This window comes from Lontra canadensis, unplaced genomic scaffold, assembly GCF_010015895.1.
Source record: "Lontra canadensis isolate GAN:19392208 unplaced genomic scaffold, GSC_riverotter_1.0 scaffold1, whole genome shotgun sequence".
Taxonomy (NCBI): domain Eukaryota; kingdom Metazoa; phylum Chordata; class Mammalia; order Carnivora; family Mustelidae; genus Lontra; species Lontra canadensis.
This window is the reverse complement of record NW_022630995.1, coordinates 36,060,550-36,312,951: the sequence shown is the minus strand read 5'-3', so window position 1 is coordinate 36,312,951 and position 252,402 is coordinate 36,060,550. Positions and strand designations below refer to the sequence as shown.

The following is a 252,402-nucleotide window of genomic DNA, read 5'->3' as shown; positions in this document are numbered from 1 at the left end:
CTGGCTCCCTGCTTGGTGGGAAGCCTGCCTCTCCCTCTCCCACTCCTCCTGCTTGTGTTCCCTCTCTCACGTGTCTCTGTCAAATGAATAAATAAAAAATCTTTTAAAAAGAAAGAAATGAATGTAAACTTCAGGTGGAAGCTAATTCAGCTGGTTTCCTTTTTTTTTTTTTTTTCCTTCCAAACCCTAAGGTGGTTCATTCCCTAGGATGTGATCATGTATTCAGTGCATTCTGGAAGCTTCTCTCTGCTCACAGCTGTAATTGTCCTAAGTATAGGACTCCAGACCTCTCCTGGTTCCACCCCTTGGTTACCACCTGCCCACTTAGACTTTCCTCCTCAGATGTCTCAAATTGTACTCAGTGCCGCTCAGCCCCAAATCCGTTTCCCCCCTCCGTTCACCAGCTGCACTCCCTCCAATCCACTCAGTGCATCTCCACTTCAAACACCTATCCAGTCTTCCGTGACGTTAATGCCTGACTGTAACCTGGTCTTTTTTCTAAAAACTTATTACAGAGAATTTCAACACATATAATGCCGGGGCACCTGGGTGGCTCAGTCGGTTAAGATTCTGCCTTCAGCCCAGGTCATGATCCCAGGATCCTAGGATCGAGCCCCGCATCAGGTTCCTTGCTCGGCAGGGAGTCTGCGTCTCCCTCTCCCTCTGCCCCTCTTTCCAGCTCATGCTCTCTCTGGCGCTGCTCTCTCTCTCAAATAAATAAAATCTTCAAAATAGTAAAAAATAGTATAGTGGATCTCTGAGTATCCATCACCCAACTCCACTCACGGCCAGTCCTCCATTCTTGGCCAATCGGTTTACATCCATATCCCCCTCATGTCCCATCCTGCTCCAGAACAATTCTGAAGCCAGTCCCAGACCTGTCTTGCCTCTGCAAATATTTCAGTATGTGTGCATAAAAGATGGGACTCACTTACACCCATCACTGTGTTATTGTCACACCTAAACATGTCTACCATTCCTTAATATCCTCAATTATCCAGTCAGTTTGCCAATTTCTCTACCCTTTGGTTGAACCAGGGTTCCGATAATGGTCACTCATTGAATTTGGTGGATGGGTCTCTTCAATCTTTTAATCTATATTCTTCATCTCTTTTTTGTTTCCTTTTTCTGATTTGTTCCCAACGACCAACTCATTCGTCCTGTAGGGGATTCCGTACTTTGGATTTTACTAATTGCCTCCTCAAGGTATATTTAACATATTTCTCTATGCGCTCCATTTTCTGAGAAGTGGTACAGAAGACAGAGAGGCGTGATCTGTTTCAGATTTGATTTTTTGGCAAGAAGATTTGACAGAAGTGGAGGAGGGGGTGGTACTCGTGCCATCTTGGTTTTCCAAGAGCTGTGGATTGGTTATCACCATCCAGATTGCCTACTTTTGCTCTGCCCTGCATAATAACAAGTGATCAGGTAAATGTAAAAGGGTTCCATTAGGAGGATTGAATTAATGTATCGAGTGTCACACAGAATGCCACAAGACTGGTGAAGCCTGGCCTCCCAGGGAAGGAGCAGGAGAAGCAGATAAACAATTTCAGTTGGGATTTATAGCTTATGTCAACCTTAATGACAGAGTGCTGCTCTCTGTTCTCTTGGGCTCCACTGGCACAAAGAAAGCGATTTGTCACACCTTTAGGATCTTAGTAATTATTCCTTCCCCCCCCCCTTCTCCTTCTCCCCCCTCCCCCCCCCCCCCCCCTCCCCCTCCCCCTTTCTTCTTTCTTCTCCTTCTTCTTCCTTTTTTTTTTTTTTAAAGTAAACTCTGTGCCCAACACAGGACTTGAACTCATGACACCAAGATCAAGAGTTGCATGCTCTACCAACCGAACCAGCCAGGCGCCCCCTTTGTGATTTCTCTTAGTAGGTTGCTGGACCTAAAGCTGTTAAATTGTGCCATGCCATATGAAATCCTCCCTGGGCTATGCATCTGTGTAGCAAAGAACAAAAATCAATCTCACAGAGTAAGACACCAAAAGAAAAAACAAATCCTGAAGGAAGCCGTGAAGTCACTGAGTTTGGTCAATGTTGTATTCTGTCCTGAGGATCATCTTTATCATCAATAACACAAGTAAGATTAAAGGGTTTTTCTGTTTTGAGAATCTCCAGTTACCACCCAAGCCAGAGGCAGGCTAATGAGCAGACACACCTAGAAGAAGAGAGAAACCTGGTTGCCGTTGAATGGACTAATCTTGGGGATGAAACAGACCCTGAGCTTGTGGCAAAAGGATACTTCTTTTGAGGAAGAATGTTGACTATCACAATGAAGAAGGAAATACTGAACAGATCGTTTCTGAATTTAGAAACTCAAAAGGATAAAGAAGTTGAAATATGGGTTTGCTCACAAACGTTAGCACAGAGACACATTGTTCCGCCTCTGCTTTTCAGTCCCTTACATGAAGGACGTTTAAATTGTTTCCAATTCTTTGCTCATGTAACAGAAATGAATAGCATTGTCTATATGGCATTTTTCCTTTCATTCTGCTATAGGACAAATGCTATCTTAACAGCTAAAACATCTTGTTGAAAGAGTGACATGAAGGGTGTGGGGTGGCTCACTCCATTTAACATCTGGCTCTCGATTTCGGCCCAGGTCATGATCTCAGGGTGGTGAGATTGAGCCCTGGGCTGGGCTCCAGGCTGGGTATGAAGCCTGCTTAAGATTCTCCCCTCTCGGGGCGCCTGGGTGGCTCAGTGGGTTAAAGCCTCTGCCTTCTGCTCAGGTCATGATCCCAGGGTCCTGGGATCGAGCCCCACATCGGGCTCTCTGCTCTGCAGGGAGCCTGCTTTCTCCTCTCTCTCTCTGCCTACTTAGGATCTCTGTCAAATAAATAAATAAAATTAAAGAAAAAAATTCTCTCCCTCTCCCTCTGCCCTTCCACCCCTAGCCCCCACATGCATGCATGCTTTCTCTCTCAAAAAAGAAAAAAAAAGAATGACATGATCTGATTTTTGTGAGAACACTTTATAAATTGCGAAGTGTTAAGTATTACTGTTATTGGATGAATGAACCTGTTAGATTTATAAACTACGCTTCATGAGTCCTGCATTCAGTGTCCGTAGGTCTGTTTTAGAAGATCACTTATCTTTTCGTTGCTCTCATTTGCCCAGATACTGACAGTCACTTTTAAAGAGGAAAAAAAAATCAATATATCTTACGCCCACTACAACCTCTTGGGGTCAAGGTTGTGGACTCCGTAGCAAAAACCTGAGTTTTGATTCCAACCCCATGGCTTCCTAACTGTGAGATGCTTCTCAGCATGGCTCACCTCAAGTCCCTTATCTATAAGGGGGATGAAACCAAATTATTTTTAAAAGTCATTGTTGACATTTTTCAACTGTCTAGGTCATACAGGACACTCCTGTATGTCCCAGGAAGGACACTAGGCCCCACAGATCGACATGCAGAGGTACCCACGGCTGGTCTCCCCTGGAGAAAGCTGTTCTCCTGGGAACGTGATACTCAGGCAGGACCTAGGGAAGTGCTGGAAGAAAATACGGGATTAATTATTTTCCAGCCTCCGAGTGAGAAAGGCCTTTCTGACTAACTTTCATGTTAAAAGAAAGGATTGCAAGCTGCCCACATGAAATAAAATCTGCGACAAGCTGGGCAAAAATGTTCACGATTTCTATCACAAAGGGCTCCTCCCTGTTATGTACAAGGAGCCCCCGGATATCAGTAGCAAAAAAGACCAACCGTCTAATGGAGACAAGGGCAAGTGATGTGGGAAGATAGTTCACAGAAAAGGAAACATGACTCTTAAGTCTACTTTTTAAAAAGGCTCTAGAGAGTTTATTTTACCCTCTTTGTTTCCTGTGTCTTTTTAGCTGTATATTCAATTCCTTGTGTGTGTGTGTGTGTGTGGTTACTCTTAAGATCTTAATGTGTATATTTCCTTAAACATGTCTGAAGTTACTATCTCCAGTCTCCACCCAAAATGATAGGGAATTTAATTTTTGCTTAGGTAATATATTCAAATGGAAGAAAATTCAAAGGTATAAAAGGGTATACAGAGAATGAAATGTCTCGTCTACCAGTACTCATGGTCAGCCAATTCCTATGCATGAAGACAATCACCTTTGCCAGTTTCAAGTTTATTTTTCTAGGGATCTTGTATATAAAAAAAAGTGTGATGGATTCTTTCATTTTGATTTATTTTATCCGAGTGGTAGGACACTGCACACTCTGTTTTGCATTTTGGTGTGTGTGTGTTTTACTGAGCAATTCTGAAAGTGTTTTGTTTTTTTAAAGTAGGCTCTATGCCCAGTGTGGGACTTGAACTCACGACCACAAGGTCAAGAGTCAAATGCCCTACCAACGGAGCCAGCCAGGCACCCCTGTGAAAGTGTTTTAATGTTTTGCAGTGATTCATTCCTCCCCTGTAGATGGAATGTAGGAGAAATCCACGTTCACTGTTACAATCAACTGACATGTTATAGTTGTTAATGCAGAAAAATCTGACTCTATACACAATATATTTATTCTATAATGTATCAAAAATGTATATCATTCATTTTCATGGTCAAATAGTATTTCAGTGTATGCACGAATATTGAGGTTGTTTCTAATTTGCATCCTTTCTAACAATGCGGTGCTGAAAATCTTGTCACGTGTCATTTTGTGTGTGTCTAAAAATAACATTTTGTGTGTGAGCCTAATTTTCAAAACCCATTGAAATAATTATTATAGATAATTAATGCTTACACAGATTCACTAACCTATTTGCTCTTATGATTCATGCATCCCACCCCTTCTTGCTGAAGCATATATATATATATATATACATATATATATATATATAAAATTTTGTAAAAATTCATTTATTTGCTTGAGTGGGGAAAGGCAGAGGGAGAGAGAAACTGAAGCAGACTCCCTGCTGAGCTCAGAGTCCAAGGTGGGGTTCGACATGGGGCTGGATCCCATAATGCCGAGATCACCACACGAGCCAAAACCGGGAGTTGAGAGTCAGGCAACCCAATGACTGCATCACCCAGGCGCCCCGAAGTACATATTTCAGAGGTTGTTTTAGTCTCCACCTGAAAATGTCTTTAGCCGGCTTCATCTGTTAATAATGGTTCTGCTGGGTAATGGACTCTAAGTTGATGTTTATTTTCCCTGGCACCTCTAAGTCTCCATTGAATTATTTCTTGGCCCTTCCTGTTTCTGTTCATTTAGCTATAATCCCTTTGTCAATAACTTTTTCCCCTGTTCTCTGATTGCTCTCTTTTTTTAAGCATTTTTACCAAAGTGTAGTATACATAGAAGAAAATGCACAAAATCTTACGTGTACAGCTCAGTGACCTCTGATAAGCACGCAGCAATGCACCCATGAAGGTGTAAAACATGTTCAGTATCTCAAAGGGAACCCTCATGCCCTTTACAGCTAGAACCTTCCTTCACCCCCCAGAGACAACCGCTTGTTTGAACAGCTAAGAGCATAGGTTAATTTGGCCCGTTCTTGAACTTCAAGGATGTGGGGTGGTATCTTTTGCTCGCTATTGATTGCTTGTAAGACTTCGTTTCGTGCTTGGTGATTTGTAGTTTCATTATGATTTTAGAAACACACGTATTGCTTTCCATTTCTTTATGTCTGCGTTGCTGTCTCAGCCATTTCCTCAGGGCTGTCTCCCAGAACACTAACCTGTTAGCTTTCTCTAATCGGACGTCTAACCTTTCTCCGGAGGTCCAGCTTTCAATTGCTTTTTCCCCCTAGAAGTCCTATTTGATCTCGTTCTCAAAACTTTCTTTTTCTTTATTATTCCAGTCTATACCATGCCATTCTCTTGGTTCCCATTTTTGCTTTTTGAGTTTTTGAAAATAAATTTCGATGTACTTGCTTCAGCGTATTCATCTAAAATTCTAAGGCTATTTCTTCGGTTTGCTGTGTGTGTTGACCGTCTCTTGCAGTGGATGGTTTCCTAGTGTTTTGTGAATTTGCTTGTTGTGATCTTCGTTTTTTAGTTTTTTGTTTTGTTTTGTCCCTTGTGGCCTACTTTGTAGAAACGTGATTACGAGGCTATTCTGTATTTACTTCTGCGACGTCCCCGGGTGTTCTCTGTTTTGTTGCTATTGTTCCTGCTATTTTTTGTTTCCTTTTGAAGCTATTTTTGTTGTTGATTTCCAGTTTCCCTTTATTTTTTTTTATTCTTATGTGATTTTATTTTTAACTAATCTTAACACTCAATGTGGGGCTCAGACCTACAAACCTGAGATCAAGAGTCATGCCCTTTACTGACTGAACCAATCAGGCACCCCTGTGCATTCTCTTTAACTGTAAATTGCTGGACATTTTACCTGGCTCAGTCATTAAGTGTCTGCCTCCAGCTCAGGTCATGATCCCGGAGTCCCAGAATCGAGCCCTGCATCAGGCTCCCTGCTCAGCTTGGAAGCTGCTTCTCCCTCTGCCCTTCACCCGGCTCAGGCTCAATCTCTCAAATACTTAAATAAAAGTTAAAAAGTAAATAAATAAACTGATCATTGCTTTGCATGCCTACAACTACAGTTATTAATTAGTTGTAAGATATTGTTTATAGGTGGTAGTGAAGACTATTTTTTTGTTGTTTAAGAGTATGTTTTTAAATGATTTGGATAAATTTATATCTAGCAGCAGTCTATCCAAAACAACTATACAAATTGATTTTAAAATTCATATGGAAGAGTAAAGGGCCACAAGAAGCTAATACTGAAGAAGCATAGATATTGGGGGACAATGCTCATTGGTCTCTTGCATGTCTGCACGTCTAGGCACAGGCACTGACAGTTTTTCTTTTTCTTTTTCTTTTTTTTTTTTTTGGACTGTCTTCCAGGATGTTTGCATAGAAAATAGCTTTAGAAGATAGAGATAATGTCTCCCTCCAGTGCAGGGGGCAGATTCAGATGTACAGGATATTTAGGATTTGTCTCTCTCTGGGTGAAAGGAAGGGCAACTTTGCTAGCACCCCCCATCAAAAGTCTGGGGTTTCCTTTTTTTTTTTTTTTTAAGATTTTACTTTTGAGTAATCCCTACAACTAGCAAGGGGCTCGAATTTACAACCCTGACAACAAACATTGCACGCTTCACTGACCGAGCCAGCCAGGTGCCCCAAGTTTGGGGTCTCCTCATCTTGGGCTCGTCAGTGTGATAGGTACAGCATTGATTTCAGCTCGTCTGTGTCCCCCATGGGACTCAGGAACAAGGGTAGCTGAGGGGAATGTGAAACTTCCACTGTCTATGTACTGAAAGCCCTAAATAATGTCCTTTGCTCCTGACCCACCAGCCTCTCAGGTCTTCTGCTTGCAACCATGAAACAGCAACAGGCTTTTTCGCTTGCAAATGAGATAAATTCTCAGACTCTTCAGGTCTTAACAACAAGAGAAGAGGAATTGCACCAAGTGTTAAAATTTATTATAAAGAAATATTAAATAAATTTGGCAGAGAGATAGACAAACCAATGGAAGAAAATAAAAAAGCACGAGTATGTAGAAGACATTGGTATATGACAAACATGGCGTCCTAAGTCTGGAGGGAAAGAACTTTTGAGTGAAAAATTCTGGAACAAGTAGCTATCCAAATGGAAAAGCTAAAATGAGATCCTCACCTCAAACCATATCCAAAACCATATCAAGAAGTAAATTGCAGTTGGATTTAAAATCTAAATGTGAACATTTAAAGCACTTTAGAAGAAACCATAGGAGATCGTCTCTATTATATCAGGGTGGAGGAGGATTTCTTAACCCAGAAAAAAAGCTGAAGCCATTAAGCAAAAGGGCCGATCCTGTTAGAATTTAAAACTTTCCTATAGGGTTACTGGGTGGCTGCGTTGGTTTGGGCTTCTGCTTTCGGCTCAGGTCATGATCCTGGAGTCCTGGAATCGAGTCCTGCATGGGCTCCCTGCTCAGCAGGGTATCTGCTTCTCCCTGTGCCCCCCATCCCCCTGCTTGTGCGCTTGCTCTCTCTCTCTCTCTCTCTCTCTGAGATAAATAATTAAAATCTTAAAAAATATATATACAGAGTTAAAAGATAACATACAATTTGGGAGAAGATATTCACAACTCTTCTAACAATATTAGTGATGAGTTTTTACGTGACTTTTATTAGCTTTGGATTCCTATACTAACTTGCAAGCATGAATTCACACTTCATCCGCTGTGGGACTCGGCCTTGGAGTTGTGATTCCGGTCATGAACTCACTCTCCCCTCAACCCCCTGCCCAGGCCTGTCCCCACAGTCCCACCCCCACCCCCCCCCCCACCCCCACCCCCACCCCCACCCATCATGTCAGCAGACTACAAACTTCCCTGATCCTGGACCAGGAGTACCTTTGTTTCTAGTTCCCTTTCACGGAAGTACAGTCCTTTCAGGATTCTTAGACACTAAGGCACAAGATAGGACACCATGAATAAGTACAGGAAATTTGAAGAAAGAACCCTATAGAACTTTCTTGGGGTGCCTGCCTGGCTTAGTCCATAGAGCATGAGACTCTTGATCTCGGGGTCATGAACTTGAGCCCCTCTTTGGGTGTAGAGATTACTTAAATAAAAACTTAAAAAAAAAATAGAACTTTTTTTCGGGGGGGTGGGGACAAAAACAACTGAGTCAGTTCTAACTCCCTGCCTTCTATCAGCCCAGGGCCCTATTTCCAGTGTGTGTGTGTGTGTGTGTGTGTGTGTGTGTGAGAGAGAGAGAGAGAGAGAGAGTGAGAGAAAAAGGTCTCAAACTCCTACCTCTTGAGGCCCTGTGTCCTCTCATACCACCCCCCCACTCCACCCCGGCCAAGGTCATGGCTTCTCCAGCTGCTGCTTTTCTGCTCCCCCCATTTCACCTTGGAAATGTTTTTCAACACCTTGGAAATGTTTTTCAACACCTAGGAAGCTTCCTTTTCTTTCTTTGGAGCTCTCTGTATTTTAAAACTGATTTAAGAAATACTTTCTCTAGCTCATATACATTTCAATTGTGAGTCTTCTCCACACCTGCACAGCCCACAGGTGGCCAGAATTGCCTCAGTCCTGACTGTCCCTTCCCACACACCCTGCCGGCCCCCCGGCAAAATCCCATTTGGGGCGAACAGGGCTTGAAAGAATTTTGAAAGATTGTTAAATCGTTGTTCAATTTTAATTTGGAAAAAAAAAAATGTTCTTGTTTTTGGATAAGCTTGCCTGGCAAAATCTTTGCCATTTAGAAGAGGAAATAATGCAAAAAACAAACAAACAAAAAAACCCTTTTTTTTTTTAATAGCTATCACTGTACTGTTTCTGAAGCAGCCCAGCAGCTAAATTCCTGAAGAATCCCTGAATTCCTGAAGAACTCCAAGAAAAGATTGGAGTTTGTTTAATTTCACCTGAAAGAAATAGTGTAAGATTCACATCCTGTTCTCTGTATAGAGAGATAGAAGAGAAGACCGATAAGATCCAGAGATGAAGGAAAAGAAGAGAAACTGTAGCCCTGAGTAATAATGATCATCGCATGCTTTGCTACTTACTAGATTTTGTTCTAAGTATTTTACCTTTATTCGCACGCTTAACCCATTGACAACACCATAAGGTAAGTACTATTATTTGCATCCCTGTCTTAAGGGCGAGGACACCGAGAACAAAGAGAAGTCAGTGAAGTAATGTGCCTACAATTCCTTGCCATCCAGTGCTTGTCGGTGCAATGGGTATGGGGTCTTCCTTCAAAGGAACATTCAAACCTCAAGGAGCTTCTGGGGTTCTGGAGCAGTGAAGAGGAATTTAACACAGATTCGTGGAGGGAGTCTTGTCACTAATTACAGGAAGACGTGAGCTGTGATGATTGGTGGGTGAGGCTGAGTCCAGGTGTGAGTTTGCGAACATGCCCAGAATTTCGAAGCCCTGGGTAGGGAATGAGACACAAAGAAAATACTGGCCACTCAGAAGAACCTCTCTGCGTTTTGAGAACATCTGTAGGTGTTATCCTGACACACAGCGTGTTAATCTTGGAGAACTTGTGGAATATGGGACAATTGCCAGGAAACGTAGATTTGGAAAACATTACTCACTTGTATAAATTAGCTTTTACTGCGTAAGAATCAACTCCCACCCCCCCCCCACACACACATGAGTGACTTAAAGCAACAGACGTTTAATTAGCACAGTGTGTGGGATTGGCCGTGTGGGCTGGGCTCAGCCTGGCAGTTCTGGCTTAGGGCTGGCTGGACTTGGTTGAGGCTCACTCCTGGGTTTGCAGGGCGAGTGGATAAAAGATGAATAAAGGGATTACCAAAAGGTACTGCGGCCTGGTTAAGGTTGAGTAACTTGGAATTGTATGGAAACCTAATCGTTTTTTTTTTTTTTTTACTTTTCCTTCTTTCCTTTCTTCCTTCCCTTTCCGTCCATCTTTTCCTCCTTTCTTCCTTTCAGTTTTCATCAAATTCTAATTTAATGTTGAGGAACAAGGCTGACTTTCTCCTACAGATGAAATATCCCAAAATAAAGAGCAGAGATAAACCTTAGACTTTTCCCATTATAAAGTAATACACAGTTATTGCAGATAATGAGAAACATATAAATATGTAACAGTTCAACAAAAAGAATCACCCTTTGTTCCCATCGATAGAGTTGATATTAAAGAAGTCGCAAGTGCTTCTGACAAGTTGGGGTGTCTTCTTGGCAGAGAGTAACTCTGTTCCAAACCACTCTACATATATACTCATCATGACCTCAAATTATAGTTGTTATTAGACCTGTGGCCAGATCTTGTTATTTCATGTTATTAAAAAATCATCTATGAACTCTTACGGGATATGTGGTTTGCAAATGTTTTCTCCCACGCCTTTTTATTTTGTTGCCATTTCCCTTTACTGTCCAGAAGCTTTTGAGTTTGATGAAGTTGTTTTTATGTTTTAAGTGATTAAAGAAAACTTAAAAATAAAATAATGTTTCATGACACGCCATAATTTGTGAAACTCACGTTTCAGCGTCCATCGCCACTAGAACACAGCTGTATTCGTTTGTGTATGTCCTGTTTATGGTGACTTCTGCACTATAGTGACAGAACTCAAAGTCAAAACAGAGACCAAATGGTCTGCAAAGGCTGCATTATTTATTAAATGGGCCCGAGTTTGTTGACCCTGAATTAGAAGAGCATTAACAGTGCTGAGGATAGGGACAAGGTCTCATCTGTCTTTCTGTCACTTCTGTGCCTAGCTCAAGTCTGTAGAAAGAATTGCTGATCAACAAAATTCTGCCGGTCAAAAGATTCTACTAAGCCCCTTGTGGTCACATACCTTCCAGTTTAAGAAGCTTGGTATTTTAAATCTTAATCTTTTCATCTTAATTTTTCTCTAAACTTCCAATTCAAAGACTCATGGTCCTTTCCCTTGAATGATAGGAGAACTTCAACTTATGTTTTATATTTAGCAACAGGAAAATGAGAAGAGGGCTGAATGTCTCTAGCTCAGCGTTACTGTTAAAGGAAATTACTAAGTGATGAAACGAGCTCCCACTCTGTGCTGTTGCCCAATGTGAATTATTATGCAATAGAAACAGGGACCAAAGGGAGACTACCCTGCAGCCCGTTGCTTCAATATGTGCTGATCAAGGGAACCTTGTTTCTGTTCCGTGGATGCTCCTTCTGACTAAAGTGTCAGACTGGCCTCGTGGAAGTACAGCCCTCCCACAGAACACCTTGCAACAAGGAAGGTTATTCTGAAAGCAAAAGAAATAACCAGGCTCTCCTGATGTCTCCTGAAAAACCCTCGCAGGAGGGTTTTGTTTAAAACAGTAGTTTTATTTTTTTTTAAATTTTTTTTTAAAGATTTTATTTATTTATTTGACAGACAGAGATCACAAGCAGGCAGGGAGGCAGGCAGAGAGAGGAGGAAGCAGGCTCCCCGCAGAGCAGAGAGCCCGATGCGGGGCTCGATCCCAGGACGCTGGGATCATGACCTGAGCCGAAGGCAGAGGCTTTAACCCACTGAGCCACCCAGGCGCCCCAAAACAGTAGTTTTAAAAAGGTGGTAATGTGGTATAGAAAGAAAGAATTGGGCTTGGAAGGAGAATATCTAGGTTAAAATTCCAATCTCCACCCCCCTCCCTCAGGTTTTCTGCAGAGGAGGGAAAGGCAGAAAATAACACCCCTGGGTGCTACTGAGAGGATTAAGGAAGAGGAGGCATGCCAATTACAGAGCACTGTATACTTGAAGACGGGCATGTCAATTACAGAGCACTGTATACTTGCATATAATACTCAGGGTGGGGATGAATGAGAGCATTTGGCGCAGCAGGGAGCTGGAGATGGGTTAAGCAGGTGCAGGTTGACTTGTTCTTTGCTTTGTATAAACTCCTTCCTTCCTTCCTTCCTTCTTTCCTCTCTCTCTGCCTCACCCAAGAAATGATAGAAGGAGTCTTTTTTTTATATATATTTATAAAACGCTTGGGATTTTTAAAAATTATTTATTTATTTGAGAAAGTAAGAGAGAGCATGGGGAGGAGGAACAGAGGGAGAAGGAGAAGCAGGCTCCCCGCAGAGCAGGGAGCCCAATGCGGGGGCTGAATCCCAGGACCCTGGGATCATGACCTGAGCTGAAGGCAGATGTTTAACCGACTGAGCCACCCAGGCACCCAAAACCCTTTTGATTTTTATTTATTTTTTAAGTAATCTCTACACTCAGTGTGGGGCTGGAACTCATGATCCTGAGATCAAGAATCACATGCTCTATCGACTGAGCCAGGCAGGTACCCCTTGAAGGCATCTTAAATGCCATACAAGGCAACAAAAAAACCTAAAAACAAGTGAACAAGGAAATAGGACTAAAGGAAGAGAAAATAGGTGAGGCTGAATGAAGCTAGGAGTAAGGGAGAAAACCAGTGTTTCTTAGACTTTGGATTTTCTAAACCAGTAAAATTTTCCAAAACACTAGGAAAGTACAGAAGGGTGCCAGCATATTCTTTTTGCCAGGTAAAGGCATTCACAAACAAAAATAAAGCAAGACAACAAAGGCTCCTACCACTCTCATCATCATTTCATAAAAGAATGACTCTTTTGTTAATACCTACAAAGTGGGAATAATGTGATTTCAGAGTACAAAAAGTTGAATTCAGTTTTGTGAGATTACACCTTACATTGTTATTTACATTTTGTCCTGGATGGATGAAAACACACAAGCTGGCAAAGGCTTAGAAAGGGTCTCTGTGAATCAATGACTTCATATACAAAAGGACCTCCATACTCATCAAGCAATGGATCCTAAATCCTACCCATGAGCCAGTTAGTTAGTGCAAGGAGGAAGATAAATCCAGTTGCCAAAGAAAAGTTATTCCTTGTAGAACACTAAAAGAATTGTTTTCTCCTTAAAAGGACATTGTGTTAGGTGTTAAACTATATCCTCAGACTGAATAAGGCATCTTTATAAAATACATTCCCTTGATATGGGCAAATAGGATAATGTCAAAATGCAATTCGATAAAAGGAATTTCTTTTACTTTTTTAAAAACATTTTTTTTTAATTTATTTGACAGACAGAGATCACAAGTAGGCAGAGAGGCAGGCAGAGAGAGGAAGGAAAGCAGGCTCCCTGCTGAGCAGAGAGGCCGACATTGGGGCTCGATCCCAGGACCCCGGGATCATGACCTGAGCCGAAAGCAGAGGCTTTAACCCACTGAGCCACCCAGGCGCCCAAAAGGAATTTCTTTTAGATACAGTCTAGGCAAACTGCTCTTCACATGGGTTGACCTGATATGGAAACGGGTTTTAGGGGATCCAGATCTAGAGGGCCAACCAGACTGTGTACCTTTCAGACGATTCTCCAAAATGGTATTTTTCTCAGCCCAACTTGAAACAAATACCCTGTGTGGATGAATTCTCAGTTGTTCCATGATTTTACAACCTCTTTATAGTATATCTGGAAATCAGGTCCTCTGTTGATGGGGAAACAACCATTCAGCTCACCTGAAGGGAAGAACTGAACTCTTAGGACCGTTGAGAAAATGGATGAGAGCACAAAGGGTTAAATAGGGGGAAACATGGAAAAGTTTCTGCTCTGAGGGACGTACTATATAGACAATCAATGAATTCACATATGTCGTGCGTTATAAATTGCTTTCATTCATTCATTCATTCCTAATTTATTGAATGTCTCCTATACGCTATGTTCTATTGTATACACTGAAGAAAAAGCAGGCAGCAGTGAGCAAAGCAGAAAAAATTCTCTGCCCTCATGGGGTTTGGTGGTGGAAGAGGGAACCGTAACAAGATACACAAATGACAAGATACACAAGTAACAACACAAAATATGTACAAGTAACATATTAGAAAGCAATACATGCTATGGAGAAATATAGATTAAGAAAAGGGGATAAGAAGTCTTGGGGGGGTGTAGCTGTGGTTTCTATTTTCAAAAATTTGGAGAGAGAAGGCCTCATGGAGAAAATAATATTTTAAACAATGACTTAAGAAGGTAAATTAAGTAGGGCTAATGTGGGTATCTGAAACAAGAGTACCCCTGGCAGAGAGGATAGAGTCAAAGGCCCTGGGGCAAGTGTATGCCTGGCAGGGATGAGGAAGAGGAAGGTCAGTGTGTGCGGAGTGACCCAGGGCTGGTAGCAGGCAACGAAGTGCAGAGGTAGTGGTGTGGGTTGGGGAAGGGGAAGGTCCCATAGGGCTTTACAAACCATTACAATGACTGACCTTTACTCTGGGATATCTGGGAAGGCTGGGAGGGCTCTAAGTAGAGTAGTGATATGGCCCAACTAATATTTCAGCACCTTCCCTTGGCTGCTGTATTAAGCATCGACTGTAGGGTGGTGAGGACAAAAGTAGGGAGACCAGTTAGCCGGCAGCTGCATTTTTCTACATGAGATTACACTTTATGCACCAACAAAGTCATAACAGCCTTTGGGATTAAATGACGTGGGAACCTTGCAGTGTTGGAGGTTGGTCGTTGTGCCCATTCAGGTCTGGGTAAAATCCCCGAGATCCAGGACTCTTACAATTTATGCAGAGAAATTCCCACTGACTCTAGACAAATTCAGATGCCACAACAAAAGGTGATATGCTATCTAACACTTGCGTAGCTTGGTGTTTGGTGTCCAAACCCACAAAACCAGCTCATGTGGCCAGTGGGAACCCCAAGTAAAGGCTGGATACTGTTGGAGGGCTGCGTGGAACCCTTGCTTGTGTAGCGAGAGCAACGATTTAACAAACAGGAGAAGAAGCTGAAAAGGGAAATGGAACCAGTGCCCAGAGTTTAACATGCTTTGTCCATAAAAGGCAATTAGACACTTGACAGAAGCCCTCTCATTCGCTCTGTAAGTTCACTTCTCACCACACAGAGATTTATGTTGTCTCCTCCGTGGTAAGCATGAGTCTCCCATGCAGTCCAATTTTTGTTTATTTAAACTGCTGAAATTCCAAGATCCACATTGGTTATCTGTTCATTTTATTTTATTATTTACTGTACTATGTTTTATCATTCTTGTGCCTTTGAGAAAGCAATCCCAAGGCTCTTGTATTGTAGACTAAACCATGTAATGTAGTCTCTCATTTGACTTTTTTTTTAAAATTTTTTATTTCTTTTCAGCGTAACACTATTCATTGTTTTTGCACCACACCCAGTGCTCCATGCAATCTGTGCCCTCCCTAATACCCACCACCTGGTTCCCCCAACCTCCCACCCCCCTCTCATTTGACTTCAATCCATTTCCTTGTCAACGAGGATTTTTTTTTTTTTAAGATTTATTCACTTATTGAGAGAGAGAGAGAGAGAGAGAGTGCACTTGAGTACACAGGGAGCAGGGCCCAGAGAGAGGGAGAGAGAGAACTGTAAGCAGACTCCCCACTGATGTGGAGCCTGATGTGGGGCTCCATCTCAGGAAGCTGAGATCATGACCTCAGGCAAAACCAAGAGTCCACGCTTGATCACCTGAGCCATCCAAGTGCCCCAATGAGGAATATTCCCTACAGCTAATAACTTAATGTGCTGTTTTTAGTTAGCCTTTGGTTGGCAGGATTGGGGAATTACCCAGCGTTGCTCCTGCTTCTGCAATGCTGTCTTTTTCCATGTTTCCCATGCTGCTTCCCCATCTTGCTCACTCTCCCACTGAGCTCGGGCTTGCCTCAGGAACCTTCTCCACCTCGGGCTCCAGAAAGCCACCCCCAATCGTGGGAGCAAGCATCCCAAGTGAACCGCCTTACTGTCCTAGGGTTCTCTCCTGTGTAATCTTAATTTCTTGCCTTTATTGATGCCAATTTTGGAAATAGGCCCACTAGTCAAGAACGCTTACCTTATTATGTATATTTAGAAATTAGGTGAAAACTTATCGTAGCAATGCGTTTGGGTTCCAAATGACTATGAACATTTAAACACCTGATAGATTTAATAATAATGAGTAGTTTTATGAAAGATCGCTTTTCTACGTTAACCAAAGACTTTTCATTCTAGATGTATATATGGTTCCCTTAGCCTTTTAAAAAGTAAAGTGGCCTCTGTTTCTTCTTTCAGTCCCTGGGCTTCCCAGCTGATTTAATGGCATCAATGGCTCACAATTTTCTAGAGCTCCACGGCCATCTTAAAGTCAATATTAATGTTCCCGACCATTGACAATGAACAATTAAATATGCTGCAAAGGACAAAACAAAACAAAACAAAACAAAACCCTATAAAGGAAGAATGATTCATGGCAGGATTTCAGGAGGAGCTGGGGGTGAGAGGTTGTCCATGCAAGGAGGTGGTGACAGCTCTTGGGAGTTTTCACTCAGTGAGCCAAAAGGTCAGTAAATTCCCCATGTGGGGAAGGGCTCTACGAGCCTGTGTCACACCAGTCAAGAGAATCAAGGGTCTGAAGCAGAGTGGTGGCAGGGCTTAGCCCCACTCCCTACTCAGTTTTGTTATTGGTGACTTAAAGAACTATGGACAGAATACCTTCCTGGGCAGGCAGGGTGTAGCCATCGCCAAGGCCCTTTGTCCACTGCCCCCCTACCCCCCGGTACAGTGATATCCTTGTACAATAAGGGCAAGGAGATACTTTCCTCCAAGAGCAATGGTACTTGGCAGATACTAGATGGGCAGTTAGCTCTTACCTGTCCACTCTACACTGGGACAACATGGATGTCCCCTCCCAGTTTGCCAGTCTTCAACCTGCTAGCCCAGGTATCACCATCGGTTCCAAAGCCCTCTGAACTATGTCTTCCCTTTGTGCTGGACATGAGTGCAAAAGAGATTGATGGCAGGCTATCCCCTACTCTCTGAGACAATGCTTTATGACAAAAAGGTTTGGAAATCTTTCTCACATCTCATAAAGGAAGTTCTGTATCCAGGAAGCTAAGAGTATGATAAAATCCCTTATTATCTTTCCAAGGGCACCAACTTGCCCTGGAAATTGGAAAAGTGATGCAGAAATCACCGCTTCTCACCAGGCCACGGCCCTTCTCTAACTCAGGGTGGGGTCAGGGCAAACGGTGCGGTCATTTCCCACTAGGTTGTAACTCTGAGCTGCAACTTGCTAGATTTTAGCAGGGGTGGTGGGGAGAAGGCAGGTTCCCCCCTCCACACCACAATAATATTAGAGACTCCGGGTCTTGGCCTACCTCCCTCGGCTCCCCACCCCTTTCACTTTCTACGTTGGCGACCTCATGAGCACCCATCTAGCTGCCTACCTGTACTAAGCTTTCCTGTACTCTGATACTGGGGGGTATGGATGGAGTTGGGGTGAAGGGGATTAGTCAGAAAGAGAAAAGGGAGTGGAGTGGCAGGTGGGAGGAGGTTTGAACAGGGCAAGTGCCCAGCCTTGGTCTGACCCCACCTCCCAGGGGCAGTGGCTGGCCGGCAGGTCGTTAGGTCACAGTTTCAACCATCATCTGGCCAGATACATGTGGAAGGCAGTTTGGGGGTGTCAGTGAAATGGATGACGGTGTGCCTGTCTCGACATCCTAGCTCTCTGGAGGTAGCTATGTTCAGAGGGCTGCTGCAGAGAAGGAATGAGAACTGTATGGGGGAATTGGAGATAAAGATGTGAAATAAGTCATGGTGTGATCCAAGAGACAACAAGATGGCTTAAACGCTTTACCAGCTCTTTTAACCTAATGAAGAACAATTTCCATGACCCAATAAATGTTCCAACCACTAGAGTATTTATGTCTGCATATGTTCTTCAGTTCTCCTGAAAAAAATTCAACGTCAAGTACACAAATAACTATGTGATAACAGAATGAGCTGAGTGCTACAGGAGGGGTACACAGTGGCAGGAGAGAAAATGTGTTACTAGTAGCTTGGGTTTTTTTGGGGGTACCAGCACCAACTAGCTTGTGGCTTCCAAAAGGCATTAATCTCTTATTTTCCTCATTAGTCAAGGAGGATTTAATCATCTCTGTACAGCAGAATGTTTGTTAGGATTAGAGACAACCTATGTCAAGTACCTACCACAGTTCCCCAAATAGACTGGCCCCTCTCAGAATAACAGCTATCACTTTTTTAAAAAATCGTATTTATTTATTTGTGAGAAAGCGCATGAACAAGGTGAGGGGCAGAGGGAGAGGGAGAGGCAGACGCCTGGCTGAGCAGGGAGCCCCATAAGGGGCTTGATCCAGGAGCTCCGGGATCATGACCTGAGCAGAAGGCAGACAGATGCTTAACCAACTGAGCCACCCAGGAAGGTGCCCAGAAGAGCTACCACTTTTTATGAGCGTTTTAAAATCAAGCTGTGGATAAAACTTTTGTGTCCCATTGAAATATACCCTCCCTGGATGGGAGCGTCCAGAGGAATGGGATCAAGGAATCCCATAGGGTAGGTCTACCAGAGAAGGAAGAGAATAGAGGTCCAGCAGCTTGCCTAGCGCACCCGGTGGTGGAGTTGGGATCTGGGTTTAAGTCCAACTCTGCTGCCCAAAGTCTCAGCCACTTCCCTCAAGTCAGCTTCCAGCTCCAATGAGGGGGGGAAAAAAAAAAAAATTCCTGCAAGAGGCCACTGGGCTCCTCCAGGATTCTTTCTCCTCCCTGCTCTCCCTTTCCTGCTCACTCCTCTCTGGAGTTGGTGCTCCGTCCCCTACTTGCCTCAGATCCCCCTCGCGCCCCGTCCCCCGGGATTGAACCTGCCCCAGTTTACCTGCTGGGCAGGAGTGCGGCGGCCCAGGGGTTTCCCGCGCCCGGCCATCCCCTCCGCCTGGGACCGGCTTCCGTCTCCCGGGTCTCTCCTCACACCCCGCGGCCGCCGGGAACTTCCCCGAACCCCACTCTAGGGTAGGCGCCGCGAAGGGAGGAGAGGTGAGGCGAGGGGGGCGTGCGCCGTGTGTGCGTGTGAGTGTGTGTGTGCGCGCGCGCTGGACCCGCGGGAGGGAAGAGGACCCGGGTGGAGCGGCTGCGTCACTCGCGCGGTTCAGAAATGGGGCTGAATGGGGTTTGGGCGGGGGCGACCCTTCAGCCTTCTCTGTTTGAGCCCCTGATTGTCCTGCCTCGCCTGCCGGCGCCCCCAGAGAATGGCCCAGCCTCAGTTCCCTCCTTGCCATTGTGTCCAACCCTGGGACGGGACGAAGGGGCGGTGCGGGCAACGGCCAGGTGGCGAGGTCGCCTTCCCGCGTTCTGTGCGGTTCTCACTCCGTCCGTTCCGCGAGGTGAAAGCGAGGGTGCCGGGGAGGCGACACTACCGTGGGGGGAGCGAAGAGCGGGCGGGCAGTGCCACCTGCTGAGAGCGCGGCGGGACGAGAGCCGCGGGCAGCGCCACCTGCTATAAATAGGCTGCCGAGGACACGGCGTGCGACCGCACATCCCAACGCGAGGGCCTTCATCACGCGCGGGGCCCCGCGTCCTCGGAGCCCAGGCGGACGGCGGGCCAGGACACTGCGCCGGGGCTGGCTGGGGCGTCGCCCGGACCCCCCTTCCCCCACCGCCCAGCCCCGCGCGCTGATGATGGGCCGTCCCGCAGGGGAGAGGCGGGGAGAGGAGGGAGGCCGCGGCGGACCCGCACTGCAGCAGCTGTTACCCGCGTGTGACTCGCCTGTCCCGGCCGTGCCGCTCGGGCAGAGTCACAAGGCGCAGTGGGGAGGGAAAGAGCATCGCGTCCCCCTCTTAGGTCCCTGGAGACCGAGTTGGGAGATCCCGGCTTCTGCCCTCCCCTCGCCTCCCCCGCGCTCACCCAGCCCGGGAGGAGGAAACGCGAGCCGCGCGCAGACACCTCCTCCGCCGCCGCCGCCGCCGCCGCAGCCCCCGCGCCGCCGTGCCTGTTGCTGCCGCGGCCGCGGGACCCGCCGTGTCCTCAGCCGGGTGAAGAAGAGGCGGGAGCCCAGCGGAGGGGATCTCTCTCGGCCCCGCGCCGCGGAAGAGCGTAGCCAGCCAGGCACGATGGGCGCCCCGCCCGCCCAGGCCGGCCCCGCGCCGCCCCCGAGCACCTGCGCGCCCCGGCCGGGCCCTGGGCTCTGAGCGAGCAGCGGTGCAGGTAGGTGCTCTCTGGAGCTTCCGCGCCTGCGGCGGCATCCCGGCCGCCCCCCTCCCGGCACCGAGCATGCCCGAGCGTTCCCGGGCGCGCGAAGCTGGAATCCGGCAGCCCAAGGGCGTTCCTGTGCTCGCCGCGCCGGGGGCTTCCGGGGTGGGTGGGTGGGGTTCATTGCCACCTCGTTGCCCCCCTACTTGAACGAAAGTGAAACCTTGGAGCTCGTGACCGCGCAGGACCTCCGACAGGCACCCTCCTCCAGCCCCCCTCACTCCTGCTCATCTACCCCCTCCCGCCAAATATCTCTGGGGGCTGCTGTGTTTGTAGGGCGACCGGAATGGGGGCAGGGCGGTCAGAGTGACCCCTTGTCATCCTTTAAAAGTTCACGGTACTTTGCAGTAGTAACTTTGGCAGCTTCACCAGTGCGCACAACATTTCTTTCTATGGGCACATCCTGTACTCGTCATTTTGAAACCCTGCTTAATTGTTTCTAGCAGCTTCCTGATCTTTCTGTCGTTATGAGACCCCTCAAACTTCGCCACACACTGTTGTTGTTTTGAAGAGACTGTTTTCCTTAAAATCCATTTAGAAGTGGCTTTACCTGTTATTTTATTTCAAATAGATTATTCTCTGAAAGTTGCTTATAAAGGAAAAGAAAAAGAAAGTGATGATTGTTCCTCCCACCAAACAGTTTAATTTCCAGAGGGCCTTACATTAAGGGATCGGTATAGATCTCTCATTCTTCCTTCTAGGTGATTGGATGATTTCAGTTGTTAATATAATCAGACTTTGAAAGAGCATTTTTAAATGACCTGGTTTAAATGGGTCACACCCAAGACATTCAGCAGCTATCTCTACACCTCCAAACTTCGAAACTTCTCACGCTGTACTTAAGCAGAACTACAGAGGCCTTGATCGAAACCCGTTCTTTTCGAAAGCAGAAATTCATTCTCTGCCTCGATTTGATGACGTTGATAAGAGTTGGAGCATGGCCACCTCTGGGTTTTGGGGTGTGTTGGGAGCCTGCTTTGTGTGGGAGGGGTTGAGGGGGGGGGAGACTGAATGAGCAGATGTTGCAAGAAGCTGGGGAACCACCTTGCTAAATTAAATGACTCTCCCGTGTTTCTGAACACTTTATGTTCTAGGACAGTCTTGGGTTAGGGATCTCTGAAGCAGCTAGAGTTGAGGTGGCTTCTCCTGCCTGGGGAGACGGTGTTCCTCGGGACCCTCTCCTTCCCGAGAATCCTGAAGACAGTCTACAGGAATAAGAACGTTGCGTGAAAAAGTCTGTATAAAAAAGGATTGTCTGCTTTTGTAAACAGGTGTTTTGAACTGTTTGAAACGGAATGCTTATCATGGTCTTGAATCTCCCTGTGTCTTTTTTTTCGGCCAAGTTATAGGGAAATCAGACCATGAAAAAGGGCTTTCTCCTTGGATTTGTCTGTAAGTAACACTTGACATAACATGAGTTATTGGACCGTGGACTCAGCTGTGAATTACAGGGTGCCATGTGAAGAAATGTTTAGGGGATACTTTCTGGAGTGAACACAAGAGGAATATCCCGAGATTATTAACCAAGTTCAAGGAGACGCAAAAGGGATTAAGTGTGGTTCAAAGCAGTAAATAAAATGATCAGGTGAAAATGAAAATAAATGTCTTTTTTTTTTTTTTTAAAGATTTTGTTTATTTATTTGACAGACAGAGATCAAAAGTAGGCAGAGAAGCAGGGGAAACAGGCTCCCTGCTGAGCAGAGAGCCCCATGCGGGATCATGACCTAAGCTGAAGGCAGAGGCTTTAACCCACTGAGCCACCCAGGCGCCCTGAAAATAAATGTCTTTATGTTGATTTATCCAGCCATGTGCAAGCCAGCAAAATAGGGGGGAAATTCATGGGTGTACTTAATGTCCAATTTAAGTTTTGTAAATGGGACTCCCTGCCTGAGCCGACCACTGTCTTTCCCACTGAGAGGTCTGGGGATTTCCCTTTTCGCTGTAATAGCATTTCTGGTTGGGTGCTATTCTTTCAGTGTTGGGACGACTTCTCCCCCATGCGGCGTTGATTGTTGTCGGAAATACAGAGGGTGTGAGGAGGAAGTGAGTGACACTGGGGAAACGAAGCTTGCCTCTTCTTCCTCATTAACCAGCTGTTGTCAGTCTGCGCCCTCCATTTCCAGAGAAGGCAGCCTCACAGTCAGATAGACTCCTCTGCAGTGCCGGGTGCGGGTGGTGGCTTCTGTCTGCCAGATCTTCTGGGATCTTCTGGGACAGACCACGGGTGAGCAGCAGGGAGTGGCACATACCTGTTCCCCACTGATACCCAGTGAGCCCATCACCATGGCACCCGGAGTAGGGATGCCTGCCTGAGAGGATTGTGTCTTTGTAACTTTTAATTTTATCTTATCAGAATGGCAACTCCCTGAGGCCCCTTTTCCACTCTTAATGACATTTCTCTGAAGTTCCCCAGCCGCGGCTCCTTACGTTCTCCTGATGGCCCAAGTCAGCTCAGGTGTGGGGGTAGCTTCTTTGCCCTTTTCCCTGTCTGCTGGGCTGTGCTTCTTCTTCTTCTTCTTCTTCTTTTTTTTTTTTTTTAAGATTTTATTTATTTGCCAGAGAGAGAGAGAGAGTACACACAAGCAGGCAGAGAGGCGGGCAGAGGCATCGAGAGAAGCAGGCTCCCTGCCAAGCAAGGAGCCCAATGCGGGACTCGATCCCAGGACCCTGGGATCATGACCTGAGCCAAAGGCAGTGGCTTAACCAACTGAGCCATCCAGGTGCCCCTGACAACCCTTCTTAAGTCTCATTTCCATGAGGGTCCCCATACATGGTATAGTTTCCAGCCCTCATCTTTTCTTGGTCATTGAAACTTGGAGGATCACAGTCTATGGGGGAAAGGGAATGATTCCACTCAGCAGACAGGCTGAGTATAATTTTGACATTAGATTTGGATTAATGAGACCAAGCAAAACATAGATAGGAAAAATCACACAGCTAAATCACTAGAAAGATATTTTAGGGTTACTACCTTCTAGAGATGTTTCTATCACAAAGAATAGAAATTTGGGCCTAGGACAAATCCTGCCTACAGCACTAACCAGGGGACCCGTACGGAAATGGGAATGATAAAATGTAAATCTCAGAGTTGTAAGAATAGAGAAGATCTTGCATGGAATGTCCAAGAAGAGGTGGTTGGTCAATAAATATTCCCCTAGCAAAGTGGTTAAGAGCAAGCACGAAGCCTGGAGGGGAAGGCCCTGGGTTCAAAACCTGGTTCTGCTGTCTGCTGCTAGGATGACCTTGGGAGAGTGACCTGTCTTCTCTGTGCCAGCGCCTCCTTCCTCATCTCTTATCTGAAAGTTAGAGCTGATGATGGCAAAAATCTGTTGGAGTCGTTATTTAGGTGTGATAATAATAGTCTTTATTGGGGCACCTGGGTGGCTCAGTGGGTTAAAGCCTCTGCCTTTGGCTTAGGTCATGATTCCAGAGTCTTGGGATCAAGCCCCGCATCAGGTTCTTTGCTCAACAGGGAGCCTGCTTTCCCCTCTCTCTCTGCCTGCCTCTCTGCCTACTTGTGATCTCTGTCTGTCAAATAAATAAAATCATTAAAAAAAAAGTGGTATTAAAAAAAATAATAATAGTCTTTATTGTCCAGGGTGGTTGTAAGAGCTCAGTTAACAGTCATGCAGTAAGTGCTATTTTGACTGGGTTCACAGTTATTATTATTACTTTCAGGAGAATAGCCAGGCAGCCATGCCAGAGGGAGGGATAGACATCCCTGAGGGCCAGCAAGGCCCCCCCCCCCAACCCTTTTATCCTGTGCCATTAGGTAGAAGAGCATACAGGATGTGGCCATGGCATCCTGGGGGACCAGGCTTACACTGGCCCTGATTTATGTAGGAGGGAAGTCGTTCCAAACATCATTACTTTGTGTGTCAAATTAGAGAGGTGCTTGCTGGGGCTGGAGCGTCCTGGATGACGGAGAGGTTAGATCCACGGGCTCCAGGAGCTCCGCATGATGGCTGTGCGTGAAATAGGGTACCGTCTGAAGGATCTTCCAAGCCTGTGGGCAATTCCTAGGTAGCAGTCCACTGCTCTGACTGGGTGAGATTCTGGGACCCATAGGGTAGCCTTTACCCCAGTGATCTTACCACAGGAGACTAGAGTATTTAGGTGAAAGAATAATTCTGTTCAGCAGCATGCCCTCTCTATCTGGGATAAAAAGCAGAAAAACGAAGCCACTGGTTTGCAAGGGGAAGTGAATAGCTATCCGGGGAGTGTCTGCCCATCCTGGGTAGGGGGCGTCCAGGACAGCTAATCAGTCTTGGCTCCTTTCTAAGCTGGTTTGGAGCTAGAAGCTTCAATACCTCTCCTGTCTATCCCTCTTTTATTCCCTCCCCCTCCCACCAGCGCTCTGAGAAGGTGAGGGCTCCATGTGCTGTGGCTGTGGTGTTTATTGCTAGCTTCTGGAAAGTCCCCCTCCCATTCCTCATGGTTGGCTGGGATGGCACGGAGAGGGGGCTGGGAAGAGAGGGGTTTTCCAGTGGCAGCTTACTAACTCCTACCATCTCTTCTCTCACTTCCCGATCAATAAACTCCATTCTTTCTTCTGGTACCTCCCCCGTATTTGTATTCTTGACAGGAAGATGGGAGCAGCTTTCTATCCTCACACCATGTTGGGGACATTTGGTATTATACATTATGAAAATTAGATTTTCCCGATTTGAGAGGTTGAAGACAACTTGAGGATGATCTTGTTCCATTCTCTTGTAAGAATGAGCTTGAGATTTGGAGAATTTACGTGACTCGCTTTCTCAGCTTCACCCTTGAAAGTGTTTTCATCAGGAAACTGAGATTCTCTGCTGCACTTGGATGGCAGTCAGGAATCAGACTGTCCTAGTTCTGTCATCCAGCTTGGACAAGGCACTAACTTCTGCAGAACCACGTTTCCTCATGTCAAATATAAGGGAAAAAAAAATTTTATTTATTTACCCGACAGAAAGAGAGAGCACAAGCTGGGGGAGCAGCAGAGGGAGAGGGAGAAGAAGGCTCCCCGCTGAGCAGGGAGCCCGATGCTGGGCTGGATCCCAGAGCCTGGGGATCATGACCTGAGCCGAAGATAGATCCTTAATTCCCTGAGCCAGCCAGGCATCCCTTAAGTATAAGGGGAATTTCTAAAGAGCTGAAAAGGACATTTCTGACTTACGGATTTTATAATTCTAAGTGCATGCCTTCAGGGATGTTTGATATAGAAGGACTCACTAACAAGATGATTGCAACTGTTCTAATAAAAGCATCTTTGTGTTTGCGATGCCTACCTTGTTTATGGACTGTGGTAGGTAGGAATTGTGTAGCCTACAGATGGTTTGTGTGAGGGACAGAGCTTGTACACAGATGAATCTACCAACAAAAACAGAGTTTGAAGTTCGCTGGGAGTAACAGATCACAGTCTGTCTTTCTTTCTTTCTTTCTTTCTTTCTTTTAAAGATTTTATTTATTTATTTGACAGACAGAGATCACAAGCAGGCAGAGAGGCAGGCAGAGAGAGAGGGGGAAGCAGGATCCCTGCTGAGCAGACAGCCCAATGTGGAGCTGGATCCCAGAACCCTGAGACCATGACCCGAGCCGAAAGCAGAGGCTTAACCCACTGAGTCACCCAGGCACCCCTGGATTGCAGTATTTCTTACTCAGTGTATGAGACCTAAGAGCTCTCTTAGAGTTGGTGGTTCTGCCTGGAAAGGATGGTCAGGGGTTGCATGCTGATCACGTGGACTGAGATGGCTTTAAAAATAATCTAATGGTGTATTAGTATTATTTGAATAGATCTTCTATTTCACAGAACTTTTTATTGAAAAGTAGTACAAAAATTACTCACCTAGTCTAAGATACCTTACATCAGCAGAATCTGAATTATTGATAAATAATTATGGCTATGTTTGGGGGTAGAACTTACTTTTTCTTTAATTTTTACTTATTTAAGTAATCTCTCCACCCAACATAGGGCCTGAACTCATGACCCTGAGGTCAAGGGTCACATGTTCTTCTGACCGAGCCAGCCAGACACCCCCTGGAGTAGAACTTTTTATTTGAGAGTTTGCCAACAGTGTTATGGACCAGTCTACTTTTTGCGGAGAAACTGAGAATGTGCCACAGCTGGTTCAAAAATGAAAACTCTAGGCATTTAGATAATTTTGTCAATGACATGGCAGAACTAGTTTGATGACTCTTCATTTACTAAATGTTTGAAATTCTAAATGGTATAATTTTTTTTGCACTATGTATATATTGCCTTACAAGAAGACTGAAAACAATCCCATATATTGTTGCCACCATATTAATAATTGCCCCATCTACACTAATTGGTAGATCTCAGGTCTCCCCTTTGTAATAATTCTAGTCCTTCTTGCAGCATGTCTTGGGATTAGCGGCTGTCAACGGTTAGGACTTGAAGCAGGTTCAGTTACAAGAGTGGAAGCTGAGCAAGATATTTAATGCCACTCTCACCGGGTGAGAGAGAGAAAAAAGAAGAGAGAGAGACCATTATTTATGGGGTTATGTGAACTTCAAGTCTGTTTTTATCATCAAGAGAGGTTGTCCCTTCAAGGAGAAGAGACAGGGAATACGTTTCCGTGAACTCTGTTGGAGCTCGAAAGTGTGAGCTTCTTTCTGAATTTTTGAACATTTGAAATTAAAAAGTAGCTCTGAACTGTGTTCAAATCCTATTATAAAAATACACTCTTGTCATTTATGCATCTATATCACATAGAAAAATATAGAGTTGAAGGAATAAACTTCAGTTCTATTTCAGAAAATGTTTAGAATGTGAATTTTGAATATATTCCCGGTTCATACACAGCCGTCTTTGCCTCTTATTTCCTCACATGATGGAAGGGGGCGAGGGAGCACCCCAGGCCTCTTTTGAGGGCGCTCATCCCATTCATAAGGGCGTTAGTCTCATGACCCAGTCACCTCCCAAAGGCCTGACCTGCAAACACTATCACATTGGGGATTAGGAGTTGACCTTTCAGTCTGTAGCAGTGACTTCTTGCCTTTGCCTTGGCCAGTAAAATAGTGATGCTATTTATAGAGACAGAGTTCATAGGCAGCAAGAGAAGTTCTGGAAACTGGGGAGATGAGACTGAGTTAGTTTTAAAATAACTAAATTGGGTGGTTCAGTGGGTTAAGCATCTGACTGTTGATTCCAGCTCAGGTCATGATCTGGGGATTGTGGGATCGAGCCCTGCCTGGGGCTGTAGGCCCAGTGCGGCGTCTGCTCCTCTCTCTCTCCTTGAGCTGCTCTCCCTGCTTGCATGCAGACATGCAAGGTCTCTCTCTAAAATAAATAAATAAATCTTTAAAGATGACTGATTGAAGCTGAGGGTCTCTAGGCTATCCAGATAGAAATACCGAATGGTCTGTCCTGATCTGGATCTCAGCAAAGAGGTTCAGGGGAAGACATTCACATGGGAATCATCAGGGTCTGTGTGGCAGATGCCATCCTTGTGCAGCCATCAGGAGGATGGGTCGAGAATCAGGAGCCGGCTCTCCCACGCCCACCTGTGATGCACAACTGAAGCTCTCTAGGCTTCTGTGACCCAGGTCCCCATGATGGCAATGCTAGTAGTCTGTAACCGAGGCTAGGGTTGGAGATGAAGGTGGAATGAGGTCACACTTGCGGTGTGCCTGGAGTGCACAAGTCAGCTGCTAGCAGCAGCAGGAATGTCTGAATGTGGTTATGGACACGCAAGCCATTAGATGAGACTCTCCAAAGAAAGGAAGTGGACTGAGGACAAGGGATGGAGTGAAACAGGGGCCAAAAGCCATCCAAGAACCTGAAAGAAGCAACCAAGGAGGTAAGAGGAGACGCAGAAGGGTTTCAGGCAGGAAGGAGGGGTCACCCTTGAGAAATTCATCAGAAAGGACAAGGCAGTTAAGGACCGAAAAGCCCCCCTTGGGTTTCACAGCCTGAAGATGCGGATGACCTTAGTGGGAGTAGGTTCAGTGCATAGGCCTGCATCTGGTCACGGTCGAGATTGTCCATGAGCACTGGGTAGTGAGCCAGTAAGTGTGGAAGGAAGTTGTGTGGGGAAGGGAGACTTGGGGCTCAGGAGGGTTGAGATCAAAGGAAAATGTCTTTTTTTTTTTTTCCTCGGATGGGTGAGACTTCATTCCTTAGTTTAAAATATTATTGAGCCTCTATTGTGAGTCAGACACTGGCAGGCGCTGGGGACACAATGTTGAGTCAGACAGATGCAGTGGCTAGGTGCTCAGGGAGGGAAGGATGAGCCAATGAGGAAGGACGAGGTTTGAGATCCTGTAGACAAGTCAGTTCTGCCCAGAAGGCTTGTGTGTTCAGTGGAACAGGAAGGCATTAGGCTATATCAGAGGCGGTTGTTGAAAATCACCCATGGGGGGCGGGCAGGTAAGAGAGTTTGGGGCCACCGGAAGCAGCATTTTCTACTGATGAGCGGCAGTGTGAGCACAATGGCTGATAATACATGAGTTACATGAAACTGTATTTATGGTGATCTGTGGGACATAACTGGCACCAATTACATGTTAATGAAATTTGAATTCCTATTCAGCACCTCTGGACTAAGTCAGGGAGAGGCTTTTAAAACTTAAGTAGCATCATAATTGAAAAAGGTCAATTGTTGAAAACTGGTCTGGTTCAGTAGACTTTGATAATGGATAGATAGCCACTATTTTTTTCTCTCAAGATTACTTGTTGGGGGGAGAATCACCACTACTGAATTTGATTATCTTGGAAAAAAAAGTCCTTGAGGGATACCTGGCAGGATCAGTCCACAGAGCGTGCAACTCTTGATCACAGGGTCATGAGTTCGAGCCCCACACTGGGTGTAGAGATTATTAAAAAAAAAAAAATTCTTTGAAATATGTGTAAATACAACAGGGTTTAAAGGGATCTGAGCAGGACGATATTGTTTTCTGTCCTGCTTGTTTTTTCTGGATCAACGAGGCGTACAAATGTTTCACAGGAGTTTCCCAGTGGGATCTTTGTAACCTGTAGTGAGCGCAACAGTTACAGCATTCATATAAAGAAGCACAATTTCAAGAAGGCTCTTTCTAGGCCAAGCACCTTGTTTGTACTAAGATCCGTTTGTTTCCCCATGTTTGGGTTTCAGGCTTTTTAGTTCTTCAGGAATAATAACTCTTCGAAAGTAGCTATTGCTGTGATTTCATTAAATTCTAATGCCTTTGTTTTTCTCCCACAGGATTCTGCCCCAGAAGCCCATAAAATAGATTGCTCGTTCTCAGATAGAAAACAGTGGCAACGTTTTGCTGAGTTTCCAGATCTTTCCCAAGATGGAGCCAATCACATTCACAGTGAGGAAGCATCCATTTCCTAACGAACCCTCGGTGGACTTCAGCCTGCAGCTGGTGGGCTCCTTGTCTGTACATTCTCTGACCACCATGCCAATGCTGCCCTGGGTTGTGGCGGAGGTACGGAGGCTCAGTGGCCAGTCCTCCAAAAAGGAGCCCGGTGCCAGGCAAGTCCGGCTTTGTGTTTCCCCCTCTGGACTGAGGTGTGAACCCGAACCGGGGAAAAGCCAACAGTGGGATCCGCTGATCTGTTCCAGCATCTTCGAGTGTAAGCCCCAGCACGTTCACAAACTGATCCACAATAGTCACGATCCGAGTTACTTTGCTTGTCTGATTAAGGACCATGCAGCCAGTCAGCAGAGTGTCTGCTACGTGTTCAAAGCTGACGATCAAACAAAAGTAAGTGGAAGTGGGGACGAGAATGACGGAGGTGGAGCGGGATGGCTTTCCTCGCGTGGGGGTTGGGACATTGACTTTGCAGATCCTGGAATGAATAAGATAACGTTGTGGTCATACATGGATTATTTTAGTGGGATTTTGGTTTATGAGGTCATTTTTCTTTCTGTAGTTTTGAAGAACATTTGATAACAGCTATTGGGAATTCTAAGTTTATGAGTTCAAAAATTCAACAGAGAAATTTGCCTCAGCTTACAAACAAGAGCTGAACTGTGAGGGTTCAGATCATTTAGGGTGTGTGTTCTAAAGCAGTGCTTTTCCCACAGAAAGGTGCACATGAATCAGCTGGAGATCTTGTGAAAATACAGATGTGGGTCCGGGAGGTCTGGGCTGGACCCTAAGACTGCATTTCTGACAAGATACTGGGGAGGCACTGATGCTGCTTCTTTGCAGATTGTGGTTTGGGTAGCAGAGTGCTACCTAGATCAGTGAGCTCCATATCTTTGACCCTGGTAAAAAAATATGTATGTATTTAGAAGCTATATCCAAATACCATTAGCCAATTTCCTGAGGTATCATGGTCACTTGGGCAAAGACTGTTGATAACAACAACGGGTTCGAATCCAAGGTTTGATACATGAAGGTTTTGTGTGTGTGGATGCCAACTTTATGTCAGATCTGATTAACTCGTTATCGTTATAGCTCATGATGTGGCTGAGAAACGTATCATATGAGAAACAGAAAAGGTATCATTGGCTCTATGACTTTCCTGGGTATTGGTGCTTGCGTTGTTGTTACCTTGTTTTGTGGTTCGGTGCAGAACTTGTTGAAAGTCGCTTGTCCATTTTGTGAGGCTCAGTTTAGATAAAATTGAAGACGTAATCCGCATGGCTACAATCTCCGTTGGGCCCATATAAACTGCACTTTGACAGAGCCTCCTCTGCTGACCAACCCCATGAGCTGAGGAATGCCCCTGCCAGGCCTCTCATCCCTCTGTGACTGTCTGCCAGGCACATGGAGTGAGGTGGCCAGTGTCAATCATTTGGAAAATGTCAGTAAATAGAAATAGAAAGGCTAATGTTTTTCAGCCTGTACCCCACTGTTTTGTTTTGTTTTGGTTTTGGTTTTTTGTTTGTTTGTTTGTTGTGCTTACCCTCCAGGGTGCAAGAACTTCATTGGGAAATTCATGTTCTTGGTGACCAAGTAGACTCTTAGAGATTCACTTTTAAGCAAAAGTGGCTCTTTGATTCCTTCATTCAGTGAATGCTTCTCCAGGTGTCAAGCAAGAGGGTCTCAATACAGGCTAGAAGGAAGGCAGAAGCAACCATAGGTCAGTATCACATGGTCCATGTCCAGGTCATGACCGGAAGACAGAGAACGGAGCCGAACACACGGGCTGTACGGAGGGTTTTCTTCAATAAAGGCTAATTTTAAGCTTACAACCACTATTTTACCCACAGAATTCGATATCTCCTTAGTCCTAGATCATTTAATGTTGTCATCCATGCACCTCAAATAGACAGGACAGCACCCCAGTACAGAGGTTCTGAGGGCCCAGATTCCAGTCCAGTCTGCCACTTCTAAACTGGGTCACCTCAGGCAATTTTGAGCCCTAGTGTTTCATCCGTAAAATGGGGATAATTATCGTGTCTATCTCAATGTTGCCAGGGGGACCAAATGAGCTAGAACAGCACCTTAGTAAGCAGTTAACGGCCATAAAAAATTTTCATTCAAGAGAGTTTTACTGAAAGCAGGTTATATGCTAATTTCACTTCATCTCTAAGGTAACAGGAGAAAGGAGGCTAAGATGAGTGTCTTCAGCTCCCAAGATCCTGGTCATCCTTCAGCAACAATTTTTTTAGAAACTAGATACTTTAAAAAGTGCATAAATAAACTTAATTGTTCTTATTATTTGGGCAAATTCCAGAATGTAAATCTGTACTCCAGGCCCCCCTGATCTATATAAGGACTGAATTTCCTTGGGGAGAGTCTTTGCATGAAATACTTGTCCAGCACTTTCCACTTTTGACTCTTTCCCAGAATTTTTTACAGCCATCTGAGAACAGGCTCCTGGCCTGTCATTCAGACACCTGACAGGAAGAAGAGATTTATAACTGAATTCTGTAACTGGAGCTCCCTGTCTTGCTGAAAGTAGACAACTGGCCTTACTCTGCGTTCTGAAAAGCCGTGGGAGAAGTAGGAATTAGGTCTGGAGTTATTTTTGGCTGGCATACAGTTTTTCCTAACACAGATTGCCAGGGCTCGGAGTAATACACCGCTGTCAGCCTCCTCCTCCTGTAAGAGAGTAATTTGTTGCACAGTTACTTCAATCAGAGATTTGGGTTGGGTGGAAACTGAATGGTACACCAAATTGGGCCCGATTCTCCATCAGGCGTGACAGCTTTGATGTTCTCGGGACGTCCCTGGCACCGCATCTCCTGCGAGAGGATCATCTGCTGACGGAGCACGTTAACCTCTGTCATCATATCTCGGGATTATTGGAAACATTCGCTCAGTTGAATCATTCTCTAGATTAAGGCCTCTCCTGAATAAATGAGGTCACTTTCACCCATGCTTGCCAGAGGAGATGTATGCATTTATTGCCAGGCTTATGAACACGGAACTACTGCTTAAGAGGAAACCCTCCGAGAGCATGTAAATTGACTTGCTGAAGAACGTCTAGGGAGAAGAGGCATATAAAGGAATAATTTCTAGAGCGTAAGATGAGACTGTGTTTCTTATCGTGTGTTGCATGGAATACACTCGAGGTGTTCCACAGAGAAAAGCTTCTACAGTCGAAAAGCAATCTCCACCTTTTTTGACGCGAGGGCCCCTTCTCAGTCTTAAAAATTATAGAGGATCCTGAAGAGCGTGCATGTGGGTTATATTTATTAATAAGCACTGCATCAGAAAGTAAAACAAATTGTGAAGGAACTAATTTTTTAATTTGTAAAAAAAAAAAAGGAATATGCCTCTTATGTGTTAGCATCAACAGTATTTTTCTGGGGGTGCCTGGGTGGCTCAGTGGGTTAAGCCTCTGCCTTCGGCTTAGGTCATGATCTCCGGGTCCTGGGATCCAGCCCCACATCGGGCTCTCTGCTCAGCGGGGAGCCTGCTTTCCCCTTTTTCTCTGGTGCCTCTCTACCTACTTGTGATCTCTCTCTGTTTCAAATAAATAAAATCTTAATAAATAAATAAATAAAATCTTAAAAAAAAAGAAGAATAGCTATATATTTTTCCAGAAATATTTAATGATAAGAGTGACATAGTTTTACTTCTTGGTTTGTTTGTTTGTTTGTTTCACATCTCTTATTATCTGGATTAATAGACAACAGCCAGATTCTCTGCTGCCTCTCCATTCATTCTGTTGTGATATGTTGTTTCAGTTGAGCGTATGAAGAAAACTTGTCCTCACGCAGATATGTGGTAGGAAAATGGAGAAACACTGTATAGCCTTTTTAGAAAATTGTGGGTATTTTTCTTTATACTATACCAAAACTTGACAAGTGGGAGTTGCTTAAAGGCTTGTTGCAAAATGAAATCTGAAACTGTATCAAGGCACTCTCTCACTTTGTTATATTAAGACCTGTTGGTTTATCGTGCATTTTAATGACTCTTTTAAGCACTTTTGACTGTGTAACATCATGCATAGGCTATCTGGAAGATACTGGTTCACACAGCTACGTAGTTTACACAAAGATCCACAGTTTTAGAGAAGCTGTCTTGTATTTCACTCTTGAGTTGGACACTCATCCATGAAATCCCCAAATTTATTGGGCCAAAGATTACATTTTTCTCATAACATCCAAGAACATCCCTCAGGACACATCCAAACTCAGTGGGATAAGGTTCTGGGTTGAAGTGTCGTTTCGAGTTTGGGTCCATGGTAGGAAGCAAAGACATCCATTCTGGAAAACAGATGGTTGCTTGAGTGACCCTGACTAAACCTTTCCCCCATCACATCACAAAGAAATCAGGAGTTCTGTCCAGACTCAGCCCTTGAAAATGAGTCTAGGTCTTTCTTCCTCCAGTTCTTCAACTTTGTCTCTTCTATGAAAACCTGTACTCAGAAGAACGTCAGATATTTCACTCACTTGAGTTTTACTTGAAATCATTCATAAGAATATTTCTGTTTCTATCCTTTTCTTTATTCACGGAGGGAAAAACTGCTTCCTTGAAAGGGAGTTTCCATCACTGAGTTGCAGGCGGTGTAAGTTCTGGGGCTTCTGACATTGTCTGTTGCTGTTTTGCGTCAATAGGAAGAAAGAACGGATTTTGAGAGGGGAGTGTCAGCATTATTGAGTTGGTAATACATGGAGAAGTGTAGGTTGGTGAGCAGGTGAAGGGAGAGTAAGTCAGATTGGGTACAGGAGAGCAGTTTTACAAAGTGCCCATTGTTTTTTAAGTGATCTTCCTTTTCTCCTTGGAATATGTCTTCGCTTTTCAAACACTGTTTTTGACTCTCTTCAGATTCTGATCTTGCGGATGCTGTGTCCAGCCTGGGCACAGCATGGGTGTTTCATAATTGTGATGGGACAGATGTCATTAATGTCAGAGTGCTCATGGGCTTTCCTCTTCTCCATCAGAGAATCTGGTATTTGCTAGAATCTTTTTTTTTTTTAATATTGTGAAATTTCTGTTTATATTTTCTAAATTTAAATGTTGTATTTAAAAATGTTTTAAATTTTAAAAGTTTATATTTTCTAAGCTTGAAAGTAAAAAATCAGAGTATTCGAAGATTTGTAAGTGAATTAATACTGACCGTGGCTGACAGAAAAACACTATTCTGTTGCCTATGTAACCAAAGGGACCAGAAAAGATTTTGAGATAAACCTAGAGGACAACATGAGTTTAAGGCAACAGCACATTCACAAGAAAAACTTTTCTTTAACAGCCGAGGACATGATAAAGTCAACATAAAAAACAACCAGTTATGCTGAAAAGATATAAAACCTCTGATAATGGACACTCTATATAGAAGAGAATACTTTTTACTATCTTTTGTTAAGACTCTAAGACAAATTCAACATTTTAACTGAGAAAAAGCATTACTATAATACTTAGATGAATATAATAATTCACAGTAAAAATTTTAAACTCCTTTCTTAAAAAGATAGTTATATTTGTCATTATTTTTTAAAAGATTTTATTTATTTATTTGACAGACAGAGATCACAAGTGGGCAGAGAGGCAGGCAGAGAGATGTAAAGTTTTTCCGGTGAGATAAACACAACACCAGGCAAAGTGGGTGCAAGGCAAGATTTATTAAAGGCATCTCCGGCGAAGTTTCAGGGTTCAGGAAGAGGTGAGCCAGGAAAGTTGCACCGGGAGGAGGTGGGCACCCTCTGGAAAGCAGAGTGGCGGAAGTTGCGCCCAAGGCAGGGAGAAGGGGGCTTTTAAGGGGCCTCGAGGGGAGCTCAGGAGTCTTTTGGCAAGTTTCCCTTATTTGGATATTTCGCCTGTTCGTCTGGGTCCCATTGGTCCACGGGAGCCCGGGGTGGGGGTCTCAGATTCCTGCTTGGGCCTTTGTTCTCCTGTCCGAGCTCAGGTCTTGTGGCGGGAACTTAACTTTCTGCCAGCCCAACAAGAGAGAGGAAGAGCAGAGAGCCCGGTGAGGGGCTCCATCCCAGGACTTGAGCTGAAGGCAGAGGCTTTAACCCACTGAGCTACTCAGGCACCCCATACTTGTCATTACTGTTCCTGGTATAATTTCACCCATCCGTATTGATGATAATTTTTCCCCAAAGTAATAACTTCTATTTGTAGAAAAAACTGAGAGGCAAAAAAATAAAAACTGTCATATATAAGTGTGCTAGCCGACTAGCAAAGCTTTTAAGTACACATAACGCATCTTTTTTTGTTGTTTTTTTGGCTTTTTAAAAATTTAAATCCAATTAATTAACATAACATGTATCATTGGTTTCAGAAGGAGAGCTCAGTGATTCATCAGTCTTATCTCATAATACCTAGTGCTCATTACATCACGCGCCCTCCTTAATGTCCATCTTGCTAGCCTTATTCACTCTTCCAAAGAGGAAGTGTCATTTTTTACTGGGAGAGAGGCTAAGTTGATCTCCATAATAAAGTGCTAAGCCCTTCCCGGGATGAGGAGGAGGAGGGGGAAAGTGTGGTAAAGGAGCTTGGGGTCAGGGGCAGAGTAGCTGCAGGAACCTGTAGTGGAAGTAGACTTCTAGAAAGACGTCTGCGTATAGATGAGGACTTTATTAAATGCTGCTAAGGAAGATGTATTTGAGAGGCCGTCAATGCCCTTGGAGGGAATGGGTTTCCTTATCCATGACTTTTGGCATCTAAACTGCATTTCTTGAACGTGACACATACATGAAACTGAAACCTGGGGGCTCCCCTACCACGAAATTTAAGAGTACTTAACTATTTGTAGATTTAAGTTCAGAGCAATAAGTATTTCCCTTTAAGATTTCCAGTGAAGAACCAGTGTATTCACTGAGGATGTGGGTTTTCTCAGTAACCCCCTGGGTTTTGGAGCTCCCTCAACCCAGGCTTTCTGGATTAGGTTACTTTACATATTCAATGAAGAGGTGGTCTTATTTTTTCTTGTGATTAGCAGGACTAAGACTTTAAATCCCTATCTAAAAAGCTAGAGTTTGCTTTGGCTGAGTTTAATGATTTAATTTAATTTTTTTTTTTTGGAGTTTGATTAAAAAAAATTTTTTTTAAGATTTTCTTTATTTATTTGAGAGAGAGAGAGAGATCACAAGTAGGCAGAGAGGCAGGCAGAGAGAGGTGGGGAAGCAGGCTCCCTGCCAAGCAGAGAGCCCATGCTCGATCCCAGGACCCTGAGATCATGACCTGAGCAGAAGGCAGAGGCTTAACCCACGGTGTCACCCAGGCACCCACAGAATTTGATTTTTGATTGCAGCTTTGTTTTGGTTGCATTTTACCCGTTACCAATTTGTCTTCCTAACCCCCCATCTGCATAGGGTTTTACGTTTAGTCCCAACTGTGTACTGCTTATTTCAGGATTTTCAGTAGAGTCTGGCTCCCATCGCGTCTCTAGCTTGGCTGGTGCATTTGCCGGCTCATTACTTTCTTTCTTTGCTAGAGCGAAGATGGAAATTACAACATTGAGCTGGAGCGTTTTGTTCCTGAGGGTGATGATTCTGAGGAATATAGGATTACTTTTCAGATGTTCTTATCGGTCGCCCTTCTGCGTTTGGCTTTCATAATTTCTAAACTTCAGACGTTAGTCTCTTTTTGTTCCTCAAGGGATGGTTCTGAAAAGGTTTTGTTGTATATATTGTGGAGGACTTTTGATCTGTGTTCCATTCCTAACGCGCCTCTTTGATCCCTTCTGGTTTATTATGTAAGGTTTCATTCGGGGTCCCACTCAGCAGCAATGACTCAGTGCTCGGTTGCCGGGAACAGCGTATCCGTGTCAGCTAATCAACACTTGACCGTCTGTCCCGCTAGACAGAAGTCAGTTGCTGGGTGCAAAGGTTGGCCGGGATTCTTTCTCATCTATAAAAAGAACGTCCCGGACTGCATGAACTCTGAAGTATTCGTTGGAGGGTTTGGGTTAGGGACACGGGATTGATTGCATAATTTATTTTTGACTTTGAAAAATGAGTCTGAGGGCTTCAGGAAGCACCCACCTTGTGAGAGACCCTTCATTTTTTAAAAGACCTTGTTTTTCAATACATACCACTTTGTACAGCTTTGCATTTTTCACCCAGTGTAATTATTTTTTAATATAAGTCTGTTCCTAAGAATAGAGTTTACAAGTACCTTGAGCCCAAAGTTGACTTGTATCTTAAAAGGATTTATTTATAGCCTAGTGCAATAATCAGTAGCCCGATGAGACGATGAGCACTTGTGATGTGCCTAGTCTGAGTTGAATGTGCTGTAAGTGTCAAAACACAATAAATTGCAAAGACTTCATTTGAAAAAACAAAAAAGAACTTAAAATATTTCAATAACTTTCTATATTGGTTACATGTTGAAATGATATTTTGGATATATTGAGTTAAATAAAATATAACACTAGAATTAATTTCACCTGCTTATTTTACTTTCTTTGATAAGCCTCCTAGAAAATTAAAAATTACATATGTAGCTTGTACCCTCTCCACTAGGCAGCACTGGGCTAGACTAGCTATCCAGGAAGTATTTCCAGAAATAATCTGAACATTCATCCCAGAGTGACTCCAGGCTTCCCACTTTTCTTTGCCGCCTTCTATTTGTTAATGATAGAATTTTGCTCAAAGTTCTTCTGAAAAGATCACATTCAAAACTACATCCTAGGGTGCCTGGGTGGCTCAGCTGATTAAGCGTCTGCCTTCAGCTCAGGTCATGATCTCAGAGTCCTGGGATAGAGCCCCGCATCGGGCTCCCTGCTCAACGTAGAGCCTGCTTCTCCCTCTCCTCTCCCTCTGCCTGCCGCTCTTACTTGTGCTCTCCTATCTCTCTGTCAAATAAATGAATGAAACCTTACAACAAACAAATAAAAAGCTACATCTTATTTTTAACTCTAGATTTGTACTGAGATGGACAAGAAGCCTGTGAGCCGCTAGTTTGGGATATACTGAAAGAGACAAATCTCTTCTTTCTACTTTCTCTCTCTCTCTCTCTCTCTTTTTTTTAAGATTTTTTGTCTATATATTTGAGAGAGAGAGACAGAGAGAGCCCAGGTAGGGGCAGGGGCAGAGGCAGAGGGAGGGGGATAAGCAGACTCCCCGCTGAGCTGGGAGCTGGATCCCAGGACCCTGAGCTCAGGACTAGAGCTGAAATCAGATGCTTAACCAACTGAACCACCCAGGTGCCTCTCTCTCGCTTTCTCTTTTTTTTAAAAGTACATTTCAACCCTTTGGATGCTTAGGCATGTGTCCCACTAAGGGTGGCCTGTGAGCCTGAACCAACAACTGGAGCAGGCCGAGTGCAGAGAGGCCTGGCCCTGAGAACCTCAGACGGAGCAGGATGGCAGGTAGGGCTTGGGGAGGAGCTCTTGTAGGTAGGACCAGGAGAAGAGGTGGCCTTGAGTGGTGTGATCCCCGATGTTGGACTCTGTGTCTGACTGAGTGCTCACATCTGACTTCACGACAGCCAGTCCCGCAGAAACACTTTTCCTAGCGGCCTTGGTTCTGGGCAGTGTGTCAGAAGCCATGGTTTCTTGCGCTTGAGTGAGGTAGGTATTTGAAATGTTGCAGATTCAACATCAGTGCATGCGTTGGAAGGTTACCAGTATGTCGTGTACTTGGCTGGGTGTTCTGGTACAAAATCAAGTGAGATAAGATTGCCCCCTCAAGAGGTATGATGATGTTTTCATGTTCTGAATGCTGTACTGCCAGGAGTTAGCAACATCTGTAAGTCATAGAAGAGAAAATTGGAGAGAATGGGAGGAGGCCCAGTGTAATGCCTGCAGTTGTTTGAAAAGCTGCCATGTTCGTACAAAAAGAAATAGACACACCGCGAGTTGCTCTGGAGGGCAAAGTAGGAACTGAAGAAACTTGCGGAAAGACAGATTGTTGGCCCTTCCTAGCACTGATAGGGAACTGCCTTGAGCAATGATGTGGATGGATTGTGTCCCAAGGAGATTTCACCTGACAAGTCATCTTCCTCCTGTTTCTATACTTGCCACTTAGGAGGAGTGTACACCTGACAGGGTTCTTTTGTGGTTTCAGACAATTGACCCGCTCCCAAATCTATTTCACGTCGAAGCGAAGTGTGTTCCCTGGAATGTCTAGGTGTGTCATAGCTCTATCTTCCAGAAGGACCCTGAGTAAATGTATTTTCTGTGGGATATTTGAATGGGTATTAAAGACCCACTAGGCCTTTTCTAGGCCAGTGAGTTGGGTGGAGATTGAATGAGCATTCTAGGTAGAGGAAAGAGGGTGTGCCAAGCCATAGCAGGACATGGGAATGCGGAGGTGCCCACGGTGGCTGGGGCTGCTGTGTTAGAGTTTGGCAAATTGCATGGTCTGAGGTGAGACTGGGAGGAAGGCTGGGGACAGGTTTTATAGGGCTTTGTTAGGCTTACCAAGGGGGTTGGATATTCTTTTTTTTTTTTTTTTAGACTTTATTTATTTATTTGACAGACAGAGATCACAAGTAGGCAGAGAAGCAGTCGGAGGGGGCTGGAGGTGGAAAGCAGGCTCCCCTGCTGAACAGAGAGCCTGATGCCATGCGGGGCTCGATCCCAGGACCCTGGGATCATGACCTGAGCCGAAGGCAGAGGCTTTAACTCAAGGAGCCACCCAGGTGCCCGGGGGTTGGATGTTTTTAACTCTAAATGTTATTTAGAGGCACTGATCAGGGCAAGTGAAATAACCAGGCTTGTATTTAGATTTTGGATTGGAGGACGAAGTAGAGGGACGAGAGGCCGATGAGGCAGACCAGCTAGGAGGCTATTGCAGTAGTGAGTGTGAAAGTTCAGGAAGTGTGTTGACCCCCTGCGCCTGGCTGACTCAGTTGGCCTAGCATGCAACTGTTGACCTCAGGGTCGTGAGTTCAAGCCCCACATTGGGTAGTGGTTGCATAAACAAATAGAAAGATAGAGAGTATCTTGATCCATCAGTATGATGTGAAATAGCTTATTCTCATGGAACCAAGTTGATATCTTCAAACTCTTTCCCCTCTAGATAAATTAATGGTTTAATTTAACACTTTGTTGGTCTCTCATGAAAGAGAAAGTCAGTCATATTCTGATTTGCCGTCCTATTGACGCTGACCTACCTGGTTCCTAAGGAATGATGTGAAAAAGAACACAGAAGTAAAATTGCTAATCTAGTTCTGCTTGGTCTTCTAAAAATATTTATCCTGGCATCTCCCATCTTAAACAAACCCTCCACTGAGCCCATATCCCATTCCGAGCTCCCTCCAGTTCCTGGCCCAATTTTTTGCTCTACATTTTAAGAGTCGTCCTGGTGATTATCTTCACGTTTATGCACCCATTTTCTCCTCGACTTACCAAGTGGCCTTCTGTCCTGATCGCCACTTCCAACTTGTGAGATCTGGTGATCCCTTCTCTGCTTCTCTCATCCAATTTCTCAGTAGCTTTTGGCACAGTTGGCAGGACAGTGTTTCTTCTGTCTTGAAACACTCTCCCCTCTTGGCTTTTGAAGAACCATACCCTCCTATTTCCTCTTTTACTTCAGTAGTGGTTTCCACCCAGACCCCTTTGTTTGTTTGAAGATCTCAACTCTGAATTTCATGTCCCCCGAGACCCAGTCTTCTACATTTCTCATCTCGACACTCTTTCCAGATGAGCTCACCCTGGCTCATAGTATTAAATACTACCTGTTTAGGGGTGCCTGGGTGGCTCAGTGGGTTAAAGCCTCTGCCTTCACCTCAGGTCATGATCTCAGGGTCCTGGGATCCAGGCCCGCATCGGGCTCTCTGCTCAGCGGGGAACCTGCTTCCCCCCCTCTCTTTGCCTGCCTCTCTGTCTACTTGTGATCTTTCTCTCTCTGTCAAATAAATAAATAAAATCTAAAAAAAAAAAAAGGCTATGTAGATTGCCTCTCTGCCTCCTTGTGATCTCTGTCAAATAAATAAATAAATAAATAAACAAATCTTTAAAAGTAAAAATAAAATAAATAAATACCACCTGTTTGATGGTGACACTCCAAAGTGAATCCATTCTTTCAAACTCGCCGGTGAGTTCCAGATTTGTCTCTCCAGGATCCAACTGGACTTGTCTACTTGGCTGTTACTAGGGCATCTGAAACTCAACCTGGTTAAAAAAGACCCCTCGAATTCACTCCCCATGAACCTTCTCCAGTCTTGGGCAGCTCTGAAATGGCGATGAGGGTTGCTCCGGCTGACATCTTGGCATTGTCTTTGATTTCTCTCTTTTCTTCACATTCTCATTCAGATTATTCAGTGCCCAGTCCAGATCTGGCACTTCTCTGATTCTGTTGCAAACCCTGAGCCCGAGGCTGTGTCATCTCTCATCTGGACTGCTGTAATACTTCCTAATTTTTCTCCCTGTTTCCATCCTTGCTTCTCCTCTCCACCAGCCAATCATTCAGAGAGAACCTGGAGGCATTTTTAGAAAACCTATATATTCATGACACTCCCCTGCCTAAAACCTCTCTTGTAACTTTCCCCCGAATAGGAACTAAAACCCCTGATCCTTTCTGGGGCCTACCATGTGGACCTTGTTCTTCACACCTTTGCAGGGCTGTCTGGACCCCAGTCTCCCTGGTGTTTATATTCCTAAAACGTGACAGCTTCGTTCTTCACAGGGGACTGTGCATTTGTTATCTCTGCCTGGAAGACTGCTCCTTCCTTAGACCATTTTGGAGTTGCTTTAAACCTTATCCTCTGGCCACCCTGTTAAAAGAACCTCCACACCAATTATTATCACTTCGTCTGGTTTTAATATCTTCAAAATACTTACTAGTATCTGAAATTATCATCGTCACACCTGCTTAAATTCCAAGAGAACAGGACCCTTAGCTTTCTTGTTCATGACCGGACCTGGACACCCAGGAAGTGCCTGGCACGTAGCGGGGACTTCATGAATGAATGAATAAATAAGTGAATGGGGGAATGTTACCTTTCTGTGGTCATTCTTGGAGATGTGCTTCTCCTTTCTGTTTTTGATTTTTTTTTTTTTTAACCCAATCTCCTCTGGAAGGCCCAGGTGTAGCCATATGCATTTTATTTTTCCTGTTTTGCCTTTCCTTCCTCATCAGGACAGATTTCTCTTGTTCAGTTGGGATTTTTGTTCTTAGATACCATCCTTCTCTCCCCATCCCTCCTGAGATTCTTCCCTCTTGGTCTTTGTTCATAACATGACATTCATTGGTTCTGAGTTCTTTGAAATCCGTACAGGTCTCTTCCTTGCTTTTATGAACTCAAATTTTTTTTGGCATTTACTGGGGACTACTGTGGGAGAGATTTCATGAATATTGAGCAGTCTATTATTGAGAAACTCTTGTGTGTAAGTTAAATCCTTTTAGCAGGAAGTTGAGCCCATTTTTTTTTTTTTTTTGCATCGGTCTTTTGTCTTCCTTTTTTTTTTTTTAAAGATTTTATTTATTTATTTGACACATTGAGAGAGAGAGATCGGAAGTAGGCAGAGAGGCAGGTAGAGAGAGAGGAGGAAGCAGGCTCCCCACTAAGCAGTAAGCCCGACGCGGGGTTTGATCCCAGGACCCCGAGATCACGACCTGAGCCGAAGGCAGAGGCTTAACCCACTGAGCCACCCAGGCGCCCCAGTCTTTTGTCTCCCAAAGTAAATAGTTTTTCTGATTATAGCGGCATTAATGTTAAATGTAAAAAAATTAGTACACACGTGTTCAATTTAAAGTTCCCTCTGAATCCCACCTCCCAGAGAGAACCCAACAAATTGGTGTCTATTCTTGTAGATATAATTATTTTGTTATATAAGCAAGTGTTTCTGTATGGAATTAATTTCTATATTTATTTCTGCCATTTTTTTTAAACTCTGTGCTCTCTCTCTCCATATGTATAATAGAAACAAACACACAGGTATAGTGTGACTATAGCTATATCGTAGATCTTTCTCATGGTAGTACGGGTTCATTTTTTGGGTGATTGCACAGTTGGATGCAGCAGGGAGAAAGGAGGGGCTGATCGTAACTGTGGCAGAACTGTTCCTGGGTGATAGCATCATCTTTGCTTAGCTTGGATGAGCCATTCTCATTATGAAAAGAGAACATAGCCAGGATGGGCTGCAAGTGACTCAGAGATGTCTAATCTGCTTAGCATAAGACACAAACAAGATTTGGGAGCAACAAAAGCGAAAATAAGCCATCAGGACCACATTAAACTCAAAAGCCCCTGCACAACAAAAAATGAAAACCTATGGAGTAAGAGAAGGTGTTTGCAAATCACATATCTGATAAGGGGTGAATGTCTAGACTATATAATGAACTCATACAACTCAACAGCAAAAAGCCAATTGGATTGAAAAATGGGCAGAGGAACTGAAAAGACATTTTTCCAAAGAAGTCATACAGATGGCCGACAGGTACGTGAGAAAGTACTCAACACTGCTCATAACTGGGGCTATAGAAATCAGAACCATGATGTCACCTCTACACCCAATAGGATAGTTACCTTCAGATAAATAAGAGATAGCAAGTGTCAGCGAGGATGTGGAGAAAAGGGAACCCTTGTGCACTGTTGGTGGGAATGTACATTGGTGCAGCCACTGTGGAAGACAGTATGGAAGTTCACCACCAAATAAAAACTAGAATTACCATAGGATCCCGCTATTCCACTTCTGGGTGTATACACAAAGGAAGTAAAAACCACATGTCAAAGAGATGTCTGCCCTTCCATGTTCATTGCAATATTATTCACTATAGCCAAGGCATGGAGGCAGCCTAGGTCTCCATCGATGGGTAAATGAATGAAGAAGTGGTGTTATATACACGATGGAATACTATGCAGCCATGAAAAAGAAGGAAATTCTGCTGTTTGAGACAACATGGATGGACATTGAGCGCATGATGCTAAGTGAAATAAGTCAGAGAAAGACAAATAGTCCATGATCTCACTTATCTATAGAATATTAAAAAGCTGAAATCATAGAAACAGAATAGAATGGTGGCTACCAGGGGCTGGAGGTGGAGGAAATGGGGAAATGTTGGTCAAGGAATATAAACTTCCAGTTCTTTTTAAAATATATCTCTTTTTTTTAGGGGGAGAGAGAGAGGGAGGGAGCAGGGGGTGGGTAAAGGGAGGGGGGAGAGAGAATTTTAAGCAGGCTCCACACCTAGCACAAAGTCCTTCGCAGGACTCAGTCTCACAACCCTGAGATCATGACCTGAGCTGAAATCAAGAGTCGGGCGCTTAACCAACTGAGCCACCCATGTGCCCCTTAACTTCCAATTATAAGGAAAATAAGCTTTATGGATCTAAGGTACAAAATGGTGATTATAGTTAACAATACCATATTATACACTTGAAAGTTTCTAACAGAGTAGAACTTAAATGTTCTCTCTCCCAGAAAGAAAGGGTAATTATCTTATGAGATGGAGGTGTTAGCTAATGGGGTGCCATGCTTAGCGATGGCGGTAATCATTTTGCGATACATAGGTATGTCAAATCGATACCTTCCACTCACACAGTGGTAAATGTCAATCATGTCTCAATAACGCTGGAAGGAAAGGTACACAAGAACAACAAAAGAAATAAAATGAAATTTTTAAAAAAGGCAAGGCAAGAAGAGAACCACAAAGAGTTTGGAGAAAGTCAGGTCTCAACGTTGAGTATGGGAAGCAGAGGCCAGAGTGAAATTCCTATTCTCATAGGCAGAATTGGGGGAATGGCCAAGGTTTTCTAAGAACAGGAGGTCAGATATTAGTTTTTAGTTAGCTACGGTGGTATATTATGTTGCAGTAAAATATCTCAATCCTCTCTCGCCGTGGCCTCCACTTGCTGATACCCCCAGATAGCTATTCTAGCCTACAGCCCAGAAGAGGTCACATGAGTGCCATTCGGGGAAATCAAAGAAAAGGGGCCACGTAGTCTGTCTGCACACAGTGAACAGGGAAATGATGAGTAATAAGAGTGATAGAAGGCGGGGGTGTGGGGGTGGCTCAGTTGTTTGCCTTTGGCTCAGGTCATGATCTCAGCGTCCTGGGATCGAGCCCTGCACGGGGCTCCCTGCTCAGCAGAGGGTCTGCTTAGGGATTCTTTCTCTCCCTCTCCCTCTGCCCCTCCCGCTATGCTCACTGGCTCTCTCACAAACAAACAATAGTGATAGCAGCAGGGCAGGAAAGAGCCGATTGTTGATATAGGATCTGGAAACTGGAGCAGGGGGACTAGGATTTGCTGTGGCCTCTCGAGAATCCCTGGAGAATGTGGGACAGATGCTGGCCTTCTCTGTCCCCACAAGAAGAGATTTTTGATCCAGTTTTTAAATCTCTCAAATGACAGAATGACCTCTGCTGCTTATCTGGTCTCTATATAGAGGTACCCTCTTGTAGCCAGTCCTCACAAACAGTCATTTCGATTTTCCCTACTTTTCTCTCTTCATGATGGTTTTTTCCTGCAACAAAGATCTTGCATAGCTGTGTGTCTCCTTCTGCACAGAAATTGTTAATTCATAGAGATCAACAGAAACAATGCTGCCTCCCACCAAAAAAAAAAAAAAAAAAAGACTAAAAAATATTTTGACAATCCCCTTAGCAGCAGACATGGCTTGGAGCCCACAGTTGCCCTGTGCTACTTCCATGATGTTAAATTTCAAACCAGAGATTACATTTTAATTACGGTGGCATGCCTCGATGAGATTCGGAGCTTTGAAAAACAACCAGAGACAAGTTGGACAGGCAAGTGAATAAATGTCACATCCAGACGATTTCCATTTTCAAAGGTTGATTTATAACGCTTGGACTTCTAAATTCTGTTCTTGCCTTTCTCCTTCCACGATATTATGGATTTTCTCAGGACCACTTATAATAAAAGAGGTCACTACTACTGATTTTTACAACAAAGAGAAGATAAAGCTGTATATACCACTTGTGCTTTATGAAGCAAATAAAATTACACTAAATAAGATTTTCTATTTTTCTTTCTTGGCTTTCATGTTTTAAGTAGTGACCGAACCAATGTCATCATGGAGTGTTTCTGGCATTTTCTTTGTAAGGCTAGCCTACAATTTTTTATCAGTATCCGAAACCCAGATATACAAATGTACACTTTATCTGTCAACTAATTACAAAGGATGCTTTTATTTTTGTAAGTATACAACATATACTATTTTAAAATTTCTTATTATATTCTTGCATATATAACATTTTAAAAATGTTAATTAGTATAATTCAACATAGTTGTTGAATAACTTTTCCTTTAAGGTTTTAGTTGATATTTTACTTGTAACAAAATATCGAAACAGGGAGAAAAATATGTGAACAAAAATGATTCCTGTCTAGAGGCTTGAAGACTTATCCCCGGCCACACGTGTACCTTTTTTTTTTTCTTTTAATGAGAAATGTGCATCTTGGAAATAAAAGGTTCAAAAGAAGAAATAGACCAAAGAATTTTAAGGTCATAGATTTTAATTTGATCAGACAGTTTCTATGCAGTTAACTATCCCGGAAAAGAACATCCACTCCTATTTAAGACTCATAATGTGATCACTGCTTAAAAAAATGCATGTGCATATTTCTGGAAATAAATACTCTAATGTAGATTCAGAATCTGCTGTATCATCTGTTTCATAGTTTAGATATGTGAACCTCCTTTTTGTCTCTGTCAGTGCTGAGGGATTACATTCAATTATCTATACTGGCTCTTAAAGGTTGACAAATTACTTTCATCACAAGCAGAATGTTCTTATTTAGCTTCACTACAGCTGGTGAGGATTGTTTTATTCAGTAAACATTAACTGAATATGTACTACATGCCCGACACAGTGCTAGGCCTAAAGGGTACAGCCCAGCAAATTGCCCAGGCCCTTGAGGGACTCAGAGTCCAGGGGCTGTGAAGGTTGGGAGGAGGCTTAGAGGACAGTCACAAATGGATGCTTTAGTATAATCTGGTGAGAGGTAAAGGGGATTAGTTGGACCACTAGATGAGCTGTCCTCCACCTAGGGCATCGAGGAAGCTGTCTTGGAGAAGATGATGGGTAAGCTGAACCAGGTGAAGATACAAGGAATAGAACCATGGAAAGTGTGAGGTGGGGGTGGCCAGAAAGAGGAGGGAGGATGAGTGAGTAGGTTTCTGAGTAGGTGTCTGGCTGAATAAGGGGGAAGACCATAATAAGGGAAAAGGAGTTGATGACTTCCATTTGGGGCTTGTGGGGTAATGGAGTTGTTTGAAGGACATGCCATGGGCTGAAGCTCAGATGAGTAGAGTCTAAACATGATAGTCAAAACTATGAGAGTGGTTGACAGCAGCATGTTGAGAAAGGAACCCCTCAGGAATATGAGAATTTTAGGAGGTGGGCAGGGGAAGAGGAGACCAAAAGGGAATAGAGAGATAGGAGGAGACGCATGAGACTGCAGTGTCCTGAGAGCCAAGACAGTAGGGATTTTCAAAAAATGAGGGCAAGGATAGCAATGTCAAGGGAAGTAATAAAGTTTGTATAGATAATAGCTGGCAGATGTTTCCTAGACGTGGCCCCAGGGGAGAACCCTGAATGGGCACCCTTGTTTCAGTGAAGTAGGAGGAAGTGAATGCCAGGTATAGTTGAAGAGTGGATGGACATCAGAGACATTGAGATGCTGTTGTGACTTCTAACAGAATCCAGGGGAAAAAATGTGTATGCATACACACACACACACACACACAGATATAAAATTTTCATTCTGATCTACTTTTTCTTCCCTTTCCTATTTTTACCTCTACTCAAGGCCATTTTGTTTTCACTTTTTAGCACACCCCTACCTTTTGACTGTAAAAATAATAATCATAATAAATTTGCATGACTCTAATCTATAAAATGCTTTCATATACATCAGTGTATTTCATATGCTCACCCACCCTTTGAGTTGATATAAAAATTAATTTACAGGGGCACCTGGGCGGTGCAGTTGATTAAGTGTCTGACTCTAGGTTTCGGCTCAGGTCATGATCTCAGGGTCGTGAAATCGGACCCTACGTTGGGCTCCGCACTGAGCATGAGGTCTGCTTAAGATTCTATCTCCCTCTGCCTCTCCCCACTGCTTGCACACACACACACACTCTCTCTCTCAAATAAATCTTTTTTTTTTAAACCTAATTATTTAGGGTAGAGATTCAGACATCCTACATGCCTTATAATTCAACCCCCTTTTGATAATTAGGAAACTGAGGTTCAGAGAGACTTGGTGTCTTATGTCACATGTCACCACTCTTTGGAGGGTCCTAGCACTAGAAGCCAATCCTGATTTTCATTGCATGATTCTCAGTACAGGGTTGGGACAACAGTGTGGTTCAGGCAACCGTGTTAGAACTCAGTGCAGAAGGAGCTTTGGCCCATAGCCAGCTAAGATCCTGCAGATTTAAATCACTCTGACTCACCCATATGCTATTTGCCGGTGGACGAGAAAACCAAACCACAGACCTTCCAACCTCATTTGTGTTCATGACCTTAGCCTCCCCTACTTTGTTCCCACTCATGTCCCCTACTGTTGGACATTTGTGCTTTTTTGCCTGAGCAGGATCTATTCTTAATCTATCAATCGCTTCTCCATTTGGTCCCGTGGGAATGACCCATGGCTAATTAGCATATTCTGTTTCCTTGGCTTCAGTGATTGGTTCAGGGGTGAGTGTGTGATCCAAGCCGAGCCAATCAGATTCAGTCTTGGAAACACAGGCTCTCTGCTGGGGACCACGGGGCCTGGAAAGAGCCTGTGTGAATGAAGCCCACGTGGGGGCAGCGCAGTGATGGATGAGGTAGCTGGGCCCCGATGACATCATCTCCACCCTGGGAGCCAGTGAGCCTAGACCTGGAGCTCTCCCCGCACTTTCAGGTGCCCGAGCCGGTCAAGTCCCCATTGATGCCTAATCCCTTTGGGTGGCAGTTGGCAACCACAAGATCTTTAACTGATAATTCTCTTCTTTCCTCTTTAGTTCATTTGCCCCTTGTGTTGACTTGACTCACTGGGTTTGATAATCGCATTCTCTGGGATTTCTCTCCCATCCTCTTACTCTGGGCTTTTTCAAGTATGCTCCCCCTTGCTGGCTCCTGTCCTGTTCCTCCTCCCCAGATCATCTCATGGGATTGTTTTGCATCAGTCTGCAGTGAGTCAGAGTTTTTAAGTTTGTGAGCCATCTGTGCTTTATCAACCGATGCTTGCTATTGTTAATAAGGACAGAAAAAAAAATCTACCATTAATGCAGCACTTCTTTTTTATTTTGCTAAAATATGCATGCCATAACATTTATCATTTTAACCGTTATTGCAGTCCAGTGGCTTTAAGTACATCCGCTGTCTTGTACAACTATTGCCGCTGTTTCCAGAACTTCTTCATCATCCCAGACAGAAACTCTGTACCCATGAAAAATAACTCCCCAGACCCTGGTAACATTTATTCTACTTACCGTCTTCCCGAATGTGCCGATTCTAGGTATCTCCTGTAAGTGGAATTCTATAACATTTGACCTTTTGTGTCTGGTTTATTTCACTTCTCAGAATATTTTTAAGGTTCACGTGGTAGCGTGTATCAGAATTTCTTTCCTTTTTAAGGCTGAGTAACATTCCATTGACTATCTAGCCCACATTTTTTTTTTAAAAAGAATTTATTTATTTATTTGAGAAAGAGAGAGCGGGAGACAACACAAGCAGGGGGAGGGGCAGAGGGAGAAGCAGACTCCCCGATAGGCAGGGAGCCCGATGCAGGACTTGATACCAGGATCACGACCAGAGCCAAATGCAAATGCTCAACCATGTGAGCCAGCCAGGAGCCCCATCTGTTGCTGGTCATTTGTGTCATTTCTAACTTCTGACTCTTGTGAATAATGCAGCTGTGAACGCTGATACACAGTATCTGAGTCCCTGCTTTCAATTTTTGGGGAATATACTGAGAAGTGAAATTGCTGCATCAACCCTGGACTTTTTATACGCCAGGCACTGTGCTGCGTATTTTATGCCCATTATTTTATTTAATTTTCGCGAGAGCTTTGTGAGGCGGTATTATTATTCTTACTTTAGAGTTGAGGAACCTGAGGCTGGGGGAAATTAACATGCCCAACACGTCCTTTTCCACGAACAACCCACATATGTGGGACTCCAGAGGCTATGCCTTTAGTAAGAATGACTTGGCCACAATACAGTCAGCCCTCTAGGCCCTCCAAGAAACACTTTCCTGCCCTGTGTGCCAGGCTCTGGGCTGGAGGCTGGAGTCCAGAAGCTTGTGTTCGTCATGCCCAGTGTGCTCTTTAGTGAATGGAGAGGAAGGGCAATAACTTCGTAGTTTATAGCCTGGGCTGCAGGGTGGCTGGCCCATCTCTCCTACGGCTGTCTTCTCTTCTCCATCTGCGCCACCGGGCCTTATCCTTGCCCAGCCGGTGACCGATCTGGCCAGCCTTTTTCAGAACATGTGCAGCCGCTTTCTTTTATGAACCCAGTCCTGTCTGTAGGTGGAGTGAACAAAGAAACAAGCTAAAAACAAATTTATATACTTCTTGTGATTAAAAAAAAAAAAGACACATAACCGTTGCAGACATTTCAGGGGAAAAAAAGACAAAAAACATGGCAAAGAAAACGGAAACCACCTGAAAATTATGCTATTCAGAGATAATTGTTTTTAATGAAAGTTTAAAATAAATTAATAAAATGCTTTATCTTCCTCTATGAGAAAAGATCAAAGCATTTTGGTATCAATTTACTCTAAAACAAAAGGGAGAAATTTGCCCTAAAAGGCCCCCCAGCTACCTCTAATATGTTTAAATTACTCAATTCAGTTACTGAAGATTTATGTCTTTCTGTTTGGAGGACATTCATCCTACAGAATTTGCCAGATGGTGCCCTGCAGTGGCTTTATGATTATCCATCATCATTAGGAGGAAATGCTCTATAATCTGTCTGTATTAACTTTCAGTTCTTTCAAAGGCATGTGTGTGCTTTGGAAGAAAGGTGCTACATGAGGAAAACATACAGGGAGGCCTTTATAGAGAAGATGGGGAATTCTAGCAATAAAAAGTACCTAAACGCGAATGCTAGAGGCAGACGGTATATAAATGACAGGGGACAGATGACGGGTGACAGGATATACTCTGGGACATAGATTCCTTCCCTTTGTCCCCCCTCCCCCACCCGTAGGATGCGCTCTGCCTCCCATCCTTTAGGTTAGGTTGCTGTGGCTCCTTAATGCTTTAGCATTGATCTCCAGGGCTGTTGACATCCGGTGGCCCCCTTGTCCACATGAGAAAAAGTCTCCCCTCCCTTCCTCGGAGAGGAAGCGGTCCCACTCTGCAGCTCGGCCGTGGGGCAATGCTGAATTCACTCTTCACTCACTTCCTTGGCTGGCCACCCGGGGTCAGCGAGCAACACAGAAGACTCCATGGAGTGGTCCTGGCTCTGCTTTTTTTTTTTTTTTTAAAGATTATTTATTTATTTGGCAGACAGAGATCACAAGTAGGCAGAGAGGCAGGCAGAGAGAGAGAGAGGAGGAAGCAGGCTCCCTGCGGAGCAGAGAGCCCGATGCGGGGCTCCATCCCAGGACACTGAGATCACGACCTGAGCAGAAGGCAGAGGCTTAACCCGCTGAGCCACCCAGGCGCCCCTGCCTTTTTTTTTTTTCTTAATTAGAACATAATTGACATACAGTGTTCTGAGTTTCAGATGTACAATATAATGGTTCCACAATTCTGTGCCTTCCTCAGTGCTCATTACATAAGTGTACTCTTAACCCCTTTTATCTGTTTCCCCCATCCTCCCACCCACCTCCCCTCTGGCAACTACCAGTTGGTTCTCTGCAGTCAAATGTCTGGTTTCTTTAGTTTTCCTCTTTTATCCCCGCTTTGTTCATTTGTTTTATTTCTTAAATTCCACATAGGAATGAAATCATGTGGTATTTGTCTTTTTCTGCCTATTTCACTTAGCATGATCCTCTCTAGCCACACCCATGTTGTGACGCCTAGCAAGACCTTGTTCTTTTTGTGGTAGAGTGATCGTTCTGTTGTGGACCTATAGTAGTACATCTTCTTTATCCATTCCTCTATTGGTGGACACATGGGTTGTTTCCATTCCTTGGCTATTGTAAATAATGTATCACATAAAGCTTTATATCATGGTCCTACCTCTGCCTTTTTGAGGCTTGCCTCTCTCTTTGGGGACATGAAGGTTGTACATATTCTAGATCTAGGTGATGCAACCCCAATTCTAGAAGAACCCTGGTGACGTGGTCCTCAATTCAACACACTTATTGAGCTCTATCCAAGTCTAGTCCTGGTGGAAAACTACCTGGATGGAGACATCAATCCTACCTTTTTCTTGGCCACCACCACCACCAGCAAGCTCTTTTTTTTAGAGACTAGTACTTTCAACAAAGCCCTCTAAATCTTGGCTGAATTTATGTGAAGTAGTGTTGTCTACAGGTGCTTGAATTATCACTTTGTAATTATTAGTAGCTATTCAGATTAATACAGACTCCTAATATAGTCAGAAACACATCAGCTAGATCTTCCAAAGCTCTGGTTTCATCTGAAACTCTCATATCCAGGGTGCCTGGGTGGCTCAGTCGGTTGGGCATCTGCCTTCAGCTCAGGTCATGACCCCAGGGTCCTGGGATCGAGCCCTGCATCAAGCTTTCTGCTCAGTGGGGAGCCTGCTTCTCCCTCTTCCTCTGCCTGCTGCTCCCCCTCCTTGTGCTCTCTATCAAATAAATAAAATCTAATAAATAAATAAATAAATAAATAAATAAAAAGTCTCCTCATTTCTGATTTTTTTTTTTTTTTAATTTGAAGGTAGTCCCCTTTCCTTCTGCTAAAACAAATTCTGTTTCTTCTTTCGGTCTCCTTAAATTTACCAGGTCTGCTTGTTCTCAAGTGTTTCCCTCTTTTCCTCTCTCTCTCTCTCTCTCTCTCTCTTTTTTTTAAAGAGGCAGTGTGGGGAGGGGTAGAGGGAAGGGAGAGAGAAAATATTAAGCAGGGTCCACGCCCAGCGCAGAGCCTTGATACAGGGCTCTGTCTCACGACCCTGAGATTACTCTGAGCTGAAATCAAGATTCAGATGCTTAAGCCACTGAGCCCTCCAGGTGCCCCTCTTTCCCTCTCTTAAGCTACTCCTTAAAAGTCTCTCTTACAACTATTGCTACTTAACTTTTGTTTTCTTTGGTCTGGAGAGCCCAAATCTGCAGTCCCAGCCATACCCATTTTTGCTATACCACGGTGATGTTTGTATTAAAGCAAACCCTGCAGGTGGATTGTCTTAGATGTGGTAGATGAATGTTTTATGTTAGAAACAATCATCGTGCTATTTTGCAAATGAAATGTAATTTTGTGGAAATTCATGATACGTGGTAAAGCTGAGCTGCTTAGACACAAATCCGTATGTTTTTATCTGCTTAATAAACCTTCAAAAATATTGGTGCTTTGAAATTCAGGTCATTTTTGTCCCTTCTCCCAAGTAGTAAGGGTCGATATATGGCAAGTGTGATTACAAGCTGAATCCTAGAGCCACAGACTAGCTTAAGGACTTTGGAAAGTTACTGAATTTCTCTGTGCCTCAGTTCCCATGTCTGTCAAACTGGGATACTCGTAGTATCACTGTCTTGGGTTGTTGTAAGGATTGAATGAATTGAGATACGTCAAGTGCTGGAATAGGGCCCTGCATGTGGCTGCAGCTACTCTATCCAAATATTATCCATTTTATGAAAAAATACCATGTGACTTATCTTTTGGAAGTCAGACAACATTTAGGTATGCATGTTTATAATGTATTACTTTTTGAATGCATTGGCCAAGCTCATTGTGATTCCCACCACAATAAATACCAAATGTTTAAATGTTTTAAAACAGAGCAGTATTCTGTTTTATTTTGCAAACTTCTGATAATTGAAACACCCCAGGAGTTTTCCCCCTTGGATGGGCTACAGAGAGATCAGAGTCAAGGTAAGGGTCATAAAAAAGAGTCTGAATGTTTCTTTTAGCTCGGATTGCTTTTTAGGTTTTCGTTGTTTGTTTTAACTTCTGGTCTTCGAAGCTCTCTTTTGGTTCCTTTGTCTTCCTCCTGGTGGCAAGGTCCTGGTTCTGTTTTGCCTCTGGTATGTTTTGTTGGGATTCTGCTTTCTCTCTCACTCTGCAGTTAGGCCGTCCGCCCTGGCAGTGGGTATGCCTTAGAAAATTTAGATCTTGATTTTACAGCTTGTCTGTGCACAATAAACAGCCGACCTGTGCCAGTTTTTTTTTTTTTTTTTCCAGGCTCTTTTTGGCAGAGGAATGACAACCGGCCGCTGGGGTCAGGAATGCTGCTCGCTCCTCCGTGGGCGGCTCGAATCTGAGCTCCACTCTAAGAACTCCGGCCTTAACCTAAGCTTCTCTGTCATAGATACGGATGTTGTGATCACTGGGACAAGGGTCTGGTCGCTTTTTAGACTGCAGTAGTTGTTCTTCCCAGTAACTTCTAGAAATTCAAGGTCCTATGAATCATGAGCAAAGTTACCCAGAGTGGGGCGAGCTCTTCCTGAAAGGTGTCCAGAATGGGTTTAGGAACTGTGTGGGCAGGAGAACAAAGAATGTTCTTCTGGACTGCTAGTCTGAGCTCACTGTGGCCTCCTTTATCTATTGGTGCTTTAAACTTTGTAATGAAACTATAAATAGCTCGTGTAAAACCACATAGGGTAATTTGTATCTTCTTAATCTTTTTTTTTTTTTTTGATAATTTCATGAGTGGCTAATGATATCTATAGCAAAGGGATACCAAAGCAAATTTTTTTCTTTCTTTATATGTAGTTTAGCATTGATCTATTGGTCTATCAGTTCAGTTCTTGAATCAGAAACCATAAGTGACTTACCCGTATACAGGAAATAGAACAATGTTCTATGGATTACAAATTGGGTAACAGAGGAGAGAAACAAAATAAGGACATACTCTTGAGTCAGAAAAAAGTTACAGTGGGATACTATGTAACATGCTGTTTTAAACAGTGGTTTCCAAATGCAGCGTGCATTGGCCTCACAGTTGGATACTTGTTAGAAATGCAGGTTCTTTGGCCTTGCCCCATGAACTCTGGCCCCTGCATTGTGAACGTGTGCCTCTAGGTGATCCCAATGCAGTGGTCCAGGGCCACCACCAGAAGCACTGACCTGTTCACTTGCTGCAGATAAGTAAATTGGGCTCCAAGCTTTCTGGCATCCAACAGGAAAAGGGAAGGTTGCTTTTTCGTAGTGTGCAGATGATAACATCTCTGGCTTAGGTATAAATGAAGGTTTAACTATGCTTATATTAACTTGATATCTGAATAGGATCTTGACTTACATAGGAATTTGGAAAGAAACGTCTTCTATCCTCCTCCCTACCATGAAGTATGTCAGTGGGTCTGTGGTATTCAACTAAATGATATTAACTGATCTTTTTGGGGTATGTAATAAAGTCTCTTAGAAAAGTAAAGATGGAGGGAAAGGTGGGGATGGGGAGGATGGACAAATACAAAACAGGAGGAGGAGTGAGCAGATGAAAAAAGCAGATGGACACCGGTTTGGATAACTATTTGGTATTATCTGCAAAAGTGACTATATTGCACACCTTGTAACCTAGCAGTTTTGGTCCTAAGACAATTTGTATGAATTTGTGCACCCTGATGCCAGGAAACAGGAACAGAAAGTTTTTAGCAGCGTAGTGTATAATAACCAAAAATTGGAAACAATCCAACTACCCATCACCAGGAGAAGGGACAAACTGGAGAATATGATGGATTTCTAAACAGCAACAAAAATAAATTAAATTTTTAAATTCAATTTTAAATTTAAACATTTAAGTATTTAAATTTAAATTTTAAGTATTAAATTTAAATTTAATAAATAATTACATGTTTATTTAATTTAAATATTTAATTTAAATTTAGTATTTACATTTAATATTTAGATTTAATCTTAAATTTAAATACTTAGATATTTAAATTTAAATATTTAAAATATTTTTTAAATTAAAAAATAAATTACAATTATGTGCAAAAACATGAATTAAGTTAAAAACCATAATGCTGATCAAAGGACGCCAGATAGAGGAAAATACACATTGTGTGATTCTATTTGTATACATTTCAAATGGGTGAAGAAAAGAAAAAACTGGCTCACTGTTTAGGGGTGTGTGTTTGGAAGTTGGGAGTCACCACCTTTCCAGGGAAAGGAAGGAGCCAGGATCATAAAAAGATACATAGGGGTCTTTGGGCAAATGATGCTCGTTCGTTTCTTTTTCTTTTCCAGTTTCGCTGAGGTCTAATTGGCAGATAGCACTGTGTAAGTTCAAGGTGTACAGCATAATGTTGTGAAATGGTAACCATAATAAGTTTAGTTAATATCCATGATCTCATAGGGATATGGAAAAAGAAAGAGAAAAAACAAGATGTTTCTCCTTGTGGTAGAAACTGTTAGGATTTGTCCTTTGATCTTACATACATGTCAAACAGCAGCATTAGCCCAAGTCCTCGGGTTGTATCTTACATCCCCAGGATTTATTTATCCTGTAGCTGGAACTTTGTACCTTTTGATCACCTTCCTCCAATCCCTCGCCCCCCCCCACCAACCCCACACACAGACACACACTCTTACCTCTGGTAACCACAAATCTGATTCTTTTTCTGTGACTTTGTTTTGTTTTTGTCTTTGTTTTTAGAGTCCACATGTAAATAAGGTCATATAATCTTGTCTCTCTCTAAGTTACTTCATTTAGCATGATGCCTTCAAGGTCGTTCTATACTGTCACAAGTGGCAGAATTTACTCGGGTTTTTTTAGCTAAAGAATATTCCATTGTAGGGGCAACTGGGTGGCTCAGTAAGTTGGGCTTCTGCCTTTAGCTCGGGTCGTGATCTCAGGGTCCTGGGATCGAGCTCCGCATCGGGCTCTCTGCTCGGTGGGGAGCCTGCTTCCCCCTCTCTCTCTGCCTGCCACTCTGCCTACTTGTGATTTCTCTCTGTCGAATGAATAGATAAAATCTTTAAAAAAAAAGATTATTCCATTGTATGTGTACACCACAACTCCTTTATCCATTCATCCACCGATGGATACTTAGGTTGTTTCCAGGTCTTGACTATTGCGAATAATGCTGTTATTAACAGAGGTGCAGATCTGTCTTGGACACAGCATTTTCATTTCCCTCAGATATATTCCCAGAGGTGGAACTTCTGGATCATATGGTAGTTCTCATTCATTTCTTGACTTGGTTGGTAGTTATATATGTTTCTGTTTAAATATAATTTGAGAAGCTGCTTTATGTACTTTTCTGTATGTGTGTTACATTGTTATCCTTGCAGAGTCTTGTCAGATGTTAAAATAATACCTGATTATTTAAAACCATGAATGATGAAAAGGTGAAGGATTAAGGTACATTCACAAGATAAAAACTCACTTCAGCAAAGGTAGAGAAAATGGTATTGGGTGATACCTTGAGTACTTTAACTGTCATATGGAGAAAGAATGCATTAGGAAACTTTCTGATACTGAGTTTATGTGAGAACAATCATGGCCACTACTATTTCTTTTTCCCTTTTTTTTTTTTTTTAAAGATTTATTTATTTATTTGAGAGAGAGAGAGAGAGAGAGTGCAGGGAGCAGAGGGAGAGGGAGAGAGAGAATCTTAAGCAGGCTCCACGCCCAGCACGGAGCCCCATACGGGGCTCCATCTCAAAGTCCATGAGGTCATGACCGGAAACCCAGACCTAGAGTTGGAAGCTGAACCGACCTATGTACGCAGGTACCCAAGGCCATTACTATTTTTTGTAAGCCTCCTTCATGCCATTCTCCATGATAGGTACTTATTGTCACAAAAAAATTTTGGGAAGGAAGCACTGTTCTCCCATTACCCCTAATCTTTTCCATTCCCCTCATTCCTTTCTGTTCAAACTCACACCAGACGTTCTGCGAACTCATCCTGCAGCGTAAAAGAACTTTTACTCTTCCTTGGGTCTCACGTTGAATTTCCTTTGTCCTCATGATGGTCACTGAGCAGGACCGACAAATACATTGTGAAAAAATGAATTAGATCGAAAAGCTCTCTTCTGTTCCATTTTTTCTCCCCATCAGCTTCAGTCGATAGGGTTTTGACTAACAAATTTGGAATCATCTGAGAAAACTTTAAACTCATCTGTCATTGTTTTTTATCCCCCAGTGACAGCTAAAGATTGCATTCATGGGCATCTGCCAGAATAAACAGTCTGAATCTTTAGCGGGATCTCTGAAACTCAACTCCCAGTCATGTCTAAAGGATGTGTCAAGACGGGGCATCTTTAGTTCGCCCTTTACAGAAATAGCTTCTGTTGGATCTCTAGAACGGGTCCCTCACATGGTGCAGAATATGCAACGTATTTTTTTTTTTATTTCTGAGCTTTTAATTGATGTGAGAAAACAAGAATTATCACCCATGTTCCATTACGGTTATGTTTTAAAGCATTCATTAGATTGGAGGTCATGTAAAACCAACTTTTACTGTTTTCATTGCTACTTGGGGAAAATGGTTTTACATAGCTTTTGGGATGGAAAAAGGCACTGGAATATCAAAAGTGCAAATACTAATAACTGTTATGAGCAAGCATTAATCTTCTTTAAGTCTAAAGCTGTTATTTTAAGAGGGATTTGATGGGACACTTAATGTCTTCCGGATTATGGCATTTTAGAGCAGGAATGGCCCTGATGGGGCATTAAGTCAAATTCCTCTCTTTTACAGATTAAAAAAAATGGATTCAGAGAAGGTAGGGATTGCTAGGCAATGTCAAAGGTGAGACAGGGACCCAGGGCTCCTGGCTTCCTGCCCTGACAGAGCAATTTCTAAATGATTTTCACATAAAAGGTAATTTTAGAAGAGTTTCTTTAGTACACTTAAAGCTTAATAAATTTCAGGGTCTTAAAACTTCCACTGGAATATTGTATTGTACAAGGTGTGATACCAGGCAGTTAAAACACAGTATAGTAGGGACACCTGGCTGTCTCGATGGGTAGAGTCTGTGATGCTTGATTTTGGGGTCATCAGTTCAAGCCCCATGTTGGACATAGGGCTTAACATTAAAAAAATAATGTGTGTATACACACACACACACACACACACACACACACATATTTGTTACCTACTGTCTAACCAAAGATTAGAACACTTTGACACCTTCAACTACACACAGAAGTAGAAAATAAAGACTCTGGAGTCAGGCAAACCTACACCTTTCCTGGTATTGGCGGTGTTTTGTCAGGCAGTTGTATAAACTTTTGAAGTCCAAGTTTCACGTTTGTAAAATGTGGAAAGTAAAACTACTCTTAGGCCGACTGAGGAAGAAAATGGGAATATGTTAAGTGTTCAGCACATTGCCATCTCCTAAGCATTCAAGAAATGTTAGTAGCTAACAATATATACAAAATGTTGAACGATGAGTGAACGTAAGAAGAGCTAGGTGTGCTTTGTCATCTTTTTTTAAAAGATTTTTATTTATTTGTCAGAGAGGGAGAGAGTGCACAAGTGGAGGGGAGGGGCAGGCAGAGGCTGAGGGAGAAGCAGGCTCTCCGTTGAGCCCAGAGCCGGATTCGAGACTCGATCCCAGGACCCTGGATCATGACCTGAGCCAGAGGCAGACACTTAACTGAGCCACCCAGGTGTCCCTGTGCTGCTTCATCTTGACCTCCATGCTATCCTAAGCATTGTATAGACTGAGTATCTCTGGTTTGCAGACTGGGTCTGCACAGAGATAGGTTTATTGATTTTGCGGGGGGGTGGCAGAAAGGCTTTTAGGTAGAAGGAAAAAACATGTCAAGGAGCTTGGAAGATCAGGGAGCCAGACAGCCTGTTGAATGGCCTTTTCCAGGGCTGAAAGTGAGCTGAAGCCACCTGCATTGCACGTGGTCAGTGTAAATGAGGACATTTACCCTTGTCAGTTTGTAACAGGCAGTGTGACCCTCTGGTCAACTGGGAGAAAGCTGGTGGGTGTGAAGCTTTGGCCGTAGGCATCCATGTGTCACGGTGTGAATTCTGAGGCTGGGGGTGGTGTGGGGGTGGTGTGTGAGGATGAGGGGAAGAGGATCCAGACTGACTGGAATCTGGAAAGGTCCACCGGCTAGACAACTGTTTGGCAGGGAACATATCTGAGAGCAAAGACTAGAAGCTCGGGATGAGTCAGAGTGGGTACCATGGGTGTGGGCTGTCCCAGAGGCTGTGCCAGGAGCCTGTACACATCAGACTACCAGACAACCCCAGACAGAGGCAGGCAGGGGGGTATCCAAGACCAGTGACAGCGTGGCCAGAAATAAATCCAAGAAATCAGTTGAAAACTGGAGAGAGTGAAGAGAGAAAGTCACAGACCAGGCCAAGTTAGGGACAGATTTGGAGGGAGGGGATGAGGACACGTTGCTTCTACTGACCTCTGTCCCCAGATGCTCCCTGTGCTGAGTTGGTGCCCGTAAACCTGAAAGTTGATGCAAATGGCTTCAGACAAAAGGAGAAGGAGCAGATTGAACAGATAAAAAGGGAGCGGGAGTGTTTTTGTGAGAGTGGACACCTGCGTTGGCCAGCAGAGAGGAGTCTGACAAAGCTAATTTGTAGAAGTTTCTACAAGTTAGCGGCCTGGGCAGGAGCGGTCTTTCTTTGTAGGCGCTGCTTTATCGGCTAAATAAATAAAAGGCAAATAAAAGCTAAGTAAATAACTAAATGTTGCTTTTCCTCAGGGTTCTGTCATAGACCTGCTTCTCTTCCCACCTGTATTAGCCAGAGTAGGCTTGGTTTTGTAGCAATAACACACAATCTCCAAATCTCAGTGATTTATAACAATAAACATTTATCATTATCGCTTGGTTGCTTGTAATCTTTATTCTGAGACCCAGGCTCACTGAGTGGCCTCTGTCTGAAATGCTGTTTGTCATAACAGATGGAAACAAGACCGTGGAGAACCTTCTGGCCTGAGAGATTCTGTGCAGAAGGGAGGGGACACAGGTCATTTCCATGTGCATGTCATTGGTCAAAACAAGTAACATGACCAGACATGACATCAATAAGGTGATAAAAACCTCCTTGTTCCCCAGGGAGGGGCACTGAAGCTTTATACCAATAATATAGTGCACCCCATGACTGTACTAACTGCAGGGTCATCTCAACTATTCCTATGGTCCCACTGACTGTCCTCATGATTCTAGATCCCGTCCTTTACCATAGACAGCTGTTGTCCTTGGCCACTTTAAATTGAAAATGACAAAAAAAAAAAAAAATTGAAAATGACCAAACTGAAGTCATTTCCTCTTTTTTTTTTTTTTTAAAGATTTATTTGTTTGAGAGAGAGATGGAGGAAGGGCAGAGGGAGAGGGAGAGAATCTCAGTCAGACTCTCTGAGCACAGAATCTCACAGAGGACTGGATCCCATGGCCCTGAAATCATGACCTGAGCTGAAACCAAGAGTCGGATGCTTAACTGACTGAGCTACCCAGGCGTTCCTGGCGTTTCATTTCTAGTTGATTAAAGACCCACTGTCCACCTGGCTACCCAAATCAGACACCTGGGTGTTGTCTCTGAGTTCTCACCTTCCTTATTCACCCCATATCCAGCCCAACCTGAAAGTCTTCTTGATGGTAAGCACTGCGTGTCTCTCCAATACTTCTGCTTCTTTTCATCTCTCCTACCTCCTACTCGTTCAGGATATAGTCTTTCTATTCTGGACTACTGTGGTGAGCTCTTAAACCATCTCAAGGCTTCCATGTTTCCCCTCTCCAATTCGTTCCACCCAGCATCCAAGTGATTGTTCTGATTTGCCAGTCTGACAACACAGCCTTCCATGGCCACCTCTGGGCAAACTCTTGCATGGCTTCTGGTTGAGAAGAAAGCTGTAGAACACTACTGAGATTCTTCATCTGCCCCTGTGGTTCCCCCTAAACTATTATCCACCCTTCAAGCCTTCCTACCTTCCATGCCCTGACTGGAGTGAGCCCCTTCTGTTTTCTCGAATGCACCGTGCTCTCTCTTAGTTCTAGAATACCTTGTGCATTGTTCTTGCTGACTGTTATGGTCCATATCCTCTTCAGCTGGTGAGCTGTTGCTTATCCCTCAGATCCCACCTTCCCCCAGGAAGCCTTCTCCGACTCCTTGCTAAACTAGGTAAGATGTTCCTATTGCGTATTCGTGGGTCACCGTACTTCCTTTCCTGTGGTCCAGATCACCTGCTTTCTGCTTACTTCAGTGTCTGTTGTCTGTCTTTGCGGCTCCACAGCGATCTCTTTGAGGCAGTGACTCCTTCAACATTACATCTCCAGCTCCCGGCAGTTGAATGGTCCAGGGGCTAGGAAGGGTGTATGGTGTGAGGGTGAATGACCGTTCATGGTCCAACAGTAGGGTTTGTCCTGAACCCAAGAATAAGACTAGAAAAACATGAAAAGTTCCTGGCTGCCTTCCTGAAGGAAGCCAGGAACTTTTCATGTTAAGGTGAGCTGACTAGCCGGCTGAGGGCTGGAGGGATGTGGAGAAAGATAAAGAAAAGTGGGGTTGAGAGGAAGTGAGATCCACTGAAATATAAGCTGCTCCAGGGAATGAAGTTTTGTTTTGTTCACTGCAAAATCCCTGTGCCCAGAGCAGTGTTCCACACGTTAGCCCATTCATAATCACTTTACTGAATGAATGAAGGAATGAATGAACGAGCAAATTGTGAGTCAGGCTTCCAGAACTAATCCTGGCTGATGGAAGCAGAAAAAGGATTTAATAGAAGGATAGAAGGTCATTCGCAGAATCAACATAAAGACTAGAGCGTCAAGCCCTGAAAATGAACGGCCACCAAGAAGAGGGGAGCAGGTGGAACTGTGGCCAAGGTGACATCACAGAAATACCCCACTAAGGGACCACCACCTGTACCACTGCTGCAAGGCACTGCTGTCCCTGGCCTGCCACCAGTGGTCATGAGCTGCTGTGACACTGGACTCTAACCACGCCTGTCCTGAGAGTCCGGTCTTACTGACCCTGTGATCTGACTTGACTCCTTCAAGCCCCAGACAGGAATATCTGACTGAAAACAGTAGCACCAGGAAGAGGAAGAGAGTACATATTTGTCCCCCATCAGCAGAGGGGGCCATGCCGCTACCTGTTCGAGATTTCTCCCTGAGTAAGACAGTCAGTGCAGGTCGGCCCCCAAAAGCTCTAAGTGTCCACTGTGGGAGGACTGGACAGAAACATAGAGAACCAAGGAAAGTATTTTCTCATTTAAATGTTTTATCATTGGGGCGCCTGGGTGGCTCAGTCCATTAAGCCTCTGCCTTTGGCTCAGGTCATGATCTCAGAGTCCTGGGATTGAACCCCATATCGGGCGCCCTGCTCAGCGGGTAGCCTGCTTCTCCCTCTCCCATTCCCCCTGCTTGTACCATGCTCCCTCTCTTTCTTTGTCAAATGAAATAAAATAAAATAAAATAAAATCTTAAAAAAATAAATTATTTTATGATAAACACTGTTAAAAACACAATCAGTTCAGAAGTTTGTAAAGTATAAAATGTAATTGTATAAAATATAATTTTACTCCCTACTTCCCAAACCCCATTTCACCACAGGACATAACCCTGGTCATCAGCTGGGAATATGTTCTTACACACTTCCTCAAGGAACCACTCGGACAGGAATTGTTTCTTAAACTGCACAGGGCTGGACATCATAGCTATTACTGGGTGTTTATAATTTACGCATAGGGCTCATCATCTGGTTATTTCTTACTTGGGAATCAAGGGGTTGCTTGGAACCTCAAGCCCTGTGATGGCATCTGTCATTTTGATGGGCAAGCACAGCTTGAGTTCTGTTGGAGGGGAGGTGCTCACCCTGCCTCAACTGATTTGCGTTGCCAAGGAGACAACTTCCTATTCAGGATGTCTCCTGTGGAGAGCTCTTTTCTTCTTCAAAAGCAAAAGTCATCTGAAATAATGCTGGGATTTTCAAGAAAGTTCTAGAATGAACCCATTCTCGACCAGCCTTCAGGGATGTCATTCCGGGTGTACAGGTGTTACTTTTCTTCATTGTGCTGGTGGCTGGCTGCGCTTCTGGGTCCGGGAAACCATGCTCAGGTGCCCCACGTGGCTGGACAGTGCAGACAGAAGACGCTTTTGTTCGAGACCATTGCACGCAAAGAACAGAGGTTTGCTCATAGAAGCAAGTTGAATTTTAACAAAGCAGAACTAGCTGTTAAAGATCAATGTTCTTAAGATATGTGACCAACCACATGTTAAAAGTTGTACACGGAATACTATTGTTAAGTGAGGTCGGGAGAATGTGTCTCCGAGAGTTACATGACTGACCCAGATGGGTCATGAGATTAGCCCCAAAATAAATATCCAGTGTCATCTCCAGGGTGGCCTTTCAAGAACGTGGACGCCAACCTAGCCCTTCGGGCCAGCCTGCTTTGCTCTGTCATCACGTGACCCGGTTTCTGTCATTGAAAGATGCTGCCTCGGTAGTTCATGAAGAGTATCACCTGCTGCTTCTTTTTTTTTTTTTTTAAGATTTTATTTATTTATTTGACGGACAGAGATCACAAGGAGGCAGAGAGGCAGGCAGAGAGAGAGGAGGAAGCAGGCTCCCTGCCGAGCAGAGAGCCCGATGTGGGGCTCGATCCCAGGACCCTGGGATCGATCATGATCTGAGCCGAAGGCAGAGGCTTAAACCCACTGAGCCACCCAGGCGCCCCATCACCTGCTGCTTCTTTATCAAGTATTTCTACACGGAAGGGAGCAGCTATGATAAGATTTAGGGGACATATCAGGATTCCTGTATAAAACCTTTATGTCTGAAATTCATGCTATATTAGTCCCAAAACTGCTATAGCAGTTCCTTTTTACACTCAGGATTAATTTTAGGTCTTCTTTGATAGAATCTAATAAGCAGATATGGGTTGAAATTTGTAAATGTCAATTAGCTGAGATAATTCCAGTTAGGAATCCCAGCCAAAATAAAAGTCAGCTTTTTATGGATAATTTGCGGACATTTTGATAACAGAGAAGAGCCTTTATTTAAAAATCTCATTTTACTGGGCACCTGGGTGGCTCAGTTGATTAAGCGGCTGCCTTCAGGTCGGGTCATGATCCAGGGTCCTGGGATCGAGCCCCACATTAGGCTCCCTGCTCAGCAGAGAGCCTGTTTCTCCCTCTCTCTCTGCCTGCCACTCTGCCTGCTTGTGCTCGCTCTCTGTCGAATAAATAAATAAAAATCTTTTAAAAAAAAATCTCATTTTACAGGGGGCACCTGGGTGGCTCAGTTAAGTGTCTGACTCTTGATTTTGGCTCAGGTCAGGGTCTCAGGGTCATGAGATTGAGCCCGTGTTGGGCTCCGTGCTCAGCGGGGTGTCTGCTTGGGATTCTCTCTCTCCCTCCCCCTCCGCCCCTTCCCCCGCTCCTGCGTGTCCACTCTCTCTCTCAAATAAACAAGTAAATGTTAAAATAATATATATCAGGTTACAAGTAATTATAGCTAAGCTGTGGGCGTATGACCTAAAGTCATCATATTTTACAAAGAACCATTGGCTCTTTGAAAAAAAAAAAGGTACTAGTTTAAGTGGGAACATTTAAAAAGAGGTGAAAGCAATGAACTTTGATGTTTTCATTGGAGTTAAATTTGTCCTTGCCTCGGTGTCTTGTCTGTTACACAAACAGCCCTCAGGAGACAAGGCATGTTGGAAAACTCAGTATCACATGTATCTCTTAAATACCACCCTTGTTTTGTCTGAGCAGGAAGTGGACAGTTTTGTTGTGTCCCCAGGGAGAGGTCAGACCGTGACCAGGGCATTGAAGAGTCGACAGCTGCCCAGGGAAAAGAATTAGAGGCATCAGCTGCAGAAAAAGGAAGCCGGCCAGTGGTGGCCATGGGGACGAGACTTGGGAGCTGTGGTGGTGGCAGCAGGCGTCCGTGGTGCCTGGAGCGGGTGTTTGGGAGCTCACTTCGTGGGGATGCTGATTCTGGTTTCCTTTTCCGTCTGTGGGTCATGAGCCAGGGGCTCTCCTGAGCTTTACAAACTGTTGGTACAGCCACAAGATTCTACGTGGAAATGAAAATACATGTTCCCACAAGTCTTGTTCACCAGGACTCCACGCAGCTTCAGCCGTCCTAGCCCCGAATGGAAAACAGCCCAGAAACCGAAAACAACCCAGATGTCCATCAACAGGTGGCAAGTAGAGTGCAGCTCACTATTAAAAAGGATGCACCTAGTGATGTGGAAAGTGTCAAAGTCACTACGCTGAGGGAAACAAGTCCCTACTCCCAATAAAAAGGGTGCGTGCTATACAATTCCATTTATAGAAAGTTCTGGAAAATGCCGGCTAATCTTTAGCAGAGAAAACAGATCAGTAGTTGCTGGCGGATGGAGTAGAGGAAGGTTTGGATTGCAAGGGGGCACATGGACTTTTGGGGGCGATGGAAATGTTTGGTAAGTTGCGTTGGTTTCTCAGATATGTTCATATGTCAAAACACATCCAATCGTGGACCTTAAATATAAGCAGCGTTTATTATAAATAAATGTTAAAGAGAAAACCTCCAAAGAAAAGAATAGGGCTCGTGAAATAGTACATGCTCAATAAGTGTCCATTAATAATAATGGTGATAGCAATAGTAGGTAGGCACTATTACTGTCTGTTTTATAGATGAGGAAACTAAAGCCTAGAGAGGTTAAGTAACTTGCCCAAGGTCACACAGCCAACTGGTGGTAGGGCCAGAATGCAGTCACACTCCAAGACCTGACCCTGCACAGTGTGAAGACACAGCCAGAAGAAGGAGGGGGCCCAGAAAGAAGCCTGGAAGAGGCAACGTGCTAGAGAGATAGGGAGGGGGAATGAAGACAGTGAGCAGGGTTAAGTGTGGCCACAGAGAACATTTTGTGAGCACATTCTTTATTGAGTACAGAAGCCTGCCTCTTCTTACTCGTTTTTTGATTCACATCCCATAAAATTCACCATATCAAGTGTGCAATCCAGTGGTTTTTGGTGTCTTCACAGGGTTGTGCAATCATCACAAGCGAATTTTATAGCAGTTTTGGCACTTCACGCAAAGGGGAAGCACTCCAGCTTCCCCTTCGCCCCACTCAATCCCCCCAGCGCTAGAAACCACTCATCTACGTCCTGTCCCTCTAGATATTTCATCAGTGGAATCCTACAACATGTGGCCTTTTGTATCTGGCATCTTTTACTTAGTATAATGTCTTCAAAGTTCATCCATGTTGTAGTGTCTGTTAGTAGCTCATTCCTTCTCATGGCTGAATAATATTCCATGGTACTAATTGATTCGTCTGATCAGCTGTTGACGGACCCCTGGATTGCTTCCTCTTGTTGGTGACTGTGAATAATGCTCTCATAATGAATAATGTTCTCAATCAGTTTTGTTTCAGCAGCTGATGGTGATTTTAAGTGGCTAAGTGAGAGGCGGATATCAGTGGTAGGCAGAAACCTCTCAATTTATTGTCGGGCTTCTAGTTTTCCTGATAGTTAATAATATCTCTGAGGACTCTTCTGAAATATTTGCCCACGTGGTGGAGAATTTTAGACCGAGGCGATAGGTGACAATGATAGTGTTTCCTAGTACTAGGGTTTAGGAAAATTATTTGCAAAATAACCGATAAAGTTTTTTGAGCCCTTTTACATTTTTTGAGTGTATTTTCGAATAGAATTTACACTCATCTCTGTGCTAAATCAGATTATTTTTCTTGTGCTAGAAGAGGCTTTGAGGCCCAGAGAGATGGGACGTAGCCCATGTGGTTGCCGCCTGGCGGGTAGCCCTTGACCTGCAACTCCCCGGTGGAAGCTTCTCATTTTAGCCATCCTGTCTCTGCTTCTCAGGCTTTCTCAGGAGCCCCAGGGGTGAGCTCAGATAGCCTGAGGGCAGCTTGGCAGTGCTGGGGAACTAATGACCCCAGGGCAACCCAAAACTAATAAGGTAAATAAATACTCAGCTTCCCTCCCTTCTCCCGGATGTTCTACATCTGGGGTCAGCAAACTCCTTCTCTTAAGGGCCAGATAGTAAATGATTTGAACCTTCCAGGCCGCATGGTCTCTGTTGCTGCCGTATCCAGACCTGTTCCTTTGGCGGGAGAGCAGCCGCAGATCTGGGGGAGGAGAATGAGCTGACCAAAGTGCCAGTTCAACTTTCTCTACCGAAAGAGGCAGTGGGTGGGCTTTGTCCTGCTGGCTGCCGTGTGCCCACCCTTGTTCTCTGGGATTCCTCCGATTCCCCAGTGGAGTCGAACCCCAGGTGCCTCCGGAGGTAACCCCTTCACGACCACACACTTTGGGGCTTTTCTTTCTTTCCTGTGTTGTTAACTTGTACTTCCGGGGATTTCTAGCCAGACACATGGCCTGTCCCCAATTCCTTTTCTCAGGGTTTGTTTTGAAGGGAACAGAGTTGAGAAGCCGGGACGATGTTAGTCAATATAATCTTACGACAACCTAACCATGTGAAGAGATCCCGGGCTCTGGAATGAGTCTGAGCTGCTGTTCTGCTCCTGAATGGCCCTGGCTGAATGACGTCACCCCTTTGTGCCTCAGTTGCTTCATCTATAAAGCGGGTATCATCACGGAACCTACCACAAAGTATTGTTAAGAAGATTTTATGTCAATCTTTGTGTAGAGGGCCTAATACAGTGCATTTAGACATTATAAAGCATAGTGACTTTTGCACAGGTGATAAAGTTTTGTTTTGTTTTGTTTGTTTTGTTTTAATTGTGGAAAAGTGCCTTGATGATCTCTTGGCAGGAAAACTTCATATTGAATTGATGGAATTTTCCTATTTATTATAAGTGAGAAATATAAGTGGCTGACTGATGGTATGCATTTTTAACCCAGTTTGGACCTTGCTTATTTGAAAATCTCTCGTCCTTCATGTTCAAACAACACAAGGCACAAAGATATCAGAATATCTGTTTAGTAAAACACTTAGGATCTATAAAGTGGTGGCAGTATTTGTCCAGGAAAATAAAACACGGATGATCTAGAAAGGGGTCACAGTCTTTGCCCCAAGGAGGAAGTCATTAAGAGTTTTAGGTTTTAGAAAATTATCAAGTTCAGTTGATAATGGACATGGGTTTTTCCCGTGGCCCCTGCTATGTGAGTCTGGAACCGATCTACAAATTAATGCTACAGGTCCTCAGCTATAAATAAGCCTTTACCTTGTAATAACTCATGATTCCTATGGGCAGCCTTGCAAGGAGGTGAAGGTGAAGGCGGAGAAGACCTACGTAGAAAGCAGCCCTGGGCTAGGTGTGCGTGCAAGGGGGGGCCACAGAGCCCGGGGGCCTCCCGTTCACATCAGTGGCCTCGAGATGGCTTAGCCTGCATCTTCACACTGGTCTTTGAGGTCGGGCTGTGGTCTTCCTTCAATCAGTGGATGACGGCCCCGGGTAGTTTTTAGATTTTTAACTTTTACCGTGTATGATTTAAAGTCCTTGTGATTCGACTGATATTTTTGGGCAGTCATTGGAAGAATGTGAATTAAAACCTCCGTTCCTGGAGTCCTGGTTTTTCCATTGTCTCTCATGTCCTTGTTGCGTGCACAGATAATGGGATGGTTTTGAGTTGATCTGGGCTGCAGAAAATTTACAGAGGAAATCAAAGCAAATCCATGCATTTGATTGAGGATGTGCAGTCATCGCTGTGTACTGCTTGGTGTGAGGCCCCTGACAGCCCCAGAGACTGCTTCCCACACACACCCCCCCCATGCCTCCCCATTCCCCACCCCGGCCCTGGCACTCAGGCACATTTTGCATTCATTCATTTCTTTCTTTCTTTCTTTCTTTCTTTCTTTCTTTCTTTCTTTTTAAAGATTTTAGTTATTTATCTGACAGAGAGAGAGAGGAGAGACAGCACAAGCACAGGGAGCAGCAGAGGGAGAGGGAGAGCAGGCCCTCTGTTGAACAGAGAGCCTGACTTGGGGCTCGATCCCAGGACCCTGAGATCATGACCTGAGTAGAAGGCGGACGCTTAACCAACTGAGCCACCCAGGCGCCCTCCACATTTTGCACTCAAATCAGGTGACTTTCCTGGCAATTTTGGGAGGAAAAGTATGAAAGCTAAATTGTAGAATAATATTGAAAAAGATACATGGGAATATAGTGTGATATGAAAAGCCTGTTGTTAATAAAATAGAGTCAGGTAGGAATTCCTTGGATAAGAGAGGGTTAGCGCTTTTAATCTGGGAGTGACCCGGAAGAATTCTTTGGAGTATGTTTTTAAGCTGATGCATATTAATATCAGACTTTTTAAAAGAGCGTCAGAATGCTATGTACAATCAAGGCTTAATCAAGGAGTGTCACATGCCTGTCATTACTGGCAATAGAACATTGCTTACGTAGCTTTAAATTCCCATGTTACTGAAGTGGAACATACCAGTTATATAATATATCAAATCCACTACTTTGCTTTTAAGTTTGAGATCTTTCCAAATCATTTTACCTATTAAACATGTCCCTTTCATTGCTTAATAATGACTTGGGTAAAATGCTGTAGAGAAGCATAGTTGCAAGTAAGTGCAAATAAATTAAAATGACCCAGGCTAATGTGCAGAGAATCCTGGTAAAATCCATGGAAGGTCTGTCAAGGGAGGGAGGAGCATGAGTCAAGTCTGGAAAACTGTGTACACTGAGAAGTCGGGATGGTGGGACGCCTGGGCGGCTCGGTTAGTTAAGCATCTGTCTTCAGCTCGGGTCATGATCCCAGGATCCTGGGATCGAGTCCCTCATCAGGATCCCTGCTTAGCGGGGAGCCTGCTTCTCCCTCTCCCTTTGCCTGTCGCTGCCCCTGCTTGTGTCCTCTCTCTCTGTCTCTCTGTCTCCAACAAATAAATGAATAAAACCTTAAAAAGAAGACGTTTGGGGGCGCCTGGATGGCTCAGTGGGTTGAGGCCTCTGCCTTCGGCTCAGGTCATGGTTTCAGTGTCCTGGGATGGAGCCCCACATCGGGCTCTCTGCTCAGCGGGGAGCCTGCCTCCTCCTCTCTCTCTCTGCCTGCCTCTCTGCCTACTTGTGATCTCTATCTGTCAAATAAATAAATAAAATCTTTTAAAAAAAAAGACGTTTGGATGGTTAGTGTGGTGAGTTGGTATGTGGGGGAGGACAGTAGACAGTAAGGACGAGTTCAGCTAAAATCAACAGAATAATGGAACGCCCAGTTTATAGTAGCGTATATCCTCATTCCTCAGAATGTGGCTCTTCAGACAGAAACACCACCTGGGAGCCTCTTATCCACATAGGTTCTCGGGCCCCACCTCACACCTACTGACTCAGAATTTTCACTTTAATGAGATTTTCAGATGATTCATAGATACCTAAAATAAGTCCCATTTAGACACTAAAGATATTTTGATGTCTCAATTAATAAGGATTTGGAAGTAAGACGTGATATCACCAGTAATCCAGGCTGCCATCTCATGACCCTCTATCATCTGTAGCATGTTGATTTTGACCATTTAGGTTGTGACCTCATGGTTCCAAGATGGCTGCTGTAGCTCCTGGAGCAAGTGAGTTCCAAGCAGGAAGGAGGAGGCTTGCTTCCATTATCTCTGTTAACCAGGCTGGGTCACATGTTGATTTGTAGATTCATCTCTTGGGAAGAGGAATAGTATAAACATGGCTAGTTCATACCATTCATTCCTCTAGTAAAAAAAATAAATAAATAAATCAAAATAAAAGATTGCGTACTATATGCCAACTCATAAGCATCCTTAGAACTAAAGTCTGAGATCAAGGGTCTCTGTTCATTAATTACATAAAATTAGGGTTCTGTTAGGAAAGAGGAGTGGGGGAATCGTTCTTAGGCAGGAATCATTATCTACCACAGGTAGGCAAGGCCAGATGTGTAAGAGTCTTGGGAGCCATGCCAAGACTGGACTGGTTGTTATGAGAGAATCAAGGTAGGGATAGATTCGTAACTGTAGTTTGAGAAGTAAATCTAGCCCTGTGGAGGAGGGGCCGGGACCAGTAAGGAGATATATGCAGTGATCCAGGGGAGAGCTGATGAGGTTGACGCAGGACAGTGGCAGGTGGACTGGAGAGAAGAGGATGCATTTGGAAGACTGCTTAGAGACGCATGTCATTACCTGGAGGAGCTGCAGGTGGATGGTGAGAAAGGGAGAGGACGCATGAGACTTGTTTGTGCTCACTCACTCAGCTATTACTGGATGCCATTAAAAAAAAAAAAAACTATGTATGTGACATACACATGCTCACAGGTCACAAAGCTCTGTAACCTGCACTTTCCACTTTCTGCATCACAGACCGATTTCTGTATCAATACATCTAGAACTCTTTCATCCCTGCCAGTTAAATGATACTTATAATCTGATAAATTTAAGAAACCGTAGCAAGTAGGGACACCTGGGTGTCTCAGTAGGTTAAGTGTCTGTCTTCGGCTCAGGTCATGATCCCAGGGTCCTGGAATCGAGCCCCACATCGGGGCATCGAGTCTGCTTCTCCCTCTGCGTCTGGCCCCCTACCTTGTGCTCTCACTCTCTCTCTCTCAAATAAACAAATAAAAGTCATTTAAAAAAAGAGAGACACTATAACAGATAAGAAAGGAATCTCTCTCTCCATCGTGTTTCTGAAACACACCTCTCCCACTTTCTTTCCTAAGGTAATACAGACATACTTAGAGATACCTAAACACCTTCGTGTCTCTCTTTTCCTCTCATAATCATGCTATTCTCATGCCTTCCTTGTGCGGTTTCCAGTCGACTCTTTTCTACAAAAATCCCTGCCCTTTATTTGTCACGAGCAGCCTGTGCTCCAGGAATAACCATTGTTAACCATACTTCACCTCAAAGTGTACACCTTCCATTTTTCCATTTATATAATATTGATCGCAGTCTAGACAGTCTGCCTCTAATGAACTTCTAACATAGTATGGCGTTAACATTTTAGTTTTGTGTGCTGTCTGTCCGTCTCTCCACGAGGATGTAAGTTTCATGAGGGCAGGGATTTGTGTTATTGTGTTAACAGACCTATCCCCACAGTCTACAGTATCTGGCTCCAGATGAGTGCTTTGGTAAATATTAGCGGACAAAAGAATGAATTTCCAGCGGATTATCCTCATTGTGCTTTGCTGTAATACATTTGAAGTCTCCAAATGGCTTTTCCCTGGACCTCCTTTCTGTATCTTCCCTGCTAGACCTCATATGATACATTCAAGTGTGTCCACTGATTTCAAAATGAATCTACAGCAAAGGGGAGCAAATTAATAGCCCCCCCCCCCGCTCAGTCACCTGATTCGTGCCACGATGGAAATCATGATGATTTTTATCTGGTCTCTGGGGTTATCTGCCCCCGCCACCCCGCCCTTGCATGAAGCCCCCAGCTGACTGGGTCCACATCTAGACTCCCTTCATGTGTTGGGAGAACATAAGCCACAGATGGGTTTGTGAAATATCCATGGCCACAAGCTCAAGAGGGCAGGCACATCCCTTCCTTCCCACAGGAAGAAAAGACACGAATATACATGATACATGACACCATGCTTTCATCCCTCACCATTTTATCACCATTATAGGAAGAAATAATATTATCCTTTTAGAGATGTGGAAATTTAGCTCATCCCAGGAATATAGAGTCAAAGGAGAGAGTTGAGATTCCAACACAGCCTCTCTGACTCCAAATTTCAATTTTTTTAATACCCTTTACTGCTTTTTCATAAAAGTTCGGCACAGATTGTTTGATATTTTTCTTTTCCTTCGTCATTACTTTTAAAAAGGTCACTTCTGACATTAGATTTACATTTCCGACAAGCTACATACCCTTTCTCCTTCTCTTCCTCTCTCCCTCCCCTCCTTTTTCATTTCTTGCATTTGTAATGCAACAGATGATAGTTTTTCACGATGTCCTGGGGATGATATGTTTTATTGAAGATTCCAGACAAATAAATGATAGTCACTTGTGGAATCCTACACTGGAAACGATTTCAGCTGTAGTTTTGTGGTTTTAAAAAATGCTATTTTTGCTGATCTGTACTCAGAGCTGTGGAAACAGATGGCCACATTTGCTGGATTTGCTAGTTTTGTGCCCCTTTTCTCATATACATTCATGGTGACCAAGTTTACTTTTAAAAACATATGCTAAGAATAATGACATATTTTTCAGATTGAAGTTGTCTAGGAAAAATGTATACTTAAGAAAGAGTGAGTCTATAAGGGGCACCTGGGTGGCTCAGTTGTTAAATGTTCGGCTCAGGTCATTATCCCAGTATCCTGGGATCGGGCCCCACATCAGGCTTGCTACTCGGCAGGAAACCTTCTTCTCCCTCTCCCACTCCCCCTGCGTGTGCTCCTTCTTTCTCTTGCTGCCTCTCTCAGTCAAATTTGTGAATAAAATCTTGGAAGGAAGGAAGGAAAAAAGAAGGAAAGAAAGAGTCTATAAGATCATGGGGCGTCTGGCTGGCTTAGTAGAGCAAGTGATTCTTGATCTTGGGGTCATGAGTTCAAGTCCCATGTTAGGCATAGAGCTTACTTAAGAAAAAAAAAGTCTGTAAGATCAACATTGCAGATATACCTCCAAGAAAACCCATTCTTTGACCTGCTTACTTTCCAAGCCCAACCCATAAATGCCAAACCCCTTAGCTTGACAGTCAAGGGCCTTGACCATGATGACTTTTCATACTTTTCTCTGTAATTCCACGATTTTGTACCCTATTCTCCAACAAAATGAGACTGTTTATTCTTCTTTTTTAAAATGGTTTTATTTATTTTATTTATTTTTTAAAGATGTTATTTTTAAGTAATCTTTACACCCAACATGAGGCTTGAACCTACAATACCAAGATCAAGAGTCACATACTAAACTGACTGAGCCTGCCAGGTGCCCAGTTTATTCTCCTCAAATAACCAAGCTTTTCTCTTTTTTGCTCATTCTTATTTCTTTAATCTAGAGAGCTTCTTCTCTTTCAAAACCTTTAAGAAGCTTTCCATCTCTCTCAGCTCAAATGCCACCTCGTCCCAAAGGCTTTCCTGGATTGGATTTGCTTTCACACCTGTACACCCCACTAGTCTTTGTTTATCCCTTCTTTAGGACACTTAAACTGCATCTTTTACTTTATTTCTGCCCAGGTTCAGAGTACCATTTTAAGACGATTTTTTAAAGATGAATGTGTCAAAATGCTTTCAAAGGTGGCAGTTAGTGGTATTTTATACTAACAGTATATTGGTTGTTGACAGGTGTCTAACAGATTTTTTTTTTTCAAGAAGGAAAGCAGTTTGTTGAGTGTCTGCAGATTGGCATGCAGAATCTATTTGCCCACTCTTCCTACTCTCTAGTTCATTCCACCAGCATTTCACGCATTTACGTGGTCTGCCTGACCGCTAATGGTACTCAGTTCCCAGCTCCGTGTAGCAGTTAAATTAATCACACGATATACCAGATCCAAATCCTAGCTTTGTCCCTTACTAGCTAGCTCTCTCAGGCTAGGAGTAGGAGCTCTGATAATACCCATGAGTGCCTGCTTGTATTTAAGGTGGGCCTTTTGCAAATAAACAGATTTTTTTTTTCTTCTGCGTACAAACTCAGATGCAGACACACACTTGGGTTAAAGAGTCCTGGAATGGGGGCACCTGGGTGGCTCAGTCGGTTAAGCATCTGCCTTGGAATCGGGTCATAATCCCGGGGCCCATGATCAAGCCCAGCTGCTCAGCAGAGAGCCTGCTCCTCCCTCTCCTTTTGTCTACTGCTCCCCTTGCTTGTGCTCAGTCTCTCTCTGGGTCAGGTAAATAACATCTTAAAAAAAAAAAAAAAGAGAGAGCGTTCTGGGATGAATTGGAGAGCAAGTGTATTTACCTTTGAACTGAACGGACGCTCAGGAAAACTGCCTTCCACATCGAAGCAGAAGTGGCCCTTTACTGCTGTGCATCAAGGTGCTGGGCTAGGTTGGAGTAGGGCTGGCAGATGTCTGCAGGATACAACACCCCTGTATCCTGTGCCCGCGGCCAAGGTCATTGGTACTCCCATTGCCCAGGACAGGACTGCGGAGCCCAGACAGATCCTTGCGACTCTACTTACCACGGGTGCCATATTTCTGCTACCAAAGGAACAGAGCTGGTAAAAGAGATAAGTCGGGGTGAGGTCTATTTTTCATCTTGCAGTTGCTTTGGGGTAAATTTGGGGAGCTGCTTTGGTCACAGTGGAGGAGTTGAATTTACCAAAGGTTAATAGGAAGTGAAATCATGTCTGCAAAAGTACGTTACAAGTTAGGAAATGCTGTGGAGGCAGCTGCCCTTTCTTCCTGGGTTGTTCTGTGCTTAAGCTAAGAGGTTTTCGAGTGTTTCAAAATGCCTGAAAAATCACACTCCAGCATGTTAAGTTTGTGATTACCACAACGATTTCTATGATAGTTAACGTTCTATTTACATATAAAGTGGGTTGTGTTCCTTCTTACCCTCCCCCGCTGTCCCCAGGTTCCACACTCCCTCTCTGCGAAGGCTCCCACTTTTTTAAATATGTGAACAAGATTGGCTCCCGCAGAGAAAACAGGAGGCAGGAAATAGCACAGGATAAAGGAGCAGAGGCCAGGGTCAGGTCAAGAGCTTCCCACGTCTTCTCCCCAGTCCAGCAGGAAAAAGATGAAAGCCTTGAGGAGGTCCTGGAAGCAAAAAGCGATAACCCAGAGAAGACTGAGAGTTACATGGAATATGCTGGAAAAAATAGGAAACACATTTGCAGCTTGGACTAACACTGATTATCTTAAAACGTCTGAATGGTTAGGGTGCCTGGGTGGCTCAGTCCGTTAAGCATCCGACTCTTGATTTCAGCTGGGGTCATGAGCTCAGGGTCGTGGGATGGACCCTTGCAGCGGGTTCCGCACTGAGTGTGGAGCCTCTGTAGGGTTCTCTTTCTCCCTCTGCCCCCCTCCCTTAAAAAATGTCTGAATTCTTAAATAATATTCATGAACTCTCATTTTGCGGCTTAGAACTAACATCTTACAGCTGCAAGCTGTAAGCATTTGCAGAACTGACATCTTACAGCTTCACGCAGCTTATATCCATGCCTTAGATTCTGTACAAAGCTTTGATGGAGCCACAGATGTCTCGTGTCAATCTAGGAATTGCTCTGTGATAGCTGAATTCCAGGATTTAGTGAGTTTTCTAGATCAAGAGTTGGTATTTATCATACGTGTTAGTAGTTTGCTGCTGCTACCGAAAGTGGGTAGCAATCATGTCTCTGAATGTCTTATTCCATTAAACACCAACTGGATACGCCTTTTTAAGAACCATCTGAGGCAGCCAGAGGTCAAGGATTCCGGATTCCTTCCCAGTCAAAGGATGCGCTGAGGGACCTCCAGAAAAGATACAAAGTCTCAGTCCCAGGCTGCCTTATGATTCCTTAGACAAGAGTCATGATCATGTGACCTTCTATCCCCCTCACACTTCCCACTGGAGAGGGTTTGCTAAGTTTCAAAATTCAAAACTCAAAATTTAAGACAAATCATGAAACATTTGAGCAATAATTCTAGACAGTTCTTTATTCATATTTTTTTTTAATTTTTTTAAAACCTAGAGGTCATTCTTGATTCTTCTGTCTCTCTTATACCTACCTTCCATTCTATTGCAAGCCCTGTTGGTTACGTTTCCAAAATATATCTTTAATCCATCAGCTTCTACCTAATTTTCACTGTGAGCCCCAGACTAAGCTAAGCCATCACAGTAACCTCTTTTTTTCTTCTTTTTTTAGTATTTTATTTATTTATTTGACAGAGAGAGACACAGCGAGAGAGAGAGAACACAGCAGAGGGAGTGGGAGAGGGAGAAGCAGGCTTCCCGAGGAGCAGGAGCCCAATGCGGGGCTTGATCCCAGGGCCCTGGGAACATGACCCGAGCTAAAAGCAGATGCTTAACCACTGAGCCACCCAGGTGCCACCATCACAGTAACCTCTTAAACTGGAGGACTGGTCTCTTGTTCCCATGCTGCTCCCCAGTGTTCCATTCTCCATGTGGTCGCCAGAGTGACCAGAGTAGAGTATTGAGCCACGTGATTCCTTTCCTTAAACCCACTAATATTGCCCCAATTACACTGAGTTTGATAAAGTTCAATTTTTAACACAGCCTCAGGGCCCCGGGTCATCTATCCCTTGCTTCCATCTCCAGCTTTATCGTGAGCCACTTTCTACCTCACTCTCTCTCTTGCATTCACAGAGATATTTTTTCCCTTGCATTCACAGAGTCTTTGCACATGCTTTTCTCCTGACTTGTGACCTGGCTGCCTCATTCAGATCTCAGTTTTAGCATTAATTGGGGGCTTTTTGACTACACATTCTAAAGTAAGTCTCTTGCCCACAAGTCTTTTTCTCCCACATTACCTTGTTCTTCATAGCATTCAGTACACTTTGTAATTATGTGTCCCACTGGTTTCCTTACTTGCTTAATGTCTGTCCCCTCTTCTAGACCATGAGGCCCATGAAGGACAGGGACGGTGACTGTTGTTCACCATGATGGCCAAGTACTTACTCTGCCCCTAGAGTAAGTACTCTAATGTCTGCCAACTCTCTGTATCAGTACTCTTTGTCTTGACTACGCAGGTCCATGATGAGTTTCTACTAGGTGTGGGCATAAACTCCTTAGCCCCATCCATCACCCTCTTCAGTGGAAGAACTGGGTCTCATCTATGAAGGAGGACATCATATTGTGTGAACGCTAGGACCTTGTTTGTTCTGCAAGGTTCGTATCTCTGTGTTTTGAACTCAGACCAAGCATCACTGGTGTATCCTATTGCTGGGGTCAGAATCTTTGCATCTTAACCCTGCTTTCCTTTACTTATAAGCCTTGGGCAAGCTGTTTAACTTCTCAGATTTTACCTCTTGAAGCTGTTCTTAGAGACATCAAATGTCTCTAATTTTTGTTTTAGTGTCTAATGCTTAAATTTATATGAAAGTCTTAGCTTAATGTCTGGTACATAATAAGCACCTAAATAATGTCTGTAAGAGCAGAAGCTCAATACATATCTATTGAATTAATAAATAAATGAATAACTTAACCTCTCTCAATGATGAATTTCAAGTTCTACTTCAACTTCAAGTTCATCACCTGTAAATAAAGAGGTTTAGCTAGATGATAACTTTCTAGGCTAATAGCCTAGGGATTTAGTTATGAAGATGTTAATAATTATGACAATTGCAGTTATGTTTTTATAGATTTTTTTCAGAATTATTCTAAGCAATGAAAGTCAAATTCTAAGCTGAAATCAAACAAATTAAACAAAAAATTGGACAAAAAAGAAAATATTTAACAAATCACCCTAAGTCCTATGGTAAGCTGGTATTTGGTTTAGTCTCCCTGGGGTCACCATAGGACTTGTAGCTTCTCTGAGGGTCTTTAACATTTCCAGGACAGTAATTAACCATTTAGTAGGGTATCTCCTACACTAAATGAACATGAACTCTTCATTTCAGGTATCTCTTTGCATATCCCCGAGGGCAGGAGACATGAAACCATTAAGAAAATATAAACCAGGGGCACTTGGCTGGCTTAGTAGGGAGCACATGTGACTGTTGATCTCATGGTTGTGAGCTCCAGCCCCATGTTGGTCAGAGAGCTTACTTAAAATAAATAAATAAATGAAATATGTAATGAATTTTTGTAAATCAGTTTAAAAAAAAAGGCACAACCCAGGGATGCCTGGGTAGCTCAGTTGGTTAAGCTGTTGCCTTCTGCTCAGGTCATGATTCCAGGGTCCTGGGATTGAATCCCCACATTGGGCTCCTTGCTTGACGGGGAGCCTGCTTCTCTCTCTGCCTCTGCCTGCCACTCTACCTGCTTGTGCACTTGCTCTCTCTCTCTCTCTCTCTCTCTCTCTGAAAAATAAATAAATAAATAAAATCTTTAAAAAAAAAAAAAAGGCAACCTAGTAAAAAAAAATGGGCTGATAATGTGAACAGGCAATTTATGGAGGAGGAAACCTGAATAGCCATTTGACCTATTAAAAAACGGCAACTCACCAGCAACTAGACAAGAGTAGATTAAAGCAAGAAAATAATATCGTATTCATTAGATTTTTGAAATTTAAGAGCTTGATAACCTCAGGACAGGTAAGGACGTGAAGAAGCAGGAACGCATGCATGTGTGTGGGAGTATAGATGGACACAGCAATTCTGCAGCAGAATATGGCCATGTGCGGTAGAGCTGAAGATGTGGTTGCCTGTAATAGAGCTGTCCCATGTCTGGGCATATATTGTGGACATGAGCACAAAGAGACCAGTAAAAGGGTATTGCTGCTATGGTTACAAAAAAGAAAAATTCTGTATTTCCACCCAAAATGGAAGAGATCATTAAATTATGGACTAGTCATGCAATTTGTTACAATTGAATTTTATTCAGCAGCTAAAATACACCATGTTGAGTATAAAAAAGCCACTGCCTAAAATAAAGTATACATTGTGAAACCATGTAGGATGAAATTGAAAAGCACAAGATGTGAGGGCATATTGTTTGTGCATTCATACTTATGGGGATAATATATAAAAACAGAGAGGGAAAGATAGACTCAGCATGGGACAGTGGGTACTTCTGGGGATGTAGGAAGAACTCTATAAGTAACGTTTTACTTCTTTAAACATATACACATGTGTGAAATATTTAAAAGTGTTAAAACTGGGTAGTAGCTATATGAGTGTCTATCAAAATATTCTATTTGATCTTTTTGAAATATTGTATAATTAAAAAATAAAACCTTAGAAAATGAGAATGTTATATGTAATAAAAAGTCCAGTATCAGAATCTGCTCTTTTGTAGTTTAGGGATAATCTCACTCTTCTTTTGCCATTTTGCAGCTAATTTCCACTTGGCCTTTGTGTGCATCCACCATGGAGGGGGTGGATTTGTAGATCCCAGGGTTGGGTTCAAGGTCTTCTCTTTGTACCTGCTCGTTCCCTTCTTGCAACATTTCTCACTCAGCCGTGCAGTTTCCTGTTTACTTGCTGCTTGGGTCCACTGGATCCCAAGACGTCCCTCTGGGGACAGGTGGCTTGTTTGCTGTAGCATCTCCAGGGACTGGTGTGCACTGGTGTGCAATAGATCTATATTAAGTGACAATGAATTCATGGATGCTTCAGTGGTTTACATTCACTGCTGTGCACACAGTGGGCTGGACTTGGATACTTGAAATCACCATCCATAGATAATAGGAGCTATATTATCAACTATGAATTGAAACTACTTAGCAACATGTCTTGCCTCAGGGAGGCTGTGTGCACCATTGACATGGCCCGCCTGTAGCCCTTGCACCACAGTGTCATGGTGGAGAGGAGGACCAGGTGATGGGCTTGTTACAAGGAAACCTGGTCTTAGATCCCCGGACTCATCTCCCTCAAGAATCAGGTCATCATTAAGCTTTGGCAGGGGATGAACTCATCCAGCTAATTTCCTGGGCACCGGGAGGTCAGGGTCCTTTAGTCCATCAGCCAAGTCAGCTCTTCACAGGAAGGATCACTGCGGCCACCTCGCCCGCACCCAAGAGCCCAGCCCCAGCTTTGTCCCTGGTCACCTCAGGTTTGGGTTGAGTGGGCTCACCAGCCCCCAGTGGGGCCTCAGAGGAGAGCCTGCTGCAGGCCCCACTGCCTTCTTCCTAGCCCCGGCCAGCTGTAGCCTCCAGCAGGGCCCCGCTTCCTTGGACCCAGGGAGAAAGTGCTTCCTTCCTCTTTTCTTCCTATCTCCTTTGTTTGATTACTAGAATCTGCTCCCATGTCATGCCCAGATCCTCGTGGCCTTACTGGCATTGGCTCAGCCTCCAGCCCCACAAAACGGGTAGAACTTCTTCCCCCCGCAAATCCAGCTCTTGGCTGGAAGCTGGTGAGTGTCTTCAGAACCTCTCTTGACCAGAAGAGACCCCTAAAATCTCAGAGCACGAAGCCCTGTGTTGACAGCACTCGGGACCATTTGCTTTCCTGCCATTGTGGAGAGAACCTCAGCTCTACGCAGGCCTGACCTCAGGCCAGGTAGTTTACTTTTCTGACCCTCTGTGTCTTCGTCCACCAGATAGAACAACTAATATCTTGCAGCAGGGCTTTGAGACAATTAGGGACTGTTGTGAAGAGGTTAAGTGGACAAGCTTGGGCTTGAATCCTGGTTCTGCCTTGCGGTTTCCCCACCCTAAACAGGGTAACCCTGATCCCCACCCGCAGATTACAAATGCTCACAACAAGACCTGGTCTGTCATGAGCACTTTCTGAAGGTTCGCTGGTTTTAGTGGTGGCTTGTAGATACCGTGCTCTCAATACACATTACGTTCCATTACCATTATTTTTATTTACCTTAAGTTCCTTCAGGTTACTGTAACAAAAACACCACAGACCGAGTGGCTTATAAACAGCAGAAATTCATTTCTCACAGTTCTGGAGGCTTGAGAAGTTCAAGATCAAGGTGCGGGCAGAGTCAGTGTCTGATGAGGGCCGTTTCCTGGTTCGTAGAAGGCCCTCTTCTCCATGTGTCCTTGCATAGTGGAAGGGGCAAGGAGCTCTGTGGGGTCTCTTTTGTAAGGATGCTAATCCCATTTAGGAGGGCTCTACCCTCATGACCTAATCCCTTCCCAAAGGCCCCCCCTCCAAATCCTATCACATGGAGGATTCGGTTTCAACATGAATTTTGGGTGGATATGGACATGAAGTCTACAGCGTTTTGTCCCTGGGCCCCCAGATTCATGTCTTTCTCAATGCGAAACACATTCATTCCATTCCCAAACCCCCAGTGTCTTCACTGGTTCCAACATCAACTCAAAAGTCTGAAGTCCAAAGTATCATCTAAATATCTCAATCAAGGGTGCCTGGGTGGTTCAGTGGGTTAAGCCTCTGCCTTCGGCTCAGGTCACGATCTCGGGGTCCTGGGATCGAGCCCCGCATCGGGCTCTCTGCTCAGCCGGGAGGTTGCTTTCCCCTCTCTCTCTGCCTGCCTCTCTGCGTACTTGTGATCTCTGTCAAATAAATAAATAAAATCTTTAAATATCTCAATCAGATATGGGTGAGACTAGTAATTCATCCTGAGACATATGGAGACAAACTCCTAAGCTGTGAACCTGTGAAACCAAACAAATTATGTGTTTCCAAAACACAGTGGTGAGCTAGGCAGAGGATAAACGTTTCCATTAAAAAAACAACAAAAAAAAAAAATCCAAACTACAAGGCAAAGCTCCCATTCGATCCTAAAATTTGAGAAAAAGTCTTCTTCGTCTTGGTTCTCTGCCCTCCAGACCCATTAGGGGAGGAGTAGCACCTTCTAGACCCACTGAGACAGAGGTACTGACCCTGCAGCTTTGTAGGGCACGAGTTGGGCCCACAAGACTTTGGGGCTGTTGTAAGGATTAATGAGATGATGTATGAAAATGCCTGGCATGCAATAAATGTTCAGTAGATATTATTTCCTCCCTTCCTGATCCTTGATCTTGGAGAAGGGCTACCTTAGACCAGAGGCAGGTGACCCCTCCCATTGGAGTCGTAGGTATTCATTCTTGCAAACTTCTCTCCTGAGGTAAGGAACCAACTCTAGATCTCTTGAAAAGTTCCAGGGGCTTTGGCATCCTTGTGACATCCTTGTGACATCCTTGTGACGTAAGGACTTGGCGACTGGCGAGCAGGCGTGTTTAGTTGTGTCTGGACCCTGAGCCAAGGCTGCCAGGCATAAACCCATCATGGGCATTTAACTGAGCACATATTTCATAGCATTCCTGAAGGAAGCTTGGGAGGAATCTTGGAGATCTCGAGTCTAACCTCTGAAATGTGCAAGGTGGAAATGGGAGATGTAGCACGCACTGCCTGAGATCACACAGCCGGTGGTGTGTAGGTGAGGCATCCCGACCACCCTCCACCACGCTGCCTCCACAAAGAGGAAGATTCCAAAGGACTGTGTGCAAATCAATCAGACCACTTTAGAGGACTTCTGATCTCCTCTGAAAGCTGGTTTATCTTCACTTCACCCAGAGCACAACCTCTGTCATGTCTGAACAATTCCAGGGGAGGAGAGCGCTGTCTCAGACCGCCCTAGCTGTAAGCATTTGAGACCTCAAAGGAGATTCGAGTACAAAGAGAACCCAGAAGCCCTTTCCTGCTTATACCTTCTCATCCCTTATATCTCTTGTCAAAGCCAGCAGAGATGGTTTTCAGTTACGTACCTCCTCTAGCGGTGTGCAGAGACTAGGAGGCAGATGATGGTTTGGTTTTATAACCTGTGCATTACTTTGCTGAGCTGCGGACCCAGAGGGACCGTCTATCTTAAAGCTTCCGGAGGGACACTTACCCAGGAATGTGGCTCCAGTGTCTTGACTCCTGGAATGTGTGCTTGCTCTGTGCACCTGAAAATCGCACTGAGCGTAACCAGGCACTGTCCTTTTGGGGAAATGCAAGTGTACACGGCTCGGTGGACATTTTGGAGAATTCGCAAGCTATAGCGAGGAAGCAGATGTGAATTGTTTGCCTGACCGTGCAGAAGTGCATGGCTGTGTACCAGGCCTGGGTAACCAACATGGAAGAGTCACTGTTCTGCTTTTTAGGGGTTTGCTGCGTGGTTCCAAAAATATTGTGATCCAAAAATACTGACACGTAACAAATTTAGGCTTTGAAAAGAGCGAGAACATTCATAAGAAGAGTTTCCATTGTGTTTAAAACTCAATGATTTTTTTTTTTTAAGACTTCATTTGTTTAGAACAGTTTTAGGTTCACAGCAGAAAGTGTGCAGAAGGTATAGACACCCAGCGTCCACAGATAACTAGCCTCTCTGATTGTCAGTATCCCTCCCCCCATCTGAGCTGACACATTTATTACAGCTGGTGAACCTACATCGATACAACGTAATCATCCAAAGTCCATAGTTTATATTAGGTCTCTCTTGGTGTTGGACCTTCTTTGAGTTTGGACAAATGTATAATGACATTATCCATCATTATAAAAGCGTGCAAGGTAATTTTCTCTGCCCTAAAAATCCTCAGTGCTCGGGGCACCTGGGACACTCAGTCCTCAAGCGTCTGCCTTCAGCTCAGGTCATGATCCTGAGGTCCTGGAATCCAGTCCCAAGTCAGGCTCCCTGCTCGGTGGGAAGCCAGCTTCTCCCTCTCCCGCTCCCGGTGCTTGTGTTCCCTCTCTCGCTGTGTCTCTCTCTGTGAAATAAATAAAAACCCTAAAAAAATAAAATCCTCTTTGCTCTCCCTATTCATCCCTCTCTTCCCATCCCCAATCCCTTTACAACCACCGATCTTTGACTATCTCCATAGTTTTACCTTTTCCAGAATGTCTTAGAGACGGAATTATGCACTATGTAGCCTTTTCGGATTGGCTACTTTCATTGAGTAATATACATTTACGGTTCCTCATGTCTTTCTGTGGCTTAACAGTTCATTTATTTCTAGCGCCGAATGATATTCTATTATCTGGATGTACCACAGTTTACTTATGCATTCCCTACTGAAGTACAGCTTGGTTGCTTCCAGGCTTTGGTAATTAAATAGGGCTGCTTGGAATTTCTGTGCGCGGGTTTTTGTGGAGACGTAACTTTTCAGCCGCTTTGGGTAAATCCCAAGGAGCACGATTGCTGGATTGAAACTTGATGATTTTAAAGAACTAGATGATAGTGAACAACCAGGAATGTTTTTAGAAATGGGAAGTCACTCTAATCAAAGAGAAACTAAGCCACCTTGTTTGTTTGTTTGTTTGTTTGTTTCAGGGAATTGTAATTTACCATGAAAGAAGGGAGAAAGGGGAATTTGGGTCCAATTTTTATTCACTAATAGATTTTATCAGGAGATAAGGATTAATATTTTTCGGTCTTATTTTTTAGGAGAAACCCTAACTTTCAGTTTAGAAAAAAGGTTATTGTTTTAGTAAGGTCAGTGCTATGCAAAGTGGTGTTTTTAATGTTTCCATTATAAATTATAATAAAAATTTATAATTTTTATTATAAAATAAATAGCTTAAAGAGCTTAAAGCTGAGCATCTATGTTTAGTTATAACCCAGAATGAAGATGTCAAAAATCTTATGACTAAATTTTCAGTGTTTTCTTTTGTGAGCTCATTGCTGCTGGGTTTTTCCATGATTTTGAAACATGTGTGTACAGTTTTGGGGAAGAGTTTATTTGCTTAAACTTTATAGACTGACTAAAAATAGAAAAACATTGTTTCTATTTTTGGAATGTTTTACGAGCTAAAACGTGAACACAATTTACCATACATATTAGGCCAAAATAATGAGACAGGAACAGATATTAAAATAGTAAATACACGAATTTATCTTGTTTAGAAATGTCATAAGCATTTTGATGAATTCATTGTTTTTCTTAATGAAGAGATAAATCTGTCATAAAGTAATTTCTTTTTCTTTCTTTCTTTCCTTCCTCTTCTCCCTCCCTTCCTTCAACCCTTCTTCCTAATTTTAAGTAGGCTCCATGCCCAGTGCAGGGCTTGAACGCATGACCTTGAGATCAAAACCTGTCCTGAGACCCACAGTTGGACACTTAACCAATTGAGCCACCCAGGTGCCCCTAAATTTCTCTTTTAAAAAGACTGCTGATTGCGGAGGGAAAAAAGGCATCCTGCAGTTGGAGTGAACCGTATTTGTAGGGGGTTAGTCACTGGCTGGTCCCCTCTCGAGTTAACAATTCAATGACTCACTTTTTACACTGCAGAGTCTTAGTACTTCTCGTTGGGCTGCAGCCAGCTTTTAATTTTGCAAGGCTTTTTGGTAAACGTACTAAAGGTGCCTGGAGCCATTAAAAATGTCTTAACTAAATCTGTTTGCTGTTATGCTGGTTAACGAGAAACGGCAACCTGATGCCCGAAATCAAAACAAAATTAGAGGCCTTAATTTAAATGTTGATATGGAGACATCAAAGTAGAATGTTCTTTAGTTAATAACCTGAATTTATTGTCTACATCCTAATAAGTCTTCATCAAATTTATTCTTCTACTTCCCCCACAGAACTTTCTTTCCCTCACTCACCAATTTATGAAGCACTGTGTGTTCTGAAGGGGGCCTTCAGGTACTTGGTCTTGCCACCCAAAGACTCCATTTTGAATTTACCATGATTTAAAATGTGATTGCTTGTATGTGCTTGAGAGAAAGTGACAGAGGTACCCAGGTGAGGAGGGCTGGGATGTGTGGGAAGAGGAACAGGGGAGAAATAGTGGGAATTCACAGGATTCATTGCAGAGGGAGGAATTTCCGAGGTGTCTGAAAGTGAGGGGCAGGAATGCTTGTTCATTTCCAGTCTCTCCCTGGTTAGAATGATGGGAATATACCAGAGAGACTTGGACAATCTGTGGTGTGCTTTAAAGAGTTAAAGGAACAAATGGAACACAGTCATGCCGCTAGACTTAGCAACTCATAAAAAGGGAGAGGAAAATATTGAGAGGCATGGAGGCCCACCCATCCTGGAATTAGTTTTGGCTGACACACAGTCTCCTCTTTGATCTCAACTGTTTGTCCTGTCTGTAAACCCAGTCATGAACTTGAGACCTCTAGCCCATCATCTCTCTTTTATTTGTGCATTTATAACATATGCTGTATTAGTCCGAGTTCTCCGGAGAAACAGAACCAATACAGATAGAGGTAAGAGGAGATTTATTATAGGAATTGGGTCATGTGGTTATGGAGGCTGAAAAGTCCCGTGATCACCGCTTGTAGGCTGGAGGACCAGGAAAGCTGGTGGTGTAACAGTACATGTCTGAAGGCCTGTGAATTTGGGAGCTGATAGTGTAAGTCCTGGTCTGAAGGCCCAGGAACCAGGAGCACTGATGCCTATAGGTAGGAGAAGATGAATGTCTCAGCTCAAGCAGAGAGCACGAATTTGCCCTTCCTCCGCCCTTTTGTTCTATGGAGGCCCTCAACTATTGGATCATACCAACCCTACAGTGGGGAGGGCTATCTTCTTTAGGCAGTCTACTGATTGAAATGTTATTCTCTTCTGGAGACACCTTCACAGATATACCCAGAAATATTTACCAGCCAAGTGAATGGCCCTTAGGCCATTCAGGAGGACACATAAAAGTAATCACCGTAAATACCCATCACTAATCAACAGCAATCATTGCTAGTACTCCTCCTACTACTTCTACCACTACAGCTACCATTTCCTAGACACCTACTATATGCAGGGATTCAGACTGAGATGCTTCACATGCATCTCATTCAGTCCTAAAACTCATTCTGTAGAGCATGCGGCTCTTGATCCTGGGGTTGTAAGTTCAAGCCCCACGTTGTGTTGTAGGAATTCTCTTCCTGGTCACGCGGTTTGAAGAGGTAGACAAAGAGTGGTGGGCAGCAAAGCAGAGTTTACTGAGAGATAGTATAAAGCTCCCTGAGAGGGAGGTGGGCCTGAGAGGGTTGCCCTTGGAGTTTCTAAGCGTAGGGATTTTTATGAGCTCTTTTGCAGAACTATATTAAGCAATCAGGGTGTGCTGAGTCGTGCCATTCAGGGCTTTGGGAACCTATCTGTCTACCTATTAGGTTAATGTCTACATACTGACGGTCTCTTTTTTGGCTGACATCTGGGGGCTTATGTCTTAACTGCCCCTTGCCCGTGATATTGACAAATGCTTTGTGGTTAATTGTCTTATTTTAGGACGTTTTGCAGAAGTCATTTCTGCAAAGGCCACAAGGCAGAATGCTAGTCCTGTCTAAGCTGCAAAACAGGATGTCAGTGCTGCTTTATTGTAGCTATCCTGATTTTAGCTTTTTTTGTTGGGGACCCTGGCCCTGACTCCCTAACTGTCCAACTCACTCCTAAAAGTTGGGTGTAGAGATTACTTAAAAAAAAAAAAAAATTCCTGGGGCGCCTGGGTGGCTCAGTGGGTTAAAGCCTCTGCCTTCGGCTCAGGTCATGATCTCAGGGTCCTGGGATTGAGCCTTGAATCGGGCTCTCTGCTCAGTGGGGAGCCTGCTTCCCCCTCTCTCTCTGCCTGCCTCTCTGCCTACTTATGCTGTCAAGTAAATAAAATATTTAAAAAAAAATTCCTACAACTAGCCCTCTAAAGTGTGGGTCCCATTATTATAAAGCCTCATGGCATTAACTTTTTAAAGCATCATCACCTAGAGATATTTAATAAATTGATTAAAAAATCACATACCATGGAATTTCGGTTTTTAGTATATTTTTAGTGTATTTGGTATAGTGAATATACAAAAAATTCCAAAATATCTTCATCACCCCAGAACAGAAACCCTATGCTCATTAGCAATCACTCCCCATTTTTCCCTCCTTCCAGTTCCTGGAAACCAGGAATCTACTTTCTGTTTCTATGGATTTGCCTATTCTGGATATGTAAGTGGAATCATGCAATATATAATCTGTTGTGTCTGGCTTCTTTCACTTAGCATATTGTTTGCAAGGTCCATTTACATTGTAGCATGGATCGGTACTTCATTACTTTTTATGACAAAATAATGCTCTGTTGTGTGGTATATTACATTTTGTTTATCCATTCATCAGTGGATGGACTCTTGGCTTATTTCTACTTTATAGCTGTTATGAATACTACTACTATGAACGTTCACATGCAAGTTTTTTCATGGCATATGTTTTCAGTTCACACAGAGGGATTTTTGTTGCATGACTTTTTTTTTTTTTGGACTTGATAGTATCCTCAGCAAATATTTTTTCTGGAAACAAAGTTTTATGCCAGAAAGGGATAACTGCACACCTCCAGACTAAAATTTACTAAAACTCTCTTTCTGCAGTGTAAGCTCTGATTTCTGTCCTTAGTAAGACTTGGTTTCCAGAGACAGAGACACTCATTTTTTTATTCCCTTTTCCAGCTGATCCTTCCTCCTGGGAAGTATTATTACCATCTGTAAAAGTTTGAAAGTCTTGGGGCTCCTGGTTGGCTCAGTCCCTAGGGCATGCATGCGATTCTTGGTCTCCGGGTTGTGAGTTCGAACCCCTTACTGGGTGTAGAGATTCCCTAAAAAAGAAAAAAGGAGAAAGAAAAAAGATTCTTGGCCTTCCAGTCAGAAGCTGGTTCTTCCTTTGCAGCAAAAGTTAACTTTCGTTTTTGTTTTTTTTTTCTGGGAACTCCCGGGAGCCTCACCTGGGCCTTTCTCATGGCATTGCTCACTCTTCCTTCCCAGTCCTATTGGCTACCCCTCTATCCCCCTTGAGGTCAAGATTCAGGTCTTAATCACATTTCTGTTCCTTGCCAAGACACGTGTTGCTTTATACAATAGGTGATGAATGTCCTCGAACTGAATAAATCCCTGATTAGTTGCTGTGATATTGTGATTTATAAGAGAGATACATTTGATCTTTGTCCCCTTTCCTGGCACAGAGCTCCTAAACCCCTTGGAATTTCCTGTGAAGAGAGCCAGAAAGGTGTTCTTTTGTCATGTTAATGAAGTGACTTTTGGAAAGGTCCTTGGTCACCTAAGAAAGGAGATTGGTTGCCAGGGAACGAACCACGTGATCAGTGGATAGGACACCTTCAGTCCTACCCACTGACCTCCGGGGTTGGGGGTGGGGGGTTGAGTGGAGAGAGGCACTGAAGTTTGAATTCAGTCCCTAGGGGACAAGGATTTAATTGATCGCGTTGAGATAATGAAGCCTCCATTGAAAACCCACATGGCAGGGTTTGGAGAGCTTCTGGGTTGGTGAGCCCTTGGGACATGCCAGGACAGTGGCGCTCAGAGAAAGTGTGCACGTTGCTGCACTTTCTCCACACCTCACCCTGTGCATCTCTCTCATTTGGCTGTTCCTGAGTTACAGTCCTTTCTACTACGCCAGTCATCTACGAAGTGAAATGTTACTCTGAGTTCTGTGAGCCACTCTAGCGTATTAATGGAACCCAAGGACGGGGTGAGGAGAACCTGTGGCTGGTGGGTCAGAAGCCCAAGAGGCAACTTGGCCTTGTGATTGCCATGGGAAGAGTGTGTGGGGGCCACGGTCTTGTGGGAGTGAGCTCCTAACTTGTGGGGTCTGACAGTATCTCCAGGTCAGTCGTGTCCCAACTGAGGTGACTTGTCGGACACCAAGCTGGTGTCAGAGATTGCTTGGTGGTGTGGGAAAAAAAAAACCAAAAAACCCATCTTGTCATTGGTGTCAGGATCGTGGCTGCCCTGTGGTTCTGATTAACTTGAAGTCATGTTGTTTCCTTGTGTAACAATGGCCCTGTTTTTAGTCAGGTCTTGTGGGGAGGACCAGGCTGGCGAGTGAGGTCATGCTTTTGCATGCTTCCCCCTCCTTGCCTCCACATCGGAGCTGGTGGAGCACAGCCAAGCAGGTACAGCTCCTCCAGAATCCTCAGGAGATTTTGCTGTCTTTGCTTCTTGCTCCTCCTCAAAGGAGGAACATGGCAAAAGAGTCTGGCAGCAGTGTTGGGGGCTTCTTGCAGGGGTGGGGGTGATTACAGTCAGACTTAGGAGGGGGGCAACTCTTCCAGTTCCTGGTTCCCCCATCTCTCTTCAAGTCCTACCTTAGTGTCTCAGGAAAACAGATTAAATCATCCTTTTAAAGCTACAAGAAAGACAGCAGTCTTGGATTTTCTATGGATCCGGTTTAGATCTCCAAGATCCTACTTGGATAGCCCATCGATCTTCACAGAGCAACCATATCTTTTTATTTTTATATTTTATTTTTTATTTTATATTATATTTTATTTATATTTTATTTTTTTCCTTTTATTCATCTGTTCACTCATCCATTCATGTAATCTCTATACCCAATGTGGGACTCGAACTCATGACCCTGAGATCAAGATTCACATGCTTTTCTGACTGAACCATTCAGATATACCTCAAATTTTTTTTTTTTTTTTTTTTTTAAATAAGGGATCTAGCACTTTGGAAGTAGTTCTCAATCCTGGCTGATAGCCAGACTCACCTGTTAGGGTAGGAACCCACATACATCCACTCTTCCAAGCTTTAAGTAAAGTGAGAGGTCACTCTGGCCAAGTACATTTGGCTGACACATTGTGCTTGGTTGGGTGGAGTTGTGATAATTGGGTGTCCCTTCTTGAAGAAGCCCCAGCTCGTTCAGTCCTTATTGTCTCACAACTGGCTCTCTTCATGCATTTATTGACCTGCCTGCCCTTTGAGGTCCCTGAGAATTCGATTCTGCCCCCACAGGACCAGTTTGTCCACCCTCCTCCCCCACCTACCCCTTGGCACCACTGGTAACTCTGATAGACGATCAGGGCTGGGAACCATCAGCACCTTGGAGCATTGACTGTTCTGTCTATAGGGGTTCTCAATTCCAACTGAAAGAGAAGCACTAGGGAGCTTTTAAAAATAACCAATCCCTGGTCTATGTACAGTCCTTCCCTGGGGGAATAGACAGTTTCTTGGGGGAAAGGATACTTTTTTTCAGATGGGAGGGGTTGTGGTGTTTCAATGAAAATTGTATTATTTGAATGTGGAATCAGTAGATTGTCTGATGTTAACAGTTTCTTTTTAACAAAATTCCAAATTCTAACAGAATTGCTTCCTACATTGTGACTTGCAAGGTACATGTTGGCAGTAAATTAAAATAAGACCCTTCTATGGACATTGGGGAGGGTATGTGCTATGGTGAGTGCTGTAAAGTGTGTAAGCCTGGCAATTCACAGACCTGTACCCCTGGGGCTAAAAATACATCCTATTTTTATTAAAAAATTAAAAAAAAATAAGACCCTTCTATATTTCTTAAACTATTTGGTGTTGGAGCCCCGCCTGTTACTGTCTGTCAAGTGTGTTCAAAGGAAAGATCCTTGTGTTCCCATGAAATGAGTGCTTTCTGCCCAGTCCTGGATCAGGCAGTAGAGCTCTGGGGCGGAGGGAGACCTCTGTGTGTCTAAAGGGTATGTAAGTTCAAACCAGGTTCCGATGAACCTCCGCTCCTATGTGTATATATGGAGAATTGGATCCAGGGTAAAACAATGAAGACGATGTCCCTATCTCACCTTCTAGCACACTCTCCCATTGTAACGGTTAGATCCAGAATTTGACCCAACTTTAATTCTTTGTGTGTGTGCACATGCTCAAGAAGTGTGATTTTTATTCTCCTAAATTTAATCTAATTTTTTTGCCTCCCCATCACTTGCCCAACTGACAGAAAATTTACCTCGGTTGGGAGAAATTTAGGTTTCTTTCATCAGTTTTGGGTTCCCTTAATCCTCATCCCAGAGTTGCTTCTAAATCCTGGGCATTTTCATAGAGCTCAATCTGGGAATTGGAGTGATGGAGTATGGAGTATGGTGACGTTTGTCCTGGTGACATTTGTCCTGGACCCAGCTTGTCCCACTTGTCCTCAGCTCTCTATCCACTGCCATCTAACTATGCTGTTGCCTAGGAACCCTCCAGGTCTCCCTCTAGCTGAGCTAGTGCTCCTCATCCCCGGACGCTGTACAGTTTCGGCTGTTCTCTCAAGGGTCTGTTGGCCAGAAGCTCATTTTAAACCCCACGTCAATGACTCTCATATACTAATGCATCTCAGACGCAAATGTGCACACTGGCCGTCCAGAATCATGGTAAAATGAAAGTTCTGACTCTGTAGGTCTGGGTTAGGGAAAGACCTGAGATTCTGCATTTCTAGCAAATTGCCAGAGGGTGACCAGGCGCTGGTCGAGTAGCAAGGTTGGGGAGGACAGGGGCGTCCTCAGCGTTAATTTCTCTCTCTTCTACTTGCTGGGGGTGGGGGGTGGGGAGGGGAGGGGAGTGATTTGCTAACAGGGAAGGACCTGGTTAAATGGCTGCAAATGCCCTCCCCGTTTTTTAGCTTTAAGTTTTTGTTTTTTTTTTCTTTTACGTAAACTCTACCCACAACGTGGAGCTCGAGCTCACAACCCCAAGATCAAGAATCGCATGCTCTACCCACTGAACCAGCCAGGTGCCCCTGGTCTCAATTTCTTTAGAAGAAATCAATCAATCACTGCTTAAAAGCACAAAGAAGCTCCTTAAGATGGTCCGAAGGCCGTTTTCAATTACCTAGATAGGCTCTGTTAGAATGTTGTTGGAACTCTTGGCTTTCCCCATACACCCTACCTGCAAGGGGAAACAAGATGACATCTCCCTCGCCCCCACATCCTCTCCTCTTTGCAGTCATGCCTGTGTGTAATCCCCCTTGCCTTGTGCATGGACTGGACTTCCTTCCTTGCCTTTTGAGGAATAGAATACAGCAGAAGTTTGGGGCTGTCACTTCTGAGAGGAGTTTATGAAATGATTGAAGTCTTTTTTTGGACACATGCTCTTTCTTGGATCGTTTCTGCTGGGGCATTCGAACTTCCATTTTATGAGCAGCCCTGTGGAGAGGACCACGTGATGCCACAGAAACCAAAGTCCTCCGTCCAACAGCCTGCAAGGAGCTAACTGTGTGAGTGAGCTTGGAAGATGGAGATGGCTGCGGCCCCAGCTAACAGCTTGAACCCAGCCTCAAGAGACAGGTCAGGCTAGAGCAGCCAGCCGAGAGGCTTCTGGATCTCTGACCCACAGACACTTGTGTTTTAAGCTTCTCAGATTTGGGGTAATTTGTTATGTGGCAATAGATGGTAATACCCACTTAACTCAGATGCCAGACATTGGAGATCATTAAAACATTCTGTTGGCCTATCTGAAGATGAGGAACAACGTAACAAAAGGAAACAGAAGCAAAATTCTTGCGCCTGGGTTGGGGATGGGCATGATGAACCCAGTGAGTGGCTAGACGTCACTCAATGTATTTACACATTGGCTGTTAGACCTTTGGACATTTTTTTCCCCAACGTGGAACTCCAGGGTGTCTTGAGTTAGAAACCTACCTTCACCTTTGTAGCTATAAGCTGACTACGCTGTCTTATCATCTTGCCTTGGGAGAGAAGACAACTCTCGAAATCAAAATCTCTCACGTGGCTGAAAGCTGCGGGCTGACAGGAGCTGGAGCTACTCCCCCCAACCCCCAATAGCGTAGTTTTCTGACTCCAAGAAAACCACCTTTGATTATATCAAGGTATTAGGGGCTGGGGAAACACTAGTCCTTTTGTTACCAGCAATCTCAGAGCGTTTAGAAAGAAAGGCTGTGGGGGTGGGGGTAACCCCGGGTAAGTTGGGCGGGCTTTGTGTTAGCTCAACTCGGGGCCTTCTGACACAGGAATTCCTAGTTTTCGGAAAGTTGTCGGACTCCTCCTCCGGGAGCTGCGCAGCCCGGGGCACCCCGGAGGAGGGCGACCCCCGAGAGTCCCAACTTCCCGCCCCGAGCCCGGCGTGGGGAGGGGGGCGGGGTCGGCGGCGCTCCCTCCCCTCCCCTCCCCTCCCCTTCCCCGCGCTCTCCCCACCCACTTCCCTTTCTCGGCTGGCCGGGCCGCCCCGCGGGCGCGACCTCTCCCGGCCGTGACGAGCGGGGAGGAGCCCGCCGCCGCCACTGCCGCCGCCGGGGGAGCCATGCCCGCGCCCCGCCGCGCCCCGAGCCCGCCCCCGGCGACCCGCCGCCTCCCGGGCCCGCGGCGGGAGTGAGCGGGAGCGACCGGCGAGGAGCCGCCGCCCGGCCCGCGATGTCACCATTGTTCAGCTGGGTGGCCAAGGTAGGCGGCGTCGGGGCAGCGTCGGGCCGGCGCCCGTTACCGGAGCGGACGGGCGCTGGGAGCCGGCGTCCCCGCGGGCGCCGTTCTGGGCACCTCTGTAACCGTCGGGCCGTGAGGGGGTCCGGAGCGCGGGGAGCGCCCCCCGCTCGGGGTGGGGTGGGGGGCGGGGGTCTGACCGTGCCGGGACTGCCCGCGGCGGGGGACGTCCCGCGGCCAGGGGACAGCGACCGGAGGGTGGCGGGCGCCGCCGGAGTCCTTTTCCGGGCGGCTCTCATTCATTAGTCGGCCGAGCGGGCCAGGTGGCGTCACGCCCATTTCACGGATGGGAAGAGCGAGGCCCGACGCCCGGCCCCAGGTGTTCGCCCCTGGAGGCCGGCTGCTTCTCTTCCTCGCGCAGCCCACCGCGCGCAGAGCTGCGTGTTGCCCCGCGGCGGGACCGTGGTGGCATCCTCCCTGACACAGGGTCGTGCCTGGTGGCCTGGGATAGGGCGCTGCGGGGCCGAAAGGCTGGACTTTGGCACGCAGAGGGTATTTGTCCTTTGTCTTAAACTCCCCGATTTCAGAGGGTGCGGTGGTGCGAGTTTTGAATGTAAATTATATTTCCATGAAGTTTTATTTTCCGACCATGAGCGCTTTCAGAATAACGGAGCCTTACAAAGCCCTGCCAGTTTCACGACTGCTGGAACGGAGGGACTACTGGAGTAGCTCTCTAGAGTTCCCACCAGTTGGAGGACGTGGAATTATTTTTATACCTCCCGGAGTACCAGGCATTTGGGTGATTTGAATGATGCCTCCCTCGCAGCCTCTAAAAGGCCGGTAGGACCCCAGGGCACTTTTCTCACACCCAGTGGCGTTTCGCAGGTTGAGTAATAAACTCTTATTGGAAGAAGCCGTTAGCCATTATGTGACCCTTTACAAATAGTAATTAGGTGGTGGTTCCATCTGCTAATTACACAGTGCTTTTAGACTGCTGGTTTTATAATAAATACCTGTCCTTGAGCCAGATAAAGCTTTGACTATCAGTTAGTGCCAATAAAATGGAGACACAGAAACCAGATTATCAGGCACTGTATCCTACCTTCTCATCCTCACCAGAATTTTCACTTCCTGAAACACAGCGGGTGGTAAATGAAAAAGTTTTGAGTCGCAGTTTTGTATTGAAAAAGAAAGGAATGATATGCCCAGATTTCCTGGTTTGATGTGATAGCTGATTAGCTTTTATAAATAATGCTAAATTAAAAAATGATGTGAGGTGGTTTAGGAAGTAATTCAGGGTGTGTTGTCTGATTATATTTTATTTTAGGTTGAGGATTTGAGTCTACTTGTATACTGTTATACTTTATATCATAAGGCCAAAGGCAGAAACCAAAAAAACCAGACTTACTGTTTGAAGTCTAAATAAACAAAACCCAAAATACTTATTGTTCATACTGTTTTATGGTTTTATTTACTTTTCCAAAACCTATTTAATAAAGATGTTTTTCACTATAGGAGTGAGGTGGACTTTTGCTCACATTGGCCTAGGAGATGACGGTGAAAACACCAGACCAAAGTTTTATTAAAAAAACAAAACAAAACACACAAACTCAAAAAACAAAACTATAAGGACTTCTACAAGGATTGTCAGCTTTCTCCAACTGGCAATACTTTTGAAAAGGTTATTTAAATGAAATGTATGTTGATAACTTCATCTAAATTCTGAATCATGTTATTCCAAAGTTATTTAAACTGCAAAACAACAAAACGATGAAACGTTTTTGGAACACATTTATCAGTTGTCAGGAGAAAGTGCAGTTATTTTATATTTCATTCCTGTTAGGTGGTGTGCGATTATAAATTGGATCCTGAAATTGATTTTTATAGACAATATGTTCTGTGAGATTTTAGAATATGAAATTACTTGAAAGTTCATTTCTTGGGGCTGTAGATGATAAGAGTGACTTTCTAGGGAACTGATTTGGTTTACTGTTAAGAGATAAGGCATCAATATGGTTAGCATTATAAACTAGGGAATATTTTAAAGGCAGAAACAGGAGTTGCAAATAGGACACACAGTGTGCATAATTCCAAAGTACAGTTATATTTGACTTTAGAATGAGCCTTCAAGAGCACATCAATGAATATGAGCACACACCTCACACAAACACTACATCTAATTGCTAGTCTATTTTGACCTTTGCAAACTGGCTCCACACCTGGTTGGCAGAGGGAAAGGGGCGTGGACATGGCTTGGTGCATATGGATACCTGAACAGAAATTTGTTTTTCTTGGGTGCCGCATTAATATTGTGTAAATATTGATTATACAATGTGAGGAATAGAGCCCAAACAGAGAATTCTATGTTAAAAAAAAAATTAAGATGCACTTTCTTTTATGCTGGACATGGCCTTGGAACAGTAAGGCAGGTGCTCATTGTATTACAAATGGGACAGGTTTTACAGAGGTGAGATTCCTTGGTTAGTCTCTCATTGGGACATGTGTGTTTTCCCATAGATTGCTAATAAAAACAAATTTCTCAGGCATCGTGATTTTTATACTAAACCCACAGATGTTGTAGCCACCTGGCAGTTTTGAGTATTTCTGTTGATCACTTCTGTGCCTCCCAAGCATCAGTTAGTGAAACCTGCTACAGAACCACCAGGTAACTTTCTGAATTTATTTGGATTCACACCTGCCTGTAAAGATACTGGCTAAGATTATTGCTAGTATCCCAAAGTAGTGGATTTTCAATATATATGTTATTCAGTCAGGTAAAAAGGAAAATGAGCCTAAATATATCCACGTCTGCTGTGTTCTCAAATTCAAGTGCAGTTTCATGCAGTTGATGCCTTGTATTTTTTTCCATTGCTCGTGTATTCACCAGATGTTATTGGGCACCTTTTATGTACCAGGTACTGTGGATGCCCTGAAGGAGTTAGTTCAGTTTGCACATAGGCTTATCCTTTATTTATTATTATTATTTTTAAAAAAGATTTTATTTATTTATTTAATTTATTATTTTTTAAACAGATTTTTATTTGTTTATTTGACAGGTCACAAGGAGGTAAAGAGGCAGGCAGAGAGAGAGGAGGAAGCAGACTCCCCGCTGAGCAGGGAGCCCGATGCGGATTTTGATCCCAGGACCCCGGGATCATGACCCGAGCCAAAGGCAGAGACTTAACCCACTGAGCCACCCAGGCACCCCTATTTATTACTTTTTAAAAGATTTTATTTGTCAGAGTACGAGCAAGTGAGCACACAAGCAGAGGGAGTGGCAGGCAGAGGGAGAAACAGCCTTCCTGCTAAGCAAGGAGCCCCAGTATCCAAGACCCTGGGATCATGACTCTAGCCAAAGGCAGACGCTTAACCGACTGAGCCACCCAGGTGTCCCAAGACTTATCCTTTAAAAAGTGTACACACTGGGGGCACCTGGCTGGCTTAGTGGGTAGAGTATGTGACTCTTGATCTCAGGGTTGTGAGCTGGAGCCCCATGTTAGGTGTAGAGATTACTTACAAGTCAAATCTTTAAAAAAAAATTTTTTTTTTAAATTTTTTAAAATAGTCGCTAACATTTTATGTGAAACCAGGTTTTTCATATTTTGGCTTTGCTGAAAACAAAGGTCATGAGCTACTATTCATTCAGCAAGTCATTTCAGAAATGGTTCTGTACGGATACTTACTGTGCACCTAGTATATGCCCGCTCCTGTTTGAGGAGCTGGAGATACAGCCATGACTAAGGCAGATCAGCTCCCTTCTTTCCTGGAGCTCGGGTCCTGGATGGGGGAGACTGTGCAGAAGCAAGCAAACAGACGAACAAGGTAGTTTCAGGGGGTGGTAAGTGCTAGGGAGAAAAGTAAGCAAGATGCTTCGTGGAGAGTGATGAGGGGCTGGGCTGGCAAGGAGGTGGCTCAGGTGGGCACGTTAGAGCAGTGAGGAGAAGGCAGGTGTGACTGCCATCTGGCGAGTGGGGTGAGCTGTGGGCCCTGAGTTGGGGAGGGGCCTCCTGGGCCAGGCCCTTTAGGGCTCTGCAGGCCCAGGACCAGGTTTGGCTTGGCTTCAAGTGCAGAGGGAGCCATTGGAGGGTGTGAACTTGAGGAGCGCTGTGGGCTGATGTGTACGTGGGGAGGAAGCAGAGAGACACTTAGGTTGTTGTGTTTTGGGCAGGGGTGACAGGGCTAGCTTGGACTTTGGTAGTAAGGAGGGGACACCTGTGGAGACATCACTGTTCTTCATCTTCTGAAATGAGGTGACTGGGTGGCTTTGCTATCGTGTTCATCTGAGACTGGTGCAAATGACCGAGAAACTAATTATGTCTGTGTTGAGTACAACTTGCCCTTGGTTGGCTGCCTCTGAAGAGCAGGGCTTTCCGGCCCAGTTGTGTCCTGATGCCAGTATGGTTTGTTTACCTTTGCGGTTTCCTGCAGACCGGAGCAGCCCATTTTGCGAGCCTCTGGCCAGCTGGGCTGCCCTGGCGAGGGCCACCCGGCAGCCTTCTGGAAGGCGCACATCTTCCCACACCTGGTGCTTAGGCAGTGGGTCCTCTGCTTCCTGGGGTCGAGTCCGTTGCATGTGGTGCGTCCTAGGTTCATGTGATGAATTATTTAAAAATACAATTTTTTTTTTTCCGGGAGACTTCTATTATGTTTAATTAGTGAGTGTTTGAGTTTAATAAAGAGGGGCGGACTCCTTGTCCTAATCAGAACATTCCTTGACTTTGAAAAATGTGCTGCCTCTGCTAAGTGAAGCTGGGGTAGCCGGGATCAGGATTTGGGCAGGGCTCCCATGAGGCCCGTTTGCCCGCCTGGGGCAGCAGCCTCTCTGGGGGAGCTCCGGTTGCTTAGAGTAACAACACCATGGGCACAGGTTGGTTTTATGAAAAGAGAAGGGAGAAAAACAGGAGTAGTAGAAACCCTGCCTCATCCACAGCACAGCAGGGAGCTTAGAGCAGATCTCATAATGACCAAAAAGCACATTAGTTTTTTCTCCCCCAAAATTCCCTAAACTGATCTTAACCTATATATGTGTCTGCCTTGGTCTGTCCCTATCGAAACCCGTCCCATCCTTCACGCCTGAAGCATCTTGAGTATTCATTCATTCATTCCTCGGATGCATATACTATCCCGGTAGAAAAGAGCTCCCAAAGCATGTCCTCTCCCAGGACTATAGCCCGCTGGCTATGGGGGAGTAGGGAGTGGCACTTGAGCTAGGGACGGTCACGGTGTGCCAGGTGATTAGAGGGGTAGGTGCAGAGGCCTGGTGGCACCCTGGAGAAACCTTAGTCCCAGGCTGCCAGCGAGGCCGCCTGGGGAATCCGTTGTAGCGAGCAGGAGAGGAGGAGACCGCACAGGTGAGCAGCGCCTGAATGCACGTGGCAGGCAAACCCCTTCAGAGAGGCTGGCGTTGGATCCTGGGGGGTGGGGGGAGTGAGGGGTGGGGGGTGGGCCCTAGGGACCAAAGCTTATCTTTCCCCAAATTCCCATAGCCGTGTAGTCCATTCTGTATGATGCCTCGTGTTGTGGTTGATTCTTTTGTCTCCTCTACTGGTCTCTAAGCTCTGCAAAAGCACGGGTGGTGCCGTCGTCTGTGCTGTGCACACAGACCACTTGGCATCTTGTTAAAATACAGTTCTGCTCTAGTAAGTCCGGGTGAAACCCCAAATCCTGCGTTTGCAACAGGCTCCCAGGTAATGCGGATGACCTGGGGACTGCACTTTGCATAGCAAGGTTCTCTCTGTTTTCTGTTATACCTACCATTCAAGGAGTTGCTTATAGTTTATGGAACAAATGCCATGATTTCAGAGTAGTCACTTTTATCTGGGAAGATGATAGTGGAAACAGTGTCCCATGAAATAAAACCTAGAAAAATTAACCTTGAAGTTGGGTGTCTGGGGAGTAAGAGTGGAAGGAAGATTTTGCATTGCATACTCGTACACCTTTTTTAAAAAGTCAGCATTTTATGTATTAACTATTCAGTTTATCAAATTTAAAAAATGTTTTGGCCTTTTCTCTTTTTCAATGTATTTAGCTTTACCCCGGCTACCATTAGGATATTATAATAGACTAGAATCAGATTATTATTGAAAAATTAACTCAAATTGCCCTGTCTTTTCTTTTTTTTAAATAGACTTAATTTTTAAGAGCAATTTAAGGTTCACAGCAAAATTGAGCAGCAGGTACAGAGAGTTCTCGTACACCCTCTGTTCCCACACATGCGTAGATAGCCTTTCCCATTATCAATATCTCTAACCATTTGTTACAGATGATGGACCTGCACTGACACATTTTCTCAGAAAGTCCCAAGTGTATGCTACAGTTCATTCCTGGTGTTGTGCATTCTATGCATTTGGGCAAAGGTATAATGGCATGTATTTTTTTTTTAATATTTTATTTTATTTATTTGACAGAGATCACAAGTAGGCAGAGAGGCAGGCAGAGAGAGAGGAGGAAGCAGGCTCCCTGCTGAGCAGAGAGCCCGATGTGGGGCTCGATCCCAGAACCCTGGGATCATGACCCGAGCCGAAGGCAGAGGCTTTAACCCGCTGAGCCACCCAGGCGCCCCTAATGGCATGTATTTTTACTACCATACAGAATAGTTTCACTGCCCGAAAAATCCCCTGTACTCTGCCTGTTCCTCTTGTCCTCCCTCCCCACCCCCTGTCAACCACTGTTCTTTATAGTTTTGCCTTTTCCAGAATGTCCTATAGCTGGAATCATGAAGTACATATCCTCTTCAGACTGGCTTCTTTCACTTAGTAATGTACATTTAAGTTTCTTCTGTATCTTTTCATGGCTTGATTGCTCCTTATAGCTCTGAACAACATTCCATTGTCTAGATGGAATCGCCTAGAAGGGCATCAGTTGCTTTCAAGGTTTGGCAGGTATGAATAAAGCTGTAAACGTTTTTGTGCAGCTTTTTTTGTGGGTGTAAGTTTCCAGCTCCCTTCAGTTAGGCTGGTGACAACAAGAAGAATGATTGCTGGATTATATGGTAAGAAGATGTTTAGTTTTGTAAGAAGCTGCCAAAGTGTCTTCTAAACTGGGTGTATAATTTTTGCATTCCCATCAGCAGTGCATGAGAGTTCCTGTTGCTCCACATCCTCGTTAGTGTTTGGTGTTGTCAGTTTTTCAGGTTGTGGCTGTTTCAGTGGGTATGTAATGGTATCTCATTGTTGCTTTAATTTCTGTTTCCCTGATGACATAATGTGGAGCCCCCCCTTCCTTTTGATTTTTTTTTTAAGATTTTATTTATTTATTTGACAGGGAGAGATCCTAAGTAGGCAGAGAGGCATGAAGAGAGAGAGGAGGAAGCAGGCTCCCTGCTGAGTAGAGAGCCCAATGCGGGGCTAGATCCCAGGACCCTGAGATCATGACAGCCAAAGGCAGAGGCTTTAACCCACTGAGGCACCCAGGTGCCCCCTTCATTTTGATTTTTAACTTTTAAGCAGTAGAAATAATAAACTTGTCCTTTTGAATTTTATTTCATAATATGTGGTGGTATTTACTAAATATATAATAAAGTTATAGAAAAACAAAAATTTTAATGGTTATATTTGTGTATTTATAGTTAAGTATCTTTGACTTTTCCATTATTTCTGTTACTTCTGATTTTGCTATTGCAAGCATGAAATAGCTGTTTACATCATTTTGTTAGGTTTAAAGAAAAGACTTGATAGAAAAAATTTCCTTAGTGTTTATGTACTTTGGTACAAAAATAATTTTGCAAATTATTTTTATATCTGTCATGTGTTATAATGAGATTAGACTGCTAGGACTTGTTCATTTACTTTGGTTGAGCTGGGCTAAGTTAAACTTGGGCCTTTCTTATCTAAAAAATAACATATTCCCTAGTCATCTTTTTAAAGATCCTGTTTTAAAATTGAGTAATGTCAAAATTTGCATAGGAAGGAGATAGTGAAGATCATCAGCGAGTGTAAACTCTTTGGATGTGGTTGAGTTTGCAGTTTGTCCGCAGCTCGTGTGCAAGTGAGGTGTGGGCATGAGGACCCCGAGATGAGCGGGACAGGGGCCCAGCCTTCATGCAGGGATTTAATAGGGAGAGGTACACCTACGAAGATGATTTCATGAAATCGTACAGATGTGTGCATGGGGAATCACTCAGCTGGGGATACGAGATGAGTTAAGTCCTTTTTTGAAAAAAAAAAAATTTATTTTAGAGCAAGAGAGTGTGAATGTGCATGAGTTGGGGGAGGGGCAGAGGGAGTGAGAGAATCAAGCAGAGTAAAGCCGACTCCCCACTGAGCGCAGAGCCCAACACAGGGCTCAGGCCACGACCCAGAGATCACCACCCAAGCCAAAACCAAGATCGGCTGCTTAGCCGACTGAGTTAGCTGGGTGCCCCCTGAGCTAAGTCTTTAAGAAAAGGTGGTTGAGTTTTATGTCCCTGACGTATGGTGAATGGAAAAGAATTGCTAGGGTATACTTGTAGTTTTCCAGCATGTTTTGGAATCATTCAGGGTTGCTTTCCAACTCTGTTGCCTTGTTTTTGAGACCAGTGATTTTTAACCTTGGGGAAGGCAGTCATTTCAAACAAATGGAGATACGGCGAGATTCGGAGTTGAGAGTGTCCCTTTTCCTTCAGCAGGGCGTGCCCTCGGGCCTGCGCATGCCTCTCTGTAGTGGCGACTAGGGAGGTGGTCATTCTGCTGCAGCCAGAATGTCATTGCATTTTCTCTCTTCTCCATGAGGAAACCGAGTGCCAGAGAAGGGAAGCGACTTAATTCGAACAAGATCACACAGCTCATTGTGGCAGAACTTAAACCCAGAGTTTTGGACCCCTGGGTTTTGCACACCTTGTTGATGTTGCCCTGCTGTTCGCGCTTTTTTCTTTGAACTATTTTTCTAAAATCAATAGTGTGCCTGTCTCTTAACATATTGTATTTCAGAATACCATATTTAATCACTCGGCCGTTTACACATGTATTTTCAGCGTTGGCCCAGGTGCCTGCAGGGAAACAGGCAAAGAAAGGAAGCCTGAAGTTGAGCAGTCTGCTGGGGTGGGTAGAGGTCCTCCGACACGTGAAGGGTGTCATAAATGTTCAACAGCCCCGGAGGCCTGCCCAGTGGTGTGAGCCCTGAGTAGGAAGAACCCGGGGCCCAAGTAGTTGAAGAGAGTGGAAGTTGCCCAAGTCCAGTGTGGCAACACAGCTCCCCCGGCTCCAGTGACCTGCTGATTCACTCTAGTTCCTGGAGGGCGTCCTGTGGGACAGAGGGGAGGTGTGTATAATGTGTCTCTTCTCCTCTAATAGGGGAGATTGAGTTTTTTCAGAGAAACATCATTTGCAAAGCAGATTTAACAGGAGAGAAAAGGACATTAGTGTTAATGCAGCCGCGGAAAGGAAGAGATGATTGTGTTTTTGAGCCCTTAATATGCGCTAGCCATTGTGTAGGGAGTAGTCAGCTCAGATCATCCCGGGGTGGGGGTGTTCTTTCCTCCTCCTGTTTCTTTGGGGAAGTACTGTAAAGAAATGCAGTTGAGAGCGCTTAGGTCATTTGTCGGAGCTATTAAGATTAAAGCTTGAATGGTCTGGCTGTAAATTCACGTTTTATCTGTTGTACCTGTGTAATCTCTGTCATAAAGGGATTACAACACATGTTCAAGATACAAAGCAAGGGTGGTCAGAACTTAAAATATTTTGTCCCACTAAGAATTTGAATTTTCCTTCTTCCTTAAGGGAGAGGCGTAAAATGTTATGTCCGCCTAACTTGCTTTTGAAAATAGGTGTGTAAGAGTGAAATTACACCAGAAGTGGAACTCCTATTTTTAAAAAGCTTGAATTCATGATGTTCTTGGTTAGGGAGGGAAGAGAACAGGAAGTAAGAAGAAAATCACTGGTAGGAAGATTGAAGATTGGTGAAGATTGTTGGGGAGACTAGGAGCAATTGAATGATGGACCAAAGAGGTCAGTTTTGAGATGACCATAGCCTGATTTTTTATTTTCTTATTGACTGGAGTTGTGGGCCTTAGAGTATTATCTGAGGTTTTTCTCAGAGCACCATGGAAGCATGTTTTTAGCCTCTCTGGGAAATTCTCTTTGTGTTTAGAGACTATTTTGAATAGGCTCTCCAGAGACTTCTACCACAGTGGACATTTTTTCAAGCCTGGGATAATACACAGGACTGGAGGCAAGAGGCTTGGGTTGGAAGCCCCAGCTCACATCGAGTTTGCTGTTTAACCACAACTGGTTGCCATGGGAGTGAGGGTCGTTGCCCCGCTGCCATCAGAGAGTTGTGTTTGGGTGGCACGTGAGATGGTGTAAGTGATGGGAGCCATGAAAGCACTTTTTAGGATAAGCTTGTCTAGGAAATGGGGTGGGTGTAGCCATTCAATTTCCTGACTGAAATTCTACTTCCCTGGGCCTCCGTCCTTGATCTGTAAAATCAGAACATTGTGTTGAATGATCGCTGTAATTGTTCTCGGTTTGGACTCTCTGTTACTGCAAGTGGGGCCAGTCATCAGAGATTGTCCACCACTGAAAAGGAAGAGAGGGCCCCTGCAGCCGCTGGCCTGGGAATCATCCCCTCCTGACGTGTCCCGCATGGAGCTGTGACCACAGACAGGTCCCTTCTCTGCGTGATGAATGTGTTCATCCACAAAATGGGGACGGGGGCTGTCCTCCAGGCTGTGGAGGATGTCCCCACAGAATGTACTCAGAACAGTGCCCGGCTCTGAGGAAGCCCTTAATAGGGGTGAAACCTTGCCGCCCCCTCACTCAAGGTAGGGGTGGAGAGGACATCTGCGCTTGCTTCGTTCTGGTCCCTCTTTTCAAAGATGAAATATTGAGCCCTCCAGAGGTGAGGTGGCTTTCCCAGAGTCAGAGCTAAGGTTAAGGTGTTCTGGTTCTTAGCCCAGAGTTCTTCATGTCACCTGGTTCTTGCTATGATATTTAGAATCTTTGTTGCTTTATCACATTCTGCATGAATTAAACATAAGCTCTGGTTCACTAGTATGGAACGAGCAGAATGCTTCATCAGGCCACAGGTAATTTCGATCAGATAAGGGGAAAATGGGGCAGAGAGAATTACACCGGCCTCTGCCACCAGCACCCCCCATGTGACCTTGCCCAAGGTCACAACTTCACCTTGTTTTCCCCTTACCTGAGATAGAGGGGGGGAACAGCTGCCTGGCCATTTCTGAAGTCCTTTCATTTCTCAAAGTACTGTGAAGAATTTCTTCACAGCCAGGGCTCTAAGTCCGGGAAATAGTGTGCCAACCAAAGATGTAGATTCTCCAATTTTGGAAAACTTTAAAAATAGGAAGGAAGTTTATTTGTTTAGCCGAGTTCATAATTGTAGGCCTGCTGAAGGCAGAGAATTGGCCAAATGGTATTTTGAGGAAGTTCTTTCTACAGGGTGGGCCAAGAGGAAATCAGTCATTAGGTGAAAATAAACTCTAAGGTCTGTGAGACAATATTTGCTTAGAGAGATTTACATAGGTCTATTGTGATGGCCACTGTTGTGTCAGGTTTTTTCCCTAAATGTGTAGGTTTCTTAAGTTAAAAAACTGGAGACTTAGTTGTGAAGTTTGACTTCAGACATACAAACCAGAAGCCTGCTTATGAGCAATGACTTTGTGGCCCTTTGTGCACTGGTTATTGATTCATTGCCTGCGTGTGAAATATTGGTCACAGCTCTTGTAGTTCCAAAAATAGCCGTATTACTGGCGTGTGGGTGAACTGAAGGGATTCTCTTCTGTAATTTGGAAACATGTGGAGGTAATACATAGGAGTTTATAGGACACTGGATTTCAGTGAAGGCAGCTTTCTGAGTCTGTACCACCTACTGTTACTTAGCTGAATGAATATCAGACCAAAGTTTGATTTTGTCAGATCTGTAGTGACTGAGACTGTGATCTCCAGGTGTCCCCCCGCCTCCCCACCCCGGGGAAAGAGCTCAGTGTGCTCGACCATCGGAGCATACACTTCTGTCTCACCGTTTTGCAGTTGCCACACCACCTAGCGTAATTTGTGGTACTCCAGACATCTCAGCCAAGAAACCCGGCATCTTCAAGTGCAGCGTTGGTCACGATGCGTTGAATGTGCATCTTCTCCGGGCCGGGCGCTCGGGACACGGATGCGAAGAGGAGAAAGGCGCAGCTCGTGCCTGTGCGGTGAAGGCTGGCGCTGGAAGCCGCTCGCACTGCCGGCCCTGCGGTCAGGCGGGCCGAGGGAGGGGTCAGCCGCGGAGCAGCCTTTTGTACATGGAGGTCGTCTCCTTCCACGTGCCGTGAATCCCACCTGGCCATCTCCTCATTGTATTTCCTCAGCAGGGATAGTCAAGGCTGACCGTGCACTTTTAGCTTACATATCGTCCTTCTCAAAAGCATTGCTTTTGGTTTGGGAGTCAGTAGTGTGGTTTGGATGTGGCGGTCCTGGAGGACCTCTCTGCACATTTTAGTGCACTTTTCCGATCTAACAGTTGTTTTGCTCTGATCCTGATTGAATAAGCAGAGGTAGTGGAGCCCACTTGGCTCTTCTGCGTGGGGAAAGCACCGTTCTGCCCTGAAGCCCCTGGTGCAGACCCCTTGATGGGCACCAGACTCGTCTTCATACTCACACGGTGCCTGTTGTTAAACTTGGAAGTGCAGATCCAATAAAGCTTGTAAGTCTGAGAGACTAGAAATCTGGACACTGGCTGGTGCTCTGTTGTTTTTGTTTTGGGGAGGTTTTTTTCTGTTCTGTTTTTTTGGCATGTGTTTGCTTTAATTTAACGGACTTAGGGGCTTTAGTCTAATAAGGAAATTTCAAACCGAAGACTTTATTACCTCCTAGTTAAAACTAAAAGCAAATCATGAGCACCTGGTGGGGTCTAGCATAAGCGTCCTGAACAGGGAGGTCCAGTTCTGGCCTGACCAGATGCGAGTGGTTCCAGCCCTCTGAGGCTCTGTTTCCTGATAAAATCAGTAGGTTGAGGGCACCTGGGTGGCTCAGTCGGCGAAGCCTCTGCCTTCTGCTGAGATCATGATCCCCGGGGTCCTGGGATCAAGTCCCACATCGGGCTCTCTGCTCAGCAGTGAGTCTGCTCCTCCGCCCCTACCCCCTTCTTGTGCATACTCCTCTCATTCTCAGTCTCTCTCAAAGAAATAAATAAAATCTTAAAAAAAAAATGACTGGGTTGAGTGAGTCGTTCTCATCCAGGGGATGAGAAAATACATTTGGATGGAAGAAGCTGCATAAGCCAAGGCACAAAGTAGAGTTCCAAACGAGCGGAAGCCCAAGATCGGTGGTGGTGCCTGAACCCCGCCACCACTGCCCTGTAAACTCCCAGGAGGAAACGATCACAGACACCGCCCCCCCCCCCGCCCCCAACCGTGGGGCATTCTGAAGCCCTCGCCTGCAGTTGTCAGTGTTTGGTAGAGATTAGAGAGAAGCCCTGGACGGTCTGCGAGTGGTAGGTTGACGCCACTGGGGCTGTCGGTGGAGAGTGGGGTGGGTGGGTATGTACCCTGGGGGTGGCCAGGCAGGGCTGAGCATCAGTGGTCTTGCTGTGGTCTGGTGGGAGTGCATACAGGCTGAGGCCTGCGCTTGAGGTTTGGGGCTCCTAATGATAGAACGCACAGGCTGATGGCTGATGGCAGGTAGAGGAAGGAGAGGGAAGAGGAAACACTAACCAGGTTTTCAAACTAATTACCTGGAAGGCATCTGGGGAAACAAGACGGAGGCCAGTTTTAGGGCAAAGAGATGAGCTTGATTGGGATGCTTTAAGGTCATGGTGCCTGTAGTTTGGGGATTCTTCGAGGTGATTGGAAATTTGAGTTGAGTTGAGGAAACAGTTCAGAGATAGAGATGTAGATAAAGAAATTATCTTTTATTTTTTAAAGGTTTTATTTATTTAGAGCAAATGCATGCGAGTGGGGTGGGGCAGAGGGAGAGTGAGCCCCTCAGGCACACTCCCCGCTAAGCCCAGAGTGTGACCTGGGGCTCGGTCCCACTACCCAGGGAGCATGACCTGAGCTGAAATCAAGAGTCAGACACTCAATTGAATGAGTCACTCAGGCACCCCAAGGAATTATCTTTGTTGGTCTTGGGGCAGTGCGTGAGATCCTGGGAGAGAAAGAGAGTAGAGAGAGAAGCAGAAGACCATAAAGGGTCATCCCCGGGATGTCTGAGAAATGGAAGCGCATTTGACTAAATAATTCTAAAGGAACAAATTACATTCATAAGATTTCATGACCCCATGCCATCCTTTAGGACTTAACTTTATTCCTTTCTTCTTGTAAGTGAAGACGAAGTCTCACTTTTGAAAATGTCAGGATTCATGGGGTACCTGGATGGCTCAGTGGGTTAAGCGTCTGTCTTCTGCTTGGTTGTGGTCCCAAGGTCCTGGGATGGAGCCCTGTTTCAGGCTCCAGCCCCATTTCAGCCTTCCTACTCGCAGGGAGTCTGCTTCTCTCTCTCCCCACTTGTTCTCTCTCCCTTGCTCTCTCTCTCAAATAAATAAAAATAAAATCTTTAAAAAAAGAAAAGGAAAGAAAATGTCAGGATTCAGAGACTACAATTTGCACTTGGTAGGTGGAATTCTTGTTCCTTGATTTTAGACTTAATGGGGAGTAGACCAGAGTTCAGTTTTAGCAAGTTGCTGAAACTTCTCAATGCACGTTAGCCATTCCTTGGCACGGGAAAAGCCACCAAACTTTGAATACATTGCTTGCAGCAGCTCTTGGCTGGAACAAGTCTTTATCTACCGTCAGCCTTGGTTTCGGTGTTGGTTCTCTAGGAATGTTCCTGATTGTAAAATATCTTGTCTCGTGAAGATGAAGTCAGCCCCCCACCCCTGACACATGGGTGGGGGTGGCGGCTGAGCCAGAGAAGGAACTGTGCTTTCAGACTCCTGCTTGGTGGGAACCACACAGCAAGCCCTCGAAGGTGGTGGAAGCAGGTTTGCCCGTCTTTATTTTATTATTTTTTTAAGTTTTGGGTGTTTTTTTTTTTTTTTTAAGATTTTATTTATTTATTTGACAGAGACAGTGAGAGAGGGAGCACAAGCAGGGGGAGTGGAAGAGGGAGAAGCAGGCTTCCTGCTGAGCAGGGAGCCCGATGCCGGGCTCCATCCCAGGACCCTGTGATCATGACCTGAGCAGAAGGCAGGCGGTGCCTAAGGGCTGAGCCATCCAGGCGCCCCAGGTGCCCGTCTTTAAACGAAGCCCTAAGCCTGGGAGTTGAAAGTCTGACTCTGAGCAGTGTGGACTTGCTCCCCCTCCAGTGCTCAAATCTTCTCGAGGGATGTTCTGCATTCCTCAGGAAATCCATACCATTGCACATCACTCTAATACAAAGATGTTTATATTTGAAGCAAAAATCTTCCTCCCTTTGTGTCTCACCACTTTGCCTTCCCCTTTATGAGAGGGAGCGCTAATGCCTCTTCCTTGAGACAGATTTGCAGAGGCTTCCTGGCGTCCCCTTCTCACGCTGAAAGCCCTGGGTTTCCACTGATGGAATTGTAGGCACGTTGTGACTCCTACTGCTGCTGCTTTTGAAGTCTGCTGAAACCGAAAATGAAACTTCTGTGTGGCCCAGTCAGCGGCAAGGTTGATGAGGCTGTGTGACCCCCTATTTCCCCTTACTGTAAGGATGATGTTCCTAATGCCATAGGCTTTTTGTTCCTTTTCAGTCTTCAGGTTTCCAGGCCATTCTGTCGGCTTATCCTGAGCTAAATGGTCAACTAAAATCCTTAAATCTTTTTTCGCATGAACTTTTGGCAAGCTGAGTCTGCCCCATGGGTACTTACTTACCCGGCTGAGGTTTCTAGGTTTTTGGTTTGTTTTTTGGTTTTGTAATTTACATATATTACAGACTTAACTTGTATTCCTGATGTTGGGATTTTTTTTTTTGTTTGTTTTTCATGTTTTTATTCTACATTCTAATTTGTTTTTATAGAATAGTGGAATTTTGGAACTGGAAGTGATTTTGAGAATGCAGCTCTTTCCCTTCAGTGTGACACGAGTAAGCCTCCTTAGGGAGACGGGACATGGAGGTTTGGCTGGGTGCTAGGACAAGAACAAGATTTTCTTTCTTACGCACTAGGAATGTCCAGTGGGTCAGGGAGGAAGAGAAATGTTAGCTGAGGGCTGGGCACTGGTTATGAATATAGGCTTGAACTACTTTATTCTTTGTGCAGTGTTATACTCTGATTTTTTTCTTGTGTGTTTCTTTTATTGATTTCCTTCATCTCTGAAAGCAGGAAAAGTATTAGCCACTTCCTCTGCTTTTGGGGTATTGTGTTAGGATACAGTCTCACAATTAGAACTTCTGAGAAAGCCAAGGAGCCACAAATAGTATTGTTGTTACAGTTAGTATCACAGAGAGTTAAGTGGAAAACAGATGAGACTGGTTCTAACTACTATCCTTTACTCACCAAAGTTCTGAGTTGCTTGTTGATCAAGATTAAAGAAAAGGAATGGCTGCTTGGTGAGGAGAGTTTATTTCCAGGTAAAATGATATGAGAGAAAAGACCTATTTCTACTGTTGATCTGAGTGAGGTTCAGGATTCCTGAACGTGTGTGATCGGTTTTGCTCAAGAATGCAGTCTGTGTTCTAAAAGCTAGTTGTCGCGTGTTGAAAAATGGTAAATAATTGATTCATTTATGACACCCTAGAATGTGATTGAGTCTGGCAATCATGCATTCGTAAGTTTAAATATCAGACATTTGCTTGGCAATTGCCATGGACCTCCCCGATGCTGGTGACAGGGCGGTGATGGGGCTGGGATTGGACTGCCATGTGGGCTGGAACAGGTGGCATGCTGCACAGAGGCAGAGACTGAGGTCAGCCCACACCTGGCTTCCCGGACTCTACCACATACGGGTTTTGGTGTGCAAGGGGGAGGACAGAGTTTTGGCTTTGAATAATTTGAACATGGTGTAAGTGAATGTGGGGGGTAGCCTGTGCTATAAATGACTTTGTGTTTAAAAAAATTAATACCATTGTCAAGGGGATTCCATACTGTGACTACAAATGTCATCATTTGAATGACATTCATTTTACTGCAGTTCCTAGGAAGTAGCAAGAATATTTGTCTGGTTAGTAAGGTTAATGGTTATCTAAACTCAAGTTTGAACCGTCAGCTTCATAAAATAGACCAGTTCTTACTATTTTTTCTTTTTATAATTTTATTTTTGGATGCGATCTTTGGCACATTTTATTATTTTTTAAAGATTTTATTTATTTGACAGAGAGAGAGTAGACAGGCAGACAGAGAGAGAGGAGGAAGCAGGTTCTCCGCTGAGCAGGGAGCCCGATGCGGGGCTTGATCCCAGGACCCTGAGATCATGACTTGAGCTGAAGGCAGAGGCTTTAACCCACTGAGCCACCCAGGCGCCCCCCAGTTCTTACTATTATCACAATTTTGATTTAAGATAAAATTTTTGTCGTAAGTAATTACCTAGGCATATAGAAGGAGTCTTTTGAATATTGCTTTTAGACTGTCATCTAAAGTTTTTACTTTCTATAGGTGTTGATGTTTGTCTTTCAGATTGTATTTCATGATTTAAAGGCTTCTGTAGGTTAGGTAGTGAACGTTTGGGGCCACTTAGAAATATATGTCAATTCACTTGTGCTGTTGAAATAATTTATCCTCCTGTATTTACAATGATGATTTTTTCCCCCTCCACTCTCCATATAATTTTGTCCCTGGAAGGCCTCATCTAATAACAATATACCATAATCTCTAAAACTTCTTAAAGTTTAAAGAAATGTATTTTTAAAAAATGAAAAATAATCTTTAAGATTACAAAAGTGATACATGAAAATTAGAGCAAAAGAGCCTATTGATAAGAAAAGATAGCAAACCACCCCATTCCTGCTATCCGGAGACGACCATGGGCAGCCTCTCCAGATCTTTTCACATTGTATGTCTTTGGCTGAGAAGAAGTAGAAGAGAGAGCCGCTCTTGAACACACGCTGCATGTGTTTCAGTCTGTCGAAACTTGTAGCCAGAATGCCCAGGGGACTGGAGGGTCAGTGGTAGGGACCCCAGCCGAGCCACGGCACACTCAGGCTTCTCCGTCCTCACCGTTTCCAGTGCTGGTTGGACAAGGAAGGGGCCTTGAGGAGAGCGAGAACTTGTGAATAAATACTGGATTGTGATCTGTGCTCAGGTTTCTGGAGGTTTTTTGTTCCCGTGGGTGGATGGATCTGCTAACATGCTGGCTCGCCCATCCAGTTGGTTTCGTGGTCATGTTACCTTCTGGTTGTGGTTGATTTCCCCCCTTCCCTGCACGTGTGTGCACCACCACTGCCCCAAGCAGAGGCCAGGGAGGAGGCCGGGAAGGAGGCCGGTGCCTCTTCCTCCCGGGTCTGTCATCACTCATCTTGTGGTCTGGGTGTGAAGACGGGGTGGGGCCCTGGGTGACTCCCTCAGCATCCTCCCCGCCTCCAGCCTTGTGGTCTGCTGGAAGGCACATGGGCCCAGACCCATCTGTCCCACGCGGGGGCCTGTAGGCAGCCTGGGCAGGCTGGGGGCCAGGCCTCTTCTCCCTGCTGCCTGCTCCCCAACAGTGGGTACCTCTGCTCTTTTCACCTGGTGAGCAAGGCCGCTGTTGCTCCCAGGGCTTCCCTTGCCTTGTTTCCTAACTAGTGTCCTGTCTCAGTCCCCAGTCCCGGTGGTGCCACATTCAGGTTACAGCCCTGGCGCCCTGTGCAGATCCCAATCCAGAAGAGTCTGAATTTCTCTAAAATGGAAATGTTTTTCTCAGAGGCTTGAGGGGAAGAGTCAGGGAGATCATGTGTGTGAAGCACAGTGCCTCACGTAGTTAGTGCCTGTGAGTGGCGGTAGGTCCTGAGATGCCGTGTGAACTTGAACTTGAGGCAAGTGACGGTGTCCAAAGTTTGGCTTTTCCTCCTGACAGTGTACATATGATTATATGAAATAATGGGGTCTCTACCTGATTTCTCTACCTGATTTTAGGTAACGTTAGAAAATAAAGCACTTTTATTGTTTCTTTCATTTCAATTTAGAGTTTACCTATAGCACTTTGGTGTACCTTCAACTAAATATGTTTAAATTGAGGTTAATTAGTATTACAGTATCCACTTGGAACATTAAGGTGGAGAAATAGAAAATTGCCATTTATTTTCCTCTCACATTCAAGTTGTGTGTTAAGTCAGTGCCCTGACAAGGTCTGCGTGGTCCACACAATTAATTAGACACTATTCCACCTTTACCCAAAGTATAGTGACATACTCAGTGTCAGTCAGAGTATGTCTGAGACCTACTCAGTGTGTATGGGAGACAGACTCAGTGTGTTGACCTGTGTGACAGCAGGGGCCAGGTTCCATGGGATCCTGGGGAATGGAACAGAGGAGACGTTTGAACTAGATCTGGGAGAATGGGCAGATGGTAGTGGAGAGTTGATGGAAGGACATTCTAGAATAAAGGCTACTCTGCCAGCCTGCGGTTGTCAAATGTGAGCTACAACCCAAATAAGTTTCCTGAAATGAGGATTCAAAGGTATTTATTTTGTCACATTTTTCCTCTTCTCCCATTGGCAGGGGTAATATAAAGTTTATAGTAGAAAATAATTTTCCATCTGTTTATTAGACTAAATTGTCATATTCAAGGACTAGCTGGGCAGTAAATCACATCAGACTTAAACTGAGTCTTGGTAACACTTGGAAGGAGTTGTAATGTTTTTATATTGATGAAGAATTTGCATTATGTAGAAATTAATTCCATAACTCTGACTAATGGACACTTGAGTTTTAATCAGTTGGAATTTACTCTCCATACTGATGGCATCATTCCATTTTAATTTCTCTTTGTAGATTTTGATGGCTATAGTTTCTGGTTATAAACCAGAAATGGATTATAAACCCATTTCAGTTGGGTTTACATTGAAATGAAAATGGGTTATAAACCCATTTTCCCATTTTCAGTTGGGTTTATGTTTGCATTAGCATGGTGTGATGGCTTTGTTGCATTAGTCATTGCAAAATATGTACACTGTGTGGCCCCGAGAGAGATGCCTGGTGGTCTTTGAGTTAGTTGTATGTACTTTGTTTCCCTTGCCCCCCCTGGGCTTCCTTCAGTCCATGGGTCCTTAACAGGGAATTTGGGGTGGAGGATGGGGTGGTCCATGAACTAGGGAAGAAAATTACATCTTTATTTTTATTAACTTCTAACTAAAATTTAACATTGCCTTCGACTGTGAATGCGGTCATCAAATCCAGTAGCATTGGATTTGATGCTCTGTCTCTCCCGCTTTCTCTCTCTCTCTCAAATAAATAAAGTCTTTAAAAAACATTTCTTTTGTTATTTGAGAAAGAAAGTGCACGTGGTGTGCACGTGCAAGTGGGTGGAGGGGCGGAGAGAGAGAATCCTCAAGCAGACTCCCCGTGGAGTGTGGAGCCTGATGTGGGGCTCCATCTTATGTCTCTGAGATAATGACCTGCGCCAAAACCAAGAATCGGATACTTAACTGATTGAGCCCCCCAGGGGCCCCTACAGGAGTTACGCATTTCTAAAAAATACTGTGTTTGCTCATCATTACTTTGAACTACGGCACTCATTTGACTTGCCTCTAGATCTTGTCAAATCTGGTAATAAAACACCACTACTGCATCATAATTATTCGGATAATTCCCTTTTAGTATAATTAAGTTCTTTTGTATTCCTTTGTGTTCTATATATTTCAAAACTTCACTCTGAGAAGAGTCCGTAGATTTCACTGTGCTGTCACTCTGCCTGTCTGGGACACAAGTTCCGGAACCTTTGCCATTTGCTTGGGAAGGATTGGTAGGAATGTGGGATATGTAATGAAAAGCTGAGATGCTGGCTCTCACCTGAAATACCCGCTATTTCCATAGTCTTGCCTGCTGTTCCAGCCCACAGTGGCACCCAGCTCAGCACACCCTCACTCGCTCTGCTGGTCCTTGTAATACACATGTGCAGCAAGGAAGGAAGGGTTAGACTTCGTTCTCTTAGTCCTTTCATAAAATGTACTAAAGGAGTCCCATCTAAAAATGGTGAAAATAAAAATAGCTTAGGCGTTTAAAGGGGTCAACCTTCAGCTGTCTAGAAAAATCTTATAATCCAAAAGGATTTAGTCCCACTATTTCTGGTTTACTATTTTTACAACATTTGTTCTTCTGCAAATACTTGTGTTTTTTGGGTTTTTTTTTTTTTTTTCAAGATTTTACTTATTTATTTGACAGAGAGAGACAACGAGAGAGGAAGCACAGCAGGGCTTCCCGCAGAGCAGAGAGCCTGATGGCAGGCTTTGATCCCAGGACCCTGGGATCATGACCTGAGCTGAAGGCAGAGGCTTAATGACTGAGCCACCCAGGTGCCCCCAAATACTTGTTGTTTACATAAACTCATATGTTGCATTGGAGATGTTACAGATTTATCATGGTTCTCTTCTAAGTTCTCCTTGAGATATTTGTCATCACTCAAAAACCTGGAAGTCACTAATTTTTTTTTTCAAGATTTTATTTATTTGAGAGAGAATGTGCGCATGCATGGGGTGGGGGGGCACCAGGGGAGGGAGAGGGAGAGAGACTCTCAAGCGGACTCCTTGCTGAGTGTCACAAGACTTGAGATCATGACCGCAGGCGAAACCAAGAGTCAGATGCTCAACCAACTGAGCCCCCCTAGGGGCCCCACTACATTTTTATTTTGAGTCACACATAGAGCAAATTTATTGAGTACTTGCTGTGTGCCAGGCATGGTTGTAGGCACTTGGGGCTACATCAGTGAACACATAGACAGTAATTCTCTCTCAGAGCAGACTTTCGGGCATTCAGGTATTTTATGCTCTGAGGTTTGTAGAGCTGTTCCTCAGGCTAGAAAAACTGCTTGCCACCTACAGACCTGTGTATTTCTTAGGTAGTGGTTTCCACACCATTTCTGTGGGTCATTGTGATACCTCAGGGCCGGCCGGAAGAGGGGAAGGCAATGCTCTGCCCTTTCAGCTCCGTTTTGATCAGAGCATTCCTGCTGTTACATGTTTGGGATTGCTGGAAGACTGAGGGTGGCCTGAGGTAGGGGAGAGCTCTGTTGCCTGCTGGATGTTTGGGAAGATGGTCAGATTCTCGATCTGACTGGCATTATCCGTTGCTGGCTGGTATAGAATATATTTTTGTCTGTTCTGTACTATAGAGCAGCTGGAATAATAGTAGCCCATTGCCTTTAGGTACTGTAACTTCAGTTAAACAAATTTTTTAATGGCTTAATACAACCATTTATTATATATGTGGTCTTGTGGGTAAGGAATTCGGGAAGGGCTCCACTGGGCAGTTTGTCTGCCTGGCTTCCTGTGGGGCAGCAAGGTCTAGATGATTCCTTTCCAACGTGGTGTGTTTGCTCAGGTGTCTGGTGGCTCAGTGGTCCTGGGCTTCTCTTGCTGTGCACCAGGGGCCCGAGACCCCAGGGCTGCTTCACGTGCCTTGGGTTCCTCAGGTACTGTCACTTTCATAGGGAGTCTATCTTTTCTTACTTTGTAAGTTGATCTTTTCTTACTTTGTAACACGGAGGGAACAGCTAGCAGTTATTGGGAGTGAATATGTGCAAGGCTTGATACTAACCGCTTTCACGTTTTATCCTCCAAGCCTCCAAGGTAGCTGGTGATAGCCCATTTTGATAGAAAAGGAGACTGAGGTTCTAGGAAGTGGGTGACCTGCCCAGGCTTGCACGTGAAATTGCAGAAGCTGGAGCCTGTGTCTGCATTTCTAGCTACAGAACCACCCTGAGGATCTGTCTGTGTAGGAGGTTCCCGGCTGCGAAGGTGTAGGAGTTGGGGCTGACTTTCTCCTCCAAGATGTGACCTGCAGGACTGAGAGCTTATCTCTGTCTTCCTAGAGGTTATTCTGTTTCCGTGTTTGCTCCTTGAAGCTCATTCCCCGGAGTGGAAAGCTTCTCTCCCATCCAGGAGGCAACACTGGTTCATTCTCATAATTTCCACCTTTCCCCCATTCCCTCCCATAACATACACACAAACACCATACTATTCGAAAACAACAACTAGGGGTCCAGGCAGTTTTTTGTTTTGTTTTGTTTTGTTTTTTTAAGATTTCATTTATTTTAGAGAGAGAGAGAGCACATGTGAGAGGGGCAGAAGGAGGAGAGAAAGAATCTCAAGTAGACTCTACGTTGAGTGCGGGGCTCGATCCCAGGATCCTGAGATGACAACCTGAACCGAAACCGGGTCGAATGCTTACCTGACTGAGCCATTCAGGTGCCCTGGGGTCCAGGCAGTTTATGCAAAGAATGGGATGCTCATCGCAGGGCTGCTGAGACGGCGTGTTGGGCAGAGTTCATGACAGCTGCGTAAGGTTCATTGGAACTGGATCCTGAGTAGGTTTTTATTATTATTATTATTATTATTATTATTATTCTTCCTGTGTGTACCGTGTTTCAGTGACTGGAACTGATGCTGTAGTTATCAGGACCGAGATGGCTCTCTAGGGGACGATAGGCCACTGCAGTGTGCTTGTGATGATAAAAGGTAGCTGTAGAATGCTGATCACCCACACACGCCTTTTTTTTTTTTTTTTTTTTTTTTTTTTTTTTTTTTTTTTAGCATTTAGCATAGGCAAAGAACCACATGCCAGGAAAACCGAACTGTTAACTGTGGCTTTTTTTGGGCTTAGGATAATATGGATAACTTTATAGGTTTCTGTATTTTTCTGTTACATGAATGGGTATTAAACTTCCTAGAAATAAAGACGACTGAAGAATGCATCCTACTGCTGTGTTTATTAAGGACACTGTCTTACCTAGAAGTGGTTTTGCATGGTCCTTGAGCTTGGCCCTTTCCCAGCAAGGTGAGAGGCGGGGGCAAGGGGTCCCTCCTCTCTGTCCCTTTTCCATAGGAACCTGCCTGCAACATCTTGACCTCTCTGCTCAACCTGGAGACGTCCGCCTGGTTGCCCCCAGAGGCACTGTGGCTGGTGATGACTGGGATCCAGGACCCCTGGGGAGGGGGCTGCGGTGCAGAGTACATGAATGGAAGAGGAGGGCATTGCAGAGGGGGAAAGCATAGCTTTATTTTCCTGTTAAAACAAGGGGGTGGGGAGGGGAAGAATTGGAGAGCAAAGCCTACATTTTCCAGTATTTGGCCTCAATTCTGATAAACTGGTTCCATTCAATATGTTTCAAGTAAACAAAGTCTGATTGGAAGGTGCTGTCTGGGGCTAGCTGACTGGGAGCCTCAAGGGTTGCACATTGTGCTGAGAAGCTTCTGATTTGGTTAGGAAGACTGGACCTCCTGGTTTAGGGACAGTCATGTTTATGCGCTGCGTGTGAGATGCTGTTCCCAACCCGGCGCTGAGCTGCTGAGGTTCTGAGTGCAAGTGCAGCCACCTCGGGGATGGCTCCTTGCTGTGGCTCTGAACCCTGCCCTTGGCCAAGGGAAGCTCTCCTTGATCTGTTTGGTTTCTTGGAGGGCAGTAAGCCTTGTACCTAAGTCATCCCTTGAAGATGTGGTGGAACCTAGGAAATTCCTTTGTGGTCTTTTCCCTTGGGGTGGATTCTGCTCACAGGTCAGCAAAGGAGGGCGGTGGAGCCCCGTGGCAAGGGCAGGACCATGTGCTACCCCCTCGGCCCCAGTCGCTGAGGACTGGCCCCACTCCAGCTGTACGAGTGGACCCTAGTGCAACGGGAAGAAAGTTACCTTTTGAGAGGAGCAGGAGCAGGAAAGTTACTTTTTGAGAGGAGCAGAAGCATCTTTGAGTGGCTCCTTTAGACCTGTGTGTAAGGCAGTGTGTGGATACTTTGTAAATTACCCATGTTTTGGGGGTCCTGTTTCTTAGTTCTTTTGTGTATTCTATGTGATTACAGCCCTGGCATGGGAATAATGCTTTAAGTCATTCAAACTTGAAATTTACTTTAGCTCTTTCTGAACGTTGGACTCCCTAAGGGTCTTTGGTGACTGGTTTTAATTTTTTTTCAAAGATTTTATTTATTTATTTGACAGAGAGAGAGAAAGAGATCACAAGTAGGCAGAGAGGCAGGCGGGGGGTGGGGGGACAGGCTCCCCGCTGAGCAGAGAGCCCGATGCGGGCCTTGATCCCAGGACCCTGAGATCATGACCTGAGCTGAAGGCAGAGACTTAACCCACTGAGGCACCCAAGCACCCGGCTGGTTTTATTCTAAGGGCAGAGTTTGGTAAATATTTAAATCTTCCTATTTGTTCTTTAAAAAAAATTTTTTTTTAAATTTTTTAAAAGATTTTATTTATTTATTTGACAGAGATCACAAGTAGGCAGAGAGGCAGGCAGAGAGAGAGGGAGAAGCAGGCTCCCCACTGAGCAGAGAGCAAGATTCAAGGGTTTGATTCCAGGAGACTGAGATCATGAGCTGAGCTGAAGGCAGAGGCTTAACCCACTGAGGCACCCAGGTGCCCCATTCCTATTTGCTCTTGATAATTTATTTGAAGTGCACTCCATACTGAGATTTTTTGTTTCTCTATCTTCTTACCCTTCTTAGGACTTCTACTCCTTTGCTGGGTCATTTGTCTACTTCTTGATCCCCTCTGTCTAGATTGTAGGTTACCTGAAGAACGGGATCTATGTGTGGTTCATCCTTGTATTCAAGAAGAATTTGGCATAGAATTTGGCATAAAGTGTTTTATATAGTGAGAGTATGAACAGGACTCTTAGTTGCAAGTGACACACACCCAGTGTAAAATGGCACAATCAAAAATTTATTGACACAAGAATCCCAGTTTGTTGACTTCAGGCGTGGCTGGATCCAGGTCCTCAAACCTCAGAACCATCATTCTCACCCCCTCTCTTCCATTTTTTAATCTCCTGTCTTGGTTTCACCTCCTCTGGAACTATTTAGCATGGCTTTATTTGTGATAGCACCAGAAATTCCAGGCTTTTGTCCTCAGAATTCTCAGTCCAAAAGCAGGATTTCCCAACCTGGGCAATAGTACATTTTGGGCAAGATAATTGTTAATTATGGAAAGCTCTCCCATGCATTGTAGGATGTGCAGCAGCATCTCTGGCCTTTACTAATGAGGTGCCAGTTGCAACTCTTACCCTCCAGATGTGACAAACCAAAATATCTCCAGATATTGTCAAATGTCTCCTGGGGGAACGGTGGTGGGCAGAGTAGCCCCAGGTTGAAGAACCACTGGTCTAAAACTACAGCAAGTTTCTTTTTTCTACCAATTCCTTAAAACACATAAGTTCTGGTGTGGATTGGGTTATGTGACCACCCCTTTACTAATTCTGCAGTGGGGTGGGGTAATAGAATATGCTGGTTGGTTCGGTCCAGTGTTGCCATCTGGGGCGAGGCCTATCTGTGCCATCGAACCATCAGAATGAGAGTGGGGTTAGGTACTACTAATTATTAGGGGAGAGGGCACTGGATTCCAGGTAAGACCACAACAAGAAACTCCTGAACCAAAGCCAAAAAAACACGCGGACCCTCACAGGACCTGGGAAGTCCTTCTGAATTGAGAATGAAGTCTTGGTGTGATGGAAAGAAGATGTGTCTTGGCATCAGGTCTGCTGCTGTCCTGACTCTTCAGCTAATTAGCTGGTAACTTTGGGCTAGTGTTTTACCCTTTTCTCAATCAGATTCTATCATGCTTGTGAAAACATTATTTTTTCATAAAATTTTCATTGATGTTCTACCAACAGAATTATACGTAAATCATGTATCCAGTGACTTCAAAGTTTGAATAATCTTGTATAGCCAGTGCCCAGATGAGGAAACAGGACAGTCCAGAAGCCCCACAGGCCCGCTCCCAGGCACTCCTCCAGAGATAATAGCCCTCCTGTCTTCTGTCATCATGGTTTAGTCTTTTTTTTTTTTTTTAAAGATTTTATTTATTTGACAGAGAGAGGTCACAAGTAGGCAGAGAGGCAGGCAGAGAGAGATGGAAGCAGGCTCCCTGCTAAGCAGAGAGCCCGACTTGGGGCTCGATTCCAGCACCCTTGAGATCATGACCTGAGCCGAAAGCAGAGGCTCAACACACTGAGCTACCTAGGTGCCCCCGTCATAGTTTGGTCTTGCCAGTTTTTTGAAATTTGCCAAAAGTGGGATTCTACTGCGTGATTCTGTTCTACATGTTGTTTACACTCGGCATGATGCTTACTTACCCATGTCGTTGCACTTGGCGTAGCTTGTTTATTCTCCTTCTCCATGTTTTTGATCGGGCACTGGCTCCCGCCCGAGGGGTTTAACCGCTCAACTGCTCTGGGATTCCCAAGACTTTGATTTTGAGGCACAAATGAGAACGGGTGGAAAGACTTGTGTCTGTTGCCCGATAGACGGTCCAGACCTCCTGTAAATGTTTCATCGAAGGGTATTGATTTGGACATGAAAAGACAACACATGGGCACTTGTTAGCTTGAAAACCAGTTTTAATCAGTTTAATGTGTTCGGCTCTGGGTGATTTTAGGTAGAAGTACAACTATATTGGTGCCCAGTGTTCTAGCTGATTTTGCTGTTTTAGTAACCAATATACACTATATGACCAAATATTTTATTAATGATCTCTCAGTGGCAAAATTGTATAAGGGCTTCATTTATAAAAACCGATTGTGGTATGTGTCCTGGAGAAGGAACCAGTGCTTCGTTTAATGTTTCTTCCTAGTACATTTACATGTTTATAGTTCCCTCTGCCTTGTAGGAAAGGCACCCAGTGTCCCTTCGCAAACATTATGTACCATACATAACTCAAATGGGGGATTGCTGGGGTCAACTGCTAGTTCATTGTATTTGTGATGTTTCTTAATCTTTGAGAGATTATTTTGAAGTAGACTTTGATCAGAATTTATACAGTAGCATTTCTTGTAGGACATTTGCACCTGTGCATTTAATGAGCTGAGACTTCAGAGATGCGGTGAATTTATTTGAAAACCAAATTTACCTTATTGGTATGAACAGCTTGTCAGATACCTGTGTGGTGATTTTGTTTTTGTCTTGGTTAGTTTCTTCATCTCTGACACCAGCATGGTGTGGATCTGGGCATTTGGGGGTTTTTCAGGGCTGCTAAAGCACACAAGCTTATCTAGGGCCTTAATAATCAAATAGGGTTTGGGTACAATGGTGTGGAGGACAGGGCAAGGATAGAGCTTTCCTTACCTTGGGACATGAACAAGGACAGGTGATAGGAATATCAGAGATGCTGCCCGTCAGAACTGCCTAGTGCTTCTGAACACTGTGGAAGCCAGGGCCCCACCCCCAAACGGGCCGCTGCTTCCAGGCTGGGGGTGTCAGGGGGCAGTTCTCCTGCAGCTCCACGTGAGGTGAGAACCAGTGCATTCCCTGGAGAGGACTGGACATGGAGGACCTAGGTTTTCAGGTCAAGCATTCAGTGATTTATTCCATGATCTCTGTCAGTATCTGTGCTAACCGAGCAAAATGTTTTGACTTTTTACCTTTGTTTTAGGAAAGTTACAAAACAATTTCACAGTCTTCCAGCAGCTGCCTTCTCTCATTCTTCCTTGCTCACCTTCTCCCAACGGCTTTGTTAGCGCCCGCAGCTGTTCAGTCACTCAGGTTGGATTTTTGTCTCTTTGTTTCAGACCTCCGTAGAAACGTGTTGGTCGAGTCAAAAGGTTGTAGTGAACCTTTCAAATGGTTATTTTGGAGTAGGATGCTGGGTTTTGTGTTTGCAGAGACTCGTTCCAGGGGGTTTGAAAGCTAAGAGTCTGTCCCATTGGCCATTTCAGGACTAGGGAAGCTGAACACTACTTGAGCAAGACCCAAAGGATAGAAGGATCCGGGTGAATGAGGTGGGCGGCCTGAGTTAGGGGCCAGCGGTCATTAGCATTTCTTAGGTGCCAGATGCTGCCTTAGTCAGCTAATGAGCATGGCTCCTCTCTTTTTGGGAAGGCCCTAGGCCATGAGTCTGACCGTTGGGCTAATTGAAAGCGTAAAGCAGGAGTCGAGGCATTAGCTCACCCTGAGGACCAGCAGGCAGAGAAGAGAGGCCCGTGGTCAGGACCAGCCTTCTCTAGCACACAGTCGGTCGCTTTGCTCCTGTGTTCTAGCATCGGCCACGTCATCCTGGAAATCACGTATTTAGATATGTAGAGTGTCTCATTTTCTAGACTATGAGCCTCTCAGGTAAGAAGAATCCTGTCTTCCTCATCGGGTGAGGTGTGTTCTCGTCTCTCTGTTGAATCCAGTCTCACTCGGCAGTGCCCTTGGACAACATGGGTGCTCACGTGTGTCGTGTCTGAATGGTGTTTTAGTCTCGCTAAATAATTTCAGTCATGAGCACTTGTAAGAAGATGTTGCCTTAAGAGTTTTGTATAAAATTTAAGACATGTAATGTAGAGGCAATACTTGATTTAATTTTGTTTTTCTTTCCTTACATTTACCTTGTTTCTGACCAACAGATGCAAAAACCACTTCTCACCAACAAAAATGAAACACAAGTCTGTTCCTTCTGGAAAATAATTATGCAGAATAATTTTCTCTTAGAAGTGCTTGTTTTAACTTTTTGCCGTGAGAGAACATTTCATCCAAGGGGCAGAAGTACAGTGTGGTCTGCCATTTTTTGCAGTTTGGGAATGTTTTACTGTTAAATAACAGGAAAAAAATGCTAGAATTTTAAATACAAACCCGGGCTTCTTCAGATTCATTTAATATTTCTTTGTTACTAGTTAGCAGCAAAACAAAAGTATAAATGTAAAGTAAAAATTACTTTTCATTCTAAATACCGTTTTAGAAGCTCTTTCCTCTGTCAGTCCTTGTGAGTAAAATTACATTTGTAGTGTATTTCTAATCCTTTAGAATCCCTAAATCCTTACCCTCCCAAAAAGTTGACCCAAATGTTTAAATAAGGACTTTATTTACAGAAATGAATGTTTCTAGTTCTCTTACACTAAGTATCATTTTTCTGGTGACTTATAAAAACAATAGTTACTTAAGTCTCCTGCAGAAATAACATGCATATATACTGTGCTTTTTCAGTGTGTGAATTTGAAAGTTGTTTTGTGCAACTTCCTGTGAAACAGTGCAGATTTGCTTTAAAGAGGAGCTTTAGTATAAACTCAGGTTGAGAGAAGAGCAGTTTAATACATTTTATGTCAAAACAGGGCCTTTTTTTTTTATTGGTAATTCATTTTAATTAACATTTTTTTGTTGTTGTGATTCCCAATGTAAAAGGAAATAAAATCTCAAACCCTTACTGAATTTATGCCAGTGTAATGCTTTTCAGGTTCTTGTTTTTGCTGTAGTTAGTGTTGATTTACTCTGTCTGCTTATCTGTGATCAGAAATGACGTAGATATTATTGCTGTGACTACACTAAAAAAAAGATTTTTGTTGAAAGTACCCAGATCGTATCAGTGGAAATAAACTCCTCGGCCTCAGTGTATTTGTCCTAATAGGGTCGGTGTATTTGCAGTAAATATTCTAACTTGGAAGTTTATGTTCTCAGAAACTTCAGTTTTACCTTGAGACACTTTTCGGTTAAGTTTGCTTATTTTAGGGGTTAATGTTGGCATCACCCCTTTCTTTATTTTTACATATGTCTATGAGCTGCCGACTCCAGCAGCTGCTGGTTCTCAGGGGTCCTGTCTCCCTTGGCTGGCATTCTGACCTCATCCTTGACAGCTCCCCTTCCTCCTCCTCCCCCTCCTCCTCGTCCTGTCCTCCACCTTCCAGATTCCCCAGCTTCTTTACGTCTGAAACATTGGCGTGGCCTCTGCTCCCATCCTGGCCTGCTTCCTTTCCTTTGCCTTTTCTGTTCCCAGGTGGCCTCCACCTCTTGTACAGGAGCTACTGCCATCGCGGTCTGCATCTCCCATCTTGGACTCTAGGCCCAGCCGCCCGCTGGATGCCTTACTTTCAAGTCCTCCCGGTCTTACTCAACAGGTACAAAAGCCAAACTCCTCATGTCATTTCCACAAACCTCCTTCTGTGTTCCTTGCTCACGCAGCTTCAGGCCGACTCTGCTAGTCATGGGCTAGCCTCCATGCCCTCGACGCCCCCATCCAGATAGCCACCAAATCTTGTGCATTCTCTCTTCTGGAAGCTTTTATTTAGCCTTTCCTTGTCTTTCGTCTTCGTTCAGTCTCCCCCAGACCCCATCTCAGTTCTGTAAACGTTCTAAGCCTCCCTTGGGGCCCCACTCCCCATCTGTGTAGGGCTGCGTTGTTTCCATCTCCTGCTCCTGGATTCCTACCTCCTGGCATCTAGTGCTACTTAGAGAAATGTTTGGCAATAAAAGGAAGTTAAATGACTCCGTCCCCTCGTGTGACACCCTGTAGGTGAGTCCAGGACAGAGCTAAAAGAATGGAGAAGTCAGGCTTCATCACAAGTGGGTATCATGCCTTCATTTCCCGAGAAACAGTGCTCCAGGGCTCTTCTGGGAAAGGGAACGTAGTTCTCAATACAGGTTTACAAACTCACACACAGGTGGAGTCCATTTTTTATTGAAAAAGTTTACTGTTTTGCTTACGGTAATTTTAAAACATTAGATTTTTCATTGTTGACAGTTTATTGCTGAAATTATGTTTGGTGATTTGCTGTCAAATATTCTGAGATGGTTATGTTCTTGTCAGGATCCCAGTGATTTCTTTTTAACTCCAGTTGTCTCCTTTACGCCCATGTTACAGTTCCCCAGAGCAAGGAGAGGGACAGGGACCACTGACAGGGCTTTGACGAAAGCCCGTCTCCTAAAGGTTGTGATTAGTGTATTGGGAAGACGGGTGGTTGGAAAAAATTCCACAGCCTCAGCCCTGACCAAGGTTGTGGTGTGCCCTTTAGCCTCTTGTGACCTTGGGAAGTGGGGAAATAATCAGATTCTCTACTGTGTGTCTTACTTCTCTCTGTGCCATTTACTACTGAGTCACCCTAATTTCACAGGACTTCACACATTTTCTCTGTGCTTTGGTTATATAACAAAAGACACCATTACCTCAAGATGCAGTGGAAGACTCAGCATGTAGAAATGATACTTCTTTTAACAAACCTCAGGAGCCTGTGCAAGACTTTTCTGTTCGGAGAGTAAGTTTAATAATAGGGAAGATTCATGTGACTCCTGATAAAATAATTACATAGACTTGCTCAGTAAAGTGGTGAGGCTCTCTACTTGCATGAATTGATTATTTTTCTTTGAAAATTCTTTACTTCACATTACTTCACAAAAATAACTTTTACCTGAAAAATGTGATTTTAAAAAATTTTTTTTTTTATTTTTAAGAAACTGAGGCAGTTCTGGCCAATGTCTTATAAGTGCCTTGTTGGCAAAGGTGTGAATGGAACCTAGGCTTCCTCCATCCCTCTTCTCTTCATCCTGTCTTCTGATATATTAACCATTTTCAGACTGCCATGGGATGTGTAGTTTGGCAGTAGGAGAGTATGCTATAGCACAAGCAAATAGTGCAAATAATGCTGGACAAATGTTGAAATTTGGGCCTATTTAGTATTGTTTAGCTCGTAAGCTTCAGTAATCTGTTTTTAAAATACAGACTATACCTAAATATATTTTATCTCTTTGATAAAATACCTTGGAAGGATATATCATAGTCTTTATGGCAGAGATACTGTCTTTAAGACATGCTGGATATAAAATCACAAAGAAATATTTTGAGTCATTGGGTCTTAAAAAATAGAAGCTTACATTTTAAATCTACAACCATGTCCCTTTACTGTATATGTAGATTTTTTTAAAGACTTTATTTATTTGACAGAGAGAGATCACAGGTAGGCAGAGAGGCAGGCAGAGAGAGAGGGGGAAGCAGGCTCCCTGCTGAGCAGAAAAGCGGGAAGTGGGGCTCAATCCCACCCTGAGATCATGACCTGAGCCAAAGGCAGAGGCTTTAACACACTGAGCCACCCAGGCGCCCCTATATATGGATCTTTGACCTGAATTGTTAACTGGTGTTTTGTTGTTGTTCTTTCCTCTATAATGTTGTTAGAAGACTTCAAGCTTCTGGGCCTTAAATTGAATTTTCTTACATAAAAAAAAAAGAAAAAAATTGCTTTGGGTATTAGATCATAACGAAAATCAGGTCCTTCCTTATGAAGATGGAATTCGTGGCCATCTTGTTTTAGTGTCATGGCTGTACCTCTTCTAGGGGATCACACAGATGGTAACTGCACTCACGGATTCATCTTTATGTCTGCTGCTGCCTTGAAGGCTCCTGTCAGAAGCTGGTGATGAGAGGGTGTAGCAGGAGGGACGATGATAGCACATGGGACCCTTTTGTTCACCCTCTTGATCATGGCTCCGCATGGACCCCAAAGGCTTTGGAGTCTGTGTGGGAAGAAGCCCCAGTGTGTTGCCATGGTAATGATGCATCTTGGTTGCTCCCTCGTAGCTCCATAGTACCAGCCAACTATTAGGAGATAGAGAACTAAGTAATAAAGTGCCAGTGGTCCTTGAGGAAAAAACAATGATGTGATTTGGAGAAGTGTTTTATAGATTTCAGTCTTCACTTGTCATCCTCATCCTGCCCATTTGTTGTCGAAGACTCCCCAAGACACCCTGTCATGAAATCTAGAAAACTTGCCTAATGTTTCCGTGAGCCACACTGGAGACAGTCCTCTTAGGGAGGGGACAGCGGCTGCGGGCAGGACTGTGGCTTTGCGGTGGGACTAACCCGGGCTTGCCTCCGAGGCTGGCGGCGGGGCTGCGTGTCCGTGGGCTCGCCCTGAGCCCTGAGGAGTGCTGTGGGCATGTGACTCCTCCCGCATCGTCCCTGGACCGCCAGAGGTGCGTGATGACTATCGCTGCTCCTCTCCTGCCGCGAAAGCTGTGTGTTCCCCTCGCGTGGGAAGGCGTCCGCGGTCCCGGCTTCCCCGCGGACTCGTGCTGCGGCCAGGAGCAGGCAAGGGGGCGGGACGGGGGGGGGGTGGGGAGCGGGGCGGAGGCTGCTCGCCCCTCGGTGCCCCGGGGCCGTGTGGGGGTGCCGTGCCCCGCGGCCTCCGGGTAACGCGCTCCCTTTCCCGGCAGGTGCCCGAGATCATCAGCTCCATCCGCCAGGCCGGGAAGATCGCCCGCCAGGAGGAGCTGCGCTGCCCGTCCGAGTTCGACGACACGTTTGCCAAGAAGTTCGAGGTGCTCTTCTGCGGCCGCGTGACGGTGGCCCACAAGAAGGCGCCGCCGGCCCTGATCGACGAGTGCATTGAGAAGTTCAAGCACGTCAGCGGCCGCCGCAGAGCCGAGTTCGACGTGGGCTCCCCGCGCTGCGAGGGCCCGCATCCCGCCGGAGGCGCTTCCTTCCCGGAGAGGATCCCGCCGGGGCCGCCGCCCGCGGGCGAGGGCGAGCCGGGCCGCGGGCCGATGCGCAAGTCCTTCTCCCAGCCCGGGCTGCGCTCGCTGGCCTTCCGCAAGGAGTTCCAGGAGGGCAGCCTTCGCAGCAGGAGTTTCTTCAGCTCCTTCGAGGAGAACGACATCGAGAACCACCTCATTGGCGGACACCATATTGTGCAGCCGACAGACATGGAGGAAAATCGAACTATGCTCTTCACGGTAAAGCCGCCCGGCGCCCGGGCCCCTCCCCGGGGCAGGTCCGCGTTCCATCGGCTCTTCTGAGCGCGGATCCCTAGCGGATTGCTTTCGGATTTATTAAGTGTGAATCCGTGTGTTTTATACTGAATAATCCTTTTCTCGGAGGAAATCCTTACTTTAGTCCTAGGCCTTTACCCTCATTGTGGGAAACCTAAAGAGAACCCATCTTCTGTCCTCGTTTTTGTCCCTGCCCACCCCACCCCTCCCTGCTCAGTGGAAAGAGACCTTTTCAATGGAAGCAACAGGGCACGCGAAAATGTGTGTTAGTTTCAAGTAGTGTATCGCAACAAAATCTTTGAGTTGGAAAATACTTCCTTTTTACTGTTTCTATTAATTTATAAAACATTTCTCCTTGGTTAATCAGGATAATTGGATTTGGGGATAAGATGGTATTTGAAATTTATACCCGAACTGAAAGAACAGTTTAGCCAACTGTTTACTCTCTTTTTTCCTTGGAGAGGTTTGCTACACTGAGAGCCAAGTGCCAGAAAAGGAATGGATGCGGAAACTGTCCTTGGCACTTGGGGTTCCTGGGTTCTGAGCTGCTCTGGGCTCCCCTGGCTGGGCTTGCCCTCCTTGGGGGTCCCCTGGGTCTGAGCTGACGGGGCTCGGGGCCTTCTCAGCAGTGAGCTGGCCTCTAAGATCTAGGGAACTGATTTTTCTTCAACCCCCTTCTAGAATGCGGTGACCAGTATTCTAGAGAGAACAAAATTACCATGGGTGTGATGTTCTTGTGCCTAACTCAGAGTAGCGAGAGGGCCGACGGGTAAGGAAGCTGCTGCTTCGGGGAAAGCCACGTTGGTTTAAGCAGGTTTAAGATGAAGGTGATGTGTCTGTGGGTAAATAGTGCTTTTTTCTTACTATTTTCATCGTGTCCTGAAAAGGGTGCTGTGTCAACCCTCAGGCTTATGCTTTAGTCTGCGATGTATATTTAAAAAGAACAACTCTTGGTGTCATTGTGAAAGCTGCTCAGTGTGTGTATGTTAAGCACTTAGTGTGTGACTGCTGTGTTTGGGGTCCCTTGCAACATGCTAGTAATAACAGCAGTGAACAGGACAGCCATGATTCCAGCAAGGGGCGTTGACAACTGAGTGTTCAAGTAATTGTCTCATTACAGTTGTGGTCTGGGGTTTCCAGGAAGGCTTCGTGGAGGAAGGAGCAGAGGTTCATTGTGACCAACTAGATATTCTTCTAGCTGGAGTATCCTGAGAGCAGCGGATGAGAGGCCCTGAGGGAGGGATGGGCTGAATGGAGTTTATTATGCTGACCCAAGGCTGTAGTGCTAATAATGCGCTAACTTTAAGAAGTCAAGTAAGTAGTATTTAAATTCCTAACACACAGTTAAGCACTCCACAAATGGTAGGTTGTTTTAACAATAATTTTAAAAGATTTTTCAGTAAAACAGTTAATAGTGTTTTGGAAGCTTCAAAAGGAGAGCTTTTGTTCTCTGGAAGCTTTACTTTTATAGAAAGCTCACTTCCCTATAAAGCAGAGATGTGGCATCTGTGGTTTTTTTGTTAACTTTTGGATATTTGGTTCTCTGATCTCAAAGAAGACTGCTGTCTTATGTAGGTGAACGTACTCGCAGGTATCCTGTGCTACGTGAAATCTGTGGGGTCAGCCGAAACCTCTGGAGGTGATTCTCCACAGTTAAATAGTCAGAATCCTATAGGAGCTTGCCCCTTATCTTCTTTATTTTCATAGGTCACAGAATGAGAATGTTTGTTTAATAAAACTGAATTCGACTTTCATGAAAAACTAGTTTCTTTTTTTGTCTTTTAAGATTGGCCAATCTGAAGTTTACCTCATCAGTCCTGACACCAAAAAAATAGCACTGGAGAAAAATTTTAAGGAGATATCCTTTTGCTCTCAGGTAAATGGAGATGGGTTATTGCTCATTTGCATTTGAATTTTTAATGAATTTTGTCATTCTGCAGAAGTGCTAAAAGGTCACAAGATGTATGCCTTCTGGGTATACTTGATTTTCGATCTTGGCATTTCTCCTTTGAATATTAAGGCAAAATATACATATAATTTTGAAATTAAGAAGTTCACTGTTGGCAACAATAATATACTGGAGAAAATAGATTTACCTTTCTTTTTTCAGTTATTGGTGGTAATGTTGATATAGTCACAAATTCCAGGTGTATATGTATGGGTTTGCGTACACATCTTACATATTTATATTCATACATACACACAAATGTTTTTAAATAGATGCTCATTGATACTTTATAAAAATTCTGAAGTTCTTTTTGGGTACGAGTCATTATTCTTCCTTAAAATAGTGACTCTCTATAAGGATGTTTTCCTCAGAATACAATGTCTACTTGAGTTCTTTCCTGATAATCTCTCAAAGTTGTTTCATAGATTTTTGGCGAATCAATTATAGTGAGCTGTGTCAATTGTACTCTGGGTTTTCCTAGCAAATAGGAGATCACTTAAAGTTATTGTTTGTCTATATTTTAAAACTCTGACTTCTTACTTCCTTGCTTCCATTTTCTCATAATTAAGAAGATGTAATGACAGTCTCATTCCCGATTTATAACATTATCTACATTAAAAAAAAAAATCTTTTTGAATCCTTTTCCCAAAATGTGAAAATAAAGAATGTTCCTTTTACAGTTGAATAGAGAACCATTTACAAAAGGAATTTTTCCAAGTCCTGCTCCCGGGAGAACGAACGAACGTCCAGCAGGTGCTTATCTTGCTTTGCAAGAACTTGGAATGAGATGCCAGGATATGTCAGTGGTTGCCCGTTTATTGGGAAAATGTTCAAACTGGAAGGGAGATGATCCACAGAATTTAATCTCGATTTGCTGCTATGTCTATTGAAGTGTTAATGTTTTAAGTTTGCTTTTTCATGTAACAGTTTTATTATTTCCTGAAGGGTTCAGCTTACAAGTATACATGATGGCCTGAATTTCAAGTTATTGGCACTCGTATCTCTGCACGCCGGTACTTCCTGGAGACGCTCATGTGTTAATATTTATGGGCTCTGTCTTATCTGCATCAAGGTGCCTCTTAGCTGATAACCTCCAAAACAAGTTTACATATTAGATCAGAAGAGCTCTTAGGAAACTATATTGTACAGCCTTGGCCTTTATATCTTACATTTAGAAGCTTCTCTGCTCTTTGTGCATCTAATTCTTGACTCATTCTTCATACCACTATACTTCAGTGCTTACCTGTTTGTTCTTGTAGGAGTAAAAATATGTTTTAAGTCTCTTTTTTTTAACCTTTGTGTCTGTGAGTGTTTGCGTGTGTGTGTGTGCATGTGTGTGTATAGTTGTGTTTCTTCAATAATCTTTTGTCTACTTTTGATTTTCAAAGTAATTTTTTATTAATACCTAGGAAAAGTTCTCATTTTTCTGTGTCCACTTTTTTGCCCTTCCTTTTAGTACTAAAATAAACATTACAAACTCTGGTTTTCAGTTCTTATATTATGGAGGTAATCAGAATAATATTTTAGTAGAACGATATTAATCTTCATATTTGAGAGATGTCTTTAGATACTTAAAATATCTGAGAAAATCGTGTGGAGCCACAGAAGACCCAAAAAAGCCAAAGCAATCCAGAGAACAACAAAACTGGGAGGTATCATAACCCCAGATTTCAATATATACTACAAAATTGTAGTGATCAAAACAGTATGGTACTGGCACAAAAGCAGACACACAGATCAGTGAAACAGAATAGAAAACCCAGAAATAAACCCATGATTGTGTGGTCAATTAGTCTATGCAAAGGAGGCAAGAGTATATAATGGGGAAAATACTGTGTCTTCAACAGTGGCACTGGGAAAACTGGTCCGCTGAATGAAAAAGAATGACACTGGACTGCTTGCTTACACATACACAGATATAAACTCAAAAATGGATTAAAAGACCTAAATGGGGGCGCCTGGGTGGCTCAGTGGGTTAAGCCTCTGCCTTCGGCTCAGGTCATGATCTCAGGGTCCTGGGATCGAGCCCCGCATCGGGCTCTCTGCTGAGTGGGGAGTCTGCTTCACCCTCTCTCTCTCTCTGCCTGCCTCTCTGCCTACTTGTGATCTCTCTCTCTCTCTCTCTCTTAAAACAAACAAACAAAAAAAACCCCCAAAAACTAAATATGTGAAACATGAAGCCATAAAACTCCTTGAAGAAACCACAGACAGTAACCTCTTTGACATTGGCTGTTGCAGAATTTTCCAGATATCTCCTCAGGCAAGAGAAACAAAAGCCAAAATAAACTGGGATTAAAACAAAATAAAAAAGCTTCTGTCTGCAAGAGAGGGAAACCAACAACAAAATGAAAAAGTAGCTTACTGAATAAGAAAAGATATTTGCAGATGATATATCCCATGAGGGGTTAATGTCCAAAATATGTAAGGAACTTATACAACTCAACACCCAAGCCCAAATAATCTAATTAAAAAATGGGCAGAGGACATGAGTAGACATTTTTCCAAAGAAGTCATACAGATGGCCAAGAGACACATGGAAAGATACTCAACATCACTCATCATCAGGGCAATACAAATCAAGATCACAGTGAGCTACCCCTGGCAAGGATGTGGGGAAGAGGAACCCTTGGTACACTGCTGGTGGGAATGCAAGCAGCCACCGTGGAGAACAGCATGGAGGTTCCTCAAAACCTTAAAAATAGAACCACCATATGATCCAGTCATTCCGCTACTGGCTATTTACCCAGAGGTATCACAAGCACTAAATCAAAAAGCTGTGCATCCCTGTTTTTATTGCTGCGTTATTGACAATAGCTCAGATGCAGAAGCAGCCCAAGTGTCCACAAATGAACGGCTGAGGAAGAAGTGGTGTGTATATATGCCCCACGGGGTATTTCTGAGCCATAGAAAGGATGGAGATCTTGCCATTTGTGACCGCATGGATGGACGTAGAGGGCATTATGCTAAGTGAAATAAGTTCAAGAAAGAGACATACCACATGATTTCACTTATATGTGGAATCTGAAAAGCAAATGAAACAAAAAGCAGAAACAAACCCAGATAGAGAACAAACTGACAGTTGCCAGAGGGGAGAGCGGTGGAGGTGTGCAGGTTTCGAGGTCCGGAGGGCGTTAAGTCGCCGGAATGAAAGGTCACAGTGCTGCGAGGACAGTCTGCGGGATTGTGAGGGCTTGGTATGGTGGGAGATGGGAGCTGTACTCGGGGTGAGCACAGACTTGTTGAGTCACCAAGTCGCACACCTGAAACTCAGGTAACAGGGTGCCTGTACTTCAGAAAAATCTGGGAAATCGTTTTAGAGTGCTTTAGAAGGCCACGCTGCCTGTCTTGTTGCCTTCTGGCACTTGTGGCTTTTGGATACTGCTCACCACTCCTTCCTCTCTTCCCCGCCGGCAACAGGGTATCCGACATGTGGACCACTTTGGGTTTATCTGCCGAGAGTCCTCAGGGGGTGGAGGCTTTCATTTCGTCTGTTACGTGTTTCAGTGCACAAACGAAGCTCTGGTAAGTGACACTGAGCAGCTCTTACCTAGAAAACGTCTTTCTGGGCAATGTCAGCCTCACTGATTTTTCTTTCCTTCGCAAACCATAGAGCTACATCGACGAGTCGTTGTTTGGCTTAAATTATCTGCCATGACTGTTTAGTGACTAGCTAGTACACACGCAAGCCTTGTTTGGGTATGTGTCCTCGGTTTTCATTGTTTTTGAAGCACGTGCTCATGTTCGCCCTCTGGCCTGGCATTAACGTATGTCATTTTGGACATTTGACCCAGAGGAGCTGGCTCTTTCATGAGTATTGAATTTGTGTTTTTAGTTTCTACCTTCTTTACGAGCTTTGAGCCGCTGGGTAGCGTTTCTCAGACTCTAATCCTAGCGGTTATCACGATTATTATCTGTCAGTCGGTGACGAATAGTGCCCCCAGAATCTTAAATTGCTGAAAGTGTTTGCAGAGTCCTGAAATCTCAGCCCTGCTCATCTTACACACGCTGGCTCTCTGTGTCTTCTCTCTGCTCAGGTTGATGAAATCATGCTGACCCTGAAGCAGGCGTTCACCGTGGCCGCGGTGCAGCGGACGGCTCAGGTGCCTGCCCAGCTGTGCGAGGGCTGCCCCCTGCAGGGCCTACACAAGCTCTGCGAGCGGATAGAGGGTGAGTAGCCTTAGTTACCGGGACCGCTGGTGGATGTCAGCATGGTGGGGGATGGGGGGATGTCTTCTGTACATGGCCAAGCTATTGTGTTCTGTGCTCAGGGTTTGAAGGGAGGCGTCCCTGCCCTTTCCCCGTCGCTGCTCTAAGGGTCGTGGAGCAGAGAAACAGAAGCTACAGATGCAGCCGCCTAGCATGTATCCAGGCCGTGAATGGTCAGGTCGGTCCTGTTGGCTGCTTTGAAGAGGTTTAGTAAGGTGAGAGCCGCAGGATCTCCGCCACGTGTTTCAGTTCCAAGGTCACCGGTCATTTCTGCCAGGACAGTGTTCACGGCGTGAAGGGGCAGAAGACAGGTTGCACCTGAGTCACAGGGAAGGAATAAAAGGGACTGGGAGTCGACTGTAGTTTCTAGAAATGTGCTATAGGGAGGAACGTAAATGCACTCATTGGCAGCTGCTGTGTTTTGAGCACCTAAGGCGTGCCAGGCCCTGTGCCGGGTGCTTTCACGTGTGGGAGGAAAGAGGATCGCTGATGTACGTTTTAGGGATAAGTACACCGAGCACTCGTGAGGTCGAGGGGAAAACTAGCGTGTGAGCCCAGGAGTCTGCGCGTGTGGGAAAGCCCTCCCTGTCACCTGTGCACAGAGCTGCCCCCTGGGGAAGGCCATGCTGGGGGAGGAGCCGGCGGACCCAGCTTTGCACAGCTGGAGAGGTTCGAGCAGATCCAGGGCCACAGGGGCCCAGTGGGTCAGAATGGAAAGGAGGAGACCCCTTTCTGGGGGTGGGGCATGGAAACTTCCTCAGGTGGGAAGAGAAATGCTCGGTTTCTGGGCCTGCAGGGGAGGCAGAGGCGAGGGGAAGAGAACGAGGGTAAACCCGCCATGATGATCCTCTGAGGGAACCTGGCACTGAAAGGGTGCCCTCCTCTCTCTCTCTTTGGTTTTCGTTTTTTTCCATTTATAGGAGCATTTCTAAAACTTTGTGATTCTGAGGGGAGTCACAGGATTTAAACAACCCATGTTATTGTAAAACACACACACACATACACAAAACCCCTCCAGATTTGCTCATGTCCCATGTCCCCAGAACACTTCTAGTGAGTTCTACTTGGGTAGAGAAAAACACTATGCTATTTGGAATTCATTTCCTTTTTTTCATAATTGTGGTAAAAGTACACATCATATAAAATCGACAATTTTCACCTTTTTTTTTTTTAAGATTTTTATTTATTTACTTGACAGAGAGAGAGAGAGAGCGAGCGCAAGAGAGTGCAAGCGAGCACAGGCAGACAGAGTGGCAGGCAGAGGCAGAGGGAGAAGCAGGCTTCCTGCCAAGCTAGGAGCCCGATGTGGGACTCGATCCCAGGACACTGGGATCATGACCTGAGCCAAAGGCAGCCGCTTAACCAACTGAGCCACCCAGGCGTCCCCATTTTCACCTTTTTAAATTGGGCAGTCCAGTGGCATAAAGTACACTCACGTTGTTTTGAGGCCATCACTGCTATCCATTGCTGGAGCTTTTTAATCTTTCCAAACTGAAAGTCATTAAACCGTAACTGCCCAGTCCCCTGCCCCAGTCCCTGGCAGCCACCACTCTGCTTCTGTGTGTGTGAGTGTGACAGCTTCCAGGCACCTCATCCAAGTGGAGTCATCCAGCTTTTGTCCTTTCGTGACTGGCTTATTTAGCATAAATCTCCTTTCACGTCTTAGCAGGAATTGCATTCCCTTTTAAGGCAGATGAGTATCCCTTCGTGTGCCTGGACCACATTGTCTAGTTCTTTGTCCACAGACATTTGAATTGTTTCCTCAGCTGGCTGTTGGGAATGACATTGCTGTAAAGTTGGTGTATCATCTCTCCTCATGTTTCCATTTTCAGTTCTTTTGGGAATATGCCCGGAAGGGAATTGCTGGGTCAGATGGTAACTATGTTTTAAATCTTTTGAGGGACTACTGTTTTATTTTCCACGGTGGCTACACAATTTTACATTCCCGTTAGCAGTGCACAAGGGTTCCTGTTTCACTCTATCCTTGCCAACACAGGTTACTTTCTCTCTACTTCTTCTTTTTAATGATAACCATCCTAACGGGTGTGCAGTAGTATCTGATTTCCCTTTTTAAATGAACTAAACTGACAATCATCACCTTAAGTTTCAAAGGTTCATTCGCTGGCATTATAGTGCTCTTTGAAATGAATCAAAATGATTAATATTTTCAACTGTGCTTCCCTAATTGTTACTGTTTGCTGACATTATATAAAATACAGCTGGAAAGGAGAAAAGTTGAGTTTTACCTAGAGATCTCATCTGAAAAGATCACTAAACCTTCCCTTAGTGGTTGTCAAGATAAGGGAAACGATGACAGAAATGTCCCTTAAGAGCTATTTAAGAAGCCAACGACAACGTTGGCCTTGAAGATAAAGCAGACCATGATCTGCGGGGACTGGAAGGATTCCAGAGTTCTACTTGATAAATCTTTCTGTGGTCTGGCTTAGCTTTCCGAAAGTGAGAACTGAAAAGTTCAGTCAGGGGAGGGATTTTGCTGCTGTATTTTGAAGTTCTTATTTAATTCATCTTTTTACCTGATAAAATCCAAGCAAAGCAGAAAGCTCTGCTAATGTAGAAACATTCTTGATAGCATAATTAGAAGTTTGGGGATTTGCATGCCTGATGGGAAGCATTTCTTAGGTAGAGCGGGCACAGTGTTATAGACATACTAAGGAGGGGAGATGGGTCCTTTGTTGGGGAGCTGCTGGTTTCATGAACACTTTGAGGCCCTTGCTGTCTGCTGTCATGTGTTCCTAATAAGTAGAATGAAGTGGTTTATAAAAGCTCATTGTGTGTTCCTATAAGCGTAGTGCTAATAGGAAGTCAGGTTTTGTCCAGGAACTCCATACACTGGGGAGAGGACTAATGACATGGCCACAAAAAGAAAGACTTAAATACTGTTTCCTTCATCAAATGATTTAGTCGGGTTATGCCCCAGGATTTATAAAAAAATACAATCTGTCCAACAGCGGTGGTGGGACACACCACTCCCAACATGTAAGACGAGCAGCTCTGCTCGGGCCTGAATTTGAACTCTGAGCAACTCTTAGCAGTGCTTTGTCTAGCATTTTGCTTATTTTAAAGTTGGGCAGAGCATTTTGGGAATTCGTAGAATGAATTTTATGTTCACTAAGAAGAAAAACAAGTTGAGCTGAGTTTTCCTTTTGCCGTCTAAGTAAGTTTGCCTCTGGCCAAGCAACTGCTCATCAGAGCCCCCTTAATAAGAGCCTTTTCTGCACCAACAGTGTGAAGGTGGCCTCACTGACCACCGGGCTGGAGGGATTAGAGTTTTGGAATGCCCTTGACTCTGCTCACCTTTTTCTCTATTGTTCCCTGCATCCCTTTCCCCCTGTAAAGCCTTTAGGCCTCACATGGGGGGTGCCACCTTCCTGCTGCAGAAACCAGCCAGCAGTGCCTGAGGGTGTTGAGAAGCCGCTGGAAGGTTCACTGTAAAGGTGGAGTGGAGAGCCAGGCCTGGGACCTGGGCGGCAGGGGTCAGAAACCTGCCCTGCTGTCTGAGGTGGGGCGAGGGACTTTCTGAGGTAAGGCGTCCTGAGGGCAAGGATAAAACTTGTCAAAGAGTCTCCTCACCTGAGCCCCCCCCCCCCCCAATATGGAGAATTTTCTGTGCCATGGCCTGATTGTTAGAAGTGTACAATCAGTCTGTTGTGCAATCAGTCTGTTACGCTGTTAGTTGTTGTACAATTGGTCGAACTTTGCTCCGAGCTCTGGGGTGCTCTCCACATGTGAGCGTTTCGTCAAACAACACACGTATGTCCTGATAAGATGCTTATGACATTGTGTCAGGGACCTGTGGAGAGGCTTTTGGTTAACGATGATGGTTCCTTTCGCTCATCAATTTAAACACTCTTTTGAGTCAATATTTAAGTAGTGCAGTAAAAAACCACCCCTCTGTTTCTCCAGCTTGTCTGACCGGCCAGCTTGCTGGAAGAGTACCTGGATTGCGTTCTGGCAGTAGCCAGCTGTCTTTTTGGCACTGTCACCGCCTCTGCGGTCACGTTAGTACGGAAGCCACCTGTGGGTCGGGCGACTGGACTCTCTGGGAAAGGGAGGCAGCGGAGAGTTCAAGAGCTGTCTGTGGAGGGAAATGGACCTGGTTCAGAGTCTAACTCTGTCCCTCACTTAGCCGATGACCTAGGACAAAATACTGGACTTTGCCTGTGCCTCAGTTTCTTCATATATACATTGGAATTGCTTAGAATTGCTAAGAATGGTGCCCACTCGGATTGTTTTGAGGGTTGAGGGGATGCACGGAGTGCTCAGTGTGGTGGCAGACCAGCCACTTCAGAAGTGTTGGCTTTTATTTTTATAGGATTTTCTTGGCAAAAAATAAAGGGAGGTGGGGGCTGCTGGGAGGGAGGACGTCCTGGAAGCTGAGATGGGCCCAGCAGAGCTGTGAGCAGGGTGGGGGCTCTGCGTCCAGTAGGGGTCGGGGGCTGTGGGGAGGCGGCGGCTCATCAGCCTCCTGACTTTGGAGAGTCACCTGGCTTCTCTCGACCTCAGTGATGTCACCTCTGTAAAAACAGGCTTGATTTCTATGTCCCGGGTCCAGACTTGAGAGGCAGCCCCTCCTGGCCACACTCAGCCGTGCAGATGCGTTCCCAGTGTTCTCGGGGCAGAGTGCAGCCTGGCACCTGCCCCGGGGGAGGGGGGTGTGCAGCAGGTGCGTGAGCTGAGAGCCGCCCTCAGAATGAAAGTGCCCGGCGACAGTGCTCCCACGGTAGTTGCTCAGCAAACCCTTCCATTCTAAATCTTCTCGGCAGGCGTAACATTTCTCGCTTGGCACCAAGAAAAGGCAAAACAGGATCTAAGCCCTGTTTGCGTGAAGAAACAACTTTCCGAAGCATCAGTTTCTCGTTGGCACTATATCGTGACTGTGTAACTTTTCCTCAAAATCCTCTGTAATGGTAATTAGATGGGCTTAGACTAGTAGGAAGCAAGTGGTGCTAAAACGAAGGTGGGTAGCTGCGTGAGTCAGTCTGCAGGGAGCCGACTGTGGAGGGGAACATGATAGGGCAGCAGATGTTTTCCCTTGAGTTGTCCAGTTTGTATATAAGTACTGATGCAGACAGTGTTCTGATTGTGCGAGGTGTTCTAACACGGAACGGTGGAGAAAAGAAAATTCGGAACTGCAGAGGCCTGAGATGGGGTCCAGCGTGGTGGTCTTTTGGCGATCACGTCAGCTCTCTGGGTCTCGGTTTCCTCAAGTGTAAAATGGGGCTAACTTGATTGTCTTCACCAGTTGTCCTCAGTGTTAACTGAGGCAGGCCTGGTGTCTAAGACTGTGCCTGGCACGTGAGGACTCAGCTAAAAAATGTTAGCTGTCATCATTGCCATCACGAACGTTATGACTCAGTAGAATGTCCGGAAAACTTTGGAAGCCTGGAGTATGTAAGGACGTGAAAAGCCCGAGTCGGAAGTTTTACTCTGCCTTGTGACTTCTCCATAGTGTGTTTTCATGTCTCTCTCTCTTTTTTTATTTTTCTTAACAGGAATGAATTCTTCCAAAACCAAACTAGAACTCCAGAAGCACCTGACGACATTAAGTAATCAGGAGCAAGCAACTATTTTTGAGGAGGTTCAGGTAGGGCACGAGTTTCTAATTGCTAAACTTAAAGCAGAGCCGAGCAGCTTATCTGTGAGATGATCCCAGCTGGGAGGAGGCGGACCTGGTTCCTCCTGGTTTAGGCTCACCAGCCCCGGGCAGGGGCCAGGTCCGACGCAGACTCCCACCGGGTCTTGGTTTTCACGGTGAATGTGACTAACCCGGAGAAGTCCTGCCTTAAAGAATATTTTGGGATGAGAGAAAGGAAATTGCTGAGTGGAAAGAGCCTGCCACCCTGGAGAAAGATGATGTGGACTTTGGTCCCAGAGCATACCTCTGCCAGCCCCTTCCCGCTTGGGGTTCCAGTCCCAAAGTGTGGGAGTGGGCAGAGACAGCATTTCGTACGTAAGCTTGGTCACTCACTGTTTCTCCCTTCGTCCTCAGTGTTGGAAAGGAATGGAGATAATGTTACCTACTTACAACTATGTATCAAGCCTAAATATAAAAACAAAATACAAAACCAGAGCCAGGCTTGTCGCTGTACTGGAAACTCGCTCTTGTCCTCGCACGCAGAGGCCATGTAGCTCGGGAAATGACGCTGCGTGTGCCGGCATGCCTGGACTGTGTTCATTATGAATCTTTAGTGAGCTCATCGCAGATTTCATGTCCACTTTGGCCAAGGGCCATCTTCTGCAGTTTCCTGGCACTTTTGTAGGGAGGAGAGCACATCAGGACGAAGAATATCTTTTTTTTTTTTTGTGGGGAGGGGAGTGGCAGGGGTCCTGCAGAGGAGTCATCAACCCAATCTAGAAGGACGACAGCTCTGGATGGCGCGTTCTCTTGGCCTCCTCAGTGGCACGGGGCTGTACACACAGGCCCCTGGCCTGTTTTCTGGCAGGAGTGACACATGTTCGGACAGGGAAAGCAATGGAAGGTTTTTCAGTTTCATAAGTGGCTTAGATTATAGTTTTCACAGTTTCCAATTGCCTTTAAATTTTCTTGTTTTCTTCTGAATCGACTTGAAACAGGCTACTTTGTTTTTTTCTTAAAGGATCTTTAGAGTTCTGAGTACAGAATACTCAGAAAACCTTAGTGCGATTTGTACTTGGAATTCATAAATGGACGGGCAGTTTGCTTCTGACTCTAAATGCATTTACGGCGGAGGCTGGGCCTTTTCCCTGGATGCCGGTCTGCTTGATGGTCCAGTGTTAGCAAGCCACTTTGGGGGACATCTTTACAGCAAGCTCAGGAGCTGCACATTCCTCCCCTAACGTGTGTTTCATTTTTTATTCAGACAGCACTGTGTAGCCATCCCAAAACAGTGCCATGACTCAGCGTAGGCAATAAGTGTTCTTTGGCAGTGAGAAATTCCTAACGGATGTGATTCTGAGATTCCCTTTGACCCGTTTAAATTTTTAGACAGCCAGTGCATTATGGACAAGAGACTTTGTAGAGAAAAGTGATGATACAGGGTTGTTGTTTTTTTTCCCTGTTATTTTTAAATGCACGCAGTCCATATCTTGGGGCCCCTATGTGTTGTTCTAGAAGGCTCTGTAACTCGATTGGCTTGAAGACCAAAGGGAAGTGACACTGGGCGTGAAAAGCCAGCGTTTACTTTGTCCTCCATCATTGTAAGCGCAGCTTCTCCTTATGTGATACAATTTGACATGGATATCTTCTTCTAATGGCTTGGGGGTTTCCATTGAATTATTTTCAATGGCCATTATTGGTTTTGTTTTGTTTAGTTTGGTGTTGTTGTTAGAGGAATTTTTTTAAAAAGAGAATTTATGAGGGAGAAGCAGGCTTCCCGCAGAGCAGGGAGCCCAATGCGGGACTTGATCCCAGGAGCCTGGGATCATCACCTGAGCCGAAGGCAGATGCTTAATGACTGAGCCACGCAGGCACCCCCGTTCTTGGTTCTTATAAAACATTTTATAAACCAAGTTTCTTTCTAGGTAGGAGTGCCTGCTAATGTGTTTGCAAATTATACCTTTCAAACAGATCATAGAAAGGTGGCTTTGCAGTGTCAGGAGCCCTTTTGTAAACAGGAAGGTTAATACGTTCCTTTGTACAGTTTTCCTGGAGGGTAATTTATTTCTGAAGGGTTCTCCAAGGGCAGACCTTCATAAGACAAGTGTAATTACGGTTGAAATGAATGGTACGTGATTACTTAGTTAAAGAATACATAATCAGTGTTTTTGTGAATAAATGCTTAATGCAGAGAAACAAGGGCAGACCACACAGGACACAAAGAGTAGAAACCCGTGGCGGCCCTGCACGAGTCGCAGGAGGTTATCGCTGCCACATGCGAGCTGACTTTGAGAATGCTGAGAGAACTCGGTGTCTGATGAGCCTGGGGGCCTGTGAACCCTTCTGTCGGGGGACTTGTGACACTTCACAGCCATTGTTCAATTGATGACCTTCTGAATCGCACTGTCTTCAGGCACAGGCACATCTCACCGTGCAGGCAGCCCACGGCGTCCGGTGGTCGGTCCCCTGCAGTGCTTTCCACTCCAAGTAGGGCTAGCAAAGGAGACGCCTCACAAGTCCAGCTCCGTCCTGCTGAATGAGGGTATTTCAGAGAATGGCTGAACCAATACTAGTAGATAAAACAAGTCGATTCATACTCAGTGTGGGGGGGGGGGGTCAATGATGGATTAAAGAACATGATTTTTCACAAGTTTTAAGGATTAATAGAGGAGCTCCCCCTCCCCGACTTTGTGAAGAATATCAACTTTGTTGGATTTTACATGGCTTTAAAATTATTTCCTCGAAGATTTGGTTATAACTTTGTAAGAAGATGTCAGAAAGCAGTGTCCAAGTGAGCATTGCCGTTTCAAGTAGCACCCGCAGAAGTTCGCAGACTCTCAGCATTCTGGTACTCATCAGTCAGCATTGGGAATTCAGTTTTCAGTCCCTCTGATGTCCAGCTCATAGGTCTTCTCATAGAAATAAGGTCAAGAAGCATGTGGCAGAGTTGGCTTTGTTACTTATAACAGGCGATCAGTTGTTTTGTATTTGTTTAAATGAAATCTAATAGGAGAAAAGCACTCAGATCAGTGGTGTGTGTATTCCAGTGAATTTTTATAAGACGAATACTCCTGTGCAGCCAGCCAGCACGAAGATTAAGAAATAGAGCATTTCCAGCTCCTCAGAATCGCCCCTCCCCCCATGTCCCTCCCCCACTGGTATTACCCCCAGGGACCGACTGTCCTGACTTCTGACACTGCGGGATTTTTTTTTTTTTTTAAGATTTTATTTATTTGACAGAGATCACAAGCAGGCAGAGAGGCAGGCAGAGAAAGAGGGGGAAGCAGGCTCCCCGCTGAGCAGAGAGCCCGATTCGGGGCTTGATCCCAGGACTCTGGGATCATGACCTGAGCCAAAGGCAGAGGCTTTAACCTGCTGAGCCACCCAGGTGCCCCAGCAGGATTGATTTTTTTACAAGCAAGTTCATTTTTAACTGCAAAGTGATGCTGTCCAACTGGATTCCCCATCATTTTCCTCAGACTTGTCTCTCTCACTAATGAGTGTTTGTAAAATCAAATCACCCATACAAAGGGGTGAGTTGCCAGGTGGAGGGTGGTGAGACACCTTGCTAATCATTTGAACTCAATAGAAGAGTAGCCCCAATCACCTTTTAGTTATTTTAAGGAAGGATTTATTTTTTGGCATTGTAGGACATCGTGGATATGGATTTCTGAACTTAGTGACTTTCCTCTGATGTTTCACAACCTCATTATGTATATCTTCCTCTGCTTCAGTTTCTAATGCCTGTGACAATACGTGGTGCTCATTTGTCTCATTTTCTGTCCATCTGAACTTCTTTCTTGTATATTTTGAGGAAAAGAAAATGTCTTTCTCTTATTCCTGCATTTTTAGCCTTTTTTGAGACTTTGAAATAAGCAAGTGCAGTTTCTCCAAGAAAAATACACATTTTCCTGTGAGAACAGCCCCAAATATTTAATTGTTATGGAAGAAGGAATGGTTCTAACTTTTGGGTGTCTGTTCAGAGGCCTCCCCTAATTCCCGTGTGTTCCTCTTTCTTAGACTTTAAAAAGAATAGACTTTATTTTTTTTACAGCTGTTTTAGTTTTGTAGAAAAAGTAGGTAGAATATAATATAGAGTCCCCATATGACCGCCCATACCCCACCCTTACCCTTAGGCCACTTTCCCTATGATTAACATCGTGTCTGTGTCTTAGTGTGGAACATTTGTTACTACTGGTTAGCCCATATTGATACATTATTAGTAATTGAAGTCCATAGTTGACATTAGGGTTAGCTTTTACTGTTGTACATTCTGTGGGTTCTAACAAATGCATAGTGGCATGTACCCACCATTACAGGATCAAACAGAATTGTTTTTCACTATCCTAAAACTCCTCTCTGCCCCTTCAGTTCATTTCTCCCCCTCCAGCAAACCCCAGGCCCCTGCTCATCTGTTACTGTCTCCATAGTTTTGCCTTTTCCAGAATGTCGTACAGTTGGAATCATACAGCGTGCAGGGGATTGGCTTTCACTTAGCAACATGCATTTAAAGTTCCTCCATGTCTTTTCGTGGCACGATAGTTCTTTTTATTTTACTGCTGAATAATAATCCATTTTTTAAAAGATTTTACTTATTCATTTGAGAGAGAGGATGCAAGCAGGGAGAGGAACAGAGGCAGAGGGAGAAGCAGACTCCCTGCCCGCTGTGCAGGGAGCCCGACACCGGGCTCCATCCCAGGACCCCGGGGTCATGACCTGAGCCCTAGGCAGGTAGATGCTGAACAGCCTGGGCCACCCAGGTGCCCCTAATATTCCATTTTATGGACATGTCACAATTTGTTTATTCACTGTTGTAGGACATCTGGGTTGCTCGTAAGTTCTGGCAGTTATAAATAAAGCTGCTATAACATTTGTGTGTTGGTTTTAGTATGGACGTAAATTTTCCATTCCTTTGGGAAAATTTGAAGCAGCGTGATTTGCTGGATTGCATGGTAAGAGCATGGTTGGTTTCGTAAGAAGCTGTCAAACTGGCCCCCGCAGTGGCTGGTCATTGTGCAGTCCCACCAGTAGTGAACGAGTGTCCCTTTTGCCTCCTGGGCGTGTAGATTCACAGTGTGTGTGTCACCTCCTTGAGGTGCTCGGTGCGAAGTTGGGATTGTGGTGCATGACTATTCTCTCCTTTCTTGAAGATCTAATGGGAACTTTCTTTGGAAAAATGCACTTGTTACATAAAACATGTAAAACTTCATAACATCGAGGTTTGCTGCTTGGAATCGATATTGAGAGCATCTGTTCTAGGATATTTAGTCCTGACATCTGAAATTTAAAGAACAGGAAATCCTCAGTGAAAACAACTCGTTCTAATCATTTACTATCTTTTCCTTGAGTCATAGGAACAACTTATCATTTCAAATGGTCTTTTTTTTAAAGAGCAGGAATACCAGAAGGTCTGGGTTGGTGTCCCCTTTGCTTCCAAAACCTGCGACACGCAGGGTGAAGTCATGGTTTCTAGGTTAGCTCAGGGAGGAGGTTTCCAGGAGTGGCCTTGATCCAGACTGGATGTCTGTAAAGTTGACTCATTTATTACCACCTTTGTTCTGAAGGGCAGGCTGCAGGTTTGGAATGGGGGTGGGGAGCAGGAAAATGGATAATCACCATTATGAAAAACACATTTTCAAGGCGCCTGGGTGCCTCAGTTGGTTAAGTGTCTGCCTTCAACTCAGGTCATGATCCCAGGGTCCTAGGGCTCGCACGCTACCCGCTGACTGGCAGCCTCTCTTCTCAGGGCAGAGTCTGCTTCTCTTTCTTCCTCTCTCCCCCCTGCTCGTGTTCTCTCTCTGTCTTTCTCTCTCACTCACTCTCAAACAAAATCTTCAAAAACCCATATTTTCAAGGTTTATAGACTAGCAACTTTGTATGTCTTCAGAATAACTTTTCATTTTTCCGAGAAAATAATACATTAAATACATGGCCTTCTAAAAATGAACCCTGATGTTTTAGATCCAAAGAATTTGGGACCTTGGAGTTTATTTGGTGCATAATCTTTCTCTGGACAGATGAGGAAGCTAAGATTGCAATGACTCACCTTTGGTCACACTCACAGGCAGTATCCAGGACCTCCGTATCCTGATTTCTGGTTCAGTGTGCTTTGCCACTCCCTGTCTGAAAAGTAAAAGATGTAGGGAGAATTTCCTTAAAAAAGAAGGGAAAAAGAAAAGTGACTCAGTGCCATGAAATATTGCGTGCAAGTTTATGCCTTGCGGGGCTTGCAGAAAGTGCTTCATGCTGACCAGCACATTGGCCATGTGGGACCATGACCCTGAGCCAGTTGCTCTTTTCCTTTCCAGTTCCCTAGCCCGAAAGGTTTATAAACTTGTAGCTCGCCACTGTGGCTCTTGACCTCTGGATGTTTACACTGATTTTATTCTTTTCTTGTTGACAGCTTATTTATTAAATATTTGTGCTTCTGATGTGAAGTATTTATTTTAGGTATAAGGACGTCAAAGGTCAAAAGCTAAATCTGGCTCACGGGGCTCCATTGTCCCATTTCAAGACTGGTGTTCCTGTCTAGCTAGGATCGTTGGTGCCCCCTAGTGAGGTGATTGGGTAAAAGCACCCATTATAACGGGCGGATGGAAGCTGTTAGCATTTTCAAAGGCATGGTTTAGCAGTTTTGTTGACAACTAAAAATAAATGTATTCTTTCTTTCTTTTTTTTTTTTTTTAAGAAATCAAGACCAAGAAGTGAACAGCGAGAGAATGAATTGATCATTTCTTTCCTAAGATGTTTATACGAAGAGAAACAAAAAGGTCACATCCATATTGGGGAGATAAAGCAGGTATGGGATTTTTTTTCCTTTTTTTAAAATTTTACCAGGACGCTGTGTAAAATGGAATCTTGAGGATTTTCTCAAGTTCTGAAACTCTTTCTCTCCCTATGTTTTATTTTTTACTTGTTGCACACGTAGGGGAAATTTGGAAATATTTAGACTGTGTTTGGAGGCAGTTAGGAAGTTGGCGTCAGCACCCTGGGGGTGGGGGCGGAGCAGGCTCTCCCAGCAGAGGGTGGGTGTAGAGCTGCGAGAATGAAGTTTAAGAGCAGATACTCCTGCAACGAGCTACTTGACCTGCAGGGAGCCTGTCTGGGTCATCTCCCTTCTCTCCCCGGGAAAACGGGAATGACCTTGCCTCTCTGCCTTCAGAATTCCTAAGGAGCCTGTTCCCTGGAATGTCAGTACTACGAGGATGTAAGGTAGCTCCCCTGACCTGTCAGGGGCAGCGTTAGAGAGCCTGGCTTACGTGCTGGCCACATACCGAACCGGCATTAATGCTGTTCTGCGTGGTAGAGGTCCGGAATCAGCTTGCCTTCCTCTTCTGGCCATGAGCATTGTTCATCTTTTCTGTCTCGGGGTGCCGTGTCCGAAGCTGGGGCTTGCAGCAGGTCTGTTCTTTGAAGAGCTCCGAGTCTGGGATTCCGTGCACATGGTATCACGGATTATGTTTTTATGTCCTTTAGACTCCCTGTAAGTCAACTCATGATAACCAGTGGAACTTCCATGTGCATTTTGTAATTAAGTTCCTTGTAGGTCAGAAAATCTAGGAAAATATCACTGAAAGATGTTCAAAAAATTCCTTAATTTTCCAAAAGTATATGGTTTTTTGGGTTTTTTTTAGGATGTTATTCTGTATTATTGGACATAGAGCATGAGGGGGCAGAGGGCAGAGGGAGAAGAAGGTTCCCTGCTGAGCAGGGAGCTCAACATGGGACTTGATCCCAGCACCCTGGGATTATGACCTGAGCCGAAGGCAGTCACTTAACTAACTGAGCCACCCAGGCGCCCCAGTCTTTTTTGTTTTTTGGTTTTTTGAGAGGGAGAGAGGGAGAGAGATTGAGAGAGGGAGAGATTGGAAAGGTGGGGAAGGGGCAGAGGGAGAGAGAGAATCTTAAGCAGTCTCCACGCCCAGCACAGAGCCTGACATGGGGCTCCATCTCACAACTATGAGATCATGACCTGAGCCAAAACCAGGAGTTGGGCGCTTAACCGATCGAGCCGCTAGGTGCCCACGTTGCCTTTTTATAAAATGCCTAACTGCCGTGTTCTACAGGGGCTTTAGTGCTCAGTGGCAAGCCCCCTCCCTGTAAACATCTCTGCTTTTCTGGTCACCTAACCATGATGCAGTTTCATTCTCCGCAGATTTCTACCTTACAGTTGACTGTGGCAGTCAGGTACCTTTCCTGAGCTCACAGCCCTCAAGTACAGTGTCTGACACTGTTCTTCGTCTCCTTGGCCAGCCATAGTGTCTCTTAGCAGGGGCCCTAACACCTGTGCGTTGTGTGTGTGCTCGTCTGGCCTCTGTCGGTTCCCATCCCTCCCCTCCCAGGACCGTGTGGGGTTTCTGGGCTCTCCTGTTCACGTGGGTGGGCCACCCAGCCCTCCTGACAGTGAATTCTCTGTTGCTTTTCAACTTCTTACTTTGCTTGTTTCCACTCCTTTTTTTTCCCCCTCTTGCGCTATTAATAGTTTTTTCCTGTTGTAATTTTCTTCCCTAACTTTTCCCCACTGGAAATTGACAATTTTGAAATGATTTAGAATTGCTAGAGGGGAATAAAGCATTTATGCTGGATGGAAAGTTTTGACCTAAGTCCAAACCGATATTTAGGGAACAGAGAAGTACCTTTATGATTTGGGCATAGTTTAGCCCAGTGAAATATATTTAATTTTTTTTTTTTTTCCACTTGAGAATTTAAGTCACAGCGTCCAAGCCTCACAAAGCACTTTCCAGCTTTTTCTCTAGAGTTTCCAGTGCTTTCTCTAGAGGTTTCTAACCCTTTAGTTGCCCAGCAGGCTCATGTCTGCGACTGTAAAGAAGTTGCTCTGATCCCCAGTTGTGGTTGGGGCTCCCCCAGGCTGGACACCCGCTCAAGCTCTGAACATCGGGCTTTTCAGAGCAGCTGCTGCTTTTAGACGGGTCAGATGGCGCTGTGAGATTCACCAGTCGATTCCTGCTCTCCTTTTCTGCTCCCACATAGTTTAACTACGCTAATGTCGATTCCATTCTTGTTGCACCTGAAAATTCCCATAGCCTTTGGATAGTGTTACGACTTGACCTAGAGAGGAGTAGGACCATGGCCTTAGCAGTGAACTTCTGTGGCCCTCTGGCCTTCGAGTGTTCAGAAGACGCTGAGCACAGACTCAGGGCGGCACTGCTCCGAGCCAGTGGTGACGCTCTACGTGCTTTCTAAACGCTAAAATGGCAGCATTGGCTAGCTATCAGAGGAGCCATTTTTTATAAAATAGAAAACCTGAAGGATATTTTGTTCTTATGGGAAATGAAGAATCGCTTTGGGCAAAGACCTGTAAAGTAATAAAGTTAGAAGAGTGTCACATTTTAGTCAGCGGACATATTGTTTCTACTTGTCTGGATAGAGCTGGTGCAAAAAATTAAGAATATTGAATCAGCTGCCACTTAATATTTGCCACGTACCAGAGTTTGAATTTTTTGCATGAGCAATTCCAGTTTTTCTACAACTTTTTTGAGGCAGGTGGTGTAATACCGTTGTTGGAGTTGGGGATGTGGGGAAGAGGTCAAGCAGCGCGTCTAGGAACGGCAGCCCATGTCACAGGTCTGGGGGCGATATCTTTTTTTTTTTTTTTTTTTAATTTTAAAGAGTTTATTTATTTATTTGACAGACAGAGATCACAAGTAGGCAGAGAGGCAGGCAGAGAGAGAGGGAAGCAGGCTCCCTGCCGAGCAGAAAGCCTGATGTGGGGCTCAATCCCAGGCCCCCGGGACCATGACCTGAGCCGAAGGCAGAGGCTTTAACCCACTGAGCTACCCAGGCGCCCCCCAAGGGCGATATTTTAATCATTGTGCTTTTTAGGAGCTTACCTAACAAAATCTAATGTTATATAAACACTCACCGATTTTCCTGGGTCAGTTTTCCAATAGAGGAGTTTTTTTCTGACATTTTATTTTGAAAAATTTTCAATCATGTAGAAAAATTGGAGGAAACACACAGCAAGCATTCATATGCCCACCGTCCCGATTATAGTGTTTGTAGCGTTCTGCAGTATCTGCGTTCCCATATATCCATCCATCTCTTATTTCACCTTTTTTTGGGATGACTTGTAACTTTCGGATACCAGCGCCCTTTATTCCTACACACTTCAACGTGATACAGTTAGTCACGATACAACGTGACACAGTCATTTTTGGAGATTGGCATCCTGTACGTTTCACAGATCTGGAGTGTCCTACTTGTTGAGTTTTGAGATCTTCATACGTTTGGGTGGCCTGGCCCAGGACCCATCAAGACAGAGAGCGTCCTCTTTCACCCCGGAGTGTACCCCCCTACCTCTGCCGGTCCTCACCACCCCTCCCACAGGCAACCACAGTTTTGATTCTTTATACCATAGATTAATCTTGCCTGTCCTAGAACTTCTGCAGACGGAATCAGAGAGTCTGTACTCGTTCAGCTCCGGCTTCTTTCACTTGGCCTGTTCGTGTCCTTGTTCATGCTGTTGCATGGATGAGTCGTTTTTTCCTTTTTGTTCCATGGGCGGGCCCCACAATTTCTCCTGTCATCCTTGGGGTGGATACCTCGGCTACTTAACGGTGCTCATGGTTACAAGTAAGGCTGCTGGTGGGTGCGCCGTGGCGCCATGGGATGGTGGATTCTGACTGAGAACATCAGTGTAGCCGCAGAATTGAAAACTTGGCTCCAGACTCCCGTGCACAGAATTCCCCTGTCTGTCGTGGGCTGGGCAGTGTGATGACCGCGGTGCAAATCGCTCTAGCTCCCCAAACTGGAAACTTATTGAAGAACCAGCATCATCTTTGAAGGAGAAACGTCTAGATGCTTATTTTAAAATAAACAAGGAATATACTTTCTAAACATGAGTTATTTTCTAATTATATGAGAATTGTAGACCTGGAGAAGCATCTTGTTAGGTGGGAGGGGAGAGCGGAGGGAGCTTTGAACTCAGGTACATTCTTATGGTCTGGTTTCAGAAAAGAAGTGCAGTTTTTCTTGTATATACTTTCTGCTGTGTGCTACTGGTCTTCTAGCCAGTGTTTTCTTTATATATCCAAACAGTCCATTCAAAATGCTTCTACTTTATGGAAACTTGTGTGGGGCTTGAAAGCAAGCCCACGACTTCTTAACTATGTGGGAGAACTGATAGTGGGCGAGTCCCAGGCAGGTCCCCGAGGGCCCTGTGTGGGTCCCAGTGACAATGAGGAAGGCACCTGCCCGTGGTGCCTGCTGTGGCTGGCACTTAGTCGGTGTCTGCTGTGTAAGTCTGTTGCTTTGGGTACGTGTTTCCCACGGGCCTGCCTGGTGATCATTGCTCGCTCACTCCTCCTCCAGCAAGCAAGCGTGAAGTGTCCAGAGTGGGCTCAGTGTACTCTGTGAAAACACAAAGATAAATGACGGTCTCCCTCGAAGGAATTTCTAAGCAGGTTGTCATTCTCTTAATGCACGTTCTAGTTCTCACAGAAGTAAAACTGATGACCGCATAAAGCCAAAAGGTAGATCTTACCAGGGCTTTTTCTTTCTCTTTTTTGCCTTGAAAACTGTGACATTCATTGATGAATTAAGAATTCATCATTTCATCTTGCCGTTTGTGACGACGTGGATGGAACTAGAGGGTATCATGCTTAGCGAAATAAGTCAATCGGAGAAAGACAACTATCATATGATCTCCCTGATATGAGGGAGAGGAGATGCAACATGGGGGGTTAAGGGGGTAGGAGAAGAGTAAATGAAACAAGATTGGATTGGGAGGGAGACAAACCATAAGTGACTCTTAATCTCACAAAGCAAACTGAGGGTGGCTGGGGGGAGGGGGTTTGGAAGGGGGGTGGAGTTACGGACATTGGGGAGGGTATGTGCTAGGGTGAGTGCTGTGAAGTGTGTAAACCTGGCGATTCACAGACCTGTACCCCTGGAGATAAAAATATATTAGATGTTTATAAAAAAAAAAAGAATTCATCATTTCAAAGAAGACATGATATCTTTAACCATCAAGTAGCTAAATAAAATAAAAAATGCATAGTCACATAGGAATCAGGGGAAGACAAAAGACACGTATACCCATCAAATGGACAAAAATGGAAAAGTCTGACCGTGCCATGTAGAGGCAAACTGCAACTATGAATTAGTATCATTTAGAAGAGAAAACCTTGACAGTATCTGGCCCATGTGAAGACACACAGACCTGGTGACCCGGCAAGGCCATTTCTAATTATTTGCCTTGCAAAAACTTTCACATATGTGCTAAGGAGCTATGTTTTGGAGAGATTAGCCCAGTTGCCTTTGTAAAAGCACAAAGGAATCCGTATTTAAGCACAGGAACATGAACAAATTATGTTGTCATCCAGTGAACTACTGCACTCTAATTAAAGTGAGTGAATCAAAGAACATTTGTCAACATAGACGAATCTCAAAAACTACAGTGAAAGACACAAGGTAGCTATGGGAGGGTATTACAGGGCGATCGGTTCATTTAAAGCTTCAGCTACATGTAGACCGTCACGTGTGTTTTACGGATACGTACACGTTTGTGAAGGTAAACGGTACGAGTTGACGAACACCACATTCAGGAGTGGGGCTGTTTGTGCGGCTGGAAAACGGAGGGTGGTTCCAGGAGGCGTCAAAGAGGTCTGCACCGTGTTCCGTTAAGCATGGGCAGCAGTGGCTAAGACATGCTTCTCTGCGGCTCCTCAGCTCTGTGGCCTCGGACACGTCTTCACCTGCCGTCCCTCAGCTCCTGCACCTGCAGACTGAGGACACATGGGAGCTTTCCTCACGGGCTGCTTCTGAGCTTCAGATGAACCAACACACGTTAAAGCCCCGAGAATAGACGTCAATAGACGTCAGCAATTGTGACTCTTAGCGGCTGTCCGGGCTCCTCGCTGCTCTCAACTCGTGCATGTGTGCTTGGCCAGAGCTGGGGGGCGGGGGTGCAGATGCATGTGTTGTCTTGGTCAGTGAGGGGGGGGGATAAGTGTGGTTGCAGGGGGAAGGGGTGACGGAAGCCTTAGGTGGGGCAGAGGCAGAAGTGGAGAAGACAGAACTCCACAGAAAGTGACAAAGGGATCGACTTAGGGTTATGGAGTGGATTCTTGAGTTGATTAATTTAATCTGTTCCAACCTCTGAAATTCCCCCAAATGCAAGTTACCCTCTGCTTGGCAGAGCTAACGCTATCCACCTTGGGCACCAGCAGCTCTGCTCAGAGCTTACACGGTAAATTACCTGTTTGCTCTGGCAACAAGGCATTCGGATTAGGTCCTGAGGTGGGTCTGAATTGACAGAGGAAGGACCCAAGGCGAGGAGAGAGGAAGTAACTTGTCCAGGGCCAGTAGTGAGTGACATGACTAATGCCGACCACAGAGCCCGAGCTCTCGAGCTTGGTTAACGGAGTGGTTTCCACATACATTTCCTCGTTTTGTTTGGAGCAATACTTTCAGGCAAACTGTTTCCTGGACTTGCAGCCTTGCCTTCGAGGAGCAAGTGAGAGGAGGTCACAGAGCCAGAATAGTGGCCTGGGGTCAAAAAGATGCATCTGAGAGATCATTCCTTTGAGAAGGAAGGAAGGAAGCCAGCAAGCCGGGAGTGACTGACTTAACTTTTCATTGTTTCACTTTTTAGACCTCCCAGATCGCAGCAGAGAACATTGGAAGTGAGTTACCTCCGAGTGCCACTCGATTTAGGCTAGATATGCTGAAAAACAAAGCGAAGAGATCTCTAACAGAGTCTTTAGAAAGTATTTTATCCCGGGTAAGTAGCATAATTTCTCCTAAGTTAAAATCGCTTTTTAAGAGAACATAAGATTCAGTTCCTTGCCTTTAAAAAAAATATATTTCCTTTGAAGAAATCTCTACACTCACTGTGGGGCTCACCCTCATGACCCTGAGAGCAGGAGTCACGTGCTCTCCCAGTGGGGCCGGCCGGGCGCCCTCATTTCTTTGCTTCTGTGCCGTCAGTGTTTGTCATAAAGTACAGAAGCGTAAAAACCTTTTTAATGTCTTCTCTATCTTAGAGCAAGGTTACCCACACTTTAGTTTTTAACTTGGCTTAGGTTAAAAGAAATTTTCTTACAAAGCCTGGTATTTTTGTTTCTCAAAAGGATGTTACTCATTGGCCAGTCTCTGTGAAGAGCACAGATTAGATGTAGTAAAGCGTGGGTCCCCTCGTCCCTAAGTGCCACCAAGCACAGCTTCAAAAGCCATTCACCGTCGGCCATGGCTGGCACGAGTCTAGGCCTCTCTGCAGCTGGCCATTGAACTGTGGCGCTCCGGTCATGTGCTTCCCACTTCCTGTTTTTGTAAATAAAGTTTTGGAAACACGGCTGTATGCATTCATCTGCCTGTATTCTTAGTTTGCTTTTGTGCAGAGCTGAGTAGTTGCCACAGACAGTATGGCCCCAGAGCCTGGGAGATTTAGTATCTGGCCCTTCACGGACATGTTTGCAGACTGCATTCTGCAGGAAGAGTGAAGGAAACATAGGTTTCCTTAGGAAACCGATCTAGGAGCTCCCTAAGAAATTTCGTGCTCTGTACTCCCCACCCCAGTGAGTGGAGATGACCTTTGATGGCACGCCTAAGAAACCTGAGTTTGATTTTCTTTGAAAGTTTCACGTCTTTCTGGAGCTTGGAATATCTTACAGGGTTTGTTAGTTTTTATTTTTTTCTTTAATTTTATGATATACTCCATTTGAACCATGCTTAATTTTGTTCTAGTTGAATTTTATTTTGTTTGAAGGTATTTCTCAGAATTTTGCAACATCCTTAGAGATAATTAATGACAGTCCATGTACAAAACCAGGTGGCCACCTTTGAGAGCTCCTGAGCAGATAGAACGTTGTCTGAGTGTCCTGTCACTGCCCAGCGGTGACAGCTTGGGACTCGGGAGACAGGTGTTGAGCCTGCCTGCTTTAGCACTTGCTTTTCTTCAGAGACAGATTGTCTCTCCTTCCTGCCTGTCATCCCTGCCAAATGACTCATCTGCATGGTGTTCAGGAACATTTAGGTGGTTGCACTATTAAAAAAAACAAAACAAACAAACAGAAATGTTGAGTATCTTTTTTTTTTTTTTTTTAAGGATTTTGTTTATTTATTTGAGAAAGAGCGAGAGAGAACATGAGAGGGGAGAACGTCAGAGGGAGAAGCAGACTCCGCGCGGAGCCGGGAGCCTGATGCGGGACTCGATCCCGGGACTCTGGGATCGTGACCTGAGCCCAAAGCAGTGGCTTAACCCACTGAACCACTTAGGCACCCAGAAATGTGGATTATCTTAATGCACATAGGTGCTCCGCAGCTTTTCTCAGTAGATGCATTTTTCCCGAGACTGTTTAAATAGACCAAGCTGCTTCTAGCTGACGCCTTTGCAGCAGCCTAGGGGATCCTAACTTGACTGCTTTCCTTTCTGTAGGGTAGCAAAGCCAGAGGCCTCCAGGAACCCTCTGCCAGTCTGGATCTGGACAGCTCCACGTCTAGCACTTTCAGGAACATGAGCAAAGTAAGCACATTTCCCTTTCTGTGACCCCTGAAGAAGTCAGCAGATGGGTCATCTGTTCATCTGCTACCTGCATAGCCTACAAAAGGACCCCAGGGAGCCCCGCGTCGTTCGTCATGACAAGTTTGGTGCCTGAGAATCCTCGGCGCAGGGGGGAGGGTCTTGCAATTCTGTGACTGAAAAGTCTCACGTCACGAAACAGTGGCCCTTCCATAAGCAAAGAAGCGCGGTCACAGTTTGAGATCCCTGAGAGCCTGGGAGGTCATTTATCACAAAGCACCTAATGAGCTTCTTGGCCAGTACGAAAAATAATTGCAATTAGGAAAACCTCCAGAGTGGGTTTGTGAATTGCATGAAGTTTACAGCTTGAATACTTTGACCCTTTGGCTGGCTTTATGATTGTGATTAAATATTACTGATCTTATGAGTTAGACAACTAAGCTTCGCCCGTTGGGTCTCTCCCCAAGCACAGCCTCATGGTAACGGGCAAGCCAGCAGTTCTCTTCGGTAACAAACCTGTGTCCGTGTCCTTGTTTCTTGCTTTCTAGACATTTAAGCAGCCTCAACTTTTTTTAACCACCAGGAAGTGAGTTTGGGGTGTGTGCTGGGGGGGCCAGCTTTCCTGCTGCTACCAAAGCCGCTTTTCAGACGCACCAGAGACGCTGGCTGTGGGGAGCTGTCTCCTGACCACACAGCTCCGAAGTTCTCCTGAGTTTCCTCCTGGGCATGTGACTTCCAGAGCGCTTAGACCATGGCCACAGTGAGAAACTCATTTAACACTGTGACACGATTACACACACACACACACACACACACACACACGTGCACACTCATGTCCAGAATTAAAATCGCCCCAAACAGTATTTACCGTAAACAGCCTGTGACATACACTGTTCCCTTTGGTTCTTTTTAATTTTAAAAATGTTCGTGGCAGACCAAGAAGATTGTTCCTACCACTTGCAGTCGACCCCTTGAGATACACTGCCTTGGAAGGGGCTATTTAAGTTCTCAGGCCTACTGTTAATGGGATTCCAGCAAAAATCCAGCCTCTGGCTCAGGAGGCTGGGGTCGGGGCGGGGAGGCTGGAATGCCGCATTTGTGACAAGCTCCAGGGTGGCATGGGTGCTCTGGGTTTGTGAACTGTCTCTGGGTGGGGCAAGGCTCTAGATACCAGTCCTCTGAAAAGGATTTTCTATGTTAAAATCTAGTGGGATGGAGCGTCATCTGACTTCTGTCCACCATATACTGGTTCTACCGTACAGTTTACTTCACATTTGGAAACAGTTTATGGTTTAACAGATGTATGGGACAAAGCTTCTGTCCTCAGGAGCTCACCTGGGAAGTGAGACACCAATGGCAGCAGCATCAGAGTATGGAAGGAGCCCTGAGAGTTAGACTAAGAGATGGCGAGAACGTAGCCATCCCAGGAGCAAGGGAAAGGGTGGTTATTTTGGATCAGTGGAACCAGAGAAAGCGCAGGAATGGGGGCAGTGGTGCTTCTGAATTAAATTGTAAAGGCTAGGCATTGCACCCGTGGGAGTGGACAGGGAAGAGGCTTTCCAGATCTTTGCAAATAAAGATACTGTGAAGAAGTTCGTGTCACTCAAGTGACTTTTCCAGAAGTCTTACTGCTTGTTTTGTATTCTTCTCCGAAGCACAGATCTAGGAAAATACACGAAGTTTGAATTTGTATAATCTGAAGAGAAGTGCAGCTTTCAGAGACTACCTGCTTGTACTGTGTGTGGGAGTATTTTTTTTTTTTTAAAGATTTTATTTATATTTCAGAGAGATCACAAGTAGGCGGAGAGGCAGGCGGGGGGGTGGGTGGGGAACAGGCTCCCCACAGAGCAGAGAGCCCGACTTGGGGCTCGATCCCAGCACTCTGAGATCATGACCTGAGCCGAAGGCAGAGGCTTTTCCACTGAAGCCACCCAGGCGCCCCTGTATGTGTACTTCTTTACACATCTTTACTTTTTTTTATCCTGAGATTGAGAAACTGTTGTAAAAATAATCTGTTTTACATAATTGGATCCCTACCAGTAGATTGATATCTAATTGTTGAGGAACATCCAACTGGCCCTTTTAGGTATAAGATTAAGGATTAATTCCTTCATATAATTTGGAAGGAAGTTAGGAAGAGTTGAGATGAACAGGTTTGCATAATGGAGGTCGTTTGCTGTGATGTACTGTCTTAGACAAAATTTTAAATCCTTAAAGGGTCTTTGGAACGACAGAGTCTTGAAGAATGAAAGATTTCAGCTATGTTTAAAGGTAATTAATATTTTGTAGTGTGTTGGGAATTAAATTTTCCTAATTCCTACAAAATTAAGTGTATATAATCTCTCCCTTCAATAAACATGTATTTCTAAAAGTTAAAATCCTTAATACATATCATCTGAAGAGCATTCAACTGTCTAGCAAATGAGCAGATAGAATTTAGATTCTTCAGTCCATCATTAGATGCATTCATTTCATTTTACTCTTTCCATGTGATTTACTTATCCCCTCTAGCAGGTTCATCGGGGCAAGCTGATACACTCCCCCCTACCCCCTATTTTATGGTCTTTGATTGGAGAAGAATATATTGGCCTCCAACCATGTCCTGGGCACAGTGCTAAGCATAGAATTGCCCGAGTACTAGTTCATCTCTTCGAAAAAGTGTACATCTCCAAAGACTGTGGTATTATTGTCCTGCTTCTCAACGAACGCTGGGGTTACCCCTCAGTAGCTTCATTGAGTACCTGATACAGTAACTTATGTTTGTATAACATTTTACAGTGCACTTTCACTTGGATTACCTTGCCTAATTCTTGAAACACCGTGAGATAAATTTTCTCTCTTCCCTTGTACAGTTGAGAAAATTGGGATACAGAAAGAAGTTAAATGATTGGCCCTGAGTTCTGGCAATAAGTGCCTAAAGGGAGATTCTTCATTTTCTAAGAATAATATAGGATATAGTTTTTAGCCTCAGGATCACCAAGTTAAATTTCAGCATTAGATCGAAGTTAGAGTGCCTTAAGAATGTGGCTAGAATGTGTGAACGCACTTGGCAGAGATAAAGAACGTCTTGGTTGGTGTGAACAGTGCAGACAAGTTGTGTGGGTTCAAAGCACCGTAGAGCTTTTACAGGGAGAAAGGGCTGTGCGCGGCTTACCTACAACAGCTCCGTCCTCCCCCTGGGCTGTGGGCAGGTTTCCCCTCTGGCCAGCAGCCCAGGGTTTGGTCTCTAAGCAGGCACTTACTGGGCCTTCATGTCCTTGGATTGTGGGTGGCCTCTAGATGGCATTATGATCAGAGGTGCTTACGCATCGGAATGTTTTCCTGCCCCTGGGAGGAGATTCCCGGGATGCGCCTGACCTCTTGTCCCTCTGCCGCCAGGAGCCGTCTGGGTGTGAGAGAGAGGCCTTGCCCACCCTTGAGAGCTCCTTCAGGCTCCAGGGCTCCTCGGAGGACCTGTCCAGTGACCCGGAGAGCCACCCCGCAGAAGAGCCCGCCCCTTTGTCACCCCGGCAGAGCTTCCGAAGGCGCGCCAACACCCTGAGCCACTTGCCTGTGGAGTGCCAGGAGCCTCCGGAACCAGCTCAGGGGTCTCCGGGGGTCTCCCAAAGGAAACTTCTGAGGTACCACTCCGTGAGCACAGAGACACCTCGGGACCGGAAGTAAGATTTGTTTAAAAATGCGACTGTTGTATACATAGCTGGGGCACATCCGTTAGCCACCGGGTATGGGCAGCCCAGGTATCGTGTGGGGGGACAGGCTTGAGTCAGGGTGTACTGAGGGCTCACGAGCTAATAACACTCGAAGGTGAGTTCTGCTCCTCCCGTAGGAATTCTATCTCCATAAGAGGCTTGTTACTTGTCCAGGAGCCGGTACAAGCATCAGGAGGAAGCAGATGGGAAGTGGCCCTCAAAGGGGTTAGGAATCCTCTGGACAGTGTGTGAGGTGGGCGTGCTGGGACCTAGCTGCCGGCTTTGGTGCCAGGCGGCAGAGGGGCAAGCTGGTGAGTCCTCCTTGGCAGACCCGGGACCCTTCTCTGCTGGAACGGAGATGCAGCATCCTGTCCCCAACAGAGTGCGAGCAGCGACCTGGCTGCCTCTGCTGCCCGCTTGGCCCGGGGTCCCGGGGTTGGCTCGGTCCTGAGCTGTTGTGACCCGGGCACATCTGCTTCTCTGGGTAACCAAACCAGCATGGATGCTGCCTGAAATTTCCTGCAGTGTGAGAATTCTGGAGTCCGCTATCTGGATTTACTTATTTTAATAATTTGGCTCGAATGAGCAGTTGGAATTTCCTGGTTGTAGAGATGGGTAATCCGCAGGGGAGCAGAAGATCTCCTGGCTCTTTCTGGGGTCCCTTGGCAATTAACTGGACCCTAAGCAGTCACGGAGTTACCTTTAAAAATAACTTCAAAAATCTTTTAAAATCCCTCAGTGTATAAATATACGGGCCACGCCTGTGTAGAGCTGCCATTTTCCTGGGACTGACATATGTCAGTGGGGGTCATGCACGGATTACGCAGAGTCTGGATGGAGGTTTTGGCCAGGTTTTGAGTGAAGAAATGAAACCATCTGAAGGACGTAGCAGAACCTCTCCGCTGGTTTCCAGTCAGCCATGGAAAATAATTATGATGGTTTTCAAGAATTCAGCTGCATAACCATGATCCCAAGGCAGGACGCACGCTGAGAGCTAGTGTTAATATATGACCTCTCAGAGACAACAGTGTAAGGCGTTATGGGGTTCTTGCCATGTTCTTCAAACCCTGCATACCCATGCTGCTTTTCCACCTCTCTGCCATGTCCCCAGTCCTCTGTTTCGAGCGTTTTCTGTGATCGTGGACGCACTCCTGTCTAGAGATTCCCAGTTCTCTTGCTCGGCCTGCAGTTTCACACAAGCGGAGGTGGTAGGAAAGGGGTATCCCTGACAGTACATTTCCCTTCTCACCAAAAGTGCAGCTTCCTAATGGACCTTGCTGGACAGGGGAGGGTGGGGAGAGTGAAAAGATAACCATCTCCCTCCCTCCCTCCCTCCCTAGCATACCTGTTTTGCTTTTTGCTTCCTTATGAACTCCTCATTTATGCACAAGAAATGAAACCTTGAGTTCAAGGCAGGTCATTGTTCACTTTAAAGAGAAATGTATTTTAAAAACTATGGATTTTGTTTTGCTTTCCTTTGCTTTTGGTTTAAGTAAAAAACGAAAAGAAATTGCTATCAGTTTCTAAAAAGCGAAGGGAGGAAAAAGCACTCTTGGGTGCATACACGTATGAAAATGGTCAAGTATGACTTTTCACCCTACTTTTTTTTTTTTACTGAAAACTACCTTTGCCAATGAGACAGTGGATACGGAAGAGAAGTGAAGAGCCATCCTCTGACTATGACAGCTGCTGTTGAAATAAGCGGACGGCAGCCTAACCTGCTCTGGCCTGTTTCCTCTGCATTCCCAGTCTGCATCCCCCCTCGGGGGTCCCCTTGGCTCCCTTCCTCTCCCCGCTAATCGCCCTGCCTTTTCTCTAACTGCTATTTAGTGTGAATCATCCAGCTGTGGGCGAGTCTAGAAGTTGCTCAGGTCAGTCTTCAGCTCCTGCTCCTCCGCCTCGTCTTAACCCCTCCGCCTCCTCGCCCAATTTTTTTAAGTATCTAAAACATAGCTCAAGTGGAGAACCAAGTGGGAATGCTGTGCCAAAGAGGTGAGCATACTCATGCGGCAAGTTCCGTGTCGTTTGTCTTCCCGGGAAGTTTGCACAGAGAGGATGTGCGGCATGGCCGGAGAGAACCCAGGGCCACCGCTTGTGTGTGTGTGTGTGTGCGCTTGTCTGATTTGGTTTTACTAGTTTCAGTCTATCATCTGAACTGACTGATTTACTATTAATTTTACTATCGATTAATCACTCTTGCCAGGTCTTCACGTCAAGCCATTTTGTACGTACTTATCTCTGCCCGTTGTACGCACGTGCGTACACACACGCGCGCACACAATTTAACAAGAACTGTGTTTGATCTTTTACACTGCGATTTGTGCCAAATCAAAAATGTTCTCGTGAATTTAGGAAAATTATTTTTTTCCAGTTCGAAAGGAAAAGTCATTTTGGAAGATGGACTGATTTTTTGTTAGGTTTTTATTTTTTTTTTTGGTGAGAATGCTTAACATGAGATCTACACCCTTAACACACTGTTGAGGTGCATAGCACTGTCTTGCTAACTATGGGCACAGTGTCGCACAGCAGATGTCTAGAGCTTGTTATGTTGCACGACTGAATGGACAGATGTTTTTGAATTAGTTCATTGACTCCATTCATTTAAGATAGAATTTTATTGACTGAATGCAGAAGTTAAATCTCATTTATAAACTTTTTAATTTCTGACTTGGTTTAACTTTCTTAGAATAAGAACTAAAGTGTTTATTTTAAAGCTTATATTTTATACTTTTTGTGTTTGTATTTCTTTATCCTAAACTCTCTTCTCAAACTCTCAGCGTCTCCTACCGTAATGCCCTGCGGAAAAAACTTCATTCTTCTTCCTCTGTGCCAAATTTTCTTAAATTTCTGGCTCCTGTAGATGAAAATAACACCTCTGACTTTATGAACACGAAAAGGTAGGGTTTAATTTAGACATATCAAGCCTGAGTAGAAGTGTTGAATTGTTGATATATACAGAGATTTTTCAGCAATTTTTTTTTGACACTCAAAAAATCATTTTAGCTAAATCGATTCATATCTTCTTTCTTATACTTTCCTATTGAATGTAGTCCTTTTGTTCCCCAGGTTTGACTAGGAGTAGTTTATTAATGTGGTGTTTTCAGAAGATTCAAGAAAGTCTTAAGCAGTTCTCTAAGTGATAATAGTGCTTCTGGAGAGTGAGCATATGGTTTTGGTGAATTAGTCAGGATGTCTGACCTGTAAGCCAAGGTGATCTGTAGTTGTGGGTGTGTACGCGGGTGTAAGTTTCACGGGCTTTCCCAAGTCCCACGAATAGGAAGAAGAATCACTAATTAGACTCTATTTATGATATGTGTTGATAAATATACTTTGTTTTGTAGTTTAAAAAATACGGATGTTAAAATAGTTGTCATCAAACAAATGACTGTGTAATTATTGTCTTGAAGGTTCTGTGTAATCTAATTTTTTTCATTTTTACGGCCATCTGTGGAGATGCAGACCTATGCCGAGAAAATACTCCCACACTCGGGTGGGGGAGATGGAGGTCCTGCTGCCAGTGCCCTCTTTAGACAGTTCCTCTTTCCTGAAGTGGGGCCAAGAAAGGTCCACCTGGAAGCTAGTGATCTGTGGAGCATATTTCTTAGTATCTTTTACAAAAGGGCATGCAACCTTGTGATCTTCATGAAAAGTGTCCTATAAGAAAGCAATCCCTTAGGAGTATTGACTCACTATGGGCTTGATTCAACTTTCAGGATTATCTGATTATGTTCTCTTATACAAAGATAAATTATAATGTAGTGTTTTGTTTAAAAACAAAAGGTCAAGCTAAAATACCTGATTACATCTCCTCATCACTCATGAGTCTGTCATTTTGTGTTTTCAGAGACTTTGACTCCAAAGCAAACCACCTTGGCGATGGCAGCAGGACCCCCGTGAAGACACGGAGACACTCGTGGAGGCAGCAGATTTTCCTCCGAGTGGCCACCCCACAGAAAGCCTGCGACTCTCCCAGCAGATACGAAGGTACCGTACGCTCCGGAGATGAACCTGTGAGATTGTGGCATGAGGAGCAGCGGTGTTAGGTGAAGGAAAAGATGACATGAGATTTCAGGTCATCTCACCCCTGATTTTAAAGTTCCCTAGGTAAGAAGCTCAAATGACCATGCCTATCGCCATTTCCAGAGAGATCCTCAAATTCCAGGGATGCATGTAAGAGAACCCAGCAGCCTGCGGCGCCTCGAGTGAAAGATGGCACCTCTGGTGGCTGTTGGGACCGCTCCCCCACGGGTGTGTGGGAATGCGCAGAGGCTCCTTCCCTTCCCGCTCGCTCCCAAGCCCGGCTGCCTGCCCCTGCGATCTGAGTGTGGGTTTGCTCTCTACCTCAGGGCAGCGGGCTTGTGGGGGGCGCCCAGGTCCCAGTGCTCGGGTTACACCTGTCACATCCCCTGCCGTGTCTGCTGCTGGCCCTCGGTGTGCTGTCACAGGAGGACCATCTTGTGCCCTCGCAGCCTGCTTGTGTCTCCCAGATTCGGATTATGCTCTCAGGTCTTGTCTTTGGGCCTTCCTGTGTGGAGTCACAATGTAAAAAAATGAGTTTAGATGTAGTTCTAAGCTTAAGAGTTGTCTCTGCCCAGTGATAACCTAAATTTTCAGCAGCAGGTATTTCTTTTCCCTAATGTTCTTTAATCAGAAAGCATTTTTTTTTTTTTTTTTTTTTTTTGGTAAGGAGAAGCAAAGCAGGGCGCCTGGGTGGCTCAGTTGGTTATGGGTCTGCCTTCAGCTCAGGGTTTGATCCCAGGATTGTGGGATCGCACCCCATGTTGGACTCCTTGCTCAGCAGGTAGTCGGCTTCTCCCTCTGCCCCTCTGCCCCTCTGCCCTGCTCGTGATCTCTCTCTTTCTGTCTCTCCTTCTCTCTCTCTATACACACACACACACACACACACACACACACACTCTCAAATACAGTCTGAAAAAGCAAAAGCAAGGCAACATAGTAGACCTCTCAAAGATTCCTTGAGTTCCTCTGGTTGTGTGTAGCACAGATTCATTCTTGTTCCTTGGCATACTTCTGGGCAGGAGTTAAGCAGCAGCTCAGATGACCCTGAGACTTTGCAGAGTAGGTTTGCTGTGCTGCCCCACATGGGGGACTCCTACACCCTCCTTGTTCTCCTCAACCTCTGCCTGTTTCCTGCTTCTCTCTTTCTCCATCTCCTTTCCACTCCCTCACCCAGAGTTTTTTTTTTTTAATTTTTTTAAAAGATATTTATTTATTTGACAGAGAGACACAGTGAGAGAGGGAACACAAGCAGGGGGAATAGGAGGGGGAGAAGCAGGCTTCCCACCGAGCAGGGAGCCCGATGTGGGGCTCAATCCCAGGACCCCGGGATCATGACTTGAGCCGAAGGCAGACACTTAATGACTGAGCCACCCAGGTGACCCTCGCCCAGAGTTCTTCATATTTAATTAAAAAAATGCTTCCCCTGCCGAATTAAACAAGAGCCTGGTTTGGGCTCAACTAGCTGTGCAATATAAATCATATAATCTTATTTACCTTGAGCTGTAAAAGGGTTATAGTGAATGTTGGCTCTTCTTATCTCATGCAATTACATTAAATTATGAATGCAAAAGTACTTTGGAAACCTAAGACATATCAAATGTAAAGCAATATGGTTATTTTTGTTGACCATTATGGAGGCCGGAGTGCTGGTGTTAAGCTTCCCCAGCGGGAAGGACTAAGTAAAGGAACACTAGAAAGACTGGGTTTATAAATGCAGTGAGATCTTTTTTTTTTTTTTAAAGTCATAAATTGAGTTATTTCAGTGTGTATCAGTTTAGAAAGTTTAGTTTTAAAGATTTCATTGTCATTTTTGTAGATCGTGTGGAAATGTCCAGCAGTCCGATTGTGTGACCCAGTTCCTTTCTTCCTAAACGTCTAAGCCCAGGGGGTCTGCTGGGGTGGTGGCTGTGGGAAACTCCGGGCTTGTCAAGCGCATAGCCTGGGAGGCTGTATCCCTTGTGGGAGCCCTGACGGCCAAGGAAGTGCGGTGAGCTCTGTGGGCCCTACCACAGGGCTGCTGTCTGCCTGAGTGGGGAAGTGTGGCGAGTGCCCAGACGGACGCTGGTGTCTCCCAGTTGGCGTCTGAAGGACTGGAGTCAGAAGGTTGGTCAGTGCTGGCATGTTTGCCTCTCTGGAGGTCCCCAAGATAAAGTGGGCGAGCAAAATGCACTGTGGGTCCATGCGAGAATGTGACCTTGTGTGACCCAGGGGGTAGAAGCGCCGGGCTGTAATGTGTGTCCCCCTTCTCTTTTTGGAGGCTTCTGTTTTTAGTTGGTTTAGTCTGGAAGTACCATAAGAAACGGATGTTTAATTAACCCCAAGCGGCATTCTTGTTTATGGTGTTTGCAGTCGATAGGGTTCCTTGGTGAATTCTGGGCTAGCCAACACTGTTGGGCCAAAGTTTGCAGTGAATAAGTTGGGATGATGCATTGTTTCCCTAGAGGCCAGAGCACTGAGCAGATCACCCCCAGTCCCCCAAAGCCCGGGCTGTGCGGTCTCTCTGGACCGAGAACAGAACACTGGGTATTTCTCATCCCCCCACTGGAGTGATACTAAAGTGCTGACAGTCCACCCGGCAGGGCCCCAGGACTCCCTTGCTTGCATATTGATAGAAAGCAGAGAACTGGCCTCCTCAGTGTCGGAGGGTCTGGGGAGCCATGAAGGCGAACTTAGGGAAGGAATTTAGAGCTCATTTAGAAACCTCTTCTGAAAGCTGGAGCCAGAGCGGCTGTGTTTAAATCGCAGCTTTCCCCCTTAGGAGCCTTGAACTGGAACAAGCTGTTGAAATGTCTCCCCCGTGATAGAGGGTTCATTATGCCGATTGCCATACTGAGTGAAATAAGGACGCACGATATTTCCACTGACATTTTATTTCAAAGCTTTCAGAATACATAGATTAGGAAAAAAAAATCTCTGAGGCCAAGGTTTTCAATGTGCAGAAAGGTCTCTCTGGATCTCGGGGCCAATGCTGCTCCTGCCTCAGCCCCTCCACAGGGGGCACCTTTCTGCTGCCTGGAGCCCCTCACGGGAGTTGCGGAGCTCAGTGGCAGGGATTTGATTCCCCTCACTGCCAGCGGGAGTGGGAGTGGGAGCTGAATAGCCGTGCCTCCCTCTTCCCCTGCCCCTGCCTCAGTGGAGAGGCCAGCCTGCTGCTGAGGGCTCCTCCTCCCAGGTCCTGGTGGCACCCTGTTAGCAGGTGGGGCGGGCAGAGAACAGGAAGGGACAGGAGGGAGGCCCAGGATGGGGAGCCAAGCTGTGATTTGTGGCGGAAACGACAGAACAGCAGCAACACCAGAAGTGGGGTTTCGAGTAGAGCTACCCTACGACCCAGCAATGGCACTACTGGGTATTTACCCTAAAGATACAAATATAGTGATCCGAAGGGGCACATGCACCTGAATGTTTATAGCAGCAATGTCTACAGTAGCCAAACTATGGAGAGAACCTAGATGTCCATCAACAGACGAATGGATAAAGAAGATGTGGTGTATATATATACAGTGGAATATTATGCAGCCATCAAAAAACGAAGTCTTGCCATTTGCAATGATGTGGAAGGAACCAGAGGGTATTATGCTGAGCAAAATAAGTCAGTCAGAGAAAGGCAATTACCATATGATCTCTCTGATATGAGGAGTTTGAGAGGTAGGGTGGGGGGGTCGGAAGGGAGGGAAAAAATGAACAAGATGGGGTCAGGAGAGAGACAAACCATAAGAGACTCTTAATCTCAGGGATCAAACTGAGGGTTGCTGGGGGGTAGGGGGGAGTGTTAAGTTGGCTGGGTGATGGACATTGGGGGAGGGTATGTGCTATGGTGAGTGCTGTGAAATGTATAAGACTGATGATTCACAGACCTGTACCCCTGGGGCAAATAATACATTATATGTTAATAAAAAAAAAAGAAGTGGGGTTTCGAGCTTTAAAAGTAGTACCCGAGTATTGCAGTGACCAAACCTCACGGGCATTGTAGAGACTGATTTGTGGTGATGTATGAAATGTATTTAAAAGTGCAACAGTAATGGGTTTGAAACCCTCGGTGTGCTGGCTGAGTGTGTAGTAAGGGCCGCGGGTGACTGTGGGAAGCAGCCTGTCCCATTTTAGAACAGCTCTCAATTTTCCAGTGAATCTCTTAGATTGAACCAGATCCTGCTCCCTGTCATTTCATCCCTTGATGCCTCTCTGCTCTGTGTCTGAAGCCACACGATATGCCTCCACTTCCCATTGTTCAGGTGGTAGGAGGTCATGGAAACCACGACTTCCTCTAAAGCTCCTCCCCAGCTGAACTGCCCTCACCCTCCTGTGGGTCACTGTCGACTCCCCTCCAGTCCAAGTCTTGTCCTCCAAGCACACAGTGTCCCCAGCTGCAGGGCCGGGCACCCACTCAGCGCGCTGCTGTCCCTGGCCTTCTGGGATACCCCCTCCTTCCACTGACTGTTTTCTTCATGTGGCTTCGCCTTCCTAATCTGTTTCTGCTTTAAGTCATGACCTCACATTCCTGTATCTGACTGTAGCTTGTCCTTTGGAGCATTCATTGCTATTTAAAAATCATGCAGATTTCTAGGTGCCCTCAAAAAGTTTTTCGTTTTTTACAAAAACGAAGCTCTTTGCCCACGCACCTTGTCCTTGGGAAGTGCCAGAGCACTGGCCAGTCCTTCGGGGTGGTTCTAAAGTTTGATACTGATGAGCCGTACGTTGAGGAGAGCAGAGAATGGTGTGAAGTTGACAAGGCACATCTCCACCTTTACTATGGAACACAGCAGGGCTCCGCACAGACACAGCCCTGGCCCTGCCCAGCCCATAATCCTCAGCGATTCTTCAGGCCCCAGCTACTGAGCTAGAGTGGGTTCTCCCCATCTCCTGCAGGGAGGTGTCCTGAGAGCCCCCTCCCACCATGCCGTGCTAGTGACATCGTGATACATTGCCCACCTGTTTTCTCTGATGGAGGCTTCTGCGGGGTCCCTGGCTCCTGCCATACATGCCCTGAGGCCATTGCATGGGCTGTTCTCTCTGTCTGGAATGCTGTTCCCATACGCCAATTAACCTCCTCACCTGCCTCAGATCCTTGCTTAAAGTCACCTTTCCAAGGAGGCCTCTCCTGGCCTCTCCATTTCAAATCCCAGCCTCCCCTCCTACTGCCAGGCGTTCCTTGTTCCTTGTCTCCTTCTCCTGACTTTTCCCCTAGCACTCCTTTCCTTGTAACACGCTCTAGGATTTACTTACTCATGATCTCTGTCATCGGCTTCTCTAATCTTTACAGGCTTGATGACTTTTAAAGGAAGGCAAGTAAATTGCTCAGATTTTCACAAACTTAGTATATGCTCATTAGTGATTTCTTAACTCCCTCTCTCTTCCTCCTCTATGGGAACATGTTCTTATGCTCTTTATTTAGAATTAAATATTGAACGGGTTTTGGGGTTATAGTGTAGGTACTCTGTATGAGAGGGAGAGGGAGAATAAAAGCATTTAGGACTCTGAATTGGTATAATAATAATCACTTATGGCATTCTCTGTGGCGGGTGCTTTATAGGAATTCTTGAATTCCCTGTCAGCCTTAGGAAGGTTGGCATTTTTATGACACTCATTTCACAGATGAGGGAGCAGAGGCTTGAATTGACTTAAATCCCTTTCTCCAAACCGCAGAGCTAGTGGGCGACAGAGGCAGGCCTGGAGCTCACGGACCTGTGCCCTGAGGTTTGTACTGTGACCCGCACAGGAGCCCAGCTGAGATGCGCGGCACGGCCTCCCGGGTGTGGTTCCTCTTCTGGAATCCCATCCCAGAGGATGCTCCTGCCTGCGCCTGCCCTGGGCGTTTATTCTGTCTGTGCACGGGTCTCCGTGTCAGCTAGGCAGCCCCCTCCCCCCCTCCGCCCCCGCCATTTCTGAGTATCTTAATGTGTGGACTCGCCTTTGGTCATCCATCTCCTCCTCTGTGTCCCCTTGGGACTGGAGTGTGCAGAGGAGGGAGAGAGATTTCTCAGTGTCAGTCTGTGACTTTTCTCCCAAACCAGGCATCCTCAGCCTCTGCCTGTGTCTGGTCCCCATCTCAAGGGCACAGGGATCCCACCTCCTTCCACTGTGCTCTGGGACCACTTGGCCCCACGCTGAAGTGTGTGTCCCTCACAGCTGGGACACCTCCAGATTGTTTTGGCTGGGAACCCTGAATAGGGCCTTTTCAAGTGTTTCAGATGCTCAGAGTGACTTCTTGTGACCATTTGGTATTTCTCTCCTGGCGACGCACGCTTAAGTTAGACAGGAAACTTTTTGGCCTTTTTTCAAGCTGAAAAAGTGAGGCCCCTATTCGTGCCGTCCCACCCGTTTCATCCCACTATGTTAAATACTAATAAAACAAACCACCAGTGATTTAAAAGCCATGGTGTTTGTATTAGTGTTAAGGATATAAGTGAAGGAGAAATAGGATTTCCTGTAACTTTGGGGTCCTGATTTTTTTTTAACAGATGGGCTCAGACCTGGAGAGAAGGGTGTTAGCGAGCAGGGAGTGTGGCTCCAAGTGTAGTACAAGACGACGAAAATACGAAGGCCTTGTGGTCAGAGGTGGGCAACAGAATCAGCTGGTCGCTTACTTGGGGGTGTTTACTCAGGGGCATGTGACTTTCTGTATACAAAAGCTCTGTGAAATAATTCAGTCAGAAGAATCTGAATTTTGTGTTTTGGAGACCCATCTGAAGTAGGTAGGCAGTTAATTTCTATTGAGAAATGTACTCACATATGTCTAGTAGGACCAGCACAAACATTCCCAAATCCCAGACTGTTTTACTTTTATAATTCAACAGAGACCAGTTGGTTTGTTGTAGGAATCCCTGATTGACTTCAGTCTAGGCGGGATCGTTCCCATCCTGAACTTTGGAGGGGCCGGGCGGGTGTCCGCCAGCGCACTGAAGGGAAAGCAGTGAGTAAGGGAGTCCCCAGTTGGTACTCGAAGACTTGGCAAGTAGACGTTTTTGCAATAAAACAAACATAGTTAGATCATAAAATTGAATCCAAAAACGCTGCCCGATTGCTTAAATTTAAAGCAGGAGTCCTCAGTGGTGCTCTAAATTTGTGGTGGCTGCCTGTGGCTGCTGCCCCAGAAGTCCCAGGAAGACGCATTCTCTCTCCGTCATGTCTGGGTTCTTTGGGTGAGGAGTCTGTGGTGTGGGATGCCGAGTGTGGGGACGGTCAGTGGAGTAAACTATGAACTACCCAGACATGGTATCATGGAAGCGCCGTTCAGTCCGCCTTGGGGCGAAGTAGCCGAGGGTTGGGAGTGCTCAGGGCTGCGGTTGTAGGGCACTGCTGAGTGCAGATGTCATTGTTCCGAGAGGGTGTCCATGCTGAAGTCTGAATAGCAGCCTTCTCATTTTTAGAGCTTTCCCACTGTTGATCCCACCTAGGCCTGCCCCAGGGCTGGAGCCGGGGGAGGTCGTCTCCTCCCGCAGACGAAGACATGAAGGCATCTGTACATTGAGTGGTCCCCAATGTTCATGTGCTTGGAGTCCTCTGGGGAACCCGTGCAGGGGCAGGCTCTGGTCCGGTGGGTCCAGATGGTCTCCCTTTCTGACAGACGCCCCAGTGATGCCGATGGTGCTGGTCCAAGACGCGTAGCAAGAGCTTAAAACAAATGACCACGATCAATGCAGCCCGGACCTTCTGGACTCCGAGTGGGACTCCTGTGCCTCTTTCTGCCGTGACGCATCCCTGCAGATCCCCCAAGGGACCACCCACATGTCTCTGACCTCCAAGAAATCTGGATCACCAGTGACTTTTTTTGAGAAGGTTGGTGATTCCTAGAGAAGGAAAGGGTTTTCTGGAGAAAATGCAGTGATACACATGTGCTGGTAGCGATAAGAACAATTTGATAATGTGCCAAATGAAACCAAGTATGTGGTGCTCTTCCTCTTTCCTGCCCCCTTATTTTCCAGGGAAGCTTTGCCTCTTGGGTGGCCCCCAGGGCACAGAGACTGTTCAAGTGTTTGTTTTCTTAGTGGGCTCTGACCCCATTGTCAGGCCTGCAGAATGTGGAAAGTCAACTCCTGACCAGGTACTTGGTAGCAGAAACACTCCACAGTTTTGCCTCCTAGTGTATCATACAGAAGATAAGTCTTTGTTGTTAAAGAAATAATTTTTTAGCTAAGTCCGGACTCCAGGAAGAGGGAAAATCTTTCTCTTTACCTCTGTGTGTCAAGGAACAATTTTAGTGGCAGTCTGATAGCTTTTCCTGAAGTGTTTCAGATTACATTGTGTCTTGACAGATTCCACCGACAATAGAAGCATTCAGACTTTCTATGTCTTGTTTAAAAGAGAAAAAAGAAAAACGCATCTAATATAGATAAGATTTATTGATTTGAAACCCATAGTACAAGCAGAATCCAGTGACACTAACACACAAAGGGTTTTGTGAGTATAGCGGTGTCTAATTTATGATCAGCTTAAGTCTGCTGGATGAGATATTAGATATAGACACTGATGGCAAGACTAAGGAATGTACTTGGAATCTTTATGATTATATCGTGCAACACATAAAAACCGTTATAGAACTATGATTTGTGTTGTACATAGCCAAATTTTCAAGATATATACCATTAGGAAATTTTAATGGATCACATAAGCGGAATGGCTACAAGTAAAACTTCACTGAAAATGGAAGTAGCCTAGTGACATCGGTATGACCTTTTTGCTTGATCCCCGGTTCTTGGCTTTCCCTGTGCGCCAGAGTCACCTGGGGAGGTTTTAAAATACAGCTGCACCTGCCCCTCTGCATTCCGCCTCGCCACGTCAGCTGGGTGGGGATGGGGCCTGGGCATGGATTCTTTGAACACACACACACAAAAGAAACCCCCATAGAGGATTCTGTTTGCTGTCCCAGTTGAGATTGCGGGTCCAGGTGGCAGAGGATGACCTGAGGCACCGTCACCACTTGGTGGCAGTGTTGTTTCCTGTGTCTTGATGGGCCTGTGTTCCTTCCAATCTCAGATAGCCCTTTTTTTCTCCTGTGATTTTGTTTTTGGTCTTGTTTTTGTTACAGTATGTATTTTCCTTGCTCATTTCCAGCTTATTTGAATGGAGAGAGCTACCTTCTGAAATTGACATGCTTTCTTTTTCTACTGGGCTCTAGGGAGGGGGTTAAAATAAGAAAGAAAAAGAATGGTCTCTGGTTGCCAGTTGCATGGTTTTTTAAAATTCTTAATTTATTCTCCCTATAACTTTGCTTTTCTGCAGTGAATAAAGACCAAGTTCAAGATTAAATATCATAAGCCAGAAATCTGATTGTTCATGGATTTCTGTAGTTTGAAGCTACTAGATGTTTTTCCCCCTGTTATTGTGCTTCTTGGCCCATCATTACGGTCATTGGGAAGCCATGGTAAATGGCAAGATTTTTACCTTAGTTGGCTAATTTTGTGAATGATAACAATTGTTAGCGTTGATTGACATTTTCCTAATTAACCGTACGCGTTTGGACGTTCAACGCATACAGTTCAGCCTTTGTGCAAAGGCTGGCGCTAAGGTTGTTGATGATACAAAGATACCATCTCAGCCTCTGCTACTTGGTAGGACGTCTGCAGGGGCAGAGGGCTGGAAGCCCCGTGATCTGAGGGCCTCAGTGTGAATCTCTGCTTCGAGCACTCTGGTTGGCAGGGAGTTCCTCCTTAGGGCTAATCTAACTCCAGAGCCTTTGAAGGTGGGCCCCAGGCTTAATGTCCCAAGTAGAAGATCTTGATTTGTCACCTTTGAACCTTGATTTCTCTATGCTAGGGAGCCATTGAAGTTTATAAAGGGGGGGGATGGTAAGCAGTTTGAAAATATGTTTAGGGGGCTAAAATCTGTAAATAGATTTGAACACAAAGCAGCCTCCAATTCTGGGCAGGATTGTGGGCAAGACGTCCTGCACACAAAATTAGAATAGGCACTCACTTTCGGGGTCCTGTAAGTACCGACCCTGTGCTTACGCGGTCCTGAGAACGAGGATCTTAGACACTGCGCCTTGGGTGCCTGCTTCCATCGTCGTCCTCCTGGCCCTCCTCACCACTGTGCCCTTCTCCCCTACAGCCTGCTTATGTGACCTCGACAGCACTGCCGGGCAGGTTTGATTAACTCTGAGGAAGGGTATGTCTTGTTTAAAAAAATGAACTTTTGGAAATGTAATTCATATATTTTACAACTTATCCATTTAAAGTGTGTAATTTTAAAAAATAACGTGTACAGTTGTTTTTAATCCCCATACTCATGGAGTTGTGCAGTCATTAGCATAACCAAATTTTAAAACACTTCTGGCCCCGCAGAAGAAATGCCACACCTCCTGTACCTCCTTGCAGCCCGAGACAGCCGCTCCTCTGTTTGCTGTCTCTCCAGACTGCCTGCTCCGTCCCAGAAATGAAATCAGACACTACCTGGTCCTTTGTGGCTTTGTTCACTGAGCATGTTTGCAGGGTTCACTCGGTTGTGGCATGTGTTAGTGCTTTATTCCTTTCTCTGGGCCGTTCACAGGCCCTTGTAAGGATGGGGCCACATCCTGTTTATCCATTGGCAGGTTGATGGGGGTTCTGGTTCTTCCCGCCGGTTGGCTGTTAGGAACAGCGAGGCTGTGAACATTCATGGACCTGTTTTTGTGTGGACGTATGTTAAGGAAGGGTTTTATGGGTGAGCCGGTGTGAACACACTCCTCTGGGGTCAGAATCACAGATGACATTCTGATGGTTAGGCTTGTTAGGCCTGTGGCGGGGGCGGGGCGGGTGCACGAGGTTTGGTCCCTAGGACCAGGCTTCCCTGCTGGCTGGCCTTGTGTGCCTGCCTTCTGCTTCTGGCTGAGTGGGGTGGGGAGGGGACAGGGGACTCTGGTGTTGCCCCCAGGAGCACCTGGGAAGGCAAGGGGTGTGGGGAGCCTCTCTCAGGGCCCCCATAGCTCTCCCAATCCCAGGGAGGCCATCAGAGGGCCACGGGTTAGTGGTATTGGCCCAAGATGACATTTCCTTTAGCTCTTCTCAAACAGAGTGTGCTTAAAACCCCTTGGAAGATTTGTGGAGACACATGTTGCTGTTCCTAGTTCTGGCGTTTGTGATTCTGGAGATGGGATTTTTGGGGGAGCCCGAGAATTTGCATTTCTTACAGCTTCCCAGGTGATGCTGGCGTTGCAGGTTTGTAGGCAAGGGCACATCCCATTCTGATTTAAACTCCAACCAAAAAAGCCCTTAGTGGTCGTTAGTGAGATGAACAACGGACTGAAATTCAGAAATGCCTTCTATGGCAGATTATGGAGCAGCCAACAAGTCCTATTTTCTTTGCAATAAAAGTAATCATATATTAATACTAGCCATTGTAATTATCCTTATCATGTATTCAGTAGTTAGTGTTTGCACTCCTCCGCGGCTGGATGGTAATTCTCGTGGTGGCTTCCTGCAGGGGGTGGCCCTGCTCTTTACCTTAGCGGCAAGGCTGAAAATGCTGGATGACGTGGCCTCCACTCCCATGGCATTTAGTCTGCACGGCCACGATTCACACCAAGTCGGCTCTAAAGCCAGTCTCTTTTTCTTATGTTTTATTTTATCTTTTTAACTAAGCTCTAGGCCCAGTGTGGGTCTTGAACTCATGACCCCAAGATTAAGAATCGTATGTTCCACATACTGAGCCAGCCAGGCGCCCCTGAATCCAGTCTCTTAAACCCAGTGATGAAATGTTGAGTTTTAGGAACATTTGCCTGAATTTGTGTTTGTGATAGGTGAAGGAACGATTCTTGTGTTGGAAGGATTCTAGAATTCAGTGCTAGCCTTTGCTAATACAGCACCCAGTTTAGGCATTATTGTATCCTAATTTTTAGAAACAGAGCTAGAATTTTCCTAGTTGAGTGGTTTCTGTTAAGATCATTTGTTTAAATGAAGGAATGTGATCTCTTGGAGGTAGCAAAGCCATACCTTCCCACTGGGCTAGCTAGCGGCTCCAGAATTACAGCTGTTGGCACATGGGGTGAACCCTTGATTTTGTAAAAGCTGAAATAAAGCCAAGGTATGCATTAAACTACTTTCTAAATGGATTTTTTTCAAGTAAATTTGCTTTACCACTTTCATCTGAATGAAAATATTTACAGAATGGACACTAACAAGATTTTAAACATCATTTATTGATAAGCAAATGCTGTAACTATGGCCTTATATAATTCTGAAAATAATTTGTGGTGCCAGACTATGCATTTTACACTTGAGAGAATAATAGGTTTTTCACGGAACGTTGAGGTATTGTGGTTCACTTCCTGTCAAGGTGTGTTCGCTTGAGAACTTTTGATTAAGGATAGTTCTGGTGATGAGTGGTTATAGTCTTACCTCAGTGGGTTTGGTTTTTAGAATTGTTTTTTGGTAACATCACCTTCCCCAGACAGTTACTGAGGGGAAGTTGTTCTTAAGGGCACCGGCCTTGTGTTGGGTCACAGAAGCCGATGGCTTTGTTAGCCCAGCGAGGCTTCAGATGGTGGGATTTACAGGTCACAGGCAGGCAGGCAGAGCTGCCTAAACAAAGTGGTCTGTCTTCCTGTTGCTACTTGGAGAATGCGTTCATCATTCTGCCCTGGAGAAGTCTCTGCACCCCACATTCTGGAAGTTTCTTTCATGGTTCCTGAGCTGCCGTATGTCAGACAGTGTGCGGCCTCGAGCAGAGCAGGCTGCAGACAGACCGGGTGTTTTACCAGCACAGAGCAGAGACCCTTGACTGCCATGCCTACTCAGTTCCTGCTCCCCGATTTTCTCTGCCCTGCCAGTACTGCATTTTTTAGCCCCTCACCTCTAAGTGCCTCTAGAGATTGTCTGACTGGATGTACTAGAAATCCTGCTACTCCGGCATAACGAGGAGGGACTGGTTTTTCTCACAAAACAAGGAATTTGGAGGGTGTGAGAACACGGCTGTTTTAGTAGCTCCATTATGTGATGGGTGATCTGCGGGCTTTTCTCTTTTCCTGTTTCACACTCCTGAGTGCCTCCTGGTCACGAGATGGCCGCCCCACATTTGCTCCCCTCACACTTCCAAGAGGGATGAAGAGGGAAGCAGTAAGGAGGAAGAGGTGACTCCTCTGTATCCAGAGAGCCACACCGCAGCAGAAATCCCTAGCAGAGCTCCCCTTGGTCTCGCTACCTGGAACCATGTCGTGGGCCACTTGCAGCCGCAGGGGAGGCTGGGAGGCTGGGAGACTGTGATCTTGGGCTGAGTGTGTTGCTGCCTCGTGCACTGTCGGCGGTTGTGAGGACGGAGGGGAGAATGGATGTGGGGGGCGGCAGTCAGGGGTTGTCACTCTGCCCACGCACAGCGCTTTGCCACTCACTCACATGCTGCCTTTCTGCACGGGCCGTTTCCTTTGCCCAGAAAGCTCCTCTTGCTCTCTTGTCCTCTGCGCATCCAGCACGCCACACTTCAGCCCCGACAGACCCTCCTGATCTGTCCAGGCCCCTTCTGTGTCACCGTTTCTTCCTCTCTTCTCTTGGACATAATCAGCCTCTCTTTCTCTGATGCGTGTCCCTGCTGGAGAGCTGCGTGCTCTGTCCTGGGGTTATCTGTCCCCACCTGTAGGACTGTGCTGTCCCATAGTTGCCACTAGCCACATAAGGCTAATTAAGCCTAAATGTAAACTAATTACCCTTAAATACGGTACAAGATTTAGCTCCTCACCCTAGCCCCACTTCAAGCGCTCAAGGACCACGTGTGACCAGTGGCTAGCTCGAGAACATTTCCCTCGTCCAGCTTCTCCCACGCAGGCTGCTCGAGGTGACGAGCTCTTTAAGGCCCCACTTCACCCTGACCCCATCACTCGGAACTACCGACCCAGCCTTCAGGATGACGCTCGTGTTGTCCTGTCTCCCAGCCGAGGGGTCAACTTGGGTAGAAGCTACGATCTTCTCCATCCAAAATGGCTTCTAAAAATACTCTCACTGGATACGTAGGTGGTATTGGGTTCACTGCTTTTAAAGAATAGTAAAAGTACATGAGGAGTTGGAAATTTCCAATTTTTAATTTTACAGTTTAAGAAACCAAGGCTCTGAAAGGGAGAGGGACCCTACCTAAGGTCATACGGCCCGCCGGTGGTAGAAGGGACTGGACCCTTGGTTGCCCTGGCTGCATTCTCTTCTCTTCCCATTAAACCTGACCTCATTATCACCAACCTGCTTTCCCTGATTATGTTCTAGTCTCGCCTACCCACCAGTTTCTAGTTTCTTGAGAGAGGAAGTTGTTCTCAGCTCTCAGCTGTCCTCAAGTGCCCACTGCATATGGGCGGCATTCGGGGAATGCTCAGGAAACAGATGAGTCTTCGTCAGTCAGTGATTGTTCTGTTGCAAGAAACAGAAAATGACTCAAGCAAGCTTAATGAGAAGGAGGCTTTTAAAAAATCAAGATAAGGGCAAGAGCTGGAAACCAGAAATTGTCCGGAACCCTGGAACTCTCTCTGGCTCCCTCTCTTTGGGGCCATTTAATTTTTCTTCTGGTTCCCTCTTTATTTCCTCTTTATTCCGCACACTGGCTTTCCCCGCTGACAAGTCACTCTGTACAGTCACACCAGCCTCCAAGTCTGCGTGACCTCTTTGCTCCACGGGCAGCCGATGACCTAACAGCCAGTCTGGGTTTCCCTCGAGACGTTGGGGAGCTGATTGGCCCAATTCATGGCAGCTCCTCCGAGGAGGGACCGGAGAAGTGTGGTGCTAGCCTGGCATGGGGAACCCACTCAACTTACTATCCAGATGGTGGGAAGGAACAGGGCGGGGCCCACACTGAGAAGGCTCACCCTCCAGCTCCCACAAGTTGGTGTAAGCTTGTTGGTGATCTTGTTTACCAGCCAAAGGCAGAACCATGACAGTGACAATAACTGGAGCTCACTGGCTTCATCACACTTCCGGGTTATCTGGAAGTAGGTGAAATGATGCGTGGCAAGCACGTACATTTCTCATTACCAGAAGTGCATAGAAAGAAGCTGGTGACCTTCTGTCAGAAATTCCGCTGCTAGGAGGGAAGTTTGACTAATATATTTACCCAGTAATAAGAATTTGGGATTCTTAGAGCAAGGTAGGGAGTTGTCATTGGCTCAGCAGCCAGAGGTGGTCAAGGTGTCCCTGGAGGAAGAAAGACCAGTGAGCCATTGCTGGGCTCTCCATGGACCTTGGACCGGTGGTGTGGGAGAGCCCGCCTGGGGCTTGCATCTGCTTACGCCTCCTCAACAGGCCACTGTGAGCACTGTGGGCACATTTCTGGAAAGGAGTTAAAGCTCCGTGAGGACAAGGACCCTGTCTTGTTATGCCTCTGTGACCTGGCACGGGGTTTGGTTCATAGATGAGTCTTGATTTCTGCTGGATACATGATAGATGATTTTGGAATATTAACCAAATATGGGTATTTTATTATAACGACTCAGATTATGTGTGACAATGTATATGTGGAGAAAAAGTATCAAGAAAACATACTGATAGTCTACAGAAGTTTGGAAAGTTGTGATAATAGGTGGTATTTTCCTCTTTTCTCTTTTTCAATTTTATAAGGTAGTGATATTTGATAGTAGGAAGAATTAATAAGAAAGAATTAATTAAGAAAGATGTTCAAAACATATTTAATCTCATAGAGGGTTATAATGGAAACACAGTCCTGTCACAAATCATGGTAAACAGCAAGTATTCCAATTTGTTGGAAATGGACCTGATTATAAAATCACTTCTTTCTCTTGTGGACTTGAACGACAGATGCTCATTTGCTGATCCCTCTTCCACCCTTTCTGTTTGGAATTATGCAACTTGGCGTAACCAGTAGTTTGAGCAGAGAAAGTGACAGCCTTAATTTGCAGAAATCTAGTCTAAAAGTTAGAGCCACAACACTTCCTTTGAAGGGCTTTTCTGGTTGCCTTCTGGCCACTGTCCTCTTTCCTGCCTGAGGTGTTCTTGCCTCCCGCGGGTCCTTCCCTACCTGCTCGCCATCCCAGGAAGGACCTCAGGTGTCCTAGAGCACTCGGCTACCTAAGAATCTTTGAGATTCCAAATTATTCTGCACACCGGCTTTCCCAGCTGACAAGTCATTCTGTATAGTCACACCAGCCTCCAAGTCTGCGTGACCTCTTAGCTCAGCAGAAATAAAATGGCAGTACGTTATGTTTATAGTTTCAGAGAATAGTTTAAACATTTATTTGTTTAAAAAAAAAAAAGTTACATTAAGAAATTTAAAAGCCCATGGAACCTTTTTCTCTATATCCGGTTGCTCCAAAGAGACGACGCTCCCTCTCCTTGGATCGCTCTGACTGTACAACTACAGACTTTGCTTTTGGAATTGTAATTAGTAGCTGGTCCAAATCAGTATGTTTGCTAAATTAACAGTTGGTTAAAGTTTAAACTCTGCAGTTGAAGTAATTTTAAGGTTCCTGATAATGCAGTGTTTTATTCCTTCTGAAGAAGTCACATCAGTGATACGAGAAAAGCAAACACACCATGGTGTCTATTTTTATTTCGTTTTATTATGTTGTTAATTGAGGCGAAACTGGTCTATAACGTTATATAAGTTTCAGGTGTGTGGTACTGTAACTTGACTCCTGTGTTCTTTACGAAGTGATCACTTCCAAAAGTCAGGTTACCATCCATTCCCATACATCTGACCCCCTTTGCCCATTTGCCCACCCCTTCCTCCTTCCCTTCTGATCACTACCAATCTGTAAGCTCGGTTTTGGTTGTTTTGTTTGTTTTAGATTCCACTTGAGTAAAGTTATACTGTTTCTGTTTTTCTTCTCTTGATTTATTTCACTCAGCATAGTCCCTTCTGGGTTCATCCATGTTGTCAGAAATAGCAGGGTTTCTTTTTTTTTTTTTTATCCCCCTATGGCTGGGTGGTCTTCTTCCGTGTCTGTGTACACCACATCTTCTCTGTCCACTCATACAGCAGTGGACACGTATGTGGCTGCGTTTTCTTGGCTCTTGTAAATAATGCTACTGTGAACAGAAGGGACACTTATCTTTTCCGTTGGTGTTTTTGCATTCTTCACATGAGTACCCAGGAGTGGAGTAGCTGGGTCATAAGGTAGTTCTCTTCTTAACTTTTTGAGCAACCTCCATACTGTTTTCCAGACTGGCTGCACCAGTTTGCATCCCCACCAACCGTGCACGAGTGTTCACTTTCCTCCACCTCCCCTCCAGCACTTGTTGTTTCTGGTCTTCTTGATAACCCTTCTGACCGGCGTGAGGGGCTAGCTCATCGTGGCTTCGGTTTGTGTTTCCCTGGGAGTTAGTGATGTCAAGCATCTTTGCAAGGCCCTGGGGCCATGTAAATGTCATTTTTGGAAAATCGTCTCTTTACATCCTCTGCCCATTTTTTTTCTTAAAGATTTTATTTATTTATTTGACAGAGAAATTACAAGCAGGCAGAGAGGCAGGCAGGGGGTAGGCAGAGCAGGACCCGGCTGAGCAAGGAGCCCGATGTAGGGCTCAATCCCAGGACCCTGAGATCATGACCTGAGCCAAAGGCAGAGGCTTAACCTACTGAGCCACCCAGGCGTCCCACCTGCCCAATTTTTTTTAAATCAGATTGTTTTTTGTTGTTGTTAAATTGTGTGAGTTCTTTATATGTTTGGGATGTTAATCCCTTGTTGGATATGTGATTTGCAATATCTTCTCTTAGTCAGTAGGTTGCCTTTTTGTTTTGATGGTGGTTTCCTTTGGTGCAGAAGCTTTTTTTTAGTTTGATATGATCTCGTTTGTTTTTGCTTTTGTTGGCCTTGCCCTTGGAGTCAGATCCACAAAAACCATTAGGACTGATATCAAGGCGCTTACCGTCGCCGTTTTCATCTGGGAATCTTACAGTTTCAGGTATTATGTTTAAGTCTTTAATCCATTCGAGTTAATTTGTATATAGGATATAAGCTAGCGGGCTAGTCTCATCCTTTTGCATGTGGCTGTCCAGTTTTCCCAACATGTGGTGTCCATTTTTAGTGGTACAGCGACCCAGGTCGTCACCCTCTAGATGCTTCTCAGGGGAGGGCTTTGGCCTTTTGCCTTTTCTGGTTTCCCATGCTAATGTAAACTCCAGTTCACTGCCGCAGTCCCTGGCAGTCCCGCCCTCACGGGGTCGCAGAGCTCCTTTGGTTGTGAGTGATAACCGTTTTACTGCTGTGGGTCGGAAGTGGCTTCGTAATCATCCTGTTGCTACTTCATGCTTTTCCGAATGGTGTAGTTCTGTCTCCTTTGGCAGGTGTGTCTGTATTGATGGCTGTCCTAGACAGCGGACTCTTGGATGGCAGTGTAAAAGGCTCTTGCTTGTTCCGTACTTCTGTTTCACACTCCTCTTATGATACCCTGAGTCTTTGGAGCTCAGTAAAGTCTCTTTGATATTACTGAAAACTTAGAAGTTCGGAACTTTTCGTGTTAGAAAGAGAAGGGATTCTTAATCCAATGCCTCATTTTACGGATGAGAAGACTGAGGCTCAAAGCCCATATGACACCCAGGGGCCTTCATCTGCATCGTATTTGGGAATAGTGTCCAGGGTCAGTGCCCCCCACATTCGCCGACTGCAGGGCAGCCTGAGTGGGAGCTGTGCAGGTGGCTGGGTGTGGGTGCTGGCTGTCCCCACTGCCTCCCACCTCTAGGACCCTGGGCCTGCCACCTGACCTCAGTCCCTCCCTTTGTAACACGGGGCTGGCAGTAATGGTCTCCCTCCATGAGAGGCAGTATTATTGCATAGTGAATGACAGCTTGGGCCCCAAGAAGGCAAAAGTGCATGGCCTTGGAAAACCTCAAACCCAGGGAGAGACACGTGTTTGTATGGCAGAGAGACAGGGCTTGGGAATGTTCTGACTGCATGTTTTGAATTGGAGTGACCTTTGGGAGGATATCCTGGACTCTCAGATTTTCATTTACATCAGGACTCCTTCCTTGCACACCCACCTTTTCTGAGTTGCTGGAGTTTTAAAAATGGGCCCTTTGAGATTTTTCCGTTGCCTCTTTCCAGCCCGTGGTCCTCTGTTTTCTTTGTCCTGAGGAGAAATAAAGTGATACTTGGTGCTGGTTGATAACTCCCATTGTGATGAATATTTCTGAAAGTGGCTTCTGGCTGCTGGAGAGGAAAAGGATAATTTCAGAAAGGCAGGATCCATTGGAGAATCAGTGGGCAGCATCCTGGTTAAGAGTATGAATTTTAAAAAGTAAATATGTTTGAAAATTTTTCATGGTGATAAGAAATGCATAAAATTTATCATCTTCACCATTTTTTTTTCTTTTTTTTAGAGGGATGACAAGTAGGCAGAGAGGCAGGCAGAGACAGATGGGGAAGCAGGCTCCCCGCCGAACAGAGTGTCCAATGCGGGGCTTAACCCCAGGACCCTGAGATCATGACCTGAGCCGAAGGCAGAGGCTTAACCCACTGAGCCACCCAGGCGCCCCGATCTTCATCATTTTTAAGTGTATAGTTTAGTAGTGTTAAGTTAATTCACATTTTTTGTGCATTGGTTCTACAGAACTTTTTAGTTTTGCAAAACTGAAATTCTATACCCATGAAACACTGACCCTTTACTCCCTCTTCCCTCGGACTCCTGCCAACCCTGCTCTACTTTCTGTTTTCTGCGAGCCTGACTACCTTAGCTACTTCCTATAAGGGGAATCCGTATAGTATTTGTCTTTTTGTGACAGGCTTATTTCACTTAACATAGTGCTCTCTAGGTTCTTCCAGCATATGACAAGATTTCCTTCCTTTTTAAGACTGAATAGTATTCCGCTCTGTGAGGGGGGGATTTGTTTTTTCCTCTCTCAGTGGATATTTAGGTTGTTTCTACTTTCTGGTCATAGCGAATAACGATGGCACTCGACATGGGTGTGCACATATCTGCCCAAGATCTTGCCTTCAGTTCTTTTCCAGATGTACCTAGAAGTCGAATTGCTGGATCACATGGAGATTCTGTTTTTAATTTGGGGGGAAAGGAGCCGCTGTACTGTTTTCCACAGCCGCTGCACCATTCTACATTCTACATTCCTGCCAGCAGTGCGCAGGGGTTCCAGTTTCTCCCTATCCTCACCGATAACCGTTTTCTGGGGTTCTTCTGAAGTGGCCATCCTAATAGGTGCAAGGTGTTAACCTCATTGTGGTCTTGATTTGCATTCCTTTAACGAGTACTGGTGTTGAGCATCTTTTCATATTCTTGTTGGCCATTTGTGTATCATCTTTGGTGAAATGTCTTTTTTCAAGTTTAGTGCCTACTTTGTAATTGAATTATCTGTTCTTTCCATGTTGGTGAATTGAAGAGTATGGATCCTGAAGTGCGACTGGGTCTGGACTTAAGTCATGGCTCCTGCGAGTGTGAGCTGTTGACCAAGGGCAGTTGTCACAGAGTCCTCCGTTGTCACATGGAGTGTGACACGCTGTGATAACAACGCCCACCTTGTGCCGCTCGGGATAATAGGATTGCCAGTGAGGAAGCACCCGAGAGATGGGCGCTACCTGAGTATAGACAGTCTGTTCCTTGTAGGGTTTGGGAGGCTCTGAAACCAGCTCTCAGTCTCCACCACAAATGGCAGCCATCCTTTAATTCCACATCCCACCACCTTCCCTTTTATCATCACTGGACTTTTAGGATAAGCAAAGGGATGCTCTTGGGCTGTCAGAGACTGCGGCCTATGAAGGACACTCACGTTGCCAGAAAGGACTTCTCTGAGCCTCCTGGACAGTGTGCAGGTGGTTCATACCGTGGCTTCAGCTGGTTGGCAAAGTGTGTGGCGTGGCTTGAAGTCGGAGCTAGAGGAGACGTGGGTCCTGCTCTTGTGCCACCCCAGGCGCACCCCTTTGGCGACAGACCCTGCCTTGCCGAGCCACCGTGTGCTCTGGATTCAGAGAGGGGAAAGCCACACGTGGGCCAAGAGTGCCGACAGACACAGGAGACTGGTCTCTCTTCAAACCCCCCCCCAGTGGGGAGAAACAAGACCACAGTGATCGCAAAGAAATGTCATTGATGTTGTGCTCTTTAAAACGACCCCGCAGAAGGTCAGACAGCATGCAGCTTTCCAGATGCCCAGAGGTTGACCAGTGCAGTGAGCTGAGGCCTGGCCGGCTACGCATGGGGTCCCCAGGCTCTGGAGGGTCAACTCCTGCTGTGCGGACCTTCCTTGAAATTTAAGGTGTCACTTTGGGGCTGTGTGCACCGTACTTGGTTTACTGTGTTGTGCCAGGGTACTTACAAAAGCGTCCATCCTTTGGAGAGGAGCCGTGTTAAGTCTTTGCCAATTGACTTGGCTCCCTCCAAGTGGCCAGTTTCTCACATCCGTGCGCTCACGTAGCACCTCTCCCTCTGAGGAACTGCAGACGGAAGCTCAGCGTTCTGGGAGGCGCCATGTTCAGTTGTGGTCACTGGAGACTTTCCAAGGGGAATGTTGCTTCTTTCTTGAGTTTGTTTGGGTGAGGAGGCTCTGGTAATGTTTAAAGAATTTGCTTATAACCAACACAGTCTTCAAAGAACATTCACACTTGACACGTCCACTCTAACTCATCAACCCGATTGTATAAGGACTGTTAGGGTTTTGAATGAACATGAGGGTGCTGACTTCCAAGGATGGAAGCCACCGCGATGACCACGCTGTTGGTTTCCATTTTCTCCTCGAGGACAAAGCCTGCAATTTTACACAGCTAAAACCCAAGTTTCCCAGATGCCAAGCAGGTGTGGATATCTAAAAAGAGTGTTGCTCTCTGAGTTGGCTTCCTTCAGGAGATGGGCCCTTCTAAGGAAGGCAGTGAGGCGGGGGTTTTCCAGGTGGAAAGGTCACATTTCCACATATAGCCCAGTGAGCACTGTGTCGAGTCAGGGGAAGAACCGGGGCCTCTGTGGTCACCTCCTTGTTTCACAGGGTGGACTTCCCCATCTCCTCTCCCCAGCAAAGCCCAGAAGTATTTCCTAACTTTTATGTCGTGGCCTTCCTCTCATGGAGTCTGACCTTAGATCATATCCAGATAAGTATTGTGTAATGGGATGGGCGGGGTTCGTGTTTCTAGCCACAGATATGTGGGAGGAGCGGGGGAGGGCGGCGGAGTTTAAAGCTGGGCCTTCTAGCATCCATCCTCGTCTGCCTTCAGGTCTGAGTCCTCACTGTGGGTCTGTCCTGCCACCAGAACCCCATCAAGGTTTCCTAGCTGCCCGGGGGTGCTATTGGGACCTTTCCTTCCTCCCTCCTGCCTTGGATATTTTTGGGGGGGGGGTCTGGGGGGGCATAGATTTCTTCCTTATATTCCCCACCATCCCCTCTCCTGAGCTTCTAATAATGACCGGGCTCCCCATTCCCACAAGTTCCCACGGAAGACCTCCCCAGCTCTTTGGTGGGACCCGAGGAAGTCACATCACAGTCCTATATTTAAGATTATTTCTAGTGGAATAGTTCCAAATACTCCTCCCTGTAGGCGAGTCCTATGTGTGCCCAGGGCACCTATCCCTTGCGCCCACCTAGGGCCCCTTGCCTGGTCCATAAGGGAAAATGGGGCTCCTCCTCTTGAGAATCACCGTCTATGCCACTGGTTCCCATTTTGCCAGTCATGGGAGATTGGCCCCCGAGGCCTTGGCCCGGACTGCGCAGAGCTCTCTCTCCTTCCACAAGCGCTATCTCCGCCCCCTCCTTCCTGTTCCTGGGCTGCCTCTCAGGCCCATCTTTCAGGCCTCGGTGGCAGCAGCAGCTTTTCCTCTGCCTCTCCGTGTGGTTCTTCCTATGCCTGACTCAGTCTTGATCTCACATCACCAGGGCCCACCCACACAGTTTTTAACAGAAGTCTGAAGTCTGCGGACAAGATACGGTCCCTGCCCCTGACGCAATGCGAGCACCTTACTGCGCTCTTTAACCTATAAATATTCTGAGTGCACAGAGGAATTGGGTTGAAAGTGGATTTATGCTGGATAAAGGAGTGTGCAGGTGTGGTAGGAGACACACATGACAAATACTGGGGGAAAAGGAGAGGAGAAGGCTGGGTACAGCTAGAGCTGACTTCTAGGTTCCGAATTAGAAAGCTGCCCTCTGGGGGGATGAGGGGTTTTCATCTTCATAGTGATGATGTTAACGATTTGGGGTTTATGACTTTGTCAGGATAAAATGATCCTTTTCCACACCAAACTTGATATTATTTATTAAATACACTACATCTACCTGTTTATATTTGTCTGTGTGGCAGAAACTGTATCTTGACTTTTTTCTTTCACAAAACTTCAATTTTTTTTTGGCCTTGAATGTACCTTTGACCCTTGATGACCAATATGGGGTCGAACTGTACAGATTCACTTCTACAGGGTTTTTTTTTTTTTTTTTCTTTTCAACAAATACAGTACAGGACTACAAATGTATTTTTTTCTTCCTTAAGATGTTCTTAACACTTCCTTTTCCCTACCTTTGTCATAAGAATACAGTAAATAATAAAACAAAATATGTGTTAAATCGACTGTTGCCTATCGGTAAGGCTTCTGGTCAGTAGTATGCTGTTGGTCATTGAGTTTTCAAGGAGTCAGAGTTCTTTGTGGATTTTCAGCGGCGTGGGGGTTTGTGCCCTAGCCCCTGCATTGTTCCTGGGTCCACTGCATTTTCTCTGATTTTATATCAACAGATTGTGTTTGTCTTGTGTCTTGAGGTTGCAGAGTTGTCCTGTTCTCTTTTTCTTCATCACCTTATGGGTGTTCGAGTGATTTTCGCTGGAAGTGGTGCTTCTCGTGTGAGCCCTGGTTTAAGTACCCAGATGGTGCCCTGAAACAGGGGCGGTTGGAAGTACCATTTGACCTCCGCTTCCTGCTGGGGGCTGGCCAGGTTATCCTGCACTGACACGGAAGCCAGCCGGTCATGACATAACATGATATTACAGGACAGTCCACATGTAAGCCCTATCCCAGGATCTGGCTTAAAAAAGATGCACAAGATAAAATGGGTAGGGGGTCCCGTGGCAGCACAAGCCAGCTGCCACATTGATGTCGATAACAAGTACAGTGGATTCGGAAGGAAGGGGAGCTCTGGGCCAGAATACCATGGCACCTTCACTCGAGCAGCTCCTCCTTTCTGGCCTCCAGATCTCCTCTCTCCTGCAAAAAAGGTTCTGAATTGTGCCAGTCCATCAAGACTCAAAACACCATCCTGTTGCTTCTGGTCATAATAAAACCTTGTTTCCTGTACCCTCAAAACTTTTTTCGTAGCTACTGACAACCCTTTTAAAAGAAAGTGTTTAGGGGCCCTAAAACCCGTGAAATCCCATGGCTCTGCTGAAACAGAGAGAAGCGGAAATTTCGAACCATATTTACTCCTGCTGTGGATTGAGTATGTCCCCGAAAATTCACATGTTGAAGTCCCAGTACTTACTGTGTTGGGGCTGGGGCCTTCTGGAGGCAGCTGGGTTTACCTGAGCCCATGCGTGTGGGTCAGGCCTCCATGATGGGATCAGTGCCTTCTAAGAGGAGACCAGAGTGCGTGTGCTCTCTCTCTCTCTCTCTCTCTCTGCCACATGGGAGCACAACAAGGAAGAGGCAAGCCAGGAAAAGGGCCTTCCCCAAGAACCTGAGCATGCTGGCACTCTGAATTTGCACTTTCAGCTTCTGGAACGGTGAGAATCAGTGTTGTCGCAGCCCCTCGGCCTCGCTGCTGAGCTCAAGCAGCTGCGTCCCCCACCACTCCCCAGGCCCCTGTGTGGACTTTGCTGTCAGCTTCATGGGGTAGAGTTTGAAAGCTCTCATTCCATGATGCAGCCACTTACTTGTACCCAGTTTAACTCAGACCCTGCAGTGCCCTTTGCTGTAGTCAGGGGGATTTGAGGGTAGAATGTTGCCAACCTCTCCAGGCTTCTAGTAGGAGCAGATGCCAAAAGCACCCCCCCGCCCCATCTTCCTTGCAGGGTGTGGGGCAGGGGCTCTTCTCTTTGGAGGGGGCTCACATTGAGGGGGGCGGTTGTCAAAAGCTGTGCTGTAAACAGATGAGGTGCTTTTCTGCAGAGGGTCCAATATCACAGATTGAGAAATCGTAACCTTAGCTTTAGTAGTAGGTTTTTCTCTTTCTGTTGGGTGACTAATCGGTCTGTGTTCCTGACTATTTATGTTCAGATCTGGAAGTTTTCTGGAAGGAAATTTGTTATCGGTGTAATAGCATGGGTAGTTGATCTGGGTCAGCAGGGAGGGATGACTCTGAATGCATTTCTTAAGAAAATGGTATTAATTTTATTTCCAACAGTTGCCTTTGACAAAGATGAAAATGAGATTTGGCTGGTATTTGACCATCAAGATATGTTATATTTTAAATTTTTATTTAATGACCAGGTTATCTGTAATGAATGGAGTCCTTAATTAATTTGAAATAATTTATTTAAAAGGTAACTCCACTTCCTAGTGTTGGATAATGTGAAACCACCAATTAAGGTAAATCTACAACCTAAGAAAGCTGAGAAAATGCTGACTTGCCAAAGGCCAGGGATTCCTGCGCTTCAGTGTGTATAGAATTCCAGATGTTAAAACCCCGGTCCCTGGGCCTCCCCTGCCCGAGTCTGTGAGCCAGTCAGTCCAAGTGGTGGCAAGACCGACAGCTCCACCAAGCACGCAGAGGATGCAGAGGCTGCTGGCCTGGAGCTGCTCCCGTGGGCCCAACTCCGGGCCCGGGTTCGGAGGACAGGGATCAGGAAGGCTTGAACCAGCAGCTATCGTCCTGGAGAGTTACTGGCGTAAATGATGAACGCAAGGCGGTCTGACACCTTTAGAATCTCCATATGGACAAGATCAAAGGGTTGAGTGTGGGCAGCAGGGTAGCCTCTGAAACAGACCCTGGTGGCTTGTGGTTTCTTCCCGTCTCCTCGCGCTATGTTGGGACGGTCGTCTTGCTTCCTAGCACGGGAGGGTTCAACCCGACTCCTGTCCTACCATCTGCCTGTCCTGCCCCACCCCAACCTGCACACAACCTGTGTCCTTCCATCCCAGGCAGCCGTCCCACCTGGTCACGCTTCGGAACTCAGCCCTTGACCGTTGTCTGCAGTGCTGTCCTGGTCCCTGTCTCTGGCATGCCGGCCACCCTCTGTGGGCCCTCCTGCTGCCGCCGCACACACCCACCTGTCATGGTGGTGTCCTCTGCTCTCTCCTTGGGCACAGAGCCGGGGCGGGGGGTGGGTGTTTTCATTTCATTGTTCTTGGGGTAAATTAATGATGGGTCGTGGGGGTGATTAACACTTGCTTCATACTGTTTTTCTTATAAAGCTCTGTGTATACATGGGTATCAGGCTTCTGTATATTCACATATGGTTGTATAAAGTTTATATCAAGTTTTATAATAGCTTTTGCACAATTTAGGAATGAAACTGTGGAAAAGAGCTGAGCCTGTTCCTTGGGCTGGAACTGAGTGCCACCCAAGGGTCTCGCTTCTCTCTTCCATACTTATGTGTCCTTGTCGCCTCTGTCTAGATTGTCCCTCTTTTTCTTCTTTCCCTTCTGCTTCCTTTTCCCCCAAATGCTCCAGGCCACTTGATCATCCGCTTCTTGGAGCTCCTCTAGACTTGACTGTCGGTGCTCAGGGCAGTGGTTTTCGGCTCCAGGGATGCCGTCCTCAGAATCCTGGAGGCTCAGTTGATGTTTGCCAGGGCGCTGGGGCAGCGTAAAGGGGGTGCTGCAGGATCTGATGGGGCAGGGAATGGCGAGAGGAGTTTCTCCAGAGGCTGTGGCAGCCAGACACAGGCTAGAAGGGCATCCCCGCTATTGTGAGGGTGGCTGTCCCTGTCCTGTGAGTCCGTGTCTATTGGGACCCAGGTCCCGGACATGCTAAGGCAGTGACCAGGGACCTCCTGTTGTTAGCAGGAGCCCCTGGGAAAAATAAGCTCCTGTCTTCCCCGGTGTTCTTCGGTAAACCAGATTTCTTCTTTCTCCCCAGCCCCAGTTTGACTGTGATTGTGGAGGTCTTTCTTCTCCTCCTCCTTGTGGAGAAGAAGAATTCTGCCAGGTTTAGAATAAAATAGATACTGATGATAATAGGAGTTTCGTACTTACCCCTGGCTACGTACAATTGTGTTTGTAAGGATTTTTCGTTTGGTCTCGCAACAAAGTTCTGGAAGGCAGAGGCAGTTATTGTCTGGGATTTACGGATGAGGGAACTGAGGCACGGAGAGTCGGGCGGCTTCTCTCCTGGGTAGGGAGTGGCAGCCTGGACTCCCTCCCATCAACTCGAGCACTCGGCACCTGAGTGCGAGTTCCGTATTTCAGGCTGTGCTGTTAGGGGATAGAAACAGTCCTTGCTTATCGGGTGGCTGTGAGCATGGAATCAGTGGGGTCTTGGAAACCACATGGCCTGGCACGTACATAGTCAGGGGTCCAAAAAATGTGAGTTTGGACCTCTCTAAGCCTCAGTTTCCCCCTCTGAGGAAGGAGGGGGGTTGAGCTACGTCATCTTCCGGTGCCCTTTTAGCCCTGGGTCCCTGTGTTCCTGTGAATGCCGACCGTTTCCCCCCCAAGTCCCAAAGAAAGAAGGAGCGTGAACAAGGAGTGTCTGGGGGCAGTGGGCACTCAGCGGCTGCTGGCGGGACATCCCCGGACACCTCCTCCCTCTCTCTCTCTCTCTCTCTCTCTCTCTCACACACACACACACACACACACACACACCCTGCTGGCACTGACTAGGGGGCTTTGGAGCTGCACGTGGTGCTTTTCCACCATGAGGTGTCCCACAAGATCCCGAGGACCACGGTTTGAGGTCCAGTGCTGTGTACGTGGTAACAGGAGAGAGCAACCTGTGACCAAGCTCAGTGCTTTATAATCCGACAGACTGAATATATGTTCCTCTTCATGGTCATATTGACTTTAATCAAGAAACAAGAGCTCTGACCTTCAGCCCTGTTGAAAAGTACAGTATCATTCCCCTTGCAGATGCGAAAACAAATGCTACTCATTTCAAAGGGTGATTTTATCCCCTGCATTAAATAGAAAAATTCATCTACAGCATTTTCTTGGTTCTTTTCAAGCTTTACGTAGGCCTTAACGTCCATACCTGCCAGCTCCCCACCACCAGGAAACTAAGCTCTGGGTGTTGCTCTGCTCTCAGAGCTCAGCCCAGAAGGGGGCAGCTGGGGGCATGGCGGGCTGCCCAGAGTCCCCAGGAGCATCCCCTGTCCCCCTTGCCTTCAGTCCTGGTCCCTCTGCCCGGCTGTCTGGGCTGGACTTTCCCAGCTCATGCCACCTCCACTGCTGCTCCTTGGAGCCATCCTCAAGAGCCCCCGAGCAGGGGGGCTTGGGCTTTTGGCTCCATAGAGTCTTGGAGACTCCCCCCACCCCCAAACAGCTAACTTGGAAGGGTGTAGGGATGGAGACCTGTAAGACCCTTGTTCTTGTTTCTAGTTTCTACATATATGGGCTGCTAGTTTTTAATAAAATGTGAGTGCCCAGCTCCCCAGCACTTATCCTCTCCTCCCCTTGCACGCCATCTCAGGCAGAGTTAGGCTCCCTCTTCTGTCTTCCCAGGTCCCCTCCCCCCAGCCCCCCGCCCCCGGACCAGGGCTTTCTCACGTGGTTTTGTACTAGCCCTTCATTTGTCTGATCTGCTAAGCTGTGCATTCCCTGACAGCCACGGTCTCTTCCCAGGGCTGAAGAACACACAAATGGAACACATTTTCCTTAAAAACTGTAAAAAGCTCAAATCTCTCATGATTCCCATTTCCTTACCCACTAATACATAAATTAATCATTCAATGTTTTCCACAATCTGGGCTTAACCATTCTTGTCTTATTTTCACATACACACATACACCTGCTCATTAGCTGAAACGGGTCACTGGATGAGTAGCTGATAGTCACCTGGCCACATTGTTTGTGTAGTCCCATTTACTTGAAATGGCTCCCGTCATTTCCACCTGTGTGACGTTTCCTTGTCCTTCAAGAACCACCACCACTTCCAGAAACCCGGTCCTGATGACGGTGATAAGAAGGATGGTAGTTGCTGTTTGATTGGATGCTTGCTTTGTGCCCGGCTTGTGTTTTTCACACATTTACTACTTAACCACACACACGATTCCACAGAGGAGTCTGCAGATGAGGCAATGAGTGTAAAGTGTCAGACCACATGGTTGCTTTTGAGTGGCTGGGTTAGCGGTGGAGCTGGGATTTGACCCCGGACGTGTGACCCCAGGGCTCACGCTCTTGACCTGACAAGAGAGTCATTTTCTTTGCTAATTTTCTAGAACATTTTCTTTGTACTACCTAGCAACCACACATTTCTCCTAATCACCCTTTTGAAACTTGAGGGATTATGTCCTAGTCATATTTGGATTTCTAGCAGGCATGTGGTAAAAACTCAAAAATATTTCTTTTAACAAAATACTATTTTTATTTATTTATTTATTAAAGATTTTATTTATTTGACAGACAGAGATCACAAGTAGGCAGAGAGGGAGGCAGAGAGAGAGGAAGGGAGCAGGCTCCCCACTGAGCAGAGATCCCGATGTGGGGCTCGATCCCAGGACCCTGGGATCATGACCCGAGCCGAAGGCAGAGGCTCAACCCATGGAGCCACCCAGGCACCCCACAAAATACTATTTTTAAAAGAAGAAATCCTCTCTCTGCCTCCCTCTCTGCCTACTTGTGATCTCTGTCTGTCAAATAAATAAATAAAATCTTTAAAAAAAAAAACAAAACAAAAGAAGAAATCCTGTCTCCCCGTGGCTGGACCATTCTATAATGCAACTGTAGAAGGTAACAAAGTTCTATTATTATTATTATTACTGTTGTTATTTTCCAAAGAAGACACGGCAGGGTGTAGGGCAGTCTTGGGTAAATGAATCCTTTTGTTCAGTGACTGTTCCGTGTGTATCTGCTGTTTCCCCGGCATGGGGCTGACCAGGGGACACAGAAGTCCCTGCTCTCCCACACCAACCTCTTGTCGTAGGAGAGGTAAAGTTGTTCGTGCTTTGTAAACAGTCTGACAGCGTTCACGGAGGACTGCCTGTTCCTTTCCTGCGTCTGCACCGTTATTTTACTCTGGTTTTTAAAGAAATTGTCTTCAGCTTTTGGTAACAACAGATGCTGTAGATGTTATTCCCTGTTATTGTTAACTTTTCTCCAGAGGCTTCTTGTTCAGTTTTAATTCTCATTTCCAAAATCTAGTCATGTTGCTAAAACAGAGGTTTCAGAATAAACTGGAATCTTAAGCATTTCTTTCTCTTTTGGCACAAGAGATCTGGATTTTTGAGAAGGAGAGAGTTCTAAAATGCTCTGCTATGGGATAACAGAAAAGCCCAGATGTTGGGAGAAGCGGGGCCTTCACGTTCCTCCAGGAGCTCCCCTTTGTTACAGGGCATTTAGTGTGTGGCTTACTGTCCTGTCTCTACAAGGAGGAGAGCAGTTCAAACCTGCTAGCAGTGTCTTGTGACAGTACCAGCCAGTGGCCCCGTATTCCATACTGTGGGTCCGCGCGGGATAGCTGGGAGGCTGTGTGCGCCGTGTTCCTTTGCCTCCGCCTGGTCACAGCGTCAGCCGTGCTCACACCTATGGTGCGGAGTCCTGCGCTTCCCGCACACCTGTGTGCAGAGACGGGGAGGGCAGGATGGAGCAGCACAGTTTCAGAACAGTTTAGCCGCTAAAGTATTGACACACCAACCTAGGTCATACTTACCTCCCTGATGGGAATGTCACAGCAAGGATTTCAGGCGAGGCAGTTGCCTGGTTTAAAGCGGCTGGTCTTAAAGTTCTCAGAACCCTCTGAAGCCTCTTGTTTCTGAAAGGCTCTGTGATCTCCGCGTGCTCCATCCTGTCACAGGGCATGTCCGAATAAGACAGTCTAATCCCAGGCTAGCGTGTCATTGCGGCTCTTTGGTTTCGGGACCCAGCAGATGTAGAAGTCTGTCAGTGCCTGCGGGCTCCACAGTTGGGGCAGTCAGAGGTGAGTATCATTTCTCACACTTTGCACCGAGGGATGGGAACCCCCAAAGGAGGACGTGCTTACAGAGGTGTACAAAGAGGGACCGCCAAGCTGGCCAGTAGGTGGAGGGTCCCTAGCCCAGCTCCTACTGTGCTCATTCCTATCAGCCTCTGTACAGCAGCCTCTCAGCAAGAGTGTAAGTCAGGGAAGGAAGCCAGATCCCCAGTGTTGTTCTGAAGAATGTTAGAAACGTCAAAGGAGCCTCTCTTAGACCACCTAGCACATCACATCCCAGGTACATATAAGGGACTCAGTAACTACGGGTGTAAATGGCTCCAGAGCGATCCAAGTTAAAATAATGCACATATTTATTATTAGAATAAGGGTCTCAGCGGACCATTGACCAACATCTTCATATTATCCTCACCCGGCCACTCCCCTCATCTCCATGCATGTTTAGTATACGTCTCACAAGACTATACCCCAAGCACTCTGTACCCCCAAGCATGTGCCCATGAAAGAGGACTGGTAGAAAGCTATGCCCTCAGCCCAAGCCTGGGTCATTTTGCATTGATCAGAAAACAGTCCACTCAGGTTCATTTAGTCAGGCCAGATCTAGAACAAACCGATATTTAACTATCAGCCTTTTTGTAAGTTACTAAACTACTTTGTACCTAGGCTACACTTAATAGGAACAAAGGATGATATACTTAAAAGTTGTTAATTACAAACTGGAACATGGGTAATTGATAGCACCTAAAGTGAACTTGGGTGAAGGGGATATATTTTTACCCCTTCCTAGGGTTTAGGAGAGGAATGGCGATGGAATTTTTTATTCTGCCTGGGGTTCTTCTGGGTGATTGTGTCCTCTCCCTTCTCATGCTTAGCAATGTCAGCGTATTTTGGATGCTTATTACTGGGGTGGGCGGATGCTACTGTCCTCTGGTGGGTAGTGCCCAGGGATCCTGCAAAATGCTCTAAAATGCACAAAACAGTCCCCATGACAAAGAATAAGCCAGCCCAAAATGTCAGTAGTGCTGAGAAGTTGAGAAAACACTGCTGTCGACTGTTAGGGTTATTTGGTGACCTTTACAGTGGATTAACTTATTTCGTATACTGAGAGGTGAAATTAATGCTAGTACTTGCATTCTTTCTTCATGTTCATTCTTTCTTCATGTGAGTGCCTCGAGTGAATGCCTCGACTCAGGCAGCCGACACCGACAGTGCCTGCCCTGTGCTCCATGGCGGCAGGGAAAGGAAAGGAGCTGACACGCTATGGGGCACAGAGCACCACATGAGTGAATGAAGAGGGGAGCTGCGGTGTAGAGCCCCCGAATGTGCTCTGAGAACCAGCAGTGGCAGCCTCACCAGGGAGCTGGCTAGAAATGCAGACTCCCAGGCCCACCCCCAAAGACAACCTCAATCAAAATCTGGGGTGTAGCAAGATCCCTGCATGATGCTTGCGTGTCTACACGTGATGGCTCTGACCTTGACCAGGTTACAAAACCTCACTGCTCCTTAATTATTTGGGCTATAAAATGAGGATGGTAGGGTCACCTGTTTCATGAAGTGGTCGTGAGAATCAGACAAGCTTATTGGTGTCAAGGACGCAGAGTGAGTGCTTCACAAACGGAGCTGCGATCAACAGTAAAAAGTAGGCAGAAGCCGAGAACATTAGGGAAACGACTTTAGGGAGACAGCGCGTATCACCGTCGCCAAAAAATGCCTGTAGCCTTGCGGACCTTGTGCTTCCTTAGACTCTGGCTTTCGTCAGCATGCCAACCAGCAGAGAGGAGTGGATCTGGGGACCAAGAAGCCTCAACTCCCAGACCTGTCCCATCAGCCCGGCCTGGGTCTCCCCTGCTCTGTTCATGACGTTGCAGGATTTGAAAGTAACGTCGTAGGAATTTTCCAGACACAGCAGAGGAGAAGGGCAGTGGTGAAGAGCAGGGGTGAGGCTGGGGGCAGGAGGCTAGGTGACAGGAGCCCTTGACTGATGACCAGGGTTTGAGGGTGAGGGAAATGTCTACACCGTGCCTCCTGCTGTCACTGGGACGGGTCCCTGGCTGTCTTCCTGCGTGCCCGTGAAAGCGCGGCGCTGCTCACGGCTGCCCCCATGGCACCTGCCCATGGCGATGCCGTCTCCCCGCCATCACTTTTGGGAAACGAGACCCTTGCCATCCGGTGGGAGTGTGACTCCTTCCGATGAGGTGAAGCAGAGCTTGAATTGCCACCACAGTGTCCAGCAGAGTTTCAACAGCCAAGAGGGAAGCCTCCAGGCTGCAGAATAAGACTGAAGAAGAATACGGACTGAAACGCCTCCTGGAAAAAGGATCCACTTCGGCTCCGTCGGGACCAACTCATGCTAAGTGCACAAGTTAGGGGGGATTCGTTTGTTTCTAAGTGTTTTGCAGAACATTTTGCAATCTTTGATTCAAATCAGGAACAGATGTGTATTACCTTTCTTCAGTTGGTTCTAAAAATTACATTTATTGTCACGAATTTAGGAAGTACAAGGAAGAGCAGCCAGCACATGCAAACCTAGCACCCATCTGTGTCTCTCCTTCGGCACTGTCCGCTCAGCACCTGCTGGGTGGCAGGCACTGTGCTGGGTGCCAGGCAGACCCTCCCTGACAAGTGGCCTGTCTTGTCTTTTTAGAGCTTACCACGAGTGGCTAAATTTTGATGTGTTTCCTTCCATTATTTTTTTCTTTGTTATTAAGGACTGTGGAATAGCAAACGATGAGAAGCTAGTATTCACTGTGCTCTTCCTGTGTGTTTGACCCTGTTTCAGTTAGTTCCTAGGATATGTATTAACTCAATCCCTGTAACGCTTCTTTAAAAAAAAAAAAAATGGTTTTATTTATTTTAGAGAGAGAGAGAGAGAGAGAGAGAGGATGCAAGCAGGGGCCCGAGAGAGGCAAACTCCACATGGAGCACAGATCTCTTGACCCCGAGATCATGACCTGAGTTGAAAATAAGAGTTGACACTGAACCTCATGAGCCAGCCAGGTGCCCCAATCCCTGTAACACTTCTGTGAGGGAGGTGCTGTTATTCCTGCTTGGCAGATTGGGAAACTGAGGCATAAAGGGGTTAAGCAACTTGCTGAAGGTCACAAAGCCAAAAAACGCAGAGCCTTAATTAAAATCTAGACAGCCTGGCTCCAGAGTCTGACCTTTTGGTCACTGAACAGTCCCGCTTCTCATAATAATTTTAAGATTGAGATCATCCAATGCAGACAGTTGGGATTCCTGCTTCTATACTGACCATTACACATGAGGGTTCTCCTATAACATGCATGAACTACCTCCAAAAGAAGAATTTTTATTTGTTCATTCATTTAAAGGATCATAATGAAATAGATGTAGGTAGAAATGTGATAAGCATTTAAATGGTTACAGAGATGACAAAGCATTCTTAATGCTTATCAGAGATAAGTTTTTTTCATCCAGTAACTTTAATAGAGTTAAGATGGACAAGTCACTTTAGGAAATGAAACATTTTGTGGCTTGTGTTGGTTTCAGAGATTTCATAACAGGAAATCAAATCCACCTTTAGATAATGAGCAGTCAATGCTGAAACTCTTTTGGAAATTAATTATAGTGTGGGATTTTGTTGGAACTGTACCTTGGAAGAGAGTGTATGTTGTGATCTGGGTGGTTGTGAGATCCGGGTTGTCTGTGAAGGGCTTTCCACAAAATGTTTAGGACCGTGATTTTGTATAGGTTCAATTTAGAGGGAAGTTTCCGAGAATACATTGCCTCAGATGGGGCCCACTCAGGTAGAACCTTTTTTTATTATGTTCAGTTAGCCAACATATAGTACATCTTTAGTTTTTGAGGTTATGTTCAACGATTCATTAGTCGTGTGTAACACCCAGTGGTCACCACCACACATACCCTTCTTAATGCCCATCACCCGGTTACCCCATCCCTTCACCCCCTTCCCCTCTATAACCCTCAGTTTGTTTCCTGGAGTCCAGAGTCTCTCATGGTTTGTCTCCCTCTCTGATTTCTTCCCATTCAGTTTTCCCTCCCTTCCCTTGTGGTCCTCTATGCCATCCCTTATGTTCCACACATGAGTGAAACCATGTGATAATCGTCTTTCTCTTCTTGACTTAATTCACTCAGCATAGTCCCCTCCAGTTCCATCCACGTCAGTGCAAATGGTGGGCATTCATCCTTCCTGATGGCTGAGTCGTGTTCCACGTAAAAACTTCCGCTGTTTTAGCTAGTTTCAGAGTAAGCAGGTGGGATGTTCTTTCTGCTTGTCTGTAAGGTACTTGTGAGTTGGAACAGCCCTGTGTCCCAGCCACATGGGGTCTGCACTTGAGAAAGTTACAAATTCGTGAAATGTAAAGAGATTTCAGCCAATAAATAGAAACTTGAAACTTGATGACATAGGAAACATTTGAATTATAGGCATATTGAGCCGAAAGCATGAACTTCCAAGTCAGGCAGACATATTTTGGGATCCCAGCACACGCGCTTATTCACGGTCTGACCCTGGGCAGCTTCCTTTGCTTCTCTGAGCCTCAGTTTTCTCTTCAGGCAAATCCCTGCCTTCTGGAGTTGTCATCAGGATTAAATGAGGCTGTCTATATAAAACACCTGGCATGGTGCCCAGCACTTGGTACAGGACCCATTAATGGTCACTGTTATTATTGGCTATTATTGGCTATTAAATACATGTTAATCTTCTTCCAGAATACCTAGCCTTAGAACCTGGTGCTTAAGAATGCACATGGAAGCCAGCCAGCTTGGGTCCCTGATCCTGGTTCTGCACTTTGAGCTGTGTGACATTTGGCAGGTGTCAAATGTGCTTCTGTTTGCTTTTCTTTAAAACTGAATAGTAATGGTAGCTACATCTTAGGGTAGTTGAGTGTTAAATAAACTAGTATCCATAAAGCCTTCAGAACAATCTGGTACAGAGTGAGCACTCTGTGAATGTTTGCTATCACCAATAATACATTAATTCAGAAAAAAATAGGAATTTTAAACCTTTAAAAGTAGGTATCTTTGAACATTACCTCAGGTCCTCCAACTTTCACTTGCTGTTTGCTGTCTAATTTGATGGTTGTGGCTCAGACCTAACTTATTTCAGTGCATATTAAAACCTAAATTTTGAATCTGGTGATATCACTTCATAATAACAGAAATTTTCTGATTTGATGCTGTGCTTCAATTTATATTGGAAAAAAAATGACCATTCTGAAATGTCCTTTTCCTCCCCCAGATTATTCCGAACTGGGAGAGCTTCCGCCACGATCTCCTTTAGAACCAGTTTGCGAAGATGGACCCTTCTGCCCCGTCCCAGAGGAAAAGAAAAGGACCTCTCGAGAGCTGCGAGAGTTATGGCAAAAGGCTATTTTACAGCAGATACTGCTCCTCAGAATGGAGAAGGAAAATCAGAAGCTGCAAGGTTGGTTTACCATTTTTTGGAATGATCAGGCCTGATCGTTTATCTTGGCTCTGAGTTGAATCACATCTGACATAAGTATGCTGTCTTTAAAAAGAAAAACAGAATATTCTAGCATGCATACATCCATATGTATATATATGAAATAGACTTTTTCAAAGTTGAGTTAATGCTCTTTACTTTTTGGAGAGTTCATGATAATCTCACCAACTATATTAAATTATTCCTATATGGTCATTTTTAGCATAACATCTAGAACTTCCAGGAGACAAACTTCAAATGTAAGCTTCAACCCTCTGAAGAGTGTGTTTTGTTTTGTTTTCTCTTTCTCTCTCCCTACTTTGCCCTCAGCCATGGTCTGTGCTTCGCTGGTAGGTACAAACTAATCCTATACAAGTCATTTAAGTACCTAACCTCGCTCTATGTGCATTTTTAGTGGGTTGCAGGGGATCTGAAGAGGACCAACCTTTGCATTAGCTGAGTTCTACCTGAACTGATAACCAAGGTTTTATATAAACAGACATGTTTAATGCTACTGACAGCTCCAGAAGGCAGGTATTAGCCTGAAGAGGAAACTGAGACTCAGACCAGCCAAGTTCTTGCCAGGGGTTATATCAGTATCAAAATAAGACATGAACTTTGCAAGTTTAGATTTTGTTCACTTCCTGTTTCTTTACTGTTGCTCGAACCAAAAAACATTTTTATAGCAGCTTAGAAGCCAAGTGGGCAGTCTAATGGAAAGAACATGGGTCTTGGAGTATAGAGCGCTGGCTGCTTAGGAAATAATGGGCATTTAATCAGGAAGTCAGGTATTCTCATTCAGAAGGAGACCACGCAGGCAACCGAGTCATGCTGCCCTGGCCCAGGCCAGTTGTGCAAGTAGAGTACATGTCCTTGAACTTACTTCTTAACTGCAGATCTTCATCTTTTGTCTTGAGATCTGTATAGAGGAAGGTTATTAAGACACCAAATCTGACGAACAAGGTTCATAGTCCAAAAAGTGTATCATCTTTGACCAAAAACAAGAAGTCAGATGCAAAGTAATAAGACCTTTTTGGTTTCTTTTGTTTGTTTTTTAAAAATTTTATTGATTTGATAGAGAGCAGGAGAGCACAAGCAAGGGGAGCGGGAGAGGGAGAAGCAGATTCCCCGCTGGGCAGAGAGCCCGATGTGGGACATGATCCCAGGACTCTGGGATCATGACCTGAGCCAAAGGCAGACATTTAACCAACTGAGCCACCTGGGTGCCCTTAATAAGACCTTCTGATAAGAAAGTAGCTTGGTGGCTGGAATGGGCTTCTGATGGACACGGATAGTGTGGGCTCTTCACACCCAGCGTTTGAGGCAGACAGGTCGTCCCCAGACGATGCAGTGGAAGGGGTGCCGCAGCGAGGGGATTTTACGCACTGAATGCGGTTTTCTCCCAACTCTGTTTTCCTGCCATTTTCTGGTGTGTTCTTGAAGCCCGTTCTAAAAGCGGATGTCTAAATCAATCTTTAAAAAGCCAATGTCAAGAAGAGATTTGACTGTGATGACATCATAGAGTGTGCCATGAGCTAAGTGACCTCTCTGGAGCACGGCCCTCATATTCGTGTGTCTGTTGGTTGGGATTTTTGTTGAAAAGTGGAGAGGCAGTTATATTCATCACGTAGGTCGTAAATCCTAATACTTACCCTGACTAGTCTTCTTGAAAATGACAGCTGTGGAAAATCAGGCCATAGCTGTAAGATGGGAATGGTGCTGGCTGGCTTCCTGGGATGTCGGGAGACGTCGTGACTGCCACTGATGTGACAAGATCAGTGTGCCACGGAAGCAGAGCTTTTGTAAAGCTGTGTGTAGGAAGGCTAGACAGACAAGAAGGAACAGCAAAGTTTCGTCAGGTTACCTTGAACACCTTGCCAGGTGTGGCATGGCGTGCACGAGCCCGTGCCAGCACCATCCCGCGGCATCCTCATTTCATCTGGCAGTGGCCAGTCCCGGCTGGTCTTTCGTTCTTGCTGTTTGAATTAATTTCTCTTCCCAGCTCTGTAAAGTTCAACATATGTTTACCTTTGTGGTGAAAGCAGAATAAGCTTCTTTAATGTAATTTAGAAAGCATGGTTTCAGGGCGGTACAGTACCTGTATTGCCGAGAGCTTAGTCATCAATAAAAGCCTGACCACGACTTGCCTAAAAAATATTTGGTAAGCTTTGTTGGGGTGGGATGGGGGCAGAACTTTCACATTAAATACAGAAAAAAGGGGGCACCTGGGTGGCTCAGTCAGTTGAGCATCTGACTCTTGGTTTTGGCTCAGATCACTGATCTTGGGGTTGTGGGATCGAGCCTGAGCCTGGCTCCACACGTGGCGTGGAGTCGGCTTGGAGCTCTCTCTGCCCCCCTTCCCCATGCTCACCCGCGTGTGTGCGCTCTCCCTCTCTCTCTCACACATAGATAAATTCTTAAATAAATAAATCTTTAAATCAATACAGAAGCAAGATTTGACCAGAACCAACTAGGAGTGTACTGTGTATTAGAAACAGTCATTCTATTGCGTTGGTTTTTTAAGCTGGTTTTTTAATTTTTTTAAGGATTTATTTATTTATTTATATTTTTAAAGATTTTATTTTATTTATTTGAGAGAGAGAGAGCATGAGCTGGGGGTGGGGCGTGCAGCTGAGGGAGAGGGAAACAGGCTCCCCGCTGAGCAGGGAGCCCGATGCGGGGCTCCATCCTAGGACCCTGGGATCATAACCTGAGCTGAAGGCAGACGCTTAACTGAGCCTCCCAGGCACCCGATTTCTTTCTTTCTTTTAAAGAGAGGGCACACACGCACAAGTAGGAGGGGCAGGGAGAGGGAGAGAGAATCTCAAGGAAGCTCTGCCCTGAGCATGGAGGGGCTCAGTCTCACCACCCTGAGATCTCAAACTGTGCGGAAGCCAGGAGTCACCCTTTTAACCGGCTGCACCACCCAGGTGCCACTCCTAGTTGCTTTTTAAAGGAAAGTTAAATGGTAGCTGAGAGTGGTTGAAATTGATCAGATGTTAAAGCTGAATTGCTTGCTGTTTGGGAAAGAAATGAGAAGAACAGTATGCTGGGGTTCTTCTATGGCTAAGCCTATTTCCTGGCTTTTGAATATGTGGGTTAAGTATTTGTTACTATTCCAGAACCATTGCATCTGAGAAAGAACCAAATCACATGATCTAAAGCCACTTCACTCCATTGTAGGCAGTTGGAAGCTGAATTCTGATTTTCCCTGAGTTAAACAGCTGACTTTTCGTGGTGCTGGGACTAAAAGGCATTGCCTGCCTCCTGGGCCAGCAGTCTCAGCTGTGCCCTTCTGCAACACCATTCTCCCCCTGTTATACATGAAGACACAGGCAGCCTCATGTAGGACAGGGTGTGGTTCAATACAGCCATGGTCTGGGGACAGCACACGATTGCTTGTGGAACTGACTTCATGAATTCAGAATTTCATGCTTCATATTAAAGTTCATATTAAAGATACTGTATCTGCATAATGGTATGATAACACATTGAATTTTGAATTTAAATGAATTGTAACTGAAGGTATGTTTTAAAGGTTGTTTTTGTTTTTTTTTTTCCTGGTTGAGCAAGTGCAATATGTTGGCTATAAAAAAAAATAAAGATTGAATCTGATTTTTCCAAAATCTCTACTGGTTTGGAGGTCATTTAACCACTAATGCATCCAGCCTCTTAGCCTTTCTTTACTAAGTCTTTAAGAGATGGTTGCAGTTGGAAGAACATTTTATCTGTGAAGGCAGTGTTAATGGTGCAAGATTGGGGGCGGGCAGCTACAGTTCCACCCTATGTAATGGGCGTAAATCAGACCTGAAGATTATTAGTCTGAAGTCCATGTTCACTCCTACATCCATGGCAAATGGCGATATATGTCTTGAGGACTCTTTTGCAAAGTTCCGTTTGATCTCATGTAGTCCTGGTTGCTCTTGCCCCAGAAATGCAAAATCATGGGTTTGTAGACCCTTATTTAATATTTTAAACAGCTTGGTCTTGTATCTAAAGGCCTTGGCTGGGAGCCTTGATGTTTGTTACAAGCATTCACCAACTGGCTTCCTTGATAAGACATTTTGGAGGCTTCAGATCTTGGGCAGCCGCATTGGGATACTCAAACAGCAGGACGGTGCTTGGGCCAACCGTGAAATACGTGGATTAAGCTTTTTCAACCGAATCTTCCAGCTGGATAGTATGGCTCTGTTGACCTCAGAGCGGGTTCCGCACGTTGCTTGCTGGGCTCTTCCATGCAGCCCGATAGGCTCACAGCCGGAGAAATGTCCATTGGCACTGAGAGTCCACTGCTACCTGCAGTCACTGTCCCCAGCAAAGCTGGTCCTGAACCCGATTTGTCCCAAGGGTTGTTTAGTGGGACCTTAAAAAAAAAAAAAAAAAAAGTATTATTCAAAGTAAGGAAAAGATTAAAGTAGTAGATGAAAACTCGCAGGTGAGGCAGCCCCGGGCCCAGAATCACTTGACGCCCCACCAGCTGGTGAATAACTTTGAGCAAGCCCTGTGCTCGCTTCGAACTTCAGTGTCTGTGTCCGTGAAATGAGAGGCTGGACGAGGGATCTCTTCAGCACTTTTCAGCACATCTTTTGATGCATTTGTACTTGAAGGCGGTAATTGGGTCAGTTAAGTACATAATCCGCACATCCAAGGAATAAGGTCTTCCCGTTAGGGGAGTATTAACCAGATTAATGGAGCCAGCCTTTGCTCAATTTCTAATGTGGAAAAAGAAAATATTTTATTTCATGTTCTAGCACTAAATTTGCAAAGCAATGTTTTATGCTTTTCCTTATTTGCCTTTATATTTTTGATAATTTGTGAGCACTTCCTGATTAGTAGACATTTTGTGGGTGTTGAGTCTATCTCATCTCCTTTAATCCTCATCAGAGCAACTCAGTACGGTAGCATAATTCCCGTCTTAAAAATAATAGGCACTGGGGTTCAGAAGTGTAGTGGGTAAGCCAGGGGTCTTCAGGTAGGTCCTGCCTCCAGCACCTGCTACTTCTATGGCCCTGGGCAGAGTCGGAGCCTCCTCTCCAGAATAACGTGGGGCTGGGGTGGGGAGAGAAAATGTGCTTTCAGGGTGGAGGGGGGACAGACGCATGAGATGTTTGCATTGACTTGTCAGTGTCTCTAGGACTAAGAATGACTTTATGCCAGGAAACTGAACAGCTTAGACGGAATGCACAAACTTCGTGAAATGTGCAATTTGCCAAAACTGAAATGAGAAGAAAAAGATCTGAATGGCCCTGTATCTGTTAAAGAGATCACATTCGTGTTGAAAATCTTTCACTCGGAAAACTCTAGGCCTAGAAACCTCCACTGGAGTCTGTCAAACATTTAAGGCCTCTGATAGATACATGCCTCGTCCCAGAAAAACTATATAATAACAGCAAATCCTGCTGGACAGTGGAGAAGGGCAAGGGCAGGGCCGCAGGCCCCTCCCCCTCCTGCTGAGGACCGTGGAGGCGCTACTCAGCCTCCGTGCCTCGGTTTTCTCACCCAGAACCCTGCCTCAGAGTCATTAGGATAAAATATTGCTAAATATAGAGTACTGAGGACTTAGTCTTTGCTTATTATATTGTAAAAGACAGTAGTTGATCAGTTCTGCAGAAGCCTAGGTGTTGGCTTATACTTAGCTATGCCTCCGACCTATTGTCCTAATAAACTCGTAGTCAGGATCCGAGACATGAGGTGGAGTGGATTTGGGGGCTGACATTACCCCTGTGTCGAAATAGGATAGAGTGGTTTTGGATGGCAGTGAAGTTGTCCGATCTAATCCTAAGAATTGTCAAGTTAAACTTTTCCTATATTGATCCCCCTCCACTTCCCGCTCCCCGTTTTGGTAATTTAGGTACAACCCTTAATGCAGTTTAGGCTGAATAAGGTTGGTGGGAAATAATAACTACCTTCGTGTATTTGGGGTGATGTCCTATGAAAAGGGCAGATTTCTTCTGTTGAGCTGCAGGAAGCAGAAACGTGACTAAGTAGAATCTATCTAAGGAGGTTTGGCTCTAAACAAGGAGGAACTTTCCTTGGGGTGGGGGGTGTCTCTTCTGGCTCAGATGAATAAATTTTGTTGGTCTCTAACCATGCCAGACACAAGGGATTTTCACACAGAGCTCCTGTCCTCTAGGTATTTGTGGTTTAATAGGGCAGCTGTGGAGATTGCTAGAACTGGACAGGTGGGGGCATATTTCGGGAGTAGAGCCAATGAAGGGGCAAGAGAGATCAAGGGTACCTCCTACGTGCATTTAGTGTTTTCCAAGTTAAAGGAAAATGGAGAGTAAGCTAGCTCACTGTAACCGCTCAGCACCTCAGCGGTGACATGTGAGTAGGCAGCCGTGGCGTTCTCTCTAACGTGTGTTCTTAAATGATCTCTTCTAGCCTCTGAAAATGACCTGCTGAATAAGCGCCTAAAGCTGGATTATGAGGAAATCACTCCTTGTCTTAAAGAAGTAACCGCAGTGTGGGAAAAGATGCTTAGCACTCCAGGAAGATCAAAAATTAAGTTTGACATGGAGAAAATGCATTCAGCTGTTGGGCAAGGTAAGCTTTGTGGGAAATCTGTCCAGCTGTCCTTACCTCGCACTGATGATTGGGGAAAAGTATGGATTAAAAAAAAAAAAAAATGTTCAAGTCTTAATTTTGGTGGCCATTTCTCTCCTAGTTACCATGTCTTTCCCTAATCTGTTTCCAGATATCTTAACTGATGTAAGTTTTATCACCTTTAGGATTCCTCTTAATGAATTAAAATGCCCAGAAGCCCAGATAACAGGAAGAAATAGGAAAACAGGGCTTGGTTGCCTACAACCTGGGTAATGATGACATACTCTGAATTAAATGGTAAAGTGAAAACCGATTGTTCAGGCTTCTCTCTGAACACTCTCAGGAGAGAGAACACAGCGTTTTGTGTGGACTTCAGACAGGTAGTCCCACGTCTAGATCCCAGCCCTACTGATCTGCCGTGTGATGTTAGGCAAATGGTTTGACTTCCCTGAGCCCCACTTTCCCCATGTGTGAATGTGGGTGTTGACAGTGATTGCTTTGAGCAGTAGATAAGCTGATCCCTGGAAGCCCACTGCACATGCCTGCTGTCCTGGGAGGCCCAGGTGGGTGGGCAGTATTTGCTGTTATTCAGTGCGGTCTGCTGACTGTGTGCCAGTCCACACACGACGCCTAAGCATAGAACTTGAGACAAAGCATTTAGAAACTTTTCCAGCAATTTGATAAGGGTAATCCTTAAAAGAAAAAAAAAAAAAAGTGGACTTCTGTTATGTCAGTCTTTTTTTTCTTGTTTCATTTTTTCTATAAATTCACTTTTAGTGTATTTTATAAAAGTATCAGTGGTGGATTGGAACACTTCAAAAGAAAACAAAAACTGGTCCTTCATCACAGCGAGTTTGAGTAGCTCAGGTTTACATCTTAACCTTGAAGATTAGTGTTCAACTGCTTCTTTTAAGTAAATGTATATTAGCATCTGCTGGCAAGATCAGAGACTTTTGGAGTCTGATCTAGTGATCGCTGAGTTCTGGTCAATGCAGTCATGAATAACAAGAATTCAGACCAAGCTTTACAAATATGTATGAAGCTTACAGTTTTCTTCTGACTTTATTAGCAGCTCAGTGGAAGAAGTTACACAAGTGTAATTCATCTCTAAGACAGTGGGGCAAAGCAGTTTTCTGTAGCCTCCTACAGGCATTATTTGACCTTTATCTGAATTTCACAGCACCCGTTTTAGTAATAAGAGGTTATTACTAGTTATGACTTTCCCCTTCCTATGGATAAGGAAGCATTGCTCAGTTGTAATGGGCCTAGGGCCACAGAGCTGCACACACAACCGTCTGCTGGAGTTCTCACTGCCACACTACCTGTGGTTGAACTTGCCTCGACAGTCCTCTTCTCAGAGATCAGAAATGTGGTGGGTGGTGAATAGTCGGGCTCCAAGCTGGCCAGTGGCTCCCCGTGTGATCTTCAGCAGGTGTCCTCGCCTTTTTGGGCACAGGCCTCCTGGCTGCTAGAATGAGAGGCATAGACCATACTGAGGGTCTCACAACTCTCTTCCAGTTCTCACATTCTTTATGCCCTTAGTGGTTGCTGGAGGCTTAGCACTGCACCAAATGGCCCCAGATTGCTGTCTGGAAAAAGGAAAAAGCAGAGAAGGAAATGAGTCTATTCTTTCCCTTTCCACTGTTGACGGCATGATGGTCTCTAGGTGGCTTTGCTTCCACTAAAGGTATCGCATGGGTCTGTAACAGCCATTCCAAATGTTGGAGTTTCTCAGAAGCCCGGCATCTGGATATGGTGGTTTCCATTATGCGTTTTACAAGGGGGACCTGACGGAAGCACTCAGGGCGTCTGGAGCCTGTGTAGCGAGGTTTGGGATAGGTGATCGTGTAGTTTGTATGCAGAGGTGAGCCAAACCTGGAATTCCCTCTGGATCCGCAGACGTGGCCATATCGCCTTCTGAGGCAGGAACTCTGTTTCTAAGTGCATGAAGGGCTCTGTCATTTTTTCAGCTGGTTTCAATATGTAAGACATAATGACTCCAAACAAATGCCCATGGTCCATCTTGTAGCTCAGACTAAAAAAGGAGATTAAATCAGAACCACCCCTTTGGCCTTTTAGGTAGAGGCCAGGTTACGGCAGAGCCTTTAGAAGACAGTCCTTTAGGGGTGATGAGGCCCTTCCTCCTAATGACCTAAGGATCCCGAAGACACGGAGAAAGGGAGTTCTGAGCTTTCCCAGTTAGAACTGGACCAACGCAGCAGGATTAAGGTGTCACCTTGGGAGAAGGAAGAATAATTCTGTGGAGTTTTAAATAACTCAAAGCTTAGTTTGGGTTTAAGTGATTTCACTAAAGATAGCAAAGTAGAACTTTACGAACCAGAGTGTACTTTTTAGGAAGGAGATTGCAAAAAGGCCACCTGAGCAATTGGCAATAAGAGCCAGAAGCAAACACTCCTTACCTTTGATCCAGCAACACCACGACTAGAAACCTAGTCTAGAAATTAATCAGTCAGAAATGCACTGCAGTAGGGAGAATGCTTATTGTGGCCTTGGAGAGTCAGAAACCAAAACACAACCCCAAAACCCCAACCATGTGCCCATCCTATGCCATAGCCCTTGAAAATGATGCAGTCAGTTTATAATTACTGATGCGGAAGGTGTCTGAGATAAGCAGTGCATGGTCTCACATACAGCTGTATATTTCTGTGTCCACGTGCATATGTAGGAAGCCACGTATGACACATTTGCAGATATCCAAGTAATAGGCGGGATGACCATAAAATTAATACCTTTCTCCCTTTGCTTTCAAGAGCTTCCTGCTTTGGGTGGTGAATTATATGTTCACTCTAGTTCTGAGTGGTTTTTCACTTTCTTTATATCTTTTGCATTTTTAGAAGGGCTTTTTTAAAAAAAGTGGTGAGCACAAATTACTTTTAAAGTCAGTAAAAATAAAAAGGTATTCGCATTTGGGGGAGAGTGGCGTCCTATCCACGCAGAACCCTGCCTACAGCCCCGGGGTAAGACTGGGTTATGAGTGGAGGTTAACTGAGCCTGGGGAAGGGGGTGCCAGGTCTTTCTCAGCAGAGGCACTGGCTCCAATTCGCATGACTCTTTGTTTTTAAATCACAAAACCTAAGCTCTCTTCAATACCAGAATATGTGGTATTGTCCGATGACACAAGCAGTATCTTTTCCTCCAAAAGATAAAGGTCTGATAAGATAATGGGAATGATTTAGTAATAAGAGGAAATTGGTCATCTCATACCTTGGGAAAATTACCCAGTCTGAAAAAAATCCTTTGTGAAAAGCCCCATTATAAATCACTTAACGCGTTGAGTGTTTTTCAAGCCACATTTGCTTCTAATATAGTTTGAAATGTTGGGGGCTTGCACATGCGTGTGCATGTGTACTCGCAGCGTAAGGTACTCCTCTGAGCAGAGACAGGGAGAGAAGGAACGGAATAACATAAAAAGGCAGACGTCAGGGTATATTACCTTCCTGTTGCTGCTGTAACAAATGATTACAAAACGGGTGGCTAAAACAACAGAAGTATTTCCTCTCCCACTCTTAGAGGACGGAGGTCTAGAGGGGAGGTGTCTGCAGGGCTGCTCTTGGCCGCTCGTGGAGGCTGTCAGTGACCTGGGGCTGCATCACTGCCGTCTCTGCCTTCTGGACACACTGCCTGTTCCTCTTGGCTGCTCTAGAACCAGGATGATCTCAGTTCAAGGCCTTCATTATAGTCTCTAAAAACTCTTTCCAAATCGCGTTCCCTTGTTCTGGGGGTTAGGATATGGACATACGTTTTGGGGGGCCGCCGTTCAACCCACTACACGGGGAGTGTGGCCCTGGGTTTCTCCCACAGGCTCACCTTTTTTATTCTTTGACATCTGGTATGTGTAAGGGAAAAATCAAATTACTTACTATACCTTAAGTGTTATTTATTTAAGTAGGCTCCATGCCCAGCGTGGAGCCCAATGCAGGGCTTGAACTCACAACCCCAAGATCAAGACCTGAGCTGAGATCAAGATTCAGATGCCTCACCGACTGAACCACCGAGCCTCCCCACCTAGAGAATTTCTAAGAGATAGCTGAGTATTCTAAATAGTTCCTTATGGATTTGGTAATAATAAACGACCTTGGTTGTTCTCTGGTTCAGAGCCACACACGATGATTTTATTACTAACTGCCAGGCAGGAACACAACATACATTTTTCCAGTAGCAGCTTGTCTGATTGTTGTGACAGGGAAGACATGAAGAGAGAAACAGCAGTCCCTTTCTCGGCTCTGCTCCGAACCAGCGGCTGGCTGATCTCCGGTGAGGGATCTGTGCTTGTTGGCCTCAGTTTCCTCGTCTTTACCATGAGGATCATTGCCCTGTTTCCCTCAGCAGGTCGTGGGGGTGACAGAGTGCGTAGAATGCTGGCAGTGCCCGGTGACCTCATGGTGAATGTCACCCGCTGCTGAGACTTCTCTCTGGCGTGGCCAATGGAAAGCCAGGGAAGCAGTCTTCCTGGGCAGGCACCCTGAGTAGCAGGAAGTGTACAAAGCAGTCACAGTTTTTCCTGAATGGAAGAAAAGCTCAGTCCCTAAATCAGAGCTTCCTTTTCTCTCAAGAGAGCTCCTGTGGGAGATGAGAAAGATTTGGTGTCTTACTCTGCAGGCTCCCTTCTCTCCCCATGTCTGTGTTTGGGCCTCGTAACAACAGCAGAATGGTGAACCAAAAAGTTTTGAATCAAAACCATCACTTTTGCTGCTGAAGTTTGCCTTAAATAACATCATTGGCTTTAAGAGAACTTTTCATATGACACTTCAGATGCCACTTTGAATCACTTGGAGTATTCAAATCAGTGTATTTAAAACACGGAGTAGCGGCTCTCGGAGAGCTTCTCTTGTTTTCAGGTCCTGGTTGAATGTTCCCTGAGGCACATTTATGTGGACGGTGTCCAGCCTCTCCTCCCTATCTCCACCCACCTGGCACACGGGGTCTAAGCAGTATTCCCCAATTAGGTCGCTCCCTCCCCAGCTCGGAAACATTCCATAGCTCCCCAGAGCTGCCAAATAAGGTGCAGGTTGCTTACCCTTAATCTCGCCTCTTAATAAAACCCTTCCAGCCTGACGGCCGCCTGCTTCCTCCATACGTGCGTGCCATGCCGGAGGCTCGGAAACATTTCTAGTTTCTTCCTGCGACTCATCTTCTCTCTTCCCTCCCACGCTCTGACATCTTGGCACAAGTGAAGTATTCCATGACCTCTTGCTCTCCTTCATCCGAACCCCCTCACTCAGCTCACATCCCTTGTACGAGACATTGTGCACTGTAACTTCATGCGCCCAACGTCTTTCCTTAGAATGTTACTAATTGGCACCAGATAGGGGCCTGTGCCATTCGCCAGTTCATGCCCTGCTGAGTCTAGCTCCGTCCGAACATAGTATGCATTTGAGAGCTGAAAGGAAAGTGAGAGGCCGGGGAAGTAGGGGATTGATGGGGGAATGACAGAGGGAAGAAGGGGAGTAGTAGACAGAACAGACTTTTGGTTGCTTCCTTTCCATTTCAGTGCTGTCAATCCATATGAAACAAGAGGCCGGGTCAATGGAATGAAATTTAACTCATTATTAGTTTGTACTCTGAGCATGAAACATATTTTCTGCCACCCCTCCTCCCCGTAGGTGTGCCACGTCATCTCCGGGGGGAAATCTGGAAATTCCTAGCAGAGCAATACCGCCTTCAACACCAGTTTCCCAGTAAACAGCAGCCAAAGGACACGCCATACAAAGAACTCTTAAAACGGCTCACCTCCCAACAGCATGCGATTCTTATCGACCTCGGTAAGTCTGCAGTCAGTGTGACATGTAAGCGGAAGCTTCGCTCACTTGGCAAACGGGAAGAGGCTGTCTGAGTTATTTAGTGATCTGCCTTTCGGTTTAGCAATCAAAATTTACCACTGAGTCTTTGAATTGGAAAAGCCCTGGAGTAATCACAGATGCCTTCAAGTAGATAAAAATCCCTCTCTTGTCTGGGCAGCTTGTTAACTCTGCTCTGCTGGAAGGCTCTGGTCGTGACCGTGGTTCAGCTCAGTAATTCTGATATCAATAGGAGGTTGTATAGTCCACCGAAGGAACGTGCTGGAAGACAAGAGTCAGAACTGATGCTTGGCTGAATTAAAGGAGCCACTCCGTAGTCTTTACTAATCACAGATAGGACTTACTAGCACAATTGTAGAAAGCAGTTGGTGAGTGTGTTTTGGGCCATTTTATTTTGGGAACAGGGTGGCAACCTTGTCTCCTGAACAGTGGTAACAACCCTAAGGCAGAGCCAGTATATTGGCTGGACCTGCAGGTGCCCCAGTGAAGGACTCGCGGGGTCCGCATATCTGTCACTAGGGTGTATGGAGCAGCCCTGGACCTGTCCGTGGCTGTGAGCCACGGTAGAAATGTGGCTGCTCCCAGGAACCCTGCTGGCCCCAGGTGGCAGGAGCTTGGGCCTGCGGCTTTCAGAGCATGTGGTCCTGCTTCCGGGATGGCCATCCCAGCTCCTGCCACCAAGGGCTCCCCGGAGTTATTGTCTGTGCTCGGGGGCCCGCAGCGGCCTGGCTCTCTGAGGTCCCTGCAGCACAGTGGCCAGGAGGGAAGGAGGCTATTGCCCAGGAGCTGGAGGTGTGGGCTAGACGAGACTGCGTGGAGTCCTGTCTAGCCAAATAGCAAATCAAAGGGAAAACTGCACACAAGGTCTTCTTTGGGTCCAAGCTCAGATGTCCTCTCCAAGAAACTGCCCCTGACCCTCTAGCCTCTTCTCCCACCTTCAGACTGGATTTGGTCTTTCTGCCGAGCCTTTCTGTCCCACCCCGTGCTGTCCCACCATGATACTGCCCACATTCCTTATTGTTATGATGATCATTATTAGTTAAAGCGGATGCGTAACTTTACCTGGGGCCAGACGTTGTGGAGAGTTAAACTCCCTTCTTTAGTCTTACCAACGCGATCCGGTAAGTATTGTTCTGTCCCTGTTGAGAGTTGAGAAAATGGAACAGCAGAGAGGTTGAGTAATGTACTGGGAATCCCATAGCCTGTGTGCTGAGCATGGTGACTGTGGAGCCCATGCTCTTCCCCGCAGCCCCCCAGCCACCGTCCTCAGTGATCCAGCAGCGCCTTCTCATTGCCCTTCCCTGCCGAGGGAAGCAGACCCCTGTAGGCTGGACTGGGCCTATCTCCCAGTGTGCCCCCAGCCCTGAGGGCAGAGCCTGTCCCATTGTGGATGCTGGAGGAAGCGGAGCTGTTGACCGCAGGGACCCCTGCTAGCGCCCCCATCTCACATGACCCCCATAACAGCCTTGGGAGTTGGCCCTGAATCCTCTTAAGGAAGAGCACACAGGGCACTGGGGGACTGCAGTTGGGCAGGGACACACGGTGAAAGGGCAGGAACTCGCCCCCCTATCGAAGGCAGGCCCCTCAGAGCCTGGAGCCCCGTGGGTTCCCATGGAGACGGCTGGCCGGGTGAAGGGTGACGCTGACAGGCCGTGACTACCCCTTGGGGACAAAGTGTGAGGCATGGGGCTGGAGCCCATTTGGCACTGACCCCCAGAAAAGCAGTGTTGTGAACTGGCTGCTGTGTTTGCTGATGTGATGAGCAACAGAAGAATGACTTTATGTTCCTATCACGTGAAATGAAGTGAAAACTAAATTGAGAGTAAGCTGTGGAAGGGGGTGGGAGGTACAGCCAGTGTCTCTCCCTGCCCCCACTCTTTTCTGGGTTGGAAGAGGGAGGAGGAGGGAAGTGGGGGGCACGTTTTCCACTCTTCAACCCAGATGTTCTTTTCTCTGGAAGATGTTTTCCCTCAGTATTCTCCCCCTTCCCCGGGCAGTGTCGGCCCTCTGCCTCCTGGTGCTCGCATGTCCTCCCTTCTCTGCAGAGGGGGACAACAGGGTCAGGTCAGCACCAGGGCCCGGGGTGGGGGTGCCTCCCCTGCCATGAGCCCACTGCAGACTGTCCCCTGGTTGCCACTGGGTCTGTGTGAGCCGAGACTGCCTTTTCTGGTTCACGGGCAGAGCCAGGTGGCCCTCCTGTCCTCTAGTGCTCACCTGTCTCCCACCCCCACCCCCGCCCAGAGGCCAGCTGCAAGTGCCCCTCCCCGACAGCACTGGCCGCTGCTCCAGCTCACTTCTTCCCCCCATCCTGGCCCAGCCGCCCCTTTGGATACCCTCCGAATACCCACCCAAAGCCCAAAAGCTCTTTCCAGCAACAGTATAGTTTCCAGGTAACCTCTGTGTGTCTCTCGTAAGTTTTACCAGGGCCTCTGCAGAGCCCAGCTTCTCTCCTGAGCTGAACTGGGGGAACCATCCGGCAGCGGCACCCAGGGCGCACGACCCACCAGCTCCGCTCTGTCGGGTGCAGGGAGGGCTCGCCTAGGCGTCCCCGCAGACTTCGCCGGCCTCTCCGCTTTCCTCTCACGAGGGGTTGGCGTTTGCCCAGGGAGTTGTTTGGTCTCCGCCGTGGCTAACTCGAGGCTCAATAAAGGTGCGTTGTGCCGAGCAAAAAAAAAAAAACCCGCATCAGTATTTCAGTTTCTCGAGGAGGTGGCATCTTCCCGGGCCGGAAGAACAGAATGCCCGTTAGTTGGTTGTATTTTGGGTCTCCATGAGTTTCTGTTTTCCTGCCTCTTGTTTTACTTTCTGAAATTAGCTGTTAATCAGTTTTCCGTAAGATTTTTTTCCTCCAAAGAGGAAGAATGGCAGACTTTGGAGTCAGGCATTGCTTTATAGCCTGTAAAACTTACTCTCTTAAGCCTTGTCCGATTTCAACTTTATGCAACCCTCTATGAAATTGGGCACATGTTGTTTCCACTGTAGAGGTGATAAAGGAAGCCCAGAGAGGTGTGTGCTTTGCCCAAGTGACAAGCTACTCAGGGGCAGAAAGTTCTGGAATCTGGGTCATCTTAGTTTCTGTATCCTGTCCCTTCCAGGACACCATACAGTTCTCTCTTTCTTGGATCAGCCTACTCCATACCCACACAGCTTTCCCTGCCTCTCGTCACGTGGCAGTGCACTCTCAGAGCTGACCACACCCAGCCACGAGAAAACAGCTTCTCTCAGGCTACGCGGAGGAAGCTTAGCAAATCCTTCTTAGTTCAGGAACCTGCCCCACCCTTTAAGTCTGGTTCCACCTGCAATCATTTGGGCAGCCGGCAGGTGACTGCGTCTCTTCTCTGGTTCTGCATGCTGAATAGATAGCACGGACAGCCCAGCATCCTGCCTCCCACTCCCACACGAAAAGCTGCCCGTGATGAACGGCAGCAGCTGGAGACGCCCTTTCAGGCTCCCTTCCTCTATCCTCCACCACCGCAGGGGCTCCTCTCCCTGACATCCCAGCCGGGACCCCTTCCGGCAGTCAGAACTTCCACCCCCGAGGCTCTCCAGCCTCTCCCCTGATAGGACGGATTCAGCCGGGACAAAACGTGAGCAGGTCCAGCAATCTGGGAACACCATGAAATCCAAGAGCAGAGACTGGAACTGCCCCTAACCCTCCCACATCGATGGCTTGTGTTATTAATCTGTGCTCCATGGGTCAGTACAGTGGTAGCAGAGTGTATGTACTCCGCAGAGGTCTGCTGAGTCTTTGGTTACCAGAGGTAGTATTTTCTGATGGCCTTCTAAGACCCTCCATCAGTGGCCCTGAACGCAGCTAGCCATGCCCACGCTTCCCTGAGAGGCAAAGCACGTATCCAGAGACGTGGTTGTCTCCGCAAGCCAGCACGGGGCTGTCGTATTGGTCTTTGCTTCCACTTAATGTATTTTACCCAAAGATATAAAGCCTGCCTGGTATCATAAAGGAAAGGAACTATAATCCAAGTGTGAGAAAGAAGAATTATCTCCTTGCTGTTTTAGAGTCCATAAAAGATGAGGAGGAGGAGGAAAGCCTCCAGAATGAAGGATGGGCTGAGGATGTTGAGGAAGACTGACCGCAGCAAGGCACAGAGGGTTTTCCCTTATATTTTAGTAGTTTGCCTCGCTTGGCCGCACCACAAAATCTGAGTGCTGGGGGAAGTAGATGGGCGGTCTTGAGCAACACGTGGGGGCTGAGGGCAAGCACCACCTTGGGTGTCATCTTTGGGTTCAAGTACTACACGAGAAACTAAGAAGCATTAATGGCAAAACCCAGAAAAGTCCCTAGAATTTGCCGTGTAGTGATCTTGTTCTAGAACACATGTCTGTCCAGTTGGGGCCTTGGCCTTACAGAGGTGAGTTGAACGGTCACAACTTGAGTGTAATAACTTCCTGCACCATGAGCTACATGCATAATTCCAGAGGGTCTGTCATTGTCGCTGGTATTATCAAGACTATATCATGATAATGTATTTGTCATCTAAATGGCACAGTGATCACTCTTTAATGTCAGAGAACTGAGTGTGGGTATGTTGAAGTGGGGCGATCTCCTCTCCTCTCGTGGGGTCTGAGCTCTCCCTGGATGCTTCTTGCCCGGCTGTGGCGTGCTGGCCAACAGCCAGCTCCCCATACCCCTCAGAAGTTGTCCTCATGTAGAATTTGCCAATCGTCCACAGTGTAATTGCTTCCACCTTGGCTAATTGTGAGCTACCTACCTGGGGTCACTGATTCTGGGGTTTAGCAGAGACGTGTCCGGACACAGGAGAAACCGGTTCCAGGGCTCACCCAGCTCAGTCAAATGTTCCTAAAAATAATCTTTTTTTTTTTTTTTTAACATTTTATTTACTTATTTGACAGAGAGAGATCACAAGCAGGCAGAGGCAGGCAGAGAGAGAGGAGGAGGCAGGCTCCCTGCCGAGCAGAGAGCCTGATGCGGGGCTCGATCCCAGGACTCTGGGATCATGACCTGAGCCGAAGGCAGAGGCTTTAACCCACTGAGCCACCCAGGCGCCCCCCTAAAAATAATCTTGTAGAGAAGAACTCTCTCTCTGCCTCACCGTCGACTCCACCGCATCTCCCTCAGCGATCCCACAGATCCTTCCAGTGCACCTGTACATTGCCTGCCCTCTCAGAAACACGTGTTCTGGTGGGGAAGACAGACACAAAACCACTGATAACCATGTTATTTCATAAAAATTGTGAGGAGTTATACAAAGCCTATTATTTTCTCCAGTCCTTCTCACATTCTGTTCAGCGCTAAGTACAGCAATTTAAGAACAACTTCGGCTCACGTGTCTCATCAGGGAAGGAGACCTGGAGATGGTTGGGTTGTTAGGGTTCCTCTTCTGCCAATGCGGAAGCCGAGGGGCAGGGAGGCCCAGGGTCCCAGCAGAGGGCTGCTTTGCCCCCGCCCTCTGGGGATGCAGAAGTCTCCAGGCTCTTGGTGAAAGGGGCAAGAGAAAGGAACTTGTTTGCCAGCCGTGGGGCTGCTGCACACTGACCAGCTGTGCGGGTGGCCCGTGTGGCCTCCTGGAGCAGCTGCAGCCAAGTGAGCAAAACTGCAGGGTCCGGGGTCTCTGCCGAGAGGAAGTCAGGTGGGCCATGGAGACAGTAGGCTGGAATCATGTTTCTCCTGGGACCAGGCAGGGCTCACATGCAGGAGCCCTTGAAGACCTGGTGAAAATCACATTCCTGAGGCCACCGTCCCCGCCGTGCCACCGAAGGAGCACAGGTGGGGGCCGGGGTGTGCGCACCCCCAGGCACTCAGGTGATCCTGGATGTGGTTCGTGTTTGGAAACTGCTAGAAGGAAAGGTTCATCCCCGAGAAGCATCCCTGTGAAGGGTGAGCACTTACATTGTTGAACACTACGTGAAATCAAGTTGTGGGTTGTTTAGAAATACATCCGAATGTGGGTCTCCAGCACGTGGCTCCATGCAGACACACGAGACACAGAATCATCACAGGTCTTTTTAATACAAATCAGGAGTTCCTTTATGCCCACGTGTGACTCTGGCTACTTGGCTGTCTCCCCAGTGTGTGAGGGAGCCTCCACCCTGGAGAGAAGTCTGAGGGGCCTCATTTCTCTCCTTGGCTGCAAACCATCACATGGAGGCTAAGGAAGGCCCGTCCCGTCGCTTGCAGCATCTGGTCTAGAGGAAGGGTTTCACGTTTCCTTCGAGGCTGGCCGGAGCGAGGGGCTTTTCCTCGGCTGCAGGGTCTCGGTGCTGCTCCCAGGTAGGTGGGCAGGGGGCCGCCTTCCCCAGCCCGTCTCATTGAGTCTGGCTGTCACTCCACAGACTTTGCCCAGGCTGCGAGCATGAATGGGAAACTGCATTTCCCTTGTCGCTGATGTGCCTTGAGTGAGCAGTGATGGAGCAGTGAGGTACAAGGGGCTGAACATGTTCTCGCATGTGCTCAAGGCTCTAGTACCCTGCCAGGGACTCACGTGGGGAGATGCCGTCTTCCTAAGAGGAGTTCTTCATTTTATTTTCGCGGTGCTAACTTAGTACCTTCAGGATGGGGCTGGGGGGTGGCAGTACCAGATCCTGGATTGTGTGAACGCAGAGGCAGGCTGCCTGGGAACACAGTTCATCTGCCTGGTCCTTTTTCAGCTTACGAGGCCCGCCTCCTCCCTTTACTGGGTGTGTACTCAGGAGCGTGGGTGAGCCGTGGTGGTATTTTAAAAGAACTATCATAAACACATACATAGGAACACATCATTATGAACAACGCATTTTCCAAAATAAAAGAAATTTAGTGAGAGGCATTGTTTTACATTTTAATGTCTGGGGTAATAGAATTAACTGGCTTTTCATTTTTGTTTCTGCATTCAATCTGTTGCATTTATGTTGTTGGAAATCTATGAGGGAAAAGCTAAACTTGCATAGATAGATACACAGAGAGCGGAGGGGGCAGCTCACAGAGCCCGGAGAGACCAGCCGTACACTGAGAACCATGGGACTCGAAGAATGCAGTGTAGGAGAAAAAGTGTCCTCCTCCCCCAAATAGAATCCAGCATAATATTATGAAGTGTAATAATTGTAATAATGACGAAGACAGACGGGCAGTCATTCTTCTCCTCCAGCCAGGACCTGGACGCTGGAGACTGATTATTTCCAGCCTGGGAGTGGGAGTAGGGGCCTGTCTTGCTTGCTGTGCTGAGTTCCAGATGCTGTGGAACCAGAGTTGCATCGGGAATCTCCTGGAACACACGGGACCTTTGTTTCATCTCGGTCACGTTTGTGTCAACAGGGCGCTTGCATAAAGAAAGTCAGTGACAGCTTCTGACACTGCATCATGAGAGAGTGGACTGCTTTGCGTAGTAACTAAAGATCTGGAAGTTTGCCCTTCACAGGTGCTTCGGTAGAATCTAGCTGGTGATGACGTTCAGTAGTGTTACTATTTGGAATTCATATCCGCTTTCAGCTCCCCATGTGTATGAATTCCCAGTTTCACAGAAATCAGTTGCTGGGCTCAACCTTTCCTTTGCCTTTGGAAGTCTGATAGAACGTGAGATTCTCAGGCTTGGGAGGAATGTTGTGGTCAGTAGAGCGGTAGTGGCACCTTGACCTTGAAGTAGAAACTGTTGTACGTGTTCCTTTTGTTTTGTTCTTTCTGTGTCTTGGTTGGGAGTTGGGCTTTTGTGTGTTTTCTGGGGCATATTGACCCAGTGTTGCCCATGCTGGAACGCCATTAATTACACCCGCTTGTGCTGCCACCGCCACAAAGTATGTATTCTGCCCTCTGTCGAGAAGAGGAGACAGGTTCAGAGAGGCTGGGTGGGCCATACTGAGCCACATACACATCCTACAGTTGGGATCGCGGGCCACTGCCCTGTGCTTGGTCACACTGCCTCGTGGACATACCCACATAGGAAGAGGCTGTCCATTCAGCGGAGCTCATATGTGATGTTGTATGGAATATATCAGCTAAATCCTAAAAACACTGGGTTTTTCTCCACTATTCAAATCGGGAAGCATAATGCCTCCTCCTCGGGGGCTGTGGGTGAAATAAGAGAACTGAGTTCCGTCCCGGTCCGAGATATCCACCCCACACCCATGGTCTCTTTCCTTTCCTTCCTATCAAGTGTCCGTGGCCTTCAAATAAAACCTGATTGTTCCTCACACATGCCCCCCGAGCTTCCTACTTACCACGGGAGTCTCTTCTGTCGAGGTAATTAGCCTGGTTTTGCTTTCATAAAAGTGAGTCCTCCGGGAGCAAGGTTGAAGAGCTCTTGCTAACCTGATTCAAGCGATGCGTTCAGAAGCGGAAAAGGTACTTTCCCTTAAAAATATTCTATGATTTCTCCTCTCACCTAATCTGTAAATTGTAATAGAAATTAACACAGGCCCATAACCCTGTGTCTGCAATTCCAGAACCGAAAAGATGAAAACCAGAAGTTTTCCTGTAACTCATTTTGGCAGAATGCAGTGAGTCTTGAACCCTTTGGAGGCAAAATTTGACTCGAACTTCCAGGAGGCCTTTAGCAGACTTGGCTCTTTTCCTCAGTGTGGCTTTTCCTGTGTCTTTGTGGATGCATAAGTGTGTCTCACTCCGGACTGCTGTCCTCAGCCCTGCTAGGGGTTAGGTAATAACCAATGTGCTGTGTCATCTTTCTAAAATTCACAGATTTGGAATTGTGATACCCATTTCCTTCAAGGGCTTTGGTTGAGACATTTCAGAACTCTGCTGAATTGGTCAGTTATGAAATTCCCTAAGCTTTATAGGTCCAGATACGGATTTTTTTTTTTTTAAGATTTTATTCATTTATTTGACAGACCGCAAGAGAGGGAACACAAGCAGGGGGAATGGGAGAGGGAGAAGCAGGCTTCCCACTGAGCAGGGAGCCCCATGTGGGCCTCAGTCCCAGGACCCTGGGATCATGACCTGAGCCGAAGGCAGACGCTTAATGACTGAGCCACCCGTGTGCCCCAGGTCCAGATAGGGATTTGCTGGTGCTCTACCCTGTATCCCAGTCTGCCCTTCCTGAGCAGTTCATTTTGATGACTCGTCTGGTTTCCCATACTAGAAACTCCACCATCTGCACACCCTTTTCTCATTCTAAGGCTGCCCGGAGAGTAAGTCCGCAGTCCAGCCCCATTGGCTGCCCCACCACCGCTCTCCAAGTTAAGGGCCTGTGACTGCTTCCTGGCTCCTGGCCCAGCTGACCTCCTCTGGTCTCTGCCCGCCCTGGGCTATCTTGGCAGGCCTGCTCTTCGAGTTTTCTTTAGCGAGGAAGCACACATCTCCGACCTCTCCGTGGCCTGTGCTGACTCCATGGCCTTCACGGGGCCCACAGGCTAAGCCTGGCGTCTAAGCTGTTCTCTTACAGGCCCTGCTATGAACTCTCCCGTCCTCTCCCCTGATGGCTAGCCCCAGAGCTTCTGGCTGTGCCCATTAGCAGTCTGGTGCCCGGCCTGTGGGGTTCCTGCTGCCTGCGTGCTCCCCTCCCCCGCTCTGTTCATGCCTCTTTCTCCTGCTTGGTTCTGCTGAAGAGACTTCCTCCAGGCAGCCTTCCTGGACTGCTGCCCTGTGTCTGGGCCAGGCCTCTCGGTTTTGGGACTCGTCTCCGTAAACTGCACTTCTGTACCTCTCTTCTCCGTGCTTGTTACCGGCCACCTGATGGAAGAGAACCACTAGAACCAATTCTCGTGAAGCCTCATGCAAGCAGGGCGACGTCCCTCCTGGGCCCAGCACTCTGTATAAGTCCTGCGGTCAGCAAATACTTGAATTTTCTGGATTTATCTGTTTTGTTCTACCAGACTCTGAGTTACTTAAGGGCCAGGAAAGGGTTGGTCTTTCAGTTCCGTGGCACAGTTCCTGTCACACGGGGAGCTCTGAGTGCAGGGCGGGTGTTTCTGTCACCAGGCTCACGAGAGTACTGTGAAAGCCCACATCTCGTCTGCACAGTCTTCGGGGCAGGGAGCAGGTGTGTTGCTGTGTGCTGCTGCTTGGGAAGAAGCTCTTTTACACGAATAGCCCTGTGTTTCAGAAAGCCGGCTTGGTGGTCATGTGGAGTGCACCGACCCCCTTCTCCGGCTGTTAGGGCCAGCCGTGTGGCATAACACCAGGCACGCACACCCACCTGCATTTAACCGTCACGGGGGCCCCAGCAAGCGCAGGCAAAAAGCGGAGGTGCTGGGGAATTAGCCCAGTACCCGCGGTCCCATGGCCAGGACAAATACAGGAGGAGGCAGTGCCCGGTCCCAGGGATCGTGTGGAAGCACAGAGTGAGGAGGAAAGCAGAAAACACACGCTAGAGGAGCCGGGGCTCCCCAGAGTGGGGGGCTTGGCTGAGCGTGTGGAGGACGGGAACTCACCGGGAGGAAAGGAATGCAGGACCCTGGCTCTCCCAACAGCTCATGAGGTGAGCTGGGGACACTGTGAGTGGTAGGAGCTGTGCTACCCCAGTTCTCATACTTTTCACTTCGACATCTGCAGGAGAACTCCATGTCTGGAGCTCGGGACCAGTGTTCGGATCCCGGGTTTGCCCCTTCATAGCTGGGCGGTGTGACGGCAGGGCTGAGACGCCCACCTGCCATGTTTTCCCATGAATAAAACAACGGTGATGTTCTTGTTTGTGCGGTGACCTGACTAAAATGCTTCATGGGGTATCACCAAGGCGATGGATGGTGTTGTAGGATTAATCCTTTTCCCACCTAGTGTGCTCAGTTGGCATTTGGAAGGTCCCTAAGCCCACTGAGACCATGTCCCTGCGCTCCACGGAGTATCGTTGTGGGACAGTTGGTGGCCTGGCTGTGCCATCAGACTGCCATAGTACTGTCCTCCAGCTGAACCTTTCCCAAGAGGCACTTGCTTGGAGGCCTGAACACAGAGCATGAGACGTTCTTGTGCGGTTATTTTTTCACATCAGCGTGCTAATAAAGATCATTTGTTTGGTGGAATTTGGCCTAAGGTTTGCTTTCTCATAACTGCTTGGTAGTAGAGCTGTGGGCGACATGGCTGTAGCCACCACAGGAAACTACCCAGGGCTGCCCACCTCAGACAGGGTATAATCTGCGGGACCTGTTGCAAAATGAAAATGCAGAATCCCTTGTTCAAGAGTTATTAAGAATGTCGAGACTGTGACAGCAGAGCATTAGACCCAGCATGAAACCCTTGTAGGCACAGAGCCATTGATCACACAGGAAATGATTGCCCTGCCCCCAACCTGACAATTACTGAGCCATCTAAGTGACACCAGTCCCTCCCAGCCTGCAGGCTCATCCTCCCGGGAGACTTGCAAAGCTTAAATGAGGACTATCCCCCATCAACAGATAAATAGATAAACGTGAGGTATATGTACAGTGGAATATTATTCGGCCATAAAATAAATAATGAAATCTTGCCATTTGCAACATGGATGGACCTAGAGAGTCTGATGCTTAAGGGAAGACAGAGAAAGACAAATACCACATGCTTTCACTTACATATGGAATCTAAAAAACAAAAAGACTCATAGACATAGAGGAACTTGTGGTTGATAGAGGAGAGGGGAGAGGAAGGAGGCAAATGGAACGAAGAGAAGGGTATAATGTCCAGTGCCAGTATGAGTCCGAGATAAAATGCAGAGCATAGGCAGTGTGGCGGACAGGATAGTAGTAAGGGCACGTGGCTACTGTCCTCATCGTGCTGAGTACTCAATAACATGAAGCATTGTCGCATCAGTGCATTGTAGCCCTGAAACTAACGTAACATTGCATGTCAACCAGAATAATAACAGGCTCACTCCACCATCAGGGCCAGTGAGTATCCGTTCTTGTTTCTGCAGGGGGCGGAATCTGACACCGGAGGGTATTGGGTAAGCAGATGCTTGCGGGGACCGATGGAAAGGGAACCAGATCCTTCCTGGCACTGCATGCCTCATGTGGCCTGTGTGTATTCCACCCAGACCTGTTGGGAGACCCAGAGGCCTTCAGAGGGAAGGGTGTGGGCCAGGCTGGGGTGGGGCCGTGGGCAAAATGTGCAGAGGTGGGCAGGGCGCCATCTGCTGGGCGGCAGGTTGGGGGTGATGGCGTGAAGAGCCCCCTGTATCCTCTTGCCCTCGTCCCTCGGAGAATCTGGGGAGAGAGCCACACCTGTGCGTTCAGTGTGGCAGTCACGGGTGCTTACGGAGCCCTGGAAATACGGTGGCTCCAAACTGAGCTGCACCACCCGCGTGAGGAGGACACTGGGTTTCAAAGGCCTAGCAAGAAAAAAGAATGCAGAATGTCCCAATGATTTGTGTACTGATTACGTGTTGAAATAACATTTGCATACCTTGGGTTAAACAAACGGACATAGAATTAGTTTTACCTCTTGCTTTTGCCCGTGGCTGCTGGAGAATGTTTCATTACAGTTGAGTCGCACGTGCTGTTGTAGACTGGGAGGGTGCACGGGGGTAAGTACCCCCCTCACACGCGCACACAGGCACTGTCTGCTCTGCACACACCCCCTGCCCACTCTGAGGCCAGCCCTGGAGTAGGGGATGAAGCTGGGGGAATGGGTGAGGAGATGCACAGAGCTCCCCGGCTAGGGGTGTAGAATTTGTTCTTTGAGCGCTGGGGGGCTGCTGAGTGCTTTCTAGCAGTGCGGGTGACATGTTCAGGGTGTGTTTGGGGACAGTTCGTTGGGGGAAGGAGGTAGAGCAGGCAAAAAATGAATGCAGGACAGGAAATCAGGAGAGCAGTTAGACTCTTGGTGTCCCCTTGATTCAAAATCAAACAAGCTGATCTGGATTGATTAAATGCTTTCTCGTGAGGCTGAGGAAGAACCCACGAATGCTTCGTGCTCCCTTTGCCAAGGCTGAATGATTAAGGTGAACAGTTGCCTTGTGGCAACTAGATGTACCTTCTGCCTTTGCTAATCCAGATGAGGCCCTAATTCTCCCCCTGGGTCCAAGCTTGGCCCTTGGCGTGGCTCTAGATGGTTGTCCTCTCAGTCATGTACTTTTCTCCCTGGAAACACACTGCCCCATCAGGCACATTCCAGAAGGAGGGGGGTGAGGTGGGATTTGACAGACAGCAGCCCCAAAAGCCCCTGGACAAAAGAAGTCTTTAAACCTTATCTGAACACCAGCTTTTTGTGAAAATAATCAGGATGTTGAGAGTTTTTCTTTTTTTTTTTTTTTTATTACCTTTCTGGAAGGTTACTGTTTTGTGTAAAAAAAAAAAAAAAAAACACCTGCTGCTTCTTAAGCCATTTCAAAGCACGCCTGTGGTTTAAAAGTACAGAAATCCAAGTGGGGTGTGAAGCATTTGCAGGCAGGCTGTGCACGGGCTGGGAAGAGCTGGTCGGGCTGTGTCCGTAGCACTCTGGGGCCTTGGGCTGCCTGCGGGTGCTGGGGGACAGGGCGGCGGTGACGAGCCGCGGCCATCTGCTTCTCTGGAGGGTAGACGTGAGTTTAGAGGATCAACCGTTTTCTTTCTGTTGAAGCTTGAAATCCAGATCCCTGCAGGACCCAGGGTAGTCCTAGTGTCTTTCACCTTGAACCACCATTGAAAAAGCATCAGTAATTGATTTCTAATTGCCCCCATTGTTCTGATAACAAGAGCCCACCCTCCTGTCCAAAGCTGACTTATGATCGAGCTCCCGGAGGTCTGTTCCTCCATCTGAAGCACATCAGAGTTTTGGTTCCATGGGCTTGCTTTCTTCAACTGTGTCTAACCCGTGTTGTTTCTGCAGGGAGAACCTTCCCGACACATCCGTACTTCTCTGCCCAGCTCGGGGCGGGGCAGCTGTCTCTCTACAACATCCTGAAGGCCTACTCGCTTCTCGACCAGGAAGTAGGATACTGCCAAGGTCTCAGCTTTGTAGCAGGCATTTTGCTGCTTCACATGGGTGAGGAAGAGGCATTTACCATGCTCAAGTTTCTGATGTTTGAAATGGGACTGCGGAAACAGTATCGGCCGGACATGATTATTTTACAGGTAGAGAGCGTTCCTTGTGTATTTGCTAGAGACAAATGCCAGAAATGTTTCGGATCCCTTTCCAGGTCTCTCTAAGAAAATTTCCCCACCCTCCATTAACATGGGAGTAGCTGTCTTTGCTGAGCACTTAGCTCTGTGCTAGGCATGACGGCAAGCGTTTCATACTGCACTTACTGCCCCGGTAACCCTCAGGAAGACACTGAAGCAGCTCAATTTACAGATGGGAGGACTCATCTTAACTCAGTTTACCCGACTAGCAAGTGGCTGAGCTGGGGTTTCAGCCCAGGCCTGTCTGACTGCAGGACTCTCCCTTTACCCTTCGTCAAACCATCCTCAGATGATCTAATTCTTTACCCACTGTATCTGTCACTTCCTTTGCCAGGCATCCCCCTCATTCCACCTTAGCCCTTGTCACCCAGGGTTCAGCTCAAATATCAAATCCTGGGAGAGGCTCTTTCTGACCATCCTCATGTTATACCCATCCCCCTCCCCACCACCTTCCACCCAGGCATGTGTTTCATGTATCCTGTCTCGTTTCTTTTGGCGTAGAACACTAACTGTCTGAAATTACCTTGTTCCCTTATTCATTGACCTGATTGCTCTCTGACTTTCCTAAGCATATCTCATAAGAAGGCAGGGATCTAAACTATCTTGGAGCCGCCTCCCTAGTTCCTAGGGCAGTGCCTGAGATGAAGGAGGCACCCAGTGCGTATCTGTTGAATGAACAGTGGTAGGTCAGAGCAAAGGAAATCCAAAGGGCAGTGTGTGCCTAACCCTGTGACTGCCTTTGTCAGAGGTGGGAACACTATGGATCCCGCTCTGGGAATATTTCTAAATGTGAGATCCCACGTATACACGTTTCTCTACCAGCAGGCTACTCTGATTTCAGAGCCTTAGTATTTTTTTTAAGAAAGGACTCATTAGATCCAAGGACTCTTTTTTTTTTTTTTAAGATTTTATTTATTTATTTGACAGAGATCACAAGTAGGCAAAGAGGCAGGCAGAGAGAGAGGAAGGGAAGCAGGCTCCCTGCTGAGCAGAGAGCCCGATGTGGGGCTCAATCCCAGGACCCTGGGATCATGACCTGAGCCGAAGGCAGAGGCTTTAACCCACTGAACCACCCAGGTGCCTCAGATCCAAGGACTCTTTGAGAGGACCAGACTGGGTGGTTAAAAATCCTTTTACCTCCACCTGTGAATATGAACCTCCCCATGAACACAAATCTCATCGAAGGAAGCCATTTCATTACCTAAAGGATGTGGAGCCCCTAACACTTCCCACAGACCCTGTCAGTTCTTTTGATGTTCTCCCCATTAGCTTTGATATAGGTGTACCTGCCATAGGAGAGAGTGGAATTTTCAATTTAATTTAGTTCACGACTCTACTGGTGCTTAAGGGCTGTGTTGTCTGGGCCCCTGGAAATAGCTTTGTTTTGTTTTGTTTTTGCCAGTTTGAGTGGTATGTGTCCAACCTGTAGCATCTCAATGGGGCTCGGACCCTCTCTAGGTGGTAGTACCTTGGGCTCAGGCCATCAGACTGCCGAGCCCCGGGCTGACTCTAGGAGCCCTGCACGCCGTGGGACCCATCGTGGGCTTCCCTCTAGGACCGACACAATCTAGAGAGGGGACCCTTTAGAAGTTATTTTCTCCATCTTGAGATAAACAGTTGTCTTCTTCTTTTAAATTGCCCAGGATCTGTAAATTCCATATGTCACAAACCTAAGGAAGTCACACCTGTCCTGCCTGTTGAGTAATTTCGAGGGAGTCTAGAACAAATTTACTAAGTGAATGGGTCTAATGGGGTCCTTCTACAGAATCATCCTACGCCCCCACTTCTCTTTCACATTTTGAATTCCCCCAGGTGTGACTTTTGCTAGGAGTGTGTATTTTATAAGAGAATATGTGAAGTGTTCCCACAAGACAGGTCTTTAGATTCTAGTAGCCAAGGAACACAGGGGGCAGTAGAAGGAAAGGAAGCGGTAGGAGAAGACTGGGCGTGCATGTTCTGGGCTCCTCCTGGCTGGGGCCTCCTGTGCACAAGGCCTCTGGCAGGTGCTCCTTGCGTAAGTGAGTGGTCAACAGTGGTCTGACGCCGGAGGTGTGGTTATCACAATCCAAGCAGAGTATCTCTCAGTGTAAGAATTCTCCACGGCCTGTGAGTGGGACACGTAACTGAGCCCAGCAGCAGGTACCCGGTTCTGAGCCCCTCGTGTGTGTGTGTCCCTGCAGATCCAGATGTACCAGCTCTCAAGGCTTCTTCACGATTACCACAGAGACCTCTACAACCACCTTGAGGAGCACGAAATTGGGCCCAGCCTCTACGCCGCCCCCTGGTTTCTCACCGTGTTTGCCTCCCAGTTCCCACTGGGATTTGTAGCCAGAGTCTTTGGTAAGTGTGTGTCTGTCCATTTGCCCGAACCAGCTTTCTCCTGGCAGGTGGGAAACACGTATTCTGGTTCCCTGCCAAGCCTCCGCGCTTCGAGAGCTGTGTGCTCGGCAAGAACAGGGTGGCGGTCGACACTCAGAGTCTAGTTGGCACTGGGTTTGTGGACTTCACCTCTCGTGCTCGCCGGGCTTGCCTGGGCGCCATCGTCTGGTGGAGTTCAGCCCCGATCCCTCACCACCGGTTTCTCCCCAGACCACACATCTTTAAAGATGTGGCCGGGGACCCCGTGCATGTCTTCCAGGCACGTGCCTCTCGTGACTCGTCTTCCTCCACCTCTCTGGCCCGAGACACTGCACCGATGGCTCCTTCAGACTTTTCAACAGGGGACTCCTGGGCTCCTGTTCTTTCTCGATTCCCTTCGCATCTTCTCCTGTTTCTCTTCTTCCTGCCCTTGGCTCTTCATTTCCTCCGCCAGGTCACTCTGCAAAGACCCCTCTCCCCCATGCTGATGACTCACGGGTCCACCCTTACAGGCCCCGCCCCATCTTCCCAGACGCCTCAGCGCCTTCCACGTGGGGGCCCCACTGCGACCATAGGCAGCTCACAATTCACACCATCTCCTACTTCCTTGATTTATTTTGGAGAAGATTGTCTCCGTCAGAGATAAGCATGTGTTCACGGGCAGAGCCTCAGGGGCCTTGAGATGGCGGAGGAAGCACGTGCACTTGTGCGCTGAGAGCCGAGCGACGCTGGGAGCACGGGCAGTTCTTGCACTGTGGGTTTTCCCTGCTTCAGAGTGAAAGAATCGTTTTGACAATTCAGGTGTTTTTTTTTTTTTTTTTTACTTTGGAGGTTATTAGAGAATTAATAATCATCACCCATCAAGTGTTTTAAAGTGTCATTAATGTTCATTTACCTTATAATTTAAAAATCTGTAATCTTCTCAACCTTTTTTTAGATTTGCTTCTGGAATTAGAGAACATCTCAAGGGGGAGGGTGTGCCAAGCACTATTGGGAAAGCACTCCTTTGGCATGCTTGGGAAAGACAGCTTTGTAGATCCAAATTCTAGAAATCCTGAAATTTGCTTTTTTTTTTTTTTAAAGATTTTATTTATTTATTTGAGAGAGAGACAGTGAGAGAGAGCATGAGCAAGGAGAAGGTCAGAGGGAGAAGCAGGCTCCCCATGGAGCTGGGAGCCCGATGCGGGACTCAATCCCGGGACTCCGGGATCATGACCTGAGCCGAAGGCAGTCGTCCAACCAACTGAGCCACCCAGGCGTCCCCTGAAATTTGCTTTTTAACAAAGGTGGGCACTGAGTTGATCTTTGCATCTCTTTCCCCCAGAGTACGAGATTTTTATTCTTATTCTTATCCACGAGAACTTCTAAAGAATGTCCCATTGAGCTTTACTAGAAGAATCCATGTTCTTAAAATATTCACAGCCCCCATCCCCTTTTGCATAACTCGCTCCCCAAACTGATTCTTACTTTCTGTCACTAAATCTCTTCTTAATAAATCATTAGTGAGATTTCATGAAGGGTTTAAACCAGGGTTTAAAAAGAAGATAATGGTGCCTGGGTGGCCTATTCGGTTAAGCATCTGCCTTCAGCTCAGGTCCTAATTCCAGCCCCCTGGGATGGAGCCCTGTGCTGGGCTCCCTGTTCAGTTGGGAGTCTACTTACCCACTCCTCTACCCCTCCCCCTGCTTGTGTATGCTCTCACACGCGTGTACACGTGCGCTCTCTCTCTCAAGTAAATAAAATCTTTAAAAAAATTATAAATAAAAAGAAGATAATTAAAAACAACAACAAAAAAAGCCTGAAAATTGTCTGCTTAGTTTACTAACAGAAGAGTCACCAAAATTATAAGATCTCTAGCTGTAGGCTGAAGTCTTTCTTACCAAAAATGTCTGTGGTTTTTGTTTTTGTTTTTTACTTTTCTTACTCTAGAAATTAAAAAGAAAATCATTAGTCCAGTTTTTCTCCTGATTTTTTACTGTATTTTTCAAAACCTGGGTAACTGGAGTGAAGACTGAAAGAGGTAGGAGGGAAGAAGTTGGTGTTCATGGTTTGAAAATAGCTCAAGCATCGAATTACAGCATTTGTGAGAAAAAATTCTGCAAAGATTCTGATGCGAGGGCAAGTACGGGAGGGCTCATCACCTGGGCCCTCAGCTGCTGCCTCGCAGGGAGCTCTGGGGACCCTTGGGGACCCCAGGGCCACAGAACTCTGGGAGAGAGCCTGTCCTTGCCTAACTCAGATAAGTCAGAGGCATAAACTCTGCTTTGGAGTCGACAGCCCTCCTGTTAGAGAATATGTGCTGCTCTAAAGCGCATTCTGACGACTTCATAAATTAAAAGCTAAATCCGGCAAGAGCAGGATATTTATATTATGTAATCGGTGGTGAGTCTTGGAGGCGCTCCTACGTTACGCATAAAGACGCCAGTGTGTGGAAGCTCTGGGGTCCCACAGACCCCTGCTGTGCTCAGCGGGTCTGTGTCCAGCTGGCTGAGGCTCCTCAGATGGTAGGCAGGAAGTGGCAGCTCAGCGCAGCACTGTGTGTGATGTCATTTTGCAAAAACTGTTGGTTTTGGTTTTGGTTTTTTGATTTGGGTTTTTTCATTTTTTGTTTTTGTTTTGTTTTGTTTTTCTTTTTGCACATCTGTTCCATCTACCAGTACGTAAAACCAAACCATCATATTAGCAGGTTCCACGGGAAGATTTTCTAAAAACCACTTCTGCATTTAGCAGTGGTGACTTGAACCTTGTTTGTTTAGCTTCATGATGGTGGATAGCTTAGTTTTAAATCCCTAAACCTGCCATTCGTACACTGTAGTCTATTTTGGCCTGAAGCCCATTTCATTGTAAGCCTTTTGGCCTGAATAAACCCTAAAAACAAACGGACCTTTGTCAGCTGTTGACATTTCGTTTGGACGTGCCGGATTCTGAGCTTGCAGACAGCATAGCTCCTATATTACTGAACAGGTTGGTTGGCATGAAGTACGTTCTCCTTGGAGGACACCAGCCTGCGATGGGTGTGCCCTAACCTTCCCGTGGTGATCACTGTCAGCCCTCCTGAGTGGGTGTCCCAGAATGTACAATAGCCTCCTCCTGCGTGTTTCTAGTTTGGGTAGAGAGGGGTCCTGGGAGAGATGCTTGCTCTGTTCACCTTCACATCACACCTACCTTTGGGGTAAAACATCATCTGAAAAATAGGACCTGGTTTGCTCCTGCCAGAGGCGGCGGCTGTGGTCTGAGGCTCCTGGTGTTAGAGGGTGTGCTGCTGAGCAGCTGAGGGAGGAGGCGGAGGGCAGAAAGGAAGGGTTTGGCAGAAAACACAGAAGCCACCTGTAATACAGGGAAGGATTCAGAGAGGCTTTAGGACTAAAATAGACTTAGCAAAACAAGATGGTTTAAAGGGCCAAGAAAAAAGGATCCCCCGGGGAACGTGCTCCGATGGCCGGGAAGTGAGATTGTGCATGATCTGTTTGTGCTGCGGGCCTGCTGCAGATCTGCCGTCATCCTTCATGTCCCTCCCACCTGGTCCTGGGGGGAAGGGGGTGCCCTCACACCCAGAGCACCCCAGCCTCCCAGGAGAGAGTTAGGAGAGCGCTTGCCCTTGACAGCAGCAAAGGTGCCTGGAAAAGAGGATGCAGAATAAGTTTGCTTTACTGCCCACCCTTCCCCCCCAGGAACACAGCACCTTTAGGTCATGGGCACCTTTAGGTCATGGGCATTTCCAACAGAGTTCTGATAGGTTAACACAATAACAGAACAATAGGACTGCTGAAGCGTCTTCAAAGGAAAGTGGTTATTTGCATTGTTCTCAGCAAATAATTTGCAAAAGTGGCTGAGTCAGCTGAATTTCAGGTTCCCTTTACTTCCTGCCTGATAAAACCCTTGGCCTGTTTCTGGGTGGCTTGCAGTAGGAGGGAAGGGAAGTTGGCTGCAGTGCCGGGGGCACGGCCTCTGGGGGCCGCGGGGGCGGCTCCGGCAGTCCGCTGTCTCGTGCAGTGATCTTCAGGTGCAGGCAATGAACTCACTTTTCCACGGAGGCTCTTTTGTTTAATTTCCAGAACATAAAGGTACAAGGATTAGAAGATGGACAAAAATGAAAATAATTGAGCTGGAGCAGTGAGTTTATAGGTAGCATTTTTCTCTACAAGTCTTTAAAAGTTATTTAAGTTTTTAAATTTCCAGAGGGAGAAAAAGGTATCCATTGTTTAAGGGTTACAGATAATTGCCCCCAAGGCTAGTCAGATCAGTTGAGTAGTCCCAGCCTCCAAGCAAAACTTTGACAGGCAGGAGGGTGGAGGGTGGGGGCGGTCCTTCCTTTAACCTTTCTGGCACGGTTCATTATCGAGCACCCAAATGAAGTCCTTATTTGAGACCTTCCCAGGCTGACAAGCTTCAGGGGCCGGGCTCCCTCAGCAGGGCTTCTGCAGCCTGCCAGCTGGCCTGCCCTCAGGAGGGTGGGCATCTGGAGTGGGCCTCCAGGACCGCTGGGCGAGCATCTCGGGCTGGCAGCAGGCCCCCGGGAGTCTGCGGGTGGGAGTCAGGGTCCTCTCACCTGCGACGACTCTTCTCTGTCTAAAGCTAAGTAGCCTTGGCAAGATCAGACTCACGGGTCTCATTAATATCATCCCTTTACCTGGGCACGGACCTACTCGGATCAAAGGGAACAGAAAGCCTTGGGTGACCCCTGCTGTGCTCTGGGTAAATCAGGATGCTGATGTCTGGATGGAGGAGAGCCCTTGGTGACACAGCCCCACACGGTGCCGCACCGAGCCCGAGCTCTTGCTTTCTCCTGCTCCTCAGGCTCCCGGACATGGTGTGCGGCTTCCACACCCCTGGGCATTCACACCTTCTTTTCCTCCTCCTTCATGACTCCTGACCTCACAAGCTTCTGTGGGTTCTTCAAGATTGGGTTTGGCAGCCACCTTTCCTTAGAATGTTTTCATCCCTCTTGCTCTCCTGACACCAGGGCCTAACTCTCCCAAACCAACAGATTTCTGCAGTTTTCTCTTTGAGCTCTTTGTTCATGGCTCGATCTCTGGTGCCCAGTACAAAGCCTGGCATGTAGTAGATGCTCAGTGAATGCCTGCTGACTTAAATGCGAGGAACTTCTCAGCATATAGAAGAGCGCTCTTAAGGCCCTGGGAATAGCAACAGGAAAGAGCATTTGTATTGTTAAATGCAGACACACCCAATGAGACAAATACATCCAGGGCTATATTTTCAAAGAGTGGTTAAAAAACAACAACAACAAAACACCTCTCTCAGCTTTTTTCTGTTTTCTTGATACAGCCCAGAAAAGTCAGAGTTTAGAATGCTGGGGAGCACTCCGCTAAACAGATTTGTTCTAAAAACCAAGACCCTGGGGCGCCTGGGTGGCTCAGTTGGGTAAGCAATTGCCTTCGGCTCAGGTCATGATCCTAGAGTCCTAGGATCGAGTCCCGCATCAGGCTTCCAGCTCCATGGGGATTCTGCTTCTCCCTCTGACCTCCCCTCTCATGCTCTCTCACTCTGTCTCTCTCTCAAATAAATAAAATCTTTTTAAAAAAATAAAAATATAAAATAAAAACCAAGATCCTGGGACGCCTGGGTGGCTCAGTCAGTGAAGCGTTCGACTCTTGATTTCAACTCAGGTCATGATCTCAGGGTCGTGAGATCGAGCCCAGGTTTGGCTCCATGCTGGGTGTGGAGCCTGCTTGAGTAAGATTCTCTCTCCCTCTGCTCCCCAACCCCCTTTCTAAAACAACAACAACAAAACCATGAGTAAAATTTGGAGGTCCCAGTTGTCTGCCTAAAGAGACTGTGGCTATGGGTTGCATGTTTGTGCTCATAAAACTTCCCCGATAATTACTTCTCTTACTTGGCTTAGACGAGGTGCTATCTGGTTACTAGTTAGATGTCTCTCAGAGACTAAGGTCCCTGAGCCGTGACAGTTAGCCTGTCGCACAGCCCTGTCCCAGGACCCTTGCTCAAAAGACTTGCTATTTCTTCCAATAGATGCCGTCATATTTGTTCAGCTCTAAAAGCGGATCTATTGAAAGGAAACCTTGCTGTCTAAACCACAGAAGCTTCAAGTTTGTTTTATTTGGGGAAATATTTCTTTTTAAAAACACATCTCAGGTATGGTGCTGTCTGAGACATTCTGTATTTTCTGTAGTGATGACTTACGTGGTTAAACTGGTGTATTTCATGAAGCAGACGTTTCACAAAAATATTCTTACAGTGGGCTCTCTGATACCCATAGTACTTCCCCCCGAGGGCTCAGATTTCAAAGATACGACCAGTTCTGTAATTTATCTTTCCAGCCTCTGCAGCCACACCTAAAGAGGAGGCCGCTCTCCTCCTCCTCGCTTCGTGGGGCCATCTGCACAATGAGCACTTGTGATGTTTGTGGAAACAGTGTGGCCCTGAGCTCTTTGAGAGAGACCGGTGACACGCACCTTGACACGGGGTCTGCTGGTGTGGCCGAGGCCTTGGGGAAGGTCACAGGGCATCCCAGGGCTGACCTGGCCGGCCGGGGGTGCCCAGGGCCTGCCCTGTGCGCTCTCGCACAAATCACTCCGATGCGGACACCTTCCCCTTCCCTGTGGGCAGCAGCTTCCAGCCTTTCCTGTTTCTTCGTGGTCTTTCTGCCTTGTCACACTAAACCACCTAGAGAAACCCACTGCTGGGGGTTCTTCCTCTCACCTGCTTTTGTTTTCCAGGACCTGATGACCCGGAGGACCACTTCTCTGTCTCTCGCCTTACCCTGCAGCCCCTCCCCCCTATATTGACCGTTGCCTCTAGTTAGATCCATGCCCTCATTTTTAAAAGTGTGTTTTTCTCTTGTATTTTTAATTCCAGTTGTTAGGTTACTTGCCCGAATATAGTCATCAAACAATTAGTTGCTAGGGCTGTGCTCTGGCCCCGGGACGATCTCTTTCTCAAGTGGCTTCAGCTCTGTGAGGAAGGGGGCGCTGGGGCGAGGCCGGATGCTCACCCCGTGGCCTGGGCCGCTGGCCCTCCCTCTTACCATGTCACAGTCCGTGTAGGGGTTGCTAACATTGGCCAACTGTTCTAAGAAAAAACTATGGCAAGAACTAGAAAATAACTCTGACAGGGTTCTTTGAATTTTTCTGAAGGAAGATGGTTTTCACTCCATTGTTATGCTAAAACCCAGCATACGGGCAAGTATAATAATGTACTTTTGCAACTCTGCAGACGGTTTATGGATTTTAGCAGTCTTTTAATTCAATTCCTTATTTCAAAAAGAGATGCTTTTTTTTTTTTACTTTATCTTAATTTCTGATGCTGTGTATCTAAACATCTTCCAGTTTTACTCACAAAAATGTGTTTTGTAACTCCTTTAAAACCCTAGAGCATCTCTAGAAAAACAGTGTAATAAAAAGTTTTCTCTTAACTTTTGAAGCTTTTTTGAACTTAACATATTTTAGAACAATAACCAAAAAGATTTATCTGAACCTGTGACAAAAATCTTAGCAGTACATTATCTGTATTTCTTTTATTATTTGCAATATTGTCTTGACAACCTTATCTGAAGTATCAGGCACTTAAAAAGGAAATAAAGTCCGCAATTTGGGTTCATGATTCCCACCATCCTGCTCTGATGTGTGAACAAGAAAACGCAATATTACTTTATCAGAAACTGGTCTGGTTTAACTTTTCTGCATTTCTGTGTTTTCCCAGATATGATCTTTCTTCAGGGATCAGAGGTCATATTTAAAGTGGCTTTAAGTCTGTTGGGAAGCCATAAGCCCTTGATTCTGCAACATGAAAACCTAGAAACCATAGTTGACTTTATAAAAAACACCCTTCCCAACCTGGGCTTGGTGCAAATGGAAAAGACCATCAGTCAGGTACGCTTCAGTCCGGCCTTCCAAAGGGTATGCCGTCCTGGATTTGGAGAGCTTAACTTTCTTTCTCTCGGGACCTGTCTCCTACCACTGGTCCTGTGGGCACCACCCTGTGTGTTGCCGGGCAGGTAGGAAGCACATGGCCAAGTACGCGGTCAGTGACTGAGCGCATGTCCCAATGCGCGTGCGTTGGGAATGTGATGGGGCTATGCCACGTGCAAACAAGGGGGCAGCGGTCAGGGCGGAGAACCGGCCCAGGCTGTCGGCAACTGCTTCTAGTCAAGGGGCTTCACTCCTGGTGGTTCTTCTGAAACACACGTGCACAATCAGGCCGGCCCTACAGTGGGAGAGCTTTGATTCTTTTTCAGCTGTGTGGGAGTATTTGGAATTTTCTAAAAATAACCCTTTGATAGCAAAATCACTATAGTATATATTCTAGGAGTTTGTTCCATGATGTGTGTGTGTGTGTGTGTGTGTGTGTTTTAGAATTCAGTTCCACATCTGTGGCTTGAGCACCTCTGGTTTCTGTAGCCAGTAGGACCATTCCTCTCAAACGTTAGGGGCAAGGGTGGGTTAAGCCAGAATTACAACTAGATCAGTTCCGTGGTCTAGTTTAGGGGTGATTTTGACTCTGTATAAAGAAGAACCTTCTAGTAACGTTTGCTGGCTCCGAAGGACTGGGTTGTTTAGCAGGGGGTGGGTCACCGCTGTAAGCGTCCAGGGGCGGGCTGGCTCACGATGCTCTGGCAGGGATTTCTGCATCGCGGCCAGCACTCAGGCCTCACCTGCTCCCAATGCGACGAAAACATAGAGCATAGAGCAGTCAGATAAAAACAAGTCGTGAAACAAAGCTGTTTTTTAAGCACGTCCTTACTCGGAGGACTTCTCATGGTCCAAGAGGAATCTGGCGACTCCTGTGGACTGCACCCAGACTCGGTGTTTCCAATTTTATTTGCCGCCCCTCCTGTGGTGTGGCGCACAGAGAAAAAAGCAGATGTGGCCTGGGGAGGGGAGCCGCTGTGAGCCCCGGGGGACTCTGGATCTCTGCTCGTCTCCTACCCTGTGCTGCCAAAGGGCACTGCTTTCCCACTCTGCGCTTTGGTTCTTAGGGAATCAATGCGTCTCTCCGTATTTTGCTTCCCTGGCACGTTTCTCTCAATGTGAATAGCTTTGGCTTATTCAGGTCCTACTTCCTGCCAGGTTTTGTGTGAATCTACATATGCACACGATCTCATTTCGTCATGACCGCGGTCCTGACAGGATAGGTGGTTTTAACTCGTGAGGCCCGTAGGGGACAAAGAGGCAGGCTCACCAGCCCTTGGTCGCCCTGCTGTCGAGGGGGTGGTGACCTCGCAGCTTTGCAGCGCCCCGGTACACCGCGGTATCATTTAATTCCAGAGGCTTTTCTGTATTTTACCTGTATGTTAACACTGAATTCTCTGTCCTTTTGATTCTTAAATGTTTGGCGTTTATGTTCACCGATTGCCTTTACAGCTCTCACGGCGTAAACCTACGTGCTCTGGCCGCCGGGGCAGACAGAGCACCATGGTTACCTCAAGTCCGTGCCCAGGGAGGGCCTCCCCTGGCTCTCAGGCAGGCTCAGCGAACATTCAGTTTACCTCCTAGATACTGAGCCCCAGAAAAGAATCCTGTTTTCTCCTCCCTTTTCTGTAAAGAATACTTACTCAAAGTATCAGGGTCTATTTAATTGTTGGAGGACTGGAAATGGACATGACATGGAGAGAGTAGAATTTTGTGTGTGTGCACCTGATTTGTTTCAGGCAGCCGTCTTGAACTTGGGGTCCTTTTTTCCATGGACCCCTTAATAGACCTGGGATGTGTGTTATAATCCCCGTTTTTATAGGCAGGGAAGCTGGGCATGGAGAGGGTAACATGCCCAACACTCTGTTTGCAGTGGCAGAGCCAAGAATGGGATGGGTCTCTGACAGCAGAGCCCATCTTGGGCAGAAGACAAGCATGGAACCCAGTAATTCCAAGTGTGGTAAGAGCCACAGTGGTGCTCGTGCAAGGGCGTGTGGGAGCCAGGCTGGTGGGGTGAGCGCTGCTGACTGGGAGTTGGGAGAGATGAATTCAAGTAGGCCCAAGGAGTGAGCTAAGAGCAGGGGTCAGCACCCATTTTCTGCAGTGGGCCAGATAGTAAGTCGTTCAGGCTTTGGGGGCCAGAAGGTCTCTTGTAGTCACTTCACTTTGTCTTTGCAGCACAAAGATAATATGCACATGAATGGAGTGACTATTGTTTCAATAAAACTTTATTTGTAATAACATGCAGTGGGACAGATTCAGTCCATAGGTGGTGCTTTGCTGATTCCTGATCAGAGGCATGGGAGTGAGAATTGAGGGAAATCTAAGATGCCTCTGCATTGAACTTGGAAGGGAAGGGTGGTTGTGGATTGGGAGCAGCAGTGTGGGGAATGCAGAATCTACATTTTGGGGCCCAGGTTTACATCCTGCCAAGAGTCTTGATGGGAAGCCCAGCTCTCTGCCCTCTTGCCCTCCCATGCGTTCCATGCTCACTGCCCCCTCCCCACCTAGAGGGTGCCCTAGTTTAAGTCCCACTCGGAGATGAGGCCTGAGGTACAGTGCGACTCCTTGGCAGCCTGAGAGGGCCCCCAGGCTCAGCTCTTGGAGGTCCACAGGGTGCAAGTGACAGACGCATTCATTGCACCCGTCAGAGCAGCTGTCGTGTATGTGAGTGGGTGTCGTCCTGATGGTCCTCTGGGGTAGTTCTGGCTCATTTCATTCGATGCTCTTTCTGTAGATAGCCTCAGCTCCAGCAGCGGGACACAGCGTGCAGCTGGGATGGGAGGGAGGGAGCGAAGGACAGGGCTCTGCGGCTTTGGCTCCGGATGGGCAGGCTGGGAGCGGCTACAGCAGGGCAGGTCCAGAGTTGACAGAGCCCAGGGCAGAAGGAGAAGGGTCTCTGAAGTCTGTGGCAGGTCCTCCGTTTAACTGTCAGTTGAATATGAGCCATAAAAATCCTCTGACCCAACAAGAGGGAAACCTTGGGAAGACACAGAAACAGAGAAGGAGGTCAGGTTGTCTGTCTGCCTCGGGGAGTGCTGTCTGCCTCTGCCGGTTCATTTCAGTGTTAAGGAAAAAAATCCAAGTTGAAGGGGGACTTTGGGAGACAGAGCAAAGAGTTCTTGGGGCTGTGTTCACAGTGTGGCCCCAGGCCTGCACCTGTCATTGTACTCTGTAGGAACTTGCCAGAAATGCAGAATCTGGGGCCTCGCCCCAGACCTGCTGAGTCAGAATCTGCATTTTAACAAGATCCCCAGGGGATTCACACACACTGGAACATTTGAAAAGCTCTGCTGTGGGCAGCTTCACTGAACACACTAGACAATTCCCTGTTCTAGTTGAGCTTGTAGAATAGAAACCAGAATCTTAACAAGGTTCCTTTGTTCCGGAGCCGCTCCTCAGAATCACAGCGTTGAGATGGCCTCGTCTGGGCCGGGAGGAGCCCTCGCAGCTCGGGCAGTTTGCACGGCTGACAACGAAGACTTTCTTCAAAGGCCAGTCAGTGCCGTACCAAAAGGTTGGGTACAGTGAGGAGGAATATTTTACCACTGATGTTGTTTAGAATTGCTTGCATGTGGTGATAATAAAAAACAGACCAGTTTTTAGTTGGGTTTCTTATTTTTAAATTCACTACAGGCACTATAGCCCCTCCTGGCCGATCCCTGGGCCCCTGCTCCTCTCTCCAGCCCTGGCGATGCCACCAAAACGGACAGACCTGGGGGCAGGGCCTGGAGGCTGGGAAGGTGGAAAGTTTGTGGCCAATTCTGCAGGCGTCAGGGTTAATGGCTTCATTATACAGAGTGTGCACAGACTGCAAAGAGGAACCCACTGTGTCTCCAGGAGCAAACGAGCCAAGAACATAAACAGACAATTCACTAAAGAGGAGATCCATCTAGTAAACAAATATCTGGGAAAATATTTACCTTCATGCATAATTTAAATAACATACAATGCTCTACCTGCTAGATTAACAAAATGAAACATACTAAGGTCGGTACCGGGCGCCAGGGGTAGACTGTGTCTGGCACATTGATGTGTTGTTGTCGATGGCATTGTACATTGATTATTCCCATTTGGGAGGCAACTTGGCAATGTGTATCACAATCCAGTAAAATATTCATGGCCTTTGACTCAGTAATCCCATTTCTTGGAATGTATCCTTAGGAAATAATCCAAAATATGGGAAAAGCCATATGTGCAAGGATGTTTAGAGTTGTCATTTATAACTACAGAAACTTTATAAGTAACTAGATACCCAGCACTGGACGAATGGATTAATGGGGTTATGACATGTCGAGTAGGTAGAACAATGAATCCACTTGTAATTACAGTCATGAAGAATATAGAGCAACTTGAAAAAGCCTCATTTGAGGACCTGGGCTCTGCCTTCCCAATCAGCCGCAGAGTGCCACGCTTTGGGATCAATTCTAGAGCATAGCTGCAAAACGCAGGGCTGGAAGGATTTCAGCCGCCTGGAGATAATGATGCAATTAAGCAGGATGACCCAGGGTGGTTCCTGGGAATTAATGGGTCCCTGAAAGAGTATACAGCTTTGGGCATAGCTGAGAGCCATTAACCTTAGCGTGGCGTCAATCTGTATGAGGGGCCACAGGTTTTGTTCCCAGGTTTTCCACATTAGTAGCTCATTTAAAACTAAATCTCAGTAGAAAGAGAGAAGGAACTGTACATTTATTCTGCACCCTAATTATACACCAGTGCCATGGCAGTCTCGATTTTAGTGTTTGCGGTTTTTGCCCCATTTGAGCTGTTCAGAGGTTCCGTGATGTGGCATCCTTTGTAATTTTGCTGAAGCACAAGGTTGAACGTGAGGGTTTCATAACAGGCGCGTGGAAGCAGCTTCCTTAGCTAAATGAGCACCTGCTCCCCGCTGCCAGGCGTGTGCTGGGAACTCCCACGAGTTGCCTCACGGAATTCCCACAGTGATGCTGGAGGTGGGTGCTCTCACCTCCGTGTCCGGGGCGAGGAGCCAAGGCCGGGAGAAGTCACGTGACTTGCTCAAGGTCATTCAGGGCATCACCAGGGGAGCCCTGATTTGAGGGCTGAGTCCGTGTTCTTGGCTGAACGGCAGCGAGAGTAAGCCCTGCTGACCTCGCGGTCACTCGGAGGGACAACAGAGGATTGCCCATCAACACAGCAAGCTTGCACACACACCCACACCGCAAATACAATACACAGTAGTTTGGGGGCATAGAATGACTTTTGTGCCTAATTGGTCTTGTGCATTGAATTCCGTTGAAAAGCAGGAAGCTGAAAAATTAATCTCCAAGCAGAGAAGATTGTTAGGAATGGTGAGAAAGTAAACATGGTTTTTTAGTATCGATTTCAGGGAAGATAGGGCTCATCCGTGTTTGAGTGCTAACAGGGCGCCGTCGGGGAATGCGAGCTTTCCATTGATTCGCACTACACTGGAATTTCTTTCTTAAAGAAGGCAGTGAAGAGTTCCTTTGTGCTCTTATAAGGCCTAACCTCATCTTCCAAGTGTGTGTTCTGGGATGCTGGCCTTGTTTCCACCGAGCCAGCATGACCGGACGCCCAGACCCACACGCAGAGCCTCCCTGGGACTTGACTCGGGCGCTCAGAGCCCCAGCCCGCAGGGCGATCCCACAGAAGCAGCTGTAGGAGAGAGGCCGCGGCCGCTCCTGACCCCTCTGCAGCTCCCACCCCGCTCCCTCAGAGAAAGTCCAAACACAAACGACTCACTTGGGCACTTCGGGGCTGTTTTTCACACGGGTGGTTTCTCGATCACTGTTACTATTATGGGCAGGAAGGCATTGTTTCATGTTCACTCATCTGCGTGGGCGACATTTGGGTTTTGGCTCATTTCTGCATATCTTATGTGCAAAGGAGGGTTTTTTAGTAAACAGTTCCATTACTTAGCTGTTCTTGTAACTCTAAAAACCCTGTGAACTATAATTAAACTTTGACTCGGTGACTGGGCAAATAGGGCTATGATTCTTCTGTTTTGTTTCGTTTTGTTTTTTTCCTCCCTCTTTGACCTTAGCTGATGTGTCTAACACAATAGAATTTTCAGAGAAAAAGGAAATCTGTGCTGAAATAGGAACTAAAAATAAATTTTTGTAAAAAGCCTTTTTTTTTTTTTTTTAAAAAAAAGTAAGATTTGGGCCTTTGGAAAATGAGTTATCCAAGACCCATACCTATTGGTACCTTGGGTTTATGTCTCAGTGCTTCTTTTGTTTTTTCTTCCCAAGTAGAATTGTTACCTTTTCAATGCAGGGAGTTTTCCTTGTTTCTCACTGACAGTACCAGGCCCGGAGTCGGTGTGTGGGGGATGCTTGCTGACGGGGACGCACACATGCAGGTGGGATTTGTCTCATTCTTGGGGCCTGACGGCTTGTCTGTACGTAACAGGTGTCTGAGATGGATATCGCTAAACAGTTACAAGCCTACGAAGTCGAGTACCACGTGCTTCAAGAAGAACTTATCGATTCTTCTCCTCTCAGTGACAACCAAAGAATGGACAAATTAGAGAAGACCAACAGCAGCTTACGCAAACAGAACCTTGACCTCCTTGAACAACTGCAGGTAGAGCATATTTAGAAAGCCTCTTCCTGAGCCCTGAGCGTGGGGTAGATCATTAGCGCACCAAAGCACCGGCGGGCTGGGTTTTCCCATGACCACGGTACCTCTCCCCCAGCCCCCCAGTCTGTTTATAATTGGGATCAAAGGTAGCCCAGGAGAATTGGTCCTTTTTATTAGGGAGCAGACAGATTATCCTTTGCTGAGGTCAGACAGTCCTGGAACTTTCTGAGAGGCTGTCTCTGCACTTAACCCTTTTAGGAGGGAGGCCCAGCGGTGAACTGCGGTCCAGGATGCCGAGGGTTCGCTGAATGCCATCAATTGTGCTTTGAGGAATAACCAGAGAATCAAAGGCTTGGGCTTCTGTGAGCGAAACCAGCTAGGTCCATGGAGGGACATTAGGGGAGGGGAGTAACGCAGAGATCTACCTAACAAAACAAACCAGAGCATGTGGTCATGATTTGAGAGTCCTTACTGCAAATACAAAAGTTTACTTCATGAGGGACACAGTTCTCCCCTCTAGAAGCTTCCATCTTAACATGGATGAATGTGGGTGAGGACATGTGGTAGAAAGGCAAACAGACCATGTGTACAGAAGGGTGAGATGGGGTAAGCCTGGGGATGTAGTCCAGAAACCCAGCTTCCGCCAGATCCAGTGTTGTCTCCACACTGTCGCAGTGGGCAGACCACTGACCTGCACGGTCCTGATTGCTGCGTCTGTGTGACACAGTCCCTGACGGCTTAGCACGGCTCCTTTACCGATCACATCGAATAACATAATGGTACGGTCTACTTTCTTAATGCCATGAATGGGTGGTAATGCTATTAATGTCAAGGAATTGTTTGGAGGGATTTAAAAAAAACTTTATTTGCTGCAAACACAAATACATATTTGTCCCCAAAGCATGTATTTTATGGTGTTCCTGGGCTGACCTTAGAATAAGCCTTCCATCCCGACCTAAGCCTCTTAGTTTTCTCCATAGAAAGTTGCCGCTTTGCAGACACAGGCTTGGCAGTGATATGAGAAAGGCCAGCATTGAGAGTTTAATAAATCAACCCTAGTCCAAAATGCATTCCTCCCAGCAGGGATTTATCCCAGGAGACCTAGTGGCTATTTACTGTAGAGGAACAAAGAAAAATGCTTTCCCTGCCCAGTCCTAACCACCAAGCACATTCTGAAATTTAGCTTCTTGTTTTCCCTACAACTGAGATATCCTAACTGGAAAGATGTTTGTGTACAGTGTCTCCAGGATGTCTTGGCTGTCCTCGAAGGGGAGGCTCACAGGGATAAAGAGCCTTATCTGGCCTGTAACAGTCTGCATGGGAGGTGGTAATTTTAAGTGACTTCCAAACAAACTAGGTCTCTGAAATAGAATGTAATAGGAACGTTTCTGACAAAGCTCGGACTAGCATTTGAAGCACTTGGCTCATGAAGATAGGCAGGATGGAAGTAGAAGATTCCATTTATTGGGCTAATGCCTGCGTGCTTTTTTTTTTCATGGTAAAGGGTGCACGTAATTTCATGTTGCTTCTCTGATACTATACCCTTTTCGTGACGAGAAAAGCTGTGCAAAGCTGCTCAGATCTCGAAATCCCTCAAGAGGGACCCCGAGTGGTAATTAGTCATGACGGACATCCTCCTTGCAGTGGTGTTTCACCAAGGCTGTGCTCTGTGGAGGGATCATTCAAGGCTGCTGCTGTGCCAGCCCACCAGTATCAGGGGCCCTCGCCTTGCCAGGTGCCAGGGCCCCCGAGACTCAGAAGACACTGCTGCTGTCCAAGACCTGGGACCGGGAGGACGGTGTGTCAGTTTGCGGGAGCTTGAAGATCGTTTTCCCAGTTCCCTCCGCGAGTCACATGGGCTTACTGTCTTGCAGCCACACTTATCCATGTTCTGTAAGACTCACACCTTTTTTTTTAAAAAAAAAAAAACAGTTTTCAGAGTCCAAAGATAGTGTTAACTATAATAGTTTTTGACCATAGATCTTTGTTTTTTTCCAAAGTATCAAAATTGACCTGTTTTCTATCTTTGTTCCTGTTAGTTGCCAGAGAGACCAAGATCCCGTTTGTTTTCCTGTTAAACACTTAATGTTATCTAGCAGCTTGAGAGCAAAGGGTTCTCCCTGTTTTGTCCAGCAGGGCAAGACGATAGAAGACAATTGCATACACCCACCAAATGGTGCCACATAATAATGGACATGCTTTTTTTATACTAAGCGTCTGTGAGTCATCAAGTGCCAGTGATCTAGGTGCTGCGGGAGGCCAAACCCGTGTACAGGAGACCTGCTTTTCTTCATGAAAGCGCTTCGGTCTCATGGAGGAGAGTGACAGCTGTGCAGAACTACTCACCACGAAGCCGGGTGGCACGTGGGGATCCCGTGGGCCTCAAGAACGGGCGGTCCTTCGTGGGGGCAGTGGACCTGCCCCAGACCCCGGCCATGGGAAGGAGTGTGAGGTTCACAGAGCACCCCTTGCGAGTGTACACTCGGTGCGGCCGCCCCTGCCTGGCAGGCACACCGACCTGGACACGCAGTCTTTCCTTCGCCTATTTTGGGCGCTCCAGCGGCACAGCTGGAGCTAGACTTTGAGTCGTGAGGTGCCTGTCTTGCACAAGTGTTGTCTTGTTCAAAAACCTGTTTCTCTTGTTTTGAAAATGAGAGAGAAAAAAATACAAATACCATTTTCCCCACCCCAAATTAGCGGGAACGTGTGCAGCAGGGCCGGGTTGGCTAGGTGGAGCGGCGGCTCCCAGACTCAGGGAGCTGAGCGCCGCAGGAGTCACTGTGCACCAACGACCCGGCCGGGAAGGCCTTGGGGACGGCTGCCTTTAAAGGTCGGACTGGCTGTGGCTTTCTCAGGAAACCCCACAGCCTCCCTGGAGCCCACTGGTTGCCTGGGAAGCCGGCCCTGGTAGCTGAGAACTAGGAGGGGCAGTTGCTAGAGAGAAGCCCCTGTAAGTTTTCCGTTGTGTGCGGCCGTCGTGTGCTCGGTGCCCAGGATGTGGGCTGGGCGGGAGGGGGGACACCGCTTATCTCAGGGGCAGCGGTGGTGACCAGTCAGCAAGACTGATGCTGGGACGCCCGGACCCTGGATGCGGTGAGACCTGCTGACCTTGAGAATAGAAAGGATCTGGGAGGAGAGGGCTGGTACCGCTGGGGCCTCCCCACGGGAGCCACTGGCCTCTCGGTCTGAAGTCAGTCTGTGCACACGAGTGTGTGTGGTTGTACAGATGGGCCAGGCTCTGCGGCAGTGGTTCACAAAGCTCCAGATCTCAGGGGCGGGGCCCAGCAGCGGTCCCCTTGTCCCTGAAGCTCCGCCCCTTGTTCCTGAAGCAGTGTTGGCCTGGATCAGAGCTGTCTTCCCTGTTGTTGGGGTCCCTTTGCACTGTGAAGGTGCCAGCCCTCTCAGAGAGGCCACAGCAGGGAAGATGCTGGAGGCTCTCAGACTGGCCCAGCCTTCCTGCGAAGGAACCTGGGAAATGTAGTCTTTCTGTGTGTCCAGAAGACCAGGCCACAAATAAACAAATAGGCTTGTCTCTGCCAAAACAGGGCTCCAAAGCATCTTCGAGGCTGGCCAGTGGAGTGTAGAGTGGATCCCTGCCAGCCCCCAACCCCTCCGCATTCTCGCCCGCCAGTTCACACTCGCTTCTTTGATTCTCCAGGTGGCAAACGGGAGGATCCAGAGCCTGGAAGCTACGGTTGAGAAGCTTCTGAGCAGCGAAAGCAAGCTGAAGCAGGCCACCCTCGCCTTGGAGCTGGAGCGGTCAGCCCTGCTGCAGACGGTGGAGGAGCTCCGGAGGCAGGGGACGGCAGAACCGCATGGGCCAGAGCCGGACTTCATGGGGCCCGGGCCCGCAGGTGACTGACGGCACAGGACACAGCCCCTCGCCAGAGCACGGCTGCAGGGGAGCCTCCGCGGCCCGTCCTCGCGCTGTCCAGGCCTTAACTGAGAGGGACAGAAGATGCCGGAGGGAGAGAACGAGGCATGACGCGTGCTTCTCAGGGAGGACACTGGCTTGCCAGCATGCAGACTGTTCTGAACTAGAACTTGCGAGTCATGGGGACGGAGGTCCCAATGTTTTTGTTGTTGTTTAAGTTGCAATCCGTCCCTTCTTCAGTCCCGATTACTGTACCCAGTAGGTTTAGGTGGCACGGATGTGAATAAATGCGCCTTCGAGTTTCCTGGTTGCCTCCTTTCTCAGCAGCACTGTGCTTGCGAAGAACAGCGAGTCCTGGGCCGGGGCCGGGGCCGGGGCAGGGGCTCGAGGGGAGTCCTCCGGCCTGGAAGTGGGGCCGGCGCTCATCCATGTGGGTTTGTGGGACCACACCCTCTGGTCCCCGGCAGGCAGGCGATGCAACTGGCCCCTGTCTGTCTGTCCTGGCTGCGGAAGCCCCAGAGAACCGTCAGGACATCTCGAATTTAGCACTCTCCTGGGTATTCACTGAAGTCTGTCTTTTAAAAAAACAAAAACAGTTTTCATTTTTTTTTACTTAGTCCTTAAGTATCAAAGTCATTGTAGATCAGTGTTTTCTGGGTAAATCACCAGTTCTTAGGCTCACACCAAGTGTTGCTAGGGAGCGACCTGCATCTGTGGACTCCGATGCGTGTATTTCTTTGTGGGTTGTTGTCGCCCGGTCAGGGCCGGGTATTTACTTTTGCTCTTGTGTGAGGCAGGCGCTGTGAGTCCCTTTGAGGGCACACCCTTGGGAACCGCATTCCCCAGAGAAGTAGCCTGGTGTGGCAGGATTGTCGTGGGCGCCAGAGAGATGGCTTTGGAAAAAAGCCATCAGCCTGAAACCGCAATCAGACAGTGGCAGCTGAGCACAGTTGTTCAGAGCAGGGCGGGTGTGTTCTGACTACGACTCACAACATGGTGACCCTTTCCCTTGGGGGATGAAAACCCTATGCTTTCAGCGAGCAGGAAGCCGCTCACAGCCAGTACGGCTTCCTCAGGTCCCTGCGTGAGGCCTTCGCACAAGCGCTCTCAGAACTAGGGGTCGGGGCAGAGAGGGTCTCTGAGGGCCCTTTCCGACAGCAGGATCACTCCGGCCTTTGCCATCATAGTCCCCTCTCGTCTCTTGGGACTCTCAGCAGTGCGCGTCTCTTTCAGCCTGAGGTGAAAGGAGGGATTTTCATACTCAGAGTCATCCCAGATCGCCCCAGACATTTCCGAGGGTGACACGCGCACTCCCCAGTGCCTAAAAGTTGGCCAACATTCAGGACTCCTGCGTGGGGGATAGTGGTTCTCCTCACAAATCAAGATGCCCAGCCCAGGAGCGTCTATCCCGAGTTGTTCCACCAGACAGAATTTAGAGGAGTTAATATCTGAGAGCTTCTTTCCACCTATTTCACTGTTTGAGTCTTTAATAATGTTGAATTTTGGACATCATCTTACCATGACTCAAAAAACATGGACCCGGCATTAAATAAGGAACAAAAGAGCAATAAATCTGTGCCCACACTTTTATGGTGTCTGTTTTACTTGTTGACTTTAGTTCTTTGCTTTTCAGGCCAGAGAAGGGAAGCCGCGAAGGCATCTGAGGCGTTGGCGCCTTGTGCTCCCAGTATCGTTACCCAAGTGCTAGTGACGGTATGGCACCTCGGCAGGAGCGGGAGTGGTAGCCCTGATGAGACAGGCCCCATCAGTCGCTAGGGCCCGTGGGTGCTGGGAGGTCGCGCAAGCCCTCGGGTACAGGTCAGACAGAGGCCCAGCCCGTGCGGGACTCAGGGAAAGAAACCTCCATAAAGCCAATTCACGTTACTGTGTGAGGATTTGCGGAGGCAAATACCGTGTTCTGTTTTTCTCTAACACCCAGCTGTGTGCGTGTGTGTGTGCACATCGAGGTTGTCTTTCTTTTGCTACCATTTATGTTTCCTTCGACTTAGGACGCTAGGAGCCCGCCGGAAGCACACTATTACATACACGTGTATTTGTAAATGCGTAACATGCGTGTGTTCTATGTGCTGGCACTCGGTGCTGTGGACGAACACCCAGCCCCAGGCCCCTCTTAGGGCTGTGTGTGGAAGGAGCAGGAGAAAATGAGGGTGCAGAGGGAGCTACTTGAGTTAGGAGGAGTCACCTGTGGGTCCATCCGAGAGGCAGAGCACATGTAGGGCCAGAGTGGGCCAGGGCAAGGTGGCATGCAGGGAGCTCTGTGGGACGCTGTTGCAGCCACATGGTGACTGTCTTTCAGCATCTACAGCCGGGTGTCCAGTGGGGGACCTGGGGTCAACACATGGAAGGTCAACACTTGGGTAAAAGAGGTGGAGTAGAGAAGTCACTTTTAACTACCATGGCCTTCAGAGAAAATGGCTCTTGCTTTCCTTTTGTTTTCCGTGTCTCAACACAAGCATGTCTTTGAGCCACGTCTGACTTAGAGCCACCAGGGAAAGGGACTCTGGGACAAGCTTGCATAGAACAAACTACCATGATTAATTTTGGGAAACTGCCTGATACGAATGAAAGCAGGCGCGAATGGGGGCGTTATTAGAAAGACCTCCACCCACGTGTCTGGTCAGTGACCTGTAACATTCGGATTCATCTACTGATTTTGACTTTGAAAGTCACGATGGTGAAATATCGCGGAGACAAGAGTCTGCTGGGATCCCGGACTGCCGCCCCCTTCGTCTGCTCCCCTCTGTCAAGTGTTACCAAATGTTTTGCTGGTTAAGATCCAGAAACTCTATGTGGTAAAAATAATTTACTGGCCTCATTGTCTTTACATTGATACTACTTTAAGGATTTGTAACGGCTCCAAGTAATCTTGGACTGGGAAAGCCAGAGGGAAACTTGTGCTTCCTACTAGAAAACCATTTCTGACCTCATTTGATAGAGGAAAACACTGAGTGAGATGATGAGATATTCGAGATCCCCTAATGATCAGCTGTAGGGTCAGTTAGATCCCCAGTCTCCCGTCTGCTGAAGAGTCCACACCGCCCACCTTTGGAAATCATTTCTGGCAACCTCAAGCAAGATTCGGAGCAACAATGATCCGTATTAGTAAGGACCCCCGATCAGATTCTCTCCTAAAATGCAGGGTCTTCAGGGGCCTTGAGTTAAAGACAAGGCGGGGTGGGGGGGCACTCTCCAGCTCACTCTTATCTGTGGTCAAGGACACAGAGGAATCCTACTTCACCAGTGTCTAAATTAGGTACGGTGTTGGCTCCCAACAGACGTTTCCTTTTTACCTTGAGACTTTGAAAACCCTTGCGTTGTAATGTATTTAAAACAACCAGATTTGCCTTTGGTTTTATAGAAGGGAAATCTTCCATTTATGTCAAGTTTCTTGCTGCCATCTTTGGAAAAGATCAGAATGATTAGGAAAATGGAAGAGCTCTGGAGCAACCCCTACAGTTGTTCTTTGGGCAATTTGAAACTGGTAACAAAAGATGAGGAAGAATATTCTTGGTATCCAGGCTTCACAGCACCTGCCTTTGTATCTCTGAACTGAATAACCAATGATTTTGGTTGTAAACTCTTATTAGCAAAGTTTGAATTTATGCCACTGTATGCATATTAAAATACCTTGAACATGAGTAAGTTTTATCAAAAAAACAAAATCGGAGTACCTGGGTGGCTCAGTGGGTTAAGCCTCTGCCTTC

The 252,402-nt window shown here is 46.1% G+C and overlaps 1 protein-coding gene across 5 annotated transcripts; it reads left to right on the top strand.

The window, feature by feature from the left end:
• Positions 1–20,264: 20,264 nt before the first annotated feature.
• On the top strand, positions 20,265–248,981 carry TBC1D1 (TBC1 domain family member 1). 5 transcript variants are annotated; one of them, XM_032853525.1, is made up of 22 exons: positions 20,265–20,374; positions 29,599–30,106; positions 129,927–130,445; positions 132,268–132,357; positions 135,847–135,951; positions 136,464–136,596; positions 142,149–142,240; positions 148,920–149,030; positions 155,847–155,975; positions 157,629–157,715; positions 161,091–161,371; positions 163,232–163,393; positions 164,179–164,298; positions 165,246–165,385; positions 201,456–201,641; positions 208,044–208,205; positions 213,830–213,988; positions 227,703–227,947; positions 230,176–230,335; positions 238,034–238,203; positions 244,633–244,806; positions 248,462–248,665. In XM_032853525.1, exons 2-22 carry the CDS (start codon positions 29,690–29,692, stop codon positions 248,663–248,665), a joined length of 3,846 nt encoding a protein of 1,281 aa, XP_032709416.1. In that variant the 5' UTR covers positions 20,265–20,374; positions 29,599–29,689. The 5 variants fall into 5 exon arrangements, with proteins under 5 accessions (XP_032709416.1, XP_032709431.1, XP_032709433.1 ...); XM_032853533.1 differs by lacking the exon at positions 20,265–20,374 and having other exon boundaries at positions 29,690–30,106; positions 248,462–248,981; XM_032853541.1 differs by lacking the exons at positions 20,265–20,374; positions 29,599–30,106 and adding an exon at positions 95,902–96,065 and having other exon boundaries at positions 248,462–248,981.
• The last annotated feature ends 3,421 nt before the right edge of the window (positions 248,982–252,402 follow it).

Coding starts and splice junctions, on each gene's coding strand:
- TBC1D1 (XM_032853533.1), top strand. CDS start 29,690: ATGGAGCCAATCACATTCACAGTGAGGAAGCATCCATTTCCTAACGAA. Junction 132,358..135,846: donor AGATATCCTTTTGCTCTCAG/GTAAATGGAGAT, acceptor CGCCGGCAACAG/GGTATCCGACATGTGGACCA. Junction 161,372..163,231: donor GAGACACCTCGGGACCGGAA/GTAAGATTTGTT, acceptor ACTGCTATTTAG/TGTGAATCATCCAGCTGTGG.